Here is a 287,535-nt window from a genome sequence, read left to right as displayed (position 1 = left end):
AGCATTCGAGTACCCGAGCTGTATAGCCCTTGTGGCTCAGCGCTTCTTTTTGATTATAATAATAATCGAGTATCCCAGAGGACATTTAAATGGACATAGAGCACATTCCATTCCTTTCTTTTATTATTTAAAAAGGTTACATAGAATATAGCAATATATGTGTATAGTATCCAACGAAAAACGCATTTTCTCAAATTACTTGATCTGTTATAAACTACTAGAAACAACTAGGGGCTGGCTATTAATTTTTATAATTTCATACTTGACATCTCAGAAACCCTCCTACCCCATATGGGGGAGTAGGGGGATGGCAGTAGGCTGGGGATGGCACGGACCACTGACCACATTGTTAGGGAAACCGTGGACGGTGACACATTTGCACTATGCTACCCTGAGAACTCTCCTGCTTTAGTTGCTCTCTTGCAACGTTGCACAGCTCCTGATGCACTGACAAGTGTAAAAGTACATAAGCTACAGATTTCTACCCCCTGTGGCTTGTCTTGTATAGTTAAAATCGACCTTCTGCGATTGTTTGCTATATATATATATATATATATATATATATATATATATATATATATATATATATATATATATATATATATATATATATATATATATATATATATATATATATATATAGCAAATGTGTCGTCAGACATTCACTACTATTTCAATCATGAAACCAGGGTAAAAAGGAGTGTGTTCCTCACAATATTCTTGAGAACCTTGTGTATCTGCAGTCCAGAGTAACTAGAAGACGAAATCAGCAAGATACATGGCCACAAAAATGAGATATCCTAAGGATTTTGTCGAGAAGGCATTAATGTCAGCAAAAAAGACTTTCTACAGGACTGAACCTAAGGAAATGACGGCTAGGAAAAATGTTCTGGTTTTACCATACAATGAGAATCTGGTTTGCCTGCACGAGGCATTAAAAAAAGATCAATATAAACCTTGCTATCAAAAACATGGGGACAGTGAAACAAAGACTGATTAAAAACACATCCTCCAACAACGTTGGTGGTGTTTACGAGGTTCCATGTACTCAGTGTCCTCTCTCATATATTGGTTTATTACAACCCAGGAATTCAAAGGTCTGTTATCCTGGGTGTAAAGGGAGCAAAATAAACACAACAGAAAAACTTTTGACATATTATCCTTCACCAAGTAAGAGCAGAAGTATGTATACTATATACACTATGTACAACAATAGGTATTAGTGCACTCCACGGTAAGCAAGGCAGAACAGAAGCCACTAGAAAGCAGACCGTGCTTCAACCAGCTCTAGAATGGGAATGACAAGGGCAGATAGCTGTGTGGTACCCACAACACATCTGCGATTGCCAAAACCATCTTCTCATTGGCTGGAACTTGGGTACTGATCGAACGATGGGGCCCCATCAACCCTTAGCACCTGGTTTGCTGGTTGGGGGAGATAGCCTTCCAATGAGGGTGTGTACATGCGCCGAATAAAGGTTACGTACTCTTTGCATGCCACAATTAAGATCGCCTGTCTGCGATATATATATATATATATATATATATATATATATATATATATATATATATATATAATAAGACAAACACACCTTGGCGTATATACAATATTAAGTGCTGTGCGACTTATGCATTGCGTGAAGACTATCATTTCCATTTGATGAGGAATGACAGCATCAATGGGCTCAACATTAATAAACATACAGAAACATACTACAACACCACCTTATGACCTTGAATCTCACGCTACACTAGTGAAGTGTTGCCAGTAGTCTCAGCAAGGTTCTTAATTCTGTCCTCTAGTAATGTCTCTTAGTATGACAGACATGTCAAGGCGAGGTAGACGTGTTCACTAAACTATGAGTACACTCACCAACACTATTGATGAAACCTCTTATGTTGACACAGTACGCTGATAGACTGGTTCATGTTTGTACCCTTATTTTTTAATTTTTTCCCTTGCCTGTGTCTATATCTCTGTTTCCATCTTTCTCTCTCTCTCTCTCTCTCTCTCTCTCAAGCTTCACCGTGTTATTGTCTAAGCCAGGGATCCACAGCAGTCTTACATGTTGGAGAAATGGTCTGAAAAAAAGCTCACATAGAGACACCTGTAAACTACCATTCAAGGATTCATTAAATTCTCCAAAATGAGAATTAAAGTAAATTCGCAGCACACAAGCAGTGAGACTCACCTCTCCTGGTGTATATATAGCCTTGCACCGTGCTATGAATTTCTCATTACGGTTCCTGAAAACAGTCTTTATTTTCATTTAACTATGCATATACCGATGATGTTTTGCAGTTTATATGTGACCACGGGAGATAAATTTGACGGGATGCCTCTTTCTACGTTGGTTTCTTTCACTCCTTAAGTTTTTTGCTTCAGTAATAGCACAAGTTCTGGGCCTCCTACACTAGTTCTCGCTTTCATTGCTATAAAAATGTAGACATGAACTCAACGTGTCTCGTCTCCCTTTATTAAATTTATTATTGTTTAAGAAGCGCTGGAGTGGCTCAGATTCTCACAACTCGTCCTTCACCTTTGGTGCTCAGTCACTGGTTCAGTGTTCAGTATATCTTATGATATCTCTTTTACATTGAAGGGATGGATACCTCAGCAGGAGACCTCAGTTCTGGCTTCCTAGTAACGGACGGAGGACCGACCTTCCGACCTTCCTTGTTCTGAATGATCAACACGACTTTATCGCTTATAATAATAATAATTAGTAGTTCACTAACTGGGTCATCATAAGAGTATCATCTGCATCAGAGGAAACTTTCCCACTCTCCCGAGTAACAAGACAGTTGTTCCCTTACACTCCTCTCCTTATATTCCTTCCCTAATAACCCTCCAATAGTACTCCTCCCCTCATTCTCCTTCCCTTCACTGCTTTATGTAAAGAAATATTTCCTGCAATCTTTATTACGTCATTTCCTCAGCTCAGAAATACCTGCTATTGTCTTCTTCTTCTGCTGCTGCTGTCGTTGTTGTTGCTGTTGCTGCTGCTGCTGTTGCTGTTGCTGCTGCTGTTGCTGCTGCTGCTGTTGCTGCTGCTGCTGTTGCTGCTGTTGCTGCTTTTGCTGTTGTTGCTGCTGCGGATCCTGCTGTTGCTGCTGCTGCTGTTGCTGTTGCTGCTGTTGCTGCTGTTACTGCTGCTCTTGCTGTTGCTGTTGTTGCTGCTGTTGCTGCTGTTGCTGCTGTTGCTTCTGTTGTTGCTGCTGTTGCTGCTGCTGCTGTTGCTGTTGCTGCTGTTGCTGCTGTTGCTGCTGTTGCTGCTGTTGCTGTTGCTGCTGTTGCTGCTGTTGATGCTGTTGCTGCTGTTGCTGCTGCTGTTGCTGCTGTTGCTGCTGTTGCTGCTGTTACTGCTGCTCTTGCTGTTGCTGTTGTTGCTGCTGCTGCTGTTGCTGCTGTTGCTTCTGTTGTTGCTGCTGTTGCTGCTGCTGCTGTTGCTGATGTTGCTGCTGCTGTTGCTACTGTTGCTGTTGCTGCTGCTGCTGTTGCTGATGTTGCTGCTGCTGTTGCTGCTGTTGCTGCTGTTGCTTCTGTTGCTGCTGCTGCTGTTGCTGCTGTTGCTTCTGTTGCTGCTGCTGCTGTTGCTGCTGTTGCTATTGCTGCTGTTGTTGCTGCTGCTGTTGTTGTTGCTACTGCTGCTGCTGTTGCTGTTGCTGCTGCTGCTGTTGTTGCTGTTGCTGCTGCTGCTGCTGCTGCTGTTGCTGCTGTTGTTGTTGCTGCTGTTGTTGCTGATGCGGTTCCTGCTGTTGCTGCTGCTGTTGCTACTGCTGCTGCTGTTGCTGTTGCTGCTGCTGCTGTTGTTGCTGTTGCTGCTGATGTTGCTGCTGCTGCTGTTGCTGCTGTTGTTGTTGCTGCTGTTGTTGCTGATGCGGTTCCTGCTGTTGCTGCTGCTGTTGCTATTGCTGCTGTTGTTGTTGCTGGTGCTGCTGCTGTTGCTGTTGCTGCTGTTGCTGCTGTTGCTGTTGATGTTGTTGCTGTTGCTGCTGTTGCTGTTGCTGCTGTTGCTGTTGCTGCTGTAGCTGTTGCTGCTGCTGCTGTTGATATTGCTGTTGCTGTTGATATTGCTGTTGCTGTTGCTGCTGCTGTTACTGCTGCTGTTGCTGTTACTGCTGCTGTTGTTGCTGGTGCTGTTGCTGCTGTTGTTGCTGTTGTTGCTGCTGCTGTTGCAGCTGCTGCTGTTGCTGCTGTTGTTGTTGTTGTTGCTGCTGCTGCTGTTGCTGCTGTTGCTGTTGCTGTTGCTGCTGCTGCTGCTGTTGTTGCTCTTGTAGGTCTGCTGTTGTTGCTCTTGCTGCTGCTGCTATTGTTGCTGTTGCTATTAAATGTCGACGAAGAAAGGGAAGCGGTAATTTCATGCACTGGCCAGAGAGGTATACCATCTTTCAGGAGTGAAGAAGAGCAGAACGTAAGTGTGGTGGAGGTACGTGAGGCATTACGTAGAATGAAAGGGGGTAAAGCAGCTGGGACTGATGGCATCATGACAGAAATGTTAAAAGCAGGGGGGGATATAGTGTTGGAGTGGTTGGTATTTTTATTTAATAAATGTATGAAAGAGGGGAAGGTACCTAGGGATTGGCAGAGAGCATCTATAGTCCCTTTAAATAAAGGGAAGGGGGACAAAAGAGATTGTAAAAATTATAGAGGAATAAGTTTACTGAGTATACCAGGAAAAGTGTACGGTAGGGTTATAATTGAAAGAATTAGAGGTAAGACAGAATGTAGGATTGCGGATGAGCAAGGAGGCTTCAGAGTGGGTAGGGGATGTGTAGATCAAGTGTTTACATTGAAGCATATATGTGAACAGTATATAGATAAAAGTAGGGAAGTTTTTATTGCATTTATGGATTTAGAAAAGGCATATGATAGAGTGGATAGAGGAGCAATGTGGCAGATGTTGCAAGTATATGGAATAGGTGGTAAGTTACTAAATGCTGTAAAGAGCTTTTATGAGGATAGTGAGGCTCAGGTTAGGGTGTGTAGAAGAGAGGGAGACTACTTCCCGGTAAAAGTAGGTCTTAGACAGGAATGTGTAATGTCACCATGGTTGTTTAATATATTTATAGATGGGGTTGTAAAAGAAGTAAATGTTAGGGTGTTCGGGAGAGGGGTGGGATTAAATTTTGGGGAATCAAATACAAAATGGGAATTGACACAGTTACTTTTTTCTGATGATACTGTGCTTATGGGAGATTCTAAAGAAAAATTGCAAAAGTTAGTGGATGAGTTTGGGAGTATGTGGAAAGGTAGAAAGTTGAAAGTGAACATAAAAAAGAGTAAGGTGATGAGGGTATCAAATGATTTAGATAAAGAAAAATTGGATATCAAATTGGGGAGGAGGAGTAAGGAAGAAGTGAATGTTTTCAGATACTTGGGAGTTGACGTGTCAGCGGATGGATTTATGAAGGATGAGGTTAATCATAGAATTGATGAGGGAAAAAAAAGTGAGTGGTGCGTTGAGGTATATGTGGAGTCAAAAAGCGTTATCTATGGAGGCAAAGAAGGGAATGTATGAAAGTATAGTAGTAGTACCAAGACTCTTATATGGGTGTGAAGCTTGGGTGGTAAATGCAGCAGCGAGGAGGCGGTTGGAGGCAGTGGAGATGTCCTGTCTAAGGGCAATGTGTGGTGTAAATATTATGCAGAAAATTCGGAGTGTGGAAATTAGGTGTGGAGTTAATAAAAGTATTAGTCAGAGGGCAGAAGGGTTGTTGAGGTGGTTTGGTCATTTAGAGAGAATGGATCGAAGTAGAATAATATGGAGAGCATTTAAATCTGTAGGGGAAGGAAGGCGGGGTAGGGGTCGTCCTCAAAAAAGTTGGAAGGAAGGGGTAAGGGAGGTTTTGTGGGCGAGAGGCTTGGACTTCCAGCAGGCGTGCATGAGCGTGTTCGACAGGAGTGAATGGGGACGAATGATATTTGGGACCTGACGATCTGTTGGAGTGTGAGCAGGGTAATATTTAGTGAATGGATTCAGGGAAACTGGTTATTTTTATATAGTCGGACTTGAGTCCTGGAAATAGGAAGTACAATGCCTGCACTCTAAAGGAGTGGTTTGGGATATTGGCAGTTTGGAGGGATATGTTGTGTATCTTTATACGTATATGCTTCTAGACTGTTGTGTTCTGAGCACCTCTGCAAAAACAGTGATTATGTGTGAGTGAGATGAAAGTGTTGAATGATAATGACAGTATTTTCTTTTTGGGAATTTTCTTTCTTTTTGGGTCACCCTGCCTCGGTGGGAGACGGCCGACTTGTTAAATATATATATATATATATATATATATATATATATATATATATATATATATATATATATATATATATATATATATATATATATATTGTGCATGCAAAGAGTACGTAACCTTTATTCGGCGCATGTACACACCCTCATTTACAGGCTATCTCCCCCAACCAGCGAACCAGGTGACTGAGGGTTGACGATGGGGCCCCGTCGTTCAACCAGTACCCAGGTTCCAGCCAATGAGAAGATGGTTTTGGCAATCGCAGAGGTTATGTGGGTACCACTCTCCTGTCTGCCCTTGTCATTCCGATTCTAGAGCTGGTTGAAGCACAGTCTGCTCTCTAGTGGCTTCTATTCTGCCTTGCTTACCGTGGAGTGCACTAATACCTATTGTTGTACATAGTGTATATAGTGTTCATACTTCTGTTCTAAATTGGTGAAGGATAATATAAGTCAAAAGTTTTCTGTTGTGTTTATTTTGCTCCCTTTACACCCAGGATAACAGGCCATTTGGACTCTTGGGTTGTAATATATATGCACACAATATATGTACTTGCATACACACATGCAACAATATACACACACTTGTATAAACACACACACAACAAACTTATTCTGAATAACGGGAAAAATTTAAGCAATATAATTAATTATGATGCTTATTAAGGTCGGTAAAAATCTCGTGTAAGCCAGAGAACTGCACATGTTCACACTGTTGAACACAAGTACTGCACATGTTCACATTGTTGAACGCAAGCACTACACATGTTCACACTGTTGAACACAAACACTGCACAGGTTCACACTGCTGAACACAAACACTGCACAGGTTCACACTGTTGAACACAAACACTACACATGTTCACACTGTTGAACACAAGCACTACACATGTTCACACTGTTGAACACAAGTACTACACATGTTCACACTGTTGAACACAAGCACTACACATGTCCACACTGTTGAACACAAGCACTACACATGTTCACACTGTTGAACACAAGTACTACACATGTTCACACTGTTGAACACAAGCACTACACATGTCCACACTGTTGAACACAAGTACTACACATGTTCACACTGTTGAACACAAGCACTACACATGTTCACACTGTTGAACACAAGTACTACACATGTTCACACTGTTGAACACAAGCACTACACATGTCCACACTGTTGAACACAAGCACTACACATGTTCACACTGTTGAACACAAGTACTACACATGTTCACACTGTTGAACACAAGCACTACACATGTCCACACTGGTGAACACAAGCACTACACATGTTCACACTGTTGAACACAAATGTTATTACTGTTCTTGCTGTTGAGCAACGGTTTAGTGCCGATGGAGGTAGCGTAGGCAGCAATGATACGGCCGTGGACTAGTTTGGCTTTAATTGGAAAAGAGTGAGTACACAACGGGCTGTGAGGGAATGACCGATAGCCAGTCCGTGGAGGGGGAGCACTTGTACCTCTCAAGTCAGTCGGCCGGGAAGTGAGAACGAGTGGGCCCAGCGTCCCACCGACCTGGGTAAGCCTACAGAGGGCAGCACTTAAATGCCACGAAATATGAACTAAGCTAGCCGACAGCATAGGCTGTCTGTGCTGACAGTACAGGCTGTCTACATAAACAGTGCACATGTTCACACTGTTGAACACAAGTACTGCACATGTTCACACTGTTGAACACAAGTACTGCACATGTTCACACTGTTGAACACAAGTACTGCACATGTTCACACTGTTGAACACAAGTACTGCACATGTTCACACTGTTGAACACCATTACTGCACATGTTCACACTGTTGAACACAAGAACTGCAAATATAAACACTGCTGAACGCAAGTACTACACGGAAATATAAACACCTATGCAGTATAATGTGATCCTTTATTGACTACGTTTCGCCCACACAGTGGGCTTTTTCAAGTCACAAACAGAACTACCTGGGGTGGAAGGAACGCGAGTATTTATAGTCAGGTTCAGAATGCTGAGGTCAGGTGGAGAATGCTGCATCTGATGATGTACCGAGTGGGGTTATAGAGTCTAAAAACTTGGGTAGCTTGGAAAGGAGATTGGATAAGTTTGTGAGCAGACCTTCTACAGTGTTCTTATGTGGGATAGCGATGAAGAAGTTTCTTGGCAAGTGGTTCAGCTATGTTATAGAAGCCACTATTCTGGTTGAAGTTGTCGGATATAGAAATAAGTGATGATTCCAGGATTCTTCGGTATTGAGTGTTGTCTTCTGTGGCGATAAGTCTTGAGTTTCTGTAGTTTATCAAGTGGTTACTTCCACCCCAGGTAGTTCTGTTTGTGACTTGAAAAAGCCCACTGTGTGGGCGAAACGTAGTCAATAAAGGATCACATTATACTGCATATGTGTTTATATTTCCATTGTGTCGGTATTTTATACCATTTATTTCCAAGTACTACACATGTAAACACTGCTGAACGCAAGTACTACACATGTTGACACTGTTGAACACAAGAACTGCATACGTTCCAGTTACCTAACACTTGTACACTCGTTCCAGCAGTGTTTCTGATATCTTCTGGTAAGATGTAGAATATGTTGGGTAAAAGGACACAAGTGAAACTAATGTGACATTTTATTGTGGCAACGTTTCGCTCTACAGGAGCTTTGTCAACCTGTTATTAACAATTGATGGACACAGAGGGTATATATAGGTGTAGCGTGAGGTGCAAAGCATATAATCGTTGTAGTAGTAGTAGTAATAGTAGTAGTAGTAGTAGTAGTAGTAGTAGTAGTAGTAGTAGTAGTAGTAGTAGTAGTAGTAATAGTAGTAGTAGTAGTGGTGGTGGTAACAGGTATGTGATGGCGCGGTATATTCTTTTGAGGAGAATTCTTGCTAATAGTTCAGAGATGAGGACGCTGCCTTTATTCCGTTAAATTGTGTTAGAAATAGCGATTAACGATGATCTAAAGTTCTTTAATTACTAGTCGGGCATCGTTGAATTTCATGAGATGGTTGGCGGTATTGCGGTGCTGTACGCAGACGTTGTTCAAGTTATCTTTCCTAAATCAAATCAGATTATATCAAAAGTTTATTCTCCATAAAGATTACAATGTGTGCTTTACATGTTATAAAACAGTAATTACAGAGAGGGCCACTATCATGCCTAGCATGACTGGGCATTACAGACAGACTAATAATTATTAAAACTATATTGATACAAATTATGGAGCATATTGATATCAAGGTCTAGGTAACTGCATTACAGTTTGTAAATTTAGGAGTATGTCAGGTAAACTTATGACTAGTTTAAGATTCATTTGGTAATTGCTTTATTACGTAATTTTACGTTTACACTCATTTGGGTGAGTGTAAATGTAAATTGTGGGGAAATGACAGATATCGAGAGTAGGTCTAGTTTGTTTTTTATGTGTGTATGATACAAGAAAATAGGTGGTTTTCATGTTGTTAGCTGATGGTGGGGTGTGTCAGTGAGATAAGATGTTTTATAATGGTAGTTTTGAAAGTGATGGTTGTGTCTGGAGTTTTCAGGTAGGGTGCTCCAGATTTTAGGTCCTTTTATGTACATTGAATTTTTGTATAGGCTTAGCCGGACACGGGGAATGTCGTAGAGATTTTTGTGCCTGGTGTTGTGCCTGTGGGTCCTGTCATAACTATCAAGAAAGTGTTTTAGTTCAGGGTTAACACTGGAATTTACGGTTCTGCAAATGTAGGTTGCAAAGTAGTAAGTGTGGATGTTCTGTACAGTAAGTTAAGATCTTTGAAGAGTGGGGGGGGGTGCCTGGGATTGGATTGCGTGATTATTCTTACTGCGGCTGTTTGTTGGGTTATTATTGGCTTTAGGTGTGTTGCTGCTGTTCTTCCACAAGCACAAATAGCATAGGCGAGATAGGGATAGATGAGTGAATAGTATAGTGTGAGTAGGGCTGATTGTGGCACTTAGTAACGTATCTTGGAGAGGATCCCGACCGTTTTAGATATTTTTGTTTATGTGTTGGATATTGGTGCTGAATTTCAGGTGGTGTCGAGGTGCTGAGTGTGGCAAGATTTGGGTGGGAGATGACATAAGTCTTGTCGTCAGCAAAGAGAATTGGGAAGATCATTGATGTATAAGAGGAAGAGCAGGGGGCCAAGGACACTTCCCTGCGGCACTCCAGTATCAAGTGGTCGTGTTGATGATGCTGTGTCTTAAATGGTGACATACTGATACATATTAGTAAGGTAGGATTTGAAATATACAAGTGCATGGCCTCTTATACCATAATGGTCAATTTGTGGAGTAGGATGCCATGGTCTACTGTGTCAAAAGCTTTTCTTAGGTCAATAAAAAGTCCTAATGGATATTCCTTATTTTCCAGTACTGATTAAAGCAGATCTAGCATTTTTACAATTGCATCGTTTGTGCTTTCATTTTTTTTCCTGAAGTCAAGTTTATAACATCTTTGTGCTGTTATAAACAAATATAATCCCTTGTGCACGAGTTTCTCGAAGATTTTGGATAGCAACGGTAAGTTTGATATTGGCCTATAGTTGTTTACATCTGTGGGGTCACCACCTTTATGTATTGGTGTAACCCTTGCTGTCTTGAGTAGTGTCAGGAAAGTGCTAGTTTCTAGTAACTTGTTAAAAAGTAATGAAATAGCATGCGAAAGGACATGGGCCGCTCGCTTGTACAATAATGGTGGGACTCGAGACAGATTCCCTGATTTATTTTTAAGTGACTTGATAATCGTGGTGACTTCAGTGGGCTCAGTAGATGCAAGATAGAAGGAGTTTGGGAAATTCCCATCAAAGTAATCACTTGCTCGGGCATTGGTACCTGGGATCTTACTGGCGAGATTTGATCCTATGGTTGAGAAGTCAATTATCTTGTTAACTGTATCAATAAGCTAGATCTGCTTTACACAGCACTGGAAAATAATGAATATCCAGTAGGACTTCTTATTGGCCTAAGGAAAGCGTTTGATACAGTAGACCACAACAGGCCACATGCATTAAGGTCGTGATTTACTTTACGTCGGAAAAAGTGAATAACTTGTGTGGTGGGTACCTTAGCGAAGAGAGAAGTTACCTCCAAACTACTTAGTTTCTTGTTTCGGATGTAGAGGTCTCTTATGCTGTTGAGAAGGTCGCCTGAATGCTTCAGATGGGAGGGGTCGATGGTCCCCAGAAGGCATGAATAAAGACAGCTTCATCATCTCTGAAGTATTAGAAAGAATTCTCACAACAATAAAACCCGGCCATCGCATACCTGCTACCATACTACTATTACTACTACCACAAGTACTACACTTACTACTACCACAAGTACTACACTTACTACTACCACAAGTACTGCACCTACAACAATTATATTAGGCTTTGTCCATGTACTGAGCCTTAGAAATTGTATATCCTAAATGTTACTCACAATTATATCACACAAATGTTAAACCTAGGACCCAATCTAACTTTATTATTTTTTAAATAAACTACCTAACAGAATACTCCATTCGACTGAATGTACAGCAATGCAAGCAACCATATGACCTGTCTTTGTAATAATCATTTGTGCTTTATAGTTATCTGTTTACAATAATGTTTTATCACTGATTTCATCATTGCTTAGTTAATCTTAAGTTAATTTTAAGCCAGCCCGTAATGATATGTATATAAGTGGCTTTGGCATGCTGCTCTTACCTGTATTTTTTGTACCTCTGTATGTATGTTTAAATTACTAAATAAATAAATAAATAAATAAATACTGTTGTAACGGGTTGACAAAGCTCCTGGAAAGCGAAACGTTGCCACAATAAAATGTCACATTAGATGCACTTGTGTTCTTTCACCTAACATATTGTGGGTAATTTTACCAACATTATTACAAGATGTTGAATTGTCTGGGATCACGGATGTTGATAAAAGCTTCTCTTATTGTGCCCACGGCGCACCTACTTTTCACTGGGTTTATTTACACTCCCTCCCATATCTCTCACTCCAGTATATTGTTATGGCAGTGTGATCCAGTATGTTGTTATGACAGTGTAGATTTGGTTGGCACATTTGACTTTATCACCTCTGTACTATATTTTCACTATTAAACGTCATTTAATATATTTCCATAACCTTCTTCCCAGACTTACTTTGGTCTAGCAATTTATTGAATTTGGCTCAGGAAACAAGAGCTTCTTAAAAAAAAATTTGAAAAATAATGGATAAGTTTACTGGGTAACGTTACTCATTCAGTGAGTAAACACAGTAACTAACATGAAGACAGTAATGGATAGTGTTACTCATCCTGTGAGTGAAGACACAACCATGAAGGCAACACTGGACAGCATTACTTATCGTGGGAGTGAAATCATCACAAAGAGAGACTCGGACAGCGCCAATCATTCTGTGAGTAAACATACTGATTGTTTCAACCTAAATATTGAACCCACAATTATTAATATCATCTCTGTCCTTGTTGTAATAAAAGTTAAGGTTTAATTACTTTACATATGTGCATTCTATATACATATGCGACACCTCTGTACTAATGTACATAAGCTTAATGAACTTTTGTCTAAAAATGAGGTAAATAACCGGAAATCAAGGGACAAATTGTGCGCAATAATTTCTGGGTGCACCAGTACCTGCAGACACAAGACCAGTTCTCTCTGGTAATCAGTACCGGTGACTGGGGGCTGGGGGGAACCCTGTCTCCTCCACTTATGACTTGTTCTCCTTCACGGCTGAGACCAGGAGCTGCTCCTCCACCACCACACTGCTTCCTCTCCCACTCTCGCAACTTTCTCCCTCCACGTGCATACACAGTCCACCACACGGTTATATTGTCTGCACAGTCTCAGGGTTCTCCCTCATATTACTACTTTATACTCCTTTGTTGTTGTGTCAGATATGTTACAAGTGAGCCTTACCTTTGATTCATCACCTCACTCGTTCGTCGTGTTCATCACAAGAATGGTATATAATACCGACAAGACGAAAACTGAGACACATGTGCAACATCTGGGTATCTTTATTGTAGACGTTTCGCCATGGATGGCGAAACGTCTACAGTAAAGATACCCAGATGCTGCCCATGTATCTCAGTTTTCAACTGGAGCATATCTGTAGAAGAGACGGGTTTTTAGCTGGGTCCTTGGACAGTCTCACCCAAGAGGTTAATCTCTTCCTACCGTGTTTCAGTGCTGACTCAACACTTCCAAGAGTGTTTTTAGCACCGCTGCCTTAAGTGACCAACATGCTATTTTGAGTCAAACTACAATTATCCTTTTAGCAACCTTCCCTTTGCCGCCCACTGCTGTAGGAACAGTGCCCTCGCAACTGTGTACTGGTCAGACAACTCACCTTAGTGAGGTCAAGATGACTGTCCAGTATTCCCTGGCAGTCTCATTCATCGGAAAGTTGTCGGCTTATTCTTCAATTCCCTGACATGCTTACCAGAGTAAGCATGTCAGGTAAGTTGTACCTTTTAATAGAGACTCATTCTATGATCTTTCCTAACCAGGTGATTAACTGTATCAACTATGACCGTCATCTCTCGCCTTTAAGCTCACCTTCCAGTTTTTCATCGATCGTCATCAACTCTTCACGGTGTAGCAGTGATTTAAATTGGTTTAGTGTTTATGGAATATGAAAACTTCCACCGGTGTGTGTACCTCACCACTGTACTTCACCCCGGTGCTCAGTGTGTGTACCTCACCACTGTACTTCACTCCGGTGCTCAGTGTGTGTACCTCACCACTGTACGTCACCCCGGTGCTCAGTGTGTGTACCTCACCACTGTACTTCACCCCGGTGCTCAGTGTGTGTACCACACCACTGTACTTCACCCCGGTGCTCAGTGTGTGTACCTCACCACTGTACTTCACCCCGGTGCTCAGTGTGCTTACCACTGTACTTCACCCCGGTGCTCAGTGTGTGTACCTCACCACTGTACTTCACCCCGGTGCTCAGTGTGTGTACCTCACCACTGTACTTCACCCCGGTGCACAGTGTGTGTACCTCACCACTGTACTTCACCCCGGTACTCAGTGTGTGTACCACACCACTGTACTTCACCCCGGTGCTCAGTGTGTGCACCACACCACGGTACTTCACCCCGGTGCTCAGTGTGTGTACCTCACCACTGTACTTCACCCCGGTGCTCAGTGTGTGTACATCACCACTGTACGTCACCAAGGTGCTCAGTGTGTGTACCTCACCACTGTACTTCACCCCGGTGCTCAGTGTGTGTACCTCACCACTGTACTTCACCCCGGTGCTCAGTGTGTGTACATCACCACTGTACGTCACCCCGGTGCTCAGTGTGTGTACCTCACCACTGTACGTCACCCCGGTGCTCAGTGTGTGCACCTCACCACTGTACTTCACCCCGGTGCTCAGTGTGTGTACCACACCACTGTACTTCACCCCGGTGCTCAGTGTGTGTACCTCACCACTGTACTTCACCCCGGTGCTCACTGTGTGTACCTCACCACTGTACTTCACCCCGGTGCTCAGTGTGTGTACCTCACCACTGTACTTCACCCCGGTGCACAGTGTGTGTACTTCACCACTGTACTTCACCCCGGTGCTCAGTGTGTACCTCACCACTGTACTTCACCCCGGTGCTCAGTGTGTGTACCACACCACTGTACTTCACCCCGGTGCTCAGTGTGTGTACCACACCACTGTACTTCACCCCGGTGCTCAGTGTGTACCTCACCACTGTACTTCACCCCGGTGCTCAGTGTGTACCTCACCACTGTACTTCACCCCGGTGCTCAGTGTGTGTACCACACCACTGTACTTCACCCCGGTGCTCAGTGTGTGTACCTCACCACTGTACTTCACCCCGGTGCTCAGTGTGTGTACCTCACCACTGTACTTCACCCCGGTGCTCAGTGTGTGTACCTCACCACTGTACTTCACCCCGGTGCTCAGTGTGTGTACCTCACCACTGTACTTCACCCCGGTGCTCAGTGTGTGTACCTCACCACTGTACTTCACCCCGGTGCTCAGTGTGTACCTCACCACTGTACTTCACCCCGGTGCTCAGTGTGTGTACCTCACCACTGTACTTCACCCCGGTGCTCAGTGTGTACCTCACCACTGTACTTCACCCCGGTGCTCAGTGTGTGTACCACACCACTGTACTTCACCCCGGTGCTCAGTGTGTGTACCTCACCACTGTACTTCACCCCGGTGCTCAGTGTGTGTACCTCACCACTGTACTTCACCCCGGTGCTCAGTGTGTGTACCTCACCACTGTACTTCACCCCGGTGCTCAGTGCGTGTATCTCACCACTGTACTTCACCCCGGTGCTCAGTGTGTGTACCTCACCACTGTACTTCACCCCGGTGCTCAGTGTGTGTACCACACCACTGTACTTCACCCCAGTGCTCAGTGTGTGTACCACACCACTGTACTTCACCCCGGTGCTCAGTGTGTGTACCTCACCACTGTACTTCACCCCGGTGCTCAGTGTGTGTACCTCACCACTGTACTTCACCCCGGTGCTCAGTGTGTGTACCACACCACTGTACTTCACCCCGGTGCTCAGTGTGTGTACCTCACCACTGTACTTCACCCCGGTGCTCAGTGTGTGTACCTCACCACTGTACTTCACCCCGGTGCTCAGTGTGTGTACCTCACCACTGTACTTCACCCCGGTGCTCAGTGTGTGTACCTCACCACTGTACTTCACCCCGGTGCTCAGTGTGTGTACCTCACCACTGTACTTCACCCCGGTGCTCAGTGTGTGTACCTCACCACTGTACTTCACCCCGGTGCTCAGTGTGTGTACCTCACCACTGTACTTCACCCCGGTGCTCAGTGTGTGCACCACACCACTGTACTTCACCCCGGTGCTCAGTGTGTGTACCTCACCACTGTACTTCACCCCGGTGCTCAGTGTGTGTACCTCACCACTGTACTTCACCCCGGTGCTCAGTGTGTGTACCTCACCACTGTACTTCACCCCGGTGCTCAGTGTGTGTACCACACCACTGTACTTCACCCCTGTGCTCAGTGTGTGTACCACACCACTGTACTTCACCCCGGTGCTCAGTGTGTGTACCTCACCACTGTACTTCACCCCGGTGCTCAGTGTGTGTACCTCACCACTGTACGTCACCCCGGTGCTCAGTGTGTGTACCACACCACTGTACTTCACCCCGGTGCTCAGTGTGTGTACCTCACCACTGTACTTCACCCCGGTGCTCAGTGTGTGTACCTCACCACTGTACTTCACCCCGGTGCTCAGTGTGTGTACCACACCACTGTACTTCACCCCGGTGCTCAGTGTGTGCACCACACCACTGTACTTCACCCCGGTGCTCAGTGTGTGTACCTCACCACTGTACTTCACCCCGGTGCTCAGTGTGTGTACCACACCACTGTACTTCACCCCGGTGCTCAGTGTGTGTACCTCACCACTGTACTTCACCCCGGTGCTCAGTGTGTGTACCACACCACTGTACTTCACCCCGGTGCTCAGTGTGTGCACCACACCACTGTACTTCACCCCGGTGCTCAGTGTGTGTACCTCACCACTGTACTTCACCCCGGTGCTCAGTGTGTGTACCTCACCACTGTACGTCACCCCGGTGCTCAGTGTGTGTACCACACCACTGTACTTCACCCCGGTGCTCAGTGTGTGTACCTCACCACTGTACTTCACCCCGGTGCTCAGTGTGTGCACCACACCACTGTACTTCACCCCGGTGCTCAGTGTGTGTACCTCACCACTGTACTTCACCCCGGTGCTCAGTGTGTGTACCTCACCAATGTACGTCACCCCGGTGCTCAGTGTGTGTACCACACCACTGTACTTCACCCCGGTGCTCAGTGTGTGTACCTCACCACTGTACTTCACCCCGGTGCTCAGTGTGTGCACCACACCACTGTACTTCACCCCGGTGCTCAGTGTGTGTACCTCACCACTGTACTTCACCCCGGTGCTCAGTGTGTGTACCACACCACTGTACTTCACCCCGGTGCTCAGTGTGTGTACCTCACCACTGTACGTCACCCCGGTGCTCAGTGTGTGTACCTCACCACTGTACTTCACCCCGGTGCTCAGTGTGTGTACCTCACCACTGTACTTCACCCCGGTGCTCAGTGTGTGTACCTCACCACTGTACTTCACCCCGGTGCTCAGTGTGTGTACCTCACCACTGTACGTCACCCCGGTGCTCAGTGTGTGTACCTCACCACTGTACTTCACCCCGGTGCTCAGTGTGTGTACCTCACCACTGTACTTCACCCCGGTGCTCAGTGTGTGTACCTCACCACTGTACTTCACCCCGGTGCTCAGTGTGTGCACCACACCACTGTACTTCACCCCGGTGCTCAGTGTGTGTACCACACCGCTGTACTTCACCCCGGTACTCAGTGTGTGTACCTCACCACTGTACTTCACCCCGGTGCTCAGTGTGTGTACCTCACCACTGTACTTCACCCCAGTGCTCAGTGTGTGTACCACACCACTGTACTTCACCCCGGTGCTCAGTGTGTGTACCTCACCACTGTACTTCACCCCGGTGCTCAGTGTGTGTACCTCACCACTGTACTTCACCCCGGTGCTCAGTGTGTGTACCTCACCACTGTACTTCACCCCGGTGCTCAGTGTGTGCACCACACCACTGTACTTCACCCCGGTGCTCAGTGTGTGTACCACACCACTGTACTTCACCCCGGTGCTCAGTGTGTGTACCTCACCACTGTACTTCACCCCGGTGCTCAGTGTGTGTACCTCACCACTGTACTTCACCCCGGTGCTCAGTGTGTGTACCACACCACTGTACTTCACCCCGGTGCTCAGTGTGTGTACCTCACCACTGTACGTCACCCCGGTGCTCAGTGTGTGTACCTCACCACTGTACTTCACCCCGGTGCTCAGTGTGTGTACCACACCACTGTACTTCACCCTGGTGCTCAGTGTGTGTACCTCACCACTGTACGTCACCCCGGTGCTCAGTGTGTGTACCTCACCACTGTACTTCACCCCGGTGCTCAGTGTGTGTACCACACCACTGTACTTCACCCCGGTGCTCAGTGTGTGTACCTCACCACTGTACGTCTCCCCGGTGCTCAGTGTGTGTACCTCACCACTGTACTTCACCCCGGTGCTCAGTGTGTGTACCACACCACTGTACTTCACCCCGGTGCTCAGTGTGTGTACCTCACCACTGTACTTCACCCCGGTGCTCAGTGTGTACCACACCACTGTACTTCACCCCGGTGCTCAGTGTGTACACCACACCACTGTACTTCACCCCGGTGCTCAGTGTGTGTACCACACCACTGTACTTCACCCCGGTGCTCAGTGTGTGTACCACACCACTGTACTTCACCCCGGTGCTCAGTGTGTGTACCTCACCACTGTACTTCACCCCGGTGCTCAGTGTGTGTACCACACCACTGTACTTCACCCCGGTGCTCAGTGTGTGTACCTCACCACTGTACTTCACCCCGGTGCTCAGTGTGTGTACCACACCACTGTACTTCACCCCGGTGCTCAGTGTGTGTACCTCACCACTGTACTTCACCCCGGTGCTCAGTGTGTGCACCACACCACTGTACTTCACCACGGTGCTCAGTGTGTGTACCAACCACTGTACTTCACCCCGGTGCTCAGTGTGTGTACCTCACCACTGTACTTCACCCCGGTGCTCAGTGTGTGTACCACACCACTGTACTTCACCCCGGTGCTCAGTGTGTGCACCACACCACTGTACTTCACCCCGGTGCTCAGTGTGTGTACCTCATCACTGTACTTCACCCCGGTGCTCAGTGTGTGCACCACACCACTGTACTTCACCCCGGTGCTCAGTGTGTGCACCACACCACTGTACTTCACCCCGGTGCTCAGTGTGTGTACCACACCACTGTACTTCACCACGGTGCTCAGTGTGTGCACCACACCACTGTACTTCACCCCGGTGCTCAGTGTGTGCACCACACCACTGTACTTCACCACGGTGCTTAGTGTGTGCACCACACCACTGTACTTCACCCCGGTGCTCAGTGTGTGCACCACACCACTGTACTTCACCCCGGTGCTCAGTGTGTGCACCACACCACTGTACTTCACCCCGGTGCTCAGTGTGTGCACCACACCACTGTAATTCACCCCGGTGCTCAGTGTGTGCACCACACCACTGTACTTCACCCCGGTGCTCAGTGTGTGTACCACACCACTGTACTTCACCCCGGTGCTCAGTGTATACACCACACCACTGTACTTCACCCCGGTGCTCAGTGTGTGTACCACACCACTGTACTTCACCCCGGTGCTCAGTGTGTGTACCTCACCACTGTACTTCACCCCGGTGCTCAGTGTGTGCACCACACCACTGTACTTCACCCCGGTGCTCAGTGTGTGTACCACACCACTGTACTTCACCCCGGTGCTCAGTGTGTGTACCTCACCACTGTACTTCACCCCGGTGCTCAGTGTGTGCACCACACCACTGTACTTCATCCCGGTGCTCAGTGTGTGTACCACACCACTGTACTTCACCCCGGTGCTCAGTGTGTGTACCACACCACTGTACTTCACCCCGGTGCTCAGTGTGTGTACCTCACCACTGTACTTCACCCCGGTGCTCAGTGTGTGCACCACACCACTGTACTTCACCCCGGTGCTCAGTGTGTGTACCACACCACTGTACTTCACCCCGGTGCTCAGTGTGTGCACCACACCACTGTACTTCACCCCTGTGCTCAGTGTGTGTACCACACCACTGTACTTCACCCCAGTGCTCAGTGTACCACACCACTGTACTTCACCCCAGTGCTCGGTGTGTGCACCACACCGCTCTACTTCACCCCGGTCTTCAGTGTGTGCACCACACCACTGTACTTCACCTTCACCCCGGAGCTCAGTGTGTGCCCCAAACCACTGTACTTCACCTTCACCCCGGTGTTCAGTGTGTGCACCACACCACTGTACTTCACCTTCACCCTGGTGCTCAGTGTGTGCACCACACCACTGTACTTCACCCCAGTGCTCAGTGTGTGCACCACACCACTGTACTTCACCCCGGTGCTCAGTGTGTGCACCACACCACTGTACTTCACCCCGGAGCTCAGTGTGTGCACCACACCACTGTACTTCACCCCGGTGCTCAGTGTGTGCACCACACCACTGTACTTCACCCCGGTGCTCAGTGTGTGCACCACACCACTGTACTTCACCCCGGTCCTCAGTGTGTGCACCACACCACTGTACTTCACCCCGGTGCTCAGTGTGTGCACCACACCAATGTACTTCATCCCGGAGTTCAGTGTGTGCACCACACCACTGTACTTCACCCCGGTGCTCAGTGTGTACTCTACACAACTGTACTTCACCCCGGTGCTTAGTGTGTACAACACCACTGTACTTCTTCCCGGTGCTCAGTGTGTGCACCACACCACTGTACTTCACCCCGGTGCTTAGTGTGTACCACACCACTGTACTTCTTCCCGGTGCTTAGTGTGTGCACCACCCCACTGTACTTCACCCCGGTGCTTAGTGTGTACCACACCACTGTACTTCTTCCCGGTGCTTAGTGTGTGCACCACCCCACTGTACTTCACCCCGGTGCTTAGTGTGTACCACACCACTGTACTTCACCCCGGTGCTTAGTGTATGTACCACACCACTGTACTTCACCCCGGTGCTTAGTGTGTACCACACCACTGTACTTCTTCCCGGTGCTCAGTGTGTGCACCACCCCACTGTACTTCACCCCGGTGCTTAGTGTGTACCACACCACTGTACTTCTTCCCGGTGCTCAGTGTGTGCACCACACCACTGTACTTCATCCCGGTGCTTAGTGTGTACCACACCACTGTACTTCTTCCCGGTGCTCAGTGTGTGCACCACACCACTGTACTTCATCCCGGTGCTTAGTGTGTACCACACCACTGTACTTCTTCCCGGTGCTCAGTGTGTGCACCACACCACTGTACTTCATCCCGGTGCTTAGTGTGTACCACACCACTGTACTTCTTCCTGGTGCTCAGTGTGTGTACCACACCACTGTACTTCACCCCTGTGCTTAGTGTGTGTACCACACCACTGTACTTCACCCCGGTGCTCAGTGTGTGTACCTCACCACTGTACTTCACCCCGGTGCTTAGTGTGTGTACCACACCACTGTACTTCACCCCGGTGCTTAGTGTGTGTACCACACCACTGTACTTCACTCCGGTGCTCAGTGTGTGTACCACACCACTGTACTTCACCCCGGTGCTCAGTTTGTGTACCACACCACTGTACTTCACCCCAGTGCTCAGTGTACTACACCACTGTACTTCAACCCGGTGCTCAGTGTGTGCACCTCACCACTGTACTTCACCTTCACCCTGGTGCTCAGTGTGTGCACCACACCAATGTACTTCACCCCGGTGCTCAATGTGTGCCCCACACCACTGTACTTCACCCCGGTGCTCAGTGTGTGCACCACACCACTGTACTTCACCCCAGTGCTTAGTGTACCACACCACTGTACTTCACCCCGGTGCTCAGTGTACTACACCACTGTACTTCACCCCAGTGCTTAGTGTACCACACCACTGTACTTCACCCCAGTGCTTAGTGTACCACACCACTGTACTTCACCCCAGTGCTCAGTGTACTACACCACTGTACTTCACCCCGGTGCTCAGTGTGTGCACCAAACCACTGTACTTCACCCCAGTGGTCAGTGTGTGTACCACACCACTGTACTTCACCCCAGTGCTTAGTGTACCACACCACTGTACTTCACCCCGGTGCTCAGTGTACTACACCACTGTACTTCACCCCAGTGCTTAGTGTACCACACCACTGTACTTCACCCCAGTGCTTAGTGTACCACACCACTGTACTTCACCCCAGTGCTCAGTGTACTACACCACTGTACTTCACCCCGGTGCTCAGTGTGTGCACCAAACCACTGTACTTCACCCCAGTGGTCAGTGTGTGTACCACACCACTGTACTTCACCCCAGTGCTTAGTGTACCACACCACTGTACTTCACCCCGGTGCTCAGTGTGTGTACCACACCACTGTACTTCACTCCGGTGCTCAGTGTGTGTACCACACCACTGTACTTCACCCCGGTGCTCAGTGTGTGTACCACACCACTGTACTTCACCCCGGTGCTCAGTGTGTGCACCACACCACTGTACTTCACCCCGGTGCTCAGTGTGTGTACCACACCACTGTACTTCACCCCGGTGCTCAGTGTGTGTACCACACCACTGTACTTCACCCCAGTGCTCAGTGTGTGTACCACACCACTGTACTTCACCCCAGTGCTCAGTGTGTGTACCACACCACTGTACTTCACCCCGGTGCTCAGTGTGTGTACCACACCACTGTACTTCACCCCGGTGCTCAGTGTGTGCACCACACCACTGTACTTCACCCCGGTGCTCAGTGTGTGTACCACACCACTGTACTTCACCCCAGTGCTCAGTGTGTGTACCACACCACTGTACTTCACCCCGGTGCTCAGTGTGTGTACCACACCACTGTACTTCACCCCGGTGCTCAGTGTGTGTACCACACCACTGTACTTCACCCCAGTGCTCAGTGTGTGTACCACACCACTGTACTTCACCCCGGTGCTCAGTGTGTGTACCACACCACTGTACTTCACTCCGGTGCTCAGTGTGTGCACCACACCACTGTACTTCAAACCGGTGCTCAGTGTGTGCACCACACCACTGTACTTCACCCCGGTGCTCAGTGTGTGCACCACACCACTGTACTTCACTCCGGTGCTCAGTGTGTGCACCACACCACTGTACTTCACCCCGGTGCTCAGTGTGTGCACCACACCACTGTACTTCACCCCGGTGCTCAGTGTGTGTACCACACCCCTGTACTTCACCCCGGTGCTCAGTGTGTGTACCACACCGCTGTACTTCACCCCGGTGCTCAGTGTGTGCACCACACCACTGTACTTCACCACGGTGCTCAGTGTGTGCACCACACCCCTGTACTTCACCCCGGTGCTCAGTGTGTGTACCACACCCCTGTACTTCACCCCGGTGCTCAGTGTGTGTACCACACCACTGTACTTCACCCCGGTGCTCAGTGTGTGCACCACACCCCTGTACTTCACCCCGGTGCTCAGTGTGTTTACCACACCACTGTACTTCACCCCGGTGCTCAGTGTGTGCACCACACCACTGTACTTCACCCCGGTGCTCAGTGTGTGCACCACACCACTGTACTTCACCCCGGTGCTCAGTGTGTGCACCACACCACTGTACTTCACCCCGGTGCTCAGTGTGTGCACCACACCACTGTACTTCACCCCGGCGCTCAGTGTGTGCACCACACCACTGTACTTCACCCCGGTGCTCAGTGTGTGCACCACACCACTGTACTTCATCCCGGTGCTCAGTGTACCACACCACTGTACTTCACCCCAGTGCTCAGTGTGTGTACCACACCACTGTACTTCACCCCGGTGCTCAGTGTGTGTACCTCACCACTGTACTTCACCCCGGTGCTCAGTGTGTGTACCTCACCACTGTACTTCACCCCGGTGCTCAGTGTGTGTACCACACCACTGTACTTCACCCCGGTGCTCAGTGTGTACCACACCACTGTACTTCACCCCGGTGCTCAGTGTGTGTACCACACCACTGTACTTCACCCCGGTGCTCAGTTTGTACCACACCACTGTACTTCACCCCGGTGCTCAGTGTGTGTACCACACCACTGTACTTCACCCCGGTGCTCAGTGTGTACCACACCACTGTACTTCACCCCGGTGCTCAGTGTGTGTGCCACACCACTGTACTTCAACCCGGTGCTCAGTGTGTGCACCTCACCACTGTACTTCACCTTCACCCCGGTGCTCAGTGTGTGTACCTCACCACTGTACTTCACCTTCACCCCGGTGCTCAGTGTGTGCACCTCACCACTGTACTTCACCTTCACCCCGGTGCTCAGTGTGTGCACCACACCACTGTACTTCACCCCGGTGCTCAGTGTGTGCACCACACCACTGTACTTCACCCCGGTGCTCAGTGTGTGCACCACACCACTGTACTTCACCCCGGTGCTCAGTGTGTGCACCACACCACTGTACTTCACCCCGGTGCTCAGTGTGTGTACCACACCACTGTACTTCACCCCGGTGCTCAGTGTGTGCACCACACCACTGTACTTCACCCATATTTTCCTCATTTTAGGTTAGGTTACATCACCGTCACAGTAAACAGTTTACTGCGAGAAAAAGCAAATTATATAAACGGGTGGAAAAATTCATGGAGCAGAGTAACTCCATTAATTAAATGTTTAGAACGTTCAAAACAACACGTTGTTGTTCTGGTTCGGTGTAAGGATGAGTTACTTTGTAGAGGACCTTTGATGGTGAGTGAAGGAGTGGCTTCCCTTGATGCTACGAGCACCGCTGCTTCCAGCTTCCCACGCCCAGACAGTGAAGTGTCTGGCCTCAGGTGTTTGCCGAGTAAGTTTATTTAGGTACAGTTACACATGAATACTATTACACATTTTTTGTGTGATTGCAAATGTCTTGCAGAGTAACATCAGTGTAAACAATAAAACGTCTCAAGGGGCAAGTATGTTCCCTCGTCTTCTAACAATATGTTTACTTTTCCACTATAATGTACCTTGTCTATAATTACTATTGCATTTGCTTTGTTTGTTTAGTAAGATGAAGTCTAGGATCTTTCCTTAATTCATGGTATAATTTAACAAATCTTTACTGCCTCCCTTTGCATAAGGGAGGCAGTAAAACACAAGCTAAAAATTACAGACCAGTAGCCCTTACTTCCCTCATCATAAAAATCTTCGAAAGAGTGATGTGATATCAGATTACAAAATTCGTGGAGCAGCAAAATCTACATAATCAAAACCAGTATTATTTTAGAGCAGGACGATCAATGCCTGACACAATTGTTGAACCACTATGACAGAATTACGGAGGCGTTAGAAGACAATCAAAACGCATATGTTATATACACAGACTTTGTAAAGGCGTTTGACAAATGCGATCATGGAGGTGATTTCACAAAGAATGAGGGCCATAGGCATTACGGGGAAGGTAGGCAGATGGAATTTCGGGTTCCTAACACACAAAACAAAACAAAAATAGTAGTAAACAGAGCAAAATCCAGCACCAGCGAGATAACAAGCTCAGTTTCCCAAGGCGCTGTCCTGGTACCTCTGCTGTTTCTTATCCTCGTAGCAGACATAGATAAAAATACCCGTCACAGTTTTGTATCATCATTTGAAGATGACACCAAAAAAAAGGATGAAAGTCACTCCGGTAGAAGATACTGAAAAATTGCAGAAAGATATAAGCAGGGTTTTCCAGTGGGCAGTAGAGAACAACATGACGTTCAGTGGTGATAAGTTCCAGCTGCTGAGGTATGGAAAGAATGAAAAACTAAACACTGTATACAAAACTTAAGAGGATCGTCAAACAGAACGAAAGGAACACGTACAAGACTTGGGAATAATTACACATGTCAGCTGACCTTCCTTTCAAAGAACATAATAAGACAAAGGTAACGACAGCCAGGAGGATGACGGGGTGAGTAATGAGAACCTTCAAAACAAGGGAAATAATGCCAATGGTGACACTTTTTAAATCGCTTTTTCTCCCTCATTTGGAATATTGCTCGGTGTTGATGGCTCTTCAAGGGAAACGTCAGAGCTGGAACAAATGGAGTCAATAAAGCATTTAAATTACTGGGAACGCCTTAAAATCTTAAATATATATTCACTGGAGCGGAGGAGAGAGATACATGATACTATATACCTGGAAGGTGCTTGAGGGCCTTGTCCGAAATCTGCACACTGCCATGACAGCATACTGGATCAAGAGATATGGGAAGAAGTGCAAGATAACCCAGTAAAAAGAAGGGGTGCGGTGGGTACAATAAGAGAACAATGTGTCAATATTCGTGGTCCCAGATTATTCAACATCTTTTCAGAAGATATCAGAAACACTGCTGGAACAAGTGCAGAAGTCTTTAAGAGAAAATGGATAGGTATCTTCACTAGGTACCAGATCAAGCAGGTTGTGATGGATATGTGGGGCTGCGGGCCACCAACAGTAACAGCCTGATTGACCAGGCTAACACCAGACGAGCCTTGCCCATGACCGGGCTCCAGGAGTAGATAAACTCTCGGAATTCATCAAAAGGTATAAGGTATATCAAAGGTACATAAACTCAAAAGTGTATACCCCCTAGTGCAGATGCACTGAGTGTTTAATCCGTATTTTATGGAATAATGTATTAATGACTGATGGTGTACAGGTAAAAAATCTTAAATTATCCATGCAGGTGACAAGCATACCAAGCAACCCTTGGAAGGTAGACCATTGCCTGGAGCTACGACTCCTGGTAGACGTTATACTGGTGAAACAAAGAGGTTCTCTGTTGGTTTACCTGAATCAGTCACCTTTACAGGGAAGTCATCTTTAATTCCCCTGCATGCCTCAAGATCCTCCAATATTCCTTCCTTACATCTCTTTATTACTTTCAGAGCCCAGAGCCTTTCTATGTTTGGTGGGCATGGTATGTACAAATTTACAAATATGAGCCACAGCTCTCCACTCATTTCTCATTATAATAAATCTTTAGAATCATACCCTTGGATAAGTGGTAACACTACCAGTGGCATGACGGAGCTCTCTTCAAGGTTCACTGGGTTGCCAACTAGCTGCATGAGAGAACCTCTCTCTATGATCAGCGGAGTGTAAATTATCTTGACCATGAACCTGACATCCCCGCAAAATTGTAAAAAACGATTTACTAACTGTTCTTGTGGAACATGGTACAGTTTCCTAAGATGTTCATGTGCCCACATCTCTGGTTGGCCTCTCTTATAGAAGCTGAACTTTGATTCCACTACTTAACGTCTTCATAGCTAAAATGAGGACAAAGTTCTTTATACTCCAGTTAAAATTGTTGTTAGATTAAAGGTATATTATACGGACAAGATGGTGAATATGACACATAAGAGACGTTTCGCTCGCCATGGATTTTATCGTTATAGCGGAGCCAATGGAAGACATGGAGAGTTGCAGCAGTTGTAAGCATAGTCACATGTGGGCGGGCCTACTACTGGAAGTAGGTCAGTGTTATATTCATTTCTGTTCGACTGAAGAAGCCTGTTTTGCAGACGAAACTTTTTGACAATAAAGTTACCTAAGTGTTACACTTGTTTTATTTATTAAATTGTCCATAAACTTCCGGTGGCACATATGCATCGTTAACTTTCATTTATGCCCCTTATTCTCAGACCCCTACTTTAAATCAGTCTGTTTCTGCATGTCTTATCAAACTTTTAGTATCTTATACATTGTTATTATTATGTTTCTTCCGGTCCTTTCATCTAAAGTAGTTATATTTAGTCTTTTGTAGTTTCTCCCCAAAAGTCAGATTTCCCAGCTCTGAATTCTTTGCTAGGGGAGATAGTGCTTGTGCTGGGGGAGGTGTCTGTGCTGAAGAAGGAATGTTCGTGTTGGGAAAGGGTAGCTGGTGTTGGGGAAGGGGTGTTGGGGGAAAGGGTGTTGGTGTTGGGGAAGGGGTGTTGGTGCTGGCGAATAGGTACTGGAGCTAGGCGAGGGGTGTTGGTGGGTGTTTCCAGGTCCGGGTGACCTGCTCTCGCCTCTCTCTCTCTCTCTCTGCTCGTAGGTGCACCAGTTCTTTGAATAAAAAAAAAAACTTCCTCCGTCTATTATATAGAGTATTATTAAAGTATATATGTGTCTACTTCCTTCAGTACTCGTAGGTTAGAGAGCCTAAACAAGCCTCAACATTTACTTCAAGCTGAGTCAAGGTTCTCGTGAAAGTTACAAGTCAACGCTTAGCCAGAAATGGAGACTGGTGAAAGTTTGAGAGTTGACTTGTTGTAAATAACTGGCCACGTTGTTGCCCCATTGTAAATATTACTGTTTGTCATTACTGTTTACTGTTGGGGAGAGCAAGAACCTAGAACTTTTATAGTAGGAGGCAGAGGTCAAACAAGACTCCAGAACCTTTGTAGTAGGAGGCACAGGTCAAACAAGACTCCAGAACCTTTGTAGTAGGAGGCACAGGTCAAACAAGACTCCAGAACCTTTGTAGTAGGAGGCACAGGTCAAGCAAGACTCCAGAACCTTGGTAAGAAGCACAAGTGAGCAGAACATTTGTAGAAGAAAGATGTCAGGGAAGAACCCTCCCCCATGACCAGTGAAAAGTCAACCCTCCCCCATGACCAGTGAAAAGTCAACCCTCCCCCATGACCAGTGAAAAGTCAACCCTCCCCCATGACCAGTGAAAAGTCAACCCTCCCCCATGACCAGTGAAAAGTCAACCCTCCCCCATGACCAGTGAAAAGTCAACCCTCCCCCATGACCAGTGAAAAGTCAACCCTCCCCCATGACCATCTTGGCTTGTCAGGTAGTAGTTTGAGAACAATAATACGAAAAGAACTTCAGCTGAATTTTATGGACTTAAGGCTCAGGGAGATTGACACCAGTGAGTCCATCTATCATCATTCTATCATGCAGGAGGAGCCACATGTCTATGGTGCATCCAACAAAATAAGCAGACTCTTGGATGTCACTACCGCCCGGCTCCGGCTGGGTTACAAGTATCTTTGGCAGGTTAAATCACCACCACCAGATGTAGACCAAACGAAATGTAAACTTTGCCAGATGGATTATTGTCACACCCTGCGTCATTATGTACTGGAGTGCGATAAAATTAATGAATTTAGAAACAACTCACTCAGAAGTGTTCAAGAAATGGCTAAGTATTTTATCCACAGTGGTATATTACAGACCATTCTGGAGAAATACCCTGACTTTGCTAGCTGTAAATAAAGCATTACCACATGTGTGCATGTGTGTGTGTGTGTGTGTGTGTGTGTGTGTGTGTGTGTGTGTGTGTGTGTGAGTATGAGTGTGTGTGTGTATGAGTGTGAGTGTGTGTATGAGTGTGTGTGAGTATGAGTGTGTGTGCGTGTGTGTATGAGTTTGTGTGTGTGTGTGTGTGTGTGTGTTTATGTGTGTGTGTGTATGAATTTGTATGTGTGTGTGTGTGTGTGTGTGTGTGTGTGTTTATGTGTGTGTGTGTATGAATTTGTATGTGTGTGTGTGTGTGTGTGTGTGTGTGAGAGAGAGAGAGAGAGACTCAGCAATCAACATTTGCACCAATAACTCACTACAGTTGTGACCGGGTGTGGAAGTGTGAATTGCTCATTACTCTAAAATTTGTTCATGATTGCAGCCATGTATAAACGTAAGTAACCATTCTTACAGTATTCATTACCTTTGTAACTTGTGAGTTCATTACCTTGTACCTAGTTCAGCCATCAAAACTTTGGAGCCCGGTCCCTGGACCCATTGTGTACCTCTGTAATCTGTAAATACCTTTGTAACTTGTAATGATTGTGACTAGACCTACCTGGAGTTCATTACCTTTGTAAATTGTGAGTTCATTACCTTTGTAAATTGTGAATTCATTGCCTCTGTAACTTGCTCAGCTATCAAAACTTTGAGGCCCAGTCCCTGGACCCATTATGTACCTCTGTAATCTTTTGACTACCGCCCACAGGATGGGTATGGGGTGCATAATAAACATATTAAACTTAAACTAACCCCATGACCAGTGAAAAGCCAACCCTCCCCCATGACCAGTGAAAAGTCAACCCTCCCCCATGACCAGTGAAAAGTCAACCCTCCCCCATGACCAGTGAAAAGTCAACCCTCCCCCATGACCAGTGAAAAGTCAACCCTCCCCCATGACCAGTGAAAAGTCAACCCTCCCCCATGACCAGTGAAAAGTCAACCCTCCACCATGGCCAGTGAAAAGTCAACCCTCCCCCATGACCAGTGAGATGTCAACCCTCCCCCATGACCAGTGAAAAGTCAACCCTCCCCATGACCAGTGAAAAGTCAACCCTCACCCATGACCAGTGAAAAGTCAACCCTCCCCCATGACCAGTGAAAAGTCAACCCTCCCCCATGACCAGTGAGATGTCAACCCTCCCCCATGACCAGTGAAAAGTCAACCCTCCCCCATGACCAGTGAAAAGTCAACCCTCCCCCATGACCAGTGAAAAGTCAACCCTCCCCATGACCAGTGAAAAGTCAACCCTCACCCATGACCAGTGAAAAGTCAACCCTCCCCCATGACCAGTGAAAAGTCAACCCTCCCCCATGACCAGTGAAAAGTCAACCCTCCCCCATGACCAGTGAAAAGTCAACCCTCCCCCATGACCAGTGAAAAGTCAACCCTCCACCATGACCAGTGAGATGTCAACCCTCCCCCATGACCAGTGAAAAGTCAACCCTCCTCCATGACCAGTGAAAAGTCAACCCTCACCCGTGACTTGTGAAAGGTCAACACTTCTCAGTGACCTGTGAAAGGTCAACACTTCTTAATGACCTGTGAAAGGTCAACACTTCACAGTGACCTGTGAAAGGTCAACACTTCTCAGTGACCTGTGAAAGGTCAACACTTCTCAGTAACCTGTGAAAGGCCAACACTTCTCAGTGACCTGTGAAAGGTCAGCACTTCTCAGTGACTTGTGAAAGGCCAACACTTCTCAGTGACCTGTGAAATGTCAACACTTCTCAGTGACCTGTGAAAGGTCAACACTTCTCAGTGACTTGTGAAAGGTCAACACCCATCCATAACCAGAGAAAGATCAACACTTCCATTACCAGTGAAAGATCAACACTTCCATTACCAGTGAAAGGTCAACACTCTTATGTAACCATTGAAAAGTCAACACTTCTCAGTGACCAGTGAAAGGTTAACACTTCTCAGTGACTAAAGAAAGGTCAATACTCCTCTGTGACCTGTGAAAGGTCAACACTTCCGTGATCAGTGAAAAGTCAACGCTTCTCAGTGACCAGTGAAAGGACAACACATCTCAGTGACCAGTGAAAGGTCAACACTCTTCTGTGACCAGTGAAAGGTCAACACTCCTCTGTGACCAGAGAAAGGTCAACACTCTTCATTTACCATAGAAAGGTCAACACCCCTCCGTAACCAGAGAAAGATCAACGCTTTTCCATTACCAGTGAAAGGTCAACACATCTCAGTGACCAGTGAAAGGTTAACACATCTCAGTGACCAGTGAAAGGTTAACACTTCTCAGTGACTAATGAAAGGTCAACACTCCTCTGTGACCATTGAAAGGTTAACAGTCCTCAGTGACCAGAGAAATGTCAACATTCCTCAGTGACCAGAGAACGGTCAACAGTCCTCAGTGACCAGAGAAAGGTCAACAGTCCTCAGTGACTAGAGAAATGTCAACACTCCTCAGTGACCAGAGAAAGATCAACAGTCCTCAGTGAGCAGAGAAAGGTCAACAGTCCTCAGTGAGCAGAGAAAGGCCAACAGTCCTCAGTGACCAAAGAAATGTCAACATTCCTCAGTGACCAGAGAAAGGTCAACAGTCCTCAGTGACCAGAGAAAGGTCAACAGTCCTCAGTGACTAGATAAATGTCAACACTTCTCAGTGACCAGAGAAAGATCAACAGTCCTCAGTGAGCAGAGAAAGGTCAACAGTCCTCAGTGAGCAGAGAAAGGTCAACAGTCCTCAGTGACCAGAGAAGGGTCAACAGTTCTCAGTGACCAGAGAAAAGTCAACAGTCCTCAGTGACCAGTGAAAGGTCAACACTTCACAGTGACCAGTGAAAAGTCAACCCCTCGGTGACAGGTGAAAGGTCAACTCACGCTAACAGGTCAGGTCTCACAGTAGCAGGTCAGATCAGGTCACACTAGCAGGTCAGGTCACACACTAGTATTCGAGTTTGCACAATTTAGAACTAATTAATTTGTCCTCTAGTCTTTACAAACAAACTAATTTGAGTGCAGTGTGTGTTAAGCTTGATTACCACTGAGGTCTGGTTGAGAGAACCTTCACTAGGCTTCAAGTATGGATAATGAGCACTACTCCTCCGGTGATTATGGTCTATTCTTGCTCGCCCATCAATGCTACACATGTCTTGACACACAAATGTACAGCTTAGTGGCCTTTATGAATGTTCACATATACAAGCGTTTTAGCACATTCATATTATAAAATTTTGTACGAAAATATTAATTTAGACGGGTAAGATTAAATTTAAGTGAAAAAGACATAGAAGACTTTACAGTATATTTGTAATTTACGTACCGAGATGAGTTACACTAAGATAGTGTTACTTGTGTCTGCGTCTAGTCATATAATGTTAAGTTAGTGCTGGTGAGTGTCTCACTGTACTCCCCCCAAACTGATGGTACTCGCCAAGCTGTGCTCACTGAGTCGAGTTTGCAAGGTCGAAGCTCAGCTCCTGGCCTCGCCTCGGATTCAAATACTAGTCAATGTATACTTTTCCTGGCTTCCTGAGCACTAAAGTGAGCAAGATATCTACCCCGCCATGTCAACAAGCTCCTTACATTTAATTACCATCTCTCAAACAAGTATTTCCGAACATCTGTGTGCCTCACCTGTGTCCTGAACGTCTACAGATGCCCTCTTGCCTTTGTGCCTCACATTTTAAATACTTCTTTACACATCAAACATCAAACAGTACTTTATACATCATCATCGTGACATCTCTGGCGCTTCTCTGTTCCAATTAGGCTTAATTTTTGTTAGACACTTCTGAAAGACCAGTCATCTCATTTCGTGAAATTAGCCTAGTTGTAAACTCGGTTCTTTCTCCTGTTTCTAAATGTGCTTTCTCAGATACTGGTGTTGCGTAGTCATGAACACGTCTGATGTATGTGTTCTGTTGTATCCTGTAAATTTATTAAGCAGTTCTAAGATTTGCTAGACTCGCATGCGCTGTTGATGTTTTCGAGGTTGATATACGTTTCTTGCTATATAATCGGTGTAATAAATAATCACAGGTCTTTCTTAGGACAATTACCAAGAGCCTGATTGATCAGAAACTTGATCACAATTACCAGACGAAGAATTGAGCCTGGTGTTTCAAGTGACACTCACACAGGCTGAGGTCTTCTGAGATGTACTACTGACCTGTTTTGTGAAGGTGAAAAGGAGGTTAAATGTTTTGTAGTCTGTGGAGATTGTTGATCTTTCTTTCCGTCTTGCGTACTTTAGTTACATTCATTATATCTTTGTTTTCATATGTCTTCTTATAATTTTAATTGCTGGGGTGTTTGTAGTCCAGCTTCCTTGGGTAGTGGGTTAGAATCCTCTCAAAAGGTGAATAAAATATAGGAAACAAAGCGTTAGTTACTCATTTTTTCTGTGTGCAGTTACTATAAAGAAAAGTAAATTTTGACGGTAGCCTCTTTGCATGTGTTTATTACATAAGAAGGAAGGAGCACTGCAACAGGCCTACGGGGCCATGATAGGCAGGTCCAGGTCAGATCAGAAACTTGTCCACTACACTCTCGAAGGCAGCCCCCCCCCCCCCTCAAAGAAAAAGAGAGCAAATATATCGTTGTATCTACACTAAATCTATACGTATATTATGGCCAGGTGTATCATACTGTAAATCACCTGCCTTGTCTAATCTACTCTTAAAGATGTGTAATTTAACATAAAAATGGAGTAATGACCCTGGTTGGTAAGACTTTTGACCCTCAAAATATAGTAGGAAGTCACCAGATCGAATCCCTGCTACTCGTCACACAAATATTTAATTTTATAATATAACGAAACTTCGTTCCATGAACAGAAATTGATATATGACCTCGTTAACGTGAATACGATGTGGCGTGTTGGTCTTTCTATATAACATGTTCTGGGGACCAGCCAGAATCTTCCCAGAGTCAGTGACTAAGTACCCACTCCCGGGTACCAAGACTTTTGAAACTCCTGGCCAGGGGAAATGATGGTGCCTCGCGTCTGTCTTCGAGGTCGCCCGTTACCTCGAATTCCCAGTATTCCTTACACAGTAACTGAGTTAAAAGAATGCAGTAATTTCCTTTATAAGTATTTTTATACGATACTCTTAATTAGGATTTATTAATGAAAATATTGTATTAAGTGGGTTGAATGGAAGTATTGCTTAAGTGATTTTTCAGTTTGGTTCTGAAATTATTAGTTTCGTTAAATTTTGCGAGATATTTTAATTCTCTACCAAGATTGTTGTATTAATTAAATTGTTATATTTCAATAATGTATACAGTACGTCACATTTAATTTTAATTTGATTATTAAACAAGTAATGTAATTAGATTTTTTCGCTAGTTTATCAAATTTAATTTTAGATTTCGACAGAGAAAAAGCGTCAGTAAATAAGCAGGTGTTCATGGTAGCTTTGTTACTGCTACAACACCATGGTGTTGACCACAGTCATACAACACCATGGTGTTGACCACAGTGATACAACACCATGGTGTCGACCACAGTGATACAACACCATGGTGTTGACCACAGTGATACAACACCATGGTGTTGACCACAGTGATACAACACCATGGTGTTGACCACAGTGATACAACACTATGGTGTTGACCACAGTGATACAACACTATGGTGTTGACCACAGTGATACAACACTATGGTGTTGACCACAGTGATACAACACCATGGTGTTGACCACAGTGATACAACACTATGGTGTTGACCACAGTGATACAACACTATGGTGTTGACCACAGTGATACAACACTATGGTGTTGACCACAGTGATACAACACCATGGTGTTGACCACAGTCATACAACACTATGGTGTTGACCACAGTGATACAACACTATGGTGTTGACCACAGTGAAACAACACTATGGTGTTGACCACAGTGATACAACACTATGGTGTTGACCACAGTCATACAACACTATGGTGTTGACCACAGTCATACAACACTATGGTGTTGACCACAGTCATACAACACTATGGTGTTGACCACAGTCATACAACACTATGGTGTTGACCACAGTCATACAACACTATGGTGTTGACCACAGTCATACAACACTATGGTGTTGACCACAGTCATACAACACTATGGTGTTGACCACAGTGATACAACACTATGGTGTTGACCACAGTGATACAACACTATGGTGTTGACCACAGTCATACAACACCATGGTGTTGACCACAGTCATACAACACTATGGTGTTGACCACAGTCATACAACACTATGGTGTTGACCACAGTCATACAACACTATGGTGTTGACCAAAGTGATACAACACCATGGTGTTGACCAGTCATACAACACTATGGTGTTGACCACAGTCATACAACACCATGGTGTTGACCACAGTCATACAACACTATGGTGTTGACCACAGTCATACAACACTATGGTGTTGACCACAGTGATACAACACCATGGTGCTGACCACAGTGATACAACACTATGGTGTTGACCACAGTGATACAACACTATGGTGTTAACCACAGTGATACAACACCATGGTGTTGACCACAGTCATACAACACCATGGTGTTGACCACAGTGATACAACACTATGGTGTTGACCACAGTGATACAACACTATGGTGTTGACCACAGTGATACAACACTATGGTGTTGACCACAGTGATACAACTCCATGGTGTTGACCACAGTGATACAACACTATGGTGTTGACCACAGTGATACAACACCATGGTGTTGACCACAGTGATACAACACCATGGTGTTGACCACAGTCATACAACACTATGGTGTTGACCACAGTGATACAACACTATGGTGCTGACCACAGTCATACAACACTATGGTGCTGACCACAGTCATACAGCACTATGGTGTTGACCACAGTCATACAACACTATGGTGTTGACCACAGTCATACAACACTATGGTGTTGACCACAGTCATACAACACTATGGTGTTGACCACAGTCATACAACACTATGGTGTTGACCACAGTGATACAACACTATGGTGTTGACCACAGTCATACAACACCATGGTGTTGACCACAGTCATACAACACTATGGTGTTGACCACAGTGATACAACACTATGGTGTTGACCACAGTCATACAACACTATGGTGTTGACCAAAGTGATACAACACCATGGTGTTGACCACAGTCATACAACACTATGGTGTTGACCAAAGTGATACAACACCATGGTGTTGACCACAGTCATACAACACTATGGTGTTGACCACAGTGATACAACACTATGGTGTTGACCACAGTCATACAACACTATGGTGTTGACCACAGTGATACAACACTATGGTGTTGACCACAGTGATACAACACTATGGTGTTGACCACAGTGATACAACACCATGGTGTTGACCACATTGATACAACACTATGGTGTTGACCACAGTGATACAACACTATGGTGTTGACCACAGTCATACAACACTATGGTGTTGACCACAGTCATACAAAACTATGGTGTTGACCACAGTGATACAACACTATGGTGCTGACCACAGTGATACAACACTATGGTGTTGACCACAGTGATACAACACCATGGTGTTGACCACAGTCATACAACACTATGGTGCTGACCACAGTGATACAACACTATGGTGTTGACCACAGTGATACAACACCATGGTGTTGACCACAGTCATACAACACTATGGTGTTGACCACAGTGATACAACACCATGGTGTTGACCACAGTGATACAACACTATGGTGTTGACCACAGTCATACAACACTATGGTGTTGACCACAGTCATACAACACCATGGTGTTGACCACAGTCATACAACACTATGGTGTTGACCACAGTCATACAACACTATGGTGCTGACCAGAGTCATACAACACTATGGTGTTGACCACAGTGATACAACACTATGGTGTTGACCACAGTGATACAACACTATGGTGTTGACCACAGTGATACAACACTATGGTGTTGACCAAAGTGATACAACACTATGGTGTTGACCACAGTGATACAACACTATGGTGTTGACCACAGTGATACAACACTATGGTGTTGACCACAGTGATACAACACTATGGTGTTGACCAAAGTGATACAACACTATGGTGTTGACCACAGTGATACAACACTATGGTGTTGACCACAGTGATACAACACTATGGTGTTGACCACAGTGATACAACACTATGGTGTTGACCACAGTCATACAACACTATGGTGTTGACCAAAGTGATACAACACTATGGTGTTGACCACAGTCATACAACACTATGGTGTTGACCACAGTGATACAACACTATGGTGTTGACCACAGTGATACAACACCATGGTGTTGACCACAGTGATACAACACTATGGTGTTGACCACAGTGATACAACACCATGGTGCTGACCACAGTGATACAACACTATGGTGTTGACCACAGTGATACAACACCATGGTGCTGACCACAGTGATACAACACTATGGTGCTGACCACAGTCATACAACACTATGGTGTTGACCACAGTGATACAACACTATGGTGTTGACCACAGTGATACAACACCATGGTGCTGACCACAGTGATACAACACTATGGTGTTGACCACAGTGATACAACACCATGGTGCTGACCACAGTGATACAACACTATGGTGCTGACCACAGTGATACAACACTATGGTGTTGACCACAGTGATACAACACTATGGTGTTGACCACAGTGATACAACACCATGGTGCTAACAACAGTGATACAACACTATGGTGCTAACCATAGTTATACAACACCATGGTGCTAACCACAGTTATACAACACCATGGTGCTAACCACTGCGATACAACACTATGGTGCTAACCATAGTTATACAACACCATGGTGCTAACCACAGTGATACAACACTATGGTGCTAACCATAGTTATACAACACCATGGTGCTAACCACAGTTATACAACACCATGGTGCTAACCACAGTCATGCAACACCATGGTGCTAACCACAGTTATACAACACCATGGTGCTAACCAAAGTTATACAACACCATGGTGCTATCCACAGTCATACAACACCATGGTGCTATCCACAGTGATACAACACCATGGTGCTAACCACAGTCATACAACACCATGGTGCTAACCACAATGATACCACACCATGGTGGTAACCACTGATACAACACCATGGTGCTATCCACAGTGATACAACACCATGGTGCTATCCACAGTGATACAACACCATGGTGCTATCCACAGTGATACAACACCATGGTGCTAACCACAGTGATACAACACTATGGTGCTAACCACAGTGATACAACACTATGGTGCTAACCACAGTGATACAACACTATGGTGCTAACCACAGTGATACAACACTATGGTGCTAACCACAGTGATACAACACTATGGTGCTAACCACAGTGATACAACACCATTAAAAATCTTGATACAGTAAAAACAAACTTTTAATTAAAAATTCCCCCAGAAATACTGACTGGTGTGTCTACAAGATTCATTGAAAAATATGTGATAAAGTTTATTACGGTCAAACTGGTAAAAATCTTGAACTAAAATCAAAGCAAAATAGAATAGCATGAGAAGTGGAGAAGATTCTAATGCTGTGTTTATTCATGTGAGAGATTTTAACCTGCAAATGTTATATCTAGCAAGTCGATGGTCGACACGAAAATAAAAGAATCATGTCTGATAAAAATTACTTTCGAAAATTATTTGAATATTGATTTTGGGTTATACAAATTGGATTAATTTATAATTAATAAAATTAGAAAGAATTTAAGATACATTAGACAAGTTAAATTCTTAATGCTTGGGTAGAATATACCCCCTGAGGAGTTGTAAGGTAACTGTGAGGTGTTGTAAGGTAACTGTGAGGTGTTATAAGGTAACTGTGAGGTGTTGTAAGGTAACTGTGAGGTGTTGTAAGGTAACTGAGAGGTGTTGTAAGGTAACTGTGAGGTGTTGTAAGGTAACTGTGAGGTGTTGTAAGGTAACAGTGAGTTGTTGTAAGGTAACTGTGAGGTGTTGTAAGGTAACAGTGAGGTGTTGTAAGGTAACTGTGAGGTGTTGTAAGGTAACTGTGAGGTGTTGTAAGGTAACTGTGAGGTGTTGTAAGGTAACTGTGAGGTGTTGTAAGGTAACTGTGAGGTGTTGTAAGGTAACTGTGAGGTGTTGTAAGGTAACTGTGAGGTGTTGTAAGGTAACTGTGAGGTGTTGTAAGGTAAGTGTGAGGTGTTGTAAGGTAACTGTGAAGTATTGTAAGGTAACAGTGAGGTGTTGTAAGGTAACTGTGAGGTGTTGTAAGGTAACTGTGGGGTGTTGTAAGGTAACTGTGAGGTGCTGTAAGGTAACTGTGAAGTGTAGGTAACTGTGAGGTGTTGTAAGGTATCTGTGAGGTGTTGTAATGTAACTGTGAGGTGTTGTAAGGTAACTGTGAGGTGTTGTAAGGTAACTGTGAGGTGTTGTAAGGTAACTGTGAAGTGTTATAAGGCAACTGTGAGGTGTTGTAAGATAACTGTGAGGTGTTGTAAGGTAACTGTGAGGTGTTGTAAGGTAACTGTGAGGTGTTGTAAGGTAACTGTGAAGTATTGTAATGTAACTGTGAGGTGTTGTAAGGTAACTGTGAGGTGTTGTAAGGTAACTGTGAAGTATTGTAATGTAATTGTGAGGTGTTGTAAGGTAACTGTCAGGTGTTGTAAGGTAACTGTCAGGTGTTGTAAGGTAACTGTCAGGTGTTGTAAGGTAACTGTCAGGTGTTGTAAGGTAACTGTCAGGTGTTGTAAGGTAACTGTCAGGTGTTGTAAGGTAACTGTCAGGTGTTGTAAGGTAACTGTCAGGTGTTGTAAGGTAACTGTCAGGTGTTGTAAGGTAACTGTCAGGTGTTGTAAGGTAACTGTGAGGTGTTGTCTCCTTCCTTATATGTCTTCCTGTTTATTTTTTATTTTTACACATCCTTGATATTGTTAGAAATCACAAACACGTTTGAAATTCTACCATTTTTTCACAGTGGTTGTTCTGCATATTGTGATATCATCTGTTTACTTTCATCTTATTTGCATATATATATATATATATATATATATATATATATATATATGTATATATATATATATATATATATATATATATATATATATATATATATATATATATATATATATATATATATATATATATAATGTAGATAGTTATTACAAATTTCTTCCTTTTGAACCATCTTGATTTTGACTGGAGGATTATTTTGGGTTTGTTCCACAATTGGCCTTATTTTTCATTTTATACAAATTGTTTAAAATTTAATAATCACTGACAGGTTTCTGAAGCGATCTACGTCTAACATTGTTTGAAGATGAAAACACTTTCAGATATATAATCTTTCGAAAATCTGTAAGAAAGATATCCAGGGCACCGGTTACAAACATTCTGATTACACTGTTGACTTGCGTCTGTTTTCCTCTGGTATTTCTAAACATGCTAAAAACTTTTAAAATTCTTTTTGGCCTATTTAATCTCTTGGACAAAAGTCCATAATGACTCTTACTATTTTGTTTCAGGCATTTTGTAGTCTGTTTTATCAGTTTTTTTTTTTTTTCATATAGAACAGAGTACCTTGAAGAACAAGAATAGTCTACATGATATTATATCAGAGGCAGACAGGGTGCCATGTGTCTAACTTACCTCATTATCATACTTGAGTATTATGTTAACACGATATATTACTTAATAGCTGTACTCAACGGCTTTTAATTGTCGGCAAAGTTTTCTGGGTTTGTTACAATATTCCTCAATATAAGAGATATAATGCTTTAACTTTGTTCATTTTACGTGTCTAAATTATGTTTGTTATTGAGAATGTTATGGACCGCTGCGCCGTCTATCTTCTTCAACTTTCTTAGTAACTGTTATCTGAATTTGATAATGTTTACAGTCTTGCCATTTATCCTGGGGTTTGTTTTGTTTGTTGTCCTAACTTCTTAATTAGTGAAATATTATGTAGCATTGTAGTGAAGACGGTTTTAGATTATTGTCAAGTATTATTAACATCTACGTAACTTGTTATTACAGATCAGTCACGATTTTGCAGTTTACACATTAGTGTTTCTTTAATCTAGTTCCTAGTTTATCTCATTCTTATTGTTCCATATTGTCCACAAGACAATAAACTAAAAACACGTAATACTGCCCAAATGAAAGTTAGGGACGGATCAGCTGGAAAGTATAAACCCTCTCGAACACAACTGTAATAATAATAATAATAATAATAATAATAATAATAATAATAATAATAATAATAATAATAATAATAATAATAATATATCTTTATTTACTACAAGTATATGTACAAGGTATACAGACCATAGCTGACATCAATAACATACTACTACACAGAAAGCCGGTTTTTATGCTGAGCATTTCCCGCAAATTAGGTCAGTTTTGTCCCAGGATGCGACCCACACCAGTCCACTAACACCCAGGTACCAATTTTATACTGATGGGTTAACAGGGACAGCAGGTGTCTTATGGAAACACGTCCCTAATGTTGTCCAGCCGTACCGGGGATTCAAACTCCGGACCTCAGTTTGTGAGTTACTGTATAAATCGTAATAAACTGTCCTTGTATTCTGTATCAACTATTCGTATAAATGTTATATTGTTTTTAAATATTAACTGTTATTTTTATTAAACTCGATTTTAGCTGCTCGGTGTTTACTGTGTAAATTATTCAGTAATAATTAAGTTGTGTAAGTAAATAGAATCAAAGACATTTTTTGTAAAAAAAAAAAATTACGTAATGTAACCTAACTTAATCTCTAAATTATACCTTTAGTAGATTAAGTTTAGTTAGGGTTACATTAGGTTAGGTTCGTTTATCAAAGAAAATTTTTCCGACGGCCCAAAATATTAATTTGGTTGATGTCCGCTTGGCGTTGCAGTATCATCAGTGGAGGACACTATAATGCAAATTCGGGTGTCCTCTGCAAAGGACACGGTGCTGTGGCTTACATCCCTGTCTGTCATATATGAGGAAGAGGAAAAGGACGGGAGCGAACACTGTGTTATGTGGGACAGAGCTTGTCACTGTAGCCTCCTCAGACTTTACTGTTTACTATTACACTTTGTGTTCTGTTTGTTAGGAAGTTATAGATCCATCTACCAACTTTTCCTGTTATTCCTTTATCACTCATTTTGTGCGCTGTTACACCATGGTCGCACTTTTCGAGGACTCACAAAGTCTGAGTACACTACATCTGAATTTTGTTTGTCCTCCAGTGCATCCAGGACCTTGTCATAGTGGTCCAGTAGTTGGGACAGGCAGGAGCGACCTGCTCTAAACCCGTGTTACCCTGGGTTGTGTAACTGTTAGGTATCTACATAGATGAGGGGCGATCTTACTTCTTAGAACCCTTCCAAAGATTTTTATGATACCTGGAGTTTACCTGGAGAGAGTTCCGGGGGTCAACGCCCCCGCGGCCCGGTCTGTGACCAGACCTCATGGTGGATCAGAGCCTGATCAACCAGGCTGTTACTGCTGGCTGCACGCAATCCAATGTACGAGTCACAGCCCGGCTGGTCAGGTACCGACTTTAGGTGCTTGTCCAGTGCCAGCTTGAAGACAGCCCAGGGGTCTATTGGTAATCCCCCCTTATGTATCCTGGGAGGCAGTTGAACAGTCTTGGGCCCCTGACACTTATTGTATTGTCTCTTAACGTGCTAGTGACACCCCTGCTTTTCATTGGGGGGATGTTGCATCGTCTGCCGAGTCTTTTGCCTTCGTAGTGAGTGATTTTCGTGTGCAAGTTCGGTACTAGTCCCTCTAGAATTTTCCAGGTATATATAATCATGTATCTCTCCAACCTGCGTTCTAGGGAATACAGGTTCAGGAACCTCAAGCGCTCCCAATAATTGAGGTGTTTTATCTCATGCGCGCTGTGAAGGTTTTCTTTACATTTTCTAGGTCAGCAATTTCACCTGCCTTGAAAGGTGCTGTTAGTGTGCAGCAATATTCAAGCCTGGATAAAACAAGCGACCTGAAGAGTGTCATCATGGGCTTGTCATCCCTAGTTTTTAAGGTTCTCATTATCCATCCTGTCATTTTTCTAGCAGATGCGATTGATACAATGTTATGGTCCTTGAAGGTGAAATCCTCCGACATGATCACTCCCAGGCCTTTGACGTTGGTTTTTCGCTCTATTTTGCGGCTGGAATTTGTTTTATACTCCGATGAAGTTTTAATTTCCTCATGTTTACCATATCTGTGTAATTGAAATTTCTCATCGTTGACCTTCATATTGTTTTCTGCAGCCCACTGAAAGATTTGGTTGGTGTCCGCCTGGAGCCTTGCAGTGTCTGCAATGGAAGACACTGTCGTGCATATTCGGGTGTCATCTGCAGAGGAAGACACGGTGCTGATGTGGGATGTTAGCTTTATCAGTCTGTTATTCTTCTCTATTGCTTTACTACCCCTTTGTGGATTGGAGGTATGTCGTTTTTAGTGACTGTGGGATGACCCTTGTGTCCATGTTCCCTCTCTATAGGATGCTAAAGGCACGTGACAGGGGCTTCTTGCAGTTCTTGATGAATACGGAGTTCCACTATCCTGAGCCTGGGGCAGAGTGCATGGGCATGTTATTTATTGCCTTTTCGAAGTCATGTGGTGTTAGGATAATATCAGAAATATTTGAATTGACCAAATTCTGAGTCTCGGTCATACAAAAATAATTTAGGTCATCGACTCTTAGTCTGGTTAGCGACTGACTTAACACCAAGTCTTATATGCTTACTACTAGAACAGGATATGGTTCAAGTGTAAATCATTGCGAGCGTAAATCACTTTGGAAATGTTGTAATGACGATGTAGAAGGGTGATATAAAGCAGCATTAACAAGCACTAGGTGTGTATGAAGGTTGATGTTAAGCTGGAGTCGCGTGTGGGCAACACTACACATCTGGAGATGCTGTTTATACTGGGATTTTCCGGCTTTCAAATTTTGTAATAACATTCACAAACTTATATATACATAGACAGTAAGTAACCCTCTATTTTTTATTATTAAGAAAAAAATTAAAGTCAATATAAACAGGTGTAGTATTTACAGCGCTTAACTTATATTTTACAAGGGTTTGTCAAATGGTGGAATATTTCGAGCACATGTAAATAATTGTTTTATGGTGTTGTATTTTGTTATTATTGTACCTAAGGAACGCAGGTGAGTTTAACACAAAGTTAGAGTATAATACAGTACTTTAAATGATAGAGTAGGCCCAGAAAGTGTATATATGTTATCAGTAACATGTGCATGAAGTGTAATGTTGGAATGGTATATATAGGGTGGCCAGCGTCGTCTGCACTCAGTCGGCATCATGAGCTCAGGAGAGGCAGATACTATCGAGTTAGACTCGTCGTCGTCACGCATCCAGGTGGCCTCCGGGCTAGATACTGGTGACGATGGCCATTTGTCTCCTACAACACACTCCAACAGTGTGTACGAGACTAGGTATCAAAAGTCTCTTCGACATTATTTGACGCGTGAAGCATTACCCAAAGAATCGCATTACAGAAACCTGAATTCCATTGTTGATGGATCCATGAGACCAACACTGGACGACCTGCACCACAACACTCTCAGAGAACAACAGGTAAGTTACAACACAGTGTTGAGTGCTAGCAACACCAGTCTTCACCTCCAACACTCACCGCTGAACTTATAACCATCTTAGACAAGTTGTTGTTCGGGTATATTTTACGTGACGTGAAAACCTTGGCGATGTAAAATAATAACATCCAGCATGTTACTCAGAACTTGCTGTTAACTCTTGTTTTGGGGCAGAATTGTTCACACTGTTACTAAAACTAAGTTATAGTGTCCTACTGATAATTATCACTCACTCTTATAACTAACACTATCACTCACTATATATATATATATATATATATATATATATATATATATATATATATATATATATATATATATATATATATATTACACTTAATAGTGAGTGATGGTGCTAGTTATAACAATGAGTGGTAGTACTGGTTGTAACAGTGAGTGGTAGTACTAGTTGTAACAATGAGTGGTAGTACTAGTTGTAACAATGAGTGGTAGTACTGGTTGTAACAGTGAGTGGTAGTACTAGTTGTAACAATGAGTGGTAGTACTGGTTGTAACAATGAGTGGTAGTACTAGTTGTAACAATGAGTGGTAGTACTAGTTGTAACAATGAGTGGTAGTACTGGTTGTAACAGTGAGTGGTAGTACTAGTTGTAACAATGAGTGGTAGTACTGGTTGTAACAGTGAGTGGTAGTACTAGTTGTAACAATGAGTGGTAGTACTAGTTGTAACAATGAGTGGTAGTACTGGTTGTAACAGTGAGTGGTAGTACTAGTTGTAACAATGAGTGGTAGTACTAGTTGTAACAATGAGTGGTAGTACTAGTTGTAACAATGAGTGGTAGTACTAGTTGTAACAATGAGTGGTAGTACTGGTTGTAACAGTGAGTGGTAGTACTAGTTGTAACAATGAGTGGTAGTACTGGTTGTAACAGTGAGTGGTAGTACTAGTTGTAACAATGAGTGGTAGTACTAGTTGTAACAATGAGTGGTAGTACTGGTTGTAACAGTGAGTGGTAGTACTAGTTGTAACAATGAGTGGTAGTACTGGTTGTAACAGTGAGTGGTAGTACTAGTTGTAACAATGAGTGGTAGTACTAGTTGTAGCAATGAGTGGTAGTACTGGTTGTAACAGTGAGTGGTAGTACTAGTTATAACAATGAGTGGTAGTACTGGTTGTAACAATGAGTGGTAGTACTGGTTGTAACAGTGAGTGGTAGTACTAGTTATAACAATGAGTGGTAGTACTGGTTGTAACAATGAGTGGTAGTACTAGTTGTAACAATGAGTGGTAGTACTAGTTATAACAATGAGTGGTAGTACTGGTTGTAACAATGAGTGGTAGTACTGGTTGTAACAATGAGTGGTAGTACTGGTTGTAACAGTGAGTGGTAGTACTAGTTATAACAATGAGTGGTAGTACTGGTTGTAACAATGAGTGGTAGTACTGGTTGTAACAGTGAGTGGTAGTACTAGTACGCAGGAGGGAGAGATATATCATAATCTACACTTGGAAAATCTTGGAAGGAATGGTCCCAAATCTGCACACAGAAATCACTCCCTACGAAAGTAAAAGACTGGGCAGGCGATGCAAAATGCCGCCAATAAAAAGTAGGGGCGCCATTGGTACACTAAGAGAAAACACCATAAGTGTCCGGGGCCCAAAACTGTTCAACAGCCTCCCATCAAGCATTAGGGGAATTGCCAATAAACCCCTGGCTGCCTTCAAGAGAGAGCTGGACAGATACCTAAAGTCAGTGCCGGATCAGCCGGGCTGTGGCTCGTACGTCGGACTGCGTGCGGCCAGCAGTAACAGCCTAGTTGATCAGGCCCTGATCCATCGGGAGGCCTGGTCGTGGACCGGGCCGCGGGGGCGTTGATCCCCGGAATAACCTCCAGGTAACCTCCAGGTAGTTATAACAATGAGTGGTAGTACTGGTTGTAACAATGAGTGGTAGTACTGGTTGTAACAGTGAGTGGTAGTACTAGTTATAACAATGAGTGGTAGTACTGGTTGTAACAGTGAGTGGTAGTACTAGTTGTAACAATGAGTGGTAGTACTGGTTGTAACAGTGAGTGGTAGTACTAGTTGTAACAATGAGTGGTAGTACTAGTTGTAACAATGAGTGGTAGTACTGGTTGTAACAGTGAGTGGTAGTACTAGTTGTAACAGTGAGTGGTAGTACTAGTTGTAACAATGAGTGGTAGTACTGGTTGTAACAGTGAGTGGTAGTACTGGTTGTAACAGTGAGTGGTAGTACTAGTTGTAACAATGAGTGGTAGTACTAGTTGTAACAATGAGTGGTAGTGCTAGTTGTAACAGTGAATGGTGGTGCTAACTGTAATAATGAGTGCTGGTGCTAATTGTAACAATGTGTGGTGGTGCTAACTGTAACACTGAGTGGTGGAGTTGTAACAATGAATTATGGTGCTTGTAATAATGAGTGGTGGCGCTAGTTGTAACAGTGAATGGTAGTGCTAGTTGTGACAGTGGGTGGTGGTGCTAGTTGTAAGTGTCGTAGTGCTAATTTTAACAATGAGTGATGGTGCTAGTTGTAACAATGAATTGTGATACTAGTTGTAACAATGAATGGTGATAATAGTTGTAACAATGAATTGTGATACTAGTTGTAACAATGAATGGTGATAATAGTTGTAACAATGAATGGTGATAATAGTTGTAACAATGAATGGTGATACTAGTTGTAACAATGAATGGTGATAATAGTTGTAACAATGAATGGTGATAATAGTTGTAACAATGAATGGTGATAAGAGTTGTAACAATGAATGGTGATAATAGTTGTAACAATGAATGGTGATAATAGTTGTAACAATGAATGGTGATAATAGTTGTAACAGTGAATGGTGATAATAGTTGTAACAATGAATGGTGATAATAGTTGTAACAATGAATGGTGATAATAGTTGTAACAATGAATGGTGATAATAGTTGTAACAATGAATGGTGATACTAGTTGTAACAATGAATGGTGATAATAGTTGTAACAGTGAATGGTGATAATAGTTTTAACAATGAATGGTGATAATAGTTGTAACAATGAATGGTGATAATAGTTGTAACAATGAATGGTGATAATAGTTGTAACAATGAATGGTGATACTAGTTGTAACAATGAATGGTGATAATAGTTGTAACAGTGAATGGTGATAATAGTTTTAACAATGAATGGTGATAATAGTTGTAACAATGAATGGTGATAATAGTTGTAACAGTGAATGGTGATAATAGTTGTAACAATGAATTGTGATAATAGTTGTAACAGTGAATGGTGATAATAGTTGTAACAATGAATTGTGATAATAGTTGTAACAGTGAATGGTGATAATAGTTGTAACAATGAATTGTGATAATAGTTGTAACAGTGAATGGTGATAATAGTTGTAACAATGAATTGTGATAATAGTTGTAACAGTGAATGGTGATAATAGTTGTAATAATGAATGGTGATAATAGTTGTAACAATGAATAGGTAGCTGTATAAAGATTTAAGATAAGATAAGATTTCGTTCGGATTTTTAACCCCGGAGGGTTAGCCACCCAGGATAACCCAAGAAAGTCAGTGCGTCATCGAGGACTGTCTAACTTATTTCCATTGGGGTCCTTAATCTTGTCCCCCAGGATGCGACCCACACCAGTCGACTAACACCCAGGTACCTATTTGCTGCTAGGTGAACAGGACAACAGGTGTAAGGAAACGTGTCAAATGTTTCCACCCGCCGGGAATCGAACCCGGGCCCTCCGTGTGTGAAGCGGGAGCTTTAGCCACCAGACCACCGGGTCACCACTTGTAAGATGTTGCAAGAAACCAAGGAGTAGCTCCTTAATTATCTTAATGCCATTAAAGGATATTTAGTTAATAGTTTCAATAATGTACGTACGTATGTAGCCCAGTGGTAGTGCGTTCGACTTACAAACGACGGACCCGGCTTCAAACTTGGGCCATTCGGGACATGTGGGTATGTCTCTGGACATCTGCTGCTTCTGCTCTCCTACCTTTTCCTTTACACCTATGAATTTCGAGTTTTAACTACTCCCGGAACCCGGCCCTACGCCAGGTTCCGGGAGTAGTTAAAACTCGCTTGCCTGGTCAGTCAGGCAAGTTAGCTTGCTGGTGGCACGCTAGCCCACCTATCCACAGCCTGGTTGATCTGGCACTTGGTGGAGATGCCCAGTTTCCTACTGAGGACTTTTACACCTGTACCAGCAGTGTTTCTGATATCTTCTGGTAAACCTGTTAGTAAATAGATACCCCGATATCGATACACTTGGAGTAGGCCAAGCAAAAGACTGGGCAGGCGATGCAACATACCTCAATGAAAAGTGGGGCGCCATCAGTACACTAAGAGAAAACACAATAAGTTCCCTGGCTGCCTTCAAGAGGGAGCTGGACAGATGCCTAAAGTTAGTGCTGGATCAGCCTGGCTGTAGTTCGTACACTGGACTACGTGCGGCCAGCAGTAATAGCCTAGTTGATCAGGCCCTGATCCAATGGGAGGCCTGGTCATTTACCGGGCCGCGGGGGCGTTGATCCCCAGAATACCTTTCAGGCAGACTCCATGTAGGCCATAAGGACCTTAGTGGAAATAAGCCACACTGTTTTGTTGTCTTTGGTTGTCCTAGACTATTAACCCTCCTGGATATATAGAGTACATATTCTTCAGATAACATAGCGACTCCGGGTTATGCAAATATAAAGCCTCAGAATGCTAGCGAGGCGTGCTAGTAGTGTTGAAGACACCACATCAGGCGGGAGTAGTTTGTGCCATCACTCGAAGATTGTAGTAATTTATTAACCTGGAGGGTTACTACCCAGGGTTACCTGGAGGTTACCTGGAGGTTATTCCGGGGATCAACGCCCCCGCGGCCCGGTCCATGACCAGGCCTCCCGATGGATCAGGGCCTGATCAACTAGGCTGTTACTGCTGGCCGCACGCAGTCCAACGTACGAGCCACAGCCCGGCTGATCGGCATTGACTTTAGGTATCTGTCCAGCTCTCTCTTGAAGACAGCCAGGGGTTTATTGGCAATTCCCCTAATGCTTGATGGGAGGCTGTTGAACAGTTTTGGGCCCCGGACACTTATGGTGTTTTCCCTTAGTGTACCATTGGGGCCACTACTTTTTATTGGGGGCATTTTGCATCGCCTGTCCAGTCTTTTACTTTCGTAGGGAGTGATTTCTGTGTGCAGATTTGGGACCATTCCTTCCAAGATTTTCCAAGTGTAGATTATGATATCTCTCTCCCTCCTGCGTTCCAACGAGTACAAGTCAAGTGCTTCCAAGCGTTCCCAGTAGTTAAGGTGCTTGACAGAACTTATACGTGCAGTAAAGGATCTCTGTACACTCTCTAGATCTGCGATTTCACCTGCTTTGAATGGAGATGTTAATGTACAGCAGTATTCCAGCCTAGAGAGAACAAGTGATTTGAAAAGGATCATCATGGGCTTGGCATCTCTCGTTTTGAAAGTTCTCATTATCCATCCTATCATTTTCTTTGCACGTGCGATCGTGGCACTGTTGTGACCCAAGAAAGCTCCTATGTCTGGGTTATTTTCATTGGGATTATTTCATCCTCTTTCTCAGGATGCGACCTATAATAGTCGGCTGACACCGAGGTACCTACTTACTGCTAGGTGAACAGGCACAGCAGACGTAAGGAAGTACGTCTAATGTTTCTATTTGTGCCATCGTTTAACTCAATTTCTTCAGATGCGAGTCAAATACGAAACCACTTGAGCCACGAGTACTCACAGTACAATGAAGACTATACATGGACACCAAACAGCTAACCCGCTGTTACCAGATTCACTGTTTTCCTAAGTCAAGAATGAGTATCACAATATTGTTAGTGGGACAATTCACAGCCTACACATTGGAGATAAATCTTGTGTATGCCAGTATACTGTAACTAATCCGAGGTAGACCTTTTCTCTAGGTATAGTTATATTATTGTAAATGGCCCGTGGCCTTGTAGGCAACACTCGCCTTACACACTGAGTGTCCATTATTCGATCCCCGGTAAAGGTGGGAACATTGGGCGTGTTTCCTTACACCTATTGTCCCGTTCACCTAGCAAGCAAGTAGGTACCTGGGTGTTAATCGATTGGTGTGGGTGGCATCCTGGGGGACAAGATTGAAGAACCACGATGGAAATAAGACAGACAGTCCTCGATGATGCACTGACATTCTTGGGTTATCCTGGGTGGCTAACCTTTCGGGGTTAAAGGGTGAATTCGGGTATGTGGACGACTAGTTTGCTCCTTAGATAAGCCATATTAAAATACATTTATTTAAGTTTATTCACCTGCTTAGCACTCTCCCTATTCATGTAACTTACCATACTTGTCAGCAAGTCTGGCCTCTCAAACGTTACGTGGTGGAACTGTAGTGGTGAATGGTATGGCAGAAGCGTGTGTGTCACCCAGTAGGTCGGCCTCAGTCCTCCACATCTCAGCTGGCAACCTAACCACTATTTTAGGACTAGTCACAGCCAAGGGTTCATGTAGTAATCATTAAGATTAATGGTGTAATTGTTATTGGAGGCTAGCATTCACCAGGGCATCAGTATTCCTGATCTTGGTGTTTATGTAACTCAGATTACTAGCTCATGGAGCAGCACTCCCTTCACCTAAATTATATATTATCAGTTTAGGTTGATTTGATTTTGTTAATTTAGTTACGTTATGTCAGGTTTGGTACACTTTGGGAGTTAGATTAAGTTAGGTTTGGTTAGTCGGTGCTAACCAAAATTAACTTACATTTACATATAGTTAATTACCAATAACCAATTTCTCTGATAGGATGGGTAACATAGGAGAATACGGTGTTCAGGAAGTTGAACCCAGGGGATGGTTATTTTAAATTAAGTTGAGGGCGACGGTGTCGGGGAGGTAGGGCGGGCGCTAAGACATGTGGTCTCGTGTGTGTGGGGGGAGGGGAAGGCATGATGGGTATTGGTAGGTAAGACACATAGGCAACATTTAGGCAACTTTATTCCAAAACGTTTCGCCTACACAGTAGGCTTCTTCAGTCGAATACAGAAAGTAGGCAGGAGCAGTAGAGATGTGAAGACGATGCAATCAGTCCATCACCCTTGAAGTCGTAGAATTCGAGGTTGTCAGTCACTCGGCCTGGAGAAGTTCAGTTCCATAGTCAGGAACTATCTGAAGATCAAGCGACAGTGCGGAGACTTAAATACTGTCGGAAGGAGAGGTGCAGAGTAGTAGTAGTAGTAGTGAGAATGTATTTAAGTCTCCGCACTGTCGCTTGATCTTCAGATAGTTCCTGACTATGGAACTGAACTTCTCCAGGCCGAGGGACTGACAACCTCAAATTCTACGACTTCAAGGGTGATGGACTGATTACATCGTCTTCACATCTCTACTGTTCCTGCCTACTTTCTGTATTCGACTGAAGAAGCCTACTGTGTAGGCGAAACGTTTCGGAATAAAGTTGCCTAACTGTTGCCTATGTATCTTACCTACCAACCTGTCGGTATTGTATACCATTTTGATGTTCATCTTTAATAGGCCTTTAATGGGTTTCGAGAGTTTTCCCTACATCCGCAGCCCAGGCCTGGGCCGGGCTTGTTTGGTGCTTGCCTGAGATCAACCAGGCTGATGCTGGTGGCAACCCACTGGCCTACATATCCATCACAGCCTGGTTGATTGGCATGTAGTGGAGGTACTTGTCCAGTTTCCTCTTGTAATAAAGTTGGTAGAATTACCGACAATATGTAAAGTAAAAGGACACAAGTGCAACTAATGTGACATTTTATTATGGCAACGTTTCGCTCTCCAGGAGCGGCTTGATAAAGCTCCTGGAGAGCGAAACGTTGCCATAATAAAATGTCACATTAGTTGCACTTGTGTACTTTTACTTTATAGTTTCCTCTTGAAGACTTTACAATTTTCCCAGCAGTGTTTTTGATACACTAATAATCCGCAGATGGACGACTCAAACCTATAACGACGCTTCAGTCCGACTTTGACCATTAACTAGGAACACAGAGAAGCTCGAAGGGAAGAAAACCAGAATATATGCGAGGGGAGGGGGGTTGGAGGACGGGATGGCATTACAGGAGGAGGGAGCAATATTCTAGCGTTTCTGATATCTTCTGGTAAGATGGTGAACAATCTGGGACCATGGACTATTTGCCTGCCTTCCCCATTATGCCTATAGCCCTTTGTGTGCAATCTCACCATAATCACTTTTGTAAACTTTAGGCCTTTCCAAAGTTCGTGTATACTACATCTGCGTGGTATGCACGGAGATGTGTGTTAGCATTTGTGACAATCAATATTTCCCATCTCTAAAACCATGTTGATTTGGATTGTGTAGGTTGTGTTCAGTTAATTTGTAATTTGCCATCTCATCACTCTTTCATAAGAACATAAGAACATAAGAACGAAGGAACACTGCAGAAGGCCTACTGGCCCATGCGAGGCAGGTCCAAGTCCCTACCGGCTTAAGCCAATGCACCCAACCTAGTCAGGTCAGGTCACATTGACTTAAGGGAGGAACACGGCAACCGACCTGTTAGCACAAGCTATCAGGTCCAACTCACACCCACCCACATCTACTCATGTATTTATCCAACCTATTTTTGAAGCTACACAACGTTCTGGCCTCTATAACGGTACTTGGGAGTTTGTTCCACTCATCCACAACTCTATTACCAAACCAGTACTTTCCTATATCCCTCCTGAATCTGAATTTTTCCAACTTAAAACCAGATCACTGGTGCACCTCAACTTAAAGTCTTCAAAACCAACTCAGGCTTCAAACTCCTTCTTGACAAACATTCCTACGAAGCGTACACCTCAAGCGATACCAGACAAAAACTTCTCAACGCAGGCTTCACCATTATTTGGACTCCTGAGCACCGTGCCAAAAGCACAGTCATTGCTAAACACGTAGACTACTCTCTCCTGACAGCCTATGACACAGACAAAGAAGACTTAATAAAAGATATCAGTACTAAGAACAAAGTCTCTGTTGACGATATTTACAGACCAGAAAACTCTACCATTCTCAAAATACGCTGTTCTACTCCTGCTGACGCCTCTACACTCTTCAGTCAAGGAATCTTTGCCAAGACCATCCGCATTCCTCCAAACGCTCTCTTCACTCCGAACTTCCACCCAATCACACAATGTCTTAAATGCTACAAATTCGGCCACGACAAAAACACATGCACATCTACACAAGTCTGCTCCAGATGTTCAGCAACTGGCCACTTCTGGAATACTTGCAACCTCCCTCTTAAATGTTCTAACTGCGGCGGGTCACACACTGCAGTTGCAAATTCCTGCCCTTCTAGAAAGCACATTCTCTCCTCCCTCAGAGCAAACCAACCTCCCTCCCTCCCCAACCCCTTCCCTGCTCCTCCCTCCCCTTCCTTACCTCCCTCCCCTTCCACACCTCCCTCCCCTACCCCCAATGCCTGGGCCTCCCCACGCACTTGGTCTACCTCTTCTACTCTACACACATCAAACACCAACACACAGACTACAAGCACTTCTCCTTCTACACCCACACTAGACTACAAAACTAACTGTCAACTTGCCACTGCTGCCCACTCTGCGATGGTAATCTCACAAGCTTACCAATCAGACTACTCACATGTCCTTAACCTAATCTTGTCTGCTAACAATCTTCCCTCTTTAATTATCCCTCCTTCCTGCTTCTCTTCCAAGCCTCCTACAACCTCTCACTCCTTCCTCTCTCCCACCCCCCCACTTCCTACTCCCACCAGCTCTCCTCCTCCACTACCTCTCTTCACTACTTCTACACCTCCCACCAACACCCCTACTGCTACGACCACCCCTCCCCCCACTTCCTTACCCACTTCATCCCCTTCCAAAGCTTCCACTTCCTCACAGCTTACCAAAACTTCCACTTCCTCTGCATCCACCTTCGCCCACTCCACCACAACCAAAACCTCATCCAGGTCCAACTCCACCTCCTCCAGACAAAATCCACTCAAACCTAAACCTACCCCAACTTCTAACGGACAGACCAAAGAACATAAAAACAGATCCATCTCTTCCTCCCCCTCCAGGAAACGGGTCCGTAGCACCTACAAACACACATCCACTGATGGCACCACTATCACGGGCTTTAATCCAAACTCCTCCCCCGACATTAACTTTGCTAAGACGAAACCATTAAATCACGTTTAAGGCGATTCAGTTCAACGTACGTTCTTACTTTACAATTAGACACCTACTGGCCGAGCTCCTTGAAGCAGAGAGGCCAGATATTGTTTTGCTAAACAGTACCTGCCTCAAAGCCCCTCAATGTATCCGCCATTATGGTTATACTGCACTACAGTCCCCCTATGATCCCCACGATGGGGTTGCCATCCTTGTCAATTCCAACATAAAACATGAATTTCTCCCAATCCCTTTTATTCACCAACACTGTCTTGCGGTCAGAATACACACCCACCTTGGCCCCTTTATCTTTTTCACCACCTATGCTCGCCCAAACACTACTCTCAACATACACGACCTCTCCTTAGTCTTCAACTACACCAACACACCAACTTACCTACTAGCTGACATGAATGCCAAACACACTGCCTTTCATCACACCAGTAACAACCAACTTGGTCACCAATTACTCAACTTCACAAACCATAAACACCTAATTCATCTTGGCCCAGACTTCAATACCTTCTTCAACCACACGGGCCAAGGCAAACCAGACATCATTCTGGCAAACCGAGCCAGCTCTCTATTTCAACATTACATCTCACCTGGCCCTATTACAGGCTCTGATCACATCCCAGTCATCTTACACATCTCCTCCAACCCTATCCTCATTCCAACCACACCTTCATTCTCCTACAAGAACGCTGACTGGGATGCTTTCAAACAACACATAGACAATATTAACCTCACCTATGACTACAACAACAAACCTATCTCTGACATCGATACTCAACTTGATCTCATCCAGGACACCATTACACAAGCAGCCAACATCGCAATACCAAAGAAAACTCACACCACTCGTTATTCCTTCAAACCGTCACTCAGAACAAGAAGACTAATTATCTGCTACCACAACCGCTTCCTCTACAACACACATAGATTTAATCAAGTCCGATTAGATCTCACTTACCTTAGAAACAACATTTTACACAGCCTAGACCAAGACCACAACAATCACTGGTCACGACTAATACAACAAGCGGACAGGCAGCGTGTTAAAAACACTAAAGCCTTCTGGAACTTTATCAAAAAAATCAGAGGCACTACTCCCACCAACAAATTCAAACACATCACCCACAACAACACACACATCTCAGACCCACAGGCTGCTACCAACATCTTCAAACACATCTGGGAGAACATCTTCCACGCTCACCCACCTCACCCTAACGTTATTCAACACATTCAGAACATAGAACACTGGAACACTGCACACACACAAGAAACAACACCAGACAGCCACATACATCTAGACACTCTTACCTCCTCCCAAGAACTCGACACTCCTTTCACCAACACAGACATTAAAACTCTCCTCAGACACCTTCCTCCAAAGGCTCCTGGTGCCTCTGGCCTAAACCATATTATCCTGAAACACCTTCCTGACTCTATCATTACTGCCTACACAAACCTCCTCAATGCCTCCCTTGCCTCTGGATACTTCCCTTCCCTCTTCAAAGCTGCTACTGCTATCCTCCTTCCTAAACCCAATAAAGACCACTCTGACCCTAGAAACTATCGCCCTATCAGCCTCCTCGAAACTTTAGGAAAACTCTTTGAAAAACTCATTAATCATCGCCTTCGCAGATACCTGGAACATAATTCTCTACTTTCAGATGGCCAGTTTGGCTTCAGAACACACAGATCCACACAGGATGCCATTAACATCATTCTCAACTACATCCACATAAACACAAAACAAAGAAACAGGACAGCCCTGGTTGCAAAAGACGTTGAAAAAGCTTTTGACACTGTGTGGCACGAGGGGCTCAAGTACAAACTCTGCACTAACTTCAACCTGCCTCTCAATACTCGTAAACTCCTCTGCAACTTCCTAGACGGCCGTACCATGAGAATCAAATTCCAAGGCTGTTACTCTGACTACTTCACACTAAATGCTGGAGTACCCCAGGGATCTGTCCTTTCCCCTACCCTCTACATTTTATACACTAACGACATTCCAACACCTATATACCACAACTCCATCACACTAGCCTATGCAGACGACATTACACAACTTATCACTCATGCCAATATAGATACACTCACACACAAAACACAAAATGAGGTTGACAGGATAGCCATCTGGGAACAAAAATGGAGGATCAAAACCAATGCAGCAAAATCCAGCATTACGTATTTTAACTACAGGAAACGTGATCCTCCATTACCTGTCGAACTCAGAACAGCTGACACCCGCACTTACTTCCCTATCACACAATCTGTCACTGTCCTTGGCGTTAATCTTGACTACCTTCTTCGTTTACACGGACACATTCACTCAAGGCATGCAATAGCTAGTAAGGCCCTTGCGGGCCTCTACAAGCTGAAACATGCCTCTCAACGCACCAAACTACACCTCTACAAATCCCTAATACGTCCTCTGATAACTTACTCTCCTCTAGCCCTCTCTCTTGCAGCAAAAACAAACTTACTTAAACTGCAGCGTGTCCAGAACAAGGCGCTGCGCTGGGTGCTTGATGTCAGATGGGAGGACTTCGCCACAAGCGAGTCTCTCCATGCCCAGTTAGACGTCCCTGCGCTGAATCTGTACTGGAAGAGGCTCAGTGACAGACAGATAGACAAACTTGAGACACGACATGACTACTGGACCTCTCTCCTTGACGAAGACATTCGCAGACCCACAAACCAACACAACCTTTTCTACTCCTTGCATGATCCTGCTCCTAACCCTACTTACAAATAACCTTGGATCCGCTGACAGGTACCTTCTAAGACAGGTACCATTCTCTGACCCACGTTCGCCTTAGCTTTTTTGGGTTAAGACATGACTCAGTTCTGCACTCCTCTCTAGCTCTAAACGTCGCAAGTCCCTTACTCCCAGCTCACCCCACCGGAGTCCCAACAGAAGAACCGGAATTTCTCTTTTCAATATCTGTCCCACGATCGCCTTTGCTGCTGGGTTAAGCCCTGGCTCTATTTCTACGACTAAGAACACTCCTCTCCAGCACTATTCTTCGTCTGTCCCGTCTTCCCCGCTCATCCCATTTGGGATCTTACCTGAACTTTCGTTCGTTCGTTCGTTCACCCCAGGTAGTTCTGTTTGTGACTTGAAAAAGCCCACTGTGTGGGCGAAACGTAGTCAATAAAGGATCACATTATACTGCATTTGTGTTTATATTGCCAGAAGGTCTACTCACAACTTGTCCAATACCCCTGCCAAGCTACCCAAGACTCTATAACTCCACCCGGTAGATCATCAGATGCAGCATTCTCCACCTGACCTCAACATTCTGAACATGACTATAAATACTCCCGTACCTTCCGCCCCAGGTAGATCTGTGTGTGACTTGAAAAAGCCCACTGTGTGGGTGAAACGTTGTCAATAAAGGATCACATTATACTGCATGTGTTTATATTTCCACTGTGTCGGTATTTGATACCATTTATTTCCACATGTGGAGCAGTTACATATATTCCAAGACGTTTCGCCTGCGCTGCAGACTTGTTCAGAAGAGTACAGAGATGAAACACTACTAGAAACATCATCGTTGATGGAAGACAAAGTAGACGAAGTGGAGACGTAGTTTGATGTAATCGGAGATGCAATAAGAGATCCATTAGCAATTCTCTGATGACAATAATACGGTAAACTTACCAAGACAATTTAACATATCTAAGAGACAGCGAGACTGACACCAGTAAGTCCATTTATCATCCCCTTTAGAGACAAAAATGATCACATGTCTAATGTTGATCCATTATAATTCTATTAGGACTGATTTCTTGTGAAGAAGTTACCTCGAGCCTCAGTGATCCTGTTAAACTAACCTACTGCTTGCAGACACGTGGCTTGAACGGAGAGGTGTGAGGCGACCAGGTGTGAGCGCGTAATTAATTCAAATTTTCAGGTGTATGTACGAATGGGAACATGTGGATTGTATATATTTTGTGGGTTTTCCTGATGGAAGATATTTGAGTCTAGTCTCAAATTTACACTTTACCATAACGTAGTGTACTGAGAGATATAGGAGGAAATGTAAAATAAACTCAGGGAAAAGCAGGGGCGCCGTGAACACAATAAGAGAACGATGTATCAACATCTGTGGTTGGTCCAAGACTATTCAACTTGCTACCATTAGATACAAGGAACACTGTCGGAAGAGAAGTAGACGTTCTCAAGAGAAAACTGGATTGTTACCTCCGCCAAGTGCCCAGTCAAGCAAGTTTTGACGGATATGTAGGCCAGCTGCCACCATACTTGAAGAGACAACCATCAGGAAAACCTGGCCCCAGGCCGGGGTGCCAGACTGGGGTACCTGACGAAAAACACTAGAAACAGGTCACAGGTATATGACTCAAAACAGTTAATGATCAGTAATGGTCATTGTCAGGCTGGACATTTATGTCACTCAGCCCCCCTGGCATCATTCAGCCCCCTGGCATTACACAGCCCCCCTGCATCATTCAGCCCCCTGGCATCACATAGCTCCCTGGCATCACTCAGCTTCGCCTAGCATCACTCAGCCCTGCCTGACATCACTCAGCCCTTCCTGGCATTACTCAGCCCTGCCGGGCATCACTCAGCTCTGCCTGGCATCACTCAGTTCTGCCTGGCATCACTCAGCTCTGCCTGGCATCACCCAGCCCTGCCTGGCATCACTCAGCTCTGCCTGGCATCACTCAGCCCTGCCTGGCATCACTCAGCTCTGCCTGGCATCACTCAGCCCTACTTGGCATCACTCAGCTCTGCCTAACATCAGTCAGCTCTGCCTGGCATCACTCAGCTCTGCCTAACATCAGTCAGCTCTGCCTGACATCAGTCAGCTCTGCCTGGCATCACTCAGCTCTGCCTAACATCAGTCAGCTCTGCCTGACATCAGTCAGCTCTGCCTGGCATCACTCAGCCCTGCCTGGCACACTCAGCTCTGCCTGGCATCACTCAGCCCTGCCTGACATCAGTCAGCTCTGCCTGACATCAGTCAGCTCTGCCTAACATCAGTCAGCTCTGCCTGACATCAGTCAGCTCTGCCTGGCATCACTCAGCCCTGCCTGGCATCACTCAGCCCTGCCTGGCATCACTCAGCCCTGCCTAACATCAGTCAGCTCTGCCTGACATCAGTCAGCTCTGCCTGACATCAGTCAGCTCTGCCTGACATCAGTCAGCCCTGCCTGGCATCACTCAGCCCTGCCTAACATCAGTCAGCTCTGCCTGACATCAGTCAACTCTGCCTGACATCAGTCAGCTCTGCCTGACATCAGTCAACTCTGCCTGACATCAGTCAGCTCTGTCTGGCATCACTCAACTCTGCCTGGCATCACTCAGCTCTGCCTGACATCACTTAGCTCTGCCTGGCATCACTTAGCTCTGCCTGGCATCACTTAGCTCTGCCTGGCATCACTCAGCCCTGCCTGACATCAGTCAGCCGTGCCTGACATCAGTCAGCTCTGCCTGACATCAGTCAGCTCTGCCTGACATATATCGCTTATTGTTGCCAGGTAATACGTAACTTTGTTAGCAGGTTATGAATGACTTATTAAGCAGGTTATGAATGACTTATTAAGCAGGTTATGATTGACTTATTAAGCAGGTTATGATTGACTTATTAAGCAGGTTATGAATGACTTATTAAGCAGGTTATGAATGACTTATTAAGCAGGTTATGAATGACTTATTAAGCAGGTTATGAATGACTTATTAAGCAGGTTATGAATGACTTATTAAGCAGGTTATGAATGACTTATTAAGCAGGTTATGAATGACTTATTAAGCAGGTTATGAATGACTTATTAAGCAGGTTATGATTGACTTATTAAGCAGGTTATGAATGACTTATTAAGCAGGTTATGAATGACTTATTAAGCAGGTTATGAATGACTTATTAAGCAGATTATGAATGACTTATTAAGCAGATTATGAATGACTTATTAAGCAGATTATGAATGACTTATTAAGCAGATTATGAATGACTTATTAAGCAGATTATGAATGACTTATTAAGCAGATTATGAATGACTTATTAAGCAGATTATGAATGACTTATTAAGCAGGTTATGAATGACTTATTAAGCAGGTTGTGAATGACTTATTAAGCAGGTTATGAATGACATTAAGCAGGTTATGAACGACTTATTAAGCAGGTTATGAATGACTTATTAAGCAGGTTATGAATGACTTATTAAGCAGGTTATGAATGACATTAAGCAGGTTATGAACGACTTATTAAGCAGGTTATGAATGACTTATTAAGCAGGTTATGAATGACTTATTAAGCAGGTTATGAATGACTTATTAAGCAGGTTATGAATGACATTAAGCAGGTTATGAACGACTTATTAAGCAGGTTATGAATGACATTAAGCAGGTTATGAATGACTTATTAAGCAGGTTATGAATGACTTATTAAGCAGGTTATGAATGACTTATTAAGCAGGTTATGAATGACATTAAGCAGGTTATGAATGACATTAAGCAGGTTATGAATGACTTATTAAGCAGGTTATGAATGACTTATTAAGCAGGTTATAAATGACTTATTAAGCAGGTTATAAATGACTTATTAAGCAGGTTATGAATGACTTATTAAGCAGGTTATGAATGACTTATTAAGCAGGTTATAAATGATATTAAGCAGGTTATGAATGACTTATTAAGCAGGTTATGAACGACTTATTAAGCAGGTTATAAATGATATTAAGCAGGTTATGAATGACTTATTAAGCAGGTTATAAATGACTTATTAAGCAGGTTATAAATGATATTAAGCAGGTTATGAATGACTTATTAAGCAGGTTATGAATGACTTATTAAGCAGGTTATGAATGACTTATTAAGCAGGTTATAAATGATATTAAGCAGGTTATGAATGACTTATTAAGCAGGTTATGAATGACTTATTAAGCAGGTTATGAATGACTTATTAAGCAGGTTATGAATGACTTATTAAGCAGGTTATGAACGACTTATTAAGCAGGTTATAAATGATATTAAGCAGGTTATGAATGACTTATTAAGCAGGTTATAAATGATATTAAGCAGGTTATGAATGACTTATTAAGCAGGTTATAAATGATATTAAGCAGGTTATGAATGACTTATTAAGCAGGTTATAAATGATATTAAGCAGGGTATGAATGACTTATTAAGCAGGTTATAAATGATATTAAGCAGGTTATGAATGACTTATTAAGCAGGTTATGATTGACTTATTAAGCAGGTTATGATTGACTTATTAAGCAGGTTATGGATGACTTATTAAGCAGGTTATGATTGACTTATTAAGCAGGTTATGAATGACTTATTAAGCAGGTTATGATTGACTTATTAAGCAGGTTATGAATGACTTATTAAGCAGGTTATGATTGACTTATTAAGCAGGTTATGATTGACTTATTAAGCAGGTTATGAATGACTTATTAAGCAGGTTATGATTGACTTATTAAGCAGGTTATGAATGACTTATTAAGCAGGTTATGAATGACTTATTAAGCAGGTTATGATTGACTTATTAAGCAGGTTATGAATGACTTATTAAGCAGGTTATGAATGACTTATTAAGCAGGTTATGATTGACTTATTAAGCAGGTTATGAATGACTTATTAAGCAGGTTATGAATGACTTATTAAGCAGGTTATGATTGACTTATTAAGCAGGTTATGAATGACTTATTAAGCAGGTTATGAATGACTTATTAAGCAGGTTATGAATGACTTATTAAGCAGGTTATGAATGACTTATTAAGCAGGTTATAAATGATATTAAGCAGGTTATGAATGACTTATTAAGCAGGTTATAAATGATATTAAGCAGGTTATGAATGACTTATTAAGCAGGTTATGATTGACTTATTAAGCAGGTTATGAATGACTTATTAAGCAGGTTATGAATGACTTATTAAGCAGGTTATGAATGACTTATTAAGCAGGTTATGATTGACTTATTAAGCAGGTTATGAATGACTTATTAAGCAGGTTATGAATGACTTATTAAGCAGGTTATGATTGACTTATTAAGCAGGTTATGAATGACTTATTAAGCAGGTTATGAATGACTTATTAAGCAGGTTATGATTGACTTATTAAGCAGGTTATGAATGACTTATTAAGCAGGTTATGAATGACTTATTAAGCAGGTTATGATTGACTTATTAAGCAGGTTATGAATGACTTATTAAGCAGGTTATGAATGACTTATTAAGCAGGTTATGATTGACTTATTAAGCAGGTTATGAATGACTTATTAAGCAGGTTATGAATGACTTATTAAGCAGGTTATGATTGACTTATTAAGCAGGTTATGAATGACTTATTAAGCAGGTTATGAATGACTTATTAAGCAGGTTATGAATGACTTATTAAGCAGGTTATGAATGACTTATTAAGCAGGTTATGATTGACTTATTAAGCAGGTTATGAATGACTTATTAAGCAGGTTATGAATGACTTATTAAGCAGGTTATGATTGACTTATTAAGCAGGTTATGAATGACTTATTAAGCAGGTTATGAATGACTTATTAAGCAGGTTATGATTGACTTATTAAGCAGGTTATGATTGACTTATTAAGCAGGTTATGAATGACTTATTAAGCAGGTTATGAATGACTTATTAAGCAGGTTATGAATGACTTATTAAGCAGGTTATGAATGACTTATTAAGCAGGTTATGAATGACTTATTAAGCAGGTTATAAATGATATTAAGCAGGTTATGAATGACTTATTAAGCAGGTTATAAATGATATTAAGCAGGTTATGAATGACTTATTAAGCAGGTTATGAATGACTTATTAAGCATGTTATGATTGACTTATTAAGCAGGTTATGAATGACTTATTAAGCAGGTTATGAATGACTTATTAAGCAGATTATGAATGACTTATTAAGCAGGTTATGAATGACTTACTAAGCAGGTTATGAATGACTTATTAAGCAGGTTATAAATGACTTATTAAGCAGGTTATGAATGACTTATTAAGCAGGTTATGAATGACTAAGCAGGTTATGAATGACTTATTAAGCAGGTTATGAATGACTTACTAAGCAGGTTATGAATGACTTATTAAGCAGGTTATGAACGACTTATTAAGCAGGTTATAAATGACTTATTAAGCAGGTTATAAATGACTTATTAAGCAGGTTATGAATGACATATTAAGCAGGTTATGAATGACTTATTCAGCAGGAGGCCTGGTCACAGACCGGGCCGCGGGGGCGTTGACCCCCGGAACTCTCTCCAGGTAAACTCCAGGTAGGCAGGTTATATTTTTTGTAGAGGATGTAGGGAGGAAGAGGGGAGTGTAGTTGGCGTCTAGAGGAAGAAAGGGTGTTGTAGTGGGTATGGGGAGGGAGAGAGGGTGTTGTAGTGGGTATGAGGTGGGGGAGAGGGTGTTGTAGTGGGTATGAGGTGGGGGAGAGGGTGTTGTAGTGGGTATGGGGAGGGAGAGAGGGTGTTGTAGTGGGTATGAGGTGGGGGAGAGGGTGTTGTAGTGGGCATGGGGAGGGAGAGAGGGTGTTGTAGTGGGCATGGGGAGGGAGAGGGGGTGTTGTAGTGGGTATGAGGTGGGGAGAGGGTGTTGTAGTGGGCATTGGGAGGGAGAGAGGGTGTTGTAGTGGGCATGGGGAGGGAGAGATTGTGTTGTAGTGGGCATGGGGAGGGAGAGAGGGTGTTGTAGTGGGTATGGGGTGGGGAGAGGGTGTTGTAGTGGGCATTGGGATGGAGAGAGGGTGTTGTAGTGGGTATGGGGAGGGAGAGAGGGTGTTGTAGTGGGCATGGGGAGGGAGAGAGGGTGTTGTAGTGGGTATGGGGAGGGAGAGAGGGTGTTGTAGTGGGTATGGGGAGGGAGAGAGGGTGTTGTAGTGGGTATGGGGAGGGAGAGAGGGTGTTGTAGTGGGCATGGGGAGGGAGAGAGGGTGTTGTAGTGGGTATGGGGAGGGAGAGAGGGTGTTGTAGTGGGTATGGGAAGGGAGAGAGGGTGTTGTAGTGGGTATGGGGAGGGAGAGAGGGTGTTGTAGTGGGCATTGGGAGGGAGAGAGGGTGTTGTAGTGGGCATTGGGAGGGAGAGAGGGTGTTGTAATGGGCATGGGGAGGGAGAGAGGGTGTTGTAGTGGGCATGGGGAGGGAGAGAGGGTGTTGTAGTGGGTATGGGGAGGGAGAGAGGGTGTTGTAGTGGGTATGAAGGAGAGAGGGTGTTGTAGTGGGCATTGGGAGGGAGAGAGGGTGTTGTAGTGGGCATGGGGAGGGAGAGAGGGTGTTGTAGTGGGCATTGGGAGGGAGAGAGGGTGTTGTAGTGGGCATGGGGACGGAGATAGGGTGTTGTAGTTGGTGTGGGGAGGGAGAGAGGGTGTTGTAGTGAGCATGGGGAGGGAGAGAGGGTGTTGTAGTTGGTATTGGAATCTAGAGAGGGTGTTGTAGTGGGTATGGGGAGGGATAGAGGGTATTGTGGGCATGGGGAGGGAGAGAGGGTGTTGTAGTGGGTATGGGGTGGGATAAATAGCGTTGTAGTGGATATGGAGAGGGAGAAACGGTATTGTAGTGGGTATGGGGAGGGAGAGAAGGTGTTATAGTGGGTATGGGGAGGGAGAGAGGGTGTTGTACTGGGTATGGGGTGGGAGAAAGGGTGTTATAGTAGGTGTGGGGAGGAAGAAAGGGTGTTGTAATGGGTATGAGGAGGGAGAGAGGGTGTTGTAGTGGGTATGAGGTGGGAGAAAGGGTGTTATAGTGGGTATGGGGAGGGAGAAAGCGTGTTGTAGTGGGTATGGGGAGGGAGAGAGGGTGTTGTAGTGGGCATGTGGAGGGAGAGAGGGTATTGTAATGGGCATTGGGAGGGAGAGAGGGTGTTGTAGTGGGTATCTGGAGGGAGAGAGGGTATTGTAGTGGAGATGGGGAGGGAGAGAGGGTGTTGTAGTGGGTATGGGGTGGGAGAAAGGGTGTTGTAGTGGGTATGGGGAGGGAGAAAGGGTGTTGTAGTGGGTATGGGGAGGGAGAAAGGGTGTTGTAGTGGGTATGGGGAGGGAGAGAAGGTGTAGTGGGTATGGGGAGGGAGAGCGGGTGTTGTAGTGGGTATGGGGTGGAAGAAATGGTGTTATAGTGGGTATGGGGAGGGAGAGAGGGTGTTGTAGTGGTCATAGGGAGGGAGAGAGGGTATTGTAGTGGGCATGGGGAGGGAGAGAGGGTATTGTAGTGGGTATGGGGTGGGAGAAAGGGTGTTATAGTGGGTATGGGGAGGGAGAGAGGGTGTTGTAGTGGGCATGGGGAGGGAGAGAGGGTATTGTAGTGGGCATGGGGAGGGAGAGAGGGTGTTGTAGTGGGTATGCGGTGGGGGAAAGGGCGTTGTAGTGGGTATAAGGTGGGAGAAAACGTGTTGTAGTGGGTATGGGGAGAGAGAAAGGGTGTTGTCGCGGGTATGGGGAGGGAGAGAGGGTGTTGTAGTGGGCATGGAGAGGGAGAGAGGGTGTTGTAGTGAGTATGGGGTGGGAGAAAGGGCGTTGTAGTGGGTATGGGGTGGGAGAAAGGGTGTTGTAGTGGGTATGGGGAGGGAGAGAGGGTGTTGTAGTGGGTATGGGGAGGGAGAGAGGGTGTTGTAGTGCGTATGGTGAGGGAGAGGGTGTTGTAGTGGGTATGGGGTGGGAGAATGTGTCGTAGTGGGTATGGGGTGGGAGGAAGGGCGTTGTAGTGGGTATGGGGTGGGAGGAAGGGTGTTGTAGTGGGTATGGGGAGGGAGAGAGGGTGTTGTAGTGGATATGGGGAGGGAGAGAGGGTGTTGTAGTGGGTATGGGGAGGGAGAGAGGGTGTTGTAGTGGGTAAGGGGTGGGAGAAATGGTGTAGTGGGTATGGGGAGGAAGAAAGGGTGTTGTAGTGGGTATGGGGAGGGAGAGAGGGTGTTGTACTGGGTATGGGGAGGGAGAGAGGGTGTTGTACTGGGTATGGGCAGGGAGAGAGGATGTTGTAGTGGGTATTGGAAGGGAGAGAGGGTGTTGTAGTGGGTATGGGGAGGGGGAGAGGGTGTTGTAGTGGGTATGGGGAGAGAGAGGGGTGTTGTAGTGGGTATAGGGGCAGATGGTGGTGTAGTGGGTATGGGGAGAGAGAGAGGGGTGTTGTAGTGGGTATGGGGAGAGAGAGAGGGGTGTTGTAGTGAGTATGGGGAGAGAGAGGGGTGTTGTAGTGGGTATAGGAAAGGAAAGAGGGTGTTGTAGTGGGTATGGGGAGGGAGAGAGGGGTGTTGTAGTGTGTATGGGGAGAGAGAGAGGTGTGTTGTAGTGGGTATGGGGAGGGAGAGAGGGGTGTTGTAGTGGGTGTAGGAAGGAAGAGAGGGTATGGTGGGTATCGGGAGGGAGAGAGGGGTGTTGTAGTGGGTATAGGAAGGGAGAGAGGGTGTTGTAGTGGGTACGGGGAGGGGGAGAGGGGTGTTGTAGTGGGTATTGGGAGAGAGAGAGAGAGAGAGAGAGAGAGAGAGAGAGAGAGAGAGGGTGGGGGTATGAGAGAGAGAGAGAGAGAGAGAGAGAGAGAGGGTGTTGTAGTGGGTGTCCGGAGGGAGAGAGGGGTGTTGTAGTGGGTATGGGGAGGGAGAGATGGTGTTGTAGTGGTTATGGGGAGGGAGAGAGAGTGTTGTAGTGGTTATGGGGAGGGAGAGAGAGTGTTGTAGTGGTTATGGGGAGGGAGAGAGTGTGTTGTAGTGGTTATGGGGAGGGAGAGAGTGTGTTGTAGTGGGTATGGGAAAGAAGAGTAGGCGGTGTAATTGTTGAGGTTTGTTGTATCGGGCATAATAAGGGGTACGTGTTTGTGTGGGTATAGGGAGGAGCCTCCATGAAAGGTGTTCCGGGGGTCAGTGCCCCCATGGCGTGGTCCATGACCAGGAATCTCGGGGGATCAGGGCTTGATTGCTGGCTACATGTATTCATCATACCACATCACACTCGTGCCACATCACTTACACATGCCACATCACTTACATTCATGCCACATCACTTACACTCATGCCACATCACTTACACTCATGCCACATCACTTACACTCATGCCACATCACTTACACTCATGCCACATCACTTACACTCATGCCACATCACTTACACTCATGCCACATCACTTACACTCATGCCACATCTCCTCCACTTGGCTGATAATTGATCATTTCCGTTTTGTTAACTTCTATGACGTCATATATTGAGGATATGTTTTGACGGGTGTGTGAACCCAGCATCAAGCTGCCCCCTCCCCCGGCTGGCGAAGTTGGCTCCCCCGGCTGGCGAAACTGGCCTCCCCCGGCTGGCCAAGCTGGCTCCCCCGGCTGGCGAAGTTGGCTCCCCCGGCTGGCGAAGTTGGCTCCCCCGGCTGGCCAAGCTGGCTCCCCCGACTGGCGAAGTTGGCTTTCCCGGCTGGCGAAGTTGGCTACCCCCGGCTGGCGAAACTGGCCTCTCCCTGGCTGGCGAAGCTGACCACTGGGCTGACGAAGTCGGCCTTCAACGTGGGTACAGGGAATGTCAGCATGCTGACATTCCCTGTACACGCTGTACACATACCAATCAGTGGTGTACACTGTGCACATACCAATCAGTAGTGGTGTACACTGTGCACATACCAATCAGTAGTGGTGTACACTGTGCACATACCAATTAGTGGTGGTGTACACTGCACATATTAATCAGTGGTGATGTCCATTGTGCACATGCCAGTTAAGGGTAGTGTGTACTGTGTGCACATATTAATCGGTACTGTACAGTGTGTGCAAATCAATCAATGTTGTACAAAGTTCACATTGTAGTCAGTAGTGGTGGTGTACACTGTGCACACACCAGTCAGTGGTGGTGTGCATATTGTGCATATTGTAGTCAGTAGTGATGGTGTACACATGCCAATCAGCGATGGTGTGCACATAGTGGACATTCCAGTCAGTAGTGGTGTGCACATTGTGCACATTCCATCCTCCCAGGTATTGATCAGCGTAACAGTGAAGAGCAATGCCACCCTTCACACACCTGGCGGCCCTAGTAGCACCACCACTACAGTAGTGGTAGTGATGGTGAGTAGTAGTGGTGAGTGGTGGTGAGTGGTAGTGGTGGTGGTGAGTGGTAGCGGTGGTGGTGAGTGGTGGTGGTGAGTGGTAGTGGTGAGTGGTAGTGGTGAGTGGTGGTGAGTGGTAGTGGTGGTGGTGAGTGGTAGTGGTGAGTGGTGGTGGTGAGTGGGGGTGGTGGTGGTGAGTGGTACTGGTGAGTGGGGGTAATGGTGATGGTGGTGAGTGGTAGTGGTGAATGGGGGTGATGGTGGTGAGTGGTAGTGGTGAGTGGTGGTAGTGGTGGTGGTGAGTGGGGGTAATGGTGGTGGTGAGTGGTAGTGGTGAGTGGTGGTGATTGGTAGTGGTGGTGGTGGTGAGTGGTGGTGGTGGTGAGTGGTGGTGGTGAGTGGTAGTGGTGAGTGGTGGTGGTGAGTGGGGGTAATGGTGGTGGTGGTGAGTGGTAGTGGTGAGTGGTGGTGGTGAGTGGTGGTGGTGAGTGGTGGTGATGGTGAGTGGTAGTGGAGAGTGGGGGGTAATGGTGATGGTGGTGAGTGGTAGTGGTGAGTGGTGGTAGTGGTGAGTGGTGGTGGTGAGTGGGGGTAATGGTGGTGGTGAGTGGTGGTGGTGAGTGGGGGTAATGGTGGTGGTGAGTGGTAGTGGTGAGTAGGGGTAATGGTGGTGGTGGTGAGTGGTGGTGGTGGTGAGTGATGGTGGTGAGTGGTGGTGGTGAGTGGTGGTGATGGTGAGTGGTAGTGGCGAGTGGGGGGTAATGGTGATGGTGGTGAGTGGTGGTAGTGGTGAGTGGTGGTGGTGAGTGGGGGTAATGGTGGTGGTGAGTGGTAGTGGTGAGTGGGGGTAATGGTGATGGTGGTAGTGGTGAGTGGTGGTCGTAAGTGGTTGTGCTGGTAAGTAAGTTTATTTAGGTACAGGTACACATAAATACAGTTACATTGATTATCACACATAACACCACATGTGTAGATTACCCAGGATAACCCCCCCCCAAAAAAAAAACGTAGTTGCTGGGGTACTGGTAGTAAACGGTGATAGTGATGAATGATAGTGAATGTGTCATATACATATAAAGATGATGAATTTGATTCCTTGTTACAATTTTTTTTTACGAAACGACTAGAATTAGAGGAAAATGATTGAAGTGTACACATGGAAAACAGGAATACATAAAAAGAATATTCTCAGTGGCCACTATATTAGGCACACCTGTTCACCCACTCGTTAATGCAAATATCTATTTAGCCAGTCATGTGGCAGCCCCTCAGTGCCTAAAAGCATGTAGACATGGTCAAGACGTAACCATGTAGACATGTTCAAGATCTCCTGGGATTTTCACACAACAGTCTCTAGAATTTACAGAGAATGGTGTGAAGAACACAAAACATGCAGGGAACGGCAGTTCTGTGCGCGAAAACGCCTTTTTAATGAGATGTCAGAGGAGAATGCCCAGACTAGTTGCAACTGACAGGAAAGCAACAGTAACTCAAATAACCACGCATAACAACAGTGATATGCAAAAGAGCATCTCTGAACGCACAACATGTCGAACCTTGAAGTGAATGAGCTACAGCAGCAGACCACACCGGGTTCCTTTCCTGTCAGCTAAAAACAGGAAACTGAAGCTACAGTGAATACAGGCTCACGAAAACTGGACAATTGAAAATTAGATAAGCATCAGTTGGTCTGATGAATCATAATTTCTGATGTGACATGCAGGATCAGAATTTTGTGTAAATCTTTGGGATATGATGGAACGGGAGATTCGCAGCAACAATGTTCAGCCGACAAACATGAGACGTGAGTCTATCACGTCAACATGAACCAGAATATCTAAGGAATGATTCCAGCACTTTGTTGAATCCATGACAATAACAATTCAGGCTGTGCTGGGGGCAAAGGTAGATCCTACCCAGTACTAGAACGGAGTGCCTAATAAAGTGGCCATGAGTGTAAATAACATGTTGAAAGTATCTAACCAAGACAGGACTTTCAGCAGTGGGTTGAAATTAGGCAAATTTATTGGTTTAGTTAGTAGTTGGTGAAGATTTAGAAAGAATATTGGGAAGTACTAGTTTGGTTGGTGAGAATTTAGTAAGGATATTGGGAAGTACTGGTTTGGTTGGTGAGGATTTAGTAAGGATATTGGGAAGTACTGGTTTGGTTGGTGAGAATTTAGTAAGGATATTGGGAAGTACTGGTTTGGTTGGTGAGGATTTAGTAAGGATATTGGGAAGTACTGGTTTGGTTGGTGAGAATTTAGATATGGTAAACATGAAGAAATTAAATCTTCATCAGAGTACAAAACAAATTCTGGCCACAAAATAGAGCGAAACACCAACGTCAAAGACCTGGGAGTGATCATGTCGGAGGATCTCACCTTCAAGGACCATAACATTGCATCAATCGCATCTGCTAGAAAAATGACAGGATGGATAATGAGAACCTTCAAAACTAGGGAGGCCAAGCCCATGATGACACTCTTCAGGTCACTTGTTCTATCTAGGCTGGAATATTGCTGCACTCTAACAGCACCTTTCAAGGCATGTGAAATTGCCGACCTAGAAAATGTACAGAGAACTTTCACGGCGCGCATAACGGAGATAAAACACCTCAATTACTGGGAGCGCTTGAGGTTTCTAAACCTGTATTCCCTGGAACGCAGGAGGGAGAGATACATGATTATATACACCTGGAAAATCCTAGAGGGACTAGTACCGAACTTGCACACGAAAATCACTCACTACGAAAGCAAAAGACTTGGCAGACGATGCACCATCCCCCCAATGAAAAGCAGGGGTGTCACTAGCACGTTAAGAGACCATACAATAAATGTCAGGGGCCCGAGACTGTTCAACTGCCTCCCAGCATACATAAGGGGGATTACCAACAGACCCCTGGCAGTCTTCAAGCTGGCACTGGACAAGCACCTAAAGTCAGTTCCTGATCAGCCGGGCTGTGGCTCGTACGTTGGTTTGCGTGCAGCCAGCAGCAACAGCCTGGTTGATCAGGGGCTGATCCACCAGGAGGCCTGGTCACAGACCGGGCCGCGGGGGCGTTGACCCCCGAAACTCTCTCCAGGTAAACTCCAGGTATATTGGGAAGTACTGGTTTGGTTGGTGAGGATTTAGTAAGGATATTGGGAAGTACTGGTTTGGTTGGTGATAATTTCATGTGTTTCAGACATTAGGTCGCAGCAGAGCCAACGTTGTATTATTCTAAGATTGCATATAATTATTATTTTACAGTTGGAAGCCTAGCGCTGTCTGTATTATGTTAGATCCGTTTGTGCTGTCCAGACTGTGTGCATCTGTGTACAGTCCATTTATACCTATGTTCATCCCCTGTACATCTGTGTCCGGCTCATGTACACGTGTGTCCATCCCCTGTACACCTGTCCACCCTGTGTACACCTGCGTGTCTGGTCCATGTATACCTGTGTCCAGCCCATGCATACCTGGGTCCATTCCTTGTACACCTGTGTCAGGCTCGTGTACACACTCATTAACACACTTCACTCTGGGCTACACATTGACATTTTAATTACGTTGGTTAATATTTCCACTGTAAACAAAAAAATAATGTAATTCTCTTGATTTTTATGTTCCCTTCTCTGTTCTTTTCCTCTTCTCTTCTTAATTCCCTCTTTTCTTCACTTGATTACCCCCACTTTCTCTCTCTCTCTCTCTCTCTCTCTCTCTCTCTCTCTCTCTCTCTCTCTCTCTCTCTCTCTCTCTCTCTCTCTCTCTCTCTCTCTCTCTCTCTCTCTCTCTCTCTCTCTCCCTCCCTCCCTCCGTCTCTTGTTTTTTGTATTAATTTCGTAATTATTTCCTTCCTCTCTTCATTTCTATCATTCCCTCCCGTCTTCATTTAATTTTCTTTTCCTGTCGTTCTTCTTGTTACAACCGCTGGGTCTCCTCTGGTCCTCTCTTCTTCCTCAACTGGGTGACAAGTTAGCTCTCACAGTTACTGATGACGGTGAAGTGTGTAGTGTGTTCGGCCTCTACTGCTACTTAGTCTCGCCAGAGTGGATTGAGAACTATATTTATGCAAGGTATAGCCAGTTATATAATACAGAACTCCACATGGAGACATTGAAACACTCTGTGTGTTCTTCATGTTGGTTTTGCGATATATTTTTAAGTGCTTGTTACACTAATACCAATCAGAGTTAGTGTATGTGGTGAGTGTAGATGAGTGGATGAGTGGTGGTTGATGAAGGTGAGTGAGGTATGCAGTAATGTGTTGACAAGTGGTGAGGCGAGTAATAAGTACGCAGGTGATAACTTTTTATGGCCGTCATATTCACTTGTCACTACAATTTCCTGTATTTATTTTTTCTCAAGGCAACGCTGCCCTTAGTTTAAAATATTATTTTTTTTATTAATACATCGGCCGACTCCCACCAAGGCAGAGTGGCCCGAAAACAAAAACTTTCATCATTCACTCCATCACTGTCTTGCCATAGAGGTGCTTTACACTACAGTTATAAAATTGCAACATTAACACCCCTCCTTCAGAGTATAGGCACTATACTTCCCATCTCCAGGACTCAGTTCATAAATGTTACCTTGCACACACAACCTTTACCCCCTCCCTCCAACCTTTCCTAGGCCGACCCCTACCTCACCTTCCCTCCACTACAGATTTATACACACTCGAAGTCATTCTATTTTGTTCCATCCTCTCTGCATGTTCGAACCACCTCAACAACCCCTCCTCAGCCCCCTGGATAATTGTTTTGGTAATCCTGCACCTCCTAATTTCCAAACCACGGATTCTCTGCATTATATTATATTGCCCTCATACATGACTGCCTCCAGCCTTCTCTTTCTTGCAACATTCACCGCCCATGCTTCACACCCATATATGTACAGTAAAATGTAAATACTAACTGATGTAACACATGTAGCGGTTTATATGGTGCATTAGTGATCCAGCCTTACTGTAGCAGGATGCATTAGTGATTCATCCTTCCTGTAGCAGGATGCATTATTAATCCAGCCTTCCTGTAGCAGGGTGCATTATTAATCCAGCCTTCTTGTAGCAGGATGCATTATTAATCCATCCTTCCTGTAGCAGGATGCATTATTAATCCATCCTCCCTGTAGCAGGGCGCATTATTAATCCAGCCTTCCTGTAGCAGGATGCATTATTAATCCATCCTTCCTGTAGCAGGATGCATTATTAATCCATCCTTCCTGTAGCAGGATGCATTATTAATCCATCCTTCCTGTAGCAGGATGCATTATTAATCCATCCTTCCTGTAGCAGGATGCATTATTAATCCATCCTTCCTGTAGCAGGATGCATTATTAATCCAGCCTTCCTGTAGCAGGATGCATTATTAATCCATCCTTCCTGTAGCAGGATGCATTATTAATCCATCCTTCCTGTAGCAGGATGCATTATTAATCCAGCCTTCCTGTAGCAGGGCGCATTATTAATCCAGCCTTCCTGTAGCAGGATGCATTATTAATCCAGCCTTCTTGTAGCAGGGCGCATTATTAATCCAGCCTTCCTGTAGCAGGATGCATTATTAATCCAGCCTTCCTGTAGCAGGATGCATTATTAATCCAGCCTTCCTGTAGCAGGGCGCATTATTAATCCAGCCTTCCTGTAGCAGGGCGCATTATTAATCCAGCCTTCCTGTAGCAGGATGCATTATTAATCCAGCCTTCCTGTAGCAGGATGCATTAGTGATCCAGCCTTCTTGTAGCAGGGTGCATTATTAATCCATCCTTCCTGTAGCAGGATGCATTATTAATCCAGCCTTCCTGTAGCAGGGCGCATTATTAATCCATCCTTCCTGTAGCAGGATGCATTAGTGATCCAGCCTTCTTGTAGCAGGGTGCATTATTAATCCAGCCTTCCTGTAGCAGGATGCATTATTAATCCAGCCTTCCTGTAGCAGGATGCATTATTAATCCATCCTTCCTGTAGCAGGATGCATTAGTGATCCAGCCTTCTTGTAGCAGGGTGCATTAGTGATCCATCCTTCTTGTAGCAGGATGCATTAGTGATCCAGCCTTCCTGTAGCAGGATGCATTAGTAATCCATCCTTCCTGTAGCAGGGTGCATTAGTGATCCAGCCTTCTTGTAGCAGGGTGCATTAGTGATCCATCCTTCCTGTCGCAGGGTGTGTTAGTGTTCCAGCCTCCCTGTAGCAGGGCGTGTTAGTGATCCAACCTTCCTGTAGCAGGGTGCATTAGTGATCCAGCCTTCCTGTAGCAGGACGTGTTAGTGATCCAGCCTTCCTGTAGCGGGATGTGTTAGTGATCCAGCCTTCCTGTATCAGGGTGCATTAGTGATCCAGCCTTCCTGTAGCAGGACGTGTTAGTGATCCAGCCTTCCTGTAGCGGGATGTGTTAGTGATCCAGCCTTCCTGTAGCAGGGTGCATTAGTGATCCATTAGTGATCACAACATAATTGAGGTTCAGACATGTATGGGTGGAGCCCCAGACCGACATAATGAGACTAGTCACGAGGGAGCATTCACCAAATTCAACTTCAGTAACAAAAACATAAAGTGGGACCAAGTAAACCAAGTCCTAACCGATATAAGCTGGGAAGATATACTAAGCAACACAGACCCCAACTTATACCTAGAACAGATTAACTTGGTGGCACTCGATGTATGCACAAGGCTTATTCCTCTAAGAAAAAGGAGTAGTAGATGTAAAATAGAAAGAGACAGGCGCTCCCTTTACAGGCGACGGAAAAGAATAACAGAGCGGCTAAAAGAGGTCAATATATCTGAAATGCGTAGGGAGACACTGGTCAGAGAAATAGCAAGCATCGAACTTAAGCTAAAGGAATCTTATAGGAGTCAGGAATCGCGGGAAGAACTAAAAGCCATAAATGAAATCGAAAGAAACCCAAAGTATTTCTTCTCCTATGCCAAATCAAAGTCGAGAACAACGTCCAGTATTGGGCCCCTACTTAAACAAGATGGGTCCTACACAGATGACAGCAAGGAAATGAGTGAGCTACTCAAGTCCCAATATGACTCAGTTTTTAGCAAGCCGCTAACCAGACTGAGAGTCGAAGATCAAAATGATTTTTTTATGAGAGAGCCACAAAATTTGGTTAACACAAGCCTATCCGATGTTATCCTGACGCCAAATGACTTCGAACAGGCGATAAATGACATGCCCATGCACTCTGCCCCAGGGCCAGACTCATGGAACTCCGTGTTCATCAAGAACTGCAAGAAGCCCCTATCACGAGCCTTTTCCATCCTATGGAGAGGGAGCATGGACACGGGGGTCGTCCCACAGTTACTAAAAACAACAGACATAGCCCCACTCCACAAAGGGGGCAGTAAAGCAACAGCAAAGAACTACAGACCGATAGCACTAACATCCCATATCATAAAAATCTTTGAAAGGGTCCTAAGAAGCAAGATCACAACCCATCTAGAAACCCATCAGTTACACAACCCAGGGCAACATGGGTTTAGAACAGGTCGCTCCTGTCTGTCTCAACTATTGGATCACTACGACAAGGTCCTAGATGCACTAGAAGACAAAAAGAATGCAGATGTAATATATACTGACTTTGCAAAAGGCTTCGACAAGTGTGACCATGGCGTAATAGCGCACAAAATGCGTGCTAAAGGAATAACAGGAAAAGTCGGTCGATGGATCTATAATTTCCTCACTAACAGAGCACAGAGAGTAGTCGTCAACAGAGTAAAGTCCGAGGCAGCTACAGTGAAAAGCTCTGTTCCACAAGGCACAGTACTCGCTCCCATCTTGTTCCACATCCTCATATCCGACATAGACAAGGATGTCAGCCACAGCACCGTGTCTTCCTTTGCAGATGACACCCGAATCTGCATGACAGTGTCTTCCATTGCAGACTCTTAAGGCTCCAGGCGGACATCAACCAAATCTTTCAGTGAGCTGCAGAAAACAATATGAAGTTCAACGATGAGAAATTTCAATTACTCAGATATGGTAAACACGAGGAAATTAAATCTTCATCAGAGTACAAAACAAATTCTGGCCACAAAATAGAGCGAAACACCAACGTCAAAGACCTGGGAGTGATCATGTCGGAGGATCTCACCTTCAAGGACCATAACATTGTATCAATCGCAGCTGCTAGAAAAATGACAGGATGGATAATGAGAACCTTCAAAACTAGGGAGGCCAAGCCCATGATGACACTCTTCAGGTCACTTGTTCTATCTAGGCTGGAATATTGCTGCACACTAACAGCACCTTTCAAGGCAGGTGAAATTGCTGACCTAGAAAATGTACAGAGAACCTTCACGGCGCGCATAACGGAGATAAAACACCTCAATTACTGGGAGCGCTTGAGGTTCCTAAACCTGTATTCCCTGGAACGCAGGCGGGAGAGATACATGATTATATACACCTGGAAAATCCTAGAGGGACTAGTACCGAACTTGCACACGAAAATCACTCACTACGAAAGCAAAAGACTTGGCAGACGATGCAACATCCCCCCAATGAAAAGCAGGGGTGTCACTAGCACGTTAAGAGACCATACAATAAGTGTCAGGGGCCCGAGACTGTTCAGCTGCCTCCCAGCATACATAAGGGGGATTACCGACAGACCCCTGGCAGTCTTCAAGCTGGCACTGGACAAGCACCTAAAGTCGGTTCCTGACCAGCCGGGCTGTGGCTCGTACGTTGGTTTGCGTGCAGCCAGCAGCAACAGCCTGGTTGATCAGGCTCTGATCCACCAGGAGGCCTGGTCACAGACCGGGCCGCGGGGGCGTTGACCCCCGGAACTCTTTCCAGGTAAACTCCAGGTAAACTGTAGCAGGGTGCATTAGTGGCCTTACTGTAGCAGGGTGCATTAGTGGCCTTACTGTAGCAGGGTGCATTAGTGGCCTTGCTGTAGCAGGGTGCATTAGTGGCCTTGCTGTAGCAGGGTGCATTAGTGAGCCAGCCTTACTGTAGCAGGGTGCATTAGTGAGCCAGCCTTACTGTAGCAGGGTGTGCTAGTGATGGTGTATGGTAGTGATGGCGTATGGTAATGCTGGTGTATGACAGTGGTGTATGGTAGCGATGGTTGGCTGGGTTATTGGCGGCATTGTTTTGACTTGGCATTTGGCACCTGAGGGACGCAGAGCTTGGCACTAACTCTTGCTTGTAATATTGACCAAGTAACCCTATCCCTACTACCAGGTGCTCCGGTCATCCATACCACCAAGTGCTCCTATCCTCCCTACCACTAGATTCTTCTAGCCTCCATACCACCAGGTGCCCCATCAACTAGTTACCATCCACAGGATGAACATGGGGCACACAGTAGACTAGCCACTACTTTCCATGTGATGACAATACAGGACTCAATATAACTAGCCACTAGCAGTAAACTATCCACTACCGTCCTCAGAATAAATATTGGGTGCACATCTTAAGGGAAGGGGGTGCCTGATGCCGGTGAAGATCTTGTGTTCCAAAGACGTGGAACTGCTCTTTCAAAGTGTTCAGAGTTGATGGCTCCGTCCCAAAAATGTACTCGCTGGAGCGGAAGAGAGATATGATGATATATATGTGGAAAGCACTTGAGAGCCTAGTCCCCAATCTGCACGCTGCTCGAGCCACATACTGGAGTGGGAGATGTATAAGAAAATGTACAATAAAGCTAATGAAAAACAAGGGCACCTTGGGTACAATAAGAGAACATTGTATCAACAGCCGTGATCCCAGTCTATTTAACATCCTACCAAAATAAATTAGAAAACACTGCTGGAAGAAGTGTGGAAGTCTTCAAGAAGAAACTGTACTAGTGCCTCCACCGCATATTGGATCAACCAGGCTGTGATGGATATGTAGGCCATCAGCAACAACCTGCTTAACCAGGCAAACACCATACAAGCTTGGCCCAGGGTCGGGCGCCGGGAGTAGGAACTCTCGAAACTCATCAAAGGTATATCAAGGGTAACCGTACCTTCTGTTGTCGATAATTGGGTGTTCTGCCTTGACTGACATTAATTAATCACCTTGTCAGTAGCGCCCACGCTCGTCTCCAGCCGTCCCAAGTCTGGCTATTCGTTCGTGGACTTTTTCCTTCGACATGGCTAAGAATACTGACCACTGGTACTTACCAATCTGATGTCCTGAGTGACACCTGGTACCTGGTCCATGATAGGGCAGAGATGTCCAGCGAGCTTACTCACTGGTGAAGCATACAGCGGGCCTCGTGACTTCTTGCTGCATGTGGTTGACACAATTCACCAGCTCTTGTACTGACTCCCAATAATTTGAACAAATACCATTTTCCTATACTAGGTCCCTACCTACCTTGAACTAGATTATGGATTGTAGTCTATATTGAACAAGTTCGTAAGATAGCCCACCGAACAGCGGTACTAGTGATGACAGTGCAACGCATCCATTCACTTTTGTCTTGCCTAATGAGCGGTCGTCGTGTCTGAATGTCATCCAGATCCTTATGGATAACACTCACACCATGAACGGGTAAGGGCACAAGGTCATGTTCACTTCACTGGTACTGGTGGTGTGGGTTGTGTTGGTAGGGATGGTGCTGGTGGTGAGTTGTGTTGGTAGGGTGGCACTGGTGGTGTTGGTGGGGGTGATGTTGGTGGAAGGTGGTGCTTTTGGTGTGGGCGGTGTTGGTAAGGTAGGTGGTTGTGGTGGGAGTGGGGGTGGTGTGGGTGTTGTGTATGTCGTGTTGTAAGTGGTGGTGGGGTGGTGCTAGTGGTGTTGGTGTGGGTTATGTTGGTGGGAGTGGGGGTGGTGGTGCTTGTCTGTCAGGGTGTTGGTAGGGTGGGGGTGTTGGTGGAGGGGGGTTGTATGTTGTGTTGTTGGGGTGGTGGTTGTTTGTTGTTGTGTTAGTAGGGGATGGTGGTGGTGGTTGTATGTTGTGGTGTTGGTAGGGGGTCTACCTGGGTCTACCTGGAGGGCATTCCTGGGATCAACGCCCCCTCCGGTCCGGTCCATGACCACGTCTCCTGGTGGATCAGGGCCTGATCAACGAGGCTGTTACTGCTGGCCGCATATAGTCCAACGTACGAGCCACAGCCCGGCTGATCCGGCACTGACTTTAGGTATCTGTCCAGCTCCCTCTTGAAGACAACCAGGGGTCTTTTGGTGATTCATTCCCCTTATGGCTGGTGGGAGGCTGTTGAACAGTCTTGGGGCCCCGGACACTTATTGTGTTTTCCCTGATTGAACTAATGGCGCCCCTACTTTTCATTGAGGGTATGTTGCATCGCCTGCCAACTCTTTTGCTTTCATAGGGAGTGATTTGTGTGCGCAGATTAGGGACCAGTCCCTCCAGGATCTTCCAGGTATAGATTATGATGCATCTCTCTCGCCTGCGCTCCAGTGAGTACAAGTGCTTCCAAGCGTTCCCAGTAGTTAAGGTGTTTGATGGAACTTATGTGTGCAGTAAAGGTTCTCTGTACAGTCTCTAGATCTGCAATTTCACCTGCCTTGAATGGGGATACTAATGTACAACAGTATTCCAGCCTAGAGAGAATAAGTGATTTAAAAAGGATCATTGGCTTGGCATCTCTTGTATTGAATGTTCTCATTATCCATCCTATCAGTTTCCTCGCAGATGTGATAGTGGCACTGTTGTGATTCTTGAAGGTGAGATCCTCAGACATTACCACTCCCAGGTCCTTCACATTACTTTTCCGCTCTATTGTGTGATTAGAGTTTGCAGTATACTCAGTTCTAGCTATGGTGGTGGTTGTATGTTGTGTTGTTGTGGTGGTTGTATGTTGTCTTTTGAGGTGGTGACTGTATATGGTGTTGTTGGGGGTGTTGATTGTATGTTGTGTTTTGGTAAGGTGGAGGAATGGCTGTGTTGATAACATAATACGTACTAGGTCTTCCACAGTGTTAGCACCAACACCGGCATCATGTGATGTATAATGTCTCTTGTGTGCTTCGGTATTGTGTTCATATCAGTATATGAGATTCGTCTCTTGGAAGTGCTCATCCTGGCATCCTGGATCTGGTATTTTCATCCTAATGCGAGCACATGGTCAAGTCACGCATGTAAGTTCCCATGAAAACACCGGAAGCTGGGGGAGAGAAAGCTTGCCTTCTAAGCTTAGCAAAGGGAAGGGCACTAAGGGAAAAATTGTGACAGAGTGACAGAGTCGTCATGATAGTGAAGTGCTACATCCGTATCCGCTGGAGCCTTCAAGTGTAAGTGTAGGTGCAAACAACTTGTGGAGGTTAGAACTTGCTTCATATTGGAGCTGTTTTCTATAGGTGATCTATAGTCACTTCCGGAGGTCACCGCCCCCGCTGTGTCAGAGTACTGTGTACTTTGATATAGTCTGTTCAGGTTCGAATCCTGCCGTGGACTGGGAGATAATGTTTGCATCAGAGGGTCCCAGAAGGCGATCGAAATATACAGACCAATTGTTCTTCTGTGTTTCTGTCTCCATCCGGGTTATTATTAACAACTGACAAGTGTTCATTGCACTTTGATTATTCATAGTTGTAATAAGAAAACTGCCAGTGAATACACAGGGGTGGACGAGGGGCTCGAACCGCGGTCCGTAAATTGACAGACCGGCGCTCAACCGTCTCGGCTACCCGGGCTTCTAATAGGAAGGATCCGGACTACTGTTCGAGCCCCTCGTCCACCCTTCTGTTTATTACAACTTAATTTGAATCCATAGACGATGTGGCCTGGAAGGGGTGAGAATAGATCTACTGCTAAAGCTCCTGGGCTGAAGGAAGGGATGGGGTGGTGGGATGGGAACATTGTGTGTGGTGGTGGGAGGGGAATATTGTGTGTGGTGGTGGGAGGGAGCGAGAGTGTCTCCCAGGTTCCCTTAATATCTTTCTTTGTCCACAACTTTCCGTGTTGTGTATCCAGCATGTCTGTGTTACTTGTTTTGTGCTTCACTGTCTTCACCTGTGCCCAGGTCTCTCTCTCTCTCTCTCTCTCTCTCTCTCTCTCTCTCTCTCTCTCTCTCTCGCTCTCTCTCTCTTTTACACAGGGTTTAACAAGGTTAGGGTAAGGATTCCTAACTTTATTTACATGCTAAGAGCTGTTACCTTCATCAGCTAATTTAAAAGCCTTTTTATTGTTATGAGTCATACAAATAGGGAACAGGATGAAGTTGGATCCATCTGTGGGCCAGCAATTTCATTTGGTCAACTGATTTTATTTCGTTGATATCATTATGCAGTATTAACAGTTTCAGACTCGAGTCGTCCTTGGAATAAATCATCTCAGATGTAGCGATGTTCTGGAGAAGGTTACAGAGTGAAGTTGCTTGCTGCCCGTCTTTTTGTGCAGAAGCTCACTTTTCGCTGTCTTCGGTGTGGAGCCAAGTGTGATATTTTGACAATATTGGCCTTGTACATAACAATAAGGCCGCCCACATTCCTCCGGTATTGAAGGCTCTGGTGAAATGACAAATCTATCCAAGATGGGACCAGGAGAGAGATGAGGCGTCTTGCTCTGTCAAGAAGTCGCAGATGACATTGGGGGTAGGAGGGCAGGCAATCCAAGAAAGTGGAGCATACTCAAGGTATGAGCGTACTTGTGCCTCGTACAGAGAATCTTTCAACGTCTACTGTCGAGCAGATGCAAGATACGTCGAAGTGCTGTAAGCTTCCTGGCCGCCATGTTTGCAAGATTTACAACGTGATACTTCATGGTCAGTTTGGAGTCAGATTTCACCCCAAGTAAATCAACTTTGTACCCAGGCACTAACACTCTCCCTTTCATACTTACTACTGCTCCGGCATTAACATCATGGTGCCTAGACACCATCGTCATATGTTTTTCTCCGGAACAAATGTTACCTGCCATCGGTTTTCCCAGGCTGATATAGCTCTTAGCTGGTGATTGATGTAGCTGGCATTTTCCTGTCAGAGTGCAGTCATCTGCATAAGCATGAGATTCTGGGATGAGATGAATGAGGTCATTGAAGTAGACATCCCATAATAATGGCCCAAGCACACTTCCCTGTGGAATACTTGCCCCAGTGTGATGTCTTGCTGCCTCTTTCCCATTGAGAACTATCCGTAGAGATCTACCTTGAAGGCAGTCACTGAGGAGACATAGTATAGAGCATGCAGTTCCCAGAGCTTGCAGTTTTGCCAAGAGTCCCTGGTGCCATACTCGGTCGAAAGCACCAGCAATGTCCAGTGCTTCTACACAGCTGACTGGATTCATCCAGCGACTGGTGCCACTTAGTGGGGAGGTTTAACAACAAATCAGCAGCAGAGTAACTTTTTCAGAAGCCATATTGACGGTCACAAAGAAGCAAGTGGTAGTCGAAAAACTTGTCATTTGCCGTGAGATTATTGTCTCAGGGATTTTGCCAGTGATTGACAGGAGTGACACTGGTCTGTAGTTGCTGATTTCCGCTCTGCTCTTTTTGTGAACAGGGACTACATTTGCTTCTTTTCACAGAGAAAGCCATTTACACTGTTAGGCAGTGCTGACAGATGCGAGTTGGAGGTGCTGCTAGCTGGTCTGCATATCTATTCAGAAATCTTGGGCTCAACTTGTCTGGGCCCACAGCCTTTTCTTGGTCCAGCGATCTAAGAAGATAAACCTCTTGCCTTATTCATTCTCTCTCTCTCTCTCTCTCTCTCTCTCTCTCTCTCTCTCTCTCTCTCTCTCTCTCTCTCTCTCTCTCTCTCTCTCTCTCTCTCTCTCTCTCTCTCTCTCTCCCTCCCTCCCTGCAGCACATTTCTGATGTATTCAATTTTGTTAAATAAAAAATCGGGACCTGTTCCACCCTCTGTTCCTCACGTGTTTTGTTTAGGTACCTCCATACTTTTTTTCTTCAGCGTTTTCCCACATCCTCTCGTCTCCCTTCGCTTCCTCGCTTAATATCCTCTTACCTCCTCTGGCCTCCCTTCACCTCCCCTTTGTCCCTTTACATCCTCTTCCATCACATGCTCCTCCCCTCCCTCTTTCGCAGTTGCCACAGACTTTGCTGTCATGAGCATTGGCATGCAACCTGTTGACCTAAGCTACCCAGGCTGCTGCATTGTATGTATGTGTGTGTGTGTGTGTGTGTGTGTGTGTGTGTGTGTGTGTGTGTGTGTGTGTGTGTGTGTGTGTGTGTGTGTGTGTGTGTGTGTTTTAGGAGGCGGCACTCACCTAATTTACTTAATTGTACTCGCTTTTTAAATGTACTCACTTTGTAGACGTGGTCCCGCCTCTTAACTCTCAGTGATCAACTTCACTGATTTCTGGTGTTCAGGCCGTATTTATAGGTACTTTTCAAACTGTGAATAATATTTGCTTCCGCCACCTGTCAAGTGCATTCCAGTCACCACGATGAGGATGAAAAAGTACGTCTCCATCCACCAACAACAAAATACCTTTCATCAGTGGACTTCTAGGGAAGTCAGATGCGATGTTTGCAGCCTTTACAGAGACTCACACAAAAGATTACTTTGGCAACGAAATATTGATAACTGGATGCAACCTTTTTAGATGCGACAGAAAGCACAGGCACCAGGGGAGGGGGGGTTTGGCCTGTATGTCTTTGAATCGCTCGTCTGCACAGAGATACTGTACACCACAAATGATGTAGTTGAAGTTCTAACAGTGAAGACCGAGAACCAAAACTTGGCCATTGTGCTTGTATATAAGTCACCAGATGCAACTTCCCAACAATTCAAGGAACAGCTATTGAAAATTGACTACTGTTTGAAAAACCTTTCAGCCCCATTCAAAAACATCTTTCTGCTTGGTGATTTCAATCTAAGTCCTAAGACATACAAAATGGAATGTAGCAAATAATGTTGTAGCAGAAAAAATCCCTGGAGGCAGCTCAGATGAAAAGTCACACACCCTAAGTCAGCAGATAGCGGAGCCAACAAGAAAAATGAGGATCTTGTAAGAAACATAATATAAAAAAACAACTAATTCAGATCACAATCTAATCGAAGTCCAGATTTGCATGCACAGGAGTCCTGATCAGCAGAATACAAACAGCTACGAGGATGTCTTCACCAAATTAAACTTCAGCAACAAGAACATTAACTGAGACCAGGTAAACTATGTCCTAAATGAAACATGTTGGGAAGATATCTTAAATGACATAAACCCTAACCAGTGCCTTGAAAAGATCAGCCTCCTGCTAACTGAAGTATGTTCAAGGCATATTACCCCAAGAAAAAAGAAGGTAGTAATCTGGAGAGAGAGACACTCCCTCTACAGGAGAAGGCGAAGAATCACTGAGCTCTTCAAGGATGCCAGATTATCTGAAACACGGAAGGAAGTGCTAACCAGGGAAGTGGAAAATGTTGAGCTTAAATTAAAGAACTCATATAGGATCCAGGAGAGACGAGAGGAGCTAAAAGCGATTAGTGAAATTGAAAGGAATTCGAAATATTTCTTTTCACATGCTAAAAAAGGGCAAAAACCACTTCTAGTATCGGGCCCCTGCTCAGACAAGATGGAACTTACACAGATGACAACAAAGAAATGAGTGAGATACTGAAATCTCAGTATGACTTTGTGTTTAGCGAGCCACTAATCAGTCTAAAGATCGACAATCCAAATAATTTTTTTCACGAATGAACCTCAAAACCCTGTCAATGTGTGCCAAATTTCTGACATAGGAGGCCTGGTCACAGACCGGGCCGCGGGGGCGTTGACCCCCGGAACTCTCTCCAGGTAAACTCCAGGTAACCCTAACTCCACTAGACTTTAAAAACAACATGCCCATGCACTCAGCCCTAGGCCCAGACTCGTGGAACTCTGTGTTCATTAAGAACTGCAAGAGACCCCTCTCACGTGCCCTAAGTATGCTATGGAGAAGGAGCTTAGACACAGGTGAGATTCCAGAGTCAATGAAAACAACGGATATAGCCCCACTACATAAAGGTGGCAGCAAAGCAGTAGCTAAGAATTATAGACCAATAGCTTTAACGTCCCACATCAACTTTCTAACCAATCGAACACAGAGAGTAGTGGTAAACAGAGTTAAATCGGAAGCTGCCATAGTGAAGAGCTCTGTTCCACAAGGCACAAAACTCGCCCTATCCTGTTCCTCATCCTTATATCAGACATAGAGATGTAAACCATAGCACCGTATCATCCTTTGCAGACGATACTAGGATCTGCATGAGAGTGTCATCCATTGAGGACACAGTTAATCTCCAAGAAGATATAAACCAAGTTTTCTAATGGGCACGGAGTACAATATGATATTCAGTGAAGACAAATTCCAACTACTCCGTTATGGAAAACTGGAGGAAATAATAACTAGAACTGAGTATACTACAAACTCTCATCACACAATAGAGCGGAAAAGTGATGTGAAGGACCTGGGAGCTTTAATATGTGAGGATCCCACCTTCGAGGATCACAACAGTGCCACTGTCTCATCTGCGAGGAAACTGATAGGATGGATAATGAGAACTTTTAAAACAAGAGATGCCAAACCAATGCTGGTCCTTTTTAAACCACTTGTTCTCTCTAGGCTGGAATACTGCTGTACATTAACATCCCCATTCAAGGCAGGTGAAATTACAGATCTAGAGACTGTACAGAGACCCTTTACTGCACATAAGTTTCATCAAACACCTTAACTGCTGGGAACGCCTGGAAGCACTTGATTTGTACTCAGTGGAGCGCAGGCGAGAGAGATGCATCATAATCTACGCCTGGAAAATCTTGGAGGGACTGGTCCCTCATCAGCACACAGAAATTACTCCCTCGAAAGCAAGACTTGGCAGGCGATGTAACATACCCCCGATGAAAAGTAGGGGCGCCAATTGTTCACTTAGAGAAAACACAATAAGTGTCCGGGGCCCAAGACTGTTCAACAGCCCCCCACCAGCCATAAGGGGAATTACCAATAGGTCCCTGGTTGTCTTCAAGAGGGAGCGGGAAAGATACCTAAAGTCCGCTGAATCAGCCGGGCTGTGGTTCGTACGTTGGACTACGTGCGGCCAACAGTAACAGCCTAGTTGATCAGACCCTGATCCACCATGAGGCCTGGTCATGGACCGGGCCGCGGGGGCATTGATCCCCGGAATACCCTCCAGGTAGACTCAGGTAGATCGCAGTAGTGTCATACCCTCACTTGGTATAGATGATGGGTTCTCCTAGTGTGATGGAAAGTAATACTCACTTCTAGTTCTCCCCCCTTTTTTTTGTAGGTATATGTGGATACAGTGAAGAGAGAATGACACACGTGACGTTCACGTTCTCAATTTGAACTGGGATGAACTGGCCTCAGTGGGCTGTGCCCTCGAGCGAGGATGTCCAACGGACATGAGTCACATTTGTATCATACTCGCATATTGCTTATACAGTCATAACTGCCACCAGCAGTCCAACACAAGGGAGTCTATACTACGTCAATGTACTACGTTCTTGACCATGACTCTCTAACTTTTGCTGCCATGTACTCCGTGGCCACTCGCATATCAGATCATCTGTCTCTATCAACACCATATAATTCCCTGAGGATATATTTCGTATGTAATGATAATTTCGTACCCCATATCTCCCCCCTCGTGTTCTGTCTCCCTCAGTTCATGTGCAAGTTTTGCTGCGGACTTTTGGATTTTCCGTAATTCATATATGCTTAATCCAAAACGGGATCTATACTGGCGCTTCATACTCAAGGCTAGTGTATAGTGTTCAAAATAAATCTTTATAATTTATCGAAAAAAAAGTTCTTAGATAATTATACATATGTCGCTGAAGTTGACAGTTACATCTGGTATCCTTGTTGTTATATTTGCTGTCAGGTGTTTCCTTGCAGCTTGTCTGCTGGTCTTTCCTGTCATTCTCCCTCATACACCATCTTCATTCATAAGATTGAAGGATGCAGTTGTTTGGATAGTTATCAAGTGATCACCTTTCTGAAGACACTTGTCATTTATAAAGTCATCCTGGAGCCTCTCCCTCTCTTCTTCACTTGCCATCTTCCTTATTTTGAAACATACGTAGGTTGAAATTCTTTAGCACACCATTTACGTATAAAGAATAAAAAGGCACAGTACCGTGACTGGAACAATACAGTACAATATTAGGAACAGCAGTGGTTCAAGCACTGCTTCTTGGGACCTAATTTGTCATCCGTGTCCATTCTGATACTTCGTTTCTGACAGTTACCAGTCTTCTCGCTAAGTACTTCTTAATCTACTTGAGTATTATTCCTTCCTTCCCTGCCTCCTCATCCAGTGTTATATTGACATCGAGGAAGATACAGGTTACTCAACCTCTTTCAGGCTGCCTTATTTCGCTCACTAAGAAGGATATCTGAGTGTGTTGGGGTTAGTGTGTAGGTAGCGAGCGTGACGCTAGAGGTGTATCTTGCATTACCATTTTCCACCTGCTAGTCAGCTTCCCACCACCACTGTACTGGCACCCGTCCTACCACCATCCACCACTATTGGATACATTACCAGCATTTACTACCACTGTTCGGTACACTATCACCAACTACCAACAGCTACCTCTAATGGGTACACTACAGCTACCACTACTGGGTACACTACTACCACTGTTGGGTATACTATCATGGTCACTAGCAGGAAACGGCCTCACTTATGTACCATAATATATGACCTTGTAAATGGTGTAGAGTGCCATTGGGCGGTGTGGACGGATGCCTCTGAATGGAAAATTGGTGGTAATTGGTTGATGGGTGGATGTGGTGGATGTGAGCCAATCATCCACGCGCTACCAACCAGCTGGTGGAGTGGGGTAAGACCTCCCCTCTCCCCTCACTTCCTCTCATCAACACACCTCTCCCGCATCCTCATATAACGTGCTTTACCATCCTCAATGATATAACGTGCTTCACCATCCTCATGTAGAGTGCCTTACCATCCATCGATTGTACAGCACTACGCTATGTATTTTGATTTTAGGGGAACACTGGGGTCTATCAGGAGGGATAAATTAACCTTGTAGGTTACCTGGAGTTTATTCCGGGAATCAATGCCCCCGCGGCCCGGTCCATGACCAGGCTTCCCGATGGATCAGGGCTTGATCAACTAGGCTGTTACTGCTGGCCGCACGCAGTCCAACGTACGAGCCACAGCCCGGCTGATCCGGCACTGACTTTAGGTATCTGTCCAGCTCTCTCTTGAAGGCAGCCAGGGGTTTATTGGCAATTCCCCTAATGCTTGATGGGAGGCTGTTGAACTGTCTTGGGCCCCGGACACTTATGGTGTTTTCCCTTAGTGTACCAATGGCACCCCTACTTTTTATTGGGGGCATTTTGCATCGCCTGCCCAGTCTTTTACTTTCGTAGGGAGTGATTTCTGTGTGCAGATTTGGGACCATTCCTTCCAAGATTTTCCAAGTGTAGATTATGATATATCTCTCCCTCCTGCGTTCCAACGAGTACAAGTCAAGTGCTTCCAAGCGTTCCCAGTAGTTAAGGTGCTTGACAGAACTTATACATGCAGTAAAGGATCTCTGTACACTCTCTAGATCTGAGATTTCACCTGCTTTGAATGGAGATGTTAATGTACAGCAGTATTCCAGCCTAGAGAGAACAAGTGATTTGTAAAGGATCATCATTGGCTTGGCATCTCTCGTTTTGAACGTTCTCATTATCCATCCTATCATTTTCTTTGCACGTGCGATAGTGGCACTGTTGTGATCCTTGAAAGTGAGATCCTCAGACATTACTAGTGAAAGATAATTTTTATGAAATGCCACCTGTGACAGGCTTTGTTATCACACATCCATCACCTTCTTCACACCATCCATCACCATCTTCACACCACCCATCACCATCTTAGTCATGTAAAATTTTGCGGTGAGGGGCGAGTTTACTAGACAGCGGCACTCATCCTGGGTAAACCTCCCACCATAAAACCGGTTTATTATAGTCCAAATGTTGACACATCATTGCTGATGTCAACTCACCCTTGGTTGCCTTTGCAATTAAGAAGCTGCGAATCTGTATGTCTTTCTGCTTTTACAAATTAACGGCAGATTTTGCGGATTTTTTGTAAAACATTACCAGTCTTAGGTACAGCCAACTTCCATTGTTCAAAACTTGTCTGAAATGTAAGATTGAAGGATGCATTTGTTTGGTTAGGTATCAAGTGATCACCTTACTTGGGTGGGCCATTGGTCTAACCCGGGGGTTGATATGAACCTGCCCCACATGGGCCAGTACGCCTGCTGCAGTGTTCCTTTCTTATGTTCTTCTTAAGAACAGGAGGAGGCCTGGTCACAGACCGGGCCGCGGGGGCGTTGACCCCCGGAACTCTCTCCAGGTAAACTCCAGGTAAGATATACTAGTAGCTTTGGCGGCATTTGCACTAGCGTATTGTGAAACTGAGATTGTGATGGAATAAATAATAGGCATGGAGGCGAGTCTTATATATATTGCAGGAATGCTTGGTGCTCGCCCACGTCAGGCCGTAGGCTGGCCAGAAAGTGAGAGAATGCTGCTTCCAACCTGTTCTGCGTCTGTCTAGTGAGAGCAAAACATCGTGCGCTGCGCTGGGGTTTAGGTTGAGCCACACCCGCTAGGTGGCGAAACAGGACAAATTTAAATTACTCCGTTATGGAAAAAGCGAGGAAATAAACACTGGATCGCAGTATAAAATCACAAAATAGAGCGGAAAACTAACGTGAAGGACCTAGGAGTGATAATGTAAAGAGCATCTCTCACTTTCAAAGATCAAAACAATGTATCTACTACATCTGCTAGGAAAATGATAGGATGGATAATGAGAACCTTCAAAACTAGGGATGCCAAGCCCATGATGATTCTCTTCAAATCACTTCTTCTCTTTAGGCTGGAATATTGCTATACACTAACGGCACCTCTCAAGGCAGGTGAAATTACAGACCTGGAGAATATACACAGAACTTGAACTGCACTTATAAGTACAATAAAGCACTTAAATTACTGGGAATGGTTGAAGTCCCTTGACATATACTCCTTGGAACGCAGGCGAGAAAGAAACATGCTAATATACACTTGGAAAATCTTAGAGGGATTAGTCCCAGATCTGCACACCGAAGTCACTCCCTACTAAAGCAGAAGACTCGACATGTGGTGCAACATCCTCCCCCCCCTCCCAATGAAAAGCAGGGGCGCCACGAGTTCGCTAAGAGACAACACAGTGTCAGGGGTCCATAACTGTTCAACTGCCCCCCCCTCAGTATACATAAGGGGATTACCAATACCTGACTAGCTGGGCTCTGGTTTGTACGTCGGTTTACGTGCGGCCAGCAGTAACAGCTTGGTTGATCATGCCCTGATCCACCGCGAGGCCTGGTCATGGACCAGGCTGCAGGGGTGTTGACCCTCGGAACACCCTCGAGGTATACTCCAGGTATACAAGTGCAATGGCGGCATGTTGCAAAGTACGATGGCCTGACTGGGCTTACATCGCTTTGTCATGCACCACTGGGGTGAGGACACAGCAGGGTTTAGTACAGTTGGGAAGGGTAAGGTAGGGGTTTCATTGAATTGGACAAGGCAAGACAGGCAGGGGTAGAATTTCATAGTTGTGCATGGCAGGGCAGGGTAGGGCAGGTCAGAACGGAACAGAACAGGGTAAGGCAGGACAGGGCAGGGCAGTAATGTTACAAAGGGAATGTTATGCTGGAACTTGGGTTAGTGGCATTTCTTGGGGCACAAGGAGCCATTGTTGGTAACAAGGTTGGCATCATCCGACACACGCACGCACACTATACATAGCAAGTGCAGTTGTGGGTGTTAGAGCAGAGTGAAGCAAATGATCATTGAATGACATGGGTGTGGGTATCAACTTTCTCTCTTTGTACCCGTCACAAACTCTGCTTTCTCTCTCTGGCCTGTACTCTTTACACCATCTTTATTCCTCCTTTATTTCTACTCATCTTATTCTTCTTCCACTACTGTATTTTTCCCTCTCCCATTCCACTATCATATTCTCAACCTCCACTATCTTGTTCTTCCTTTACCTTCACTATCTTGTATCTCCACCTTCACTATTTTGTCTCTCCGCCTTCACTATCTTGTCTCTCATCCACCTTCAATATCTTGTCTCTCCTCCACCTTCAATATCTTGTCTCTCCTCCACCTTCAATATCTTGTCTCTCCTCCACCTTCACTATCTTGTCTCTCCTCCACCTTCACTATCTTGTTTCTCCTTCACTATCTTGTTTCTACTCCACCTTCACTATCACTTGGGAATTGCCATGTCTTGACAGCCTATTCCATATTCAGAAGAAATGTAATTTTACATGATTGAGGTATGTGGTGATAGGGAAGGGGATAGAGATGGAGGCATGTGGTGATACTAGGGAAGCGTATGATGGAGCGGTGTTGTGGTGGCGAGGTATAGTGATGCAGAAGTGTTGTGGTGGTAGGGAGGTGTGGTGATGGACAATTGCGGTGGTTTCACCATCACCACCCAGGCTGCACCACCACCACCCCAGGCTACACCCCTCCCCGGCTACGCCATCCTCACAGGCTGCACCATCACCCCAGGCTGCACCACCACCCCCATCCATGATCACCAGTCCGGGCTGCACCACCACCACCAACCACCCCAGGCACCTGCACCACCTCCGGCATTACCTGTGTAACCTCTGGCACCGTTATTCACTCAGCACTAAGAACACTCGTTCATCCATCCGCCAGCCACCAACCCCTCTCTCCTACAATTTCCCTCCCTTGCACACTCCCCTACTGGTAATATTATTTATGCATGGTACGTAAACACACACCTAGCATTGATCCTGGTTGAATGACACTCACCATCCTTGTATTCACAATAAATCTTGTACTACTTGCCGATTTGTTTGTGCTTATAAGGAAGACGTCTGAAATTATGGTATAAGGAAACCCTTATACATTAAAATATGAGGATGCCTTCAGAGAGTACTTTATGCTATAAAGATGTCATCAGACAGTATAAGCTATAAGGAAGTTCATAGTGTAAGTTATGGTATAAGGAAGCCTTCATAACGTACATAACGGTATAGGGAAGCCTTCCACAATATTACAATGTAGGTATATTCTGTCATATATGGTGGTGTTATGTTGTTTTGAATATCGCCATGGTAGATGTATGCAAACTATTTACGCAAGTGCTCTGTTGCCAGTCACTTCCATCACCACATGTTGAGATTAACAAGAAAAACTCTTCTTCAGAATAGTTCTCTGCCAATTCAAGATTTTCCAGCATGGAACTACATGTCACTGTAGTAGCCGTGGGCGGCAATGTTTTACCTTATTAAGTAAACATTTAAAAGTTCTCAAGAAAAATGTATTTTTTAGTACTGTTTAAAGTAACGTTGTATTTGGAGCCTTTAACGCTAATTGTGGTAAATGACCCACTCAGGTTTACCGTTCACATGAAGCACGATAATCTGCTTGCAATAAAAATTATTTAAAATTATAACAATCTTTTGAGACTGCCTTCCTACGGGAGTAGGACGACTCTCGAAACTCATCAAAGGTATACCTTCTGATCAGCTATAATGCGGAGAACATGACTCACGAAATCGTAATGACACGATTGCAAACAAACCATACCACGGGCGGGTTTAGAACCCGCGATCAGAGAGTCTCAAAACTCCAGACCGTCGCGTTAGCCACTAGACCAGCTTCCCACAATAAGATTCGTCCAACTAGGTATATTTCTACACCATAGGAAGGTTAGCATAGGCACCACTGTGACCACAAATGCATTTGTGGTCACAGTGGTGCCTATGCTAATCTTCTTATGGTGTAAAAATATACCTAGTTCGACGAATCTTATTGTAGCTAGCTGGACCAGTGGCTAACGCGACGGTCTGGAGTTTTGAGACTCTCTGACCGCGGGTTCAAATCCCGCCCGTGGTATGTTTTTAATGCGGAGAAGTATCGTTGTTCATTGTCCAACACTTTGTTGTCCCACGCTGTCTGCCCAGGGTACCATGGTTTTCCTGCATATTTTTTTCTATAATCAGGTATGTATTTGGGGCTCCCTTTCTGTTAGGCAGTAGGATCTTTTTGCTTCGTGGAAAATAAGACCGTAGGGCAGGAGTGGGCAAAATACGGCTCATGATCCATATTGCTATGTCTGGCAGTACAGTAAAATTTATGGTCTCCAGTTAAAAAAAAACACTTCACCTTGATTTGATTATTTCTTAACGAGGATTAGATATGTAGTTTAACTTGTTGTTAGGACAGATACGTTTCTTTGGTTCTGTTCCAGAGGGGCAGAACCAAATAAACCTGCCTGGTAAAGGGTTAATGCCAGGGTGAGTGCATGTCAGCGCCACCTGTGCTTTAGCATTCGTACCATCAGGTGCCTACCTGCTAGCCCGGGGTGATATTGGTCGTTTCACCTACCGTCTTTCACCTGGGTTATTACATTATCAAAGCATTGATAATAAAATTGCCTCCTGTCGTCAATCTTGTGGAATTCAGGGGCTTCTGGCCTTCCATCTGAATGACCAGCTAGATCGTGTGTCTTGTATCTGAATGTGCTTTGCCTGCCCCTGTTTATGCTCTTTTGCTGGCCACCACCTCTGATTAATCTGGTAAGAAAATAGAGATGTTGATTGGGTTTGGATTCAACTCGGGCGGGCCCAGAGTTCTCTGTGATTGTTCTGGTTCATGATGTATCACACATCACTTCTCTACTCCGGTAGGTGAGGAGATTCTGGAATATATCATATATAATAATATATATTGTGCATTAGATTCTATAAATTTTTGAGACCTTGCCTGCATATAAAATTGTTGTTCCTATTGGTGGTTTCCCACTTCTGCTGCAACCATTGCCTCACTACACTAACTCTTGTCTCACTACCCCTACCTGCTGCACCTATTACTACTACCACCAACACCATTACTTCTGCTATAACTACCTCGTTTTATTATTTCTTCCTCCTCTCTTCCGTCTCCGCTCTTCTCTGGTATATATACTGGCTCTCCAACTTTCGCGCATCTGTGGCTAGTTAGTGGTCCAAGTCGGACCGAAACGTCATCAGTTCCTCCTGTACTCGCCTATATGCACTCACCTATATATGGTTGCAGGAGTAGATTCATAGCTCCTGGCCCCGCCTCTTCGCAGGTTATTTGTGTGTGTGATGTACTGCATTCAGTAAGTCCCATCTCGTTTAAATAAGGGCCCAGTACTGGATATGTATTTGCCCTAGATTTGGTATATTTTTATAACTTAATAACTAACTGGTAACGCGGTGGCTGAGCATCACAAGAAAACATTCAAATCTACACCGGTGGTGCGAGAATGAGCTGGACTAGGATATCTAAAACAGAAATATGTAGGTTAATATTAAATGATGCTGCCACACGGAAACACTTCACTGTATGAAGATACCACACTCCGATCTTCCTACATGAGGAGTGGTGGTGTGAGTAAAGGTGGCGAGAGTGTCCTTCACCCCGGGTAGTAGCCACAAGCAGCCTCAGGGCACCAGCCACGCCGTGTACCTACCAACCCACCCACCCACTCACACCCCGAGTAACCACAAGCAACCTCAGGGAGCCACTAGGCAAGCCACTCTGTATCTACTTCACTCTTCACACCCTCAGTAACCCCAACAGAGTCAGGAAAAAATCACCAGGCAAGCCATGCTGTCTGCCTACTTTCCCAAGCACTCGGCCCTCACACCTGCCTCCTCTTAACACTTAAATTTCTATATATACTTTTTTGGCTTAGTTAAACAGTCCTGCTGGAAATACTGAAAGTGTTTGATGGTACATGCACAGGATACATACCGAGATATGTATTTCTTCCGGCGTATGTATACAGAATTTACTTTAATCGCAGTTTTAGGGATTAAAGTATTTTTGTCTTGGGGTGAAAAGGTTACATGCAACCTTAATAACCTAAGTGCAGTTGATAAGCTTTAAATCCCATTAATCAACCAGTCTGAGGGCACACGTTATGGGAACGTAATTAAGTGCATTAAGAATGCTTTACCTACGTTATTAAGTGCAACACACTGAGTATTATTTTTTATTAGCATGTTTACAGTGTAATCTTAACATGATACATCTATGGTATTAACTCTTGTGACCAACAAGGTTGGTAGCGCACTCAGCTCACATATTGAGTGTTCATGGCTCGATCCCCGGCATGGGTGGAAACTTTCGGTGTGTTTCCTTATACCTGCTGCCCCTGTTCACGTCCTAGCAGTAAGCACTGTTGGTACATTGGCGTTAGTTTACTGTTGTGGGTCATGTTGTTGGGGGGGGGTAGTATACCTTAGCTAGGGCTGGGTCTTGAAATGAGCTGAGGTAGGATAAAAACTCAGCTTGTAAAAAAAAAAGTGAAATTTGTTTACGCACACTTAAGGATCTTCAGTTTGGTACGAGCTGGCAACTCTAGTGCCCTATTTTCTTTACTTGCTGGGGCGTCTGGGGATATTATTATTATTATTATTATTATTATTATTATTATTATTGTTATTATTATTATTAACCCAGGATAACCCAGGTAAATCAAGTAGTGTATCTCATTTCCACTGGGATTCTTGTCTACCCCGTGGTGTGACGTAGAACATAGTTTCACTATATGTTGTATTATAAGGTGGCACTGGCACACAAACACACACACACACACACACACACACACACACACACACACACACACACACACACACACACACACACACACAAAATAGATAAATATATATATATATATATATATATATATATATATATATATATATATATATATATATATATATATATATATATATATATAGGGTTCATGAGAAAGACAACCCATGGAGAATTCAATGTCGTCTTCTGTACTCTGTTGACTTGTAGCGCTTGCTGGGTACGAGGATGATTTGCATAGTTCTTAAAAAAAAAAAAGATACCAATACATGTAGGTACATGATGTCATGTTTGGTGGTGATGTAGTTTATTATGCAGTTATCTTGAGATTCTGTCACAACATATGTTTTAGTCACCGTGGTAGACTTGTCATGTACCACTTGAATAAAATTCCAGGAACCGGGCCAGCAGAGTAGGAAAATTTGACACTAGTGAATTTCTCAGAACTTGTGTAGTGAAAGATCTACAAGGCCTCACCTTACTTTCACTCTTATTAATACCATGAACGCGGCATCTTTTCTACGCCAGCCTTGCTCTTGGCAGTACACGTTTAAGCCAATTTTCCCACAATGTGTATTTTGGTTAGGTCAGTGTAGGTCAGACTAACATTAATTAACCAATTATAACATACATTAACAGTAATAAATGCAATAGTACATAAATAAGCCAGTCAGTCTAGCAGGAAAAATGAGTCGACTTAAAAATTTATTAAGAACATAAGAAAGAAGGAACACTGCAGCAGGCCTACTGCCCCATGCAAGGCAGGCCCATGTCTCCTACCGGCTTAAGCCAATACCCCAACCTATTCATGTCAAATCACATTCACTTAAGGAAGGAGCACGGCATCTGACCTAGTAGCACAAGCTAGTCAGGTCCAACTCACACCCATCCACACCCACTCATGTATTTATCTAACCTGTTTTTAAAACATTGCGGATCATGCAGGTACATAATTTCCTATCACAGTCCGTCTTGTAGTTGCATTTGATTACCTTTAGTAGAGCTGGAGCCGGTGGTGAACATGTGGTTCAAGTTGACCACTGACCAATATCCATCCATAAACTTTTGGATCCAAGAGCATGCCCATCCACTGCTGAACCGAGAAATAAACATGGGCGTTGTAACATTGTGCTGCTGCAGCTATTGGTGGCAGTGTGAACCCGCATGGAAGAGGTGCTTCCACAGACTTTCCCACGAAATCGCCGTTAACCCAGGACATCAAGTCCTTCACCTGGGGTACCATTGTACAGGCAAACAAGCGTCTTTTCTTTGGTTGAGCTGACCTCATCTCTGGTTGCTTCGCGGCAGAATAATTCTATCTGTTACTTGAAATGAGTATTGTTCTTAGCTTTATCAAGGTGACGCCTTCCCAAATGTCAGACAAGCGTGATATAGTGTTACAGCCACAGTTTGCATACGCAAATGGAAGCAAGTTGCACGTCTATTAGCCCAGAGCACTTTGCAGCCAATGAATGTTCGAGATTTTCTGAATGATGGTAAAAGCGTTTCTTCTTTTTCGGGTCACCCTGCCTAGGTGGGAGATGGCCGGTGTATTAAAATAAAGTATTATGAGTTTCCATAGAAATAATTTCTTGGGCAATTTGTTCTATGTCAAACCACAACTTGCTGGGATAAAAAGCAACACTTTTAATGTACAAACAGAAAATGGGGAACGAAGCATAGCATCTACATCTCTGCGTTCTCATTTTAGTTTAACAGTAACTGTATTGTCGGTTTTGAGTCAAACTGGCATTTGTTTAGGAGGATTGTTTGGAGAGTGACACTTCTCAAGTAAGTTGTTATAGGGTAAAAACTTGTGGTACCAGGCTGAATTCAGGGGGGAGGTGGGAACATTTTTTTCAGCGCTCTCAAGAAAAATTCGAAAAATTATGAAAATGAGTTATTCATATAGAAAAATAGCTTAACTCTTTGGCAACACAATGGTACAAGAATCAATGTTCTACAACGTTTCTACAAGAAATTATAGTCATTTATATCAGGTATGGTGGCGGCGATGTAGGTAGCGCGTCTGTTCTCAACCCATGTATTTTTTGGAATTTTTTCCTTGTTTTTTTATCGCTTTTTCTTTGCATTATTCTTTCTAATATAATAATTGATTATTTGGCATCATATAAGAGTAGGTGGAGCTTATCAATAGACGTCTAGCCTATCGGGAAGCACCTAGGTACACTCGGCAGTGCTCCCTCTCCAGAGAGTGCCAGGTGAAATCACTTCATTATTACGCTTATATCAGCTTATATATTAACTATACGGCTTATTTATCTATCAGAATTGATCTAATATTATATAATAATCACTGTAAATAACAAACAAACATGTTATATACTCTAGACTGAATAAAATAGGCCATAATATAGCGAGAGTCCACCAGCAATATCTCGATATAAAAAAGTTACTCCTCGTCTCCATGTTGTATTGTTTGGTCTGTGAGTGAGAGAAAACGATGTTTTGAAGAGGGTAACTGCACTAGAACATCAGTTTACTAAGAAATACACCGAAACAAACGCGATTTTCGCGAAAAAAGATTTTTTTTTTTTTTGACGGTAGGCCTGCCGGCGTTCTAGGCCTATATCTCGGAAGTAACTTATTCACTTATTTCGCTAACCAGCACCATTATTAATGATTGTATTGAAATGATTTTCACAGACAATATAAAACAAAGTGTGTTTTAAATTTTAATGATAGATTTTTTGGAATATCTCAAATATTTTTGATTTTGTGGGGGGTAAAAGGCAGATATTTTGGTGAATGCCAAAAATTCTGTCAAATGTATTTTTTTTACCATGATAATAAGATATATTAGATGAAATGGCAATGTAAAAAATTCGTGCTAGTTGTATTCTAACAGTTGGGAATGTCGGAAGTGCCACTCGTAGTGCCAATTTGTCGGGATGCTGCCATATATCAAAATTATGTTAATATTTTTTTTCTATGTTGTTTGTTGGCCAATCATACTGAAACTTTGTCACATTAAACTATATATGCACCTCTAAAAGTACACCAAAAATAAAATAAATCGGTTGAAAACAAAAATATATTCCCTCCTCCCCCTTCATGAAGGTTTCTTTTTTTCTTTTCGTTGTGGATACGTTTGTTTCCAGCGACGTCAACTTCAAGAGGCGGAGGATTGTTTAATTTCCGCTGGAATCCTTTGAAAAAGTTGTTTGTTGAGAGGATTATTCCTCTTTGAGAAAGTTGTTAGGTGATCATCATCACATAACGTTCAGAACATTTGCGAAATGAGAAATATGAATGTAGCAGGTAGAATGAGGCAGTAGATGCAGCCACAGGGAGAGGGCCACACGACAAAGGGTAATTACAGGGAAGGGTGATAAGTGTCACAGGGAAAAGATCATAGGAAAGGACCATTATAGAGGCCCACATGATAATGGCCACAAAGAGAGGCAACAAGAAAAGGTGTTGCATTTGTGACGTCTGGCGGTATTATGCAACTGGCAACGACGGCCGGGGAATCCCTGAAGGAAACTTGTTCAACTGGTGTCTTGCCAAACCCACTACTGCTGCCAAAATATTTAAGCATGCATTGCTTGCACAGCTTTCCAGCATGGCCATTGCTGGCAAAATAATCCAGGATGACCACTGCTTGCAAAGCTCTCCAGCATGTCCACAAGTAAATTATTCCAGCATCACCACTGCTTACAAAACTTCCTAGCGTGGCCACTACTGGCAAAATATTCCAGCTTGACCACTGCTGGCAAAGGTTTCCAACGTTGCTACCAGCAGGAAAGTAGTCCAGTTTGGTCACTGATTGAAGGTAGAGGGGCTGGAAATATGTCGACACTGGATTCTGGAATTCTGGGTAATGAAAAGTTTCTGGATGAACCTCTTGCTTGCTCTTGCCCCACACTCTTGGGCAAGACGGATATGCCTGGACTGGGAGTGCAGTGTGAAGGTTATTTCGCAAGTTTTTCTTTTTGAACATCACTAGATATATGGATACATCCAGCAGGTACTGGAGTGTTCTTATAGGACCAGAGTATGTTCTTAAACATTTATTATTATTATTATTATTATTATTATTATTATTATTATTATTATTATTATTATCGTGAGAGAGGGCTAAACTCGTAAGAGACGTACAGCGCCTGGGGAAATGGAAGGCATTCAGGATTGATTCAAGGAATTGGAACATTAGTCCAAGTCCTTGGATCAAGAGCCCCTCACCAGCATGTTCTTCAACAGGATATTGGCATTCTTGCAGGAATGCCATAATATCCTGTTGTGAAACTTTTTTTCCCCCCTGGATTCGACCCACAGTAGTCGGCAAACACACAGGTACCTGTGTTTTGCTGCCAGGGGCGGGTAGGGGCGGTAAAGAGGTAAGGAAACTTGCCCACATGTTTCTCTGTGCCAGGGAATCGAACCTAAGACCGTGTGATTCCTTAGAGCGGAGAATAACAGAGGAAGGGTCTACCAGACTCTACCTGGAAATTGTTCCGGGGGCCATCACCCCTGGCCTGGTCCTCTACCAAACCTCCCGATGGATCAAGGCCTGATCAACCAGGCTATTACTGCTGGCTGCATGCAATCCAACGTACGAAGCACAGCTTGGCTGATTGGGCATTGACTTTAGGCATCTGTCCGGTTCCCTCTTGAAGACAGCCAGGGGTCTATATGAAGGGTATTCCGGGGATCAACGTCCCCGCGGCCCGGTCCATGACCAGGCCTCCCGGTCTCTTGGTAATTGCTCTTATGTATGACGGGAGGCTGATGAACATCATGGTACCCCTGCCATGAGTACAACAGCAATATGTTCTTAGTTGATAGCTACATAGCTAGCTGTTATATCCCATCACACAAGGCGGATTGCATAATGCCGAATCCAATAGTTTCATGTAGCAAGCGTAGGTGGAGCGAGACCGAGGCAAATTAAAAGTAACAAACGGAGAGATAAGTGGAAAGTATAGCTCGTATTTTCCAGAATCCCTGACACCCACCCTCCAGCTGAGGAAATGGCGGCATAAAGGGGAAAGAGACGACGCTTAAGAAAACTGTCAATTCTGTATATACTTAATTCTAAGAATTAGCCTCGTAACTCCTAGGCTAATTATGCACTACAATTACTACATTACTGCTACATATATTTAGACTAGGTTAGAGATAGTCGTTTAGCTTAAAGCAGTAGTTATGCTTCTCATACACAATGAACGCCTGAGGCACCTCTTTTCCTGTCGAAGGCACCCTGGGGAAGGCCGAGCAGCGTCTACCGGGTTAGTCGTATTTCAGCTGTGAGAAGGGCGCCTTGTCCTTCGTGTCCCTGTGCGGTGAACTACCATTCCTACCCCATGCGACCTACCATAGGCAAGGGACTCGCTAGCTGGAGCAAGCAGTTCGTGACTTACACAGGTGGTTCTCAGGTATCCCCCGCCCCCAACACTACCACGTGAGTATTGGTGAATGCATTCAGATGCATACACGTGTATAGAGGTGGCACTACCACGACCGGAGACCTACCATAGCAGCTGTCTGATATGACAATCATCACACTGACTGTGAAGAATAAAGGTTAGTACACATTGATTGGATTTATCCTGGAGTGGAGGCTTTAGGATGAATTTCATGACTGAAGCACGGAACAATAACCCTACACAGTCGTGCCCACATATACACTGCTTTAATTCCATAGTAAGGACGCTAGCAGTAACAACCTGGTTGATCGGATACACACCAAATAAGCCTGGCCCAGGCGGGGCAGCAAGAGTAGGAAACCTCTTGAAACCCTTCAAAGGTATATATGCCACGTAGCAAGCAGAGTTGGAGGCAGGGAGGTGAGTGGAGGTGAAGTAACAAGCAGAGGGGGAAGTGATTGGGGGTGAGGTAAGTAGCAAGTAGAGGGGGAGGTGAGTGGGGATGAGGTAAGTTACAAGTAGAGGGGGAGGTGAGTGGGGGTGAAGTAGAGGGGGAGGTGAGGGGGTGAGGTAAGTTACAAGTAGAGGGGGAGGTGAGTGAGGGTGAGGTAAGTAGCAAATAGGAAGGAGAGCAAGAGGGTGACCAAGTCAGTTTCCAGTAAACCTGATTCTACAGAAACTCACTGTGGGCGACGTGGTAACTTGTTACACCAACACTACCCCCACACTGCCAACACCACCCCCACACTCCCAACACCACCCACACACTGCCAACACCATCCCCACACTGCCAACACCACCCCCACACTGCCAACACCACCCCCACACTGCCAACACCACCCCCACACTGCCAACACCACCCCCACACTGCCAACACCACCCTCACACTGCCAACGCCACCCCCACACTGCCAACACCACCCACACACTGCCAACACCATCCCCACACTGCCAACACCACCCCCACACTGCCAACACCACCCCGACACTACCAACACCACCCCGACACTACCAACACCACCCCTACACTGCCAACACCACCCCGACACTGCCAACACCACCCCAACACTGTCAACACCACCCCTACACTGCCAACACCGTTCCCATACTGCCAACACCACCCCTACACTGCCAACACCATTCCCATACTGCCAACACCACCCCCTACACTGCCAACACCACCCCCACACTGCCAACACTACCCCAACACTGCCAACACCACCCCTACACTGCCAACACCGTTCTCATACTGCCAACGCCACCCCTACACTGCCAACGCCACCCCTACACTGCCAACACCGTTCCCATACTGCCAACACCGTTCCCATACTGCCAACACCGTTCCCATACTGCCAACACCACCCCTACACTGCCAACACCGTTCCCATACTGCCAACACCACCCCTACACTGCCAACCCCACTCCCACACTGCCAACACCACCCCTACACTGCCAACACCACCCAAACACTGCCAACACCACCCGAACACTGCCAACACCACCCGAACACTGCCAACACCACCCGAACACTGCCAACACCACCCGAACACTGCCAACACCACCCGAACACTGCCAACACCACCCCAACACTGCCAACACCACCCGAGCACTGCCAACACCACCCGAGCACTGCCAACACCACCCCTACAGTGCCAACACCACCCCTACACTGCTAACACCACCCGAACACTGCCAACACGACCCCAACAGTGCCAACACCACCCCTACACTGCCAACACGACCCCTACAGTGCCAACACCACCCCTACACTGCCACTACCCACACTTGTACTGTAATAACAACAGTAGACACTACTGTGTACATTACAAGTGTAACGTGTAGATGTTTATGTGTATTATTATAATAGATATTTGCGTACTCTAATTGTGTGTGTGTGCACTCGCCTGTATGTGGTTGCAGAGGTCGATTCATGTCTCCCGGCCACGCCTCTTCGCTAGGTCCACTCTCTCCCTGCTCCAAGAACTTTATCGTACCTCTTTTTAAAGCTATTTTTAGATCCTGCCTCCACTACTACATTCTCCAGATTGTTCGGCTTCCTGACGGCTGTAAGTCTGAAAAATTGCGTCTTAAGATCACTATGACTCATCTTAGTTTTCAGCTTCCAGTTGTGTCCCCCTTGTTCTTGTGTGTGTGTGTGTGTGTGTGTGTGTGTGTGTGTGTGTGTGTGTGTGTGTGTGTGTGTGTGTGTGTGTGTGTGCGTGCTTTCTGTATGTGCTTACTTGCCTACCTACTTGTCCACATGCTTACATGTGTACGTCCCTACCTGCTTGCCTACCACCATGTGACATTCCTGTGACACACCTTGCAGTTCACACATGCTTGCTGACACAGCCCTTCACTTGACAACCTTCTTAGCGTCTTCATACTCCCATTTACTGGTTGGTCGAGCTGCAACCTTAGCCAGACATGAGATGCTGCTAGAGTGTTACATTTGTATGTGTGACTTGAGTGTGTCTGGTGCCAGAAAACAACATAACATTATTAATAACAGTAATAAGAATTATTATAGTAAAACAGACAGCAAGAAAAAGTGTTTAGTAACAGATGAGTGCGAGCACAGAGGATTGTATATATGTATTATCCAATGTTTTATACAAGCTGCTGCTTATATTCCTCATTCGGGAACTACATCAAGTAAAACCTTTTGGCTAAGCTGAAAATAGTGTCAGAGAAGAAGTGGACACCTTGCCAACCAAATTGTTGAATTCAGTGATCTCAAAGATAAAAAAAAAAAGACAAATGAAAATACGAAATTAAAACTGCAATAACATTTAAAAGCAGCTTGAAAGAGTTGTGTCAGGTATGTTAGGTTAAGATGAAACTCGGGAGAGTTCACTTATACTCATCAAGTATTGTCTTCAGATTTGAAAAAAATATATATTTTTTTTATTTTCACTAGGGAATCTGTATTTATAAAGACAAATTAATAAGCACATCACGTTTTATAATAACCGAGTCAGTAGCTAGGTTCTAATTACTGATCAGCCGCCTTCACTTCAACAGTAGCTAGGTTCTAATTACTGGCCAGTCACCCTCATTTCAACAGTAGTTAAGCTCTAATTACTGGCCAGTCACCCTCATTTCAACAGTAGTTAGGTTCTAATTACTAGCCAGTCACCCTCACTCCAACAAGTTAGGTTCTAATTACTGGCCAGTCACCCTCATTTCAACAGTAGTTAGGTTCTAATTACTAGCCAGTCACCCTCACTCCAACAAGTTAGGTTCTAATTACTGGCCAGTCACCCTCACTTCAGTAGCGCCATAAGTTCACTGACAGCACAAAAATGATTTCTTATGACATATATTATGAGGTAAGAATTTTACAGTGATTGAGAGAAACAGAAATTTACTCATCCTGGTCAGTTTCAACCTTGCAGTAAAGCAAATATTCAGTAGCAAATATTCTGTGGTTCCAGCTTGGTTCCCATCGTGCACGAGCTAGTTGTTCAACTCTCTAGACAATTTGTGACTTAATGACTAGTTAGAATAGAGCAGCAAGAGGAAGGGGGGGAAGGGGTCATCCTACCTGGCTCCTTTTCACGAGTCAATTTCGTGTCCACTGTAGAGAAGTTTTGAGACGTTGAAGTCAACTGATTTGATTAATGGGTGAAGGGGAAGGGATTTGGTGAACATCTTGTAGTACAGTCTCTCTTCTGGCTAAAGTGAAAGCATTGTCAAAGTCCAGTTTAATTGGGGCTTTCTGATGTGTGAAGCTGGTAATGCATACACGTGCTGTCTACCTGGAAGGTGTTTCGGGGTCAACGCCCCCGAGGCCCTGTTCTTGACTAGGCCTCCCGGCAGATCAAGACCTCGTCAGCCAGGCTGTTACTGCTGGCCACAAATAGTCAACGTACGAACCACAGCCCGGCTAATCAGGTACTGACTAGATGGACTGCTGCAACACAGTTGCGCTGCCTGAGCAGGTAGTTCGTGAACCCCATGCTCATCCTATGAGCGGTAGCGCAAAGAAAAAGTGTTACAGAGATCGCAATGTGTCTTTGTCTTACCCTACTTAGCATTGTTACACAAATAACCCGCACATAAAAGACAGAAGCTTACGACGACGTTTCGGTCCGACTTGGACCATTGACAAAGTCACTGGTCCAAGTCGGACCGAAACGTCGTCGTAAGCTTCTGTCTTTTATGTGCGGGTTATTTGTGTATCGTTCCAGTCACGGTATTGTGCCTTTTTGTTATTTAGCATTGTTACGTTAAGAGAAAGATATATTAGTCATTTCGTATTTCATATTTATTTCATATAGTTGTACAGTAAGGAATACAAATAAATGATTTCTTATTCGATAATCAAAAAAATATTGGTCATAGCTGGATTGCAATCTCTCTAAAGAGTTTATCTAGCGACGCAAAATGTGAATACAACCTCTAGATTTCATATATATTATTATTGACGATGAGGTGTTTTGCCATATCCTGTATGGTTTGCATGAACGTGTTTTTGTAATGTTGGATGTTTGGACACTAAGGTATAATACTGCAGTGTATGACCCTGTCTCCACACACTGCATATCATGTCATTGTCATCTCCATACAAACCGTACTGCCAGAGATACTTATAGCCTAGCCTTAGTATAGCAGTAACAATATTTTGCAATCTACTCACCTTGTTGCCTCTCAGAATCCCAGTGACTCCAATGACAAGGACCGCAATGAAAATAAGTCACATTGACTTGGATTATCCTTGGTTAAATTTTACGTAATTTATTATACAAGGCCAATGATTAGGTGTGAGGCATAAATAATAAAACCTTCTAATCCTAATCCCCTCCTTTCATTTCCTCCCTCTTCCACTTCCTGTCTTTCCTCTCTGGCCTCCCTCCTTCCTTCCCTTTCCCGGCCATGAGCAGAGCTGTGTCACATCTCAGCAGTGGAAAGGTCACCAAATACCAGCAGACCGAAGTCTAGTATTCCTTTTATTTATTCATGTTAAGCCTGCGTCTCAATGTCTGTCGATGGTTGTAAGCCGACCAGCAAGTATTTGAGAAGACCACTGCAGTAAATCTAGAGTTTAATCTGTGAAGTATGGACAAGGTTCCCTATACCTAGGTGTTAGTCGACTATTGATGGTGGTATAATTGTTTAGTCTTTTCTTTTAGTCTCATAGCAAGTAAGATAAATCCTACAAACTTCTATTGACATTCAGCGTACACTCATGTGTAATACCCGCGTGCTTCTGAATTATTCCTTTCCAAATGAGGTCCGGTCAGACACCAGACAAGTTCGATCACCCATTTGCTGATTGGGGAAAAGAGGTGGATCCATGGACACACCTGTGATCGGTTTCAAGGGTCCTTTTTACCCTCTCATCGAGGCCTGAGACCAGGCCTCCCTGTTAACCGACTAATAAACCAAGCAGTTGATGCTAACAGCCTGTAGGTACACACAACCCAGTTGATCAGGCGCCTGCAAAAGCAGGAGACAGTAGTCCAGTTTCCTCTTTAAAACTAATACCTGTATTCCTTCATTCTTTCTGAAATCTGTTGGAAGCAAGTTGAAGCGTCGGGGACCATGGATGTTAGTAGTACTCTCTCTATGCTTATGGCATCCCTGCTTTTCACGTGGTTTAATATACACTTCCATAATTCTAATTTAAGTAGGTTGTGCAGATTGGAGACCAGACCCTTTAACATATTCTTAATAATATATATTATAATTTATAAGGTATCTCTCTTCGTTCCAGACATGACGTTCAGTGTTCGTTCAATGGTTTATTGATTCTATGCAGTTAGTGAACGACCTCAGCATACTTTTCAACTCTCTCCTAGAAGCATTTTAATCATAGAATAAGTGTTCCAACATGAGAGCATAATTAATTTAAAAAAGTGTCAATAACTAGTTTTGATTTTCTGTCATTTTCCTGACTATTGCTGCATTTACCTTATCGTGTTCTGAAAATAAATACTGAATAACTGTATCTCATAAATGTATAACCTGTGACCCTATCAAACTGTTTTTTTTAATTACATTACCTAATATAATACTCCATTCTCTTGAATGTACAGTAACTCATCTAATGACCATATGACCTGTTTCTGCACTACAAATCATTGATTTTATTCGATTTGATCGGATTATATTATACATTGTTATCCTACAAATTTGTTACTATAATGCTTCTTATTTGAAGTACTCATTTGTACTTCATATTGTAATTTGTTTACTATAATTTTTACCACTGAATATATCATTGCTTAGTTAATCTTACGTTAATTTTAAGCCTGCCCATAATGCTCTGCATACAAGGGGCTTTTGGCATGTACACCCAAATTACTATATTTCTTTGTACAACTATGTATCATGTATCATAGGGCATCTGACGCTATTATTCCTAGACCGTAATTTACCGTTTCCTTTTGTTGTGACACGGGTTCCCTTTCTGTATCTTATGGTCGTTGTCACCATAGAATATCATGTTATTGTCATTTGTCATTTGGAAGACTTTGTTGATACTTAAGATTTGTAATTGTTCTCTGTCTTCTACTGAAGCGACTCTACGATTCATTTTGGAATCTTCCGACTGGATGATACTTAGCTGTCTAGCGTTTTTATGTCTGCAGTGAGGATACGAAAGAGTAATGGTATCAGGACCTTACGTTGGAGTACTTAATTTTTAGTCTTATAGCCTGGTTTTTGTTTTGTTTACTATTTTTTTTATCTTTGTTGGCAGTAGTGGAGGAGTTTGTCAGGTAACTCGGGAAGTTGACTGTTTCATGCTGACAGAAACTTCCAAGTGTTCAGGTACAGTCACAAGCTGTGCTGTAACTGGTGATGGTTCGTGGGCACGTGCTCATCACCTCGCAAATTTTGTTTGTTCCCATACTTTCCTCTTATATAATATGAAGTTTTTTAAATTATTTTGTTACACGTACACTGTTAATTGCTTGGTCTAATCTAGCATCTTTTCTGTTTGCAGGTATGTGGTAGTTTCCTTAGCTTCACACCCAGTCCACTTCCGTGAGTATCCGTCCCTAACCTACTCACGTCCTGCCCTGACCATCCTGGAGGACACCATCCTGCCTCCTGCCTGGTCTCCACCACCCTCCAGTACATTTTGGATGACATCATAGTTAGAAATCATAGAAATAATCGTCATTAAAGGTGGGACTTCCCACAGCTAGGGCAGCCAGAATGAGGTCTTCAGAAGGCTGTGAGCAGAATCCTAAACTAAGATGCATGTTTGGTGTTTACTTTCAGATGTTATATTAAGATACTCAAAAGTTGTGTTTTATTTTTCGTTTTTAGTGATTGGGAAGTGAATGTTGTCAATTATTAATACTGTGTGCCTATTAGTTTATTCTTGTCGCCTCCAATACGTCAACACTTAGTACTGTAGTTGTTAGTTTAAATATGTGAAAATCAAATTGTGTTGAGCTAAACACAACAAAACTAAACATTATCTTTTTTATTATAGTTATTTTTATGGCAATTATTTTCGGCTATATGAGAGACATGTGAAAGTTGTACTTGTTGCGCTCTAGCACTTGGGATGGGAAGATAATTTTTTGCCGATACCACTCCCGATACCTAATTTTATTCCGATACCGATACCATCAAAATTAGACAATACAACCCATACTGGTACCAGCACTTTGGCACACCACCTACTTAGTACACTGAAATTCAGTATATAATACATATACTGTAATGTATTTTGTCGTAAAAAAAAAATACTATGTAAGGAAAGGGAAAAAATATTTGTCGGTTGTTGTTAGGTTAAAAGTATAACTTGTTATTGAAGTCTGGTGTTTAGGAATAGTGTCCCGTGGCCTGGTAGGTAATGTTATCGCCTTACACTGAGTGTCGGTGGTTCAATCCCCGGCCGAGTGGAAACATTGGGCATGTTTCCTTACACCTTGCTGTCCCCGTTCACCTAGCATGTAAGTAGTCGACTGGTAACAAAAAAAGGCACAATACCGTGACTGGAACGATACACAAATAACCCGCACATAAAAGAGAGAAGCTTACGACGACGTTTCGGTCCGACTTGGACCATTGACAAAGTCACACTGACTTTGTCAATGGTCCAAGTCGGACCGAAACGTCGTCGTAAGCTTCTCTCTTTTATGTGCGGGTTATTTGTGTATAGTCGACTGGTGTGGACGGCATCCTGGGGAACAAGACTGAAGGCCCACACAATGAAAATAAGACAGTCCTCGATGACGCACTGACTTTCTTGGGTTATCCTGGGTGGCTGACACTCCAGGGTTAAAAATCCCAACAAAATCTTATCTTTAATATGTTGCTCTTCCCATCAGCGACACCCTGGTGCTGACCTCGAGACCGGACCCTCCAACCTCAGAGGAAAAGTAATAAAGTTTGGATGGCTCGAAGGTGTTTATGTAAGTTTTACTTATTTTTTTTTTAAATCTGTAATAGGTCATGTCTCATTATTGCTCAAAAATGTAAGTTAATATGGTATATGACAGAGCTCTTCAATATAGCTCAGTGTATATAGTATATAATTTCCCTAATCACCAACAGATGCGATGTCTTCTCAACATCTGGGGTGTGATGCTCTTTCTAAGAGTGTCATGGATGGTTGGGCAAGCTGGAGTGTGTAAGTTACTTTCGCTTGCATTTTTGTATATACAGTATCCAAAAAATAGAAAGTGATGCTAGTATATTTTGTGTTTCAAAATTTAAAGGAATTATAATATTGCTACATTAATTTTATAAATTCTCACTCTTATTTTGTTTTTATGTTCGTATTAATTTATTTATAGTGCACTATCTTATTTACGCTAAATGTTTTAGGAGAGGAATGTGAATTATGAGAACAGTTGTTGCACATGTAATGATGAACCATGCCATCATTTCCTCAGATACTCAAATATACATTTACTGTCTTTATAAATAAAAAAAGAACATCACTTAACACAGTAATAAACACTTAAATTATAAAAAATATTGAAAATAAGTTAATGTTTTACTGTGGATTATAATTGGTTAAGACTGCACCAGGCAGAGCATTATAACATGGATAGCTATGAGTTAAGACTGCAATTTCGAGAGTATTATAACATGGACAGCTAAGACATACTATAAAACAGTTTTTTTGCTCACTTCAATTAATTTCCGGGCTAATGATTCCATTAAATTAACACCAACGTGTTGACCTACTTTCTGAATTTTCCTGTTGACAGCTCAAATTTTAAATTTGTGCCAAAATTTTCAAACGATCAAGTACTTTGATTTTTTTTCATCAATCTCTTAACTATCCAAAACACAGTAATTACATGTATACTGTTAATCCTCAACCATAATGCCAACTTCCTAAGTTAACACTAGGAGAAACTGAAAGTACAGTAGAGCACCACTTATACGGCAGGTTAGATTCCAGGCTTCCACTGTAAAGTGGATCACTTTTTTTTTCATTTATAAATGGTAGGGTGTTGGGGAGAGGGGATGGGATTAAATTATGGGAATCAAATACAAAATGGGAGTTGACACAGTTACTTTTTGCTGATGATACTGTGCTTATGGGAAATTCTAAAGAAAAGTTGCAAAGGTTAGTGGACAAGTCTGGGAGGGTGTGTAAAGGTAGAAAGTTGAAATTGAGCATAGATAAGAGTAAGGTGATGAGGGTATCAAATAATTTAGATAATGAAAAACTGGATATCACATTGGAGAGAGTATGGAAGAAGTGAATGTTCTCAGATATTTGGGAGTTGACTTGTCAGCAGATGGGTTTATGAAGGATGAGGTTAACCATAGAATTGATGAAGGAAAAAAGGTGAGTGGTGCATTGAGGTATCTGTGGAGACAACGTTATCCATGCAGGCAAAGAAGGGAATGTACGAAAGTATAATGGTACCAACACTCATGGGTGTGAAGCTTGGGTTGCAAATGCTGCAGTGAGGAGGCGGCTGGAGGCAGTGGAGATGCCCTGTCTTAGGGCAATGTGTGGTGTAAATATTATGCAGAGAATTCGGAGTGCGGAAATTAGGAGGAGGAGTGGAGTTACTAAAAGTATTAGTAAGAGGGCTGAAGAAGGGTTGTTGAGGTGGTTTGGTCATTTAGAGAGAATGGATCAAAGTAGAATGACTTGGAGAGTGTATAAATCTGTAGGGGAAGGAAGGTGGTGTAGGGGTTGTTCTCGAAAAGGTTGGAGGGAGGGGTTAAAGGAGGTGTGTGTGAACATGTTAGATAGGAGTGAATGGAGATGAATGATTTTTGGGACCTGACGAGCTGTTGGAGTGTGAGCAGGGTAGTATTTAGTGAAGGGATTCGGGGAAACTGGTTATTTTTATATAGCCAGACTTGAGTTCTGGAAATAGGAAATACAATGCCTGCACTTTAAAGGAGGGGTTTGGGATATTGGCAGTTTGGAAGGGTATGTTATATATCTTAATATATGCTTGTAAACTGTTGTATCTGGGTGCCTCTGCAAAGACTGATTATAGTATGTGAGTGAGGTGAAAGTGTTGAATGATAATGAAAGTATTTTCTTTTTGGGGATTTTCTTTCTTTTTGGGTTACTCTGCCTTGGTGGGAGATGGCCAACTTGCTGAAAAAAAAAATGCATATAAATGCCTGATAACATCTTAACAGTATCATATACTATTAAGTTAGCAATAGATCTAAGGATAAAAAATAATAAACAAGTAAAATGCACATACATTACACTCATTACTTACCTTAAAATATTTGTTGTCTTAATGTAGGGTGAGAGGTGAGTGGTATTTATTGTAGGAAGTCAAGTGTGGTAGCCTGTCCAGTTACCACCTCGCAGTTGTTTGTCTTACGGTGATTGTATATACTATTTTGTGTATATGACATGTAGCGTATTTATTATATAATTTTGAAAAATGTCTTAAATGGATTAATGAAAATGCCTATATTAATGTAATATATTACATTTAAAGTGCCCCAGAGTGATTATTATTATTATTATTGTTATTATGGTGGCTTCATGAGAGACACACTTAGTGATTTAAATGTGTGCATGCCAGCACAGTGTGTAAGTTCATTTAGGTACAGGTACACATATGTACAATTATCAGAGTATATAGTATAAAATACACAATAACTTTAAAACACTTCAATTGTTGGAAGGTTTGCAGGCATGATTGATGGACATGGAAGTCATAAAGGATGTAAATAGAGTAGCGCATGGATGCTGTAATAGTGAATCAGCCATTTAAACAAATTTTTGGTCATAATTTGAAAGGTCCATATTAGCAAATTGCCATAAAGCAAAGCACTGTAAAGTGGGGCCCTACTGTAAATGGTATGTAATACCTCTAACGTTTAAAATTTTGGTTGAATTTTAGTGCTCTGGTAGCTCATATAGTAACTCTTAACTATGTCTACTTCCTAAGTAACACACAAGCCTTATGACTAGTTGCCCAATATGCATTGCATAATTAGTGGCTTTCTTTTGTGCCTACCATTGTATTATTTCATTTAAACTTCACTATTTGTACAGTTTTTGGAATGTACACTCAACTGTTACATTCCTTTGTACAACTATGTATCATATCAAAATAAAGTATTATTATTATATTATAAACGAACGTGTAATGCCGAGGCAGAGGTTGCTGTTGCGAGCCAATTTTATACTGTAGTAGGCTTTGCCATACAGTAACTTCATGAGCTGTACCACAGATATGTTCCTGGTGGGTGCTACCGACTAGTAGCAAGTTATATGAGGTTCAGCAGGATGAGGGTGTTTGGACATCCTTCTCCAACAGAAATCATCACTACGAAGTGAATCTCTGCTGATTGAGGATCAGGCACACACATCTCACCCATAGCCACCTGTTTGCTCTCTACCCTCTCCTTCCCCCTCCCTGACTACCTGTGGGTAGCTTCAGGCATGCAGCTGACTGTGAAACACATTTTAACAGTCTGCACATGACTTGCGCCTATTTGCCTTTGACATGGTTTTTGTAATTACTCTGGTGCATGTAAGAATCTCTGGAGAACCTTTAGGGGAGTCTTTTGACATTAATACTTTGTTTTTTAACTGATACTGGTTACTTTAATTTATGATAGTACAGTGATCCCTCAATTATCGTCCATAATCCGTTCCTGGAAGTGGGGCTATTATCGAAATAGACGATTTTCAAATCAATTTTCCCCATAAGAAATAATGTAAATACAATTAATCCGTTCCTGACACCCAGAAGTATTAAAACAAAAATTTTTTTTACATGAAATATAGATGTAGTACATAAACAATACAATGGCACATGATGAATGAAACATTAGCAGCATAACACTTACCTTTATTGGCGATTCTTCTTAGTGTATGGAAGACTGGAGGAGGAGAGACATTGAATTACTGTTTGGAAGGGGAATCCCCTTCCATCAACACCTCAGGTACCAAGTGCTTTTCTGGGGTTACTTCTCTTCTCTGTTTCTTAATGCCACTAGGACCAGCTTGAGAGTCACTGGAGTCCTGTCTCACAAAAAAACTGTCCAGAGAGCTCTGTTTCTGGCATCTCTTTAAAACTTCCCTAAAATGGGCCAAGACTCTGTCACTGTACAAGTTGCCGATATGGTTGCAACATCCTTCTCAGGGTGATGTTTCTCCATAAATCTTTCCATCCTACCCCACATTTCAAAAATCTCCTTAATTTCTGAAGAACGCACCTTCTTCCATCTCTCTTCCTCCTCCTCTGCAGCAAGATTCTGAGCTGCGATCTGTTGCTCTTCCTGCTGAAGCTCTTGCAGCTCCTCAGTGGTTAGCTCTTCGTTGTGGTCCTCCACCAACTCTTCCACATCCTCCAAACTCACATCGAGCCCCATGGAACTCCCCAGTGCGACAGTAGAGTTCACAACTGACATAAGCTCATCAGGGGCCGCCTCAAACTCTTCAACCTTTGCTGGCCTTAAATTCACTCACATCACCACTAGTTGCAGGCAATTTCTTTACCAAATCGTCATGCAACTTCACAAATAAGCGACGTCATAAGACTATCTCCTGCTAATTGTTTATCCACACCAATAATGACTTCTCAACATCTTCGAGTACTAGTGATCTCATTTTTGTCAGCATATTTACCCCCTTTGCAACAACAGCTTCCTTGATTTCCTTTTTCTTGGCTATGATGGAAGATATGGTTGTACGAGATTTGTTATACAGCCTGGCCAGTTCGCCCACATGTATGCCACTTTCATATTGTTCAATGATGTTTTTCTTAAATTCAATCGTATTTCTCACCTTCTTTACCAAAGGCTTGGCACTAGGAGCTTTCTTTGGAGCCATGGTAGCTTATTTAGCACTTGCAAGCACTAGAATGAATGGAATAATTATGAAATATTTCGTATGAACACGTGAGGGGACCGTCGCTCACTTGTAAACAATGGCACACTGGCTGGGAACGGCTCAGAGCTGTGAGTACGCGTCCAGGACGAAAGACGATTAGCGAGTTAATGGACCATTTGCGAACCAATGTTTAGACGAAATAACAGGACTATTTCTGAAATAAACGACTTTCAGGCCAGACGATTATTGAGGGACCACTGTATTTGTTTGTAACACGTTGGCCATTTCCCATCAAGGCAGGGTGACCCAAAAAGAAAGAAAAAACTTTTATCATCATTGAACGCTTTCACCATCACTCATACATAATCACTGTCTTTGCAGAGGTGCTCAGATATGACAGTTTAGATGCTCCTCCAAACTGCCAAAATCCTAAACCCCTCCTTTAAAGTGCAGGCATTGTACTTCCCATTTCCAGGATTCAAGCCCGTGTTAAATGTTTCATTCGTGATGATAGCTTTTAAAGTTTAATTTATCCTTGTTTTCACTGTGGATGTGCTGTACTATATATTTTTTTTATTCCTAAGAGCACTGAGTGATCTACATGGTCATGGTGTTCTGTAAATATTGCAACTACTACTACTACTGCTTAAGAATAATAGTAATTTTTCTGTTACAGTGTCATCAATTATTATCGTAATAATGGCCAACATTGTGACCATCATAACCACCCTCTCTATGTCAGCTGTGGCCACCAACGGTCGAATACAAGCTGGTATGTCATTTACACTATGCGTAAAAAATACTTTTTTTTTTTTTGCAGTATTTTAATAATTAATGTTTTTCTAAATCTCATGTACTAAATTGTGAAAAATTTTTGCATTACAACTTCTCAGGTTAGCTTTGAAGCATATATATTTTTTTTAAATCACTATAATAAGGAGCTATAAAATAATGTGCCACTCTTAGTTTAAGTAAAAATTGCTTACCCAAAGGGTACTGCCTCTTAAATAATATAATGTTATACCAGTAACTGCTACTTTTTTTTTTATAACATTGCATCCTACAGGCACTTGTATGAATTTAGGTATTTCTTAAATATTTTTCTCTCCTTTAAATACCAGAATAAAATCTACATGCAGGATAGGGGAGAATAAAATTACATAAAGTTCTGTGGATGCACTGTTCCTTTCCCTTACTCTTTCTTCACATCTCTTCATTGGATTTCTTTTCCTTGTCCACCCCTGTTCATTCCTTGATGAGTCTGTTGGGCTGCCTTTATTTCATCCAGGAATCACCGAGTTGTTCTTGAACCCCACCCCGCAGCCTCCTTGGTTAAAAGGTGTTAGTCTTTGGAACTCCTTTGCTATATATCTGAATGGCTAGAAGCAATGAGCAGAGTTCTTTAATAATTGATCTTCTGCCCAATATTTATTCACAATTTATGGAAATGATCCTGAAATGGGATTATCGTCTGCAGTCTCAAAATTCTTAGATGACAATATTGAAAAAACCTGCATTCTAGACTGACTGTGATTATTAACAAGAACCTGGATAGGCAGTGACATGCACAAAGTAGTACATTTTGTAAATAAAAAAGAAGCGCAGTACAGTGACTGGAACATTACATAAATAACCCGCACATGAGAGAGGAGCTTACAACGACATTTCAATCTGACTTGGACCATTTACAAAGTCATACATTTTGTATATAATAAGTAATATAAAATTTTAGAAAACCCATAAGGCAAACAAAATAAAGGAATCATGTAGTAAGAATTTACAGTGATCATTAGTATTCTAAACAATGTCTAGCTATGTGCAAATTGCCAAAAGTGCCAAGTTTAATATCTAGTAATTTTGAGTATTAAGCACTTTAAACATTATTATAACTATAATACATTTATATGACCTCATTTTGAATGCCATTCAGTGTTAGTCCCAAATTTGCATAAAATATAATAAACTGGAGAGGACATAGAGAATGACATCCAAGTTTGTATCTTCATTAAGAAACACTCTTTGAAGAAAGACTCTAAGCACTTAAGTCTGTTTTTCCTTAGGAAATGGAAACTATAATAGTCTTTCATACCTTTAAGGTATTAAATAAATTTGATGTATATGAAAAGTGTAGTGCAAAGTGACTCAGTAATGAGAAACAGACCCATGACACTTTGAAACTTTGTAATTTATAGGTGAGTACTATTATATATTTTCATATTACATATGGTAGTAATTATAAAGTGCTTCAGATATATTTTGTATTCTTTAATTAGGAAAAGTAATGAATGAGTACTTAGTGTCCTTTAATAAATTTTCTTGTTCTTTACAGGTGGTGTGTACTACATGATATCTCGGTCACTTGGACCAGAGTTTGGTGGCTCTATTGGACTAATGTTCACGGTAGCAAACTCTATTGCAGCAGCAACATATATTATTGGTTTCTGTAATTCTTTGCAAGTAAGTTTAGTGTTAAGAGTTTTTTTTTTTTTTTCAACAAGTCGGCCGTCTCCCACCGAGGCAGGGTGACCCAAAAAAGAAAGAAAATCCCCAAAAAGAAAATACTTTCATCATCATTCAACACTTTCACCACACTCGCACATTATCACTGTTTTTGCAGAGGTGCTCAGAATACAACAGTTTAGAAGCATACACATATAAAGATACACAACATATCCCTCCAAACTGTTAAGAGTTGAGTTGTATGATTTACAAGACACTAGACCCATCTGGGTGCTCAGTGATTTTAATTACAACTACTAATGCCAATAACAAAATCCCCCCAACAAACACAGAATACAACCTCGTTCATAATTGCTAATATACAGGGCCTTAAGCCATCCACCAACAACGAAATACCTTTTATCAGTGGACTTCTAGAGGAGTCTAATGCAATGTTTGCAGCCTTCACAGAGACTCACACAAAAGATCACTTTGACAGTGAAATATGGATAAGTGGTTACAACCTTTTTAGATGCGACAGAATGAACAGGCAACAAAGGGGGGGTTGCCCTGTATGTCAAAGAGTCCCTCATCTGCACGGAGTTGCTGAACACTACAAATGAGGTAGTTGAAGTTCTATCAGTATAGATCGAGAACCAAAACCTAGTCATTGTGGTTGTATATAAGCCACCAGATGCAACCTCCTAACAGTTCAAGGAACAGCTACTGAAAATTGATTACTGTCTGGAAAACCTTCCAGCTCCATCCCCAAACATCTTACTGCTTGGTGATTTCAACCTAAGGCATACAAAATGGAAGAATGTAGCAAATAATGTTATAGCTGAAACAATCCCCGGAGGTAGAGCAGATGAAAGGTCACACACACATGAGCTACTAAGTCTCTGCGAAAAACACACCTTAAGCCAGCAGATAGTGGAGCCAACAAGACTAGAAAACACACTTGACCTTATCTTCACAAATAATGAGGACCTGATAAGAGACATAAGAATATCAAAAACAACTAATTCCGATCACAACCTAATCGAAGTCCAGACGTACATGCATAGGGGTCCTGATCAGCAGAATGCATGTACCTGTGAAGGTGTCTTCACAAAATACAACTTCAACAACAAGAACATCAACTGGGACCAGGTAAACCATGTCCTAAACGAAACATGTTGGGAAGATATCTTAAATGACATGGATCCAAACCAGTGCCTTGAAAGGATTAACTTCCTGGCAGCTGAAGCATGTTCTAGGCATATTCCCCTAAGAAAGAAGAAGAGCAGGAGTAAACTGGAGAGAGAAAGACGCTCCCTCTACAGAAGACGACGAAGAGTCACTGAGCTCCTCAGGAGTGCTAGAATATCTGATACACGAAAGGAGGCGCTGACCAGGGAAGTGGAAACTATCGAACTTAAGTTAAATGACTCTTACAGAAACCAGGAGAGACAGGAGGAGCTTAAAGCTATTAATGAAATTGAAAGAAATTCAAAATATTTCTTTTCATGTGCCATAAACAAAGCAAATACCACATCTAGTATCAGGCCCTTACTCAGACAGGATGGGACTTACACAGATGACAACAAGGAAATGAGTGAAATATTGAAATCCCAGTATGGCTCTGTGTTTAGTGAACCACTGATCAGTCTGAGGATCGACGACCCAAATGATTTCTTCATGAATGAGCCTCAAAACTCCATAAATGTATGCCAGATTTCCGACATTACCCTAACTCCGATAGATTTCGAAAAAGCCATTGACAACATTCCCATGCACTCAGCCCGGGGCCCAGACTCATGGAACTCTGTTTTCATTAAGAACTGCAAGAAACCCCTCTCGCATGCCCTAAGTACACTATGGAGGAGGAGAATGGACATGGGTGAAATTCCACAGTCGCTTAAAACAACGGATATAGCCCCACTCCATAAAGGTGGTAGCAAAGCATTAGCTAAGAACTATAGACCAATAGCTGTCATGTAGGGGGGTATTGGAACGTAAGCATAATCGGGGAATATGGGAGTAAGGGAGTATGTATAGGCAGGGGATAGGCAGTCGCGGTGGTAGGAGAGGTATGATTAGCGGAGGTAGGTGATGCGCGGCGGAGGTAGGTAGGAGAGATGATTAGCGGAGGTCAGTAATGTGAGGTCACTGGTGACTACAACTTCACCTCTCATTACTCTACCCACCACACTACTCACCCTCTCACTACTTGAAATAAAATAATGAATGAGTAAATAACGGGGACAGTGAATATTACTATTCTACTCAAACAAAGTTTATTATTAAGTCCTTGTACAATAATATATTTGGGAGCAGGAGAACATTATTGTGGTTTAGATAAATGGGGTGGTACACATAAGCAGTGAGACAGGGAATACAATCAACTTGACGAAAATGAATATAACTTACAATATGGTTCAGAGGACAGTTCATCACAGGAACTAAGCCACAGGTCCCAAGACCTACACAGCACGAGTACTGGCCAAGCCAGTACTCTGCCCAATGCCTCCAACAGTCTCCTCCAGAGACATCAGCAGCCTTCTCCCGAGCCCTGCACCCCAGCAGCAGCTCCGCTCGAAATCTCTCTGCTCAGAGCTCTCCACCCAGGCCAGAGCTCTGCACGAATCTCCCGATCATGCTCTTCCTTGGGCTTATAAGGTGGTCCAAGCACCCTCCACAATGAGGTGTGCACACGTGGTGTTGATCTGACGCCGTCCAGAACAAAAGACCTCAGTCTTAAGCCGAAAAGGCGTGGCTCTGACAGACATTTGCCAAGGCAAGGTGACCATATAATTGGTTAAATTAGGTCTCCCCAGAGACCTCACAAACCCAGCTGAACTACATCACATCCCCCTTTCTCCCCAATTTAAAATATCTGAGAACTAGGACAATTTGTCCTAAGTTATTAGACTTTTAATCCTAACCCTTTAAATCTATTACAATACAAAGACAAAATTATACATAATACAAAATTATTCCACTACATATATTTCCCTCAGCCTTCTCAACTCCCACAAGGCAGCATAATCAGTACACCTTGCAGTTGACCAGCATAATAGTTGCTCTCTGGTGCAAAGCCTCCTTACCTGTCATTTCTCCTTATACCTAAATATCGGGCTCCAGTGCCTTCCCTACTTCTACTAGAAATTCACTAGCCAGTGCTAGTCACCCTCGCATGTTATCCATTGGACCAAACCTCTCTAGGCTTCTTTGGCGTGGAAAACTGCTCCAACGGGTTGCATTCTTTCAAGTAACTGCAACTGGACCACTTCACGACCACCAAGGTCGCATTTTCAGCACACTTCACATGCACAATACAACATCTGAAAATTGAGACAGGGCAGGCATCGCAGCTAAGACCCTCCATTATCCTATGCCATTACTAGGATTCACTGGCCTCATAAAACAAGGCGCCCATATTCACTGGACCGTATTCAGGGTCACCTTATTTCACACAGGTAACACTAACACTTCTGGCAAGTCAAAGTAGGCTGGGGACATCTCACACTCTTAACTGTCTCTCTTGGCTGGCAGGACATCCCCGCATACCGGTCGTACAGGTTGACCAGCAAGGCAGAATACACCTCCATACCACCCTTGATAGCAGGCTGGTCCTAGCAGCTGGAGTCCATCTCTGCGGCTCACGCCCTTCCACATCTCTGAGGATGGCAGCTCCTTCATAGCAGACTCTTATGCTGGCACACCAGCCAGAATCCCCCATACACCACTGCAGCATCACCGCCATCGTCTCCTCTTGAGCTAGGCAGCATCACCGCCATCGTCTCCTCTTGAGCTAGGCAGCATCACCGCCATCGTCTCCTCTTGAGCTAGGCAGCATCACAGCACGGCCACAGCATTGCAGCACGGTCCCAGTATCTCAGCATCACAGCACAGCCGCAGCATTGCTACGGCATCACAGCACGGTCCCAACATCACAGCACGGCCACAGCATCGCAGCACGGCTACAGCATCTCTGCATGGCCACAGCATTGCAGCATGGCTGCAGCATAGCAGCACTGCTACAGCATCGCAGCACAGTTACAGCATCTCGGCATCACAGCACGGCTACAGCATTGCAGACAGCATCACAGCAGCCGACATCAGCAGTGGCAGGCTATTGTCAGTTGCTCGAGGTGAGGTGAGGTCACTTCAGGTCATCAACAGCAGGTGCGGTCACCCATCCCTGGCAACTGCGGGTAACTGGCGGTCCGCTGGTGATGGTCACAGAGGCTGAGTGACACAGACAGACACCCACTACAATAGATGACAGACCAGGGCAGCAATACAGCAACTGGGCACATCAGGTGGATAATAATCATAGGCATCTCTTCAGTGGGTGACAGTTGTGGGCTAGTCTTCCAAGGTGGGCTGGGTGACTTCTCGTTCCTCTGTAAATATTCAATTTCGGCCAGTAATTGCTTCCCCCAAAAGTCTCACCCAAATACTGATATTCTCCACCATTTATCTCAAACCATCAACCAACTCCACCAAATATAATATTACACCCAAACAATTATTCAGACCCACCATCTAAAACAAAGGTCAGTTAAGGTCACTAGGATTATAATATCATACAGATATTTACTTTAGCTTTACACACACAAGAAAAAAAAAATGGTAACATAATATAAATTTAACCGAGCAGTCAAAAATAAGGCACATGGGACTGGTTCCTACTATAAAAATAAGAAGAACCACCACCGCTTAGACACCATGTCATGTAGGGGGGTATTGGAACGTAAGCATAATCAGGGAATATGGGAGTAAGGGAGTAGGCAGGCGAGGTGGTAGGAGAGATGATTAGCAGAGGTAGGTGATGTGCGGTGGAGGTAGGAGATGACAGGAGAGGTGAGCGGTAGGTAGGTAATGTGAGGTCACTGGTGGCCACCTTCACCTCTCATTACTCTACCCACCATCCTACTTGCCCTCTCACTACTTGAAATAAAATAAATGAATAAATGAACAAATAACGGGGACAGTGAATATTACTATTCTACTCAAACACAGTTTATTATTAAGTCTTTGTACAATAATATATTTGGGAACAGGAGTACATGTACATTGTTGTGTTTAGATAAATGGGGACGATACACATAAGCAGTGAGACAGGGAATACAATCAACTTGACGAAAATGAATGTAACTTACAATATAGTTCAGAGGACTGTTCATCACAGGAACTAAGCCACAGGTCCCAAGACCTACACAGCATGAGTACTGCTCCAAGCCAGTACTCTGCCCAATGTCTCCAACAGTCTCTCCTCCCAAGACTCTACAGCTCAGCTCTACACCCAGGCCAGAGCTCTGCACGAATCTCCCGATCATGCTCTTTGGGCTTATATGGTGGTCCAAGCATCCTCCACAATGAGGTGTGCACACGTGGTGTTGATCTGACGCCGTCCAGAACAAAAGACCTCAGTCTTAAGCCAAAAAGGTGTGGCTCTGACAGACGTTTGCCAAGGCAAGGTGACCATATAATTGGTTAAATTAGGTCTCTCCAGAGACCTCACAAGCCCAGCTTGAACTACATCACATAGCTCTGATGTCCCACATCATAAAAATCTTTGAAAGAGTGCTAAGAAGCAGGATTGCAGATCACCTGGATTCCCAAAATCTGCACAATCTAGGGCAACATGGGTTCAGGACAGGTCGCTCCTGCCTCTCACAACTACTGGATCACTATGATATGGCCTTGGATGCACTGGAAGAAAATCAGAATGCAGATGTAATATACACAGACTTTGCAAAAGCGTTTGACAAATGCGATCATGGCGTAATAGCCCATAAAATACGTGCTAAAGGAATAACTGGGAAAATGGGGAGATGGATCTTCAACTTCCTAACAAATCGAACACAAAGAGTAGTGGTCAACAGAGTTAAATCGGAGGCTGCCATAGTGAAGAGCTCTGTTCCACAAGGCACAGTACTCGCCCACATCTTATTCCTCATCCTCATATCAGACATAGACAGAGATATACATCACAGCACCATATCATCCTTTGCGGATGATACTAGGATCTGCATGAGGCTGTCATCTGCTGAGGATGCGGTTAACCTCCAAGAAGATATAAACAAAGTTTTCCAGTGGGCATCTGTAAACAATATGATGTTCAATGAGGACAAATTCCAACTACTCTGTTACGGAAAACTGGAGGAGATAATAACTAGAACAGAGTATACTACAGACTCTGGCCATACAATAGAGTGGAAAAATAATGTACGGGACCTGGGAGTAGTAATGTCTGAGGATCTCACTTTCAAGGATCACAACAGTGCCACGATCGCACGTGCAAAGAAAATGATAGGATGGATAATGAGAACGTTCCAAACGAGAGATGCCAAGCCAATGATGATCCTTTTCAAATCTCTTGTTCTCTCTAGACTGGAATACTGCTGTACATTAACATCTTCATTCAAAGCAGGTGAAATCGCAGATCTAGAGAGTGTACAGAGATCCTTTACTGCACGTATAAGTTCTGTCAAGCACCTTAACTACTGGGAACGCTTGGAAGCACTTGACTTGTACTCATTGGAATGCAGGAGGGAGAGATATATCATAATCTACACTTGGAAAATCCTGGAAGGAATGGTCCCAAATCTGCACACAGAAATCACTCCCTACGAAAGTAAAAGACTGGGTAGGCGATGCAAAATGCCCCCAATTAAAAGTAGGGGCGCCATTGGTACACTAAGGGAAAACACCATAAGTGTCCGGGGCCCAATACTGTTCAACAGCCTCCCATCAAGCATTCGGGGAATTGCCAATAAACCCCTGGCTGCCTTCAAGAGAGAGCTGGACAGATACCTAAAGTCAGTGCCGGATCAGCCGGGCTGTGGCTCATAAGTTGGACTGCGTGCGGCCAGCAGTAACAGCCTAGTTGATCAGGCCTTGATCCATCGGGAGGCCTGGTCATGGACCGGGCCGCGGGGGCGTTGATCCCCGGAATAACCTCCAGGTAACCAGGTAACATATGTTGTTGATATCACTACAAGTTTTCACTGTTGACACCCCCCTCCCCTTCCTTCCTCCTCCCCTTCAGACTGAAAGCACCTTCTGTGTCCATTTCTTGAATAAAAATTAGAAAAATACTTTTCTAAAGTGATAGAGAATCATTTTTCTAAAGGTAAAGACACCAAAATTGCAAAATTTGGTGTAATATTTACAGAATTACCTTATGGTGAAGTTGGAGGTCTATTTTAGACTAATTTGAGATTATTTTATGCTAATTCCATTGCTCAGACTGACCCAGATCCTCGCTATTTTGATAGCATGTCTTTATTATTGCCTAGGTAGTAGGCAGCACCACCCAGGGAGGTGCTGCTGTCCTGCCAAGTGAGTGTAAAATGAAAACCTGTAATTGTTTTACATGATAGTAGGATTGCTGGTGTCTTTTTTCTGTCTCATAACATGCAGGATTTCAGGTACGTCTTGTTACTTCCACTTACACTTAGGTCACACTACACATGCATGTACAAGCATATATATACACACCCCTTTGAGTTTTCTTTTATTTTCTTACTAGTTCTTGTTCTTGTTTATTTCCTCTTACCTCCATGGGGAAGTGGAACAGAATTCTTCCTCCGTAAGCCATGCGTGTTGTAAGAGGCGACTAAAATCCCAGGAGCATGGGGCTAGTAACTCCTTCTCCCGTATAAATTACTAAATTTAAAAAGAGAGACTTTCGTGTTTCTTTTTGGGCCACCCTGCCTTGGTGGGATACGGCTAGTTTGTTGAAAAAATGTATGTACAGTGGACCCCCGCATAACGATCACCTCCGAATGCGACCAATTATGTAAGTGTATTTATGTAAGTGCGTTTGTACGTGTATGTTTGGGGGTCTGAAATGGACTAATCTACTTCACAATATTCCTTATGGGAACAAATTCGGTCAGTATTGGCACCTGAACATACTTCTAGAGTGAAAAAATATCGTTAACCGGGGTCCACTGTATATATATATATATATATATATATATATATATATATATATATATATATATATATATATATATATATATATACATATACATAGCAGGTTGGTAGACAGAAACCGCCCAGGGAGGTACTACCGGTCTGCCAAGTGAGTGTAAAACCAAAGCTTGTAATTGTTTTACATGATGGTAGGATTGCTTGTGTCCATTTTTTTGTCTCATAAATATGCAAGATTACAGGCACGTCTTGCTACTTCTACTTACACTTAGGTCACACTACACATACATGTACACGTTTATTTATACACACTCATCTGAGTTTTCTTTGATTTTATCTTAATAGTTCTTGGTCTTATTACTTTTCCTTTTATATCCATGGGGAAGTGGAATAAGAATCTTTCCTCCGTAAGCCATGCGTGTTGTAAAAGTCAACTAAAATGCCGGGAACAATGGGCTAGTAACCCCTTTTCCTGTAAAGATTACTAAAAAGAATAATAAGAAGAAAATTGTCAAAGTGGGAAGTCTGAATGTGCGTGGATGTTGTGCAAATGATAAGAAAGAGATAATTGTGGATGTTATGAATGAGAAGAAACTGGATGTCTTGGCTTTAAGTGAAACAAAGCTGAAGGGGGTGGGAGAGTTTCAATGGAGAGGAATAAATGGGATTAGGTCAGGGGTTTCAAATAGAGTTAGAGCTAAAGAAGGAGTAGCAATAATGTTGAAGGATAAGCTATGGCAGGAAAAGAGGGACTACAAATGCATAAATTCAAGGATTATGTGGAGTAAAATAAAGATTGGATGTGAAAAGTGGGTTATAGTAAGCGTGTATGCACCTGGAGAAGAAAGAAGTGTAGAGGAGAGAGAGAGATTCTGGGAAATGTTGAGTGAATGCGTGGGGAGTTTTGAATCAAGTGTGAGAGTAATGGTGGTTGGGGATTTCAATGCTAAAGTGGGTAAAAATGTTATGGAGGGAGTAGTAGGTAAATTTGGGGTGCCAGGGGTAAATGTAAATGGGGAGCCTTTAATTGAGCTATGTGTAGAAAGAAATTTGGTAATAAGTAATACATATTTTATGAAAAAGAGGATAAATAAATATACAAGGTATGATGTAGCACGTAATGAAAGTAGTTTGTTAGATTATGTATTGGTGGATAAAAGGTTGATGGGTAGGCTCCAGGATGTACATATTTATAGAGGGGCAACTGATATGTCAGATCATTATTTAGTTGTAGCTACAGTTAGAGTAAGAGGTAGATGGGAAAAGAGGAAGGTGGCAACAACAAGTAAGAGGGAGGTGAAAGTGTATAAACTAAGGGAGGAGGAAGTTCAGGCGAGATATAAGCGACTATTGGCAGAAAGGTGGACTAGTGCAAAGATGAGTAGTGGGGGGGTTGAAGAGGGTTGGAATAGTTTTAAAAATGCAGTATTAGAATGTGGGGCAGAAGTTTGTGGTTATAGGAGGGTGGGGGCAGGAGGAAAGAGGAGTGATTGGTGGAATGATGAAGTAAAGGGTGTGATAAAAGAGAAAAAGGTAGCTTACGAGAGGTTTTTACAAAGCAGAAGTGTTATAAGAAGAGCAGAGTATATGGAGAGTAAAAGAAAGGTGAAGAGAGTGGTGAGAGAGTGCAAAAGGAGAGCAGATGAAAGAGTGGGAGAGGCACTGTCAAGAAATTTTAATGAAAATAAGAAAAAATTTTGGAGTGAGTTAAACAAGTTAAGAAAGCCTAGGGAAAGTATGGATTTGTCAGTTAAAAACAGAGTAGGGGAATTAGTTGATGGGGAGAGGGAGGTATTACGTAGATGGCGAGAATATTTTGAGGAACTTTTAAATGTTGAGGAAGAAAGGGAGGCGGTAATTTCATGCACTGGCCAGGGAGGTATACCATCTTTTAGGAGTGAAGAAGAGCGAAATGTAAGTGTGGTGGAGGTATGTGAGGCATTACGTAGAATGAAAGGGGGTAAAGCAGCTGGAACTGATGGGATCATGACAGAAATGTTAAAAGCAGGGGGGGATATAGTGTTGGAGTGGTTGGTACTTTTGTTTAATAAATGTATGAAAGAGGGGAAGGTACCTAGGGATTGGCGGAGAGCATGTATAGTCCCTTTATATAAAGGGAAAGGGGACAAAAGAGATTGTAAAAATTATAGAGGAATAAGTTTACTGAGTATACCAGGAAAAGTATACAGTAGGGTTATAATTGAAAGAATTAGAGGTAAGACAGAATGTAGAATTGCGGACGAGCAAGGAGGTTTCAGAGTGGGTAGGGGATGTGTAGATCAAGTGTTTACATTGAAGCATATATGTGAACAGTATTTAGATAAAGGTAGGGAAGTTTTTATTGCATTTATGGATTTAGAAAAGGCATATGATAGAGTGGATAGAGGAGCAATGTGGCAGATGTTGCAAGTATATGGAATAGGTGGTAAGTTACTAAATGCTGTAAAGAGCTTTTATGAGGATAGTGAGGCTCAGGTTAGGGTGTGTAGAAGAGAGGGAGAATACTTCCCGGTAAAAGTAGGTCTTAGACAGGGATGTGTAATGTCACCATGGTTGTTTAATATATTTATAGATGGGGTTGTAAAAGAAGTAAATGCTAGGGTGTTCGGGAGAGGGGTGGGATTAAATTATGGGGAATCAAATTCAAAATGGGAATTGACACAGTTACTTTTTGCTGATGATACTGTGCTTATGGGAGATTCTAAAGAAAAATTGCAAAGGTTAGTGGATGAGTTTGAGAATGTGTGTAAAGGTAGAAAGTTGAAAGTGAACATAGAAAAGAGTAAGGTGATGAGGGTATCAAATGATTTAGATAAAGAAAAATTGGATATCAAATTGGGGAGGAGGAGTATGGAAGAAGTGAATGTTTTCAGATACTTGGGAGTTGACGTGTCGGCGGATGGATTTATGAAGGATGAGGTTAATCATAGAATTGATGAGGGAAAAAAGGTGAGTGGTGCGTTGAGGTATATGTGGAGTCAAAAAACGTTATCTATGGAGGCAAAGAAGGGAATGTATGAAAGTATAGTAGTACCAACACTCTTATATGGATGTGAAGCTTGGGTGGTAAATGCAGCAGCGAGGAGACGGTTGAAGGCAGTGGAGATGTCCTGTCTAAGGGCAATGTGTGGTGTAAATATTATGCAGAAAATTCGGAGTGTGGAAATTAGGAGAAGGTGTGGAGTTAATAAAAGCATTAGTCAGAGGGCAGAAGAGGGGTTGTTGAGGTGGTTTGGTCATTTAGAGAGAATGGATCAAAGTAGAATGACATGGAAAGCACATAAATCTATAGGGGAAGGAAAGAGGGGTAGGGGTCGTCCTCGAAAGGGTTGGAAAGAGGGGGTAAAGGAGGTTTTGTGGGTGAGGGGCTTGGACTTCCAGCAAGCGTGCATGAGCGTGTTAGACAGGAGTGAATGGAGACGAATGATACTTGGGACCTGACGATCTGTTGGAGTGTGAGCAGGGTAATATTTAGTGAAGGGATTCAGGGAAACCGGTTATTTTCATATAGTCGGACTTGAGTCCTGGAAATGGGAAGTACAATGCCTGCACTTTAAAGGAGGGGTTTGGGATATTGGCAGTTTGGAGGGATATGTTGTGTATCTCTATACGTATATGCTTCTAAACTGTTGTATTCTGAGCACCTCTGCAAAAGCAGTGATAATGTGTGAGTGTGGTGAAAGTGTTGAATGATGATGAAAGTATTTTCTTTTTGGGGATTTTCTTTCTTTTTTTTTTTGGGTCACCCTGCCTCGGTGGGAGACGACCTACTTGTTGAAAAAAAAAAAAAAAATATATATATATATATATATATATATATATATATATATATATATATATATATATATATATATATATATATATATATATATATATATATATATATCTCCCTCTGGATTTTCTTTTATTTTTTTACTAGTTTTTGTTCTTTTTTATTTCTTCTTATTTCCATGGGGGAAGTGGAACAGAATTCTTCCTCTGTAAGATGCAACTAAAATGCTGGGAGCAAGTGGCTAGTAACCCCTTCTCCTGTATACATTACTAAAATTAAAAAGAAACTTTTGTTTTTCTTTTTGGGCCACCCTGCCTCGGTGGGATATGGCCAGGTTGTTGAAAGAAGAAATATCCTAGTTCTTGTTCTTGTTTATTTCCTTTGATCTCCATAGAGAAGTGGAACAGAATTCTTCCTCCGTGAGCCATGCGTGTTGTAACAGGCGACTAAAATGCTGGGGGCAAGGGGCTAGTAACCCCTTTTCCTGTATATATTACTAAATTTAAAAGGAGAATCTTTTGTTTTTCCTTTTGGGCCACCTTACCTTGGTGGGATATGGCCGGTTTGTTGAAAGAAGAGGCCTTTATTACTATACACTGATTGCAAGACTACCCAGACTTTGGTAATTTGATTAATTTTACACCATTTTCAGTATACTATTCTAATTTAGTGTGGAGTTACAAAAAGTATTATTCAGAGGGTTAAAGAGGGGTTATTGAGATGGTTTGGTCATTTAGAGAGGATGGAGAAAAATATGATGACTTGGAGGGTATATAAATCTGCAGTGGAGGGGAGGAGGGATAGGGGTTGTCCTAGGAAAGGAATGAGTGAGGGGCTTGGACATACAGCAGGCATGTGTGAGCATGTTAGACAGGATTGAGTGTAGACGAATGGTTTTTGAGGCCTGAGGAACTGTTCGAATGTGAGCAGGGTAATATTTTGTGAAGGGATTCATGGAAACCAATTAGCTGGACTTGAGTCCTGGAGGTGGGAAATACAATGCCTGCGCTCTAAAGGAGGGGTTTGGAATATTTGCTGTTTGGAGTGATATCTGAACTGTCGTATCTTTGTGCCTCTGCAAAGACAGTGATTTTGTTTGAATGATGGTGAAAGTGTTTCTTTTTTTGGATCACCCCTGCCTTGGTGGGAGACAGCCAGAGTGTTGAAAAAAAAAAATCATAAAACAAATCTGCATAGTATAATGAAATCCCCTGGAATAAAATGAAGCAGAAAGTGAAGACTCGTTGTAATGCTGAAATATGTATACAGTACTGTACACCTCTTGCCTACTATCTTATTTTATCTAGCCAGATTCTTTTGTGCCATTGATCAGTGTTTGTCACACTTTTTTATTTTGACTGTATACCATACTTGTTAATTATTTAATTTTTGCTTCATTGTTTTTTATAGGATATGATGAAAGATTACTTCAATGGTTCACAAATTTTTGATGGTGGTGTTAATGATACGAGACTGGTTGGTACCATCACACTAATTGCTGTACTTGCCCTGGCTATTGTTGGCATGGACTGGGTCACAAGGGTAAGATCTAATACAAGCTGTAAGTCATGTGTGGATTATAATTCTTAAATTTTTTAATTTATTAGAAATGAAATGAGCGAATAGGTATCATATAATATTCTCAATACATTACTAAGACAGACTAGTCAGTCATTTGTTTTGTTTATGGAAAGGGTTCATCCTTCCTCTTAAGAAAATTGTTAAAGCATACCGGAAGTAACTGATTGTGGAGACTATTGGTAGACATCACCTCATAGACTTTAAATTACATTATTATCAGTCTTGTTTTTTACAATCTTGGGACCTATAAAAAATTTGGTTGGCTTTTTTGGGGTCTAATGAACATAATGTAGTTTTTTAATATATTCTTAAGTTCTGTTTACATGATTTTTTATTACACACCCGTCACTGTCTTGCCTATGTCAAGACAGTGATGGAGTGAATGATGAAAGTTTTTCTTTTTTGGGCCACCCTGCCTTGGCAAGAAATGGCTGATGTGTTAATAATAAATAATAAAAAAAGTCTCAGGAATGTTATCCGACATTCTACTGTATTTTTCATTTAATTAATCATTCCTGTGGTTCTTAAGTCATTAAGCAGGGGCCCATTGTAATAGTTGTGATTAAGCATTTGTAGATGAGTTGGGTAGAGATTTGTCTACATGAGTATATGAACATACAAGTGTCTGCTGCACCAGCAACAACGGTGTCTGTTATTCACGTCATAACACTGCTACACACCACATGGATTAGTCTAGGGTGAGCATGGTTATCTGAAAAAGCAAGAACAAAACATTGCATTTAATTGACCCTTATTTGTAGCACATAAACCATCACTGCTCTTCTGACCTGAGTTAGGCGTACCCCTCAGACCTCCTTGTTACCCAGTCACCTATACTGCATATGTTAGGTACAAGGACACAAGTTCAAATAATATGACATTTTATTGTGGCAATGTTTCGCTCTCCAGGAGCTTTATCAAGCCATTACGGTAATCATAACGGCTTCACAAAGTTCCTGGAGAGCAAAACTTTGCCACAATTAATTGTCGTATTAGTTGTACTTGTGTCCTTTTACATAACATATTGTCAGTAATTCTATCAACATTAATACTGTACTGCATACACCTGTGGTTAACTTTTACTGTACTCTGAAGAATTATACAGTGGACCCTCGACATTCGATACTAATCTGTTCCTGAGAGCTATCGAATGCCGAAAATATCGAAAGTCGAATTAATTTTCCCCATAAGAAATAATGGAAATCAAATTAATCCGTGCAAGACACCCAAAAGTATGAAAAAAAAATTTTTACCACTTGAAATATTAAGTTTAATGCAATAGAATAATTACAATAACAACAATAGCAATAGATTAACCCTTTCAGGGTCCGTCCCGTAGATACGGCTTTACGTTCAGGGTCTAAACCATAGATCTACGTCATGAGCTCAGCACACTCTGATAAACTGTGAGTGGTACATTTGGGCCTAGATATGAGAGAATACATCTATGTGGTATGTGTGCACCACATAAAACAGATCCTGCAGCATACTGTGTATAATGAGAGAAAAAAACTGAAATCATGATTTTTCTATTAAAACAGCGACTTTAAAGTGTTTTTTCGTATGTTTTTTATAGTTGTATTTGCGATTTCTTGGTCTCATTTGATAGAATGGAAGACATATTACAGAAATAGAGATGATTTTGATTGGTTTTAGCACTGGAAATGGCTTGAAACTGAGCTCAAAGTAGCAGAAATGTTAAATTTTTGCCGATATTCAAGAGTAAACAAACGACCTCACACGTCTAATACACGCCAGCTGGTGGGTCTAATATGCATTCACAAATATGGTGATGATATTTATACAATTATTACAGTATTGCATAACAGTAAATCTTCTATTTTTTGGTGTGAATAAAAATTCATTATGTGAATAAAAAATAAAAATGGAATTTATTTATAAAGCCTCAAAACGTAACTAATGAACAGAGGAAATGTTAGTTTAGTTCCAGGAATACCTACATTGTTTATTCTGGACCCTATTTTGAAATTGAAATATTTTGAACTTTGTGTTAAATTGGCCAAATTAACAATTTCCGATCACTTTAATTTGTAGTTGAAACAGTTGACTTGGCGATTTCTTGTGCTCAACCGATAGAATAGAAGTAATACTAATGAAATAGTTAAGAATTTGGTTGACTGGAATAATGTAATTGGTCTAAAATGGGAGTCAAAGTCGGCAAAATCGCCGATTCGTAAATATCGCTGACACGTCAAAATTCGCGAGAGCATAATTTCGTCAATTTTCCATCAAATTTCGTACTTTTTGTTTTATTACCTTCACAAAAAGATTCTCTACCATTTCATAAGAAAAAATAACAAATTTTTTTTTTTTTAACCCTTTGACTGTCGAAGGGCCAAATCCTGAAGTTGCTTCTGGTGTCGCAAAATATTCGAAAAAAAAAAAAAAATTATTTTTTCTTATGAAATGATAGAGAATCTTTTCCCGATTGTAAAGACACCAAAAAAAACGAAATTTGATGGAAAACTGACGGAATTACGCTCTCGCGAAGTTAGCGACTTCGGCGATATTTAAAAATCGGCAATTTCGCCCACTTTGAGCCCTATTTTCGGCTAATTCCGTTATTCCAGTCAACCAAACTCATAACTATTTCTTCAGAACTCTATTTTTTCTATCGATTGAGTACAAGAAACTGCCCATTTACCGATTTCAACTACCCAATAACATGGTCAGAAATTTGCAATTTGGCCAATTTCACGAAAATTAAAAAATACGACAATTTCAAAATAAGGTCCAGAATGAACAATGCAGACATTCCTGGCTCTAAAATAACATTTTCTTTGTTCATCAGTCATGTCTCCAGGTCCCTGTGATATTACTCTTGCTTTTTATTTTGAAATTTTATTCAAACAAAAAATAGAAGATTTACTGTTATGCAGACTACTGCAATACTGTAATAATTGTAAAAATTACATCAACCCATTCATGACTGTGTATTAGAATGGCTATTTGGACATTTATTGGACAATGACATCATTTGTTCACTTTTGAACATCGGCAAAAATCAAACATTTCCTGTACTTTGTGCTCCATTTCCAGGTTCTTTTTATAGTAAAATTAATCAAAATCACCTCCATTTCTATAATATAGTTTCCATTCTATCAAATGAGACCAAGAAAACAAGAATACAACCACAAATACTATACGAAAATAGACCACAAAGTCGGCATTTTAATTAAAAAAAACGGTCGGAGTTTTTTTTTTCTCATTATGCACTGCGTGCTCCAGGATTTTTTTTATGTGGTGCACACTGACCACACAGACCCATTCTCTCACATGTGGGCCTACTAGCTTTCTCCTGCCTGATTTGAAGCCGCTAGAATTTATGAGTATATATACGTCAAACACGGTACCTCGCAAACGTATATATACAGCCGCGACAGTCAAAGGGTTAAATTCTTGGACACTGGGGCACCACTTCAGATTTGGGCCTTGGACCCTGAAGGGGTTAATAACAGTAGAATAATTGACACTTACCTTTAATGAAGATCTGGTGATGATTGATGGGATGGGAGGAGGGGAGAGTGTCGAAGTTGTTAATGTTTAGAAGGGGAATCCCCTTCCATTAGGACTTGAGGTAGCAAGTCCTTTTCCGGGGTTACTTCCCTTCTTCTTTTAATGCCACTAGGACCAGCTTGAGAGTCACTGGACTTCTGTCGCACAACATATCTGTCCATAGAGGCCTGTACCTCTTGTTCCTTTATGACTTTCCTAAAGTGGTTCACAACATTGTCAGTGTAAGAGTCACCAGCACTGCTTGCAATAGCTGTGTTAGGGTGATTGTCATCAAAAAAGGCTTCCACTTTAAACCACATTGCACACATTTCCTTAATCTTTGAAGTAGGCAACTTCTTCAATTTCTCTCTCCCCTCCTCTGAAGCAGTTTCCTCAGGTCTGGCCTCTTGCTGTTGAAGATGATCTAACAGCTCATAAGTGGTTAGTTCGTCATTGTCCTCCTCCACCAACTCTTCCACATCCTCCCCACTAACCTCCAACCCCAAGGACTTCCCCAATGCGACAATGGATTCCTCAACTGGTTTAGGATTCTCAGGGTTAGCCTCAAACCCTTCAAAATCCCTTTTGTTTACACATTCTGGCCACAGTTTCTTCCAAGCAGAGTTCAAGGTCCTCTTAGTCGCTCCCTCCCAAGCCTTACCTATAAGGTTTATACAATTGAGGATATTAAAGTGATCCTTCCAAAACTCTTTTCGAGTCAGTTGGGTTTCTGTGGTCACTACAAAGCACTTTTGAAACATAGATTTTGTGTACAGTTTCTTGAAGTTGGAAATGACCTGCTGGTCCATGGGCTGCAGGAGAGGAGTGGTATTAGGAGGCAAAAACTTGACCTTAATGAAGCTCATATACCCAGAAAGTCGCTCTGCCAAATCTGTGGGATGACCAGGGGCATTGTCTAATACCAGGAGGCACTTAAGGTCTAATTTCTTTTCCGTTAGGTAATTTTTCACAGTGGGGGCAAATGCATGGTGTAACCAGTCATAGAAAAAGTCCCTAGTGACCCATGCCTTACTGTTTGCCCTCCACAGCACACACAAATTAGCCTTGAGGATATTCTTTTGCCTGAACGCTCTGGGAGTTTCTGAGTGATACACTAATAAAGGCTTCACTTTGCAATCACCACTAGTATTGGCACACATCAGAAGAGTAAGCCTGTCTTTCATAGGCTTATGTCCTGGGAGTGCCTTTTCCTCCTGAGTAATGTAGGTCCTGCTTGGCAATTTCTTCCAAAACAGGCCTGTTTCGTCACAATTAAACACTTGTTCAGGTTTCAATCCTTCAGCCTCTATGTACTCCTTGAATTCATGCACATATTTTTCAGCTGCTTTATGGTCTGAACTAGCAGCCTCACCATGCCTAATCACACTATGTATGCCACTACGATTCTTAAATCTTTCAAACCAACCTTTGCTGGCCTTAAATTCACTCACATCACCACTAATTGCAGGCATATTTCTAATTAAATCCTCATGCAACTGCCTAGCCTTTTCACAAATGATCACTTGAGAGATGCTATCTGTTTTTCATTTATCCACACCAATAACAGTTTCTCAACATCTTCTAACACTAGCGATCTCTGTTTTGAAAACAAAGTTGCACCTTTTGCAACAAGAGCTTCGTTGATTGCCGTTTTCCTGCTCACTATAGTAGAGATGGTTGATTGGGGTTTACTATACAACCTGGCCAGCTTTGACACACGCACTCCACTTTCATACTTTGCAATTACCCCTTTCTTCATTTCAATAGTCATTAGCGCCTTTTTTCTCGAAGGCTTGGCACTAGAAGCTTTCTTGGGGCCCATGGTTAATTATTTTGCAGAAACAAGCACCAAACACAGTGATAATATGGAATGTGCCGAATATGTCCTTAGATGCGCGCACACTGGCTGGCTTGTAAACACTGGCACACATGCGGCAGTTCAGGCCACACGTGGACACGTCTCGTACGAATCGTATTGAATGTCGGGTTTTCCATCGAATGTCGAGGCGAAATTTTTGCGTTAAAATGCATCGAATGTCGAATTTATCGAATGCCGATGCCATCGAATGTCGGGGTCCACTGTAGTTTGGTTTCCCCTCAAGGGAGTTTCCTTGATGCTGGTGAAGGGCTCTTGATGTAGGGAATTGGATCAGTACTCCAGTTTCCTACATTGAGCCTGAATGCCTTCCATTCCCCCCCCCACACACACACAGGCGCTGTATAATCCTACGGGTTTAGCACTCCCCCATGATTATTATAATAATAATAATAATATAGTTTGGTTTTCAAGTGAACCTTCTAAGTATAGGTTTCCATTCTGTCAAAGTTCTTTGTATAAGCATGTTGATTTTACAATCTCTCAACCCCAACAAAAATATGTAAAGATTTATATGCATAAATATAATGCAAATTAACTATGGCTTTACAGGTGCAGATGGGCCTACTCTTTCTACTGATCGGTGCACAAGTTGACTTCCTTGTTGGAGCCTTTATGGGCCCTCTTGATGACTTAGAAGCTTCTCAGGGATTTATTGGTCTAAGCAGTAAGTTTTGTTTTTGTAATTGTAAATTTTCATAAGTTTGTACCATTTCACAAAAATGCATATGGTATGTTTATGCATGTATACATACGAATATGATTAGATTCATGTACACACTTATATTTTACCTATGATAAGTTTTACAAAGAGTGAGGTGATGAGGATAACAAAAAAATTAGGTAATGGAAGATTGGATATCAGATTGGAGGGAGAGAGAGTATGGAGAAGGTGAGTATGTTCAGATATTTGGGAGTGGACGTGTCAGCATATGGTTCAATGAAGGATGAGGCGAATCATAGAACTGATGAGGGGAAAAAGGTGTGTGATGCACTGAGGAGTCTGTGGAGACAAAGAACTATCCATGAAAGCAAAGAGGGGAATGTATGAGAGTATAGCTATACCAATGCTCTTGTATTGGTGTGAGGCATGGGTTGTGAATGTTGCAACAAGGAGAGGGCTGGAGACAATGGAGATATCATGTCTGAGGGCAGTATGTGATGTGAATACAATGCAGAGAATCTGCAGTTTGGAGATTAGGAGGAGGTGTGAAATTACCAAAGCTATTATCCAGAGGGCTGAGGAGGGATTATTGAGATGGTTTAAGCATGTAGAGAGGATGGAACGAAATAGAATGACTTCGAGAGTATACAATTTTGTAGTGGAGGGAAGGCGGCATAGGGGTCGGCCTAGGAAAGGTTGGAGGAAGGGGGTAAAGATGGTTTTGTGTGCGAGGGGCTTGGAATTTCAGCAAGTTTGTGTGAGCGTGTTAGACAGGAGCGAATGGAGACAAATAGTTTTTTGGACTTGACATACTGTTGGAGTGTAAGCAAGGTAACATTTATGAAGGGATTCAGGGAAACTGGCAGGCCGAACTTGAGTCCTTGAGATGGTAAATACAGTGTCTGCACTCTGAAGGAGGGGTGTTAATGTTGCAGTTTTGTAACTGTAGTGTAGGCATGTCTCTGGCAAGACAGTGATGGAGTGAATGATGAAAGTTTTTCTTTTTTGGGCCATCCTGCCTTAGTGGGAAATGCCCGATGTGTTAATAATAAAAAAAAGAGGTTTTACAAAGATATATATATTTTGGGGGAATATTTGCTATTTAGAGGGACAACTAAAGTGTCATATCTGTGCTCCTCTGGCAAGACAGTGATTGTGTGAATGATGGTCACCCTGCCTTGGTTGGGAAACAACCAGCATGTTAAAAAACGAAAATGTGTGTGTGTGTGTGCGCATGCACGTTCTCACCTCACCTAGTTGCAGTTGAGGAGTCAAGTCACAGCTCCTGGCCCCGCCTCTTCACTGGTTGCTGCTAAGTCGCTTCATGAGCTTTATCATACCTCTTCTTAAGGCTATGTATGGATCTTGCTTCCACTACATCTCTTCCCAGACTATTCCACTTCCCGACAACTCTGTGACTGAACAAATACTTCCTAACATCCCTGTTTTTCATCTGAATCTTCAGCTTCCAGCTGTAACCCCTTGTTGCTGTATCCCATCTCTGGAACATCCTCTCTCTGTCCATCTTGTCGATTCTTCTTAGTATTTTTTTTTTTTTTAACAAGTCGGCCGTCTCCCACCGAGGCAGGGTGACCCAAAAAGAAAGAAAATCCCCAAAAAGAAAAATACTTTCATTATCATTCAACACTTTCACTTCACTCACACATAATCACTGTTTTTGCAGAGGTGCTCAGAATACAACAGTTTAGAAGAATATACATATAAAGATACACAACATATCCCTCCAAACTGCCAATATCCCAAACCCCTCCTTTAAAGTGCAGGCATTGTACTTCCCATTTCCAGGACTTAAGTCTGGCTGTATAAAATAACCGGTTTCCCTGAATCCCTTCACTAAATATTACCCTGCTCACACTCCAACAGCTCGTTAGGTCCCAAATACCATTTGTCTCCATTCACTCCTGTCTAACATGCTCACGCACGCTTGCTGGAAGTCCAAGCCCCTTGCCCACAAAACCTCCTTTACCCCCTCCCTCCAACCCTTTCGAGGATGTCCCCTACCTCGCCTTTCTTCCCGTACAGATTTATACGCTCTCCATGTCATTCTACTTTGATTCATTCTCTCTAAATGACCAAACCACATCAACAACCCCTCTTCAGCTCTCTGACTAATACTTTTATTAACTCCACACCTTCTTCTAATTTCCACACTCCGAATTCTCTGCATAATATTTACACCACATGTTGCCCTTAGACAGGACATCTCCACCACCTCATCGATGCAGCATTTACAACCCAAGCTTCACACCCATATAAGAGTGTTGGTACCACTATACTTTCATACATTCCCTTCTTTGCCTCCATAGATAATGTTTTTTGTCTCCGCATATACCTCAATGCACCACTCACCTTTTTTTCTTCATGAATTCTATGGTTAACCTCATCCTTCATACATCCATCCGCTGACACGTCAACTCCCAAATATCTGAAAACATTCACTTCTTCCACACTCCTGCTCTCCAATTTGATGTCCAATTTTTCTTTATCTAAATCATTTGATACCCTCATCACCTTACTCTTATCTATGTTAACTTTCAACTTTCTACCTTTACACACCCTCTCAAACTCATCCACTAACCTTTGCAATTTTTCTCTAGAACCCTCCATAATCACAGTATCATTAGCAAAAAGTAACTGTGTCAACTCCCATTTTGTATTTGATTCCCTATAATTTAATCCCACTCCTCTCCCCAACACCCTACCATTTACTTCTCTTATAACGCCATCTATAAATATATTAACTCTTAAACTGTCCAAACGTTGATCTACGTTCACATGCGGGGGGCTCTTAACGTAGATCTATGTTTTTGTTTACATACTTTCAAATGGGAAAAAGAGGGTCAGAGCGCTATGCACATGAACGTAGATATTCGTTTGGACAGTTTAAGGGTTAAACAATGATGGTGACATTACACATCCCTGTCTAAGACCTACTTTTACTGGGAAGTAATCTCCCTCTCTTCTACATGCCATAACCTGAGCCTCACTATCCTCTTAAAAACTCTTAACAGCATTTAGTAACTTACTACCTATTCCATATACAGTGGACCCTCGGCTAATGATATTAATCTGTTCCTGAGAGCTCATCGTTAGACGAAATTATCGTTAGCCGAATTTTTCCCCATAAGGAATAATGGAAATCCAGTTAATCCGTTCCATACAGCCAAAAGTATTAAAAAAATTTTTTTTTTTTTTCATGAAATATACATTTCCCTACGAAGAAAACAATGAGACATGCACAATAACTATATAAATAAATGTTAAAATGACACTTACCTTTATTGAAGAGTATTGATGAGTGATGAGACACTTGAACACTCTAGGATTTTCAGAGTGATACATAAGTGAAGGCTTCACTTTGCAATCCCCACTAGCATTACAACAAAACATGAGAGTTAGCCTGTCTTTCACAGGCTTGGGTCCTGGGAGTGCTTTTTCCTCCTGAGTAATGTAGGTCCTGTTTGGCATTTTCTTCCAGAACAGGCCTGTTTCATCACAATTGAACACATTGTTGGGGTTGGAATTTTTCAGCTTCGCCATGCTGTATCACACTGTGTATGCCACTGCAATTCTTAAATCTCTCAAACCAACCTTTGCTGGCCTTACATTCACCAATATGAGCACTAGTTCCAGGCATTTTTTTCCTGTTCACCTAGGTGTTAGTCGACTGGCGTGGGTCGCATCCTGGGGGACAAAATTAAGGACCCCAATGGAAATAAGTTAGACAGTCCTCGATGACTCACTGACTTTCTTGGGTTATCCTGGGTGGCTAACCCTCTGGGGTTAATTGTTTCTCGGTAATTGTTTCTCGTTAAGCCACACCAACAACAGTCTCTCCACATCCTTGAGTAGTACAGTTGACGGTGGTGCAGCAGCAGCTGACTGTGGTACAGTAGTACTATTTTGATAATATTTCTTTTCTTTTTGCCACAGGGTTGGCACTAGAAGCTTTCTTTTGGCTTATTTATCAGTTATAATCACTATAAACAATGGAATAATACAAAATGTATCGAATGTATGCATGAAACTGGCCACCCTGGCTTGTAAACAATGACGGCAGGGCAGCTGAGGCGCTCAGGCTGGACGGACAGGTTTGAGACGAATCACGTTGGGTGAGTTTTTTATCGTTAGTTGGGCCAAAATTTTTACACTCAAACGCTTCGTTAGGCGGATTTAACATTATGCGATGCATTCGTTAGCCGAGTGTCCACTGTACAGTGGTACCTCAAGTTACGAACTTAATTCTTTCCAGAAGACTGTTCAAGTGATGATACTGAACAAATTTGTTCCCATAAGGAATAATGTAAATTAGATTAGTTCATTTCAGACCCCCAAAAACACACTTACAAAAGCACTTACAAAAATACACTTACATAACTGTTCGAGTTGGGAGCTGTTCGAAGCTTGGGGTACCACTGTACTTGCAACATCTGCCATATTGCTCCCCTATCCTCTCTATCATATGCCTTTTCTAAATCCATAAATGCAATGAAAACTTCCCTACCTTTATCTAAATACTGTTCACATATATGCTTTAATGTAAACACTTGATCAACACATCCCCTACCCACTCTAAAGCCTCCTTGCTCATCCGCAATTCATTCTCTCTGTCTTACCTCTAATTCTTTCAGTAATAGGGCCCTGCTGTACACTTTTCCTGGTATACTCAATAAACTTATTCCTCTATAATTTCTGCAATCTCTTTTTGTCCCCCTTCCCTTTATATAAAGGAACTATACATGCTCCCTGCCAATCCCTAGGTACCTTCCCCTTTTTCATACATTTATTAACCCGTAAACGGTCCAAACGTATATATACGTTCACTACCCCAGTGCCCCGAATATTTTGAAAAATGAAATTTTTTTTTTATTAAAAAAAAAAGCACATTTTTCTAAGTGTTATACAGTTATAGGATAAAAAAAAAATTAGCCAGTACTTATTGAGATATGAGGCTGCAAAGTTGGCACTTGAGGATCACCTGAAGGCAACATAGAGCGCTGCCGCTTGCAAAAGTGTTGCCGATATACCTTTTTTTCTATTTTTCATATTTTATATAGTTTTCATGTTCTGATAATTACAATTTATAGTAGTTCTTGTCATTTCATAACCAATCTTTGTTCTGACACTAGTAGTACAGTGGTCCCTCAATAATCGTCCATAATCCGTTCCTGGAAGTGGGACTATTATCGAAATGAACGATTTACGAATCAATTTTCCCTATAAGAAATAATGTAAATTCAATTAATCCGTTCCTGACACCCAGAAGTATTAAAACAAAAAATTTTTTTTACATGAAATATAGATGTAGTACATAAACAATACAGTGGCACATGATGAATTAAACATTAACAAAATAGCACTTACCTTTATTGGCGATTCTTCTTTGTGTATGGAAGACTGGAGAAGGAGACTGATTGGATGATTTATTGTTTGGAAGGGGAATCCCCTTCCATCAACACCTCAGGTACCAAGTGCTTTTCTGGGGTTACTTCTCTTCTCTGTTTCTTAATGCCACTAGGACCACTTTGAGAGTCACTGGAGTCCTGTCTCGCAAAAAAACTGTCCAGAGAGCTCTCTTTCTGGCGTCTCTTTAAAACTTCCCTAAAATGGGCCAAGACTCTGTCACTGTACAAGTTGCCGATATGGCTTGCAACATCCTTCTCTGGGTGATGTTTCTCCATAAATCTTTCCATCCTACCCCACATTTCAAAAATCTCCTTAATTTCTGAAGAAGGCACCTTCCTCCATCTCTCTTCCTCCTCCTCTGCAGCAAGATTCTGAGCTGCGATCTATTGCTCTTCCTGGTGAAGCTCTTGCAGCTCCTCAGTGGTTAGCTCTTCGTTGTGGTCCTCCACCAACTCTTCCACATCCTCCAAACTCACATCCAACCCCATGGAACTCCCCAGTGCCACAATAGAGTTCACAACTGACATAGGCTCATCAGGGTCAGCCCCAAACCCTTCAAAATCCCTCTTGTGGACACAATCTGGACACAATTTTCTCCAAGCAGAGTTCAAAGTCCTGGTAGTCACTCCCTCCCAAGGCTTACCTATAAGGCTTACGCAATGGAGAATACTGAAGTGTTCTTTCCAAAAATCTCGTAGGGTCAAGTGAGTGTCTTGAGGTCACATTCAAGCACCTTTCAAACATTGCTTTGGTGTAGTTTTTTTTTAAAGTTTGCAATGACCTGCTGGTCCATGGGCTGGAGGAGAGGAGTGGTATTCATGGGCAAGAACTTTACTGTGATGAACCCAAACTCCTCGAAAATTAGGTCATCCAAGTTTGGAGGATGAGCAGGTGCATTGTCCATTACTAGGAGGCACTTGAGTTCCAATTTCTTTTCCAGGAGGTAATTCTTCACACTAGGGCCAAACACTTCATTGAACCACTCTACAAAAATTTCCCTTGTGACCCATGCCTTACTATTAGATTTCCAGAACACACACAATTTACTCTTCATAACATTGTTTTTCTTGAACACTCTGGGATTTTCAGAATGGTACACTAGTAACGACTTCACTTTGAAATCCCCACTAGCATTAGCACAGAACATTAGCGTCAGCCTGTCTTTCATAGGCTTATGTCCTGGCAGCGCCTTTTCTTCCTGAGTAATGTAGGTCCTCTTTGGCATTTTCTTCCAAAAGAGGCCTGTTTCATCACAATTGAACACTTGTTCAGGTTTCAGTCCTTCACTGTTTATGTACTCCTTGAATTCATGCACATATTTTTCAGCCGCCTTGTGGTCCGAACTGGCAGCGTCACCATGCCTTACCACACTGAGTATGCCAGTACGCTTCTTAAATCTCTCAAACCAGCCTTTGCTGGCCTTAAATTCACTCATATCATCACTAGTTGCAGGCAATTTCTTTACCAAATCGTCATGCAACTGCCTAGCCTTTTCACAAATAAGCGACGTCATAAGACTATCTCCTGCTAATTGTTTCTCATTTATTCACACCAATAATAACTTCTCAACATCTTCGAGTACTGGTGATCTCATTTTTGTCAGCATATTTACCCCCTTTGCAACAACAGCGTCCTTGATTTCCTTTTTCTTGGCTATGATGGAAGATATGGTTGTACAGGATTTGTTATACATCCTGGCCAGTTCGCCCACACGTACGCCACTATCATATTGTTCAATGATGTTTTTCTTAAATTCAGTCGTATTTCTCACCTTCTTTACCAAAGGCTTGGCACTAGGAGCTTTCTTTGGAGCCATGGTAGCTTATTTAGCACTTAAATAACTTGCAAGCACTAAAATAAATGGAATATTATGAAATATTTCGCTGGAGCACGTGAGGGGACCGTCGCTCACTGGTAAACAATGGCACACTGGCTGGGAAGGAAAGGCCGAGGCAGCTCAGAGCGTGAGTACGGGTCCGGGACGAAGGACTATTAGCGAGTTACAGGACCATTTGCGAGCCAATATTTTGACGAAAAAACAGGACTATTTCCGAAATGGACGACTTTCGGGCCGGACGATTATTGAGGGACCACTGTACATGTATTAGGTACTGAAATTGTACTCATATTGTCACAAATACACTGACAGGTGGACATTTACACCTGCCTTGGTCGTTTACTATTGTCTTGGAATATGTATACAGTGGACCCTTGACTAACGCTATTAATCCGTTCCTGAGAGCTCATCGTTAGTCAAAATAATCGTTAGTCAGGTTAATTTTCCCCATAAGAAATAATGGAAATCAATTTAATCCGTGCAAGACACCCAAAAGTATTGAAAAAAAAAATTTTAACACATGAAATATTAATTTTAATACACACAAACTGAAGAAGACATGCACAGTTACATGACACTTACCTTTATTGAAGATCTGGTGATGATTGATGGGATGGGAAGAGGGGAGTGTGTTGATGGTCTTAGTGTTTAGAAGGGGAATCCCCTTCCATTAGGACTTGAGGTGGCAAGTCCTTTTTCGGGGTTACTTCCCTTCTTTTAATGCCACTAGGACCAGCTTGAGAGTCACTGGACCTCTGTCGCACAACATATCTGCCCATAGAGGCCTGTACCTCCCGTTCCTTTATGACATTCCTAACGTGTTTCACAACATTGTCATTGTCACCATTAAACACTTGTTCAGGTTTCAGTCCTTCACTGTCTATGTACTCCTTGAATTCCTGCACATATTTTTCAGCTGCTTTTTGGTCCAAACTGGCAGCCTCACCATGCCTTATCACACTATGTATGCCACTACGATTCTTAAATGTCTCAAACCAACCTTTGCTGGCCTTAAATTCACTCACATCACCACTAGTTGCTGGCATTTTTCTAATTAAATCGTCATGCAACTTCCTAGCCTTTTCACATATGATCGCTTGAGAGATGCTATCTCCTGCTATCTGTTTTTCGTTTATCCATACCAATAACAGTCTCTCAACATCTTCTATCACTTGCGATCTCTGTTTTGAAAACAAAGTTGCACCTTTGGCAAGAACAGCTTCCTTGATTGCCATTTTCTTGGCCACAATAGTAGCGATGGTTGATTGGGGTTTTGTGTACAGCCTGGCCAGCTCGGAGACATGCACTCCACTTTCATACTTAGAAATGATCTCTTTCTTCATATCCATAGTAATTCTCACCCTTTTTGCTGTAGGGTTGGCACTAGAAGCTTTCTTGAGGCCCATGGTGACTTATTTTGCAGGTGCAATCACTAAAAAGGCTGTGATAATATGAAATGTTCTGATTGTATGCTTGAAAGCGACAGCAGTGGTTGGCTGGCTTGTAAACACTGGCCAGAAGTGGACGTGTCTCAGACGGAAGGAATAGTGTTGGTCAAGTTTTTTAGCGCTAATCGAGGCAAAATTTTTGCGATAAAATGTATCGCTAGTCAGATTTATCGTTAATCGATGCCATCGCTGGTCGAGGGTCCACTGTAAAGTATTTATATGTCCCAGCAGTGTTTTGGATATGTGGAAGTATATAATAATAATGAGGAGGAGGAGGAGGAGGAGAAGGAGGAGAAGGATAAGGAGGAGAAGAAAAATACGTAATAATAATAATAAAATAATAAGTTCCCTTGAAGCATGAAAAACAATGTCCACCCCTGACAGTGACATGATAAGATGAGATAACATCTGATAAGAGCTGACTTTGATGAGCATACACGAGGGTGCAGCAGATAAAAGATTAGAGGTGACGTTTGATGAGCATGCCCTCCTTTGTTTTCACTGGTACACAAACATGTCTGTCTATTTGTCTGTCTGTCAAGCTCCCTGTCTATCTGTATCTGTCTAGCTCTCTGTCTCAGAGAGCCACAAGACTGCATCATCACCTTTACTCACATCTTCAAGCAGAGTATAGCACTTTGTCTGGATTTTTTGGGTTATCCTAGGTAATGTACACTATGTATACATGTATTTATGTGTACCTGTGAGACAGAGATAGACAGATAGAAAGAGATAGACAGGGATAGACAGAAACAGATAGATAGAGACAAAGATAGACAGAAATAGAGACAGAGAGACAGAGATAGACATAGATACAGACAGACAAACGGAGATAGAGCCAGGCTGCCAGCAGCTGGCCAGCCAGCTGGCCAGCCAGCTGGCCAGCCAGCTGGCCAGCCAGCTAGCCAGCCAGCCAGTCAGTCAGCCAATCATCCAGCCAGGCAGCCAGCCAGCCTGCCAACCAGCCTGCCAACCAGCCAGCCAGCCAACCAGCCAGCCAGCCAGCCAGAGTTGTTTCTCTTGACTTAGGGCACAGATTATAAGACATTTTGAAAGGGTGTTGCACAAATATTGCACATGGGTTATTATCGAGGTTTTTTTATATTTCCTCAACCACTTGTGGCCACATTCACCTCAAAGCTACTAAACTCAGGGTCAAAATCACTTTCCTCTTAAAATGAGTGCTAATACTACATGACATCAGTGAATCCCAGGTGTTTGCTGTGCTGTTTGCTCTAGCTGGTGGTCATTTGAACTGGTGCTCCCACAAGGTACTGAGTGGTCCCAGATTTTTTTAATACCGTGCACACTGAGTGTTAGGACCCATTCTATGTTGACAAGGGATCTCAGGGCAATCCTGCCAAATTTGAAGGCAGGAAAAATAAAACGTATATATATGTTTGGGGCACTAGCGGTAAAAACGTATATATACGTTTGGACTGTTTACGGGTTAAACAAAATTATCAGCCTCCCCAACACTATATCCCCCCTGCTTTTAACATTTCTGTCATGATCCTGTCAGTTCCAGCTGCTTTACTCCCTTTCCTTCTACGTTATGCCTCATGCACCTCCCCCACACTCACATCCTGCTCTTCTTCACTCCTAAAAGATGTTATACCTCCCTGGCCAGTGCATGAAATTACTGCCTCCCTTTCTTCATTGACATTTAACCCTTTGACTGTCGCAACCCTAAATCCTTAGGTGTCTCCTGGTGTCGCAAAATAATATATGGTTGGTATTTTTGTTTAATAAATGTATGAAAGAGGGGAAGGTACCTTTATATAAAGGGAAGGGGGACAAAAGAGATTGTAAAAATTATAGAGGATTAAGTGAGATTGTAAAAATTATAGAGGATTAAGTGAGATTGTAAAAATTATAGAGGATTAAGTGAGATTGTAAAAATTATAGAGGATTAAGTTTGCTGAGTATGCCAGGAAAAGTGTACGGTAGGGTCATTATTGAAAGAATTAGAGGTAAGACAGAATGTAGGATTGCGGATGAGCAAGGAGGTTTTAGAGTGGGTAGGGGATGTGTAGATCAAGTGTTTACATTGAAGCATATATGTGAACAGTATTTAGATAAAGGTAGGGAAGTTTTTATTGCATTTATGGATTTAGAAAAGGCATATGATAGAGAGGATAGGGGAGCAATGTGGCAGATGTTGCAAGTATATGGAACACATGGTAAGTTACTAAATGCTGTAAAGAGTTTTTATGAGGATAGTGAGGTTCAGGTTAGGGTGTGTAGAAGAGAGGGAGACTACTTCCAGGTAAAAGTAAGTCTTAGACAGGAATGTGTAATGTCACCATGGTTGTTTAATATATTTATAGATGGGGTTGTAAAAGAAGTAAATGCTCAGGTGTTTGGGAGAGGGGTGGGATTAAATTATGAGGAATCAAATACAAAATGGGAATTGACACAGTTACTTTTTGCTGATGATACTGTGCTTATGGGAGATTCTAAAGAAAAATTGCAAAGGTTAGTGGACGAGTTTGGGAGTGTGTGTGTAAAGGTAGAAAGTTGAAAGTGAACATAGAAAAGAGTAAGATGATGAGGGTATCAAATGATTTAGATAAAGAAAAATTGGTTATCAAATTGGGGAGGAGTATGGAAGAAGTGAATGTTTTCAGATATTTGGGAGCTGACGTGTCAGCGGATGGATTTCTGAAGGATGAGGTTAATCATAGAATTGACGAAGAAAAAAAGGTGAGTGGTGCATTGAGGTATGTGTGGAGACAAAAAACGTTATCTATGGAGGCAAAGAAGGGAATGTAGGAAAGTATAGTAGTACCAACACTCTTATATGGGTGTGAAGCTTGGGTTGTAAATGCTGCAGCGAGGAGACGGTTGGAGGCAGTGGAGATGTCCTGTCTAAGGGCAATGTGTGGTGTCAATATGATGAAAATTTGGAGTGTGGAAACTAGGAGGTGTGGAGTTAATAAAAGTATTAGTCAGAGGGCTGAAGAGGGGTTGTTGAGGTGGTATGGTCATTTAGAGAGAATGGATCAAAGTAGAATGACATGGAGAGTGTATAAATCTGTAGGGGAAGGAAGGCGGGGTAGGGGTCGTCCTCGAAAAGGTTGAAGGGAGGGGGTAAAGGAGGTTTTGTGGGCAAGGGGCTTGGATTTCCAGCAAGTGTGCGTGAGCGTGTTCGATAGGGGTGAATGGAGACGAATGGTATTTGTGACCTGACGAGCTGTTGGAGTGTGAGCAGGGTAATATTTAGTGAAGGGATTCAGTGAAACTGGTTATTTTTATTTAGCCGGACTTGAGTCTTGGAAATGGGAAGTGCAATGCCTGCACTTTAAATGAGGGGTTTGGGATATTAGCAGTTTGGAGGGATATGTTGTGTATCTTTATACGTATGTGCTTCTGAACTGTTGTATTTCTGAGCACCTCTGCAAAAACAGTGATTATGTGTGAGTGAGATGAAAGTGTTGAATGATGATGAAAGTATTTTCTTTTTGGGGATTTTCTTTCTTTTTGGATCACCCTGCCTCGGTGGGAGACGGCCGACTTGTTGAAAAAAAAAATATTATTATTATTATTATTATTATTATTATTATTGTGTACCTGTACCTAAGTAAACTTACATGCTGTGCTGGCATGCAGGTACACATTAAAATCACTAAGAGTGTTTTATTAGCCTTGAAGATGCCATATTAATAATGATAATAATAATAACACAATAATAATCACTCTATGGAGCATTATATATCGTATAAAACGTTAATATAGACATTTTGCTTAATCCATCTAAATACACCCCACAGTAGAATAAATTAACATAAATACGAGATGTGAGTATAAAACGAAAGCATGTCATCGTTTTACATGATGGTAGGATTGCTGGTGTCCTTTTTTCCTGTCTCATGAACATGCAAGGTTTCAGGTACATCTTGCTACTTCTACTTACACTTAGGTCACACTACACATACATGTAAAAGCAATATATACATACCCCTCTGGGTTTTCTTCCATTTTCTTTCTAGTTCTTGTTCCTGTTTATTTCCTCTTATCTCCATAGGGAAGTGGAACAGAATCCTTCCTCCGTAAGGCATGCGTATCGTAAGAGGCGACTAAAATGCCAGGAGCAAGGAGCTAGTAACCCCTTCTCCTGTATATATTACTAAATTTAAAAGGAGAAACTTTCATTTTTCCTTTTGGGCCACTCTACCTTGGTGGGATACGGCTGGTATGTTGAAAAAAAAAAAATAAGATTGGTAGCCAGGTGATTTGTAGGACTTGTGCTAGCCAGGCAACTTGTAGGACTTGTGCTAGCCAGGCAACTTGTAGGACTTGTGGTAGCCAGGCAACCTGTAGTCCAACATCATAGAAAATTTGTCACTATAATATTACTGGGGGTAAATAGAAAATTATTCCTTTTATATGCCTTCACTCAGGATGTCATTTCTTCTAAAAATGGTGTTACATGAGAATGGGAGTTTCTCATTATTTATTCTACTGTATCAACATGGAGACAACTTGTACACAATGTAAAGTGACCAAAACCAAACACGTTCATATGGTTTGTTTACATTATATGTGGGCGGGGTGGGGTGATGAGGGCTGCCCTTCCTGGCTACCCATACTATTTTAAGGTAAGTAATGCTTGTACTGTATATGCAGTTTATCACTTTAGGGAGCTTTAAGCATCGTAGTATAGTATGTGTGGGTGGGGTGGCCAGGAGGGCTACCACACCTGAGTTCTTAGAGTAAATACTACTCACCTTTTGCCCTACATTAAGACTTCAAATATTTTGAGGTAAATAATGAGTGTACTGTGTGTGTATTTTACTTTTTAATGCCTAGCTCTGTTGCTAACTTAATATATGTTAGTGTAAACTTGTTGTCTGGCATTTATAAATGGAAGAAAATGGAGTTCTGCTTTCCGGCAGTAGCCTGGAACCTAACCTGCCGAATAAGTGGGGCCCTACTGTATCTGTAAATTATGTGTACAGTACTGTATTAAGTATACAGTAGAATACTTTAGTACATTTTATGGCCATTTTCTGGCATTCTGATTTGGCAGACACCCATATAATTCCCGTATTAGTTTCTTAGGTTAATGGTTTACTGTATTAGAGCCATGTACATTTATACTTCTTGATTCTAAACAATTTAAAATTGATCAAAATAAGTGCATCATATAATTTAATCTTAATCTGTATTCTTATACCATAATATATAAACTTTATACTGAATTACTAAGTTACATAATTATCTATGAATTTTTAGGTAAAGTTCTGTCCTTGAATTTGGGTTCTGATTACCGAAAGTCTGAAGGAAAAGACCAAGATATGTTCAGTGTGTTCGGAGTATTCTTCCCTGCTGTCACAGGCATTGTGGCTGGAGCAAATCTCTCTGGAGATCTTAAGGTTAGTACACTTGTACATTACCTTCATAATAATTTAAAATTTGTTTTCTGACTTCAGATGAGCATCAGTGATGCTGGTAGTACAGCAGATGTGTGCTCAAAACTATAATATTCATTACCAGTGTAAGAATAATTTTTTTTAACACACTGGCCATCTCCCACTGAGGTAGGGTAACCCAAAAAAGAAACACTTTTTCAGTCATTCACACTATCAAATATTCTTAAATAATGATAGAATTTTTACAGAGGAAACTTGACCATTATCACCCATAAGTGCCTAATCAGGCAGGATGTAATGTCTATGTTAACCTGTGACCCACTATCAGCAACAACTTGGTTGACTAGGTTGTCAGCAATGCAATCTGACCTCAGACTGGGTTATGTTAACATAACATAAGAAGGGAGGAACACTGCAATAGACCTGTTGGCCCATACTAGGCAGGTCCTTCACAAATCCAACTCACTAACAAAATAAATGTTACCCAAGCAATAAGCTTTGACAATTCTATTTACTCAGGTGCACGTCCACTCAAATCCAACCCCTCTCACTCATGTACTTATCCAACCTAAATTTGAAACTACCCAAGGTTTTAGCTTCGATAACCCTACTAGGCAGACTGTTCCACTCGTCAACTACCCTATTACCAGACCAGTACTTTTGCATCCTTTCGAACTCTAAACTTGTCTAATTTGAATCCATTATTACAGGTTCTCTCTTGGAGGGATATCCTCAAAACCTTATTTATATTCCCTTTGTTAATACCCATCTTCCACTTGTGCACTTTTATCATGTCTCCCCTCATTCTTCGTCTTACAAGTGAATGCAGTTTAAGAGTCTTCAGTCTTTCATTGTACAGAAGATTTCTAATGCTACGTATTAATTTAGTCATTCTAGGCTGAATGTTTTCTAATAAATTTATATCCATTCTGTAATATGGACTTGAGTCCTGGAAATGGGAAGTACAATGCCTGCACTTTAAAGGAGGGGTTTGGGATATTAGCAGTTTGGAGGGATATGTTGTGTATCTTTATACGTATATGCTTCTAGGCTGTTGTATTCTGAGCACCTCTGCAAAAGCAGTGATAGTGTGTGAGTGTGGTGAAAGTGTTGAATGATGATGGAAGTATTTTCTTTTTGGGGATTTTCTTTCTTTTTTTGGGTCACCCTGCCTCGGTGGGAGACGACCGACTTGTTGAAAAAAAAAAAAAAAATGGAGACCAGGACTGAGCTGCATAATCTAGGTGAGACCTTACTAATGATGTATAAAGCTGTAAAATAACCAATGGACTTCTGTTGCTTATACTTCTAGATATAAATCCCAGTAATCTGTTTGCTTTATTACGTACGCTTAGGCAATGCTGTCTTGGTTTAAGGTTGCTGCTTACCATAATCCCCAAGTCCTTTTCACAATCTGTTTGGCTAAGTTCTACGTTATTACCTGTGACAAACTATTAGCAACAACTTGGTTGACTGGATTGTCAACAATGCAACCTGACCTCAGGCTGGGTTTTGAGAGTAGAAGAAATCTGAAGGCCAATCACAGGTATATATCTTATTTTGAGGAAATGTATGATATTGATTTTTTTTATGTCTTAATGTTACTCTTCATGCCTGGCTGTCTTCCACTGAGGCAAGGGGACCCCCCTCCCCCCAAAAAAAAAGAGCAGTTTCACTTAACACTTTCACCATCATTCACACATAATCACTGTCTTTGCAGAGCTGCCCAGATATGACAGTTTAGATGTCACTCCAAACAGCCAATATCCCAGACCCCTCCTTTAAAGTGCAGACAGTGTACTTCCTACCTCCAGGACTCAAGTCCAGCTAACTGGTTTCCCTGAATCCCTTCACAAAATATTACCCTGCTCACACCTGAACAGCTCGTCATGTCCCAAAAACCATTAGTCTCCATTCACTCCTATCTAACATGCTCACACATGCCTGCTGGATGTCCAGGCCCCTTGCACACAAAACCTCTTTAAACCCCTCCCTCCATCGTTTCCTAGGACGACCTCTGCCCCTCCTCCCCTCCACTACAGAATTATACACCCTCCAGGTCATTCTATTTTGCTCATTCCTCTCTAAATGACTAAACCACCTCAATAACCCCTCTTCAGCCATCTGAATAATATTTTTTGTAACTCCACAACTCCTTATTTCTACATTTCAAATTCTCTGCATAATATTTACACCACACATTGCCCTTAGACATGACATCTTCACTGCCTCCAGCCTCCTCCTCACTGCAGCATTCCCAACCCATGCTTCACACCCACATAAGAGTGTTGGTACCACTATACTCTCATAAAGTGGAACCTCAAATTTTGAACTTAATCCGTTACGGGAGCTAGTTCTAAAGTTGAAATGTTTGAAAGGCAAAGCAATATTTCCCATAAGAAATAATGGAAATACAATTAATCCGTTCCAGAAACCCAAAAATATTCACAAAAAAATACATTTTATGGATAGTATTACATTATAGTTTTACATACACACAACAAATATAGTGTACAATTATTAATAAATTTAAATAAACATATAAAATAACATTTTTACTTACCTTTATTGAAGATTGGTGATGGCATCTGGAAGATAGGGAGGAGGAGAGAGGAGTTGGGGTTAGTGTTTGGAAGGAGAATCCCCCTCCATGAGGACTTCAGGTAAAGCCCTCTCTGGGGTTACTTCTCTTCTCTGTCTTTTAATGCCACTAGGACCATCTTGAGAGTCACTGGATCCCTGTCTCACAAAAAACTGTCCACAGTCCTGTTTCTGGCACCTCTTTAAGATTTCCTTAAAATGGGGCATGGTTCTGTCACTGAACTTGTTGCAGAGATGTGTTGTTTCAGCTTGGTCAGGGTGATACTTTTCAACAAAAGTTTGCAACTCATTCCACTTTGCACACATGTCCTTAATCACTGAAGAAGGCACCTCCTCCACTCCCTCTTCCTCCTCTGAAGCAAGTTCCTGAGCTGTGGTCTGATGCTGTTCCAGATGAAGCTCTTCCAACTCTTCAGTGGTTAGCTCTTCCCTGTGGTTGTCCACCAACTCTTCCACATTCTCCCCACTCACTTCCAGCCCCAGGGTGTTCCCCAATGCCACAATAGAGTCCACAACAGGTAGAGGGTCAACAGGGTCAGGGTCAGCCTCAAACCCTCTTTTGGACACAATCTGGCCATAATTGTCTCCAAGCAGAGTTCAGAGTCCTGGAAGTCACTCCCTCCCAAGCCTTACCTATAAGGCTTATGGAGCTGTAGATATTGAAGTGATTCCTCCAGAACTCTCTTAGGGTCAACTTAGTGTCTGTGGTCACTTCAAAGCACTTTTCAAACATTGCTTTTATATAGATTTTTTTGAAGTTAGAATTGACCTGCTGGTCCATGGGCTGGAGGAGAGGAGTGGTGTTAGGAGGCAAGAACTTCACTGTGATGAAACTGTAGTCCCTAGACAGTAGGTCTACCAGGTTTGGAGGATGTGCAGGAGCATTGTCCATTAACAGGAGGAACTTGAGTGGCAAATTATTGTCTAGGAGGTATTTTCTTATACTGGTGCCAAACATTTCATGGACCCACTTTTTGAAAACTTGCCTTGTGACCAATGCCTTATTGTTTGCTTTCCACAACACACACAATTTATTTTTGACGACATTGTTTTTCTTTAAACACACTGGGATTTTCTGAATGATACACAAATGAAGGCTTCACTTTAAAATCACTACTAACGTTAGCACAGAATAAAAGAGTTAGCCTGTCTTTCATAGGCTTGTGTCCTGGGAGTGCATTTTCCTCCTGAGTAATGTAGGCCCTCTTTGGCATTTCCTTCCAAAACAGGCCTGTTTCATCACAACTGAACACTTGTTGGAGTTTGAATTTTTCAGTGCCTACGTAAACCTAAAACTCCTGTACAAACTTCTCAGCCGCCCGTTTGTCTGAACTTGCTGCCTCACCATGCCTTACAACATTGTGTATGCCACTATGCTTCTTAAATTTGTCAAACCAGCCTCTGCTGGCCTTAAATTCACTATTAGCACTGGTTCCAGGAGTTTTCTTTACCAGATCAGCATGCAACTTCCTTGCTTTTTCACTAATAATTGTCTCTGAAACACTATCACCTGCCATCTCTTTATCCTTGATCCACACCAGCAACAACTTCTCAACCTGATCGATTGTCTATGGTCTTGTTTTGGTTAGCATATTAACACCTTTTGCAACATCAGCTTCCTTGATTTCTTCTTTCTTTGCCAGGATAGGAGCGATGGTACATCCTGGCAAGCTCAACAAGTTGCACACCACTCTCATACTTCTGTATTATTTCCTTCTTCACATCTATGGTTTTTCTCACTTTCTTTACCGCAGAGGTACCACTAGCAAGTTTATTTGGGCCCATGGTAGCTTATTTCACAGTCCCACAAGCACTAAACACAATGAATTAATTGTAAAATGTTTGAATGAGACCACAGGTTAGTGTTCACTCAAGCATCAACAAAGCCAGACTGGCTCACGGCGCCTGTGTGGGGACACAGACAGAGTGGGCTGGCGGACAGGTACGGTACCTGGCAGTTCGAAAGAAGGGGCGAGTTTGATAATAGGGACAAAGTTGGTTCGAAAAAAGCGGCCAATTTTTGAAGAGTTCGATAAGCGATACGTTCGAAATTTGAGGTTACACTGTACATTCCCTTCTTTGCCTCCATGGATAACGTTTTTTGTCTTCACAGATACCGCAACACACCATTTGCCTTTTTTCCTTCGTCAATTCTATGGTTAACCTCGTCCTTCATTAACCCATCTGCTGACAAATCTACACCCAAATATCTGAACACATTCACTTCTTCCATAATCCCTCCCTCCAATCTGATATCCAATTTTTCTTTAACTCATTTGATACCCTCATCATCATACTTTTATCTATGTTCACTTTCAACTTTCTTTACACACCTTCTCATTGCTCTTATGTAGGTGTGAAGCATGGGTTATGAATGTTACAGAACAGAGCAAGCTGGAGGCAGTGGTAGTGTCTGAAGACAATGTGCGATGTGAATACTATTATGTAGAGAATTCACTATCAAATACGCGTGACCGTATTTGATAGGACTGAATGGAGACAAATGGTTTTTAATACTTGACGTGCTGTTGGAGTGTGAGCAAAGTAACATTTATGAAGGGATTCAGGGAAACTGGCAGGCCAGACTTGAGTCCTGGAGCTGTTTGCACAGTGTTTGCACACTGAAGGATGGGTGTTAATGTTGCAGTTTTATAACTGTAATGTAATGCACCCCTCTGGCAAGACAGTGATGGAGTGAATGATGATGAAAGTTTTTCTTTTTCAGGCCACCCTGCCTTGGTGGGAATAGGCCGATGTGTTAATAAATAAATAGATTAGAAGAAGGTGCAGAGTTACTAAAAAGTGTTATTCAGAGGGCTAAAGATAGGTTGTTCAGGTGGTTTGAACATTTAGAGAGGATAGAACAAAACAGGATGACTTGCAGGGTATATAAATCTGTAATGGAAGAAAGGTAGGTAAGGGGTTGTGTTACATAGGAGTGAGTGGAGGCAAGTGGTTTTTATGACTTGATATACTTTTGGAGTGTGAGCACAGTAACATTTATGAAGGAATTCAAGGAAAGTGGTTAGCTGGACTTGAGACCTAGAGGTGAGAAGTACAGTACCTGCACTCTGAAGGACTGGTGGGGATATCAGCAGTTTTGAATTGAATTATCAGCATGCCTCTGGCAAGACAGTGATGGAGTTAATGATGAAAGTGTTCCTTCTTTCGTGGGTCACCCAGCCAGTGTGTTAAAAAAAAATAAGTAAAAGGAAACCATCCATTTTATATAAACTGAGTACCCATGATTGTATATTATGCTTTTGTTTTAGGTATTGGTTGCAGTCATGGTTTATAAAGCCATGATTGCAAGCAATGTCTAAAACAAGTCAAGTAAATTCATTGTTTCGCTTCCTTAGCCAAAATCAATCTGAACATCAAAAATTCTTAAATTTAACTGATGTTTAATAATGCTAACTTAATTTAGGCTGACCTAAGATAGGTTATGTTAGATTAAGCTAAATAACATTAATTTTTGAGGGGTTAGGTTAGTTTTCTGAAGCAGTTTTGGTGAAAAATTTACATTTTGTACGCCATATTAGTTCATAAAAATTATATTTGTCAATTCTAAGAAGAAAATTTTTGAAAAGATCTTTTATTATGGCTATTTGACTTGCCTGCATCAGTACTGACATACTGATTATCACACTAGTCTGCTCATCTTTGGCCTGACCATTCACCATATATAGTCTAGTTACATTAATAATAATAATAACAATATTGGCAGTTTGGAGGGATATGTTGTGTATCTTTATACGTATATGCTTCTAAACTGTTGTATTCTGAGCACCTCTGCAAAAACAGTGATAGTGTGTGAGTGTGGTGAAAGTGTTGAATGATGATGAAAGTATTTTCTTTTTGGGGATTTTCTTTCTTTTTTGGGTCACCCTGCCTCGGTGGGAGACGACCGACTTGTTGAAAAAAAAAAAAAAACATTAATAACAGTGATCAACATTGCTTACAGGATCCAGCCTCTGCTATTCCTAAAGGGACACTGGGTGCCATTTTCACCACATTCTGCACATACCTCATCTATCCAATACTCATTGGAGCAGCTGTAATGAAAGATGCTTCAGGTGTGTATCTTTTTTTTAATAATGGATGATGCATTGCAGCAGCATTTACTTGCTAATGTTTCCAGAGAGTACTGTTGAAAATTGTTTTTTTGAATTTAATTTTACCCATTTCCACATTTAATTTTATCCATTTCAACATTTAATTTTATCCATTTAAACATTTAACTTTATCTTTTTTTTGTATGACTGCTAGAATGTGGCGATGGTAGTAATGTTTTTTAGGCTGTTACTTTGTTCAGTTCATCTGCTAGGAAAAGTATTTCAGTAATGAGAGCATTAGAGAGAGCAGTAAAGAGAAAGAACATTAAAGAGAGAGAACATTAACCCCTAAATGGGTCCAAATGTGTATATATATACAGTGGACCCTCAGCCAACTGCTTTAATCCGTTCCAGAGAGCTAGCCTTTAGTCGAATTCATTTTCCCCATAAGAAATAATGGAAATCCAATTAATCTGTTTCAGACAGCCAAAAGTATTAACAAAAAAATATTTTTTTGAAGATTAAATATAAATATACATAGAGAAAACAATGACAAATAAATATAAAGCACCAATAAAATGGATAAATGAACATTTAACATCATACTTACCTTTATTGACTTATCTTTATTGATTAACTTGTTGGTGTACGATAGACACGTAGGAGGCAAGAGGAAGACAAGTTTGTTATGCTTCAATATGACGCTGATATCATCTCTACAGCTTATTTATCAATCACAATTCATCTAATGTGACATTATAAATAATATTAATAACATAGAAAAGTTGCAGAGATTGGTGGATGAATTTGGTAGGGTATGCAAAAGAAGAAAATTAAAAGTGAATACAGGAAAGAGTAAGGTTATGAGGATAACAAAAAGATTAGGTGATGAAAGATTGGATATCAGATTGGAGGGAGAGAGTATGGAGGAGGTGAATGTGTTCAGATATTTGGGAGTGGACGTGTCAGCGGATGGGTCTATGAAAGATGAGGTGAATCATAGAATTGATGAGGGGAAAAGGGTGAGTGGTGCACTTAGGAGTCTGTGGAGACAAAGAACTTTGTCCTTGGAGGCAAAGAGGGGAATGTATGAGAGTATAGTTTTACCAACACTCTTATATGGGTGTGAAGCATGGGTGATGAATGTTGCAGCGAGGAGAAGGCTGGAGGCAGTGGAGATGTCATGTCTGAGGGCAATGTGTGGTGTGAATATAATGCAGAGAATTCGTAGTTTGGAAGTTAGGAGGAGGTGCGGGATTACCAAAACTGTTGTCCAGAGGGCTGAGGAAGGGTTGTTGAGGTGGTTCGGACATGTAGAGAGAATGGAGCGAAACAGAATGACTTCAAGAGTGTATCAGTCTGTAGTGGAAGGAAGGTGGGGTAGGGGTCGGCCTAGGAAAGGTTGGAGGGAGGGGGTAAAGGTTGTTTTGTGTGCGAGGGGCTTGGACTTTCAGCAGGCACGCGTGAGCGTGTTTGATAGGAGTGAATGGAGACAAATGGTTTTTAATACTTGACGTGCTATTGGAGTGTGAGCAAAGTAACATTTATGAAGGGGTTCAGGGAAACCGGCAGGCTGGACTTGAGTCCTGGAGATGGGAAGTACAGTGCCTGCACTCTGAAGGAGGGGTGTTAATGTTGCAGTTTAAAAACTGTAGTGTAAAGCACCCTTCTGGCAAGACAGTGATGGAGTGAATGATGGTGAAAGTTTTTCTTTTCGGGCCACCCTGCTTTGGTGGGAATCGGCCGGTGTGATAATAGAATAAAAATAAACATAGAAACATGATATATACTCTAGAATGAATAAAATATGTCATAATGTATGAGAGGAGTAAATGGTGTAAGTGTTGTTGTTGGGTTTAAGGGCCGCCACTGAGAGAAGCCGTGTTGGTGGTGGTGGAGGCTTCTGCCAGCACCACCATCAAACTTAAACAATGTATGTAATTTATAAATAAGAAATATTTACATTTTAATTTATAAATAAGAAATATTTACATTTTAATTTATAAATAAGTTTATTCAGGTATACACAAATACAGTTACATAGATTATCATACATAGCAGCATATGTGTAAAGTACCTAGGATAACCCAAAAAAGCCAGAATGACTTAGGTATTTCCATTGGGCTCTTCTATATTTACAATTAATATATTTACTTTTATGCTTACACTTTTATATTTACACTTACCTTGGAGGAGATGTTAGTTTAATTAGTTAGTTTGATGGAGAAGATGCTGGCAGAGGTTTAGGGTAGGGGAAGATAGCTGGCCAGCGTATGTTCAGCGGATATACACACATCTAACTACATTGGAGAGTTACTTTTTTGTCGTTTTTCTGTCACTTACTCGCTTAACTTACTTTCTACACTGTTAATTCTATACTTCATCGCTGGCTGGCACTATAGCCTTTATCGATACCTGCTGCTTTAGTATCATACATATCATAGAATCAGTGAATCACTGCAAGAGGCACATTCTCCCCTCTCTCTCCTCCTGCACTTTGGTACTTTGCTATGAGTTTTTTCTTGAATTTTATTGTGTTTCTTTCCTTCTTTATCACAGGGCTGGCACTAGAAACTTTCTTTGAGCCCATGGTGGCTTATTTCGCAGTTACAAGCACTAAAAACACTGGAATAATACAAAATGTATTGCAGGTGCACGTGGAACCGACTGAAATGGCTTGTAAACACTGGCTGTACATGGAGTCTTGGAGTGGCTGGGTCCGCTCAGGCCGCATGGACATGTTCGGGACGAAAGCCTTTAGACGAGTTTTTCGCTGTTGGTAGAGCCAATTTTTTGACGCCAAAGATTTTGGCATTAGTCGATGCCACCATTGGTTGAGGGTCCACTGTACAATGTTATATACGTTCTCTCGCCCAATGCCCCGAATATTTTGAAATTTTTTTTTATATAGTATATAGAAATAGAGAATATTTTTCTAGGTGTTATAGGATTAAAATGAAAAAAATTAGGGTCAGTACTTACCAAGATATGAGGCTGTGAAGTTGGCACTTAATGCTCACCTGACAGCAACATCGAGTCCTGCCACTTGCAGAAGTGTTGCCGATATACCTTTTTTTCTCATTTTTATATTACTTTATATAATTTTTATGTTATGATAATTACAATTTATAGTAGTTCTTGTCATTTCATAACCAATCTTTGTTCTGACACTAATATTTGGTACTGAAATTGTACTTAGATTGTCACAAACACACTGACGTGTGGTCATTTACTATTGTCTAGGAATATATACAAAGTACAGTGGACCCTTGACTTACAAAGGCCTCATCTAACACTAAAATTGACTTAGGAAGCGTCTCAGTGTAAAAAATTTCTTCTGACCTACAAACTTACATCATTCTACTGACTCTACTTACATCATTCATCCAGAATGCTTCCATGCGTCCCTCTGGCCTGAGCACGCCTCAGCTGCCCTGCCTTCAGTTAGTGTGCCAATGTTTACTAGCCCGTGTGGTCGCTTCCACGCATACATTCGGTACATTTTGTATTATTCTAGTGTTTTTAGTGCTTGTAACTGCTAAATAAGCCACCATGGGCCCAAAGAAAGCTTCTAGTGCCAACCGTGTGGTAAAAAGGGTGAAAATTGCAATCAAAATGAAGAAGGAGATAATAAAGTATGAAAGTGGAGTGCGTGTCTCCGAGCTGGCCAGGTTGTACAACAAACCCCAATCAACCATCACTACTATCTTGGCCAACTAAAAGGCAATCAAGGAAGCTGTTGTTGCAAAAGGTGCAGGTATCTTTTCAAAACACAGATCACAAGTACTCGAAGATGTTGAGAGACTGTTATTGGTGTGGATAAACGAAAAACAGATATCAGGAGATAGCATCTCCTGATATCTGAAGGAAAGTAACCCCGGAAAAAGACTTGCTACCTAAAGTCCTTATGGAAGGGAATTCCCCTTCCAAAAAATAATAGACCTCCATCTCCCCTCTTCCCATCCCATCACTCATCACTACATCTTCAGTAAAGGTAAGTGTCATTTATTTTTCATTTAGTACAGTACATGCACAATATATATTGTGCATATATCCTTCTTTATGTGTGTAGGAAAATGTATATTTCATAAGAACATAAGAAAGAAGGAACACTGCAACAGGCCTACTGACCCATGCAAACCAGGTCCATGCCACTCCTCCAGCCTAGAACAGTGACCACCTAGTCAGGTCACTTCCACTTAAGAAAGGAGCATGGCACCAGACCTGGTAGCCCAAGCTAGTCAGGTCCAACTCACACCCACCCACACCCACTCATGTGTTTATCCAACCTATTTTTAAAACTACACAACGTCTAAGCGTCTATGGCAGTACCTGGAAGTTTGTTCCACTCATCCACAACTCTGTTACCAAACCAGTGCTTTCCTATATCCTTCCTGAATCTGAATTTTTCCAACTTGAAGCCATTGCTGCGAGTCCTGTCTTGGCTGGATATTTTCAGCACGCTATTTACATCCCCTTTATTTATTCCTGTTTTCCATTTATACACCTCAGTCATATCCCCCCTAATTCAATGCCTTTCTAGAGAGTGCAGATTCAGGGTCCTCAATCTATCCTCATAGGGAAGATTTCTGATACATGGGATCAACTTTGTCATCCTCTGTACGTTTTCCAATGCATTTATATCCATTCTGAAGCCATTGAGGCCTAACCAAGGATATATAGAGTTGAACAACCTGAGGACTTCTATTATTTATACTTCTTGATATGAAGCCAAGGATTCTGTTAGCTTTATTGTGAACCCTTATGCATTGTTGTCTTGGTTTCAGATTACTGCTAACCAGAACTTGTAAATCCTTTTTGCAATCAGTAGTATTAAGATCTACACTATTCAGTTTATAAGTGGCATGGTTTTTGTCCTGTCCAACATTTAGCACTTTGCATTTGTCCATATCAAACTGCATCTGCCACTTCTCCGACCACTGCATCAGTCTATTCAAATCATCCTGGAGAGCACTAATGTCCTCAATAGAATGAAGTGGATGGCCTATTTTGGTGTCATCAGCAAATATGCTTATGTCGCTATTTATTCCCTTATCTATATCGTTTATGTAAATTGTGAACAACAAGGGGCCCAACACTGACTCCTGTGGAACATCACTTGTGATGTGCCTCCATTCTGATTTCTCCCTATTTATGCAAACTCTTTGTTGCCTATTTGCCAACCACGCCTCTACCCAGGAAAAAATTTCTCCTCCTATTCCGTGTACCTTAAGTTTCCTCAAAAGTTTCTGATGTGGAACTCTATCAAAAGCCTTATTGAAGTCCATATACGCAATATCGTATTCATTACCATGATCTACCTCCTCAAACACCTTAGCAAAAAAAGTTAGTAAATTCATAAGACAGGAACGCCCCTTAGTAAAACCGTGTTGAGATTCATTTATCAGTTTATGCCTATCAAGATGGCTACGAATTGCCTTGGCAATTATTGATTCCATAAATTTTTCCACTATGGAGGTAAGGCTTATTGGTCTTTAGTTCGAAGCTAAGGACCTGTCACTTGCCTTGTAAATAGGTATTACATTTGCCATTTTCCACTTATCAGGCACTATGCCAGTTTATAGTGATATGTTGAAAAGATTAGCCAAAGGTTTGCAAAGTTCCTCTTTATATTCCTTTAAAACCCTTGCAAACAGTTCATCAGGGCCTGGGGATTTGTTAGGTTTTAATTTTTCTATTTGTCTGAGGACCATGTCACTAGTTACTGCAATCGTGCATAGTTTATTATTGTCCTGTTCTACATAATTTATTATTTCAGGAATTTCGCTAGTATCTTCCTGAGTAAAGACTGAGAGGAAGTAAGAATTGAAAATTTCACACATCCCTACCACTGTCAGTGATCTGACCTGAGCTACTCTTAAGTGGGCCTATCTTGTCTCTAATCTTACTTCTGTATACCTGAAAAACCCTTTTGAGTTAGTCTTCGAATCCCTTGTGACCTTAGCCTCATAATCCCTTTTTGCTTTTCTTATTCCTTTTTTTTATTTCTCTCTTTAATTGAATATATTGATTTCTTAACTGCCCTTCCCCTCTTTTGATATGCCTATGAGATGTTTTAATCTATTGTTCATCCATTTGGGATCATTTTTGTTAGATCTAATTTCCCTACTCGGAACAAAAGTTGACTGAGCAACTAGAACTATGCTCTGAAAACTTCCTATTGGCAACCAACATCAGCTACCTGACCCATAGCCAGATCATCCCAATTTAGCCCACCCAGGTAATTTTTCAGCCCCAGGAAATCAGCCAATTGAAAGTCTTTGACAGAGACTTGATTGCAGTGTACTGGGTAATTCCATAATATATTGAAACTAAATGATTTGTGATCACTGTCCCCTAAGCTCATCATTAACCTCAAGATTATTAATTAGTGAATCTTTGTTGGCAAGAACCAAGTCAAGCAGATTGTTTCCTCTAGTTGGTTCTGTCACAAACTGTTTTAAAAAAGCAATCCTGAACTGTATCAAGAAAGTCGCTAGACTCAAGATTACCTGTCAGATTGTTCCAATCAATTTGTCTAAAGTTAAATTCCCCCATTAACTCAACATTTTCACATCTAGACGCCTTATGAATTTCGTCACATAGCAGCTTACTGCACTCCCTATCAAGGTTTGGGGGCCTATATATCACACCCAGAATTAATTTTCATACCCCTCTAGAAACTGTAGCCAAACAGATTCTGTGTCCGATGTTTCTATTCTTATATCATGTCTAACACAACAAGTTAAATTATCTCTGACATACATCGCCACTCCACCACCCTTCCTGTTGATCCTGTCAGTGTGGAATAGTTTATAACCCTTTATGCTGCATTCAGAAGGCATTTCTCTATCCTTCAAGTGTTTGATCCCTTTATTGCTTTATTTAAGAGACTGACTGTGTAAGAGCAAACAAATGAGAGAGCTACCAGGAAAGAGAGTATGTGTGAGCAGGAACAAGAGCATGAAATTGAGTGAGGGAATAAGGTAATATTTAATGAGCTTGAGAGAACTGAAATTTCTATACAGACTGTTGTTGCTTTATGCAGTTTTGCTCTGTGAATTTACTTATATGCAGTGATCGTGTTTCTACCTGTAATTTGCTATGTTCAGTAAAAAGTCACTATTATACTATCACTGAAACAAAGCAACACATGATTTTTTAACATTATGTCTTTAGATATAATTCTAAACTGACATTCATAAGAAAGAATAATGAAACATATTTGGGCATGGAAAATACAATAAGCATATTTTGAATGAAATCCTATGGTTGGTTTTCAGTTTGTGTCTTGTACCAAGTCCAGAGAAAATAGACACCCAGGCAGAAGATGAGTTATGCCAACACAAATGTTGGGACTAAGGTTGGAGGGAGTGAGGAAAAGTACAGTAGTAGGGAAATATATGAGGTGTTTCACTCATAAGAGGCCCCAAGTAAAGGATAACTCAGTAGGAAGGATACCTTGGGGCCTTCTATGAGTAGGAGGTCCTGAGTTATCCTTTACTACAGGCATAATATACAAACAAGACGGTTGCAACTAGAGGAGTACCAGCTTGGGGGCCTCCTATGAGTGAAACACCCTGTATATTCACAGGTTCATAACATATACACTGCAATACAAAGACATGCTGGTTAGTTGGTAGGTGGTATAGGGATGGGGAGGCTAAATGAAATTAGGTTTACGAGTTAATTTAAAAAGTAATTGGGAAGTACAGTTCCTGAACTCTGAAGGAAGGTTGGAGATGTGTTGCAATTTTGGAGCTGTAGTATCAGCACTCCTCTGACAAGACAGTGATGGAGTGAATAATTAGGAAAGTGTTTCTTCTTGTTCAGGTCTCCCTGCCTTGGTGGGAAAAGGCTGATGTGTTATATAAGAAAAGCACTTATATATTGTATATGGCTGTTTTGTGCCTATCTGGTATGTTCACAATTTTTTTTATATAAAGAAATGTGCATTTTCCCCATTTTTGGATGGTAGTGATTATGATTGAATTTTGGAGTTTATTTTTTCTAGTCTCTTTTTTTTATGTGACTGTTTGGTGTATGTGTGATAAGCTCATACTTTTTAGGTCAGCCTTTGTCAAGAAATATTAAATTTCAGAGTCTCAGAATGAATGTCCATTATGTTTACTGTATAAAAATGGACAACTTGATTTTGTATGTGGAAATTCAAAATAATGATAACTGAGTACAGTATTTTTTTTATTTTCAGGTAATAGTTCCATATACATTGAGTATAAGGATAATGTTACAAACTTCTGGGAGAATCCTGTATTCACCAATGAATCCTGCAGCAAAACTGGAGATACAGATGAAAATGGAATAAAAGTATGTTCCTATGGAACTCAAAACAGCTTTCAAGTGAGTATAGCATTTATTAAAGTAATAGTGTGTTTATGTTCATTCTTCCTTAGGGTAATGCAGTATGTATTTACTAATCTGGTGAGCATTGCTCTGTTGTGAATACTGTACATATTATTAAAGTAGGGAAGCGGTAATTTCATGCACTGGCCAGGGAGGTATACCATCTTTTAGGAGTGAAGAAAAACAGGATGTGAGTGTGGGGGAGGTGTGTGAGGCATTACATAGAAGGAAAGGGGGTAAAGCAGCTGGAACTGACGGGATCATGACAGAAATGTTAAAAGCAGGGGAGGATATAGTGTTGGAGTGGTTGGTATTTTTCTTTAATAAATGTATGAAAGAGGGGAAGGTACCTAGGGATTGGCAGAGAGCATGTATAGTCCCTTTATATAAAGGGAAGGGGGACAAAAGAGATTGTAAAAATTGTAGAGGAATAAGTTTACTGAGTATACCAGGAAAAGTGTATGGTGAACATTAAAACGGTATAAAATACCGACAGGTTGTTAGGTAAGACACATATGCAACAGTTAGGTATCTTTATTTCGAAACGTTTCGCCTACACAGTAGGCTTCTTCATTCGAGTACAGAAAAGTTGATAGAAGCAGAAGATACTTGAAGACGATGTAATCAGTCCATCACCCTTGAAGTTTTGAGGTGGTCAGTCCCTCAGTCTGGAGAAGAGTATTGTTCCATAGTCCGAAACAGTTGTTTTGGACTATCAACTTTTCTGTACTCGAATGAAGAAGCCTACTGTGTAGGCGAAACGTTTCGAAATAAAGATACCTAACTGTTGCATATGTGTCTTACCTAACAAAAGTGTATGGTACGGTTATAATTGAAAGAATTAGAGGTAAGACAGAATGTAGGATTGCGGATGAGCAAGGAGGTTTCAGAGTGGGTAGGGGATGTGTAGATCAGGTGTTTACATTGAAGCATATATGTGAACAGTATTTAGATAAAGGTAGGGAAGTTTTTATTGCATTTATGGATTTAGAAAAGGCATATGATAGAGTGGATAGAGGAGCAATGTGGCAGATGTTGCAAGTATATGGAATAGGTGGTAAGTTACTAAATGCTGTAAAGAGTTTTTATGAGGATAGTGAGGCTCAGGTTAAAGTGTGTAGAAGAGAGGGAGACTACTTCCCAGTAAAAGTAGGTCTTAGACAGGGATGTGTAATGTCACCATGGTTGTTTAATATATTTATAGATGGGGTTGTAAAAGAAGTAAATGCTAGGGTGTTCAGGAGAGGGGTGGGATTAAATTATGGGGAATTAAATACAAAATGGGAATTGACACAGTTGCTTTTTCCTGATGATACTGTGTTTATGGGAGATTCTAAAGAATAATTGCAAAGGTTAGTGGATGAGTTTGGGAGTGTGTGTGTGTAAAGGTAGAAAGTTGAAAGTGAACATAGAAAAGAGTAAGGTGATGAGGGTATCAAATGATTTAGATAAAGAAAAATTGGTTATCAAATTGAGGAGGAGGAGTATGGAAGAAGTGAATGTTTTCAGATACTTGGGAGTTGACGTGTCGGCGGATGGATTTATGAAGGATGAGGTTAATCATAGAATTGATGAGGGAAAAAAGGTGAGTGGTGCGTTGAGGTATATGTGGAGACAAAAAACGTTATCTATGGAGGCAAAGAAGGGAATGTATGAAAGTATAGTAGTGCCAACACTCTTATATGTTTGTGTAGCTTGGGTTGTGAATGCAGCAGCGAGGAGGCGGTTGGAGGTAGTGGAGATGTCCTGTCTAAGGGCAGTGTGTGGTATAAATATGCAGAAAATTCGGAGTGTGGAAATTAGGAGAAGGTGTGGAGTTAATAAAAGTATTAGTCAGAGGGCTGAAGAGGGGTTGTTGAAGTGGTTTGGTCATTTAGAGAGAATGGATCAAAGTAGAATGACATGGAGAGCGTATAAATCTTTAGGGGAAGGAAGGAGGGGTAGGGGTTGTCCTCGAAAAGGTTGGAAGGAAGGGGTAAGAGAGGTTTTGTGGGCGAGGGGCTTGGACTTCCAGCAGGCGTGCATGAGCGCGTTCGATAGGAGTGAATGGAGACGAATGGTATTTGGGACCTGACGAGCTGTTGGAGTGTGAGCAGGGTAATATTTAATGAAGGGATTCAGGGAAACTGGTTATTTTTATATAGCCGGACTTGAGTCCTGGAAATGGGAAGTACAATGCCTGCACTCTAAAGGAGGGGTTTGGGATATTGGCAGTTTGGAGGGATATGTTGTTTATCTTTATACGTATATGCTTCTTAAATGTTGTGTTCTGAGCACCTCTGCAAAAACAGTGATTATGTGTGAGTGAGATGAAAGTGTTGAATGATGATGAAAGTATTTTCTTTCTTTTTGGGTCACCCTGCCTCGGTGGGAGACAGCCGACTTGTTAAAAAAAAAAATTAGTAAAGAAAGAAAGAAATTGAAATCAAGAATTATTCTGGAGTTTTTCATTTCCTTTCCATTCCTCTTTTTTTCTTCTTCTTTCAACAAACTGGCTGTATCCTACAGAGGCAGGGTGACCCTAAAAGAAAAACATAAGTTTTTCTTTTTAACTTTAGTAATGTATACAGGAGAAGGGGGTTACTAACCCCTTGCTCCCGGTGTTTTAGTCACCTCTTACGACACACATGGCTTACGGAAGAAGAAGAATTCCATTCCACTTCCCCGTGGAGATAAGAGGAAATAAACAAGAACAGGAACTAGTAAGAAAATAGAAGAAAACCCCAGAGGGGTGTGTGTATATACAGTAGGGCCCCGCTTTATGGCGTTTTGCCATATGGCGTTCTAATAATTTCAAATTATGACCAAAACTTGCTATACGGCTCCTGGTCTTTCTAATACAGTGCACCCCACCTGGTTTGTTTACATTTTCCATGAGCACATGTATCTATTATGTCTGGAAACTTTCCAAAATTTCTGGTGTTTTATTGCATATTTTATATACAGGCCTCCCTTCACATTCGCGAGGGTTGGGGGATCAAGAACCTTGCGAATGTTGAAAAATTGCAAATGTTTGGTGCACAAATATAGTTGGGAAATGTAATAATAGCATTTACTTAGCCTAGCAATACTGCTTCCTTAACCTATTGAACCATGAACAATCATAAAACTCATGAAAACATCGTAAAATATTGTACTAGTGCCAGCCCCTTGGTAAAGAAGGTGAGAAAAACTATAGAATTCAAGAAAGAACTCATAGCAGAGTACCAAAGTGAAGGAGGAAGAGAGAGGAAAGAAAGTGCCTTCTTCAGTGATTCAGTGATTCTACGATATGTAAGATACTAAAGCAGCTTGAGTTGATAAAGACTATAGTGCCAACCAGCAATAAAGTCTAGCATTAACAGTGTAGCAAGTAAGTTAAGTGATTAATCGATGGAAAAAGGACAGCACGAAACTGACTCCTCCAGTGTTGTTGGAGTTACAGTGGACCCTCGGGTAATGGCATTAATCTGTTCCAGAGAACTTGCCTTTAACTGATTTGGATTTTAGCCGAATTAATTTTCCCCGTAAGAAATATTGGAAATCCAATTAATCCATTCCAGACACCCAAAAGTATTAAACAAAATAATTTTTATTACATGAAATATACATTTCCGTACACAGAAAACAATGAGACATGCACAATGAACAATACTAAAATGACATTTATCTTTATTGTGGACTTATTGATGAGTGATGAGACGGGAGGAGGGGAGAGGTGGGAGGTATACTATTGTTTGGAAGATGACTCCCCTTCCAAACAAGGGGAATCCCCTTCCAAACAAGGGGAATCCCCTTCGAAACACTCACATCGTGCTCTTCTTCACTCCTAAAAGATGGTATACCTCCCTGACCAGTGCATGAAATTACCGCCTCCTTTTCATCATCGACATTTAAAAGCTCCTCAAAATAATCCCACCATCTACCCATTACCTCCAGCTCCCCATCTATTAACTCCCCTACTCTGTTTTTAACTGACAAATCCATTCATTCCTTAGGCTTTCTTAACTTGTTTATCTCACTCCAAAATTATTTCTTATTTTCAGCAGAATTTCTTGCCAGTGCCTCTCCCACTCTTTTATCTGCTCTCCTTTTTGCATTCTCTCACCACTCTCTTCACCTTTCTTTTATTCTCCATATACTCTGCTCTTCTTACAACACTTCTGCTTGGTAAAAACCTCTCATAAGCTACCTTTTTCTCTTTTATCACACCCTTTACTTCATTCCACCATTCACCGTCTTTCCTCCTGCACCCACCCTCCTTTAGCCACAAACTTCTTTCCCACATTCTAATACTGCATTTTTAAAACTATCCCAACCCTGTACAACCCCCCCCCTTCCCCTCCCACTATATTCATACTTGCATTAGCCCACCTTTCTGCCAATAGTTGCTTATATCTCACCCTAACTTCCTCCTCCCTTAGTTTATACACTTTCACCTCTCTCTTGCTTGCTGTTGCCATTTTCCTTTCGTCCCATCTACCTCCTACTCTAACTGTAGCTACAACTAAATAATGATCTGATATATCCATTTCCCCTCTGTAAACATGTACATCCTGAAGCCTACCCATCAACCTTTCATCCACCAATATATAATCTAACAAACTACTTTCATTATTTATCCTCTGTTTCATAAAATATGTATTACTTATTACCAAACCTCTTTCTACACATAGCTCAATTAAAGGCTCCCCATTTTTATTTACCCCTGGCACCCCAAATTTACCTACCTCTCCCCCCCCCCCCCACAACATTTTTACCCACTTTAGCATTGAGATCCCCAACCACAAGTACTCTCTCACTTGATTCAAAATTCCCCATGCACTCGCTCAACATTTCCCAAAATCTCTCTCTCTCCTCTACACCTCTCTCTTCTCCAGGTGTATAAACACTTACTGTAACCCATTTTTCACACACAACCCTTATTTTACACCATATAATCCTTGAATTTATACATTCATATTCCTTCTTTTCCTGCCATAACTTATCCTTCAACATTGTTGCTACTCCTTCTTTATTTCTAACTATTTGAAACCCCTAACCTAATCCCATTTATTTCTCCCCACTGAAAAACTCCCATCCCCTTCAGCTTTGTTTCACTTAGTCATATACTCTGCTCTTCTTACAACACTTCTGCTTGGTAAAAACCTCTCATAAGCTACCTTTTTCTCTTTTATCACACCCTTTACTTCATTCCACCATTCACCGTCTTTCCTCCTGCACCCACCCTCCTTTAGCCACAAACTTCTTTCCCACATTCTAATACTGTATTTTTAAAACTATCCCAACCCTGTACAACCCCCCCCCCTTCCCCTCCCACTATATTCATACTTGCATTAGCCCACCTTTTTGCCAATAGTTGCTTATATCTCACCCTAACTTTCTCTTCCCTTAGTTTATAAACTTTCACCTCTTTCTTACATGCTGTTGCCATTTTCCTTTCGTCCGGTCTTCCTCTTCCTCTAACTGTAGCTACAACTAAATAATGATCTGATATATCCATTTCCCCTCTGTAAACATGTACATCCTGAAGCCTACCCATCAACCTTTCATCCACCAATATATAATCTAACAAACTACTTTCATTATTTATCCTCTGTTTCATAAAATATGTATTACTTATTACCAAACCTCTTTCTACACATAGCTCAATTAAAGGCTCCCCATTTTTATTTACCCCTGGCACCCCAAATTTACCTACCTCTCCCCCCCCCCCCCCCACAACATTTTTACCCACTTTAGCATTGAGATCCCCAACCACAAGTACTCTCTCACTTGATTCAAAATTCCCCATGCACTCGCTCAACATTTCCCAAAATCTCTCTCTCTCCTCTACACCTCTCTCTTCTCCAGGTGTATAAACACTTACTGTAACCCATTTTTCACACACAACCCTTATTTTACACCATATAATCCTTGAATTTATACATTCATATTCCTTCTTTTCCTGCCATAACTTATCCTTCAACATTGTTGCTACTCCTTCTTTATTTCTAACTATTTGAAACCCCTAACCTAATCCCATTTATTTCTCCCCACTGAAAAACTCCCATCCCCTTCAGCTTTGTTTCACTTAGTCAGGACATCCAGATTCTTCTCATTCATAACATCCACAATCATCTCTTTCTCATCATTCGCACAACATCCATGCACATTCAAACATCCCACTTTGACGGTTTTCTTCTTTTTCTTTTTAGCAAACTATACGGGAAAAGGGGTTACTAGCCCATTGTTTTTGGCATTTTAGTTGACTTTTACAAAACGCATGGCTTATGGAGGAAAGATTCTTATTCCACTTCCCCATGGATATGAAATGAAAAGCAATAAGAACAAGAACTACATCTTTCTTTCAACACACCGGCTGTATCCCACCGAGGCGGGGTGGCCCAAAAGGAAAACGAAAGTTTCTCCTTTTACATTTAGTAATATATACAGGAAGTGAGGTTACTAGCCCCTTGCTCCCGGCATTTTAGTCGCCTCTTACAACACGCATGGCTTACGGAGGAAGAATTCTGTTCCACTTCCCCGTGGAGATAAGGGGAAATAAACAAGAATAAGAACTAGAAAGAAAATAGAAGAAAACCCAGAGGGGTGTGTATATATATGCTTGTACATGTATGTGTAGTGTGACCTAAGTGTAAGTAGAAGTAGCAAGACATACCTGAAATCTTGCATGTTTATGAGACAGAAAAAAAGACACCAGCAATCCTACCATCATTTAAAACAAATACAGGCTTCCTTTTTACACTCACTTGGTAGGACGGTAGTACCTCCCCAAATGGTTGTTGCCAGGACGTGGAATAAACTGAAATATTTATTAAATATTACTGGCCACAAGAACCATACATGTTGAGGTTGCCTAGATTAGACAAGCATGAAGCTGTATAAAACTCTTAGTTTGACTGTCGTATGCGGAAAACTTTGTTTTCATATACATGTATTATTATTTTGTTGTAAAAAAATGGAAATCACAAGTGAAATTTGTAGACATCCTGTACCATTTTGGCACCTCTTCTTTCTTAATTTAAAACTATTCCCACTTATTCTCCCTGGGTTAGAAAATTTAATTTATCTCTTGATGAATGTGTTTTGTTCTTTATACAATATAATGAAATACAATTTTTATTTCTTTGCAAGTTAACATTGAGATTCTTTAGTTGCAATAATGAGCTGTAGGCAAAGAGAGCCACAATCATGCCACGGCATTACGGGCAGACTAAATTAATGGCTTATAGACTACTTAAAACTAGAGAAATAGATCAAATTTTGTTTCAGTTGTATATCTTTTTTTTTTATTTAAAGCAGACATTAAGTTAACTTAAGTTAAAATCTGGGGATATTACATTGGGACAATTTGAAGGTATTTTGTAAGTTGTGTATATCAATAGTAAATATTTAAGTTATATTATTGGAAAATAATATTGGGTGTTGGTGAAAGTAGTTTACAGCATGAGAATGCTACAGTATGGTTTAAGGCAGTATAGTTTTGTGCAGGTATTTATACTACAATGTAGTATTAAGTTATGTATGAACTTTGGGTATTTAAATTTTGAAGTGTTAAGATTTAGGTACTTGGGAGATCTTAATTTCAGTATTGAGTATTGAATATTTAGTTTAGGGTGAGTAGATGGTTTTTGAGAAGTCTTGAATTTATGTTCAAACCTGGTTACTTTAGTATTTACTGGTAATGAGTTCCAAATTTTGGGGCCCTTTATGTGCATAGTTCTTGTATTGTGTGGTGTGGACACGGGGTACATCAAAAAGTGATCTGTGTCTTGTGTTATGGTCATGCGTCCTGTTAAGGTTGGTGAGGAGAAGTTTGAGCAAAGAGTTTGTTTGAGTGTAGTGTTCTATGTATCTAGTAGGCACAAGAATAAGTATGGATGTACTTTACAGTGAGTAGTTTTAGACTTTTGAACATTGGTGGAATATGTTGTCTGAAGTGGGAATTTGTTATCAATCTGACTGCAGCCTTTTACTGGGTTATTAGTAGTCGTAGGTGATTTGATGTTGTTGATCTCCATGCACAAATTCCATAGGTGAGATAGGGGGAGACTAGTGAGTGATACAGTGCAAGGAGAGCTGATTGTGGAACATAGTACCGTATCTTTGATAGTATGTCTACTGTCTAAGAGATTTTCTTGGAAATTTGTTGTATATGGGTCTGGAATTTAAGGCTACTGTCAAGGTGGATTCCTAGGAATTTTCCCTTTGTGTCTTGTGATGGGTGATCGGTTTAGTGCTATGTTAAGTGGAACATTTGTGGCTCTGTTTCCAGACTGAATGAAGAAGGTTTTGTCAGTATTGACTGTAAGCTTGTTAGTCATCATCCAGGTGGATATTTTCTGCAATTCAGCATTAACAATGTTGGCCAGTAAGACTGGGTTTGGGTGAGAGAAGACATATCTTGTGTCATCTGCAAATAATATGGGTTTGAGTAGTTGTGATGTATTTGGTAGGTCATAAATGTAAATGAAAAAGAGGAGAGGGCCAACCTACCTTTGCTGGAGATAGCCATTGAGTTAAAAACCATGAACACATTAGCCATTTCTTACCCAAAACAGGGTGACCCAGTGAAGGAAACACATTCACCATCATTCATTCTCCAACTGTTTTTTCCAGATGTGCATAGACATGAACTAAAACATCCCTAATACTCAACATTAATAATCTTTTTTATTTAAGCTAGAATAAAATCTTTCATGATAATTCATTTAATTTTGTTTTTATTCATCAGGTTATGGAACTAATGTCAGCTTGGGGTCCTCTGATCTATATTGGATGCTTTGCTGCCACCCTCTCCTCAGCTATTGCTTCACTAGTTGGAGCTCCTCGTGTCTTACAAGCCTTAGCTAAAGATAAACTCTATCCTGGCATATATGGATTTTCAAAGGGATCTGGTGCAAATAATGATCCTGTTCGTGGTTACATCCTTGTGTTTATCATCTCATTAGCATGCATCATAATTGGTAATGTATATTTTTAACCTATATTTTTGTTGGTAGATAGGTTACAAAACAAGTTGAATGTTTTTTGGATTTTTTTTTATGCCCTGTAATAGTTTCATGTAGATAACAAAATAACTAAAATGCCGGGAACAATGGGCTAGTAACCCCTTTTCCTGTAAAGATTACTAAAAAGAATAAGAAGAAAATTGTCAAAGTGGGAAGTCTGAATGTGCGTGGATGTTGTGCAGATGATAAGAAAGAGATGATTGTGGATGTTATGAATGAGAAGAAGCTGGATGTCCTGGCTTTAAGTGAAACAAAGCTGAAGGGGGTGGGAGAGTTTCAGTGGAGAGGAATAAATGGGATTAGGTCAGGGGTTTCAAATAGAGTTAGAGCTAAAGAAGGAGTAGCAATAATGTTGAAGGATAAGCTATGGCAGGAAAAGAGGGACTATAAATGTATTAATTCAAGGATTATGTGGAGTAAAATAAAGATTGGATGTGAAAAGTGGGTTATAATAAGCGTGTATGCACCTGGAGAAGAGAGAAGTGTAGAGGAGAGAGAGAGATTTTGGGAAATGTTGAGTGAATGCGTGGGGAGTTTTGAATCAAGTGTGAGAGTAATGGTGGTTGGGGATTTCAATGCTAAAGTGGGTAAAAATGTTATGGAGGGAGTAGTAGGTAAATTTGGGGTGCCAGGGGTAAATGTAAATGGGGAGCCTTTAATTTAGCTATGTGTAGAAAGAAATTTGGTAATAAGTAATACATATTTTATGAAAAAGAGGATAAATAAATATACAAGGTATGATGTAGCACGTAATGAAAGTAGTTTATTAGATTATGTATTGGTGGATAAAAGGTTGATGGGTAGGCTCCAGGATGTACATGTTTATAGAGGGGCAACTGATATATCGGATCATTATTTAGTTGTAGCTACAGTTAGAGTAAGAGGTAGATGGGAAAAGAGGAAGGTGGCAACAACAAGTAAGAGGGAGGTGAAAGTGTATAAACTAAGGGAGGAGGAAGTTCGGGTGAGATATAAGCGACTATTGGCAGAAAGGTGGGCTAGTGCAAAGATGAGTAGTGGGGGGGTTGAAGAGGGTTGGAATAGTTTTAAAAATGCAGTATTAGAATGTGGGGCAGAAGTTTGTGGTTATAGGAGGGTGGGGGCAGGAGGAAAGAGGAGTGATTGGTGGAATGATGAAGTAAAGGGTGTGATAAAAGAGAAAAAGGTAGCTTATGAGAGGTTTTTACAAAGCAGAAGTGTTATAAGAAGAGCAGAGTATATGGAGAGTAAAAGAAAGGTAAAGAGAGTGGTGAGAGAGTGCAAAAGGAGAGCAGATGATAGAGTGGGAGAGGCACTGTCAAGAAATTTTAATGAAAATAAGAAAAAATTTTGGAGTGAGTTAAACAAGTTAAGAAAGCCTAGGGAAAATATGGATTTGTCAGTTAAAAACAGAGTAGGGGAGTTAGTAGATGGGGAGATGGAGGTATTGGGTAGATGGCGAGAATATTTTGAGGAACTTTTAAATGTTAAGGAAGAAACAGAGGCAGTAATTTCATGCACTGGTCAGGGAGGTATACCATCTTTTAGGAGTGAAGAAGAGCAGAATGTAAGTGTGGGGGAGGTACGTGAGGCATTACGTAAAATGAAAGGGGGTAAAGCAGCTGGAACTGATGGGATCATGACAGAAATGTTAAAAGCAGGGGGGGATATAGTGTTGGAGTGGTTGGTACTTTTGTTTAATAAATGTATGAAAGAGGGGAAGGTACCTAGGGATTGGCGGAGAGCATGTATAGTCCCTTTATATAAAGGGAAAGGGGACAAAAGAGACTGTAAAAATTATAGAGGAATAAGCTTACTGAGTATACCAGGAAAAGTGTACGGTAGGGTTATAATTGAAAGAATTAGAGGTAAGACAGAATGTAGGATTGCGGATGAGCAAGGAGGTTTCAGAGTGGGTAGGGGATGTGTAGATCAGGTGTTTACATTGAAGCATATATGTGAACAGTATTTAGATAAAGATAGGGAAGTTTTTATTGCATTTATGGATTTAGAAAAGGCATATGATAGAGTGGATAGAGGAGCAATGTGGCAGATGTTGCAAGTATATGGAATAGGTGGTAAGTTATTAAATGCTGTAGAGTTTTTATGAGGATAGTGAGGCTCAGGTTAGGGTGTGTAGAAGAGAGGGAGACTACTTCCCGGTAAAAGTAGGTCTTAGACAGGGATGTGTAATGTCACCATGGTTGTTTAATATATTTATAGATGGGGTTGTAAAAGAAGTAAATGCTAGGGTGTTCGGGAGAGGGGTGGGATTAAATTTTGGGGAATCAAATTCAAAATGGGAATTGACACAGTTACTTTTTTGCTGATGATACTGTGCTTATGGGAGATTCTAAAGAAAAATTGCAAAGGTTAGTGGATGAGTTTGGGAATGTGTGTAAAGGTAGAAAGTTGAAAGTGAACATAGAAAAGAGTAAGGTGATGAGGGTGTCAAATGATTTAGATAAAGAAAAATTGGATATCAAATTGGGGAGGAGGAGTATGGAAGAAGTGAATGTTTTCAGATACTTGGGAGTTGACGTGTCGGCGGATGGATTTATGAAGGATGAGGTTAATCATAGAATTGATGAGGGGAAAAAAGGTGAGTGGTGCGTTGAGGTATATGTGGAGTCAAAAAACGTTATCTATGGAGGCAAAGAAGGGAATGTATGAAAGTATAGTAGTACCAACACTCTTATATGGGTGTGAAGCTTGGGTGGTAAATGCAGCAGCGAGGAGACGGTTGGAGGCAGTGGAGATGTCCTGTCTAAGGGCAATGTGTGGTGTAAATATTATGCAGAAAATTCGGAGTGTGGAAATTAGGAGAAGGTGTGGAGTTAATAAAAGTATTAGTCAGAGGGCAGAAGAGGGGTTGTTGAGGTGGTTTGGTCATTTAGAGAGAATGGATCAAAGTAGAATGACATGGAAAGCATATAAATCTATAGGGGAAGGAAGGCGGGGTAGGGGTCGTCCTCGAAAGGGTTGGAGAGAGGGGGTAAAGGAGGTTTTGTGGGCAAGGGGCTTGGACTTCCAGCAAGCGTGCGTGAGCGTGTTAGATAGGAGTGAATGGAGACGAATGGTACTTGGGATCTGACGATCTGTTGGAGTGTGAGCAGGGTAATATTTAGTGAAGGGATTCAGGGAAACCGGTTATTTTCATATAGTCGGACTTGAGTCCTGGAAATGGGAAGTACAATGCCTGCACTTTAAACGAGGGGTTTGGGATATTGGCAGTTTGGAGGGATATGTTGTGTATCTTTATATGTGTATGCTTCTAGACTGTTGTATTCTGAGCACCTCTGCAAAAACAGTGATAATGTGCGAGTGTGGTGAAAGTGTTGAATGATGATGAAAGTATTTTCTTTTTGGGGATTTTCTTTCTTTTTTTGGGTCACCCTGCCTCGGTGGGAGACGGCCGACTTGTTGAAAAAAAAAAAAAAATGGCTATATTGTGTTGTATGCATTGCATAAAACAGACAAAGGTTGACTCTGAATTATACATGAATTTGTGAAATATATAGTGTTAATCATTTTGTCTAAAATTGCAGGAATAATTTTGAAATCTAAAGTCATGCAACAGTTTGTGTAAAAATAGAATAATTCTTTGTTCATATATTCTGTTCAGTATTATGTCACATCATTAAATCTTTCAACAGGTGACCTGAATTTAGTATCAACTTTGCTGAGTAACTTCTTCCTGGCATCATACAGTCTTATTAACTTCTCCTGCTTCCATGCATCACTTATCAAATCTCCTGGTTGGCGTCCTGGATTCAAGGTTGGTTGATAGTTTGTTTTCACCTCTTATAATAGTTGGGACAAACATTCATAAACAGATGTTTGATACTCATGATACATATGTTTGATACTCTTGTATTTCTATAAACATTCATTATATCCTACATAGAAAGTAGCTTTACATTCTTTAAAACAAAATGCTGTAATTCTTTATTATTAGTTGGTGAGGATTTTCCACTATTTTGATTGGTTTGATGCCTCTCCTGAAGATTGTGTATTTTGGTAGATCTTCCATCTTATGCTTGGCACTGGAATACAAACTGGTGTTAAAGTTTTGATGTTTTTGAGATGAAAACATGCCTCCATTCACTCAGGTTTTCAAGGTGATGTAATTAACTATTTGGGTTGGCAAAGTGTATGCTCTAGCTCTTGGTCCCACTTTTTACTTTAACATGATTTTTAAACCCCTTATATGGATCCTGTTTGCATGGTTTTATAGCTCACTTCACAACATGTCAAGGAAATAATTTTTATTATTCCTGTGACTCATTTGTGTATTAGACATTGTACACCACTGTTTTGTCTCAGTTACTCTAAAACAGTTTTAGGAACAAACCCTACATATATGCCCTGTGCTCTTCTACTAAGGTAAATTATTAAGTAAGCTCATGTTCCATACCTTTTTTTACATTGTAAGGAATTCACAGATATAATATAGCTATAATTCTTTTTTTAGCACTGCCATTTCCCACCGAGACAGGGTGACCCAAAAAGAAAGAATAACCCAGAAAGAAAGAAAGAAACTTTCATCATTCAACATTTTCACCATCTTTCATACATAATCACTGTCTTTGCGGAGGAACTCAGATATAACAGTTTAGATGTCACTCCAAACAACCAATATCCCAAACCCCTCCTTTAAAGTGCAGGCATTGTACTTCCCATTTCCAGGACTCAAGTCCGGCTAACTGGTTTCCCTGAATCCCTTCACAAAATATTACCCTGTTCACACTCCAACAGCTCATCAGGTCCCAAAAACCATTCTTCTCCATTCACTCCTATCTAACACACTCATGCATGCTTGCTGGAAGTCCAAGCCCCTCACCCACAAAACCTCATCTACCCCCTCCCTCCAACCTTTTCGAGGAGTGCTGGTGCCACTATGCTTTCGTACATTCCCTTCTTTGCCTCCATTGATAATGTTTTTTGTCTCCACAGATACCTCAGTGCACCACTCACCTTTTTTCTTTCATCAATTCTATGATTAACCTCATCCTTCATAAACCCATCTGCTGACAAGTCAACTCCCAAATATCTGAAAGCATTCATTTCTTCCATACTCCCTCTCTAAAATGTGATATCTAATTTTTTTATATCTAAATTGTTTGATACCCTCATCACCTTACTCTTATCTATGTTCACTTTCAATTTTCTACCTTTATACACCCTACCAAACTTGTCCACTAACCTTTGCAACTTTTCCTTAGAATCTCCCAGGAACACAGTATCATCAGCAAAAAGTAACTGTGTCAACTCCCCTTTTGTATTTGATCTCCCATAATTTAAACCTACCCCTCTCCCCAACACCCTAGTATTTCCTTCTTTTACTACTACGTCTATAAATATGTTAAACAACAATGGTGACATTACACATCCCTGTCTAAGACCTACTTTTACTGGAAAGTCATCTCCCTCTTTCCTACACACCCTAACCCGAGCCTCACTGTCCTCATAAAAGCTCTTTGCAGCATTTAGTAACTTACTATCTATTCCACACTCATTGCTCCACTGTCCACACCATTATATGCCTTTTCTAAATCCATGAATGCAATGAAAGCATCCCTACCTTTATTTAAATCTTTCTTTCAATGCACCAGCCATATCCCACTGAGGTGGGGTGGCCCAAAAGGACAAACGAAAGTTTCTCCTTTTAAATTTAGTAATATATACAGGAGAAGGGGTTACTAGCCCCTTGCTCCTGGCATTTTAGTCGCTTCTTACGACACGCATAGTTTACTGAGGAAGAATTCTGTTCCACTTCCCCATGGAAATAAGAGGAAATAAACAAGAACAAGAACTAGAAAGAAAATAAAAGAAAACCCAGAGGGGTACGTATATACAGTGGACTCCCGCCTTACGATCAGCTTCCAATGCGACAAGTTATGTAAGTGTATTTATGTAAGTGCTTTTGTACGTGTATTTTTGGGGATCTGAAACGGACTAATCTAATTCACAATATTCCTTATGGGATCAAATTCATTCGGTAACGGCACCTGAACATACTTCTGGAATGAAATTATATCGTAAGGCGGGGGTCCACTGTATATGCTTGTACATGTATGTGTAGTGTGACCTAAGTGTAAGTAGAAGTAGCAAGATGTACCTGAAATCTTGCATGTTTATGAGACAGAAAAAGGGACACCAGCAATCCTGCCATCATGTAAAACAATTACAGGCTTCCGTTTTACATTCACTTGGCAGGACGGGAGTACCTCCCTGGGCAGTTGCTGTCTACCAACCTACTACCTAGGCTTTATCTAAATTTTTTTTTTTTTTTTTTCAACAAGTCGGTCGTCTCCCACCGAGGCAGGGTGACCCAAAAAAGAAAGAAAATCCCCAAAAAGAAAATACTTTCATCATCATTCAACACTTTCACCACACTCACACATTATCACTGCTTTTGCAGAGGTGCTCAGAATACAACAGTTTAGAAGCATATACGTATAAAGATACACAACATATCCCTCCAAACTGCCAATATCCCAAACCCCTCCTTTAAAGTGCAGGCATTGTACTTCCCATTTCCAGGACTCAAGTCCGACTATATGAAAATAACCGGTTTCCCTGAATCCCTTCACTAAATATTACCCTGCTCACACTCCAACAGATCGTCAGGTCCCAAGTATCATTCGTCTCCATTCACTCCTATCTAACACGCTCATGCACGCTTGCTGGAAGTCCAAGCCCCTCGCCCACAAAACCTCCTTTACCCCCTCTTTCCAACCCTTTCGAGGACGACCCCTACCCCTCTTTCCTTCCCCTATAGATTTATATGCTTTCCATGTCATTCTACTTTGATCCATTCTCTCTAAATGACCAAACCACCTCAACAACCCCTCTTCTGCCCTCTGACTAATGCTTTTATTAACTCCACACCTTCTCCTAATTTCCACACTCCGAATTTTCTGCATAATATTTACACCACACATTGCCCTTAGACAGGACATCTCCACTGCCTCCAACCGTCTCCTCACTGCTGCATTTACCACCCAAGCTTCACATCCATATAAGAGTGTTGGTACTACTATACTTTCATACATTCCCTTCTTTGCCTCCATAGATAACGTTTTTTTACTCCACATATACCTCAACGCACCACTCACCTTTTTTCCCTCATCAATTCTATGATTAACCTCATCCTTCATAAATCCATCCGCCGACACGTCAACTCCCAAGTATCTGAAAACATTCACTTCTTCCATACTCCTCCTCCCCAATTTGATATCCAATTTTTCTTCATCTAAATCATTTGATACCCTCATCACCTTACTCTTTTCTATGTTCACTTTCAACTTTCTACCTTTACACACATTCTCAAACTCATCCACTAACCTTTGCAATTTTTCTTTAGAATCTCCCATAAGCACAGTATCATCTGCAAAAAGTAACTGTGTCAATTCCCATTTTGAATTTGATTCCCCATAATTTAATCCCACCCCTCTCCCGAACACCCTAGCATTTACTTTTACAACCCCATCTATAAATATATTAAACAACCATGGTGACATTACACATCCCTGTCTAAGACCTACTTTTACCGGGAAGTATTCTCCCTCTCTTCTACTCACCCTAACCTGAGCCTCACTATCCTCATAAAAGCTCTTTACAGCATTTAACCCTTTCAGGGTCCGTCCTGTAGATCTACGGCTTTACGGTGAGTGTCCAAACCGTAGATCTATGCCATGAGCTCAGCTCACTCTGATAAACTGTGAGTGGTACATTTGGGCCTAGATATGAGAGAATACATCTTTGTGGTATATGTGCACCACATAAAACAGATCCTGCAGCACACTGTGTATAATGAGAGAAAAAAACTGAAATCATGATTTTTCGATTAAAACAGCGACTTTGCAGTGTTTTTTCGTATGTTTTTTATAGTTGTATTTGCGATTTCTTGGTCTCATTTGATAGAATGGAAGACATATTACAGAAATAGAGATGATTTTGATTGGTTTTAGCACTGGAAATGGCTTGAAACTGAGCTCAAAGTAGCGGAAATGTTAAATTTTTGCCGATATTCAAGAGTAAACAAACGACCTCACACATCTAATACACGTCAGCTGGTGGGTCTAATATACATTCACAAATATGGTGATGATATTTATACAATTATTACAGTATTGCATAACAGTAAATCTTCTATTTTTTGGTGTGAATAAAAATTCATTATGTGAATAAAAAATCAAAATGGAATTTATTTGTAAAGCCTCAAAATGTAACTAATGAACAGAGGAAATGTTAGTTTAGTTCCAGGAATACCTACATTGTTTATTCTGGAGCCTATTTTGAAATTGGAATATTTTGAACTTTGTGTTAAATTGGCCAAATTAACAATTTCTGATCACTTTATTTTGTAGTTGAAACAGTTGACTTGGCGATTTCTTGTGCTCAATCGATAGAATAGAAGTAATACTAGTGAAATAGCTAAGAATTTGGTTGATTGGAATAATGTAATTGGCCTAAAATGGGAGTCAAAGTCGGCAAAATCGCCAATTCATAAATATCGCTGACACATCAAAATTCGCGAGAGCATAATTTCGTCAATTTTCCACCAAATTTCGTACTTTTTGTTTTATTACCTTCACAAAAAGATTCTCTACGATTTCATAAGAAAAAATAACAAATTTTTTTTTTTTAAATTCTTGGACACTGGTGCGTGACTTCAGATTTTGGCCTTGGACCCTGAAAGGGTTAATAACTTACCACCTATTCCATAAACTTGCAACATCTGCCACATTGCTCCTCTATCCACTCTATCATATGCCTTTTCTAAATCCATAAATGCAATAAAAACTTCCCTACCTTTATCTAAATACTGTTCACATATATGCTTCAATGTAAACACTTGATCTACACATCCCCTACCCACTCTGAAGCCTCCTTGCTCATCCGCAATTCTACATTCTGTCTTACCTCTAATTCTTTCAATTATAACTCTACTGTATACTTTTCCTGGTATACTCAGTAAACTTATTCCTCTATAATTTTTACAATCTCTTTTGTCCCCTTTCCCTTTATATAAAGGGACTATACATGCTCTCCGCCAATCCCTAGGTACCTTCCCCTCTTTCATACATTTATTAAACAAAAGTACCAACCACTCCAACACTATATCCCCCCCTGCATTTAACATTTCTGTCATGATCCCATCAGTTCCAGCTGCTTTACCCCCTTTCATTCTACGTAATGCCTCACGTACCTCCACCACACTTACATTCTGCTCTTCTTCACTCCTAAAAGATGGTATACCTCCCTGGCCAGTGCATGAAATTACCGCCTCCCTTTCTTCCTCAACATTTAAAAGTTCCTCAAAATATTCTCGCCATCTACCTAATACCTCCCTCTCCCCATCTACTAACTCCCCTACTCTGTTTTTAATGGACAAATCCATACTTTCCCTAGGCTTTCTTAACTTGTTTAACTCACTCCAAAATTTTTTCTTATTTTCATTAAAATTTCTTGACAGTGCCTCTCCCACTCTTTCATCTGCTCTCCTTTTGCACTCTCTCACCACTCTCTTCACATTTCTTTTACTCTCCATATACTCTGCTCTTCTTATAACACTTCTGCTTTGTAAAAACCTCTCGTAAGCTACCTTTTTCTCTTTTATCACACCCTTTACTTCATCATTCCACCAATCACTCCTCTTTTCTCCTGCCCCCACCCTCCTATAACCACAAACTTCTGCCCCACATTCTAATACTGCATTTTTAAAACTATTCCAACCCTCTTCAATCCCCCCACTACTCATCTTTGCACTGCCAATAGTCGCTTATATCTCGCCCGAACTTCCTCCTCCCTTAGTTTATACACTTTCACCTCCCTCTTACTTGTTGTTGCCACCTTCCTCTTTTCCCATCTACCTCTTACTCTAACTGTAGCTACAACTAAATAATGATCTGACATATCAGTTGCCCCTCTATAAACATGTACATCCTGGAGCCTACCCATCAACCTTTTATCCACCAATACATAATCTAACAAACTACTTTCATTACGTGCTACATCATACCTTGTATATTTATTTATCCTCTTTTTCATAAAATATGTATTACTTATTACCAAATTTCTTTCTACACATAGCTCAATTAAAGGCTCCCCATTTACATTTACCCCTGGCACCCCAAATTTACCTACTACTCCCTCCATAACATTTTTACCCACTTTAGCATTGAAATCCCCAACCACCATTACTCTCACACTTGATTCAAAACTCCCCACGCATTCACTCAACATTTCCCAGAATCTCTCTCTCTCCTCTACACTTCTTTCTTCTCCAGGTGCATACACGCTTACTATAACCCACTTTTCACATCCAATCTTTATTTTACTCCACATAATCCTTGAATTTATGCATTTGTAGTCCCTCTTTTCCTGCCATAGCTTATCCTTCAACATTATTGCTACTCTTTCTTTAGCTCTAACTCTATTTGAAACCCCTGACCTAATCCCATTTATTCCTCTCCATTGAAACTCTCCCACCCCGTTCAGCTTTGTTTCACTTAAAGCCAGGACATCCAGTTTCTTCTCATTCATAACATCCACAATCATCTCTTTCTTATCATTTGCACAACATCCACGCACATTCAGACTTCCCACTTTGACAATTTTCTTCTTCTTATTCTTTTTAGTAATCTTTACAGGAAAAGGGGTTACTAGCCCATTGTTCCCGGCATTTTAGTTGACTTTTACAACACGCATGGCTTACGGAGGAAAGATTCTTATTCCACTTCCCCATGGATATAAAAGGAAAAGTAATAAGACCAAGAACTATTAAGATAAAATCAAAGAAAACTCAGATGAGTGTGTATAAATAAACGTGTACATGTATGTGTAGTGTGACCTAAGTGTAAGTAGAAGTAGCAAGACGTACCTGTAATCTTGCATATTTATGAGACAGACAAAAGACATTTTTTTTTTTTTTTTTTTTTTCAAAAATTCGGCCGTCTCCCACCGAGGCAGGGTGACCCAAAAAAGAAAGAAAATCCCCAAAAAGAAAATACTTTCATCATCATTCAACACTTTCACCACACTCGCACATTATCACTGTTTTTGCAGAGGTGCTCAGAATACAACAGTCTAGAAGCATAAACATATAAAGATACACAACATATCCCTCCAAACTGCCAATATCCCAAACCCCTCCTTTAAAGTGCAGGCATTGTACTTCCCATTTCCAGGACTCAAGTCCGACTATATGAAAATAACCGGTTTCCCTGAATCCCTTCACTAAATATTACCCTGCTCACACTCCAACAGATCGTCAGGTCCCAAGTACCATTCGTCTCCATTCACTCCTATCTAACACGCTCACGCACGCTTGCTGGAAGTCCAAGCCCCTTACCCACAAAACCTCCTTTACCCCCTCTCTCCAACCCTTTCGAGGACGACCCCTACCCCGCCTTCCTTCCCCTATAGATTTATATGCTTTCCATGTCATTCTACTGTGATCCATTCTCTCTAAATGACCAAACCACCTCAACAACCCCTCTTCTGCCCTCTGACTAATACTTTTATTAACTCCACACCTTCTCCTAATTTCCACACTCCGAATTTTCTGCATAATATTTACACCACACATTGCCCTTAAACAGGACATCTCCGCTGCCTCCAACCGTCTCCTCGCTGCTGCATTTACCACCCAAGCTTCACACCCATATAAGAGTGTTGGTACTACTATACTTTCATACATTCCCTTCTTTGCCTCCATAGATAACGTTTTTTGACTCCACATATACCTCAACGCACCACTCACCTTTTTTCCCTCATCAATTCTATGATTAACCTCATCCTTCATAAATCCATCCGCCGACACGTCAACTCCCAAGTATCTGAAAACATTCACTTCTTCCATACTCCTCCTCCCCAATTTGATATCCAATTTTTCTTTATCTAAATCATTTGACACCCTCATCACCTTACTCTTTTCTATGTTCACTTTCAACTTTCTACCTTTACACACATTCCCAAACTCATCCACTAACCTTTGCAATTTTTCTTTAGAATCTCCCATAAGCACAGTATCATCAGCAAAAAGTAACTGTGTCAATTCCCATTTTGAATTTGATTCCCCATAATTTAAAAAAAAAACAAAAGACATATATGCTTCAATGTAAACACTTGATCTTCACATCCCCTACCCATTCTAAAGCCTCCTTGTTCATCTGCAGTTCTGCTTTCTGTCTTACCTCTAATTCTTTCAGTAATAACCCTACTAAAAACTTCTCTTAATTCTCTGACTTTATCAATATGTTTTTTTCAGTATTACAGTTTGTGGGTGAGTCTACTTGGTGGTATTCTCTGCTTGGCAGTAATGTTTTTAGTGGACTGGGTCACTGCTCTCATCACCTTCCTGTGTGTCCTTGCACTATATCTTTTTGTATCCTACAGAAATCCAGGTTAGTCTCACTAACATCATAAATAACATTGGGATATTTGATAAAATCCTGTTTATATAAAGATTTTTCAGATATTGTACTGTAAATAAATATTTATGGTAATACATAAATGAAATCTTCCTTGTTCTCTCAATAGATGTGAACTGGGGATCATCTACTCAAGCACAGACATACGTCTCTGCTCTCAAGACAACTCTGGACCTGAACACAGTTGAAGAGCACGTTAAAAACTTCCGTCCGCAGTTGTTGGTACTCACTGGTTCACCTGGATCGAGACCACCCCTCCTAGACTTTGCTCAAAGTATCACCAAGAACATCTCATTACTTGCATGTGGCCATGTGATCCAGGTATATAATTGAAAATACTTATATAGTAGAGAGCATATACTATATTGAATGCATAGCAGGCACCGTCAGTTTATTAACCCTTTCAGGGTTTTGGCCAAACTAGTACGGCTTACGCACCAGAGTCCATGATGTACTAGTACTCATAAATTCTAGCGTCTTCAAATCTAGTGAGAGAAAGCTGGTAGGCCTACATATGAAAGAATGGGTCTATGTGGTCAGTGTGCACAGTATAAAAAAAATCCTGCAGCACGCAGTGCATAATGAGAAAAAAAAACTTTGACCGTGTTTTTGGATTAAAACAGCGACTTTACACTGTATTTTCGTATGGTATTTATTGTTGTATTCTAGTTTTCCTGGTCTCATTGTGTAGAATGGAAGACATATTACAGAAATTGAGATAATTTTGACTGGTTTTACAATGAAAAGTACCTTGAAATTGAGCTCAAATAAGCAGAAATGTTCGATTTTTACCAAAGTTCAAAAGTAAACAAATCATGCTAAGCATCCAATACACGTCAACTGGTGAGTCTGATATTCTTTCACAAGTGTGCCGATATTATTTATACCATTTCCACACTAATGTAGTAGTCTGCATAACAGTAAATCTTCTATTTTTTGTGAGAATAAAAATTCAAAGTGGAAAGCAAACGAATGTAAGAGGGGTGTGGGGATGTGACTAATGAACAGAGGAAATGTTATTTTAGTGCCAGGAATGTCTTTCGTGTTTATTCTGAACCCTATTTGGAAATTGGCATCTTTTGAAATTTGTGTGAAATTGGCAAAATTGCTAAATTCTGACCACTGTATTGGATAGTTGAAATCGGTAAATTGGTGGTTTCTTGTACTCATTCGATAGAAAAAATGGAGTTCTAGCAAATTAACTATGATTTTTGTTGACTAGTACATTGGAATTGGCCAAAAATAGGGCTCAAAGTGGGCAAAATCGCCGATGCGTAAACATCGTCGAGACCACAAACTTCGCGAGAGCATAATTCCGTAAGTTTTCCATCAAATTTCATACTTTTGGTGTCATTATGATTGGGAAAAGATTCTCTATCTTTTTATAAGAAAAAATAATAATTTTTTTTTTTTTTTTTTTTTTTGAAATTTGGGGGACCCTGAGAACAAGTCTCTGAGAGGGCCTGTGGACCCTGAAAGGGTTAAATATTTCACCATGATGATTTTCTCAAGAATAACAGAGTATAGATGTTTACATAGTGCCACGTTTGGGGCACTAGCAGTAAGAACGGATATATACGTTTGTACCGTTTACGGGTTAAGTTTACAACATTTTAATTAATGGCATGCCTAGTTACCAGTCAGTGGTCAGCAGGTGCAGCATTCATATTGAAAGTTTAGTCAGCACCTCAGACTCTTAACTATATATACTGTGTCATAATCACTACAAATGATACATTTCACAATATTTTATCTTCCATTCTGTGTGTATATTGAACAGTGTTAAAATTATCACAACTCTCCATTTTTTTATTCATATTTATTGACATAATTTTATTGATTAAATCACCGGTATGCTTAAATGAATGTTCAAAATTCTAAATTTTTATATTTTTGTAAAGTTTACAATGTGAGGTTTAATATTACAAAATATAAAGTACAAAGAAAGCCACTAGCATGCCTAGGCATTTCGGGCAGACTAATCCTGATTCTTGCTGATTATTCTATATTTATACCAGTTATGGAGTGGTACATTTTAATACTATTCAGTTCACATTATTACAAAAGTTAGGTAATCAGGAATTTTATGATAATAAGATTCATAATAGTGAGGTAGCAAAAAAAATAGTATTACAATTAGTATAATTTAGTAGTGGGAATGGTTTTATTTTGGTATACTACAATGATTTTACAAAGTTGAAAGCCTCTATATAGCAGAGTATTACAGGCAAACTTAAGACTAACTTAAGATTAAGAAGGCAATAACAATTTTAGGAATTTCATGTTTACAGTCATTTAGTGTTTGAAAGGATTACAGTTAAGGAGAGTAAGTCTATTTTGTTTCATGCATTTACTTCTTTTACTACTGCATCTATAAATATGTTAAACAGCCATGGTGACATTACACATCCCTGTCTAAGGCCTACTTTTACTGGAAAATAATCTCCCTCTCTCCTACACACCCTAACCTGAGCTTTACTATCCTCATAAAAGCTCTTTAAGCATTTGGTAACTTACCACTTACTCCATACACTTGCAACATCTGCTGCTTCAAATCATCCTCTTCTTTTCCACCCTCTCAGAATGTCCAAACCACCTCAACAACCCCTGCTAAGCCTTCTGCCTAATACTTTAAGTAGCCTCGCACCTTCTAATTTCCAAGCTACAAATTTTCTACATAATATTTACACCACACATTGCCCTCAGACAGGACATCTCCACTGCCTTCAGCCTTCTCCTTGCTGCAACATTCACAGCCCTTGCTTCACATCCATGTAAGAGTGTTGGTACTACTATACTCTCATACATTCCCCTTTTTGCCTCCATGGATAATGTTTCCACAGATGCCTCAATCCACTACCCACCTTTTTTATATATCAGTTCTGTATTTCTCCTCGTTATTCATATATCCATCCACCGACAAGTCCACTCCAAAATATCTGAACACATTCATTTCCTCCCTGCTCCCTTCTTCTAATCTGATATCTGCTCGTTTGTTACCCTCATCACCTTGCTTTTTTCTGTGTTCCCTTGTAATCTCCATTTTGATGTTTATTTGGTTGGATGGACATTTTATTGTGAAACATGTAGTAGATCTTTTCCAAACTAAGTGCAAGTTTGTTGGCTGACATTCATGCATGGATACTTTATAGTTAATCATTTATTGTTTTATTTATGGCAATATTGTTGGGATTTGCAGAGACAAAAATAGTGTCATCAGCAAAGAGTATTAGTTTGAATTTTTGGGTGGCATTTGGTAGGTCATTTATATGGAAGAAAAAGAAGAGAGGGCCTAGATTGCTGCCTTAGGAGACAATATTTATTTAATAGAGTTGAACAGTGTCATTTATATTTACTTGTTGGAGCCTAATATTTAAGCAAGAGTTGATATAATAGTAGTAGTAGTGATCTCTGAGTCATTCCTACTCTTAGGTGGATGTTATTGACCATAATCTCTTTTAGAGGAGGTTGTTATAATCAACAGTGTCAAAGGATTTCTGTCGGTCAGTAAATATTCCAGTTGGGCATTAATTCTCATCAAATGCTTTATAGAATATGCTACAAGTGGTCCTTCATGTCACTTTAAGGTGATATTTTGTTTGCCAAGAGAAATGAGAGAATTTATGATGACATTGGTCTTACACATGAGGCCCCCATTCCCTAGAGCATTTGACCTATACTTAAGTAACCCACACTTAGGAGACTTCAACTTATGACAATGTTTCAGTCCGACTTGGACCATTAACTAATCACAGAGAAGTGCTAAAGGGAAGGGAGACAGAATCATTTGGTAGTGGCATTTAACTAGTTTACTGATCTGTTTAAGGATGGTTACTTTTTTCTTCTTCCTCTAGGATGGGGAATTTTTTTTTTTTTTAAGAAACTGGTCGTCTCCCACCAAGACAGGGTGACCTAAAAAAGAAACACTTTCTCCATCATTCACACTATCACTGTCTTGCCAGAGGGGCACAGCTACGACAGTTCAGATATCACTCCAAACAGCAAATACCCCAAACCCTTCCTTTAAAGTGCAGGCATTGTATTTCCCACCTCCAGGATTCAAGTCTGGCTAACCAGTTTCCCTGAATCCCTTCACAAAATGTTGCCCTACTCACACTCCAACAGCTCGTCAAGTTCCAAAAACCATTCATCTCCACTCACTCCTTTCTAATACTTTCATACATCCCTGCTGTATGTCCAAGCCCCTTGCACACAAAATCTCTTTTACTCCATCCTTTCTTATGATGACCCCTACCCATCCTTCCCTCCAAATTACCTTTCCTATTTTCTTTACTTGCAGGGCCCTCAGACACAACGTGTACGAAATTCACTTATCAGGCAAGCCTACAGATGGCTTCAGCGTCACAAGATTCGTGCATTCTATTCAGTGGTTGAAGGAAATAACTTAGAAGAAGGAGCTAGAAACTTGTTTCAGGTAATTATCAACATTTTTACAATAGGCAAAAGACCACACTAGCACATAATTGGTCCAGGGACTGTGCCTCTGTAAGTGTGCAAATTGATATGTTATAAGACTTTGAAAATTACTGTAGTTCATATGTTATAAAATAGGTCTAACATTTAAGAAGAGTTTTAAATCCATGTTGATTATTATCTTTTTAAAGTCTGTGGAGGTTTTTAAATTATTTTTTCAGCCTTATTCTTATTCAGAGAACAGTGCAAAATTAGAGAAATTAATCTTTTTTTTTTGTATGCCTGTTTATGTAATTTTTGTATTTGTTTCAGCTTGTTGGCTTAGGCAAATTACGACCTAACACTGTTTTACTTGGATACAAGGCAAATTGGCACAAGTGTGATCGTCAGGAGCTTAAGGCTTACTTCAATACTTTACAGTAAGTTTTTTAAAAGTAATTGATGCAGCTGACTTCCTTGAACAAACAGACAAGAAGAGGGCAGAATCAGGGGGACATGATCATTATCAATAAAATACTCAGAGAATTATATGAAGTGGATAGAGACAATCAATTTGAGATGTTAGGACAGGGAGCCATGGGACAGAGATGGCAGTTCAAGATGCATATGAGCCATTGGGATGTTAGGAAGCACCTAGGATGCCGAGTAAAGGAATTTTACTAGAATCAGCAATGCACAACCTGCAGCCCCAAAGTGGCACAATTATAGACCCACAGTGTCTTGCATAAAAATAAATTCAGCTGCAACTAATTTGCATACTTTCTATCTGGTTTACTTGGTTTATAAACTGTACATTGCATATCTTACTTTTCAGCCATTAATATGGTAGTTGATGACTAATAAAAAGTAATGCATCCCTGTACTGGATAAAGAGGTGGTGAATGTAAACACTATGCAGGAGGGCCCCGTTGGTACAGCTCTTGGGTTCCCAATCCTGTACAGTAAATAAAAATCATGGTTAGGTGGAAAAGAACATTTTTTTCATAATCGAATGCACATGAAATACCTGATGACGTATTTACACTATCATACATTAAGTGCTAAATACAGCTAGGCATAAAAAAAAGGTAAAAAAGTAAAATAAGAACACAGTGCATACAATACTTATCTTAAAATACGACACCAATTGCCGTTCCCTTGCGCAACCGTTGTACAAAAACGGTAGAAAAGCAGTGTGAAGGCTTACTCAGCCCTGTAACAACTTCAGACAGTATTACCAAGGCTGGCTCCTCCTCAGGAAAATTAATGAATAGAAAAAGAAATAATAACAGACAAACATAAACACTTTATTATATAGAAAATATAAAATATAAAACACTTAAACATGAAATATTAATCCTACATTAAAGAAAATGAAAAATATAAACGATAACTGAATTCAACGCTAATTTAAAACTTGGGTGTCTGGTGTTGGTGACACTGTTTTTATTTTTTTATTATCACACTGGCCAATTCCCACCAAGGCAGGGTGGCCCGAAAAAGAAAAACTTTCACCATCATTCACTCCATCACTGTCTTGCCAGAAGGATGAATTTACACTACAGTTTTTAAACTGCAACATTAACACCCCTCCTGTGTGTTGTTGAAATCGTAACCATTGCTGATGATGGGGGGGGGGTCGCAGGTGTTGGTTACAACCCTCCGGTTCGTTCTTCACAGTATAGCCGTGAGCATTATATCCCGATGACAGGAAAGCAGGTTCTTTACCACTGCAATGATTAGGGGTTACGTCCTGCAATTTCATACAGGTGCACAGGTAATTAAATCCAAAAAGGGGAAGTCTCAGAACGTTAGTCCATCTCCATCAGTTCTACACATTGATTGGCAGGTGACCCTTTCTGTCATCCAAGCTGGAAAGATAGACAGGTTACCTACTGCTTAAGAAATCACTCTCCATGATAAGTACAATACCTAAAAGATGTGGTGATTATTACAACAGTCAACTTAGAGCAAGACTGAAAGGACTAAGTTTATTATTGGTCAAAAGTGAAGCTTTCAACCAATAAATCCACTAGAATACAAGGCAGGCATGTACTTACAGTAGTGCTGGGAGCTGTGAGTCTAGTGATTACTGTTTGGACCGGAGCCCCACACGTCACCTTTCGGGGGGGGGGAGAAGGAGGGGAAGGGATAGCGGGAGCTTGACTTACCCTACCTTAACAAGTAGCCGGCAATGAAACTATTGTTACTATATACTCCCTTGCTACTCCTATCTATTGAACTTTTTCCTCACAAGCAGTGAAAGCACTGAACATAATGAATAGTGGCTCATTTGAAAGCCAACAAAAATGCATGATATGCCAAGCTTAGTTGACAAATTAACAAACAAATTATTGGCTTTTTTTTTTCCACAGACAAGTTTGTTCCTGCTTGCTCTGTAAGACCAGAATAATATAGTAGTGGCTCTTAGAAAACTCAGGATAACATAATAATAGATTCGTGGAATGGATTCAGAAAGCTAGTTGCTTTATAATTACAGTAGGGCCCCACTTATATGGCAGGTTAGGTTCCAGGCTATCGCTGTAAAGCAGAAATTGCCGTAAAGTGGAACACCCTTTTTTTCCACTTATAAATGCATACAAATATTAGATAACAAGTTTACACTAACATATATTAAATTAGCAGTAGAACTAGGCATTAAAAAATAATAGAAAACTAAAATACACATACTACACTCATTACTCAATATTTGTAGTCCTAATGTGGGGTGAGATGAGTAGTATTTATTGTAAGAAATCAATGTGGTATGTATGGTACCCAGCCAGGCTACCATACCAGGCCATTCCACCCACACATAATATTCTATGACATTTAAGCGTCCCAGAGCGATAAAATGCATATACAGTTCACTCATTACTTACCTTAAAATATTTGTAGTCTTAACCCTTTCAGGGTCCGTCCCGTAGATCTACGGCTTTACGTTCAGGGTCCAAACCGTAGATCTACGCCATGAGCTCAGCTCAGTCTGATAAACTGTGAGTGGTACATTTGGGCCTAGATATGAGAGAATACATCTATGTGGTATGTGTGCACCACATAAAACAGATCCTGCAGCACACTGTGTATAATGAGAGAAAAAAAATGAAATCAATATTTTTTCGATTAAAACAGCAACTTCGCAGTGTTTTTTCGTATGTTTTTTATAGTTGTATTTGCGATTTCTTGGTCTCATTTGATAGAATGGAAGACATATTACAGAAATAGAGATGATTTTGATTGGTTTTAGCATTGGAAATGGCTTGAAACTGAGCTCAAAGTAGTGCAAAAGTTAAATTTTTGCCGATATTCAGGAGTAAACAAACGACCTCACACGTCTAATACACGTCAGCTGGTGGGTCTAATATACATTCACAAATATGGTGATGATTTTTATACAATTATTACAGTATTGCATAACAGTAAATCTTCTATTTTTTGGTGTGAATAAAAATTCATTATGTGAATAAAAAATCAAAATGGAATTTATTTGTAAAGCCTCAAAACATAACTAATGAACAGAGGAAATGTTAGTTTAGTGCCAGGAATGCCTACATTGTTCATTCTGGACCCTATTTTGAAATTGGAATATTTTGAACTTTGTGTTAAATTGGCCAAATTAACAATTTCCGATCACTTTATTTTGTAGTTGAAACAGTTGACTTGGCGATTTCTTGTGCTCAATCGATAGAATAGAAGTAATACTAGTGAAATAGCTAAGAATTTGGTTGATTGGAGTAATGTAATTGGCCTAAAATCAGAGTCAAAGTCGGCAAAATCGCCGATTCGTAAATATCGCTGACACATCAAAATTCGCGAGGGCATAATTTCGTCAATTTTCCACCAAATTTCGTACTTTTTGTTTTATTACCTTCACAAAAAGATTCTCTACGATTTCAAAAGAAAAAATAACAAATTTTTTTTTTTTGAAAATTCTTGGACACTGGTGCGTGACTCCAGATTTGGGCCTTGGACCCTGAAAGGGTTAACCCCTTCAGGGTCCAAGGCCCAAATCTGAAGTGGTGCCCCAGTGTCCAAGAATTTTCAAAAAAAAAATTTGTTATTTTTTCTTATGAAATGGTAGAGAATCTTTTTGTGAAGGTAATAAAAGAAAAAGTACGAAATTTGACGGAAAATTGACGAAATTATGCTCTCACGAATTTTGATGTGTCAGCGATATTTACGAATCGGCGATTTTGCCGACTTTGACTCCCATTTTAGGCCAATTACATTATTCCAGTCAACCAAATTCTTAGCTATTTCACTAGTATTACTTCTATTCTATCGATTGAGCACAAGAAATCACCAAGTCAACTGTTTCAACTACAAATTAAAGTGATCGGAAATTGTTAATTTGGCCAATTTAACACAAAGTTCAAAATATTCCAATTTCAAAATAAGGTCCAGAATAAACAATGTAGGTATTCCTGGAACTAAACTAACATTTCCTCTGTTCATTAGTTACGTTTTGAGGCTTTACAAATAAATTCCATTTTGATTTTTTATTCACATAATGAATTTTTATTCACACCAAAAAATAGAAGATTTACTGTTATGCAATACTGTAATAATTGTATAAATATCATCACCATATTTGTGAATGCATATTAGACCCACCAGCTGGCGTGTATTAGACGTGTGAGGTCGTTTGTTTACTCTTGAATATCGGCAAAAATTTAACATTTCTGCTACTTTAAGCTCAGTTTCAAGCCATTTGCAGTGCTAAAACCAATCAAAATCATCTCTATTTCTGTAATATGTCTTCCATTCTATCAAGTGAGACCAAGAAATCGCAAATACAACTATAAAAAACATACAAAAAAACACTGCAAAGTTGCTGTTTTAATCGAAAAATCATGATTTCAGTTTTTTCTCTCATTATACACAGTGTGCTGCAGGATCTGTTTTATGTGGTGCACACATACCTCATAGATGTATTCTCTCATATCTAGGCCCAAATGTACCACTCACAGTTTATCAGAGTGAGCTGAGCTCATGACGTAGATCTACGGTTTGGACCCTGAACGTAAAGCCGTAGATCTACGGGACGGACCCTGAAAGGGTTAATGTAGGGTCAGAGGTGAGTAAACGAGATAAAATTAATAAATGAGAGAGAGAGAATGAGTACATGAGAGAGGACAGGCACAGAGTTATGTAAACGAACCAGGCAGACGCGAGTTTTGTAAACAAACCAGTCGGACGCGAGTTTTGTAAACAAACCAGGTGAACACGTCTGGTTTGTGTTCAAGTTACATTGTGTACAAGTTGTCTTTATGTTGATACGGTAGAATAAATAAAGAGGACCACTCCTATTCTCATGTAACACCATTTTTAGAAGAAATGATACTCTTGAGTGAAGGCATACAGAAGGAATAATTTTCTACAGTTACCCCCAGTAACACATTTTCTCTGGTGATGGAAAAGAGAAAACATTATTCTTCCTGTCACTCGTACAAGTCGTTTGGCTACCACATCTCATATTTATGTTTATTTATTCTACTGTGGGGTGTATTTATCATCTTTATATGTTACGTATCATGTTTATTATGTAATTTTGAAAAAATATCATAGATGGATTGATGAAAATGTATATATTAAAGTAATATACGACATTTAATGAGACTCGTTGATTATTATTGAGTACAGTGGAACCTCCACTCATGAGTTTAATCTGTTCCGTGACCTTACTCGCATCTGGGTTTGCTCGTTTGCAGTCAATTTTCTTCATTAAAATTAATTGAAATACATAAGTATAATTATCCTAGGTAGTAGGTTGGTAAACAGCAACCGCCCAGGGAGGTACTACCGTCCTGCCAAGTGAGTGTACAACGAAAGCCTGTAATTGTTTTACATGATGGTAGGATTGCTGGTGTCTTTTGTCTGTCTCATAAACATGCAAGATTTCAGGTACGTCTTGCTACTTCTACCTGCACTTGGGTTACACTACACATACATGTACAAGCATATATATACACATACCCCTCTGGGTTTTCTTCTATTTTCTTTCTAGTTCTTGTTCTTGTTTATTTCCTCTTACCTCCATGGGGAAGTGGAACAGAATTCTTCCTCCATAAGCCATGCGTGTATTAACAGGCGACTAAAATGCCGGGAGCAAGGGGCTAGTAACCCCTTCTCCCATATAAATTACTAAATTTAAAAAGAGAAACTTTCGTTTTTCTTTTTGGGCTACCCTGCCTTGGTGGGATACTGCCGGTTTGTTGGAAAAAAAAAAAGTATATACAGGTCTCCCTCAACATTCACGTTTTCAGCTTTCGCGGGCTTCACACATTCGCGAATTCTCAACCGTCAAATTCCCAGCCACCAAATTCCCAGCCGCCAAATCATATTCAAGTTTCCCGCCACCTGCGAGTCCCTACTACCCTCCCTCCGACCCCCGCAACTGGCAGCCAGCCCTCCCACCACTCAGTGTGGTGAGTGTTTTGTTTGTTCATTATTTGCTATTAAACTACAGTATAAATAATGTAAACACATTCATGACTGCATATTGGAATGGCTATTCGGACAGGTATTAGACGGTGACATCATGTGTTTACTCTTGAACACTGCAAAGAATCAAACATTTCTGCTACTGCTAATAATAACAATAGTAATAATAATAATAATAATAATGATAATAATACGATATAATTGAAGAAGGAAATTGTACAAAAATACGAGGGAGTGGTTGACACATCGTCAGTGTGGCTTTGTTTATGCTGGAGTGAACATTAGTCTTCCTGCTCTTCCAAACATTTCACAATAATTCATTGTTTGGTGCTTGTAGATTGAGTGTGACTGGAGTGGTTGAGGCAGTGATAGAGGTGATAGAGGCAGTGATAGAGGCAGTGGTAGAGGCAGTGATAGAGGCAGTGATAGAGGCAGTGGTAGAGGCAGTGGTAGAGGCAGTGGTAGAGGCAGTGGTAGAGGCAGTGGTAGAGGCAGTGATAGAGGCAGTGGTAGAGGCAGTGGTAGAGGCAGTGATAGAGGCAGTGGTAGAGGCAGTGGTAGAGGCAGTGGTAGAGGCAGTGATAGAGGCAGTGATAGAGGCAGTGATAGAGGCAGTGGTAGAGGCAGTGGTAGAGGCAGTGGTAGAGGCAGTGGTAGAGGCAGTGGTAGAGGCAGTGGTAGAGGCAGTGGTAGAGGCAGTGGTAGAGGCAGTGGTAGAGGCAGTGATAGAGGCAGTGGTAGAGGCAGTGATAGAGGCAGTGGTAGAGGCAGTGGTAGAGGCAGTGATAGAGGCAGTGGTAGAGGCAGTGGTAGAGGCAGTGGTAGAGGCAGTGGTAGAGGCAGTGATAGAGGCAGTGGTAGAGGCAGTGGTAGAGGCAGTGATAGAGGCAGTGGTAGAGGCAGTGGTAGAGGCAGTGGTAGAGGCAGTGGTAGAGGCAGTGGTAGAGGCAGTGATAGAGGCAGTGATAGAGGCAGTGGTAGAGGCAGTGGTAGAGGCAGTGGTAGAGGCAGTGATAGAGGCAGTGGTAGAGGCAGCGGTAGAGGCAGTGGTAGAGGCAGTGGTAGAGGCAGCGGTAGAGGCAGCGGTAGAGGCAGCGGTAGAGGCAGCGATAGAGGCAGCGATAGAGGCAGCGATAGAGGCAGTGGTAGAGGCAGTGGTAGAGGCAGCGATAGAGGCAGTGATATTTACTAACATATATGTTATAAATAATAATAATACATTATGAATAACATTTATTATTATTATTATAAATGTTATTAACCCTTTGAGGGTCGACAGGCCCTCTCCGAAACTCGTTCTCAGGGTCGGCCAAATTTCAAAAAAAAAAAAATTATTTTTTCTTATGAAAAAATAGTTTTTTTTTTCTGAACATTATAGGCTAAACAAAAAAATTTTAACGTCAATACTTACCGATATATGGAGGCGTGAAATTTGCCAAAATTGAACAACATATGGTAACATCGCCGACTGCCGTCACCTGGTATTTTTCTATTTACTTTTTTATGTACTATTTTCAATTATTTTTAAATTTTTCTTTTTCTGAGTAACTTTTATGGCCTCTGAGGCCAACATGATCAGTATTTTGTAAGTTATTTCTTTTTCAATACTACACAATAAGGGCGTAAACACTGTTGTCATTATTTTGTTTACAGAAAATATTTACACAAACAAACGATATGAAATGTTGTTTATTACTATTTTTCTATATTTTATATACACATATACAGTCACAGGGAATGTTTCTAGAAGTTCTGAAGCCTGTGGAACTCTTTGAAACATGGTGTCATGCACAGTGGAGTTTTACACTCCTCACACATAAAACGAGTGTCTCTGCGTTGGTGTGTGCATTTTTTTGTATGTGCACAGACGTAACACCTCTTCTGAGCCTTTTTCTTCAAAGCAGTAGCAGGCAGTTTTACCAGGAAGTGATCACCATGCTTCAGACGAGCAGGTAGTTGTTGATAATTTGGTGGGCGGTCAATTGCAGGTGCTGTTCCTTGGTACTTGAATACTATTTGTCTGATGACAGACAAACAGAATTCGCCATACTGTGGTTTGTTTCTGGTGCTCATCTTATACATATTATAAGCATTGAGCATGGAAATGTCCAGAAGATGGAAAAACAGTTTGATGTACCACTTATAACTCTTGCGAACACAATCAGCAAACCCAATCTGCATGTCACATTTGTCCAGTGAATGCATGTTGAAGGTGTAATCAATCACAGCTGCAGGTTTTAGAATGGGTTCATTTCTCTCTCTATGCTGCCTGCCACTGTCTGCCATTTCATTAGGGTGAATTGATGACAACAGTGTGACATCTCTTTTGTCATGCCACCGAAATGCCATGATGTCATTGGCAGCAAACGCCTGCACCTCACCTCTATGAGTGCCAGCGTCAAACCTGGGCATATGTTTCCGATTTGCACGCACTGTGCCACACACATCTGTCATGTTCACTCGCAAAAAATCACTGAGTGAGGGGCTTGTGTACCAGTTATCTGTATATAATATATGCCCCTTACCAAGGTATGGTTCTATCATTGTTCAAACCACATCACCTGAGATGCCCAATAACTTCCTGGTATTTTGCAATGTATAACTTCCAGTGTACACAATAATATCCAATACCAGACCACTGTAACAATCACAAAGCACAAACAACTTTATACCAAAGCGTTTCCTCTTGCTTGGTATGTACTGCTTGAAAGAGAGTCTTCCTTTGAACAGAATCAAAGACTCGTCAATTACAAGCTTCCTGAAGGGATAAAAATGCGTACTGAATTTCTGTTTCAGATACACAAACACATTCCTAATCTTATATAACCTGTCAGTTCTATCAGGCCTGGTTTTATCTGAGAAGTGAAGCATACGTAACATTAGCACAAATCGATTCACTGGCATTATATCACTGAAACCTGGTGTTGCAATCAGGGGGTCTGTTGACCAGTATGATTTCACTTTGTGCTTATACACATGTGGCATAAGCATTATTGTGGCAAAGAAAAGATACATCTCAGCCACAGTTGCCTCCTTCCACTGGTGTAGACGTGATTTTGGTGAAAGTAATGTGTTTGCCATGGTGTACTCGTAGTATGTGTTGCTTTCCATGACAATACTTTTCATCAGTGGTTCATCAAAGAATAACTCGAAACATTCCAGTTCAGTGGCATTGTTCCCAAGTGCACAAGATGGCCGTATTCCACTTTGGCTGTCATCAAACTGGTGGGGATTTGGAACAAAATTGACAGCTTCCTGCCAATCCCAGGTGCGGTCTGCTGGTGGGTACTGGACAATGACAGGTGGTTGTGGTTGTGGAGGTTGTGGTTGTGGAGGTTGTGGTTGTGGAGGCTGGTGTGGTGGGTGAGTGGGGGATGGTGGCCTTTGTTCTAGATCAGCTGAGGCAGCGGCGTGGGTGGCAGCATGGCCCACTGCTGGTGCCTCACCGCCGGCACCACTACCACCAAGCACATTTTCCATCCCAATTGCAACAGTATCTTCGTCATTTTCACTGTCTGTTCCTGTTGTACAGCCACGGGATGTACTCTGAGATACACTCTTTCCCCTTGGTATAACATATGGCACACTACCAGAGCACATATATCGTCGTATATACTGGCGCTTCACTGGGGAATATTGCACTTCACTATCACTACTGGAACTAGTTTGAAGAGCTTGTAGTTCATATTCACTATCACTATCATCACCCATGCTCTCATCTGAGTCTGGGATTTGGGAAAATAGAAGTTTCCTCTTGGGTTCTGGAACAACTGAACGTGAACAAGAGGGCCCAGCACCAGAGGTGGAAGGCTGAGGGTCGTCTGGGTTTTCCTCACTATTACCGATATTATGGTCATTAGTTTCGGTCAAAACCTCACTAAAACCACGAAACTCATCTTCACTGGCACTTCCATCACTATTAGAACTGTCACTGGGGAACAAAAGTGTCCCAATTCGCCGAGGAGTGAGGACCTTCTTACCGCGAGGCATGGTGGACATTGTTTACTAAGAGGGCATTCCCACAATGCACCACTGGGTCCCAGATTTTTTTTCTACCGCGCACACCGACCACGCAGACCCATTCTCTCACACCTAGGCCTACCAGCCTTTTCGCGCGAGATTTGAGGCCGCTAGAATTTATGCGTACTAGTACGTCAAAAACCCCTACGCGTAAGACGTACTAGTACGACCAAAACCCTCAAAGGGTTAATATTAACATGTACTATTATTATTTATAACATATGTATATGTTAGTAAATACCACTGCCTCTATCACTGCCTCTATCACTGCCTCTACCACTGCCTCAACCGCTGAATTATTGTGAAATGTTTGGAAGAGCACGGAGACTAATGTTCACTCCAGCATAAACAAAGCCACACTGACGATGTGTCAACCACTCCCTCGTATTTTTGTACAATTTCCTTCTTCAATTATATCGTATTATTATTATTATTATTATTATTATTATTATTATTATTATTATTATTATTATTATTATTATTATTATTATTATTACTATTGTTATTATTAGCAGTAGCAGAAATGTTTGATTCTTTGCTGTGTTCAAGAGTAAACACATGATGTCACCATCCAATACCTGTTCAAATAGCCATTCCAATATGCAGTCATGAATGTGTTTACATTATTTATACTGTAGTTTAATACCAAATAATGAACAAACAAAACACTCACCACACTGAGTGGTGGGAGGGCTGGCTGCCAGTTGCGGGGGTTGGAGGGAGGGTAGTAGGGACTCCCGTTGGTTGAGGAAGTGGTGGAGGCAGTGGTGGAGTCTGTGGTATTTAATAACATGCATGTTATTAAAGCATAACATGTATATATTTAGTACAACTTACGACGTTTTCATGTATTTTATGATTGTTCATGGTTCAACAAGTTAGCAGTATTGTATTATATTTCCCTACAATATATTGGGGCACCAAACATTCACGGTTTTTCAACATTCGCGAGGCTCTTGATTCCCTAACCCTCGCGAATGTTGAGGGACACCTGTACAGTGGAACCTCAAAAATCAAACTGCTCCCAACACGACCAATTATGTAAGTGTATTTTTGTAAGTGCTTTTATAAGTGTATTTTTGAGGGTCTGAAATGGACTAATCTAATTTACATTATTCCTGATGGGAATAAATTCATTCGGTAAAGGCACTCGAACAGCCTTCTGGACCGAAGAAAGTTCGATATTTGAGGTTCCACTGTATAAATATACGTATAAAATATGAAATAACTTTTAAAAATGCTTGAAATTTTGGAGTTTCTATACATAATGGAGAGAGGTAGTGCTTACAGAGCTCACGGAGAATGTAAACAAACTGGGTGGGGTGCAGTGACCGTATTAGAAAGTCAGGTGGGGGAGCCATATAACGAGTTTTGGTCATAATTTGAAATGTCCGTATTAGCGGAACACCGTATAGCAAAATTCCGTAGAGCGGGGCCGTACTGTACTGTAAAGTAAAAAAAAAAATGTGATTAACCCTTTGGGGGTCGCCAGGCCCTCTCAGAGACTTGTTCTCAGGGTCGCCAAAATTTAAAAAAAAAAAAAAATTTGTTTTTTCTAATGAAAAGATAGAGAATCTTTTCCCAGTCATAATGACACCAAAAGTATGAAATTTGATAGAAAACTTACGGAATTATGCTCTTGCGAAGTTAGCGGTCTCGACGATGTTTACGCATCGGCGATTTTGCCCACTTTGAGCCCTATTTTTGGCCAATTCCAGTGTACTAGTCGACAAAAATCATAACTATTTCACTAGAACTCCATTTTTTCTATCAAATGAGTACAAGAAACCACCCATTTACTGATTTCAACTATCCAATAAAGTGGTCAGAATTTAGCAATTTTGCCAATTTCACACAAATTTCAAAAGATGCCAATTTCCAAATAGGGTCCAGAATAAACAAGAAAGACATTCCTGGCACTAAAATAACATTTCCTCTGTTCATTAGTCACATCCCCAGGCCCCTCTTACATTTCTTTTGCTTTCCACTTTGGTTTTTTATTCTCACAAAAAAAAAAAAAGATTTACTGTTATGCAGACTTCTGCATTAGTGTAGAAATGGTATAAATAATATCGGCACACTTGTTAAAGAATATTAGACTCGTCAGTTCACGTGTATTGGACACTTAGCACAATTTGTTTACTTTTGAACTTTGGTAAAAATCGAACATTTCTGCTACTTTGAGCTCAATTTCAAGGTACACTTTTCATTGTAAAACCAGTCAAAATCATCTCAATTTCTGTAATATATCTTCCATTCTATACAATGAGACCAGGAAAACTAGAATACAACAACAAATACCATACGAAAATACAGTGCAAAGTCACTTTTAAACCAAAAACACGGTCAAAGTTTTTTTTTCTCATTAGGCACTGTGTGCTGCAGGATTTTTTTTATACTGCGCACACTGACCACATAGACCCATTCTTTCATATGTAGGCCTACCAGCTTTCTCTTGCTAGATTTGAGGGCGCTAGAATATGTGCGTACTAGTACATCGTGGACCCTGGTGCGTAAGCCGTACTAGTACGACTGAAACCCCAAAAGAGTTAATGAAGCTGGGATATTATGAGCATTGCTTTTTTTAACTTTAAATAGATAGAATATTTACCAATAGGTACAGTGATCTAGGTAGTAGGTTGGTAGACAGCAACCTCCCAGGGAGGTACTACCGTCCTGCCAAGTGAGTGTAAAACGAAAGCCTGTGATTGTTTTACATGATTGTAGGATTGCTGGTGTCTTTTGTCTGTCTCATAAACATGCAAGATTTCAGGTATGTCTTGCTACTTCTACTTACACTTAGGTCACACTACACATACATGTACAAGCACATATATACACACCCCTCTGGATTTTCTTCTATTTTCTTTCTAGTTCTTATTCTTGTTTATTTCCTCTTATCTCCATGGGGAAGTGGAACAGAATTCTTCTTCCGTAAGCCATGCGTGTTGTAAGAGGCGACTAAAATACCGGGAGCAAGGAGCTAGTAACCTCTTCTCCTGTATATATTACTAAATGTAAAAGGAGAAACTTTCATTTTTCCTTTTGGGCCACCCCGCCTCGGTGGGATACGGCCGGTGTGTTGAAAGAAAGGTACAGTGATGACATACATTCATTTGGGAAATTGATGAATATTTCATGTATATTAAATACCAGATTGCAGATTAGTTATGTAGACAGAATTCTTTGATGATTAGCATGTATGAAGTATTAGATCATCATTCAGATTTATGTGTACATGTGTATGACTAGGTTTGGCTGATGAAAAAAATAGAAATCAATAATGTCTTTTATTTGAAAAACCACTTCTGTAATTCAAAATATTATTAAGAATTTAGAGATTTTCTTAACAAAAATTATGATTTGAAATTTTCAGGATTTTGGAGATCACACTGAAGTCAAAATTTCAAAATATATTCTGTCTTATTTGCAGAAAATCAATATTAGAGAGTTTTTAATAATGTAAATTAAGAAGCATTGCTTCAGTTGTACATATTCAAAATGTTCTGAATTTCAGAGAATTCTACAAAAGTTAATTTTTTTCATTTTGGAAAATTTTGAATTATATAATTCTAAATAAGATATGTATTACAATACATTGTTGCAGTGCTCAAAGTAGTGTTTTATTATGTGAATAATTGATTAAATTTGATCTTTACAGCGAAGCTCTAGACATGTATTTTGGAATCGCCATACTGCGTGTACCACAGGGTCTTGATTATTCCCAAATAATAGAGGATGAAGATACTCCAGTTGTCATGAATGGCAATGATGGTGCCATAACACAGATCACAGAAGATAGGCCAGGCCAGTCTGCTGCTAACCAACTCACTCAAGGTAATTTCATTTAGTGTCTATTGTAATATATATATGTAAATAGTGTGTACATATATATGTTTTGTTAACACATTGGCAATTTCTCACCACAGTAGGAAGACCCAAAGAAAAAAATGCATTCACTTTTATTCTAGCTGTTTGTCTAGAAATGTACACTTATCATAGTCCAAATGAACCTCTGAAAGACAGCAATGAATGAATCAATTTATTTTCACATAATACATCGTTTGAACCAAATTGGATAACATTACATCTCTCACATGGAAAACCCCTTAGTTATGCAGAGGATTTTTGGGTAAGTTTAAACTTATGTCTAGAAGGACTATAATGTTTTACATTTTTTTTTTTTCAACAAGTCTGCCGTCTCCCACCGAGGCAGGGTGACCCAAAGAGAAAGAAAATCCCCAAAAAGAAAATACTTTCATCATCATTCAACACTTTCACCTCACTCACACATAATCACTGTTTTTGCAGAGGTGCCCAGAATACAACAGTTTAGAAGTATATACGTGTAAAAATACACAATATATCTCTCCAAACTGCCAATATCCCAAACCCCTCCTTTAGAGTGCAGACATTGTACTTCCCATTTACAGGACTCAAGTTCGGTTATATAAAATATCCGATTTCCCTGAATCCCTTCACTAAATATTACCCTGCTCACACTCCAACAGATCGTCAGGTCCCAAATACCATTTGTATCCATTCACTCCTATTTAACACGCTCACGCACGCTTGCTGGAAGTCCAAACCCCTCGCCCACAACACCTCTTTTACCCGCTCCCTCCAACCTTTTCGAGGACGACCCCTACCCCGCCTTCCTTCCCCTACAGCTTTATACGCTCTCCATATCATTTTACTTTGATCCATGCTCTCTAAATGACCAAACCACCTCAACAAACCCTCTTCAGCCCTCTGACTAATACTTTTATTAACTCCACACCTTCTCCTAATTTCCACACTCCGAATTTTCTGCATAATATTTACGCCACACATTGCTCTTAGACAGGACATCTCCACTGCCTCCAACCACCTCCTTGCTGCAGCATTTACAACCCAAGCTTCACACCCATATAAGAGTGTTGGTACTACTATACTTTCATACATTCCCTTCTTTGCCTCCATAGATAACATTTTTTGCCTCCACATATACCTCAATGCACCACTCACCTTTTTTCCTTCATCACTTCAATGATTATCCTCATCCTTCATAAATCCATCCACTGACACATCAACTCCTAAATATCTGAAAACATTCACTTCATAAAATAGGTAGTAGGTTGGTAAACAGCAACCACCCAGGGAGGTACTACCGTCCTGCCAAGTGAGTGTAAAACAAAAGCCTGTAATTGTTTTACATGATGGTAGGATTGCTGGTGTCTTTTGTCTGTCTCATAAACATGCAAGATTTCAGGTATGTCTTGATACTTCTACTTACACTTAGGTCACACTACACATACATGTACAAGCATATATATACACACCCCTCTGGGTTTTCTTCTATTTTCTTTCTAGTTCTTGTTCTTGTTTATTTCCTCTTATCTCCATGGGGAAGTGGAACAGAATTTTTCCTCCGAAAGCCATGCGTGTTGTAAGAGGTGACTAAAACGCTGGGAGCAAGGGGCAAGTAACCCCTTCTGTATAAATTACTAAATTTAAAAAGAGAAACTTTCGTTTTTCTTTTTGGGCCTCCCTGCCTTGGTGGGATACGGCCGGTTTGTTGAAAAAAAAAAAGTTTACCGAGTATACCAGGAAAAGTGTACGGTAGGGTTATTATTGAAAGAATTAGAGGTAAGACAGAGAGTAGGATTGCGGATGAGCAAGGAGGCTTTAGAGTGGGTAGGGGATGTGTAGATCAAGTGTTTACATTGAAGCATATATGTGAACAGTATTTAGATAAAGGTAGGGAAGTTTTCATTGCATTTATGGATTTAGAAAAGGCATATGATAGAGTGGATAGGGGAGCAAGGTGGCAGATGTTGCAAGTACGTATATGGAATAGGTAGTAAGTTAATAAATGCTGTAAAGAGTTTTTATGAGGATAGTGAGGCTCAGGTTAGGGTGTGTAGAAAAGAAGGAGAATACTTCCCGGTAAAAGTAAGTCTTAGACAGGGATGTGTAATGTCACCATGGTTGTTTAATGTATTTTTAGATGGGGTTGTAAAAGAATTAAATGTTAGGGTGTTGTGGAGAGGGGTGGGGTTAAATTATGGGGAAACAAATAAAAATGGGAGTGCTTATGGGCGATTCTAAAGAAAAGTTGCAAAGGTTAGTGGACGAGTTTGGGAGTGTATGTAAAGGTAGAAAGTTGAAAGTGAACATAGATAAGAGTTAGGTGATGAGGGTATCAAATAATTTAGATAAAGAAAAATTGGATGTCACATTGGAGAGAGGGAGTATGGAAGAAGTGAATGTTTTCAGATATTTGAGAGTTGATGTGTCAGCAGATGGGTTTATGAAGGATGAGGTTAACCATAGAATTGATGAGGAAAAAAAGGTGAGTGGTGCATCGAGGTATGTGGAGACAAAAAACGTTATCAATGGAGGCAAAGAAGGGAATGTTTGAAAGTATAGTGGTACCAACACTCTTACATGGGTGTGAAGCTTGGGTTGTAAATGCTGCAGCAAGGAAGTGGAGATGTCCTGTCTAAGGGCAATGTGTGGTGTAAATATTATGCAGAGAATTCAAAGTTTTTAAATTAGAATTAGGTGTGCAGTTAATAAAAGTATTCGTCAGAGGGCTGAAGAGGGGTTGTTGAGGTGGTTTGATCATTTAGAGAGAATGGATCAAAGTAAAATGACATGGAGAACATATAAATCTATAGGGGAAGGAAGGCGGGGTAGGGGTCATCCTTGAAAAGGTTGGAGGGAGGGGGTAAAGGAGGTTTCGTGGGCAAGGGGCTTGGATTTTCAGCAAGCGTGCATGAGTGTGTTAGATAGGAGTGAATGGAGACGAATGGTTTTTGGGACATGACGAGCTGTTGGAGTGTGAGCAGGGTAATATTTAGTGAAGGGATTCAGGGAAACTGGTTATTTTTATATAGCCAGACTTGAGTTCTGGAAATGTGAAGTACAATGCCTGGACTTTAAAGGAGGGGTTTGGGATATTGGCAGTTTGGAGGGATGTGTAATAGGATGGTGTAAATATAATTGGGGCCTTGTTTATTATATTATTCAGGTCACTTTTTATATTGTATCTTTATATATGATTCTAAACTGGTGTATCTGGGCACCTCTGCAAGGACAGTGATTATGTGTGAGTGAGGTGAAAGTGTTGAATGATGTTGAAAGTACTTTCGTTTTGGGGATTTTCTTTCTTCTTGGGTCGCCCTGCCTAGGTGGGAGACGGCCGACTTGTTGAAAAAAAAAAAAATAGATTACATGCATACAGCCTCTCCTCACTTAACGATGGAGTTCCGTTCCTAAAACCATGTCGGTAAATGAATTCATCACTAAGTGAGGAGCATACTGTAATGGTAGTGGGTGTGTGTCATCCATCTTTGAAATTGTTTTATGTCACTTTTGCACCATTTATAACATTTCTGGTATTTTTTAAATGTTTATACAGTAGTGTACTGTATATTGTAATAAACAAAATAGAGGGAATCAGCTCTAATATACATTATTTAGGTATGCATACTGGTCAAAGAGCCCGTTGTATGTCCGAGTCATCGGTAAGCGAGTACTGTAGGGCCCCACTTATATGGCAGGTTAGGTTCTGGGCTACAGCCTTAAAGTGGAAATCGCTGTAAAGTGGAACACCCTTTTCTTCCACTTATAAATGCATATAATTACTAGATAACAAGTTTACACTAACATATATCAAGTTAGCAATAGAACAAGGCATTAAAAAACAATAAAAAAAAGTAAAATACACATATACTACACTCATTACTTACCTTAAAATATTTATTGTCTTAATCTAGGGTGAGATGAATAGTATGTATGGTAGTCAGCCGGGCTACCATACCAGGCCACCCCACCCACACATAATATTCTATGACATTTAAGCATCCCAGAGAGATAAAATGCATATACAGTTCATTCATTACTTACTTAAAATATTTGTAGTCTTAATGTAGGGTCAGAGGTTAGTAGCATTTATTGTAAGAAATCAAGTGTCATGTGTATGGTAGCCAGCCAGGCTACCATACCAGGCCATTCCACCCACACAATATTCTATGACATTTAAGCATCCCATAGCAATGAAATGCATATACAGTTCACTCATTACTTACCTTAAAATATTTGTAGTCTTAATCTAGGGTGAGATGAGTAGTATTTATTGTAAGAAATCAAGTGTGGTGTGTGTGGATGGTAGCCAGCCAGGCCAACCCACCCACACATAATATTCTATAATATTTAAACATCCCAGAGCGATAAAATGCATATACAGTTCACTCATTACTTACCTTAAAATATTTGTAGTCTTAATGTAGGGTCAGAGGTGAATAAATGAGATAAAACGAATAAATGAGAGAGAGAGAGAAAGAATGAGTACATGAGGGAGGACAGGCACAGAGTTATGTAAACAAACCAGGCGAACGCAAGTTTTGTAAACAAACAAAGTGTGCACGTCTGCTCTGTGTACAAGTTACATTGTGTACAAGTTGTCTCTACATTGATACAGAGGAATAAATAAAGAGGAACACTCCCATTCTCATGTAACACCATTTTTAGAAGAAATGAAGCTCTGAGTGAAGGCAATGGAAATAAGTCACACTTGAGTTTTTTTTTGGGTTATCCTAGGTACTTTACACATATGTATGATAATCTATGTAACTGTTTTTGTGTATACCTGAATAAACTTACATACATACAAAAGGAATAATTTTCTACAGTTACCCATCATAGATGGATTAATGAAAATATGTATGTTAACGTAATATACGACATTTAATGAGACTCGGTGATTATTATTAATATTATTATTTTCGTCATCATCATTACTAATATGGTGTCTCGAGACATAAGACACTCTTACTGATTTTAATGTGTCCCTGCATGTCAGCACAGTGTGTAAGTTTTTTAGGTACAGGTATACATAAGTATAATTATCAGAGTTTCCAGACATAATGGAGAGACTTAGTGCTTACGGATCTCACATAGAATGTAAACAAACCGGGTGGGGACAGTGACCGTATTAGAAAGTCAGGTGGGGGGAGCCGTATAGAGTTTTGGTCATAATTTGAAATGACCGTATTAGCGAAACATCGTAAAGCAAAACGCCATAAAGCAGGGCCCTACTGTACTTCGCTAAATGAGGAGAGGCTGTATTAAACAATTATATATGAAGCAGATAAAATCATAAGTTACATGAGAATAAGAACATTTATATTATACTGTATTAAGATTATTCCATTAATTCAAAATAAAATTATAATAAAAGTTACATTAAGAGTGCAACTAGTCACTTGAATTATTACAGAATGTGATGCGATAATATTTTGCATGTATGTAGACAAGACATTAATGATAATGACACTAGAAATGATTTAGTGAGAATGGCTCAGTGTACAGTATTTAGCTTTAAGCCTGAGAGTTCTGTTGCAGGTAACAAGAAAGTTTCAGGGCAGGATTAATATTAGAAGTGATTGTCTTGTATATATAGTATGCACAGAAGTATGAGTGAATTTTATGGATATTAATTAAGTTTAGGCTTTGAAGGAGGAAGGGGAGTATGTTGCCTGGCATTATATTGGGTGATCATTCATACAGCGGCTTATTTGTTGAGTTGTTATTGACTTCAGGCACAAATAGTGTGGGTGAGGTAAGAATAGATTAAAGAGTAGCATGATATAAGTAGTGCTGTTTGTGGTACATGGTAATGTATCTTGGAGAGGATGTCAACTGATTTGGATGCCTTTTTTGTTATGTGCTGAATATAGTGTTGAATTTCAAGAATTTGCCTTCATTCTGTCTTGCAATGGGACAGTACCTGGAGTATACCTGGAGGGTATACTCCAGGGTTAACTCCCCCATGGCGTGGTCCATGACCAGGCCTCGCGGTGGATCAGGGCCTGATCGACCAGGCTGTTACTGCTGGCCGCATGCAAACCAACATATGAACCACAGGCCTGCTGATCAGGTACTGACATTAAGTGTCTCTTCAGCTCCCTCTTGAAGACATTTGGTAATTTATTGGTAATCCTCTTTTTGTATGCTGGGAGGCAGTTGAACAGTCTTGGGCCCCGGGCACCTATTAACCATAACATTTGGTTGGACATTTGCAGCTCTGTTCCCAGAATATCACGTCCTCTTATAAATGTTCAGAGTAAGTTCATTGGTAGTTATCCAGATAGATATTTTTATGATCTCATTGACAGTGTTATTGAGAGAGTTTGGATTTGGGTGGGAGATGACTGAAGTTGTGTTGTCTGCAGACAGAACAGGTCTAAGTTGTTGAGATGCATTTATAAGGTCATTGATGTATGTGAGGAAAAGCAAAGCACCCGTATGTTGATAGGTTGCATTGACAAAGTTTTGCCCTTGATGGAGACATATTGGTGCCTGTTGTTAAGGTAGGACTTTAGGTATACAAGTTCATGACCTCTGATACCATAATGTACTAGTTTAAGATGCAAGATGTTGAGGTCTACTGTATCAAATTTTTCCAAAGGTCTATAAAAAGGCCCAGTGAATATTCATCATTCACAAGAACTACATAAAGTACGTAAAACATTTTTCATATATTCACTGTTTGTGCTTTTATTTGGTCTGAAACCAAACTGTCAGGGATAGAGTATATTGAGTGAGGCTAGGAAAAAGTATAGTCTCTTGTGGATAAATTTTTCGAAGATTTTGGATAACAATGGCAAGTTAGATATAGGTCTGTAGTTATTTATGCCATTTGAGTCTCCTTTGTATACGGCGTATTGAGGTAAACCTTGCTCTCTTGAACTTTGTCAAGAATGTGTTGGTTTCTAATGATTTGTTGAACAGTATTACTATGGTGGGTGACAGCCACATGAACTGCTCATTTGAACAATAGCCGTGGTACATGAGCTAAGTTACCTGACTTATTTTTCAGTGACTTCATTATCACTGAGACCTCAGTAGGATTAGTTGGAATCAGATAGAGTGAGTTTGGAAAACTTCCAGCAAGGTAGTCAGTCACTTGAGCGTTGTTACTTGAGTTTTTGCTAGAAAGACTTGATCCCGTGGTAGAGAAGAAATCATTTAATGTATTGTCAATTGCAGCAGGTTGAATATAATTTTCATTGGATTTAGTTAGGACAATTTCTTTGGTTTTGGTCAGTTTATGAGAGCCCAGAATTTGAGTGTGTGTTCCAGGCCCTCTTCACATCATCTTGTGTGGTTAAATTAAATAATTTAATTCAGAGCCAAAAAAAGGGATTAGTACTATTTGAGATAAATGAATAGAACATAAGAAAGGAGGAACACTGCAGTAGGTCTGTTGGCCCATACTAGGTAGGTCCTTCACAAATCCAACCCACTAATAGAATAATTGCTGGTATAAACCTTGGTAATAAATACCAACAAGTTGGTTTAGAAAGACACATAAGCAAACACTACGACATATTTATTAGAGAAGGTCCCAGGACCGAAATGTTTTCTAATAAATATGTCATAGTGTTTGCTTATGTGTCTTTCTAAACCAGAATAAACGCTACCCAAGCAATAAGCTTTGACAATTCTATTTACTCATGTGCAAGTCCCACACATATCCAACCCCTCTCACTCGTGTACTTATCGAACTTAAATTTGAAACTACCCAAGGTTCTAGCTTCGATAACCCTACTAGGCAGACCATTCCACTCATCAGCTACCCTGTTACCAAACCAGTACTTTCTTATAGCCTTTCGAAATCTAAACTTATCTAATTTTAATCCATTATTGCGGGTTCTCTCTTGGAGGGATATCTTCAAAACCTTATTCATATCCCCTTTGTTATTACCCGTCTTCCACTTATACACTTCGATCATGTCTCCCCTCATTCCTCGTCTTACAAGTAAATGTAGTTTAAGGGTCTTTAATCTTTCTTCATACGAAAGATTTCTAATGCTATGTATTAATTTAGTCATTCTACACTGAATGTTTTCTAATGAATTTATGTCCATTCTGTAATATGGAGACCAGAACTGAGCTGTGTAATCTAGGTGAGGCCTTACTAATGATGTATAAAGCTGTAATGTAACCGGTGGACTTCTGTTGCTTACACTTCTTGATGTAAATCCCAGTAATCTGTTTGCCTTATTACATATGCTTAGGCAAAGCTGTCTTGGTTTAAGGTTGCTGCTTACCATAACCCCCAAGTACTTTTTGCTGTCTGTATGGCTAAGTTCTAAATTATTTAACTTATAAGTGCTAGGGTTATGGACACTACCGAGCTTCAGAACCTTGTATTTATCAACATTGAACTGCATCTGCCACTTTTCTGACCATAAGAACATAAGAAAGGTGGAACACTGCAGCAGGCCTGTTGGCCCATACTTGGCAAGTCCTTTACAATCCATCCCACTAACAAAACATTTGCCCAACCCAATTTTCAATGCCACCCAAGAAATAAGCTCTGATAACTCTATCCACTCTCATATGCAACTCCCACTCAAATCCAACCCCTCTCACTCATGTATTTATCCAACCTATATTTGAAACTACCCAAGGTTTTAGCCTCAATAACCCAACTAGGTAGACTGTTCCACTCATCAACTGCCCTATTTCCAAACCAATACTTTCCTACATCCCTTCTAAATCTAAACTTGTCCAATTTGAATTCATTACTGCGGGTTCTCTCCAGGAGAGATATCCTCAAGACCTTACTAATATCCCCTTTATTAATACCCATCTTCCACTCACACACTTCGATCATGTCTCCCCACATTCTTCGTCTAACAAGTGAATGCAATTTAAGGGTCTTCAATCTTTCTTCATAAGGAATATTTCTAATGCTATGTATTAATTTAGTCATTCTACGCTGAATGTTTTCTAACGAATTTATGTCTATTCTGTAATATGGAGACCAGAACTGAGCTGCATAATCTAGGTGAGGCCTTACTAAAGATGTATAAAGCTGAAGTATAACCTCTGGACTTCTGTTGCTTACACTTCTTGATATAAATCCCAGCAATCTATTTGCCTTATTATGCACACTTAGGCACTGTTGTCTTGGTTTAAGGTTGCTGCTTACCATAACCCCCAAATCCTTTTCGCATTCTATACGGCTAAGTTCAACATTATAAAGCTGGTAGGTACTAGGGTTATGGACATTTCCGAGCTTTAGAACTTTACATTTATCTACATTGAACTGCATCTGCCACTTTTCTGACCACGAATTGAGTTTGTCTAAATCCTCCTGAAGTTGTGAGACATCAACGTCTGAATCGATTATCCTACCTATCTTCGTGTCATAAGCAAATTTGCTTATGTCACTAGTAATTCCCTCGTCAAGGTCGTTTATATATACAGTGGACCCCCAGTATACGATATTAATCCGTTCCCGAGAGCTCATCATATGCCAAAATTATCAGAAGGAGAATTAATTTTCCCCATAAGAAATAATGGAAATCAAGCTAATCCGTGCAAGACACCCAAAAGTACTATGAAAAAAAAGTTTTACCACATGAAATATTAAGTTTAATGCACACAAACTGAAGAAGACATGCACAGTTAGTAGTACTCTACTAGCAATAGAATACATGACACTTACCTTTAATGAAAATCTGGTGATGATTGATGGGATGGGAGGAGGGGAGAGTGTCGAAGTTGTTAATGTTTAGAAGGGGAATCCCCTTCCATTAGGACTTGAGGTAGCAAGTCCTTTTCCGGGGTTACTTCCCTTCTTCTTTTAATGCCACTAGGACTAGCTTGAGAGTCACTGGACTTCTGTCGCACAACATATCTGTCCATAGAGGCCTGTACCTCTCGTTCCTTTATGACTTTTCTAAAGTGGTTTACAACGTTGTCATTGTAGTAGTCACCAGCACGGCTTGCAATAGCTGTGTGAGGGTGATTGTCATCCATAAAGGTTTTCACCTTTGTCCACATTGTATACATTTCTTTAATCTGTGAAGTAGGCAACTTCTTAAATTTCTCTATCCCTTCCTCCGAAGCAGTTTCCTCAGGTCTGGCCTCTTGCTGTTGAAGATAATCTTGCAGCTCATAAGTGGTTAGTTCGTCATTGTCCTCCTCTACCAACTCTTCCACATCCTCCCCAAGGACTTCCCCAATGCCACAGTGGATTCCTCAAGTGGCATAGGATTCCCAGGGTTAGCCTCAAACCCTTCAAAATCTCTTTTGTCTACACATTCTGGCCACAGTTTCTTCCAAGCAGAGTTCAAGGTCCTCTTAGTCACTCCCTCCCAAGCCTTACCTATAAGGTTTATACAATTGAGGATATTAAAGTGATCCTTCCAAAACTCTTTTAGAGTCAATCGAGTGTCTGTGGTCACTTCAAAGCACTTTTGAAACATAGATTTTGTGTACAGTTTCTTGAAGTTGGAAATGACCTGCTGGTCCATGGGCTGCAGGAGAGGAGTGGTATTAGTAGGCAAAAACTTCACTTTAATGATGCTCATGTCCCCACAAAGTCACTCTGCCAAGTCTGTAGGATGACCAGGGGCATTGTCTAACACCAGGAGGCACTTAAGGTCTAATTTCTTTTCAATTAGGTAATTTTTCACACTGGGGGCAAATGCATGGTGTAACCAGTCATAGAAAAATCCCTAGTGACCCATGCCTTACTGTTTGCCCTCCACAACACACACAAATTAGCCTTGAGGACATTCTTTTGCCTGAACGCTCTGGGAGTTTCTGAGTGATACACCACTAAAGGCTTCACTTTGCAATCACCACTAGCACTGGCACACATCAGAAGATTAAGCCTGTCTTTCATAGGCTTATGTCCTGGGAGTGCCTTTTCCTCCTGAGTAATGTAGGTCCTGCTTGGCAATTTCTTCCAAAACAGGCCTGTTTCGTCGCAGTTAAACACTTGTTCAGGTTTAAATTCTTCACTGTCTGTGTAATCCTTGAATTCCTTCACATATTTTTCAGCTGCCTAATCACGCTGTGTATGCCACTACGATTCTTAAATCTTTCAAACCAACCTTCGCTGGCCTTAAATTCACTCACATTACCACTAGTTGCAGGCATTTTTTCAGTTAAATCCTCATGTAACTTCCTAGCCTTTTCACATATGATCGCTTGAGAGATGCTATCTCCTGCTATCTGTTTTTCATTTATCCACACCAATAACAATCTCTCAACATCTTCTAACACTTGCGATCTCTATTTCGAAAACAGACGTGCACCTTTTGCAATAACAGCTTCCTTGATTGCCGTTCGCATCGCTATTGGGCCGTGCGGACGTGCTGCGCAGTAGCTCCTGATTGAGTTGGCATTTGCGCAGTGTTGACGTGTACTTGGCTCTGTGAAGACCTGTTTGCGCGCTCTCTAGAATTGAAGCAAGATGCCCTCCATCGAGCAACTTTACCAACAGCTTAAGGAAGAATTGAGGTTGGCGAATTTGGAAATTCGGCGATTGACCGAGGAGAACAAGAAGATTCGTAGTAGTCCTCCTGTTTTGAGTCCTCAGGTCAAGAAGGGAAACTGGTCAGTGGCTGGACAGCAGGGAAAGAAGTTGACGATCAAGAAGACGAATGGAAAGGTAGAAACGATGAAGAAGAAAGAGACTGCCGTGGAAACTGTTGTGGAAACATCCAATACATTCTCAGTGCTACCCGACGAATGTGAGTTGACTACTGGGAACGACACGACGAAAGACATTAAGGAAGGTAAGAATATTGTTGTTGTTGGGGATAGCCAAGTTAGGTATATGGATAGGGCGTTCTGCTTGAAGGACAGGAGTAGGAGACAGAGAGTTTGCTTTCCTGGGGCTGGGATGGAGGATATTGTTAGCCGTCTGGATGACATCATGAGAGGTAATGGGAGCAATCCTATTATCTGTCTCAGTGCTGGAGGCAACGATGTTGGCAGACGTAGGAGTGAGGACCTGATTAGCAGGTATAGGTCAGCAATAGAAATAATTAGAAGTAAGGGTGGGAACCCTCTCATATGTGGTATTTTGCCAAGGAGGGGAGTTGGAAGTGAATGGTTGTCCAGGGCAATTGGTGTCAATTGCTGGCTGGACAAATACTGTAAGGAAAATGCGGTAACATTCATTGACAACTGGGACCTCTTCTATGGCAGAAATGACATGTATGCTAGGGATGGGGTTCACTTATCTAGGTGTGGGGTGGGAGCACTGGCAACTGCAGTGGAGGGAGCAGTTAGGACTTTAAACTAGGAATAGTTAGTGGTATGGGTTTTGGCAGGAAAACAGTGAAGTCCCAGTGTAGTAATATTACGAGTTCTAGGGGAACTAGTAATAATAAGAACGAGATAGATATTGAAAAGCCAGGGACCTTGGGTGATAAAGACGGTAATAGGTTTAGTAGAAAAATAGAAATGAGCAGGAAGGGTAAAGAGAAAGGAGAGTCTTTCAATGTTTATTATGCTAATTGCCGTAGTGCTAGGAATAAGATGGACGAGTTGAGATTAGTTGCTAGTGTAGGTAACATTGATGTATTTGCCTTAACTGAGACGTGGTTTAATTCAAAAAGTCGGGACATGCCTGCGGAATGTCATATTCAGGGTTTTAAATTGTTCCAAGAAGATAGAAGTATTGGGAGGGGGGGGTGGGGTGGCATTGTACGTCCGAGATCGCTTGAACTGTTGCATAAAAACGGGTATTAAGTCTGAAGTAACACATACAGAGTCTGTTTGGATAGAATTTTCAGAGGGGCATGAAAAACTGATTTTAGGAGTGATATACCGTCCCCCTAACTTAGATAGGGACCAAGGGAAACTACTATGGGAGGAAATTGTTAAGGCCACAAGGCACGATAATGTAGTAATTCTAGGAGACTTTAACTTTAGTCATGTTGATTGGAATTTCTTGACTGGGAATTTAGAATCGTACGACTTCTTAGAAGTATTTCAGGATTGTTTTTTGAAGCAGTTTGTGACAGAACCTACAAGGGGAAATAACCTGCTTGACTTAGTTATGGCAAACAATGAATCCCTTGTTAATAATTTAGAAATTTCAGAGGAACTGGGTGCTAGCGACCACAAATCAATTACATTTAGCATTGAATGGAAGTACGATAGTAGCGATAACTCAGTAACAGTCCCAGATTTTCGCTTAGCAGATTACGATGGGCTTAAAGAACACTTATCATCTGTTGACTGGGGTAACGAAGAGAGCTATCAATATGACAGTTTTCTGAACACTATACATGCTGCTCAAAGAGCGTTTATCCCATATAAAGAAATTAGATCAAATAGAAATGACCCAAAATGGATGAATAATAGGCTCAAATATCTACTAGGGCATAAGAAAGGAATTTATAGGCGTATCAAAAGAGGTGAGGGTCATCTTATGAATCAGTATATTGACATTAAGAGGGACATTAAAAAGGGGATAAGAAAAGCTAAAAGGGACTATGAAATTAAAGTTGCTAGGGATTCTAAAACTAACCCAAAAAGTTTTTTCCAGGTCTATAGAACAAAAGTTAGAGATAAGATAGGTCCCCTTAAAAATAACTATGGGCACCTTACTGACAATGAGAATGAAATGTGCTTGATTTTAAATAATTATTTTCTCTCAGTTTTTACACAGGAAGACACTAACAATATTCCAGTAATTAATTTTTACAGTGGGCTAGAAGAAGATAAATTATGTAACATCACAGTCACTAGTGAGATGGTTGTGAGGCAGATAGACAGACTGAAGCAAAATAAGTCGCCGGGTCCTGATGAGGTTTTTTCAAGGGTTCTTAAGGAATGCAAAATGGAACTCTGTGAACCATTAACTAATATTTTTAATTTATCTCTTCAAACAGGTGTAGTGTCTGATATGTGGAAGATGGCTAATGTAACTCCTATTTTTAAAACAGGGGACAAGTCGTTACCGTCAAATTACCGCCCAATAAGCCTGACCTCAATTGTAGGCAAATTACTAGAGTCAATTATAGCTGAGATTATAAGAAGCCATCTCGATAAGCATAGCTTGATTAATGATACTCAGCATGGATTCACAAGAGGCCGGTCTTGTCTAACTAATTTATTAACTTTCTTCAGTAAAGCTTTTGAGGCTGTTGACCACAATAAAGAATTTGATATTATTTACTTAGATTTTAGTAAGGCTTTTGATAGAGTTCCGCACCATAGACTGTTAAAGAAAGTGGCAGCCCATGGCATTGGGGGAAAAGTGCTCTCGTGGATCGAGTCATGGCTCACTGACAGGAAGCAGAGAGTGTCCATAAATGGGGTTAAATCCGAGTGGGGATCTGTAACAAGTGGCGTTCCACAGGGATCAGTCTTGGGCCCGTTGTTGTTTATAATATATATCAATGATCTTGATGAGGGAATTACTAGTGATATGAGCAAATTCGCCGATGACACAAAGATAGGTAGGATAATTGATTCAAACGTAGATGTTAGGGAACTTCAGGAGGACTTAAACAAACTCTATTCTTGGTCAGAAAAGTGGCAGATGCAGTTCAATGTAGATAAGTGCAAGGTTCTGAAGCTTGGGAGTGCCCATAACCCTAGTACTTATAAATTAAATGATGTAGAACTTAGCCATACAGATTGCGAAAAGGACTTGGGGGTTATGGTGAGCAGCAACCTTAAACCAAGACAGCAATGCCTAAGCGTACGTAATAAGGCAAATAGATTACTGGGATTTATATCAAGAAGTGTAAGCAACAGAAGTCCAGAGGTCATACTGCAGCTTTATACATCATTAGTAAGGCCTCACCTTGATTATGCAGCTCAGTTCTGGTCTCCGTATTACAAAATGGACATAAATTCGTTAGAAAACATTCAGCGTAGGATGACTAAATTAATACATAGCATCAGAAATCTTCCTTATGAAGAAAGATTGAAGACTCTTAAGTTACATTCACTTGTTAGACGAAGAATGAGGGGAGACCTGATCGAAGTGTATAAGTGGAAGATAGGTATTAATAAAGGGGATATTAATAAGGTCTTGAGGATGTCTCTCCAAGAGAGAACCCGCAGTAATGGATTTAAATTAGATAAGTTTAGATTTAGAAAGGACATAGGAAAGTATTGGTTTGGAAATAGGGTAGTTGATGAGTGGAACAGTCTACCTAGTTGGGTTATTGAGGCTAGGACTTTGGGTAGTTTCAAATCTAGGTTGGATAAGTACATGAGTGGGAAGGGTTGGATTTGAGTGGGACTTTCACATCAGAGCTTATTTCTTGGGTAGCATTGAAAATTGGGTTGGGTAAATGTTTTGTTAGTGGGATGAATTGTAAAGGACCTGCCTAGTATGGGCCAGCAGGCCTCCTGCAGTGTTCCTCCTTTCTTATGTTCTTATGTTCTTATGTTTTCCTGGCCACTATAGTAGCGATGGTTGATTGGGGTTTTGTATACAACCTGGTCAGCTTCGACACACTCACTCCACTTTCGTACTTTGCAATTATCTCTATCTTCATTTCAATAGTCATTAGCACCATTTTTCTCGAAGGGTTGGCACTAGAAGCTTTCTTGGGGCCCATGGTTACTTATTTTGCAGAAACAAGCACCAAAAACACTGTGATAATATGGAATGTACTGAATGTATGCTTAGATGTGAGCACACTGGCTGGCTTGTGAACACTGGCACGCACGGGGCAGTTCAGGCCACATGTGGACGCGTCCCGAACAAATTGCGTGTGGCGGGTTTTTTAACGAGTGGTGAGGCAAAATTTTTGCGTTAAAATGTATTGTATACCGGATTTAACGTATACCGATGCCATCGTATACCCGGGGGTCCACTGTATTATAAACAGCAATGGGCCTAAAACTGATCCCTGCAGAACACCACTTGTTACAGATCCCCAATCAGATTTAACCCCATTTATGCACACTCTCTGCTTCCTATTAGTGAGCCATGACTCGATCCATGACAGCTTTTTTTCCCCAATGCCATGAGCAGCCACTTTCTTCAAAAGTCTCTGATGTGGTACTCTGTCGAAAGCCTTACTAAAATCTAAATAAACAATATCGAATTCTTTATCCTGATCAACGGCCTCAAAAGCTTTGCTGAAGAAGGTTAATAAATTACTAGTTAGGCAGGAACAGCCCCTGGTGAAACCATGTTGAGTATCATTAATCAAATTATGCCTATTGAGATGGCTTCTTATATTATCAGCTATAATTGACTCTAGTAATTTGCCTACAATTGAGGTTAGGCTTATTGGGCGGTAATTTGACGGTAACGACTTGTCCCCTGCTTTAAAAATAGGAATTACACTAGCCATCTTCCACATATCAGGCACTACACCTGCTTGAAGAGATAAATTAAAAATATTAGTTAAAGGTTCACAGAGTTCCACTTTACACTCTTTAAGAACCCCTGAAAACAGCTCATCAGGGCCTGGGGATTTATTTTGCTTTAACCAGTCTATCTGTTTGATAACCATTTTGCGAGTGACTGTGGTATTGCATAATTTATCATCTTCAAGCCCACTATAAAAATTAATTATACTGGGATATTGTCAGTGTCTTCCTGAGTGAAAACCGAGAGAAAATAATTATTAAGAATAGAGCACATTTCATTCTCCTTGTCAGTGAGATGCCCAGTTATTTTTAAGGGGACCTATCTTATCTCTAACTTTTGTTCTGTAAACCTGTAAAAAACTTTTTGGGTTAGTTTTTGAATCCCTAGCAACTTTAATTTCATAGTCCCGTTTAGCTTTTCTTATCCCCTTTTTAACGTCCCTCTTAATGTCAATATACTGATTCATAAGATGACCCTCACCTCTTTTGATACACCTATAAGTTCCTTTCTTCTGTCCTAAAAGATATTTGAGCCTATTATTCATCCATTTGGGGTCATTTCTATTCGATCTAATTTCCTTATATGGGATAAATGTCCTTTGGGCAGCATGTATTGTGTTAAGAAAGCTGTCATACTGATAGCTCTCTTTGTTACTCCAGTCTACAGATGATAAGTGTTCTCTAAGCCCATTGTAATCTGCTAAACAAAAATCTGGGACCATTACTGAATTATCCCTACAATCATACTTTCATTCAATGCTAAAGGTAATTGATTTGTGATTGCTTGTGCCGAGTTCTTCTGTAATTTCTAAATTATTAACAAGGGTTTCCTTGTTTGTCAAAACCAAGTCAAGCAGATTATTTCCCCTTGTAGGCTCTGTCACAAACTGCTTCAAAAAACAATCCTGAACTACTTCTAAGAAGTCGTTTGATTCTAAATTCCCAGTCAAGAAATTCCAATCAATATGACTAAAGTTAAAGTCTTCTAGAATTACTACGTTATCGTGCCTAGTGGCCTTAACAATTTCCTCCCATAGTAGTCTCCCTTGGTCCCTATCTAAGTTTGGGGGACGGTATATTACACCTAAAATCAGTTTTTCACGCCCCTCTGAAAATTCTATCCAACAGACTCTGTATGTGTTACTTCGGACTTAATACCCATTTTTATGCACCAGTTCAAGCGATCTCGGACATACAGTGCCACCCCACCCCCCTTCCCGATACTTCTATCTACTTGGAACAATTTAAAACCCTGAATGTGACATTCTGCAGGCATATCCTGACTTTTTTAATTAAACCACGTCTCGGTTATGGCAAATACATCGATGTTACCTGCACTAGCAACTAATCTCAACTCGTTCATCTTATTCCTAGCACTACGGGAATTAGCATAATGTATATTTAAAGACCCTCCTTTTTCTTTACCCTTCCTACTCATTTCTGTTTTTCCACTAAACCTACTACTGTCCTTGTCACCTAATGTCACTGTCTTTCCAATATCCACCTCATTATGCCTGTTAGTAGTTCTCCTAGTACTCATATTACTACACTGGGACTTCACTGTTTTCCCGCCAAAACCCATACCACTAACTATATCTAGTTTAAAGTCCTAACAGCTCCCTCCACTGCAGTTCCCAGTGCCCCCACCCCAGACCTAGATAAGTGAACCCCATCCCTGGCATACATGTCATTTCTGCCATAGAAGAGGTCCCATTTGTCAATGAATGTTACTGCATTTTCCTTACAGTATTTGTCCAGCCAGCAATTGACACCAATTGCCCTGGACAACCATTCGTTTCCAACTCCTGTCCGTGGCAAAATACCACATATGACAGGGTTCCCACCCTTCCTGCTATTTATCTCTATTGCTGACCTATACCTGCTAATCAGGTCCTCACTCCTACGTCTGCCAACATCGTTGCCTCCAGCACTGAGACAGATAATAGGATTGCTCCCATTACCTCTCATGATGTCATCCAGACGGCTAGCAATATCCTCCATCCCAGCCCCAGGAAAGCAAACCCTCTGTCTCCTACTCCTGTCCTTCAAGCAGAATGCCCTATCCATGTATCTAACCTGGCTATCCCCAACAACAACAATATTCTTACCTTCCTTGGTGTAGTTCGTCGTGACGTTCCCAGTAGTCGACTCATATTCGTCGGGTAGCACGGAGAATGCATTAGATGTTTCCACAACAGTTTTCACAGCAGTCTCTTTTTTTCTTCATCGTTTCTACCTTTCCATTCATATTGAGTTTGTCTAAATCCTCCTGAAGTTCCATGATATCTACATTTGAATCAGTTATCCTACCTATCTTTGTGTCATCAGTGAATTTGCTCACTTCACTAGTAATTCCCTCATCAAAGTCATTGATATATATTATAAACAACAATGGGCCTAAGACTGATTCCTGTGGAATGCCACTTGTTACAAATCTCCACTTGGATTCAACCCCATTTATGCACACATTCTGCTTCCTGTCCGTGAGCCATAACCCGATCCATGAGAGCACTTTTTCCCCAATGCCATGAGCTGCCTCTTTCTTACAGTCTTTGGTGTGGTACTCTATCAAAAGCCTTACTAAAATCTAAATAAACAATATAAAATTCTTTAAAGTGATCAACAGCCTCAAAAGCTTTACTGAAGAAGGTTAATAAATTAGTTAGACAGGAATGGCCTCTCGTGAATCCATGCTGAGTATCATTAATCAAATTATGCTTATCAAGATGGCTTCTTATAACATCAACTATAATTAACTCCGAGTAATTTGCATACAATTGAGGTCAGGCTTATTGGGGGGGATGGTAACGACTTGTCGCCTGCTTTGAAAATAGGAATTACATTAGCCATCTTCCACATATCAGACACTACACCTGTTCGAAGAGATAAATTAAAAATATTAGTTAATGGTTCACAGAGTTTCATTTTGCATTCCTTAAGAACCCTTGAAAAAAGCTCATAAGGACCCGGCGATTTATTGTGTTTCAGTCGGTCTACTTGTTTCATAACCATTTCTCTAATGACTGTGATATTACATAATTTATCTTCTTCAGGGCCACTATAAAAATTCAGACTCACTATAAAATGTGGAAAGTTCATACTATTAATAGAATATGTTAGTATGTATAAGAGGTATTACATAGTCTGTACATATATATTATTATTATTATTGCTTTTTTGTGATTAGTCATTAGATAATTTAAATTTATTATTGTTTCCTTTGGTAAATGCATATGATAGCTGAAACTTTTGTTAATATAAGTGATGCTCAGGCACATGTTTAGGTAGATGTTCAGTTAGAATATTGAACAGCCTTTCCATTCATAAAACCCTATTGTAGTTTTAAGTTTATTGTAAGTAACATACCTGTAATAATTATTTTGAAAGTAATAGTTTGCTGGTGGTATCAGAAGTGCAGATACTGGTAATTGATGAATTCATACAAAGGTAAGAAAAGATATGAAGTAAATTATGTAAACAGACCCATCTTACAGTCAGACATTGCTTGTAAGATGAAATTTCAAATTATTGGTCTTCATTTTAGAATACCAAAGTGTGTCACATGATCTTCAACATGATGAAATAACCATTCTTCTCTTTCTTTAATTTCATTATTTCTTTGATTCAATCTGGAAATTAACAAATTTCTTCCTAGTTTGTATCTTGAATTTACTTTTATTATTTGTAATATATATAATAAGCAAGTTAGCTTGTTAAGACATTGACTTATGATGAATTACTGATCCTGAATTTCCCTAATAATAAAAACTATTATTGCAAGTTGAACAAGTTTGAGCTTGACTTGACTTTTGGCACAGTTCTTGAGTATAATTGTACTCTTGTTACTGTAGTGGACAAACTTGCTGTTGGATTGCAATAAATCTCTTGTTCTTTATATAAAAAAAATTCTTTCTCACATTCTTTATATTTTATTTCCCCTTCACATGCAATGCTGTTCCCAGAATTGGCGAAAATGCTTGGGACAATTAATTCAAATACACGGAATACGTATTATCGGGGTGAGTCAGTGGTTGAGTGCTTGCATGTAAACATAGGCTATGCTGCACCGCTTGTTTGAGACACCTTGCTATGTTTTACCTGCTGTTACTGGACATTCAGGCCCAGGGAAACTTATCCTAACTGAATGATTCCTTCTATTTTCCTGTATTCACTTTGTCTTGTCATTTACTTCATACTCTTGCTCACTCACTCTTTCTCTTTGATACCTTTTTTTTTTTTTTTTGCTTTCCTCTCTCCCTCTCTTTCTCCCCTTCCTCATCTATCTATTTTTCTTTCTCTATGCTGCACTCTCTCAGCCTCCCTCTCACCCCCTCTACTTCCCTCTTCTATTCTTCACCATTTCTCTTTCATTTACTTTATTCTTACCCATTATACCCCTCTTTCTTATTTTCTCTTTCTTATTTTGAGACTTCTTACTTTTTGTATCTTGTGATTCTCTTTCTCCGTTGTCTTTTTTCTTCTTATCCTCATCCGAAAATAGTCTTGTTTGATAAAGATCCTAATTAACTGATGAGACACTTAGTGAATCACTTTCCATTCATATGGATGGAGTGTAAATCACAAAGTGATGTAAATGATTGGCCCTTAGGCAAGGATGTGGCAGTGAGCAGAGGACTAACAGAGCTATATAGCTAATGGCAGAAAGAGTAAAGTGCAGACACATGTCCATCAAAACTTTACTTCAGCTAGAGTATCAGAACAGCGGTAAGCTGGCCCTTGACAATGAGTGTTAGAAAGCCTGTGTATGATGACCTCTGGCTGACAGATGATAATTGAAGGCAAAGTATGCTCCTTTTTATTTCTCTCTCTCTCTCTCTCTCTCTCTCTCTCTCTGTCTCTGTCTCTCTCTCTCGCTCTCTCTCGCTCTCTCTGTCTCTCTCTCTCTCTCGCTCTCTCTCGCTCTCTCTGTCTCTCTCTCTCTCTCGCTCTCGCTCTCTCTGTCTGTCTCTCTCTCTCTCTCTCTCTCTCTCTCTCTCTCTCTCTCTCTCTCTCTCTCTCTCTCTCTGTCTCTCTCTCTCTCTCTGTCTCTCTCTCTCTCTCTGTCTCTCTCTCTCTGTCTCTCTCTCTCTCTCTGTCTCTCTCTCTCTCTGTCTCTCTCTCTCTGTCTCTCTCTCTGTCTCTCTCTCTCTCTCTCTCTCTCTCTCTCTCTCTCTCTCTCTCTCTCTCTCTCTCTCTCTCTCTCTCTCTCTCTCTCTCTCTCTGTCTCTCTCTCTCTCTCTGTCTCTCTCTCTCTCTCTGTCTCTCTCTCTGTCTCTGTCTCTCTCTCTGTCTCTCTCTCTCTGTCTCTCTCTCTGTCTCTCTCTCTCTCTCTGTCTCTCTCTCTCTCTCTGTCTCTCTCTCTCTCTCTGTCTGTCTCTCTCTCTCTGTCTCTCTCTCTCTCTCTCTGTCTCTCTCTCTCTCTCTCTCTCTCTCTCTCTCTCTCTCTCTCTCTCTCTCTCTCTCTCTCTCTCTCTCTCTCTCTCTGTCTCTCTCTCTGTCTCTCTCTCTCTGTCTCTCTCTCTCTGTCTCTCTCTCTCTCTCTCTCTCTCTCTCTCTCTCTCTCTCTCTCTCTCTCTCTCTCTCTCTCTCTCTCTCTGTCTCTCTCTCTGTCTCTCTCTCTCTCTCTCTCTCTCTCTCTCTCTCTCTCTCTCTCTCTCTCTCTCTCTCTCTCTGTCTCTCTCTCTCTCTTTTTTTTTTTTTTTTTTTTTTTTTTTTTTTTTTTTTTTTTTTCGCATGGTCTCTCTCTCTCTCTCTCTGTCTCTCTCTCTCTCTCTCTCTCTCTCTCTGTCTCTCTCTCTCTGTCTCTCTGTGTCTCTGTCTCTGTCTCTCTCTCTCTCTCTCTCTCTCTCTCTCTCTCTCTCTCTCTCTCTCTCTCTCTCTCTCTCTCTCTCTCTCTCTCTCTCTCTCTCATATTTTACCTCTTCTTTTCTCTCTTGCTTGCTCTTACTTCTTGCAGTCTTCTTTCTTACTTTCTCTCAGTTCTTGTTCTTCCTTTCTTTCTTGCTCACTCTCCCATGTCGCTGACCTTGCACTGATATTTTTTTGTTTTGACTAACATTTAATGGTCCTACAGGATTTAGGATAAGAGTTCTTTCCTCAGCTCACTTAAACTTTTCCCTGTCAATTGCTTTGTTAGAAAATTATTTTATTTCTGTGTATTGTATTTAATATTAAGTAATATTCATATTGAAGTTGCCACCAACTATTTGCCTAAGCTAAATCACATTCATATTTTGGCTGGTCATTCTCATAAGCTAAAACTATTACTTAAGCAAACTACTCTGTTGTGTAAGGAATACTTATCTTAGTTCATCGTCCATTCTGTAGATATGCCCAAAAGGTGGCAACGAGATTGATAACAAACTTTCTCGATCCTTGTCTGTTATTTCTGTACTGTACTTTTGTTGTTTTACAAGTGTTTCTATTGCACTATTTCCTTCTCTGGTTTCTTTTTTTTTGTTACCCCTCGAAAGCACCAATAGTCGCACTGTTGTGGTTTGCTAATGTGCTTTAGTGCCCACAGTACTCACAGATAAAAACCAAGAGTGAGTGAGTGTGTGTGTGTGTGTGTGTGTTGGTGTGTGTGTTGGTATGTGTGTTGGTGCATATGTGTGTGTTGGTGTGTGTGTTGGTATGTGTGTTGGTGCATATGTGTGTGTTGGTGTGTGTGTTGGTGTGTGTGTGTTGGTATGTGTGTTGGTGTGTGTGTTGGTGTGTGTGTTGGTATGTGTGTTGGTGCATATGTGTGTGTTGGTGTGTGTGTTGGTGTGTGTGTGTTGGTATGTGTGTTGGTGTGTGTGTTGGTGTGTGTGTTGGTGTGTGTGTGTTGGTGTGTGTGTTGGTGTGTGTGTTGGTGTGTGTGTTGGTGTGTGTGTGTGTGTGTGTGTTGGTGTGTGTGTTGGTATGTGTGTTGGTATGTGTGTTGGTATGTGTGTTGGTGTGTGCGTTGGTGTGTGCGTTGGTGTGTGTGTTGGTGTGTGTGTTGGTGTGTGTGTTGGTGTGTGTGTGTGTGTGTGTGTGTGTGTGTGTACTCACCTAATTGTGGTTGCAGGGGTCAAGACTCAGCTCCTGGCCCCGCCTCTTCACTGATCGCTACTAGTCCTCTCCATCTCTGCTTCCTGAGCTTTGTCATACCTCTTCTTAAAACTATGATGGTTCCTGCCTCCACTGCTTCACTTGCTAGGCTATTCCACTTGCTGACAACTCTATGACTGAAGAAATACTTCCTAACGTCCCTGTGACTCGTCTGAGTCTTCAGCTTCCAGTTGTGACCCCTTGTCCCTGTGTCCCCTCTCTGGAACATCCTATCTGTGTGTGTGTGTGTGTGTACACTCACCTATTTGTGGTTGCAGGGGTCGAGTCATAGCTCCTGGCCCCGCCTCTTCACTGATTGCTACTGGGTCCTCTCTCTCCTTGCTCCATGAGCTTTATCAAACCTCATCTTAAAACTACGTATGGTTCCCGCCTCCGCTACGTCACTTTCTAGGCTATTCCACTGCCTGACAACTCTATGATGAAGAAATACAGTGGACCCCCGCATAACGTTATTATTTCAATCCAGAAGTCTGTTTGGGTGCCGTTATAGACCGAATTTGTTCCCATAAGAAATAGTGTGAATTAGATAGTCCGTTTCAGACCCCCAAAAATACACCTACAAAAGCACTTACAAAAATACACTTACATAATTGGTCGAGTTGGGAGCTGAACGTTATGTGGGGGTCCACTGTACTTTCTAACATCCCTTTGACTCATCTGAGTCTTCAACTTCCAATTGTGACCCCTTGTTTCTGTGTCCAGTGTGTGTGTGTGTGTGTGTGTGTGTACTCACCTAGTTGAGGTTGCAGGGGTCGAGTCCTAGCTCCTGGCCCCGCCTCTTTGGTCGCTACTAGGTCACTCTCCCTGAATGTGTGTGTGTGTGTGTGTGTGTGTGTGTGTGTCTGTGTCTCTGTCTGTGTCTCTGTCTGTGTCTGTCTGTGTCTGTCTGTGTGTGTGTACTCACCTAGTTGTGGTTGCAGGAGCCGAGTCATAACTCCTGGCTCATGTGCGTGCGCGCATATAATGTATAACATTAAATTTAGTTCATCTGATGCTGATGCAGTTTTGGCAGTTGTGAGATTTATAGAGTAGTTTTTGACTATTGTTAAATGTTTCTTTTCATTTTGACTGATTCAGATTTTTTCTTGATGCCAACATATAGTGTACACTGTTTATAATAAAAGAGAAAAGAATTTCATTATTGTTGCCTCTAAATATTTCAGTTAACATTCATTTTATGAGACAAATCCTAGTTAAAAACCATGTGTAACTTGCGGTTACTTAATAGCGAATATTATAACTGTAAACGAACTATATTATTTAATGTTTGTGAAGAAAATTGATGCTCTAGCTTGCTTAAGTTTTGTTTAATGTCAGATGAATGAGTATAAAACTAAACATTAAAATAATAATTATTATCTTGTTCCATCTTTCATGCCAACACAGTCTTTAGGAGGAAGAAAATACGCCAAACAGGTCAAGGTATTTGGAAAGTATTAAATGTTTGCCTTCTTTCAAGATGCATTAGTAGGTGGTATTGTACACATTGGCTGCTTTCCAGTGATACACTCTCAAAGCTGATGTGCACATTCTTTCACCTGATGTACACACTTTCATAGCTGATGTGCACACACTCATAGCTGATGTGCACACTGCTTCTCAGTATTGGTGTTTCCTCCTACTTTTCATTAGCTTACTACATGCTGATTCAGTAAATTAAATAAAAAATTAAACTTATGTATTTTTAGTTCTTTTTGTTAGTTTGGTGTTGTAGTTCATACGTAAATTTTGTTATTCATGAGGTATAGGTATTAAAACATTATTGTTAGCAAATTGCAACCCATAGTAATTAGCCAAAATGTAGTTTACCTAGCACAGACACATATACAGCATGATTTTGTTTGTTCGCAAGAAAATTGGATTAAAATAAGTGTACATGATATAAGGTTATTGAGATGGTATATGTCATAAAATAATCACATATATGGTAAGCAATGGTTATATTGTAGATGACTAATGATTGATTGCACAGAGGATAAAGCATGGACTCTTGTGATTATAAGATTTAGGCTGAATCAGATTTGGAGTACGTACATTAGTGGAGTAGCAGGAGAGTCTCTTTGGATTATTAATCCTGGAGAATTAATAGCCCAATAAGAGCAAACAGTGTAGTTTTCACTGGAGTCCTTGGATCCTCTTCTCTAGGATCAACCCACAACAGTCAACCGACTCCTAGATACCTATTTACTTTGGCTTCATATGTAAGGAGACATGCTCAGGATTATCATAATGAACTGAGAAAGCAGGGTTTGTTTTTAATTTGGTTTAAGCTAGTTTGATGAGTACTGTACATATAACTACTTGCAGCTACAGAAGTATATCTGTACTTGTCTACAGTATTTAATTTGTCACAAAATTTCATAACCTGAAACATTTTAGAAACAAGATTTTACTGTAAAATGTTTCCCCTCTCTCCTGTATACTTTTACCTCAGCCTTACCCCTCATAAAAACTCTTTATTACTTTTAATAATCTACTAATTATTCCATGCATTCTTTACTCTTAGCTGAGTATTTATTATTTACTGATATGCTTCAGTGTAAATACTTGGTCTACACATCCCTTACCTTTGCATTCCTACTTTCTATCTTACCTCTAACTCTTTCAGTAATAATTCTACTGTACACATTATCCAATATCTTCAATACTTATTCCCCTATAATTTTTACATTTTTTGTTCTTCTTGTACAAAGGAACTAGGTATGCACTGTTAATCCTTAGGTACCTTTCCTTACATGCATGTAATGATTACACTAACCATTCTAAGACTATATTTCCACCTGCTCAGTATATACCTGAAGGGAAGAAGGTTGAAAGAAAGTGGGAAAAAACCTTAGCATTGAAAATAGTATGCAGTTAATTTGCAATTTTGACATGTATGGAATATGGTGAGTTTTGCCAAAGTGATGTAGAGTTCATATATAGGTGCTTCAGTAAGAAACAGGTTATCTAGTGTGCTAGCTTTGAAGAGCAATAATGGTTATATATACGGTAATAAAAGTTAGCATTTCTTAAATTAATCTTTTTTTGCAATGAAGATTATGGTTGTATAATTTCTATAAAATTTTGTACATTAGGTTTTAGCAATTACAGTGGTACTTCGAATTTCGAACAATTATGTAAGTATATTTTTGTATGTGTATTTTTTTGGGGTCTGAAATGGACTAATCTAATTTACATTATTCCTTATTGGAACAGATTCATTCAGTAGTGGCACTCGAACAGCCTTCTGGAACGAATTAAGGCCAAAATTCGAGGTACCACTGTATATTACATATTCTATGTTTAGTAACTTAAAATACTGTACTTTCATAACCACTTTTGAAGTTTTGCTTCAAGTCGTGTACCCCTTTTAAATGGTTCAGTGTTGTTATAGAGCTATCTAATCGGTGCCCTATTTTGATGAATGAGACACTTGTGCAACACTTGGAAATCTTTATTGTGGAAACATTTACCCAGCCAGCAGCTTCATCATTCCAGCGTGGATTTTGTCGACCAGTGACACCGCCTTCAACTGCTTTGCCTCACTTGTCTCCAGTATAAAAGTCTTTCTCTGTGCATATGCTGTACTTTTTTCAACACTGATGTGCTGAATGCATCATCTCCAGGCTGAGGGACTGATTACCTCAACCTTCTTTGGATATTTCAGTATTTTTCTGAGCTGATAAATTTCCTAAGTGTTCCACGAGTGTCTCATTTATCAGCGTGTCAATTTTGAAAGGTATTTATATAATGATGTGCTCTTTTTGCCAAATTGCAGTGCAGTACTATAGTTATGTTGGCCACCATAAAGTCTTGGAAAACAGTGTTGCAACTTGTTGTAATATTTGCAGATGGTACCGACAGTGAAGCATCAACCCCACCTGGCTCACCAGAAGTTGAACGAGCAGTTGTGTCTGAGCTTCCACGTCCAGATGATGGGCAGAAGCGTCGTGCTTCAATTGCTAACTTGTTCAGAGGTCCAGGAGGTGTTGAGTTAAGCAAAGATGTCTTAAACAATATTACTATGTTTAAGAGGAAACAAAAGAAGGTAAGAGCCCTTTTTCTTATGATTTACATGATCGAGGTGTCTAATTTGATTGCATTCAGATTTTTATGTATGTGGGATAACCCAAACTTATTTACATCCACTTTATCAAGTGTTCATTATTTTAAATAAAAAAAATTTCCTCAATTTTATAACACTTGTGTTAGAGATTAAAAGATTAACCCTTAAACCGTCTAAACGTATATCTGTGTTGACATGCGTAGTGCTCCCAACGTAGATCTGCGTCCGATTTTACATGCTTTCAAATGGAGAAAATCAAGGTCAGAGCGCTACGCACGTCAACGTAGATCTACGTTTGGACAGTTTAAGAGTTAAAGATAAAAGATTTTATTTCTTTGCAAGGTTACAATGTGTATTTGCAATTTTGATTAGTTAAGTATAAAGAAAGCCACTATCGTGCTGGGACATTAGTTATTTCTTACATGGAAGACCCTTAGTTATGCAAAGGAATCTGGTCAAACTAAAACTTGACTTTATAATTACTTAATACAGTGGACCCCCGGTTCGCGAAGTCATTAGTATCCGATAAATCCGGTATCCGAAGCATTATATCGCAAAAAATTTGCCTCGGTTCCCGTTACAAAACCTGGTATGCAATACGATTCGTATGAGACGTGTCCACATGTGGCCTGAACTGCCCCGTGTATGCCAGTGTTTACAAGCCAGCCAGTGTGCGCGCATCTAAGGATACATTCGGTACATTCTATATTATCCATATTATAACTGGTTTTTGGTGCTTGTTTCTGCAAAATAAGTCACCATGGGCCCCAAGAAAGCTTCTAGTGCCAACCCATCGAGACCAAGGGTGCTAATGACTATTGAAATGAAGAAAGAGATAATTGCAAAGTATGAAAGTGGAGTGCATGTGTCGGATCTGGCCAAGTTGTATAGTAAATCCCAGTCAACCATCTCTACTATAGTGAGCAGGAAAACGGCAATCAAGGAAGCTGTTCTTGCGAAAGGCGCAACTGTGATTACAAAACAGAGATTTCAAGTGTTAGAAAATGTTGAGAGACTGTTATTGGTGTGGATAAATGAAAAACAGATAGCAGGAGATAGCATCTCTCAAGCGATTATTTGTGAAGAGGCTAGGCAGTTGCATGAGGATTTAATTAGAAAAATGCCTGCAACTAGTGGTGATGTGAGTGAATTTAAGGCCAGCAAAGGTTGGTTTGAAAGATTTAAGAATCGTAGTGGCATACATAGTGTGATTAGGCATGGTGAGGCTGCCAGTTCAGACCAAAAAAAAGCTGAAAAATATGTGCATGAATTCAAGGAGTACATAGAGGCTGAAGGATTGAAACCTGAACAAGTGTTTAATTGTGATAAAACAGGCCTGTTTTGGAAGAAATTGCCAAGCAAGACTTACATTACTCAGGAGGAAAAGGCACTCCCAGGACATAAGCCTATGAAAGACAGGCTTACTCTTCTGATGTGTGCCAATGCTAGTGGTGATTGCAAAGTGAAGCCTTTATTGGTGTATCACTCAGAAACTCCCAGAGCGTTCAGGCAAAAGAATATCCTCAAGGCTAATTTGTGTGTGCTGTGGAGGGCAAACACTAAGGTATGGGTCACTAGGGACTTTTTCTATGACTGGTTACACCATGCATTTGCCCCCAATGTGAAAAATTACCTAATTGAAAAGAAATTAGACCTTAAGTGCCTACTGGTGTTAGACAGTGCCCCTGGTCATCCTACAGACTTGGCAGAGCGACTTTCTGGGGACATGAGCTTCATTAAGGTCAAGTTTTTGCCTCCTAATACCACTCCTCTCCTGCAGCCCATGGACCAGCAGGTCATTTCCAACTTAAAGAAACTGTACACAAAAGCTATGTTTGAAAGGTGCTTTGAAGTGACCACAGATACTCTATTGACTCTAAAGGAGTTTTGGAAGGATCATTTTAATATCCTCAATTGTGTAAACCTTATAGGTAAGTTGAAGATTGAGACACTTATGCAACATATGGGAATCTTTATTCAGGAAACGTTTCACCACACAGTGGCTTCATCAGTCCAATACAAAGTAGAAAGGCATAAGGAGAGGAGGAGTTAGAGGTAATCAGTCCCTCAGCCTGGAGTCGATGTGTTCAGTCCATCAATCTTGTAGAATGTACAGCATAGGGCCGTAGACGTGGCTTATGTACTGTAGTGAGGTGAGGCGAAGCAGGAGGAGGTGAGGTCATAGTGGTACCATCCACTAGTCGAAGTAGGTCTTCGTCCAAAGGTTGGACAAGTGTTGAAGAATTCTGTGTGATTTACTGTTATTCAGACTACTGCATAGGTGTATTGGACACATGACTGTGATTTGTTTACTCTTGAACAGCAGCAAAAATCAAACATTTCTGCTACTTTGAGCTCAATTTCAGGCTACTTTTAGTTATTAAATGTTAAGCTCCCAGGTCTATATATGACCATAAGTATATCCTTTCTTTCTGTTCAGAGCATAACGGTTTTAGACAGAGAATTTGGGATAATAATAATCTTCAAATAAAACTTATTTTAATGAAATAGTGGTATTTTTTTTTTTTTCAACAAACCAGCCGTATCCCACCAAGGCAAGGTGTCCCAAAAAGAAAAGCAAAAGTTTCTCTTTTTAAATTTAGTAAAGTAGTGGTATATGTAATATAAAAATTAAGGCATGTAAGATTATCCCGTTATACAGTATCTTTGTAAAGAATGCTTACTGTAGGGTCTACTTCACAAAGTTTCCAAGACTATGCCTTCGAATGCATGTATACAGAGAGATATTAAATCTGTAGGATATGAGGTATATACAGATACTCCTTCAGAGTAAAATATCTAGTCTTAATACTAGATCAGTCAGATAGTTATACAATTTATGAGAATATACAAATTGAAGAAAACCAACAACAATCAGTTTATAAGACCAGAGCAGGAGTGTTGACTTGTTGGCTGGTATCTGCACATTGACTCAAGGTTTACTGCGAGCGTGAAGGTTAGGTAGGTCACGTTACTTTTACCACCACCTTCTTGACACAAAAGAGGTGGGTGTATAACAAGCAAACAGGGTTTATTAGTGATACTTTTGGAGGTTTGACTCCTTATCTTTATCTTCCTCCGGTACACAGACCAGTAACATAAAGCGACATAACACACTAGAACTTAACCGATTGTGGTCACATAAAATATAAATATACAAACAAATAATCTTAATAATACAAGAACATTCATTTCCAGTTTAGCTACTAAAGGAAATGAATGCAATGTAATATTAAAGGAAATAAAGGGTACCAATAGGGGAAAAGTAGTTGAGGTGCAACAGTAAACCATTCAAAATCACCTCCATTTCTGTAATATATTTTCCATTCTGTCAAAAGAGACCAAGAAAATGAGAATACAACCATAAATACCATACAAAAATATATTGCAAAGTCAATGTTTTAAACCAGAAACTTGGTTACAATTTTTTTCTCATTATGCACTGTTTACTGCAGGATTTTTTTATACTGCACACACTGACCATGCAGACCCATTCTCTCATGTGTAGGCTTACCAGCTCTCTCCTGCAAGATTTGAAGCCACTAGAATTTTGGTGTTGTTTTATGGGATCGACACTGGCTTCAAAGCCATAATTTTACGGGACCAACACCGAAGGGGTTAATAATAATACTAATCCTAGGTAGTAGGTTGGTAGACAGCAATCACCCAGGGAGGTGTTACCGTCCTGCCAAGTGAGTGTAAAATGGAACCTTGTAATTGTTTTACATAATGATAGGAGTGCTGATGTCTTTTTTTCTGTCTCATAAACATACAAGATTTCAGGTACATCTTGCTACTTCCACTTACACTTAGGTCACACTACTTATGCATGTACAAGCATATATATACACACCCCTCTAGGTTTACTTCTATTTTCTTACTAGTTCTTGTTTATTTCCTCTTACCTCTATGGGGAAGTGGAACAGAATTCTTCCTCCGTAAGCCATGCGTGTCATAGGAGGTTACTTAACATGCTGGGAGCAAAGGGCTAGTAGCCCTTTCTCCTATATACATTGCTAAAGTTAAAAAGATAAAATTTCATTTTTCTTTTTGGGCCACCCTGCCTCGGTGGGATACGACCAGTTTGTTGAAATAATAATAATAATAGCTTATTTCTGTAAGCCATTCAGAAAAATGTAGTTAAAAGTATCGGTACAATAGTATGCACAAAAGAAAGCCACTAATTATGCCTGGTGGCCTACATATATATCACAACCTAATTGTTCAAGACTATTTGTTAGTGAAAAGGAACAGTACTGAATGTAAAACATAGGATAAATATTCTTAGTTAAAAATATTAATGATGTCTTAAGGAAAATAGGTCTAGAGTTCTGAACACTTGACTTTCCAAAAAATTTCAGGAATACATTAATGTTGTCAGTGAAGGATCTACAGTATTTGGATAGACTAGAATGTCAATTACAATGCTTAATGTACACTTCAGGGCACAATTGATGTATGGTGGCTGTATGACGATGGTGGTTTAACTCTGCTGGTGCCATATATTCTTACCACAAGGTCACAGTGGTCTGGATGCAAGTTGCGTGTGTTTGCTTTGGCCAACCGTAAAGATGAGCTTGACATGGAACAGAGAAGGTAATCTTTTCACCTTTTTTCTTTTCTTATGTTATTTTATACTGTATAAAATGAGCTCCTTAAAGTAAACAAGATATACAGTATATTGTTTAGGAAGAATTTAACCAGTGTGACATGTTTGTATGAACATTGTTGTATACTGTGTACTCACCTGTGTGTGTGTTAGTTAGTTAGTTACCATTTTGTCCTAGGCACATGTCGATTAGGCACTAGGCCTGTTGTAGGTGTGTAGGTGTGTGTACTCACCTATTTGTACTCACCTATTTGTGGTTGCAGGGGTCGAGTCCTAGCTCCTGGCCCCGCCTCTTCACCGGTTGCTACTAGGCCCTCTCTCTCCCCGCTCCATGAGCTTTATCAAACCTCGTCTTAAAACTGTGTATGGTTCCTGCCTCCACTACGTCATTTTCTAGGCTATTCCACTGCCTTACAACTCTATGACTGAAGAAATACTTCCTACTATCTCTCTGACTCATTTGTGTCTTCAACTTCCAATTGTGGCCTCTTGTTTCTGTGTCCCCTCCCTGGAACATCCTGTCTTTGTCCACCTTGTCTATTCCACGCAGTATTTTATATGTCGTTATCATGTCTCCCCTGACCCTCCTGTCCTCCAGTGTGGTCAGGCCGATTTCCCTTAATCTTTCCTCATAGGACATTCCCCTTAGCTCTGGAACTAACCTTGTCGCAAACCTTTGTACTTTCTCTAGTTTCTTGACGTGCTTTATCAAGTGCGGGTTCCAAACAGGTGCTGCATACTCCAGTATGGGCCTGACATACACGGTGTACAGTGTCTTGAATGATTCCTTACTAAGGTATCGGAATGCTGTTCTCAGGTTTGCCAGGCGCCCATATGCTGCAGCAGTTATCTGATTGATGTGTGCTTCCGGAGACATGCTCGGTGTGTGTGTGTGTGTGTGTGTGTGTGTGTGTGTGTGTGTGTGTGTGTGTGTGCGCGTGTGTGTGTGTGCGTGTGTGTGAATGTGTGTGTGTGTGTGTGTGTGTGTGTGTGTGTGTGTGTGTGTGTGTGTGTGTGTGTGTATGTGTGTGTGGGTGTATGTGTGTGTGTGTGTGTATGTGTGTGTGTGTGTGTGTGTATGTGTGTGTGTGTGTGTACGTGTGTGTGTGTGTGCACGTGCGTGCGCGCGTGTGTGTGTGTGTGCATGCGTGCATGCATGCATGCATATGCATACATGCGTGCGCATACATGCATGCGTGTGTGCATACATGCGTACACATGTGCTCACAACTGTATATGGTTGCAGAGGTTGAATTGTAGCTCTTGGCTCTGTCTTACCTTACTGCTTGGGCACCATTGTACCCATTCTTAAAGCTATGTATGAAGTCTGCCTTCACTACTTTATAGTTGAGGTCATTCCATTTCCCAACCACCCTGAAACTAAAGAAATATTTCTTGACATCCCTGTAGCTCATCTTTGTCTTTAACTTCTTGCTGTGTCCCCATGTATTTGATACGTTATTATCATTTCTCCTGTTTGTCTGTCCTCCATTGCGTGTCTGTACTCACCTATTTGTGGTTGCAGGGATCAAGTCATAGATCCTGGTCCCACTTCTTCGCTGGTCACTACTAGGTCTACTCTCTCCCTGTTCCATGAGCTTTGTTGCATCTCTTCTTAAAGCTATGTACAGATCCTGCATCCATTACATCACTCTCCAAATTGTTCCACTTCCTGACAACTCTGTGTCTGAAGAAATACTTTGTAACATCCCTGTGAATCGTCTGAGTCTTCAGCTTCCAGTTGTGGCCCCTTGTTGCTGTCCCCCATCTCTAAAACATCCTGTCCCTATCCACCCCTGTCAATTCCTCTCAGTATTTTATATGTTGTTATCATGTCTTCCCTATCCCTCTTGCCCTCCAGTGTTGTCAGGTTGATTCCCCTTAACCTCTCCTTGTAGGACATACCCCTTATCTCCGGGGCTAGTCTTGTTACAAACCTTTGCACTTTCTCTAATTTCTTGACGTGCTTGACCAGGTGTGGGTTCCATACTGGTGTTGCATACTCCAGTATGGGCCTGACATACATAGTGTACAGAGTCTTGAATGATTCCTTACTCAGGTGTTGAAATGCTATTCTTAGGTTTGTCAGGCAACCATATGCTTCACCAGTTATTTGGTTGATGTGCGCCTCAAGAGTTGTTCTTAGTATTATATTCACCCCAAGATACTTTTCCTTGAGCGAGGTTTGTAATCTTTGGCCTCCCTAGCCTGTACTCTGTCTGCAGTCTTCTTTGACCTTCCCCAGTCTTCATGAATTTGTACTGGGTGGGGTTAAACTCCAAGAGCCAGTCACTGGACTAGGCTTGCAGCCTGTCCAAATCCCTTTGTAGTCCTGTCTGATCCTTATCCAGTTGAATTCTTTGCATTAGCTTCACATCGTCTGCAAAGAGGGACACCTTTTTATTTTTATAGATTAATGTCCTTCTGTGTTACTTGAATATGGCTTAGAGATACATGAGCTTTATTTACATCAGTTGTCATATGTAATGGGCCTTACTTAGTTAAAAATTTATTTTACTAAAGATTGTGTTATTTCAGTTAGCTGTTAAATTATGTTTAACATTTTTATTCCAGTATGGCTAACTTGTTATCCAAGTTCCGTATCGACTACAGTGATGTTATTGTAATACCAGACGTTGCCAAAAAAGCTGCTGAATCATCACGTATGGAGTTTGATCAATTAATTCATGAATTTAAGACCAAGAGCACTGAAGAGATAAGCAAAGAAAATGAAGGTAAAAAAATCTGTTGTGTATATTGAGGATAAAATTTCATACCTGAAAAGAAGAGGAATAAGATTAGTTAGTGTGGGAAGAACTGAGAGCTAGCATAGATGGCAGAAAGTAGAGAAAGTAGGTGGGGTGATTGAGATTAGTAAATAATGAAAACAGATTAGATCAACATCATGTAGTGGTTGATGTGTTTATTAAATTTGTCATTAAAAGATGGGAAGCTACTTTGTGTGAGGATGGGGTAGTAACCCCTTCTCCTGTATAAATTACTAAATGAAAAGGAAGAAAACTTTGTTTCCTCTTTTTTTTTTGGGTCACCTCTGTCTTGGTGGGAGATGACTATTGAGTTAAAAATAAATAAATATTTTTCTTTCAATGAACTGGATGTATTCCACAGAGAAGGGGTTACTAGTCCCTTGCTCCCAGCATTTTAGTTGCCTCTTACGACACTCGTGGCTTGCAGAGGAAGAATTCTGTTCTACTTTCCCATGGAAATGAAAGGAAATAAATAAGAACTTTTAAGAAAATAGAATAAAACTTTGATGTGTGTGTGTATGCATATAAGTGTACATGCATATGTAGTGTGACCTAAGTGTAAGTAAAAGTAGCAAGATATACCTATTATCTTGCATGTGTTTAAACACAAAAAGACACCATCAATCCTGCCATTGTGTAAAACAATTACAAGTTTCCATTTTACACTTATTTGGCAGGATAGTAGTACAGGTTGACCGTCACTAATCTGGCATCATTGTGACCTGTAAGGTGCCAGATTAGAGGTTTTGCCGGATTATAGAGTGGTTAGGTTAGAATATACAACAGCGATATTTACACATCAGTGATTTCACCCACTTTACCTCTACAAGGGGGGCTCCTTGGAGTGGTGAAGAGGCTCTTGGTCTGAGGAATTAGACCTGTCGGTCTCCTTCCTCAGACCGAACCTAATTACCCCCCAATCCCCCCTTCCCTATCCCATCCTCCCCTTTTCCCTTTCCTCCTCCTCCTCCTCCCCACCCCTCCTTTTTGCCCTTCCTTTTTGGCCTTTGGGATTTTTTTCCCACAGGCATGCTAGTTCCTAGGTAGGGGAAAGGGTACTGGGGCCCATCCCATTCTGTTGAGGTTCTTGGCGGTGGCGTAGTTTGCCGTGGAATCTGGATCAACTGGGGATGTCCTGATCCCTCTCCGGTATCCCGGAGGGTGGCTTTGGGTGTCTTTCGGGCGACAGGTGTATCTCTGGAAGCCACCTTTCAGATTCCGGGAGTGGTGGCCGAAGGAGATATGCTTTGTGGCGGATGTCCGGCCGCCCTCTCTTTTGTCCACCGAGGTAGCTAGGCAGATGTGAGGTTGCTATCCCGGATTGCTGGTTTACTGGCATGATGGGTAGAGTATGGCACGGGTTCCATGCTGCATCTGCACTACTTGCGGTGCTGAGGTCCTCTTTGGCGCGGAGGGAGATTTCTGGCCCTTTCATTCCTCCTAGGAACTATCCCTCCCTGGTCCCCCCTTTTTTTTATTCTTTTTTTTGTATTTTTATTTTCTTTTCTTCTTTCTTTTTTTTCTTAAAAACAAAAAGAAAGAAGTAACCTAACCATGAAGTACCTAATCCATGACCCCGCTACCCCCAGGCCCCTTATTGTTACCGCACTCCGTTCTTACCTTGCCTCGTCCCTTATCCTATGGCGGTTTCTCATCTCCGCCTCCAAGGGAGACTGCCCCGTGTTTCTTATTCTCGTGTTTCAAAGCGTCCCCCCACTTCTGGGGTCACATCTTCTGCAGCCTCCTCTGCGGTTGCCAGGCCCATAGTCACTCCTGTATCTAATTCTCTTGCTGTCCTGGGCTCAGACGTCCCTACTTCAACTCCTCAGTCTGTCCTCACTTCTTCGTGTTCTCCCTCACAAACCCAGGTATCGACAAGACCTCGTATGACACCTCCTCCCAATTGTCCCTCTACTTCTCAGAGGTCCAAAAAATCTCTTTTAACCCCTCCTTCCCTTCATCCGCCTCCACATTTTACCTTCCCGGTCTCTGTACCTGGGTCTTCCCCTTTCACTGGCTCTGTTACAAGTGTGGAGGTTCATCCTCCCCCTCGTACTGTGCCTTCCTCCCCTGTCCCCTCCCAAGTTTCTTCCTCTTCTGCCACCTCCCAGGTTTCTGCCTCTTCTGTCCCCTCCCACACTTCTCCAGTTCCCTCCACCCTTTCGCCCCCCCCCCCCCTACCTTAGTACAGTCCATTACAGCTCCGATCTTTACTCAAACTCCTCCTCCTTCCATCTTCAATATTGTCACCCAATACGATGTCTCTGAACTCCGAAACACTTGAAGCAATCTCTGAATATATTGCAGAGACCAAACCATCAATGGACACTGATCCACCCTCTGTTCCTTCTCTTTCCTCTTCTCCATCTGCGCAACTCCTTTCTTCACAACGCACCGTTCCTTCGCTACTTGAACGTTTTCCTTTGCCACTACATGTGGACTTTTCTAGTCCGTAGGTACCCATACCTGCGGCTTTCAAGTATCTTTATCGTTGTCAATCATGGCCTATTTACAGTGGAATATTCGCGGCCTCAGGGGTAATCGGGGTGAGCTTCAGATGTTGCTCTCCCAGTTTTCCCCTGTTGGTGTTTGCTTACAGGAACCAAAATTACTCTCTGCTGTTATCTATCCCATCTCAGGCTATAATTTATTGTATTCACATCCTTTTCCTGATGGGACCTTTAATGAAAGTGCCCTTCTTCTACGCACTGATATTCCGTACCATCAGCTATTTGTTTGTACTTCGCTGCATTACACAGCAGCCCATATCCACTTGCATAGGTGGTATTCACTCTGTTCTTTGTATCTCTCTCCTTCTCGGGCATTATCTATCCCGGATATTGCCTTTCTCGTTTCGTCATTACTGCCACCACTTCTGTTACTAGGCGATTTTAATGCCCATCATTTCCTCTGGGGGGTCTCACTGTGATTCCCGTGGCATTCAGTTAGAAGCTTTTCTTGCTACTCACCCCCTCCATGTTTTAAATAGAGGTACTCACAACCATTTTGATCCTCGGACTCATACTCTCTCTTGCATTGATCTCTCAGTCTGCTCTTCCTCCGCCGCATTAGACTTCACCTGGTCTGTTCTCCCGGATTTACATGACAGCGATCATTTCCCAGTCATTCTTACTTCCCCTTCATATTCACCACCTCTTCGTAACCCACGCTGGTAATTTGATCAGGCAAATTGGAACCTTTACTCACAACTAACTGTTTTTAGTGAGGTTCCTTCTTCGTCCACCATAGATGAGCTTTTACACCTCTTGTTGTCCTCCATTTTAACCGCAGCTTTTCATTCTATACCCCAAACTTCGAGCAGGCATTCTCAGAAATGCGTGCCTTGGTGGTCTCCTGCTTGTGCTCATGCAGTACGTTTGAAACGCTCTGCGTGGGGCAGGTACCGGTACAGTAGAACCATGGAGAGACTTCTTGATTTTAAGCAGAAGCGTGCGATCACTCGCCGTGTCATCCGTGACGCTAAACGCACTTGCTGGCGAGATTATGTCTCCACCATCACCTCTGCTTCCTCTGAGTGCAGTCTGGAAAAAAGTACAAAAACTGATTGGTAAATATTCTCCTGACCCGGCTCCTGTTCTGTGGGTTGCCGGTGTTGATATAGCAAACCCACTAGATGTTGCCAATGAAATTGGCAATCATCTGGTCCGTATTTCTCAGGGGCTCCATCTATGCCCCTCGTTTCTTTCCTCAAAGTCTGCCAGAGAGTTAGCACCCTTGGACTTTTCTTCTCTCAGAGAAGAACAGTATAATGCGCCTTTTACACTTCAGGAACTGGAGGCAACACTCTCAGCTTGCCGATCATCGGCAGCTGGGCCCGACGACATTCATATTCGTATGCTACAACATTTACATCAGTCAGCCCTTGCAGTCCTATTACACCTTTTCAATCTTATTTGTTCACAAGGAGTTCTTCCACAGCTGTGGAAATCTGCCATTGTTCTCCCTTTCCGCAAACCGGGTACTACGGGACATGAAGCCTCCCACTATCGTCCCATTGCTCTTACCAATGCAGTTTGCAAAGTGATGGAACGCCTGGTAAATAGATATTTAGTGTGGTATTTAGAGACACACAACAGTCTCTCCACTCGTCAATATGGCTTTCGTAAGGGCCGTTCTACCATAGACCCCTTACTACGCTTGGATACGTGTGTTCGTAATGCCTTTGTGAATAACCACTCAGTTATTGCCATAGTTTTTGACCTTGAGAAGGCATGTGACACAACTTGGAGGTGTAATATTTTGGCCCAAGCCCACTCCTTAGGCCTTCGAGGCAATCTACCATTCTTCCTTAAGAACTTTTTAACTGACAGACATTTCTGTGTTCGGGTTAATAATGTGCACTCCCCGGACTTCATCCAAGCTGAAGGTGTCCCCCAGGGATGTGTTCTGAGCACAACACTTTTTCTCCTTGCTATAAATGATTTGGCCTCTAGTCTTCCATCCAATATTTGGTCATCACTCTATGTTGATGACTTCGCTATTGCATGTGCAGGCGCTGACTGTCACCTCATTACAGTTTCTCTCTAGCATGCGGTCGACCGTGTTTCCAATTGGGCCACCACACATGGGTTTAAATTTTCCAGTACCAAAACTCACCAAATTACTTTCACTAGACGCTCTGTCATCTCCGATCATCCTTTGTACCTCTATGGCTCCCGTATCCCTGAACGTGATACAGTCAGGTTTCTAGGCCTCCTCTTTGACCGTAGGTTATCCTAGAAACCTCACATTACCTCTCTGAAGACAACTTGTCACAGCCGGCTGAACCTTCTTAAAACCCTTGCTCATCTGTCATGGGGAGCTGATCGTCGAACTCTCCTTCGCCTACATTCCACCCTCATTTTATTAAAACTTGATTATGGTGACCAGATCTATTCAGCTGCCTCTCCTGCTACTCTATCTAGCCTCAACCCTATTCATCACCAAGGATTATGTTTATGCCTAGGTGCTTTTTGCTCTTTCCCTGTTGAGAGCCTCTATGCAGAAGCGAACGTTCCATCCTTATCCGATCGCCATGATGCCCATTGCCTTCGCTACTATGTACGCTCTCATGATCTCCGCAATCCTTCCATTTATAGAATGGTCACCGATATTAGTAGACATTCTTTATTTGTTCGCCGCCCCTGTTTGCTCCGTCCCTTCTCTCTTCGCCTACATTCGCTCTTGTCCTCTCTTCAATTTCCACCTTTCTATGTTCATGTAGCATCTCACTTTTCCCTACCCCCCTGGGAAGTTCCAGCTGTTCGAATCTGTTCTTTCTCACTCCCTTGCTCGAAAGTCCAACTGTCTACGGTAGCTTCCTGCTCTCTTTTTCTTGACCACTTCCACTCTCATTCTCATGCCATTGCGGTGTACACACATGGCTCTAAGTCTTCTGACGGCGTAGGATTCACAGCAGTGTTTCCGGACAGCATCGTACGAGGGCATTTACTATCTTCGACTAGTATCTTTACTGCTGAATTGTATGTCATTCTTGCAGCACTTATCCGTATTGCATCTATGCCTGTGTCATCATTTGTGGTTGTCTCAGACTCCCTTAGTGCTGTACAGGCTATACAGAAATTTGATACACCTCACCCCTTTCTCCTCCGTATCCAACTTTGGCTACGCCGCGTCTCTACCAAGCATAAAGATATTGTTTTTTGTTGGGTCCCTGGTCATGTTGATGTACAGGGCAATGAACAGACAGACATTGCTGCGCGGTCAGCAGTACATGACCTACCAGTTTCATATAGAGGTGTTCCATTTACAGACTATTTTGCTGCAATAGCTACCCACCTTCACACCCGTTGGCAACAACGTTGGTCTACTCTACACGGTAACAAACTTCAGTCTTTTAAACCGAGTATAGGTTACTGGCCGTCTTCTTGTCACCAGTGCCGAGGTTGGGAGACTACTCTCTCCTGTCTTTGCATTGGCCATACTCGTCTTACTCATGGATATCTCATGGAGAGGTGCCCTGCTCCTCTCTGTGAGAATTGTCAGGTTCCATTATCGGTCAGCCACATTCTGTTAGACTGCCCACTTTATCACCGAGCACGCAGAATTTACCTCCAACGTCGTCTTCGCTCCGCTGCTCTCTCTTTACCTTCCCTTCTCGCTGATGGACCCACCTTTCATCCAGACTCTCTCATTGACTTTTTGACAACAACTGACTTACTTCACAAACTCTGATGATACCTTCAGCCCTTTCTTCCTCAATCTCTTGCTACCCTCTACCCCTGCACTATCCCGTGCCCCGCTGTTTTCTGTAACCTACTGATCGCCCCTCCCCCCTTCTGCCGCCCAATACCCTCGCTTCCTTCCCTACCCTGCAGCGCTGTATAGCCCTTGTGGCTTAGCGCTTCTTTTTAATTATAATAATAATAATAATCACCCACTTTACACCCTATTTTTGGCCCATTCCATTGTTCCAGTCTACCAAACTCATAGCTATTTTGCAAGTATTCCTTCTATTCTGTCGATTGAGTACAAGAAACTGCCCATTTACCTATTTCAACTACCCAATAAAGTAGTCAGAAGTCAGTAATTTGGCAAGTTTCACACAAATTTTGAGATGCCAATTTCAAAATAGGTTCCAGAATTAACAATGCAGACATTCCTAGCACTAAAATAACATTATATCTGTTCATTAGTCACATCTCCAGGTCTCTCTTATATTATGCTTGCTTTCTATTTTGAATTTTTATTCACACAAAAAAATAGGAGATTTAGTATTATGCAGACTATTACATTATTGTAATAATTGTATAAATAATGTTAACTCATTCGTGATTGTGTATTAGACTGGCCTGTTGGACACGTATTGGACAGCGACATCATTTGTTTACTCTTGAACATTGGCAAAAATTTAACATTTCTGCTACTTTGAGCTCAATTTTAAGGTACTTTCTGGTGTGAAACCAATCAAAATTATATCTACTTTTGTAATATATCTTCATTTCTATCAAATGAGACCAAAAAACCAGAATACAATCATACAAACCATATGAAAATACACCTTAAAGTTGCTGTTTTACATGTTTTTTCTATAGCTGAATTTTTTTTATATAGTGTGCACGTACCACACAGACCTATTCTCTCATATGTAGGCCCAAATTTACTGGTCACAGCTTATCTGAGTGAGCTGAGCTCATGGCGACTGACAGTGGCTTCAAAGCCATCTTATCTTTTATGGACATTGTATGGTGTATGTGCTTTACACAACGAGAAACATTTCTTTTATTCATTGGAGCCATGGCTAGGGCTAAAAGTGAGCAGTTATAACAATAAACGGAGAAAAAGAAATTGGAATGACTTATGCATCAAGTAAGGCCACCAAACAGTAGCAGCAGGTTCACATGGCGACCCCAGAAATTTGAAATTATACTAGCCGAATTTAGTGCCGGATTACTGATTGCCAGATTAGTGATGGCCAACCTGTATTTTCCTGGTTGGTTGATGGGATCAGATGGGAATATAGTTTTGGTTTGATTGGTGCATTTGCTCAATAAATGTATGAAGGTGCAGAGGAATTCAAATTCAGATACTTTATTTCTTTTATGTACCATACAGATAAAGTAGTTTACATGTAATAATATATAATTAGGCACAAAAGAAAGCCAGTAGCATGCATTGCATTTGGGGCAAACTAATCCTGATGCATCAGTTACTAAGTAAGAATTCTTAAATATACAAAAAAGAGAGAGGGAGCTAAATGAACAATAGTACAGTTTTAAAAAGTATGCATTAATGCTTTATATTGATTCAGTGATCTTCAGTTAAACATTTGATAAATTCTGAGAGTTTTTCTACTCCCGGAGCCTGGCTATGGACCAGGCTCCGGGGAGCACCAAACGAGCTTGGACATAGGCCAGGCTCGTTTGGTGCTAGTCTGGTCAACCAGGCTTGTTACTACTGGTTGCCCACTGACCCATGTATCCATCTTAAGTAGTTAACTAATTCACAGTAAGAAAAGATAGCAAATGTATGAGCATGTACAGTGTCTTTGTATAAGGGAATAGGGTATAAAAGAGAGAATAAGAATTATAGGGAAATGAGCCATACCAGTGTGCAGTTCGACAGCCAAAATGGACGACAACCAAACCAATTTTTCCCATAAAGAATAATGTTAATAGAATTAATCCGTTCCAGATCCCAAATGACAATATAATAATTTTTATTATTATTTTTATTAACACACCAGCCATCTCCCACCAAGGTAGGGTGACCTGAAAAAGAAAAATTTCATCATCATTCACTCCATCACTGTCTTGCCAGAGGCGTGCTTACACTCAGTTATAAAACTGCAAGATTATTAATAATAATGCACTGACTACTACATAAAGCTAAGTATAAAATTATACATCAAAGGGGAAACTGTAAAAAATGAATACTAAATGAAAATTTAACCGAAATACTGTACAGTAAATGAAAATTTAGCTGCATCTTACCTGTCAGATGAGAGCAAATAGTAAAATTCTAGCTGTTTCAAATGTTTCAGGAGAAAGCTGGTAAGTCAACATGTGAGAGAATGGGTCGGCATAGTCAGTGTGCGCAGTATAAAACAAATCCTGTAGCACGCAGTGAATAACAAGAAAAAATGCAACCGTGTTTATGGTTTAAAACAGCGACTTTGCGGTGTATTTTCATATAGTATTTATGGTTGTTTTCTTGGTCTCATTTGATAGAATGGATGATATATTACAGAAACACATTATTTTGAATGATTTATGGACTAAAAGTAGCTGGAAATTAAGTTCAAAGTAGCGGGAATGTTCGATTTTTCTGATGTTCAAGAGTAAACAGATCACACCACGCATCCAATATATGTCAACTGGTGGGTCTAATATGCATTCATGAATGCGCTAATATTATTTATACAATTATTACAATTATGCAGTAGTCTAAATAACAGTTAATCTAATATTTTTTGGGTGAATAAAAATTCAAAATGAAAAGCAAGCATAATATAAGAGGGGCTGGAGACATTACTAGTGAACAGAGAAAATGTTATTTTAGTGCCAGGAATGTCTGCATTGTTTTTTCTGGACCCCAGAATTTTGTGCGAAATTGGCCAAATTAGTAATTGCAGCTCACTTTATTGGGTAGTTGAAATAGGTAAATGGGCAGTTTTTACTCAGTCGATAGAATGAAAGGAGTTCTAGAGCAATAGCTATGAGTTTGGTCAACTGGAACAATGGAATTTGCCCAAAATAGGGCTCAAAATATCCGAAATCTTCGATGTGTAAATATCACTGAGACTGCTAACTTCATGATAGCCTAATTCCGTAAGTTTTCCATCAAATTTCTTACTTTTGATTTCATTACCTTTGGAAAAGGATTCTCTTATCATTTCATAAGGAAAAATGTATAGATATATTTCTTAAATTCTTCGATCTTGGGAGCATTGTCGGTCAACAACCAAGAGCATGTACGACAACCAGGACATTTTTTCTCGAATTCCTTGTTCAAAAACTGATTGATTTGAAAAGTAATGTGTTCGACAACCGAGGTTCCACTGTATTGTAGAGTTATTGTTGAAAGAATTAAGGGTGAGACAAAGAGCAGGATCACAGATGAAGGAGGAGACTTTAGGAAGGGTAGGGAATGTGTAGACCGTTTGTTTACATAGACGCATGTCAGTGAGTAATATTTTGATAAAGGTAAGGAAGTTTTTGTTGCATTTATGGATATAGAAAAGGCATATACATGTAATATAGTGGGTAGGGGAGCAATGTGGCAGATGTTGCAAGTGTATGGAATAGGTGCTAAGTTACTTAAACAAGTTGAGAGTTTATGAGGAGAGTGAGACTCAGGTCACTGTATGTAGGAGAGAGGGAGATTTTCCAGTAAATGTAAGCTTTAGACAGGAATCTGTGATGTCACCATGGTTATTTAACTTATTTATAGATGGGATTTTAAAAGAAGTGAATGCTAGGATGTTGGAGAGAGGTGTGGGATTAAAAGATAAAGAATCTGATACAAAGTGTGAGCTGTCACGGTTGCCTTTTGCTTTGACAATGTGTGTGAATGTGAGTGCTCTTTGCAGTGTGATTTAATGTGCTTTATTCATGTTTAGTGCATAATTTTTATGCTTTGAAAGCATGGTACAAAAAGATTGTACTCTGTGTGGTTGTATTATGAGGGTCTGCTGAATATAATGTATATGGTCAGCCATTTAATGGGATGATTTACTATTTCACCAAAGGACCAGCTTTATGACAGTTCCGGAATTCTCAGTTTCTTTAGCCAACCACATTATTTTTAGGCATTGCCTGGTCGTTTTTTTTTTTTTTTTGCACTGAGTTAGGTATATGGAAATTCACAAGATAAAGAAAGTTTCTTTTTGGTTTCTAGGTATTTTGATTAGCGAAGCAGAGCTCCTTGGTCAACGTGAAAAGACAAACCGGCATGTTCGTCTTCGTGAACTACTCTTGGAAAATTCAAGAGAAGCCTCACTAGTGGTCATGTAAGTATGTTTTACATTTTTTACATTGTGAACTATTATAACTCATTGTTTTTACCTTTGTTTCAGTTATTGTTTTCTTTTTAGAAAATGACTTCACTTCTTATCTCTTACACTGTCGGGATCCCCAGAATTAAAAGTGCTCGCAGTGTCGGCATTTGAAAATAAAAAATGGCAGAGAATTTTTTTAAGAGAGTAATGATGACAAAAATATTAAATTTGATAGAAAACTTACAGAATTATACAGGTACAGAGTTAGCGGTCTGGGCAGAATTTACACATCAGCAATTTATCATACTTTGAGTCCTATTTTAACCCTTTCAGGATCCAAAGGCAGAATCTCAGAGTGACAGCCAGGGTCCAAGAATTTAAAAAAAAAAAATAATTTTTTCTTATGAAATTATAGAGAATCTTTTTCTGAAGATAATGAAGCAAAAAGTATGAAATTTGATGGGAAATTGAAGAAATTACGCTCTTGCGAATTTTGCTGCATAGGCGATATTTACGCATCGGCAATTTTGCCTACTTTGACTTCCATTTTAGGCCAATTATGTTATTCCAGTCGACCAAATTCTTAGCTTTTTCGCTAGAATTAATTCTATTTTATAGATTGAGGACGAGAAATTTCCCAGTCAACTGTTTCAACTACCCAATAATGTGATGGGAAAATGGTAATTTGGCCAATTTAACACAAAGTTCAAAATATTCCAATTTCAAAATAGGGTCCAGAATAAATAATGCAGGCATTCCTGGCACTAAATTAATATTTCTTCTGTTTATTAGTTATGTTTTCAGGCTTTACAAATGAATTTCATTTTGATTTTTTATTCACGTAATGAATTTTTATTCACACCTAAAAATAAAAGATTTACTGTTATAATAATTGTTGTAATAATTGTAAAAATAATATCAGTACATTCGTGAATGTACACAAGACCCACCAGCTGACACGTCTTAGACTCGTGACGACATTTGTTTACTCTTGAACATCGGCAAAAATTGAACATTTTCTCGACTTTGAGCTCGGTTTGAATACATTTTCAGTACTAAAACCAATCAAAATCATCACTATTTCTGTAATATATATTCCATTCTATCAAATGAGACCAAGAAATCGTGAATACAACTGTAAAAAACATACAAAAAAAAAACACAAAGTTGCTGTTTTAATCCAAATTTTTTTTTTTTTTTTTTTTCAAAAAGTCGGCTGTCTCCCACCGAGGCAGGGTGACCCAAAAAAGAAAGAAAATCCCCAAAAAGAAAATGCTTTCATCATCATTCAACACTTTCACCACACTCACACATTTTCACTGTTTTTGCAGAGGTGCTCAGAATACAACAGTTTAGAAGCATATACTTATAGAGATACACAACATATCCCTCCAAACTGCCAATATCCCAAACCCCTCCTTTAAAGTGCAGGCATTGTACTTCCCATTTCCAGGACTCAAGTCTGGCTATATAAAATAACCGGTTTCCCTAAATCCCTTCACTAAATATTACCCTGCTCACACTCCAACAGATCCTCAGGTCCCAAGTATCATTCGTCTCCATTCACTCCTATCTAACACGCTCACGCACGCTTGGTGGAAGTCCAAGCCCCTCGCCCACAAAACCTCCTTTACCCCCTCTCTCCAACCCTTTCGAGGACGACCCCTACCCCTCCTTCCTTCCCCTATAGATTTATATGCTTTCCATATCATTCTACTTTGATCCATTCTCTCTAAATGACCAAACCACCTCAACAACCCTTCTGCCCTCTGACTAATGCTTTTATTAACTCCACACCTCCTAATTTCCACACTCCGAATTTTCTGCATAATATTTACACCACACATTGCCCTTAGACAGGACATCTCCACTGCCTCCAACCGTCTCCTCACTGCTGCATTTGCCACCCAAGCTTCACATCCATATAAGAGTGTTGGTACCACTATACTTTCATACATTCCCTTCTTTGCCTCCATAGATAGTGTTTTTTGACTCCACATATACCTCAACGCACCACTCACCTTTTTCCCTCATCAATTCTATGATTAACCTCATCCTTCATAAATCCATCCGCCGACACGTCAACTCCCAAGTATCAAAAACATTCACTTCTTCCATACTCCTCCTCCCCAATTTGATATCCAATTTTTCTTTATCTAAATCATTTGATACCCTCATCACCCTACTATTTTCTATGTTCACTTTCAACTTTCTACCTTTACACACATTCCCAAACTCATCCACTAACCTTTGCAATTTTTCTTTAGAATCTCCCATAAGCACAGTATCATCAGCAAAAAGTAACTGTGTCAATTCCCATTTTGAATTTGATTCCCCATAATTTAATCCCACCCCTCTCCCAAGCACCCTAGCATTTACTTCTTTTACAACCCCATCTATAAATATATTAAACAACCATGGTGACATTACACATCCCTGTCTAAGACCTACTTTTACCGGGAAGTATTCTCCCTCTCTTCTACACACCCTAACCTGAGCCTCACTATCCTCATAAAAACTCTTAACAGTATTTAGTAACTTACCACCTATCCCATATACTTGCAACATCTGCCACATTGCTCCTCTATCCACTCTATCATATGCCTTTTCTAAATCCATAAATGCAATAAAAACTTCCCTACCTTTATTTAAATACTGTTCACATATATGCTTCAATGTAAACACTTGATCTACACATCCCCTACCCACTCTGAAGCCTCCCTGCTCATCCGCAATCCTACATTCTGTCTTACCTCTAATTCTTTCAATTATAACCCTACCGTATACTTTTCCTGGTATACTCAGTAAACTTATTCCTCTATAATTTTTACAATCTCTTTTGTCCCCTTTCCCTTTATATAAAAGGATTATACATGCTCTCCGCCAATCCCTAGGTACCTTCACCTCTTTCATACATTTATTAAAAAAATTAGGAAGCGTGTCTGTCTGGCGCTCACCAGACGGAGGATCGAGCCTCCAACACGTCTTTTGCTGAATGACTCACTTGGGTTTAGCGCTTAACATGGATTAATTTAAAAAAAAAAAAAATTAAACAAAAGTACAAACCACTCCAACACTATATCATCTTACTTGTTGTTGCCACCTTCCTCTTTTCCCATCTACCTCTTACTCTAACTGTAGCTACAACTAAATAATGATCTGACATATCAGTTGCCCCTCTATAAACATGTACATCCTGGAGCCTACCCATCAACCTTTTATCCACCAATACATAATCTAACAAACTACTTTCATTACGTGCTACATCATACCTTGTATATTTATTTATCCTCTTTTTCATAAAATATGTATTACTTATTACCAAATTTCTTTCTACACATAGCTCAATTAAAGGCTCCCCATTTACATTTACCCCTGGCACTCCAAATTTACCTACTACTCCCTCCATAACCTTTTTACCCACTTTAGCATTGAAATCCCCAACCACCATTACTCTCACACTTGATTCAAAACTCCCCACGCATTCACTCAACATTTCCCAAAATCTCTCTCTCTCCTCTACACTTCTCTCTTCTCCAGGTGCATACACGCTTACTATAACCCACTTTTCACATCCAATCTTTATTTTACTCCACATAATCCTTGAATTAATACATTTGTAGTCCCTCTTTTCCTGCCATAGCTTATCCTTCAACATTATTGCTACTCCTTCTTTAGCTCTAACTCTATTTGAAACCCCTGACCTAATCCCATTTATTCCTCTCCATTGAAACTCTCCCACCCTTTCCCTCATTATGCAGTGCATGCTGCAGAATTTGTTTTGTGGTGCACACTTACCACATAAATTTGTTCTCTCATATCTAGGCCCATATTTACCGCTCACGGGTTATCTGAGCGAGCTGAGCTCATGGCGTAGATCTACGGTTTGGACCCTAGCTTCAAAGCCGTAGATCTATGGCATGGACCCTGAAAGGGTTAAGCCACTTCCATCGCTCAATTTAACTAAATTTTTAGCTTTTTTTGCTAAGACAGAGCACAAAAATACTCCCAGACCTACCCTGTAAAGTACACAGAGGTTAGTAATTTGGCCAATTTTCCACACCCTTAAAAAAAGCCAGTTTAAAAGTAGAGTAAAAAATAAACAATGTAGGCATTCCTGGCACGAAAACAACATTTCCTCTGTTCATTAATCACATCCCCAGGCCTCTTCTATATTACACTTGCTTTCCATTTTGAATTTATAATCAGGTAAACAAAAATAGAAGATTTACTCTATTTCCAAGATAATAAAATATAACCAGAAATGATTGGTCATGGTTTATGGCATCCCAATAATTGAATCAGACATAGTAAAAGCCCATAAAACAGACAGGGCATATAGGAAAGGCCTTACCAGTCCTTATATTTCCACTCTGAGCCCATTTTCAAATTACTTTTGGTCCTGAAACCAACCAAAATCTTCTCTATTTCAGTAGTATATCTTCCATTCTATCAAATGATACCAAGAAACAGTCAATAAAATCATAAAAACCATCCTAGAAGATACCTCAAATTCACTTATTTTAAACCAAATAAAAGGTCAGAATTTTGCTTTTCCCATTATGCGCTCCCTGGGGCAGGATACTGTGCAAACTCGCTGCACAGACCCATTTTGCAAGATGTGGATGAGTAAGGCTTTTCTTTTTCAGGAGTGGATGATATGCAGTGGAGCTAAATTAAGGCAATGAAGGCATCTTTAATTCATATCTTTTCCTCTTCATTACAAATCCTGTAGAGATGGAGGAAAAAGACCTATGATAACTTTGTATTTAGTCTTGGGGTTGTGGTGAGAACAAGTGTATCAAATCTTGACATGTGATGGGTTCACCCCTTAGTGCCATCCTGGAAAATATTTACCCCGAACATTTAGTGAAAGACTGCTTTAAGAGAATCATCCCACATAACATCACATGGCTGAGAAATGTTGATGACATCTTTGTCATTGTCCCTAAATGCTTTAGTCTCCACCAGTTTAAGAATGCACTCAACTCAGTAGAACCCACCATACAGTTTACTCTGGAGGAAGAAAAAAATGATACACACTCAGAAAAGGTTTATACACAATTCACTAATAAAGATGACTTCATACGTTATTTTTTCCACCACAACCTCAAGGCTAAATACAGAGTCATCATAGATTATTTCCAGTACACCCTCATGCTATGTAATGAAGAATTCTTTGTAGAGAAGCAGAAATATATTGATGCTTTCACCACCATTGAGCTCCAACTGTACATTAACCACTTCTACGAAAGAAAAGATTTATCCACTGAACAATTCCCAGGAAAATCTTCAACATTGATTGTTGGCCTGTCCTCCCTCCATGATAGGTTACCACCACTTTTACTCGCATCTTCCATAAAGCCAACATGGACATTGCTGTTGTAACCAGCAAAGCAAAAAATTCACCAAGCCTCACAGAGCCAAAGTACTGCTGCTTCAAGGGTTTACAGTAATCCGTGTTGGGGAGGTTGTAAGGTTTACATTTGTGAAACAGGCGTGACCTTCAGACTTGCCTGCAGGAACACAGATATAGATACAGGAAGAGTGATGTCAATGTGCCTGTCATTCACTACACTACACAACCACATATGGACATGAGAAGGAGGACAGAACCAGATGCAGGATCTTGGAAGTAGTCACAATTCATTTAACTGATACAATACTATTGAATAAAACAAAAGAATGCACATATATGTTGATGGGTCCTATCACTTACATTGTACACGGTTTGCTACTTTATACAATAAAAATGTTTCCTATTTACCTTCTTTCCCTTCCCTGTATATAAGTATGCTGATTGACTGACTTCTCTTTCTCTGTTGCTTCACATGTTATTACCACACTTTTGATCTCTCCTGAGTCTTACATCAGGGTGCTCATGTGTCTTGTAAAACAGTGTTGTGTGTGTCTTTGTAGTCCAGTCCTGGACAAAATGTTGTATTAAAGAGTGACAAGAAGTCAACAAGTGACAAAAAAGATGCTGGTTATCAGCATCTTTCTTGTCACTTGTTGGCTTATACCATCATTTATCTATAACAGTCATCTTGTAGAACAACTACTGAGTCTTACAAGGAAAAGATTAGGTTTAATAATAATTTTAATATTCAACATTTTTCTACTTTTCAGGACCCTGCCAATGCCTCGTAAGTCTTCAGTTTCTGCCCCTCTGTACATGGCTTGGCTAGAGACATTAACCCGTGACATGCCTCCATTCATCTTAATCCGTGGCAATCAGACATCAGTCCTTACTTTCTATTCATAAAATATAGAAAATTCATCTTTTTCAGAGTTTATGTAAATATTTTAAAATTTTCTATGCTGACTCTTAAATGTAATATATTACTAAAGATTTGTCAAGGTTTTGTCAGTTAAAGGTAATTACTGGATATGTAATTTTTAATTAGTTGCTTGATAAACAAATTCATAGGACAGCAGGATTAAAACCAGTGGCAAGTCCTGAAACCATGAGGCAAGTGCTCTAACAGCTGTACCAAATAAGATTTGTCCAACTAGGAATATTTATATACACTATAAAGGTTAGCATGGTCTGCACTATGACCACGAATGCTGGTTATTGCGGATGAATCTCGCCAACATGGCTGTGGCAAGATTTAGCTCAAATGGGAGTTAGTTCTTGCCATAAAAAACAGCTTTTATGATCACAGTGCAGACCATGCCAACCTTTCTTGTGTATAGAGATATACCTAGTTAAACAAATATTAGTAGGCTGGCACAGTATAGTGATTAGAGCACTGGCTTGCCATGGATTTGAATCCTGTCCATTCCCTGAGCTGTTTACTGTCATGTTGTTATGATTTCTCAAGTTAGTGACATCACTTCTTAGAAGGAAGGAAGATGCGAGATTTACTGAGCTCTTTGACCTATGTGATCATTCAGTGCTCATGGCAATAAAATATAACTTCTCTGGGGTGGTTCAAGTATTAGTTAAATTGGTATTATTAGCCTAAGCATGCTAAAATATGTACAAATTTTGGTGTATGCAAGAATGTACATCTGAAATCTTTCTTTTAAGAAACCGGCCATATCCCACTGAGGCAGGGTGACCCAAAAAAGAAAAAATGGAAGTTTCTCTTCTCTTTTTAAATTTAGTTATGTATACAGGAGAAAGGGTTATTAGTCCCTTGCTCCCGGCATTATAGTTGCCTCTTACAACATGCGTGGCTTACGGAGGAAGAATTCTGTACTTCTGAAATCTTTCTTCTTTCAACAAACTGGCAATATCCCACCGAGGCAGGGTGGCCCAAAAGAAAAAGATAACAGTTTCTCCTTTTAAATTTAATAATGTATACAGGAGAAGGGATTACTAACCCCTTGCTTCCATCGTTATAGTTGCCTCTTACGACACACATGGCTTACGGAGGAAGAATTCTGTATATCTGAAATATACTGTTTATATTCTGAGCAAGACAGCACTCTGACCTTTTTGTTACTACTCATAGATTTTTTTCTTATTCATTTGGAGGAATAAGTGTATGAGGGTTATGTAGGTCTGATAGTACACCCATGTCCAGTCTAAAGCTGTGAATTTTTATTTGGGGTAATATTTCAGGGCTGGTGATGGTTCCAGTTACCCTACTATACTCAGTCTCTTACAGGTAGTGAAAAGTAGCCACCTTTACCATCACCAGAGTCACATATTTTGTAAAAAAAAAAAAATTAAGTATTTATCAGTAATATATGATCAGGGTAATGATTGAGTTATTGTTTAGTTATCAGGCCAAAATATAATGGAAGAGCTTTTTAATATGTAGATATAGTCACATGCTTAATGAAAAATTGAAATTGACATTTCAATTTTTCATTTGCAATATGATTTATTTTTTAATTTAATTGAGCTCTATGACCCATTCAGGTTTAGCGTGTTTTGGAGAATAATAATTGATTTAACTGCTGTGTTGATATAAGAAAATGTGAACACTATGTTGGTTATATTCCAATTCAATAATGATTGTGATCTGCTTCATAAGATATACCAGCTGCATATGACTATTTTCTGTGCATATATGGTACTTATGATATTGTTAAAGTCTTCCTTAAGTTGTTTGTCTTAAAGCATAATTATCATTCCATCTCAAGGGTGATGGCAGCCAGTAGATGCATTTACAGGTTCTTCTCTCAGTACAAGCTGATTATTTTCTTTGTATTTATATTTTGTACTGCAATTATTTATTTTCATACAGTTTTCTTTGTATACATTTAAAACTGTTCAACTATTTCTTACCATTCCATGTAATGAATAAGCAATTAAGTGCTGTTTTTACAAAGAATACAAATTAAAATTTTATTGCATATATATGTATTTGTTTAAACCATGCTTGTAGGTTATATTGTTGCTAACTATGGGAAGATTGTGGTTTTGTACAGTTTTTCAAATATAAACTCTGTAGATATACTTATAGTTTTAGAAGGAATAACTTGGAAAAAAAAATCTTGACAAATTTCCCATATGAGAGGCACTAAAGAGCTTTTGCCTTATATACTTTTACCATGACAGCACTTTTTTTTTTTCTTTAGTATTCAACATTTTCAATCATAAAGTCTTCTTCACTTGTATGATCAGTCTACGAATTACAATACCTAGAACTAATTTCTAAGGTAATTGTTTAATTTATTTTCATTGATTTATGAAGATTATTAATTCCAGAATTAAGTAGAGATTATTTTTTCTGAAAATGCTGTGAGACAGCATTCATGTAAATTTAAAAATAGTGCAGTTGAATTTTGACTGGTTATATTTTTGTGTTGTTGTAAGAAGGCAAATAACTGCCAACAACTTGAGAGAAAGGGACATGAATGCATTCAGTAGGATACAATTATTGGACTTTGATTGCTTCAAATATATGAGGAATATGAGAGGAGACAGGTACTGGTAGTGGTATTATTAATAGTACCTGGTAGTAGTAGTCAGTGCAGGATGCCATGAGTGGAAAAGGGCTTATCTTAGGAACATAAGAAAGGAGGAGCACTGCAGCGGGCCTACTGGCCCATGCCATCCAAGTCTACATTTCACTCCACTCGTGTACTTGTCTAACCTATTTTTAAAGGTACACAAGGTTTTTGCTTCAATGATGCTACTCAATAGTTTGTTCCACTCATCCACAACTTGATTACCAAACCAGTGCTTTCCTATATCCTTTCTAAATCAAAATTTTTCTAATCTGAATACATTGCTGCAATTCCTGTCTTGGTTAGATATTTTAAGCACATTATTTATATCCCCTCTATTTATACCTGTCTTCCATTTTACAACTCAGTTATATCCTTCCCCCCTAATTCTACACCTTGCTAGAGAGTGCAGATTCAGTGCCCTCAGTCTATCCTCATAGGATAGACTGTTTTACGTGGCAGTCTCATAGAAGTGTTATATTAGCTGATGTATAACTATTAGCTTGTTGAGTGACGGTGTTGGAGGTGGTGATGAGTGAAGTGTCAACACATCTTCATTGTTTTAAATCTGATTCCCAGTAAACAAATTCAATATCTTGCCAATGCATGGAATGTCCCTTGATATTTCTGTGTATGACACAAGAATTGTTAATGTCATCTCTGCTACGTGTGTTTTTATATTCATAAATTCTCATGGACAAGTTTCCCAGTTTTTTCCCTTCTACTATTTCCTGTCCATATATATAGCCTGTCTCCTCATACTTCTCATGTGTTTGCAGTGATCAGGGTTCAGGGACTAAAACATCTATAATAATGGCATCCTAAGTGAATACAATTATGTCCATTTTCCCTCATATTTTTAGCGGGCAGGAATTACTGAACTTGATACATTGTTCTTAATGTGAATGCCTAAATTTTAGGGGCTTGGCCTTAAATGGAATCCTAAAATGCTGTATTTCACATGCTAAAATGTTGACTTTAGAAGGAACACTTTAAGCTTGCCAAAGAATGCCACATGTTGGGTTTGGCTATTACATATTGTGAAGTAATTACCACTCGCCTGCACTGACAAGCATAAAATTATACCAGCCATTTATGTTATTTAAATATGACAAAAATTATAGGTTCTGTGGCAACTGGGAATGGAAAGTGATTTGCAAAATCCTTTCAAATTTGCTATGAACTTCATCCTAACTAATTAAAGTAGTTGCAATGGTAAGTGAAGCCTACTGTTTTACCAGTTATTTTTCTGTTTAGAGCTGACAATAAGTCTTGGTTTGCTCTTGCAAACTGATTTCCTAATTTCTGGAGTAATTCTTTTGTTATTTATGTTAACTCTAAAACAGTTTTGACCAGTTTTCACTCTGACTTGGAATTTTAATGTAAATACTTGTTGACCTGGTGCCTTCAATACTGTGATCCATGGTCAGGGAAATTGTTTTCTTCATGTATGTTGAATTCTTAGTTGTTATAGGACTTGTTAATATGTATTCTATGCCTGAATTTACCACAATTCAGTTATTCCATAGAAATTGTTACTATATTGGCTGTTGAAACCATTTTTCAGTTCTCATTGGTTCAGAAAATTTGTTTGAACATTATTAGCAACAGAAGGAAGTACACTGAAATAATTGTCAACCTTGTAGTTTTTATTTGCTACTTTAGAAAATTTGTTTGTTTCCTTTAAGATTTGAACAAAAGAAGTTGTCAAATTTTCTGTTAGTGAATCTAATCAAACAAGATTCATTGTCCATTATGTTATTAGTTATACCTTGAATGTTTATATTAGGTAAAATATGTTTTGTTACATTAGCACAAATGGATTTTCATGCTCAAATTTTTGGCTTAGAGCCATTTATCTGCATCAAGAAACTTAAATAAATCCTAATATTTGCATTTGGTGGGTGTGAATTGTTAGTTTTAACTAACACCAAATAAATTTTATTTTTGAGAACTCTTCCTTTTCTTTTAACCCTTGTTTTAATCCCTGGAAACCAATGAAATATCTTTAGGCATGTGTTTTAATTGTTGAGATTTAACCAGAGTGATAGAATGTAGGTTACACAAGTTATTGCTCTTTCATACACAGTTTTGTGATGAAAATAAATTACTTCCAATAGTTTTTAAGTCCATTTACATTAGCAATGTATTTTGGACTAGTAACTTCAAGGAGGAGGTGTAGAGTTACTAAAAAGTATTAGTCAGAGGGCTAAAGAGGTACTGTTGAGATGGTTTAGTCATTTAGAGAGAATAAAAAAAAAAACACAATACCGTGACTGGAACAATACACAAATAACCTGCACATAGAAGAGGGGAGCTTACGACGATGTTTCAGTTCGAATTGGACCATTTACAAAATCAAACCAATGAAAAGGAGGAGGAGGGAGTATATATAGGCCAGCAGACAGGGATGGGACAAGAGAGGTGGTAGTAGTAGTAGAGTCAGTCATCTAAGAATGAGGAGCACTGCAAGGGAGCAAGGTGCCCACAGAGGGGGAAAAATAAAGGAAAATACCCAAGGCAGAAGAAAGAAAACCAAAAGGAGAAAGAGGGAGAAGAGAAAAGAATCAGGTTAAGTCACGGGTGTTCTGATGTTTGGAACATTTTACAATGTAATGGGAAAGGAAAGCATCTACAGAGACAAAGCCAGGACTAAGATTCCTACAAGGAAAGTTGTGCATAAGGAAGGATTCAACCAGACAGTGACTGCGAAAGTTGAAAGTTGGGTAGATAATTTTAGCAGAAGACCAGTCGGAGGGATGACTGTGATCTCTGACATGACAGAAAAGAGCACTGTTGGTGTCAGCAAGCCTAACAATACTTTTGTGCTCCCTAAATCTGTCAGAAAGAGATTGGCCAGTTTCTCCAAAGTACTGCAGAGGACAAGAGGAACAAGAAATAGCGTAAACACCAGGAGCATCTATAGAGGAAGGAGAGGTATGAACTAGATAAGTGCGATGAGTGTCAGTCTGGCGAAAAGTAAGTTTGATGTCTAAGGAACGGAGAGAATTGCTGAGATTAGAAAGACCAGAAATGTAGCGAAGGCAGAGGACAGGAGAATTCCCAGGAGTGGAGAGTTTGGGAGAGAAGAAAGTCCGTTTAGCACGTGAGAAGGCAGAGTCTATGAAATGGGAAGGGTAGCCAAGATGGGAAAATGAATTGCGAAGAGAGGAAATTTATGATTCAAGGAACTGAGGATCACAAATGCGGAGAGCATGGAGAAAGAGGGAGATAACACTTTTCTTGACAGGAAGCTTCTCTCTTCTATGTGCAGGTTAAATGTGTATTTAGAGAATATAACAAAGAATGACTGGAGAGCATATAAGTCTGTTGGGAATGAAGGTGGGCTAGGGGTCATTCCTGAAAAGGTTGGAGGGAGGGGGTAAAGGAGGTTTTGTGGGTGAGGGGCTTGGACTTCCAGCAAGCATGCATGAGTGTGTTAGGAGTGAATGGAGACGACTAGCTTTTGGGACCTGACAAGCTGTTGGAGTGTGAGGAAGGTAATATTTTGTGAAGGGATTCAAGGAACCTGGTTAGCCAGGCTTGAGTCCTAGATATGGGAAGTGCAATGCCTGCACTTTAAAGGAGGGGTTTGGGATATTGATCGTTTGGAGAGACGTCTAAGCTGTCATGTCTGAGCGCCTCTGCAAAAACAGTGATTATATGTGAGTGATGGTGAAAGTGTTGAATGATGAAAATTTTTTCTTTTTGGGGTTTTCTTTCTTTTTGGGTCACCCTGCCTTGGTGAGAGATGGCCTACATGTTAAAAAAAAAAACTTCAAGGTGTGCATTGAAGCTGGTAAAAACCTGTAAATACAAGAAATAAAATCTGTCCCATTTCTTGGATCTAAACTAATTATATCCTATTCACAAAGAGTTGTATGACCCAAACAGACTTAGCACTTCATGACTTAACACTTTATAACATGTTGGCCATCTCCCACCAATGCAGGGTGACCCAAAGAGAAAGAAAAACCCTAGAAAAGAAAAAAAAAGTTCATCATTCAACACTTTCACCATCACTTTGAGATGGTTCTCTGTAGATAAAGAACGAGCACAGATGCATGCACACACACACACACACACACACACACACACACTGAGGTGGGGTACACCACCAAGTGCTGGACACAGTACACACAACCGAGGAAGAAGTGAAGAGGCTTCTGAGTGAGTTAGATACCTCAAAGGCAATGGGGCCGGATAACATCTCTCCATGGGTCCTGAGAGAGGGAGCAGAGGCGCTATGTGTACCCCTAACAACAATATGCAATACATCTATCGAAACAGAGAGACTGCCTGAGGCATGGAAGACAGCAAATGTAGTCCCAATCTTTAAAAAAAGGGGACAGACATGAAGCACTAAACTACAGACCAGTGTCACTGACATGTATAGTATGCAAAGTCATGGAGAAGATTATCAGGAGAAGAGTGATGGAACACCTAGAAAGGAATGATCTCATCTACATGACAGCAGTAAGACAAGAGAGAGAGAGAGGGGTGGGTGGATTGCATTTTCTTGGACTGCAAGAAGGCGTTTGGCACAGTTCCACACAAGAGATTAGTGCAAAAACTGCAGAACCAAGCAGGGATAACAGGGAAGGCACTACAATGGATCAGGGAATACTTGTCAGGAAGACAAAAGCGAGTCATGGTACGTGGCGAGGTGTCAGAGTGGGCACCTGTGACCAGGGGGGTCCCACAGGGGTCAGTCCTAGGACCAGCGCTGTTTCTGGTATTTGTGAATGACATGACGGAAGGAATAGACTCCGAAGCGTCCCTGTTTGCAGATGACGTGAAGTTAATGAGAAGAATTCATTCGATCAAAGACCAGGCAGAACTACAAAGGGATCTGGACAGGCTGCAGACCTGGTCCAGCAATTGGCTCCTGGAGTCCAACCCCACCAATGGCAAAGTCATGAAGACTGGGGAAGGGCAAAGAAGATCGCAGACAGAATACAGTCTAGGGGGCCAGAGACTACAAATCTCACTCAAGGAAAAAGATCTTGGGGTGGGTATAACACCAGGCACATCTCCTGAAGTGCACATCAACCAAATAGCTGCTGCAGCATATGGGCGCCTAGCAAACCTCAGAACAGCATTCCGACATCTTAATAAGGAATCGTTCAGGACCCTGTACACCGTGTACGTTAGGCCCATATTGGAGTATGCGGCACCAGTCTGGAACCCACACCTAGCCAAGCACATAAAGAAACTAGAGAAAGTGCAAAGGTTTACAACAAGACTAGTCCCAGAGCTAAGAGGTATGTCCTACGAGGAGAGGTTAACGGAAATCCACCTGTCGACACTGTAGGACAGGAGAGATAGGGGGGACATGATAACGACATACAAAATACTGAGAGGAATTGACAAGATGGACAAAGACAGGATGTTCCAGAGGTGGGACACATCAACAAGGGGACACAGTTGGCAGTTGAAGATGTTAGGAAGTACTTCTTCAGCCACAGAGTAGTCAGGAAGTGGAATAGTTTGGGAAGCGATGTAGTGGAGGCAGGATCCATACATAGCTTTAAAATCCACAGCTCAGTGAACCTTTAAACAATCCATAGCTCAGTGAACCCTTAAACAATCCACAGCTCAGTGAACCCTTAAACAATCCACAGCTCAGTGAACCCTTAAACAATCCATAGCTCAGTGAACCCTTAACAGACCTTGGAAATATGGGACAAAATTTGCTGGGTCAACTAATTAGGAAATAACGGACAAGCTCATTAGTTTCAGAATTGTCCATTATTATTACAATCACGAAAAATAATCTCATCTCTGTTCACCACAATCCCCATTACTGGTGACCCACTCCTCCCCTATTAATCTTTTAAATTAAGTGTTTACTGTACAACTGCTACAGTATTAGCTTTAATTATAATTCAATTATTTGAGGTCAAGTCTGTGAATGTGGCAATAGACAAATATCTGGTGACTCCCAAAAGAAAAATGACTGATGATATTACAGAAAATTTTGTAAGTACAGAACTATACTTAGTAAATATAATATTAAATACTTAACGAATTCTAAATAATTTTTATTGCAATTTATGATTTTACATATTATCTGAAATGGGTATGATTTTGTTTATGATCAGTATTTCTATGCAGGAAGAATTGTTCTCTTGATTCCATACTGTAATCAATTTAGGTAGTGAATAAACTAATAAGTAAAATTTGTATGCTTTTACTCTAACTGGAGTCAGCTGTTTTTAATAATCTTCCTAGCTTGCTAGTGTACTCGCATATAATCTAGTGATACCAGTGAAGAGCAGAATACAGTGTTGTAGTAGCAACTAACCAGTATTATAATGGTACTTAGTGGAGTGGAGTGACTTTCATTAGTTTCTTTTTTCTTGAAATTAGACACATGTGCAACTCTTGGGTATCTTTATTGAGGAAACGTTTCGCCACACAGTGGCTTCATCAGTCCATCAAGATTGATGGACTGACCACATCGACTCAAGGTTGAGGGACTGATTACCTCATTCTCCTCCTGTTCTTCAAGTTTCTCCTACGTATGGACTGATGAAGCCACTGTGTGGCGAAACGTTTCCTCAATAAAGATACCCAAGAGTTGCACATGTGTCTAATTTATCAACATGTCGGTTCTCTGAACCATTCATCTACAAGTTTCTTTTTTCTTGAAATACGAGACGTTACTGTGAATTTCATATAACCTGTAGTTACCAGCGCTCGCAATATACACAACGAGAAGCAATTATTACTACAGAAAAAGCGTCCTTCCTCCAAAATTTCCACCAGTCAACTATAGTGATAATATAGCATTTATTGTGGTGGAGACGGAAAAAAAAAATAGAAAAGCTAGATACAGCGATTGATAAACAAGGGTGGAGGTCGACCGTTGTCACTGTAGGAGTTGCCAGCAGTCACCGATTTCTTCAACACGCAAGTTATACTTTTGTATCAGTCAAATCACATATTACTCGGGTAGATAATTTCCAGTAGATCCTTCATGTGTTAGCTCAAATCACCGACCAGTATGTTTTAAATAAGTGACCCACTGATCAGATCAGATCGACTGGTCCGAACCCTTGACTGGTCCGAACCCTTGACTGGTCCGAACCCTTGACTGGTCCGAACCCTTGACTGGTCCGAACCCTTGATGGTCCGAACCCTTGACTGGTTTCAAACGGTTTCGTTGGACAATAAAGCAGACTGTAAACGGATGGGGTTGTAGGCGCCCTTATAAACACAAACATTAAAAATCAGGAATGTGACGGTAAGCTGTCCAATATACAAAAACAGTTAGAAACAGAAATACAAATAGCTAGAGCTTCATTTAAGGTTATTAATAGAATATTCAAGAGGTTGCTAGTAGAATTGCAGTAAATCAACCATTCAAATCATTATGAAGCTGTGTGTAGTCTGTGGTCAGTCAAACAAACGGGCTTCCACATGGATAAATTGTCATTTTTGTGGAAATTGGTGTCACGCCCCTTGTGCAGATATCCAAGAACTAGCTACAAGCAGTATTAAAACAGAGAAGTGTTTTTGGGTATGCCCAAATGAGGAAAATCTGTGGACTAAAATCACAAGGGTATTAAAAGAGGACAACATCAAAGCTGCTTTCATAGAAAACCTGGAAGCTTTCTACAACAGATGGGAACATAAAAAGTCTGGGCTGAATGGTACTGCCCTTGATACTGGCCATGTAGTCACAAACTGTAAGGCTGGAGGTGATGTCCTGGTAGTCAGTAAATGTGGGGCTGATAGTGCTGTCCTGGGAGACAGTAATGGTGAAGCTGGAGGTGCTGTCCTGGGAGACAGTAATGGTGAAGCTGGAGGTGCTGTCCTGGGAGACAGAAATGGTGAAGCTGGAGATGCTGTCCTGGGAGACAGTAATGGTGAAGCTGGAGGTGCTGTCCTGGGAGACAGAAATGGTGAAGCTGGAGATGCTGTCCTGGGAGACAGTAATGGTGAAGCTGGAGGTGCTGTCCTGGGAGACAGAAATGGTGAAGCTGGAGATACTGTCCTGGGAGACAGTAATGGTGAAGCTGGAGATTTTGTCCAGGTAGTCGGGAATTATACGCAGGAAGGAATACATAAGTGACCTCATAGGGGACAGGAGCCATAGTAGGGAAACAAGTGTAGTCAAAGATAAGATAAAACCAATATTGCAAACTAGAAATACCGCAGGAAATAGCAAACAAGAGGACTCCAATAGCAATAGTGAGGATATATTACCAAAAACAACTGGTGGGAGCTCCATTGTTGGTGCTAGGGAGGATAGAAGTAAGACAGGGAAACATGCACCAACAGGGAATACAGTCACAGAAACCCAAGGCAAGCGGAAACCAAGCCTGTGCACATACTATGCACTTGGTATCTGCTGGCATGGGAAATCTGGAAAAACAAATGGGACGTGCAACTATGACCACCCTAGAAAATGCCATGCACATATGACAACAGGAAATGCAAACTCCCTTCCTGTATGCTTTTTCACCCTGAACTGTGTACCTCTTCAGTACAGGAAAGACTGTGCTATAACTTAAATTGCCAGGCATACCATCTAAAGGGGACAAAAAGATACAAAACATCCAGGCCATGGGAAAACCTGGGTAGCCACAGCCACTCAAGAGGGAGAGGTTTTTTAGTGCCAGGAAGAAAAAAAACTGGCAGGAAATGGCAGAAATCGTACACCAAATCCAGTCATTCCTGGAGTGGAACCACAGTCGATGGCCTCCACTCCAAACCAACAGATACAGATACTAATGCCGGAAAAAAAATCCCCCCCCCCCCAGTGCCAACAATACCACCAGTCCGATAACATTCTTCTTTGCAAATATACAGGGTCTAAAGCCAGCAACAAACAACAAAATACCTTTCATCCGTGGACTGCTTGCAGAGGCAAAGGCAATGTTCGCGGCTTTCACTGAGACCCACATAAAGGATCACTTGGACAACGAAATATGGATCCCAGGTTACAACCTATACAGATGTGACAGAGTGAACAGGCAAAAGGGGGGGGGGTTGGCCTATACATTGCAGAGTCACTTGTTTGCACAGAACTGCTTAATGCCTCAAATGATGTAGTGGAAGTTTTAGCAGTAAAGGTCGAGAACCAAAACCTAGTCATTGTGGTAGTCTACAAGCCTCCGGATGCAACATCCCAGCAATTCCAGGAACAGCTGTTAAAAATTGACCACTGTCTGGAAAATCTTCCAGCTCCTGCACCCAACATCTTGCTCCTGGGGGATTTCAACTTAAGGCACCTAAAATGGAGGAATATAGCAAATAATATTGTTGCAGTAATAACACCAGGAGGCAGCTCTGATGAAAACTCACACTCACACGAGCTTTTAAATCTCTGCACAAAATTCAATTTAAACCAGCAAATAATAGAGCCTACTAGACTGGAGAATACACTAGACCTCATCTTCACTAACAATGATGATCTGATAAGAAATGTCACCATATCAAAAACAATATACTCAGATCACAACATAATTGAGGTTCAGACATGTATGCGTGGAGCCCCAGACCGACAAAATGAGACTAGTCACGAGGGAGCATTCACCAAATTCAACTTCAATAACAAAAACATAAAGTGGGACCAAGTAAACCAAGTCCTAACCGATATAAGCTGGGAAGATATACTAAGCAACACAGACCCCAACTTATGCCTAGAACAGATTAACTCGGTGGCACTCGATGTATGCACAAGGCTTATTATTCTAAGAAAAAGGAGAAGTAGATGTAAAATAGAAAGAGACAGGCGCTCCCTTTACAGGCGACGGAAAAGAATAACAGAGCGGCTAAAAGAGGTCAATATATCTGAAATGCGTAGGGAGACACTGGTCAGAGAAATAGCAAGCATCGAACTTAAGCTAAAAGAATCCTTTAGGAGTCAGGAATCGCGGGAAGAACTAAAAGCCATAAATGAAATCGAAAGAAACCCAAAGTATTTCTTCTCCTATGCCAAATCAAAATCGAGAACAACGTCCAGTATTGGGCCCCTACTTAAACAAGATGGGTCCTACACAGATGACAGCAAGGAAATGAGTGAGCTACTCAAGTCCCAATATGACTCAGTTTTTAGCAAGCCGCTAACCAGACTGAGAGTCGAAGATCAAAATGAATTTTTTATGAGAGAGCCACAAAATTTGATTAACACAAGCCTATCCGATGTTATCCTGACGCCAAATGACTTCGAACAGGCGATAAATGACATGCCCATGCACTCTGCCCCAGGGCCAGACTCATGGAACTCTGTGTTCATCAAGAACTGCAAGAAGCCCCTATCACGAGCCTTTTCCATCCTATGGAGAGGGAGCATGGACACGGGGGTCGTCCCACAGTTACTAAAAACAACAGACATAGCCCCACTCCACAAAGGGGGCAGTAAAGCAACAGCAAAGAACTACAGACCAATAGCACTAACATCCCATATCATAAAAATCTTTGAAAGGGTCCTAAGAAGCAAGATCACCACCCATCTAGAAACCCATCAGTTACACAACCCAGGGCAACATGGGTTTAGAACAGGTCGCTCCTGTCTGTCTCAACTATTGGATCACTACGACAAGGTCCTAAATGCACTAGAAGACAAAAAGAATGCAGATGTAATATATACAGACTTTGCAAAAGCCTTCGACAAGTGTGACCATGGCGTAATAGCGCACAAAATGCGTGCTAAAGGAATAACAGGAAAAGTCGGTCGATGGATCTATAATTTCCTCACTAACAGAACACAGAGAGTAGTCGTCAACAGAGTAAAGTCCGAGGCAGCTACGGTGAAAAGCTCTGTTCCACAAGGCACAGTACTCGCTCCCATCTTGTTCCTCATCCTCATATCCGACATAGACAAGGATGTCAGCCACAGCACCGTGTCTTCCTTTGCAGATGACACCCGAATCTGCATGACAGTGTCTTCCATTGCAGACACTGCAAGGCTCCATGCGGACATCAACCAAATCTTTCAGTGGGCTGCAGAAAACAATATGAAGTTCAACGATGAGAAATTTCAATTACTCAGATATGGTAAACACGAGGAAATTAAATAGTCATCAGAGTACAAAACAAATTCTGGCCACAAAATAGAGCGAAACACCAACGTCAAAGACCTGGGAGTGATCATGTCGGAGGATTTCACCTTCAAGGACCATAACATTGTATCAATCGCATCTGCTAGAAAAATGACAGGATGGATAATGAGAACCTTCAAAACTAGGGAGGCCAAGCCCATGATGACACTCTTCAGGTCACTTGTTCTATCTAGGCTGGAATATTGCTGCACACTAACAGCACCTTTCAAGGCAGGTGAAATTGCTGACCTAGAAAATGTACAGAGAACCTCCACGGCGCGCATAATGGAGATAAAACACCTCAATTACTGGGAGCGCTTGAGGTTCCTAAACCTGTATTCCCTGGAACGCAGGAGGGAGAGATACATGATTATATACACCTGGAAAATCCTAGAGGGACTAGTACCGAACTTGCACACGAAAATCACTCACTACGAAAGCAAAAGACTTGGCAGACGATGCAACATCCCCCCAATGAAAAGCAGGGGTGTCACTAGCACGTTAAGAGACCATACAATAAGTGTCAGGGGCCCGAGACTGTTCAACTGCCTCCCAGCATACATAAGGGGTATTACCAACAGACCCCTGGCAGTCTTCAAGCTGGCACTGGACAAGCACCTAAAGTCGGTTCCTGACCAGCCGGGCTGTGGCTCGTACGTTGGTTTGCGTGCAGCCAGCAGCAACAGCCTGGTTGATCAGGCTCTGATCCACCAGGAGGCCTGGTCACAGACCGGGCCGCGGGGGCGTTGACCCCCGGAACTCTCTCCAGGTAAACTCCAGGTAAAAATATATGTTGATGCTTGAATATAAAATGATGGTTAGGGGACACACACCTGGAACAGAACAAGATTATAAATGAAAACCAGCATGGGTTCATGGAAGGCAAATCCTGTGTCACAAACCTCCTGGAGTTTTGTGACAAGGTAACAGAAGTAAGACACGAGAGAGAGGGGTGGGTTGATGCGTTTTCCTAGACTGCAGGAAGGCCTTTGACACAGTTCCCCACAAGAGATTAGTGCAGAAGCTGGGGGATCAGGCGCATATAACAGGGAGGGCACTGCAATGGATCAGGGAATACCTGACAGGGAGGCAGCAACGAGTCATGGTACGTGAAGAGGTATCACAGTGGGCGCCTGTGACGAGCGGGGTCCCAATGGGATCAATTCTAGGACCAGTGCTATTTTTGATGATGTGAAGTTGATGAGAAGAATTAAATCGGATGAGGATGAGGCAGGACTGCAAAGAGACCTGGACAGGCTGGATATGTGGTCCAAAAACTGGCTTCTCGAATTCAATCCTGCCAAATGCAAAGTCATGAAGATTGGGGAGGGGCAAAGAAGACTGCAGACAGAGTATAGGCTAGGTGGACAAAGACTACAGACCTCACTCAGGTAGAAAGACCTTGGGGTGACCATAACACCGAGCACGTCGCCGGAGGCACACATCAACCAAATAACTGCTGCAGCATATGGGCACCTGGCAAACCTGAGAATAGCGTTCCGATACCTTAATAAGGAATCGTTCAAGACACTGTACACTGTGTATGTTAGGCCCATACTGGAGTATGCAGCACCAGTCTGGAACCCACACCTGGTCAAGCACGTCAAGAAGTTAGAGAAAGTACAAAGGTTTGCAACAAGGCTAGTCCCAGAGCTCAGGGGAATGTCGTACGAGGAAAGGTTGAGGGAAATCGGATTGACGACACTGGAGGACAGAAGGGTCAGGGGAGACATGATAACGACATACAAGATACTGCGGGGAATAGACAAGGTGAACAGAGATAGGATGTTCCAGAGAGGGGACACAGAAACAAGGGGTCACAACTGGAAGCTGAAGACTCAGACAAGTCACAGGGACGTTAGGAAGTATTTCTTCAGTCATAGAGTTGTCAGGAAGTGGAATAGCCTAGCAAGTGAAGTAGTGGAGGCAGGAACCATACATAGTTTTAAGGAGAGGTATGACAAAGCTCAGGAAGCAGAGAGAGAGAGGACCTAGTAGCAATCAGTGAAGAGGCGGGGCCAGGAGCTGAGTCTCGATCCCTGCAACCACAATTAGGTGAGAACACTCATTCCCTCTCATACACTGTATATCCATGGGAGCTGATAGAAGGGTCAGAAAAAATGTGACCCAGTTGCAAAGGTATTTAACCAATCTCTCCAACTAAGACAATTGCCAGAAAATTGGAAAAAAGGGCAAACGTGATCCCCCAATTATTAAAAAAAAAGAACAAACAAGAGGCCTTGAATGACAACAGTGTTGTGATAGAAACACAGGCCTTATCTCTAGGCTTTATTGAGCATAGAATCTTCATAGTACTTCTGCAATAACAAAATATGACTAGTACATCTAATAACTGCTTCTACAGGGAGGGTGATGTCTTGCATATGTCAAGAGAAAAGTTATAACTACAGGCCACATATTTAAACTCACCATGTAATCTGCATCACTAATATATGGATATAAGAGAAGAGAATCACACACCATGTGTTGGCGCCCATGACACACCAAGCTGTTGTTGTTGTTAAGGGCCCCGAGAGGTGGTGCAGTATTATCCTGCTGCTGTTCCCCACAGGAGCAGTATCACTACAAACAGTCCAGGTTCTTTAACATACATATTGTCAAAAGTTCTGGGGAAGAGAGGAAAAGGATATTGAGACACTTGGAGAGAAGATTTGTAACTGAAACCAATTCGGATTTAGGGAGGGAAAATCCTACCTTATGAATTTGCTGGAATTCTGCGATAGTCACAGAGGTAAAACGACAGGGCTGACTGAGTTGCATATTTATGGAATGTAGGAAAGCGATACAGTACCTCATCAGAGGCTAGTCCAGAAATTAAAAGAACCAGCAGGATTACAAGGCAGAGTGATCCAGTAGGCCATAGACTACTAAAATTATTGAAGATAGAGAGTATAAATAAGGAATGAGACATCTGAGTGAGAGTAACATGTGGGATCTTAAACTGATCAGTGTCAGGACTACTACTGTTCATAATATACGTGAATGACACACAAGAGGGTATTGAGTCCTTTGTGTTATAGTTTGCTGATATATAACCAATGAGCAGAAGAATAACAGGAGTGGATAGCGATGAACTCCAAAGAGACCTCCACAAACTGCAGATGTGGTCAAAAAAGTGACTACTTGTGTTCAGTAAAAACAAATGCAAGGCCATGCATTTTGGAGGTGAAGGCAGACTGGACACAGCATAGGACTGACAGAAAGAAGCTGCAAATATCGAAGTAAATATAACATCAGCATTTAGGAACTGGAACGAAAAGTCCATCAGAATTTTTACACGACTTTCAGTATGTAAGACCAATTATTAAGTAAGCGGCTTCAGCACGAAGCCTACGGCTGTTCAAACCAGTGCAGAGGTTAGCAAGATGTGTAACCAGATTAGTACCAGTACTGAGGGAAATGGCCATAAGGAGAGATTGAAGGAACTGAACCTGACAATCTTGGCGGGGAGGAACATACAAAATCCTAAGAGAAATTGATAGGGTGCCTGGAACAGACCGAATTAGAGACCAGGATCAATGGGCAGAGGTGGAAGCTGAAGAAAGAGATAAGTCACAGGAATACAAGAAAATATTTCTATAATCTTAGAGTGGTTTAAAAATGAAATAACTTAATTGAGGAAGTAGTGGTGGCAAACTCAATAGACAGATGCAGGAGTAAGTATAAGGCCCAAGAAGCCAGAAATCAGTGATGCCGGTCAATGTAGTTTAGGAGGCGGGAGGTCAGAAGCAAGAGTTTCAACCCCTGCAAACCACAAATTGGTAAGTAAAAATTGTTGATTACACACGTTCACACAATAAAAAGAGAAAATAAAGGGAAAGAAAAAATAGAGAGCCTCCTTTATTCCGGCTTCCAGCTATCTTCAGGATATAAAGTATGAAGGAGAAAAGACACATGTTTGAGAGCATGCACCTGACTGGTGTTGGTATTTCCTCCAAGACAAGATAGAGACGACCTAACTTAAGTTTCAATCCTTGGTTCCAGTGTAGAAGATAAGATAAGATTTCGTTCGGATTTTAAACCCCGGAGGGTTAGCCACCCAGGATAACCCAAGAAAGTGCGTCATCGAGGACTGTCTAACTTATTTCCATTGGGGTCCTTAATCTTGTCCCCCAGGATGCGACCCACACCAGTCGACTAACACCCAGGTACCTATTTGCTGCTAGGTGAACAGGACAATAGGTGTAAGGAAACGTGTCGGAATTTCCACCCGCCGGGAATCGAACCCGGGCCCTCCGTGTGTGAAGCGGGAGCTTTAGCCACCAGACCACCGGAGTGGTTCAGCAACAGAGTTGCAGCACTAATGCTTCCACCATCTCTGTATGGGAGGGAGAGTTGGGAACTTTAGATATGGGGCTGGAATGTAAGTTTTTAAGGCAGAAGTGATGATTGCACCTGATTTCTACTCCGAGTTCCGGTGAAGTTTGTTCTGGACGAGATTAATGTTATTTGAAGGATTTTTCTACTTAACTGTGCAGTTCATTTTTGTGGGTGATATGAAGGCTTCCAAGGAGATAATTGCACAGATTTCCGGACCGCTTCTAATAGATTTTTCACTTTCGTTGTTTTTTTGAGAAGATTCCTACCAATTTTTCCTGTGCAAATTATGTTGCAGTTTTTGCACGTGACTTCATTCAATGTCCTGAAAAATAAGCTTTTTTTCAACCATTGGCAGTGTAATAATTTTATTTTAAGAAGTGAAAATTTTAGCGACACTTTTCGTTTATTTGTATAAGTTTCTATATTAAGGGATGACAGAGGATTGTCGACTTTTTTTTTTCCTCTTGGAAGATATTCCAGCTTCAAAAACTGCTTAGTAATAGCGTTTCATTTTTTTTTTTAGGTCCACGTTTCCAAGATTACTGATCCTAAATGTTCTTAAAAGATCGCCTGACGAAACACTATTGTTGATATGTTCGGCGAGGTAGACGAAGAAATGAATGTAGTCGGTCGAATATATCGGTGTTCTATATTATTGTGAATTCTAACTTGGTGCCACTGGTGAAAAAATGTATCGAGGACAGTAAGTTTGTCTTCATGTTCTCATTTAATATTAAACTTGATTATGTATTCCAGGTTATTTAGTTTTGAGAGAAAATTGTCAGCTTATAATAATTATAATAATTAGGAGATTATAATGAATCATACAATAAAGCGAAAAAATAATGTGAGGGATCTCGGAGTGGTAGTGCTGTATAGCCCTTGTGGCTTAGCGCTTCTTTTTGATTATAATAATAATCGGAGTGGTAGTGTCTGAGGGTCTCACTTTCAAGGATCACAACAGTTCGATGATCACAACTGCGACGAAAGACTGGGCAGACGGTGCAAAATGCCCCCATTGGTACACTAAGAGAAAACACAATACGTGTCCGGGGCCCAAGACTGTTCAACAGCCTCCCACCATGCATAAGGGGAATTACCAATAGACCCCTGGCTGTTTTCAATAAGGAGCTGGACAGATACTTAAAGTTGGTGCCGGATCAGCCGGGCTGTGGACTACGTGCGGCCAACAGTAACAGCCTGGTTGATCAGGCCCTGATCCATGGGGAGTCCTGGTCGTGAACCGGGCCGTGGGGGCGTTGATCCCTGAAATACCCTTCAGGTAGACTCCAGGTATTACCAGACTGTGAATATGTCATCCAAGTATTTGTGGCGAATTATGGTGAGTAGGTTTGGTTGTGTTGGTGACCCTCTCCTCCGGCTTCATGCACTCGTTATGCCTTCCTCTGAGTTATACCTCATCGTAGTCGTCTTTCTTTTCTATCTCTTAAGAAGCCTTACTGACTGCTTAGTGGTGTGATGTTGTCCCAGGCCTCTTAATATGTTCACGCATTCTTGTTCTTCTTTTCTATTTATCTGATAGGGTCTTGTGTGTACAAGTCAATAACAACTTTTCTTTTAATTTCGTCCACCATGAAGGTGTCCCATAAGGTTCATCACCATTACTATGTTTCTACTTGATATCGGCGAACTTTTTCTACTTTTCCTCTTATGCTGAGGTCTTTCCCGTATGCTAACTACATATATTTCAGTTGCTGCTTAACTCCACGCCAGTGTACATCAGTTCATACGAAAACATTAATTATTGCAGAATTTGGCATTAGTTTATAAGGCAGTTAAATATTAGCGCTGAGAATCAGATTTGGGATTCACCAATATAGACATTATTATCCCAATTTCTCATTAAAAATGGTAAATATTTAGTGAAAAAAACTAAGTTAAATCATGCACTAAGAATCACCAGCTTTGAAAACAAAAATAAGAGAAATTCTTGTTATCTCAGAGGGCTCAATGTTATAAAATACACCAGCACATTAAGATTGAAGTCAGTCACAATTTGAATCATCAACTTAAAGGAAATTAGATGAGGCACTCCAAAATTATCGCATGAAAAGTGATATTTCAGATTTGTCAGTTTCCTTTTTTTAAAAAAAAAGTTAAATTAAGACTACACGCAAGCCACAATAAACCAGAACTTTTATTAAAGTAAGACTTACCAGTGTTTACGGTTTAAATATGGTTTTAAGTAATTAAATAAGATTTATTAAATGAACATTATGAATATTTAACCTAGGATAAACCAGTAGTCAAACACTGTGATTTATTTTTGTTCAGAGGGGAGACACTCCAGTTATTTCACGATAACCAATTTGATTAATAAAATTGGTACGTTAAGGCTGTGGAAAACACAACAACATTAAAAGTTTAAAACCGACCAGAAGAGGCATTCTCCAGTTACTGCACGGAATCCATCATACGACTCCTGTGGAAAGTGACTTACTGAGACATATCCAAGCAACAGGAGGACAAGTCCAATTCATTGGATCATGAGCCGTTCACCGCCAACAAGGCAAAATAATACAATGTAAAAAATACTATAACATTTCAAGATTAAAAGTAGCAAAATGGCATTACTGCCATTAACATCAACCTTCTTCCAGGGAGGATAAGCCAGTGTTAAAATTTTGAAGCCGAACTGAGGTGGTTCTCTCCGATTATCGGAGGGAAATAAAATGAAATAAAATCCAGGAATGGCCTTTATAATATAGTTCCCAGCACACCCACTCACGTAAATAATCCTGTGAATCTTGTTGTAGATACAGTGTACCAGCCTTGCAGATTTGAAGCCGATCTGATAAAACGTTCTCGGAGTTATAAACGAAAATTTTGGAGAATGAAACGAGAAAAGTTTCGAAAATAGGGAAGTCTTCCCTCGTTAAATTTCAAAACACTAAAAATGCTATTTTTTTTTTTTAAGTTTGTGTCATATTCTATTTAAAACTCTTTAAAATATTGTAAGAAAAAAAATGTTTTACCAAAACACTTCCACATAATACAAATAATTGTTTAGGGTTTGAAGCTACTCGGACGATGCATTTTTTAGTTGTAACAGTGGAAACAAATTATTTAATAAAATTAGGAGAGCGAACGTCAGACTTTCTTTAATAATGTCCATTAAGGGTAAAAGTTTGAAGCCCATCGGTAGCTGATCTGTTCCAACTATTCCAGACTACATAATACATCATTAATATTTTGTAGTCCATCAGATGAATCATTCATTCACTATTCAATAAAATCTGAAGCAAATTAAAGGAGTTAGTCTTCAGTTATGGCAGGGTTTCCAAAGATTCCCAATTTTTTCAAGTATTTTACAACAAATTTGACCTTACGCAAGCAAAAGTTAATCGTTACTAATCACAATGGGTGGGGTTCGAACCCCGCCCATTATTACGATTTCATGAGCCGTTCAGAAAAAAATAAACTGAAATTTGTTTAACTTGATTTAACGAAAATTACAATATCATTATTTTTTCACAAACAAGTCAACAGATCTACACCTACACATTTGAATTTCACTTGCCTCCATCATCAAACTGGGAGGCGGCCCAGTCCCTGGACCCATTACGTACCTGTAATCTGTAAATACCTTTGTAACTTGTCATGATTGTGACCAGACCTACCTGGAGTTCATTACCTTTGTAAATTGTGATTTCATTACCTTTGTAAATTGTGAGTTCATTACCTTTGTAACTTGCTCAGCTATCAAAACTTTGAGGCCCAGTCCCTGGACCCATTATGTACCTCTGTAATCTTTTGACTACCGCCCCCAGGATGGGTATGGGGTGCATAATAAAGATATTAAACTATCTAACTTTGTCGAACGTTTGAAGCTACGCCACTGAGGGTTCTGGAAGTTATCCCAGCTATTCCGGGATGTTTTGGAACTTAAGTCAGTTGCATCTGTCATTTGTTCCAAGAATCTGGACATAGTGACCGTGACAACTTGAAATCAATTGAATCCAGCCTTCTCAAGTGATGAACAAAATAAAAGCGAAAATTTGAAAAAAATAAGAAGAGATTTCAGGCAATCTCTTAAAGGTGTCCCAACGAATTGCCATTGTGTGGTCATCGTGTCAGCGAGCAGTGCTTCTCGCTGTGTCACGACGTGAGGCTTCACATACTCTGTCTAGAGCGCGTTTCTATAATGTTCACAAGATGTCACTCCATATTCCCTGTGTGTCTGTACAAATCGCCAGTTACGATTTGCTAGACTGAAAAATTCCTGGACCTTTTATCCGATTGCCTTTTGTCGTGGAAACATCACACAGACTGTAAGATCGTCGGGATACCCATTAGTTTTCTTGTTTTTTGCGCTTCCATGATATTCATGATTCCCCGATCCACTGAGTTCTCTCGCATGATAGCACATACGATAGTTCCTGTAGTTGTCCCTCTTTATCACAGTCGTTTAATCTCCGAATTAAAAAAAATTGTGAGTTCCTCTATTTTTCTTGTCTTTCTGTTTTCCTTGCCTCTTTTTCTTCTAATTTGGAAACCCCTACACTCGAAATTATCTTTCTGTCATCATTCTTGATCATTTACATTCACAGTCTTATGCTCTTGCTGTGCACATTGACGGTTTTAAGCCTTCTACTTTGTTAGGTATGCTACAGAGTTTATATTTCGTATTTTTCAAGGGTGACATTAGCACCACATATTTTAAATTATTGTTGTCTGTAACTCTCTCGATCTAGTCTGCTATTTTTCTTCCATTCCCTAGTGTAACGTATTTTTAATAAATTCGAAACCTTAGGGCTTGTATAGTTACTTCTGCGTTTTCAGCAGTCCATGACCTTCACGTCTCGTGCAGAAATTTACCGGTTTTTGGCTATTTTCAAGTCTTCATCTAACACTTGCGAGATGGTTGACAGCGTGTGTGGCCTGCGGTAACCAACAACACAGTTACATATGAAACCACTTCTTAAGCATTTCTCCAGCCCTTCCGTAAAAACAATTTATCGTGTCGGCTCGAACCAGTATCTTCTAGGTAGCAACGTCGTACCTCTACATCATCACTACAATAAACCAGGGTTCACCAGGTGGCAACCTCACTCTTCTAAACGTGCATTGCGATGGAACTCTCGCATGAAAAATCACGTAAAGGACTGTAGGAAGTGCAGAGGTATGCAACGAGACCGGCTAAATTGGATGAGCTATGAGGCGAGGCGGATGAACTGAATCTGACGTTACTAGATAGAACATCCAGGGAAGACATGACAGCGACTTGGAAAATGCTTAGTGATTTTGACAGGGTAGACAGGGATAGACTGTTCAAGAGGCGGGAAACAGGGACACGAAAGAACAGGTAGAAGTCATGTGAATTACTAGATTGTCAGGAAACATTTTTCTCGGCCTGACGGTAGTCTGGAAGTGGAATGAACTGGACCAAGAGGTAGTTGACGCAGGCACCTTACATAGTTTTCAGGATAGGTATGACAGGGCCTAATGGTTAGAAGGAGGCAAACCCAGCAGGTGGCAAGTTAAACAGCAGAGTCAGCAGCAGATAATTGATACCTGTAACCTAAAGTATGATCTTACAAAGACGTGAGTACGTACACACACACACACACACACACACACACACACACACACACACGCAAAGAGACCTGGACAGGCTGGATGTGTGGTCCAGAAACTGGCTCCTAGAATTTAACCCCGCCAAATGCAAAGTCATGAAGATCGGAGGAGGGCAAAGAAGACCGCAGACAGAGTATAGGCTAGGCGGCCAAAGGCTGCAAACCTCACTCAAGGAGAAAGGCCTAGGAGTGAGTATAATACCGAGTACATCGCCAGAAGCACACATTAACCAGATAACTGCTGCAGCATATGGGCGCTTGGCAAACCTGAGAATAGCGTTCCGGTACCTCAGTAAGGAATTGATGAGCTTTTACACCTCTTCTCGTCCTCAGTTTTAACCACAGCTTCTCATTCTATACCCCAAACCTCGGGCAGGCATTCTCAGAAATGCGTGCCTTGGTGATCTTCTGCTTGTGCTCCTGCAGTACATTTGAAACGCGCTGCGTGGGGCAGGTACCGGTATAGTAGAACCACTGAGAGCCTTCTTGATTTTAAGCAGAAGGGTGCAATCGCTCGCCGTGTCATCCGTGACGCTAAACACACTTGCTGGCGAGATTGTCTCCACCATCACCTCTGCTTCCTCTATGAGTGCAGTCTGGAAAAAAGTACGGAAACTGAGTGGTAAATATTCTCCTGACCCGGCTCCTGTTCTGCGGGTTGCCGGTGTTGATATAGCAAACCCTCTAGATGTTGCCATTGAAATTGGCAATCATCTGGTCCGTATTTCTCTAGGGCTCCATCTCTGCCCCTCGTTTCTTTCCTCAAAGTCTGCCAGAGAGTTAGCACCCTTGGACTTTTCTTCTCTCAGAGAAGAACAGTATAATGTGCCTTTTACATTTCAGGAACTGGAGGCAACACTCTCAGCTTGCCGATCATCGACAGCTGGGCCCGACGACATTCATATTCGTATGTTACAACATTTACATCAGTCAGCCCTTGCAGTCCTATTACGCCTTTTCAATCTTATTTGGTCATAAGGAGTTCTTCCACAGCTGTGGAAATCTGCCATTGTTTTCCCTTTCCGCAAACCGGGTACTACGGGACATGAGGCCTTCCACTATCGTCCCATCGCTCTTACCAGTGCAATTTGCAAAGTGATGGAACGTCTGGTAAATAGACGTGTAATGTGGTATTTAGAGACACACAACAGTCTCTCCACTCGTCAATATGGCTTTCGTAAGGGCCGTTCTACTATAGACCCCTTACTACGTTTGGATACGTATGTTCGTAATGCCTTTGCGAATAACCACTCAGTTATTTCCCTATTTTTTGACCTTGAGAAGGCATATGATACAACTTGGAGGTATAATATTTTGGCCCAAGCCCACTCCTTAGGCCTCCGAGGCAATCTACCATCCTTCCTTAAGAACTTTTTAACTGACAGACATTTCCGTGTTCGAGTCAATAATGTGCTTTCCCCGGACTTCGTCCAAGCTGAAGGTGTCCCTCAGGGATGTGTTCTGAGCACAACACTTTTTCTCCTTGCTATAAATGATTTGGCCTCTGTTCTTCCATCCAATATTTGGTCATCACTCTATGTTGATGACTTCGCTATTGCTTGTGCAGGCGCTGACTGTCACCTCATTACAGTTTCTCTCCAGCATGCAGTCGACCGTGTTTCCAATTGGGCCACCACACATGGGTTTAAATTTTCCAGTACCAAAACTCACCAAATTACTTTCACTAGACGCTCTGTCATCTCCGATCATCCTTTGTACCTCTATGGCTCCCGTATCCCTGAACGTGATAGTCAGGTTTCTAGGCCTCCTCTTTGACCATAGGTTATCCTGGAAACCTCACATTACCTCTCTGAAGGCAACTTGTCACAGCCGGCTGAACCTTCTTAAAACCCTTGCTCATCTTTCATGGGGAGCTGATCGTCGAACTCTCCTTCACCTACATTCAGCCCTCATTTTGTCGAAACTCGATTATGGTGACCAGATCTATTCAGCGGCCTCTCCTGCTACTCTCTCTAGCCTTAACCCCTTCCATCACCAAGGATTACGTTTATGCCTTGGTGCTTTTCGCTCTTTCCCTGTTGAGAGAGACTATGCAGAAGCGAATGTTCCATCCTTGTCCGATCGCCGTGATGCCCATTGTCTTCGCTACTATGTACGCTCTCACGATCTCCGCAATCCTTCCATTTATAGAATGGTCACTGATATTAGTAGACATTCTTTATTTGTTCGTCGCCCCTGTTTGCTCCGTCCCTTCTCTCTTCGCCTACATTCGCTTTTGTCTTCCCTTCAGTTACCGTCTTTATATGTTCATGTAGCATCTCACTTTTCCCTACCCCCCTGGGAAGATCCAGCTGTTCGGGTCTGTTCTTTCTCACTCCCTTGCTCGAAAGCCCAACTGCCTATGGTGGCTTCCCTCTCTCTTTTTCTTGACCAATTCCACTCTCATTCTCATGCCATCGCCTTGTACACAGATGGCTCTAAATCTTCTGACGGCATCGGATTCGCAGCAGTGTTTCCGGACAGCGTTGTGCGAGGGCATTTACTATCTTCGGCTAGCATTTTTACAGCTGAATTGTATGCCATTCTTGCAGCACTTATTCATATCGCATTTATGCCTGTGTCATCTTTTGTGGTAGTCTCAGACTCCCTTAGTGCTCTACAGGCTATACGGAAATTTGATACACCTCCGTATCCAACTTTGGCTACGCCATATCTCTACCAAGCATAAAGATATTGTTTTTTGTTGGGTCCTTGGTCATGTTGACGTACAGGGCAATGAACAGGCAGACACTGCTGTGCGGTCAGCAGTACATGACCTACCAATTTCATATAGAGGTGTTCCATTTCCGGACTATTTTGCTGTAATAGCTACCCACCTTCACACCCGTTGGCAACAACGTTGGTCTGCTCTGCTCAATAACAAACTTTGTTCTATTAAACCGAGTATAGGTTACTGGCCGTCTTCTTGTCACCAGTGTAGGGGTTGGGAGACTACTCTCTCCCGCCTTCACATTGGCCATGGCCATACTCGTCTTACTCATGGATATCTCATGGAGAGGCGCCCTGCTCCTCTCTGTGAGAATTGTCAGGTTCCATTATCTGTAAGCCACATTCTGTTAGACAGCCCACTTTATCAACGAACACGCAGAATTTACCTCCAATGTCGTCTTCGCTCCGCTGCTCTCTCTTTACATTCCCTTCTCGCTGATGGACCCACCTTTCATCCGGACTCTCTCATTGACTTTTTGACAACAACTGACTTACTTCACAAACACTGATGATGCCTTCAGCCCTTTCTAACTCAATCTCTTGCTACCCTCTACCCCCGCACTATTCCCTGCCCCGCTGTTTTCTGTAACCTTAGTACTATTCACCCCTCCCCCCTTCTGCCGCCCGATACCCTGGCTTCCTTCCCTACCCTGCAGCGCTGTATAGCCCTTGTGGCTTAGCGCTTCTTTTTTTTTATATAATAATAATAATAATACTGTTGTTGCATCTGCTGCTGCTACTTTTGTTGTCGTTGCTCCTGCTGCTGCTATTTCTGTTGCTGCTATTCTTGCTGCTGCTGTTTCTGTTGCTGCTGCTCCTGGTGGTACTGCTGCTACTTTTACTGCTACTGTTGATGCTGCTGTTACTGAAACTATTGTTGCTGTTGCAACTACTACTACTACTGTTGCTGCTGCTACTAATGCTACTGCTGCTAATGCTACTGCTGTCGTTGTTGCTACTAGTGCTGCTGCTACTACTGCTACTACTACTACTGTCTTTGTTGCTACTAGTGCTGCTGCTGCTACTACTGTCGTTGTTACAGCTGCTGCTACTACTGCTACTACTGTCGTTGTTGCTACTACTGTTGTTGTTGCTGCTACTGCTAGTACTACTGTCGTTGTTGCTACTACTACTGCTGCTGCTACTACTGTCGTTGTTGCTACTACTACTACTGCTGCTGCTACTGCTGTCGTTGTTGCTACTACTACTGCTGCTGTTACTACTACTGCTACTACTGTCGTTGTTGCTACTACTACTAGTTCTACTACTACTACTAATACTAAAAATAGTTAAAATAGTTATTATATCAGTAATGATCAATTTGTATTAATGGGGAAGCCATTATGACCCGAGGGGGTCATACAGCACCTGCAGAATGAGAATATCTCATACATGCATACATATTTGCACACATGCATATATTCATACATATTTTTATATTTTTTTTGCATTTGAAATTTATGCCCACTCTGCACTATTCCTTTTGCGAACATTGAGGTAGGAAACAACAGACTGAGGTTATGAGGTACGGGGATGCCTTTCTACTGAAATACAACCAGTTACTATATTCATCTAAATGCTCAAAGCTCCTAAGGGTCATTCGGTGCCAGGGGGGGAGGGGCTGGTTGGATTTTTCCAGCTCCTCGGATCAGAAATCCTTCAAGGCATCCTCAGCTCTCCCGGGAAGGACTGCTCAGTAAATTCTAATGAAACAAAACATAAAAATTGTGTATGAATGTACGTGTATACTCTATTGTCAATGTATATTTATGTATATGTATCAGCAGATCTGTTCGTTATTGAATGTAAACTTTTATGTATGTATGAATATACATGAGTACATGTATTGTGTGAATGCATGTATGCATACTTTTGTGTGTATGAATGTGCATTTGTGTACATGTGTATATGTATTGTGTGTTTATATGTGTGTGCATATGAATGTATGAATTCTTGAGTTTATGTACACGTGTGTGTATGTGCACGCATATTTATGCATGTGTCTATACATGTGTAGAAATCCTTGTGTATGCACGTAAGTATGTGTAAATAACAGCTTATGTATGTGTAACAGCTTATGTATGCGTGTACCTATGTATGTGTGCGAATGTATATGAATACGAATGTATTAGCAAAACTCAGACCTGTGGAACACAATTGTCCTCAAACATAAGTCATACCATTAATTAAGCTAAGATCCTAGACTTAACTGTACGAGACAAAGTAAATGCGATAGTAAGTCTAAGGGTATTAATTAATGAATGGATGAGAAGAGGTAATGGATGGATGAGAAGTATTGAATGGATGATTATCGGTAAGGGAAGGTAATTCTAAGAGTGTTAGTGAACGAATGAGGAGAAGTTTAAGTTTTGATGAGAGCGGCAACGCTTACTTCTGTTTTGAGGATAATGAAAGGCTGTTGATTCAAGGAATTTCAGCTACCGTCCCTTTCCTGGTATCAATGCTGATTACGTACCATTCCCCAACCCCCTGAATCTGGGTTATATTAACGTGGTAGCATCTCTTTGGGCATAAATGGTGGGTATATTTCCAGTTTCGTCTAAAATTGCTGATTCTGGCGGTTGACACTGAATGAATTTTGGATACGGACTGAAGTGAAAAAAATCCTTTGGATAGTTTTGGTATTTTGTGGCCATAATTTATGTACTGAGAATGAATTGATGATGACAGTAGCAGTTGTTAAAGTTTGTCTAAATTTGATGCTAGAAACGGAAGATGTTCAAGAGGTGAATAATTAAATAGTTTCAGTGCTGTGTCAAGATAAACTTTCGCCATGCGCTGTGTGACCAGTACGAGTTTAACATACCCTTATTAATATAATAATGGTATTAATTACGACTTGAGAAATTCTAGGCAATGTAGAGGAAACATTCTCTGTTAATATGTTATCAGCAGGTCGAGGCAGCATATGAAAGGAGAAAGACTGCAGTAGACCTGTTGACCCATACTGTCCAGGTCCTTTACAATCCAACCCACTCAGAGGAAAATTAGTTTTTAACTCCGACAGTTGATGAGCCACTAGATCAAGAGTATATATCACCGACAAGTTGATGAATTACACCGTCAGTAGTAAATGACTCATGCAGGTTCACCATTTATAAAGTATTAACTCAAGCGGTACATTCTGTGTTGTGATGAGAAGTTGTTTACTTCTCATGTTCCGGGAGGAGCGCTCACGGTTTACATAGAGACAGCAGCGTAGCTGGCTGCTTGCTTGCTTAAAAGCACGTGATAGGGGCTTCTTGCAGTTCTTGATGAACACGTAGTTCCATGAATCTGGCCCTGGGGCAGAGTGCACGGGCATGTCATTTATCACCTGTTCGAAGTCATTTGGCATCAGGATAACATCAGATAGGCTTGTGTTTACCAAATTCTGTGGATCTCTCATAAAAAATTCATTTAGATCTTCGACTCTCAGTCTGGTTAGCGGCTTTCTAAAAACTGAGTCATATTGGGACTAGAGTAGCTCACTCATTTCCTTGCTGTCATCTGTGTAGAACCCATCTTGTTTAAGTAGGGGCCCAATACTGGATGTTGTTTTCGACT

General features: G+C 41.5%; 1 protein-coding gene across 3 annotated transcripts; it reads left to right on the top strand.

Moving 5' to 3' along the window:
- Window positions 1–44,414: 44,414 nt before the first annotated feature.
- On the top strand, window positions 44,415–257,981 carry LOC128685247 (bumetanide-sensitive sodium-(potassium)-chloride cotransporter-like). 3 transcript variants are annotated; one of them, XM_070082927.1, is made up of 23 exons: window positions 44,415–44,695; window positions 110,073–110,156; window positions 110,299–110,374; window positions 115,707–115,802; window positions 117,360–117,487; window positions 130,584–130,715; window positions 136,699–136,813; window positions 150,761–150,900; window positions 157,463–157,574; window positions 165,766–165,914; window positions 174,634–174,865; window positions 178,546–178,667; window positions 187,170–187,305; window positions 187,442–187,653; window positions 191,633–191,767; window positions 192,079–192,185; window positions 205,871–206,046; window positions 226,320–226,376; window positions 233,286–233,482; window positions 237,945–238,096; window positions 240,684–240,844; window positions 251,237–251,348; window positions 257,466–257,981. In XM_070082927.1, exons 1-23 carry the CDS (start codon window positions 44,420–44,422, stop codon window positions 257,599–257,601), a joined length of 3,243 nt encoding a protein of 1,080 aa, XP_069939028.1. In that variant the 5' UTR covers window positions 44,415–44,419; the 3' UTR covers window positions 257,602–257,981. The 3 variants fall into 3 exon arrangements, with proteins under 3 accessions (XP_069939028.1, XP_069939029.1, XP_069939030.1); XM_070082928.1 differs by lacking the exon at window positions 226,320–226,376; XM_070082929.1 differs by lacking the exons at window positions 233,286–233,482; window positions 237,945–238,096; window positions 240,684–240,844; window positions 251,237–251,348; window positions 257,466–257,981 and adding an exon at window positions 230,839–231,026.
- The last annotated feature ends 29,554 nt before the right edge of the window (window positions 257,982–287,535 follow it).

Source organism: Cherax quadricarinatus, chromosome 8 (assembly GCF_038502225.1).
Source record: "Cherax quadricarinatus isolate ZL_2023a chromosome 8, ASM3850222v1, whole genome shotgun sequence".
Taxonomy (NCBI): domain Eukaryota; kingdom Metazoa; phylum Arthropoda; class Malacostraca; order Decapoda; family Parastacidae; genus Cherax; species Cherax quadricarinatus.
Note: the sequence above shows the minus strand (reverse complement) of the source record. Positions and strands in the feature narration are given on the sequence as shown.

Bases quoted from the DNA above. Each gene is read 5' to 3' on its own strand.
- LOC128685247 (XM_070082927.1), top strand. From the start codon at position 44,420: ATGAGCTCAGGAGAGGCAGATACTATCGAGTTAGACTCGTCGTCGTCA. The intron at 44,696-110,072 runs GTAAGTTACAAC...TCTTCCCATCAG, and splicing joins ACACTCTCAGAGAACAACAG to CGACACCCTGGTGCTGACCT. The intron at 238,097-240,683 runs GTAATCTTTTCA...TTTTTATTCCAG, and splicing joins CTTGACATGGAACAGAGAAG to TATGGCTAACTTGTTATCCA.